The following is a 288,358-nucleotide window of genomic DNA, read 5'->3' as shown; positions in this document are numbered from 1 at the left end:
CGATGGCAGGGAGAACTGCTGAGGATAGCTCGCAGCCCTAGTTGTTGTTGCAGCTTCCAACGGGAAGCAGCATTCGTTGCGCCTCAATGGCCCTTGTTGCTAAGGACAAAACGGCAGAAAGAGGAAGGCAAAATCATAGCAGCAGCATTCGACAGGCAGCTACTGCCCCATATCGTATTAGCCCTCAATGGCCTTCTGTTACCAGGGTTTGAGCAATATGGATCCAATGGAAGATGAATATCATCATCACACAGAGCACCAACAAGAATCAGAAGTAACAGAAAAAGATTTTGCTTCCCTCATCTCTACAATGGGTCCAGCAAAGAACAGACTGTCAGTTTCGAATTTTGTTAAAAGAATGGAATAAATACCAGAAATATCTCTCCCTCCAGCACTACCAAGAAAAGCAGCACTCTCCCTTGCAGAACGAGGGTCAGTAGCGCAATTTACTGGGTTATGGCCGTCACCCAGGACTGTGCAAAAGTGGGTAGAAAGAAACTGGGCTGCATCAATATCTGGGAAGATCTCAATCTGATTTAGTGGTAGACGTTACTACACCTTCCACTTCGAAACCAAAGAGAACCGTGGTCTGATATTCAGGAATGGTCCATATTTTATGGATACAAGGGGACTGTATCTGAACAGATGGACACCGGACTTTGACCCAGAAATGGACGTCCCAAATGTTGTTCCAGTATGGGTAAGATTGTCGCATCTGCCCCTCCACTGCTGGGGAGATGATTCAGTCAAAGCTATAGGAAATGCAGTTGGGAAATACATAAACAGATGTGAGCCTAAAGAAAACATGCATGCATGCGCCCGAATCTGCGTGGAAGTGGATCTAGGCAAAGGTCTCCCAGAAGCTATCAAAATAAAAGTGGATCAATGGACACACATACAACAGCTGGACTATGAGCAAATCCCCTTCAAATGTAAGGTATGTCATGAATACGGTCATTTTGCAAATAGATGTACAAAAAATAGAGAAAATGAAAGTGAAAAGATTGAGGATCCGGAAAATAAATGGGAACAGGTCAAACGAAAGAAGATAGCCAACAAACAACCAGTCTAGCACTCCTCTCAGCCCACACAATCTACTGAAGCTCACTCCCTCTCGCCAAAAGTAAACTTAGCTAGCGATAACCCCTTTGATCCACTGCTCCCATGAAATCCCCATCCCTTAGAGCCAAATCTAGATTTGGATCTAGATCTAGAACCCCGTGCTCCCCAATCCCCCAGTGGTCCCCCCTCTCCCCCAAAGATTCATTTCACCTCTCTCCCCCTCCCTCAGTAGACAGGATATTAACCAGAAAACAAGCTAAATAAGCATTCCCAAATGCAAAAAATCAAAAAAAAAGTAGGAAGAAAGACAAATAAAGAAATAAGGGATGAAGCAGCAGTAAAAGAAATGGCCCTAGGAACACAACAACCCTTGGACACTTATCTAGGGAAAAGTACAGGAAATATGGAGAAAAGACAGCATAAGGGGAAAGGAGCCATGCACCGCCCAACAAGTAAATAATGATAATAGTCTCCTGGAACTGCAAAGGAATGGGGACCCCTTTTAAGGAAAATTCAACAAGAGACATATTGACAAAAGAAAACCCAGATATCCTTATGATCCAGGAGACAAAAGTAAACAACCAAGAATTGGGAAATCTTAAAAAAAAGTTCAGGCAACATGAAGGGGAAGCAATCCAGGCAACTGGAGCATTAGGAGGCATATGCACAATCTGGAAAAAAGGAAGGTGAGAATTAATGGGGAAAAAACAGGGCAGCACTGGATCTTAACGGATCTTAGGAGGATCAACACAAAAGAGAAATACAGGGTGATAAATATATATGCCCCCAACCACTATAAGGAGAAAGAACAATGTTGGGCAACAATTAAGGATGTATTACAAGAAACACAAGCTGGAAAAATAATTTTAGGAGGAGATTTAAATCTTGTTAGAAGTATAGAGGAAATTTTGGAGGGAACTATCAAGCGGATCCATCTAGGAACTCTTTAGAAGAAATAATGGAATAGTATAACTTTCTGGATATTCCTCCAAACAATGGAAAGTACACCTGGAATAACAAGAGAGTGGGTAAAAGTAACATAAAAGAAAGATTGGACAGAATCCTGATCCAAGAAAACATAGCAGCAATGTTCAACTCTATCAAATCCAAAATCATTCACACCACAGTTTCTGACCATAAGCTCAACCTGGGCCAGCAGCACAGAAATTAGCGAATTAGTTAAAGCAGCATGGGCACTAAGAATATTAGGCTCACCACAGTACATATGGGAGACAAAATTAAAAATTGTGAGAATGAAGCTAAAGGAATGGGCAAGGTTAAACGAAAAAAAAAAAAATTAAAAAAAAAAAAAAAAAGGAAAAGAAAAAAGAGCTACAACAGAGAATGGACAGCATGCAGACTGAAAAACCATGTAAAGAATAAAGCAAGCAAGACCACCTTAAAGAGAAAGGAATTTTCTGGGAGATATACAGGGAAAATAGGAAAGAGGAGGAAGAGGCAAGACTGAAATCTAGAATCTTCTGGCTCAAGGCAAGGGACAAGAACACGTCTTTTTTTCACAACAGTATGAAAATCAGAAGAGCTAGAAACCAGATAGAAAAAATACAAGTGGAAAATCAAGAAATTAAAGGAGCGGAAGAAATAAAAAAACAGCCCACAAGCACTTCAAAAACTTATTGTCAGCAACGGAGGAAACGGCGGAATATGAAGAAATTTTGCAGCATACAAAGAAGAAAATAAAAAAAGAACAAAACAAAGACATGTGCAAGGACCTCACAGAAGAAGAAATTATGGAGGCCATTTGGAGCCTGCATCCGAACAAAGCGCCCGGGCTAGACGGATTCACAATAGCCTTCTACAGAAATCATTGGCATACAATCAGAAATGATTTCTTAATAATGGTAAAGAATGTTTTTGAAAAAAAAAATGGGAGGCAACACAAGATCTTCCTATCTTGCTTTGGTTTCGAAGGAAGCAAACCCTTCCACCTTCAATAGGTTCCAACCCATTTCTCTATGCAATTCCTCCTACAAGATAATAACAAAAATAGTGGCAAATAGAATAAAGAAAGTACTGCACTTAATTATCTCAGAAAACCAAGGAGGGTTTGTCCCAGACAGACAAATCATTGACAATGTTATAATAGTTTAGGAAGTTGTCCACTCCAGTATCTTAAAGCAAGAAAAAGGTATGATAATAAAACTAGATATGGAAAACGCTTTCAATAAAGTCAACCACCCATATCTAATGGTTGTACTTCAGAAATTGGGCTTCTCAAAAGAAATAATAGAAGTGATACAAGAATGCATATCCACTCCCTAGATATCCCCCCTCATTAATGGAAGACCCAGTGAATTTTTTCAAAGTACAAGAGGCCTCAGGCAAGGCTACCCTCTATCACCATTTCTCTATATAATAATGGCAAAAACTTTAAGTAGAGCATTGGAAACTCAGAGGAAAGAAAGAACTATCACAGGACCGAGAATAGCAAAAGGAATAAAAACCATAAATCACTCCTTGTTTGCAAATGATACATTGTTGATGGAAGGAGCATCAATAATAATAGCAAGAAGATTCAAAAAAATAATGGATGCATTCCTACAGGTGTTAGGTGGACTTTTGAATAATACAAAATGTAGGATCTATGGGTGGAACATTGCACCGAGAACTATGCAAAGAATTTCCCAAATCATGGAAATCCCAGCACAGGAAAACTGGAATCACTTCCTCTATCTGGGATTGCCAATATCAAAAGAGAGCATGAAGGTAGAAATATGGTCAAAACAAATTGGGAAAATGCAAGACAGGATAAATAATTGGGGAATGATGTGGTTAAATATAGCTAGAAGGGTGATATTAATTAAGGCTCTCCTTGCTGCATTACTCATATATCAATATGCTCTAATCATGGCACCAGCAAGTGCCCACAAGCAGATGGAATTAATTCTAAGAAGTTTTCTCTAGCAGGAGGGGAAGCAGGAAAACAAAAAGTTTAGTTTGGTGAGATGGGAACAAGTAGTGCTACCATATGAACAAGGAGGCCTATCCATTCGGTTGCCTGGGGTCATGAATGCAGCTCTGGGAATGAAAATTGTTTGGAGACTCATAACAGGTAACGAGAGCTGGTGGAAAAAATTCCTCATAAACAAATATCTAAATGGCTCCAAGGAAAAGCTGCTGAGTGGAAACATCCCAATAAGACAAAGCACCCAAGTATGGAAGCTAGTCAAAAGAGTCATTCCAATAATGAGCAGCCACATTTCCAAAACTCCAGGGAATGGACAAAAAATCTCGATTTGGGAAGACAAGATCATGGGAAAAGACCCATTACAGGATTACCCAGAAATGGATGGCATTCAAGAGTGGATGAGAGGGAAAGGCTTTAATACCTTACATTCAATCTCCCTGTGGAATCAGAAGGAATGGAAGGAATGGAAAAGGCCAACAATCCCAGCAAACATGGAAGGGCAATGGAACAAAATCAAGCAGCATCTAAAGGGGGCAGCACCAATTCATCGTGATGAGGAAGACAATTACCTTTGTGACCCAATTAATGGGCAATATACAGTCAAAACTGGATATAAAATTCTCCAAGATCAAACCAATCAGCAAGATTGGGAATCATTGAAAATAGCATGGAAATCTGAAAGTTTGCCTATGATAAAAAATTTCATTTGGACGCTATTAAAAGGAAAGATCTTGATTGGCGAAAACCTTAAAAAAAGAGGATTCCAAGGGCCATCAAGATGCCCATTATGCTAGCAGGCAAAAGAAACCATTCAACACTTATTCCAAGACTGTAAATTCTCAAGAGAATGTTAGGAGCAGCTCTTGATCCCGCTGGAAGTATATATAGACTATGGTAAACCATTGCCAGAATTTCTTAAAATTCTAGAGAAATCCTACCCTTATGCAACAAAGAAGAAAGTCACAATTATAAGAATCTAGAAATGCATTCCAACAGTCCTATGTTGGCAAATTTGGCTGACTCGGAACAAGTGCATCTTTAAAAACCAGAATCCTAGAATTGGGAAAACATTATCAAAAACATGGGGATTAACTTCAGAAATATTCAATGAAAAAGGAACTGCTCCAATGAATTATAGTATCCTTCAACAAGAAGAAAGAGAATGGCTTAACAAAGCCATAATAGACAACAATGGTAAAAAGGGACAGAGAAAAGAAAGCTCAGAGAAAAACTAGAAACTGAGAATGACTAAAGAAATTGAAAGTTGGAAAAGACTACAAAACAGATATTGTTTGCATTTGATGGAGCCTCCAAGAATAATCCTGGAAAGGAAGGAGCGGGCGAGATAATTTTTTATCCAAGTGGGAAAAAAATTGTCACATATGAATGGGGATTGGGACAAATTTCAAATAATAAGGCCGAAGCTTATAGCTTGTTCATGGGAACAAAAATAATTAAAAAAGAGGAATCCAATAATCCAATAATCCTGGGAGATTCAGCCATCATAATTGAGGCAATGATCTGAACCAAAAGTCCAAGCAACGAGTTTATGAGTAGAATTATCAAAAGAATAAGAAGGAATTTAGAAGACTCTGGTAGTGTAACTTTCAAACATATATTGAGGCTTCATAATCAGCAGGGGGATTTTCACGCAAATCAAGCAGTGGAGATGAATGAAGGAAGAGTCTAGGAGAATAATGAGGAATACCATCACTCTGTGCCATAAGATCAAAATGAATTTGAAAAGATTAATGTACTGGGAAAAAAGGGACAAAGCAAGACAAATTATGGAAAAAATAAAAAAACAAAAAACAAAGAAAATAAAAAAACTCACAACCCAAAAAAATCCCAGAAAATCATGGAAAGACAGAGGAAAAAGCAAGGAAAAATGGAAATACAAAGGATCATTGTCAGAAACTGCAATCAAAGTCAAAATGTTCATGAGCAAGCAAAGCTCAGCTCAGAAGGAAACCGAGCCAGAAAAGGAAAAAGCATGCAAGGGACAGCTATCAACTCCAACGCATGGGGGAACTATTTCAACCACAAGCTTGGAGGCAAGCATGCAACGCAAAAACGTAAATTTGAGCGGACAAAACAAACTGCGATTTGCAATGACGGTATCTTTTGCCTGAGGCCCGTGACCCATCTCTACGCTTCCAGGTCTGCATCGAAGTCCAGCTCTAGGGTCAGCAAGAGCAGCTGCTCTCTGCGCAGTCCCTTTCCTCACGCTTCCACATGGTCCCTTGCTCTCTGCACAGTCCCCTTCCTCACGCTTCCACGTGGTACCCTACTCTCTGCACAGTCTCCTTGCTCTCTGCGCAGTCCCCTGCTTAGCTCCCTTTCCTCCTCGCAGTCTCCTTGCTCAGCTTCCATCCCTCCATGTTGTCCCCTGCTTAGCTTCCCTCCCTCACATTGTCCCCTACTCAAATTCCCTCCCTCATGCAGTCCCCTTACTCAGCGTCCTTTCCTCCAACTTACCTGCTCAACTCCGTTTGTTGTACCTTGTCCATCTTCAAGCGTTATTCAGCTGGCAGCTTTTTCATGCCCTTCGTTATGTTTGGCAAGTCTCTACTCATAAGTTTGCTCCTCTTGGCTCAGCCATTACCTACCCTCATCCAACTCTTATCACAGAGTTATAATTGTCATTGCATTTTACATTCCCCTCTCTCATATTATCTATCTCAGCGGCAATATCCACAGCTACACAAAAAAATTCAGAACAGAGGCCATTAAATCAGAGCAACGATGGATCAAGGGAGCGCAGGCAGCTACAACAAAGCAAGGGGAAACAGCAATCAGATGGAGATTAACCCCATTGAGAAGGCAGCCAGGAACGACTCATGCCCCGCATGCAAAGGAAACAAGGTCATGATACATTGGCTGTAGCAGTCTCTCAAAGATCTAAGAAGTGAAATGAGAATGGAGTATAGCTTTCAGAAGCAAAATATGGCAGCGCAACAGCATGAGATAAAGGATCTAAAAACCAAGTGCAAACATCTGTAGGAAGCAGTAGAATACTACAAGAGCAACAATATGAGCAGTGAAGGAAAAAACTCAGCCAACAACAACAACATGAATGAAGCAGCCCAAGAATACTCAGTCAACAAGCCATAAACCCAATGAGAAATTATGTTATGTAAATTTGTTTTCTTAGTAGGTCAATACATCTGGCAGTATCCTAGAATAGTTAAAAGAATCTATGCAGTTTGGAAATTAAGCACAGGAGAAGGGACTGCGCTCTCATCTCGTTGCTCAGTCTACTAACGCAATATAGCGGAATGTAATTGGAGCTTTCTCTACACCCTTTTTTGGTAATATATCATCTAACCGATCTTGTTAAAAATAAATAAAAAGATAAAATAAAATTCCTTTAAGTTATAACATCAACATTCAATATCAAAAACGTATAATCACATAATAAATGAACAAAATGTCAATATACCTCTACATAACATCATAATCCCTATGCATATCATAAGCAATCATGATCATACAAAATCATAACAAAATAAATAAGAACCACGAGTGCACCATTATCCTCTCATCATAACCATGTCTAATTACCACATACCATCATATCATGAAACCTCATCCCAACATTATATTTCAACAGTCCTATGTTGACATAACATTATGGCATATTACTTACACTAGTTACAATAAAAATACCTTAAGTACAAATGAAAGAAAAATGACATTGTTGGTTTTGAATTATTGTATTACTACACTTCCCCTCTAAAAAGGATACATCATTGAAACAAATTCAATTAGATAGTGTGTTTAATATTCCTAGTCTCATCCAAAAATCTATTTTTCTCATTTTATATAATTTGTTGAATTTGTAGACAAAATGATGATTCATATTAATTTATCCCCTTTTCACTTCTTAAATGCATCATCATAAATAATAATAATAATTTGTTAATCATTTCAAGTCATAATCAATTAAAAATATCAAAATTAATTTGAATCACAAAATATTAACTTGATTGACATCCATTACCTCTAATAACATCAAATAAAACAATTAACTCTAAATTTAAAATTTTCTTTTTCTAAAAATACACTTTATCTAAAACTATATTATATCATATATTTTATTCCTTCTTAAAATCTCTTATTTTAATAAATAAAACAATAATTTAAACTTATAAACTAAAATCATCCCAAATTGATAATAAAAACAATATTAAAAACTTCAACCTAGCTTTTATATATATATATATATATTTACACATATATTATATATTAAAATGCCACGTTATTTAATTAATTAATTAATATAGTAGCTAATTATTACCATATAAAAATAATGTACCGTACTTTATTCAATCGATATATATATATATCCATTGATTACAATATAAAAACATTTTTTTTTTCCAGTTTCAAATCTCATTAAATAAGCACTTTCTTCGGAAAAGAAAATATTGTGAAGGAGTTGTCTATAATGCGACTTTTTGAGATTCTGGTGACGGAATCCGGCGGAAGAAATTGAGATGAAATCATGATATTAAAATCTGCATATTCGGATTCAGCACCCTGAAAAACCCCTTTTTCATTATGCAGAAACTAGTTATCAAACTTCAATTTCAATAAATTACTGCCGGATTTTCTTCGCCGAAAGGTTTTCAAAAAGTCGCGTTAAAACTACGTCTATTGTGAAGGGGGAGAAACATTGGGAGAAAGGACAACAAACTTAAATGCATGCACCAATTTATAGGCAGTATATTATTTCGCCATATGCTTTGAAAACCATACCAGATTTTGGCATGAACATATTAAATCACCATTATAATCACTTAATGTCGTTGAATGCCACATCTCAATCATCCACACCACCTTTGTGAGGGATAAGGTCACAAGATCTGAATGGATTTACCGTGATTTTTCTTTTTACCAATATATTTTTATGTCAAAGAGGGGTAAAATTTACTTGTAATTGTTAAATTGCTTTTAGTCTTAATTAGAGGCCATTTTGTAAAACGTCTTGTAAGTGTAAAACGATACCCTATGGATGTATTTTGCAAACATTTATTTGGCCCTTATTGGCCTCATTTCGTTGGGAGGTACCTTTGCTGGTTTCATTGAATCCAAGGTTGGCATTACTATGATGAGAAAAACTTATTATATCTAAATATAGGGAAGAAATTTCAACAACTCATATTTAATGTAACGGTCGAGGATGTCATTTACAAGCAAGGCACTTTTCTCTTATTAGTCTTTGCCATCTGGCAATGGCATGGGACTATAGTAATCAGTTGGTGATGTTAAACAATTAATTAACCTGTTTGTTATTAGTCAGGATCATTTATAAATCAAAGTTTTCCGACGCATATAGTTTCACCATCTTATTTGGCATCTTCTCGAGGCGGAGAGACCAAAAGCATATATTATGTGTACTTATTAGTCCCTGCATATATTATGTTTTCAAAAGTGTCCAACTAATGATGGCATTAGTTTAACATATTAAATGCTATGAAACGCTATGTTATTATAGGAGAGTTGAGCTAAAGTCATTAAAGGCGATTAAGGTTGCCTTGAGGTTGCCAAGTACTGAATGCATGTTGTTGCGGTGTCGAAAACCAAACAATCATGTTGTTGCGGTGTCGAAAACCATACGATCATGTTGCTGCGGTGTCGAAAACCAGACGATCATATGTTGTGCGGTGAAAGTGAATGCATGTTTATGTTGTGTCTGGTTTATGCATGTTGTTGTGTCTAAAACCGGTGAATGCATGTTGCTAATGTGTCTAAAACCAGAGGATCATAAGTCGTGTTTCACCTACACAACCAATGCTTCACCTTCCTGGTCACATAGCCTGCAAGGGACTTTTGCTTAGGAAAGAGCACCGGAACAGATCCAACTAGACACGGCTGGGGCTCTTAGCTTTTTGTTCCTCTGAGACTAAGAGATCATAAGACGTCAAGGTAAGCTTACTTTTGAAAACAATAAAGAAAACAATAAACTTCAATTAGCTTACTGCTGAAAACAAAAACTCTAGTTCAGTTCCATATAATTGTATGTTATGTTAACACCCAGGTTTCTTACAGAAGCTCACAGGCTTCATTCAACCAGCCTTGGCTGTGGCTGTGCAAATATTTAAATCAGCACACATATAAATATATGCTATGTAAATACCCAGTTTTCTTACAGAAGCTCACAGGCTTCATTCAACCAGCCCTGGTTGTGGCTGTGCAAATCTTTAAATGGTTGTGCAAATCTTTAAATCAACATTTGTTTCCTCGAAACACACCATTCAAATCCAAGAAGAAAACGGAACAGTTTCAAGATTTATGAACTTAAGAATGATTTCTAAAACAATGTATTTTAAAAGCTCGCATTTGGAAAATGGAGAGATGAATACCTGGTCATTACTTTGAGATATTTCTTTTAAATGTCTACTGAGCTCCACCTGCTTAGCCTCTAGCTGTAATTCACATTGTTTTTTTATTTAAAGAATAGTGTGTTCAACTGCAAGCACTTGTGCGTTCAGCTACAAGCACTTGTGCACGAACCTGTAAGATTCAGCATATACACAAACTATAAGATTCAGAATATACACAAACTATAAGATGAATATACACATCTAGGGGCATTTCAATGGGTAACTTGTACAAAATACCCAGCAGCAGTATATATAGCACCAGTAACTAAGACGAAATAAATAATAGCAAAGTTGGATGTTATGTAGTTATGCCTTAGCTTCGACCTCTTTCTCAGCAAATAGTTTTGTTGTAAGATCTCGGCTTTGTTGAAGCTCCATATTTTGCTCTCTTGAGTCTGAGATATCATTATAATTTATAAAAGCATGAATATTCAAGATAACCCAGGACATAGAAAGGTTTTTCAAACACATATTACATGCACAAAAATAAGTTTAATTTTACCTTGAATTTCTGATTGCAGACTTGCATTTGTAGAAATTTCATCCTGAAACTGGCTATAGATATATGGATAGATTTGTGTTGTGAATAAACTCTTGTGGCTTCTATGACCAACACAACCTCGTGTACATATTTTGAAAGCCCATATTGCTGCCTTAAACTCGGCAGATTCTCTAGGGAGCCTTCTAACAGACAGAAGCAATACTACTAAACGTGAGAATATGTGGCTTGGCTCGCGATTGTGAAAGAACTTGTTGTTGCCCTCAGCACTGCCAGCTAAATCATAGCCTGCTTTTCCTTTGATCGAAATGGTACTGACTATCAAACTGCAGGATCTACTACTTAGTAAACAGGGTCTGCCTTTTATACCTTTTCTCTTGGTGCTGCTTCATAAACAACGAGTCTTTATCTTAAACATGCTATGGAAATGAAACTAATAAAATAGGTGTTGGGGAGGTGCTTATTCGACTATATCATTAATTGGATAAAGCCCTTGCCTGTCATTTCCTGGAGATCCTTGCTCTTCTATGTCCCTGCATGCATAGTAGCTCTGTCAGAGTCAGTTGCTTGTCTCCCCATATTGTTCTATAGTTCCTTAGGTGGTTGCATAGTCAGTGAGCTATCTGCTCTGTCATACTGAGCAGCACTGGGACTCGTCGTCAAATCGGGAGTGTCCATTCCAAACCAGACAAGGAGCTATGTAGAAATGATTAAAATGGTAAAGGGTACATGACAAGTGAGTGGCATGCAATAATTGCATGAATATCGCGTAAGCATTTAAAAGCATGGCCAGCATGCACCTTGAAAATCCAAATATTTTGTTTATATTTTATATTAAAAAATATTAATATTTTCATAGATAAATTTATCTCACAGTAAATTATTCATTTTCTTTTAATATTTGTTTTTTCTTTAAAAAACCTCCCTTCTCAAAAGAGCCCTCCATACCTTGGACACAATATTGGATATACTTCGATGCGCAAGCAACTTCAGGCATCAATCCTTGCATTGGAACACGACAAACCAGTATTTGAGAAGAGACGGGACCCGATTAATGAAGTTTGTTGATCTCGCAAAACAAGTCGTTTCGTTGGATCGCCAACGAACTTGTTGAACCAGCTAGACTTCGAAACCAAGAACTTTTCTCCACTTTAATTTCCATTAATATGTAACTTCGATCAAGCTTTGAATTATCTAGGTAATAACAACTCGATTCCAACCTTTTTCTGCGCTGTCGAGAGCAACCATCGAAATGAAAGTGCAGTACCAAAGGACTGAATGAACCGCAAGCAAGGAAATGTTAGGCAATAGAGAATTGGTTGGCTCATAAAAACAACATCACTAGTTCTATGCCTTCAATTCGATCCCTGGGATATGGGTGTTCAGGCTAATTGAAAGCATTGTTCAGACCGCTTTATATATAGAATCGGGTGACTATTCATATAATTCTGACAGACCAGTTCATTCCTCTCACTTTGCAATGAATCTATCTATGGTGAACCAGTATACATGAAGAGATCGAACCTCATCCAGAGCACTCCGCCCACATCGACAACGGGATTCTCCACCGAACACTCAATTGCCCCCTTCTGAGTGGAAGAGGGACTATGGCCTCCGACTATTGCAATGAGTGGCATGGTTTCTGAGGCTCTTAGACTTAGTTATTTTAACTATTTATTCTTGTAATAATACGTTAAATTTCAAAAAATCTATATATATTCACATTAGTTTTCAATTTCTATTTTTTTAAGGATAATATTAAAATTAATGGCCTCTCTATTGTTTTCTTGCTTATGCATAAACAATGAGCTCAAGCCCCACTCCCAACCCAAAGCAGGGACTAGCTGCTACGCAACCTCTCTTGTTTAGATAAGTAATTCAAAAAAAAATAGATTCAATTTTGCTGAAGCATGATGCGGAGCCTATTAGAGAAGATCACATATAAAAGATACAAAACTAGATAAACGGTCGAGCATGTCATTCACAAGCAAGACACTTTTCTCATATTTAGATAAGTAATTTAAAAAAATGAGCAGATTCAATTTTGCTGAAGAATGATGCAAAGCCTATCAGAGAAGCTCACATATAAAAGATACATAACTAGATGCCCGAGATCTAACTTTATCAAAATACTCATGCAAACAAACAAATAAAATTTAAAAAACCATAAAAACATTATAAAAAACCACAATATTTGTAACATGCAAAGAATCTAACAGGATAAATGCAGTCATTTATTCATTATAGCAGGCAACTTGGCCATATTTCTTGATTCAGTTACAGTTCTGGTCAATGAGAAGAAAGTGAAACCCAAAAAAAATTTAACACACTTTGAAAAATCATTAAATTTGCAAACAATAATACAAAGCGCAAAGCAAAAATGCTAAGAACAAGTTCATAACAATTTTGAAACGATTGTTCAAAAAAAAAAAAAAATGTTTTCAAAAACCTTAGATGCATATAGCTAGAGAAACTGTGAGCTAGTGATGCATGTTAAATCCTCAATATTATGTGATTGAGAGCAGGGGAGATAACCAAGTCAAATAAGATTAAATTTGTTGCTCAATACTTGAAGCAAAACAACCAAATACCCGGAGAGATATTACACAAATTCTTGACCACTTTAACTTCATTCTCGAGAATTACTAGACCTTTTCAACAAAACTATCTCCTCAATTCTGACCACTCGGGAGAGCGTCTCTCACCTTATTTCATTGTACTTTATTCATGCAAGAAGGTTTTAAGTTGGATTATGTTTTTTTAATAATAAAATTATAATATGTTTAAAATATGCATGTGTGCAATATCATGCATGTAACAATTGTATAAAGCTATTTTTTAATAGAATTCTTTTAAATTGCTTCACCCGCCAACGTTGGGAAGTGGGTTTGGGTCAATGCCAAACAATATCGGGGCATTTTAAAACGAATAATAGCTCGTCTAAAATGGGAGAAAACAAGGAAGAAACGATCTAAAAAAAAAGTACTCGAGCCCTTCGCAAAAAGCACTCAAACAAGTCTCATCTACAAGCACCTGACAACAAGAAGTCCAGAGGAAAATTCATTGATGATTCTGCCTTATATAGTCCCACATCCACACCTCTCACCTGGTTATCTGATCTTTATGTGAAAGAATTATTAAATGCAAAATAAAGGTTGGAGGTTTTAGAAGCTAAAGGGCAGGAAATAGATCATAAAATACATATAATAACAGTTGAGAACAAGGCTTTAGTAGAAAGCAATAAAGTTTTAAAAGAAAAAGTGGCATTGCTACACAAAACTCTCCTGATAGGGAAGATAGAATAGCAACGCATGAAGGCGGATGTGCAAACCATAAAGAAATCTGTAGTGGAAAGTACAAAGGTGGTGAATGTGAAATCATCCCAATATAAAGGGAAAATGATTGCCCAAATAAACAACCATGAAGAGAATGCAAGAGAAGAAACGAAAGAGATTCCACCAAAGTTTCCAAAACTTGGGCTCAAGTTATTAGCAATTCTGCTAATAAGGAAGGAGAAACAAATATTCAGGTTGACAACATGCAAGATAGTGAAGGCAAGGAAAGACAAAATAGAGCAGCACACATAATTATTAAAGGGGTGAAAGACTATGGTAAAAATGAATGTACTCTTGACCTTGCAATAGACTTCTTGAAAGACAAGTTGCTATGACAAGGACAAATATGCCAAGCATGGAGCATGGGTAAGTTTAACGGGGAGAGAGTCAGGCCCATAAAAGTCATTATGCCTAGCTTACGTGATAAATATATCATTCTAATCAAGAAACATCTCTTGAGGGGTTCTCTTTTTTTCCTAGAAGAAGATTTAACTGTAAAACAACAGGAGGAAATAAGGGAGGAAATTTTAAAGGTTAGGGTAGCAAGAGATGAAGGCAAGAGAGCATGGATTTATAAAGGCAAAGTTGTGATAGCGCAATTTGGACCTCCTTCCAGAACAGATCAACAAGATGGTTATAAAGAAGAGGCAACAAACTCTTTAACAGGATATGAGAAAGCAAGGTCAGTACAGGAAAACAGAGACAAAGACTTAAATGTGAGTCTTGCATGTCAAAATAAATAGCAATCAAGTCATAGCTAGGTTTCCTTAAGATTAGTTTGTTGGAACTACAGAGGTTACCCATGGCGACGAGGACCGCAGTTAGGGCCTATTGTGAAAGATAGAGACATAATTTGCCTCATAGAAACACATGAGCATGAAGGGTGCAAGACACCTCTGTTTGAAGGATACTGGAAGATGGCAGTGTGGAACAAGGCAAAAAGGAATGGCAAAGGGCACAGGGGTATCATGGTTTTAGTAAGGGAAAAAGAAGGTCATCTCATTCAGTTAAAAAAAGAAGGCTCAAATAAGCAATTCATTTGGTTTAAAATATCAGAAAATGGAAACCACATTAGAATTGAAGCATGCTATTTTGCTCCGCAGGTTTCAAAAATCTACAAAGGTAGAGGGCTTGACCACAAAGATCCATTTGCAACCTTAAAAGCGGATATTGCAACATATTCACGGCTAGGTGAATTCCTTATAGTGGGTGATTTCAATGTTAGGACTGCAAGTGAGCAAGCTAGCATTCTTTGTTGTAAAAATGATTGTGACCCTATTTGGCTTACAGAAGAAAGAAATCATCAGTGGGAAAGAATTTTGGAGGACAAGGGCTGCAATCTCTTTGGTGAACAATTGCTTGCTCTATGTGGGGCCTTTGACTTAGTCATTTGTAATGGCTTGACTAGATGGGAAAAGTCTGTTAACTTCACTTGCAATACTTACAATGGAGCAAGTGTGGTAGATTATGTAATTTTCTTGCATGGTTTGTGTGAGAAAATGGAGGAAGTTTTGATTGGAGATCAACGGTGGGACTTGAAATTAGATCACAAACCAATTTATTTATGTTTCTCTTGGATTGGAAAGAAGTAATTAGGGTCAAAAATTAAAATGGAGGAAGTTTTGATTGGAGATCAACGGTGGGACTTGAAATTAGATCACAAACCAATTTATTTATGTTTCTCTTGGATTGGAAAGAAGCAATTAGAGTCAAAAATTCAGCATGTCCAACAAAATCTCCCATAGGGAAGAATTCTTTTAACCCCAGAAAATTGTAAAACCTTCAAAATGATGCTAGAGAGGCTCTTCAAGAGGGAGAAAATTACAATTCACAACCTTCATAGTCATGAATTAACACATTTAATTCAATGCGCACTTGCAAAGTGAAAAAGAGAAAAAATTAAGAATTCTAAAACAAATTGCTTTCCGGTTTATGCTTGGTTTGACGAGGAATGCAAAAAGGCAAGGAGAATGTGGAAAGATTCAAACAAGGATAACATAAATCTCAAAGCTTGGAAGCAGTTATTAAGCAAGAAAAAGGCCAATTTCATGGTTTCAAGGAGGGAAGAACTAATCTTCCTTGGGAAAAATAATCCCAAATTATTTTGGAAGGAGCTCCAACCGAAAAATATATAAACTGGAAATAATATTACAACTTCTAAATGGTTTGACTATGCAAGAAAAATCTATAAGCAAGTTCCTAAGGTTGACCCTCCCCCCTTGGTCAACACTGATATTGAACTCTTCAATGTACAAGAGGTAGAGATGGGTATCAAAAAGTTGGGTGTTGGAAAAGCAAAAGACTTAGTTGAACTCCAAGCAGAATATCTAAAGTGGGGCTCAAAGATTCTTGCACCTCACATTACAAAAATCTTCCACAACATCATACAACAAGGGCTCCCCGCAGATTGGACAACTAGTTTGGATATACCTCTTTTCAAGATCATTGACGTCAGTAATCCCTCCGTTATAGGACCATCATGATAAACCCTTTGTTTGCAAAGCTATTTGGAAGCATGCTAGAAAACAAAATTAGCAAGTGGGCAGAAGAAAGAGATAAGCGTGCTAAAGGGAAAGTAGGCTTTAGACCTAAATATTCCATAGTTGACCATTATATAACTTCAAGGCACATCATTGAAAAATTTGGGAGAAGAAGGAAGAAGTCTTTTGTTGCTTTGTTGATTTTAGAAAAGCATTGGTGAAAGTCAAAATTAGAACTTCAGCAGGCATTTCTGAAAGTTTTAGAAGCGATATCGGGGTCAAGTAAGGTTGCCCACTGTCTCCTGCCCCTTTTGGTTTATACATCGACAAGCTTGAGGAGTGGTTAAATTCGTAAGGGGGTGATGGTATCTATTTGGGCAATTTGTTATAAGGCTTTTTTTGTATGCAGATGATCTTATTCTAATTGCTAAATCGACTCTTCGTTTGCAAAAGCACTTACTATCCCTTGAGCATTTTTGCAGAAGTGTGGGGATGCAAGTCAATATCAACAAAACGAAAGTAGTGGTCTTCTCTAAGAAAAGAAAACATAACTAGCATAAGTTCTACTTTGAAGACAACATTTTGGAAGAAGTTGTGGTTAAAAATACCTCGGAATTCACTTCAACAAAAATCTAAGTTGGAATGGTTGTAGAAAGAAAAGAACTTTGGGGGGTTGGAAAGCATTTTATGTTTTTCAAAATAGGTGTAGAGACGCAGAGTTATGGGACTGGAAAACCACTCAAACTATTTTTGCACTTCTAGTGATTCTGGTGATTCTCTATGGTTGTGAACTATGAGCCAGCAGTACATCTGACATGCAATGGAGACAAATTGAGAAAATTCAGAAACATTTGATTACAAACAAATTTAAGTTTAAAAGTGCAGTTCCTTATGATATCTTGTTAAGTGAAACAAGGACTTCTCCTATTGAAGCAATTGTTATGGTGCGATTCATAAGGTATTTAAAAAAAATTGAGCAAATGAAAGAGGGTAGATGGCCTAAGGTTGTCTTTAATGATAGATTACGCAAGAGTAGAAAAACTTGGATGCAGCAAAATAACAAATGGTTTAGTAAATGGGATATTTGCTTGAACGCGTGTCCCATAAACAATAAAGAGATAAAAGCTTTTGTTATGGAAAAGTTCCATAAGCGCACTTGGGATAAGGAGCTAGGAAGAAAGAAAAATTACTATATTGAAGTGTTTAATCCCACTCATAGTCATCAACCAAAAGCATACATAAAGGTCAATATCTCTTGGAGAGCCAAAATTCTTATTTCTCAGTTAAGGACTAATTCTCATCAACTCAGTCGTGAAACAGGGCACTGGAAAGGACCAAAGGAAGTGTGGGAGGAAAGAGTATGCATTTTTTGTTCTTCCGGAAAAGTGGAAACAAAAAAGCATTTCATTTTAGAATGCGAGGCCTTCAAAGACAACAGGGAAAGTTATGCAGATATGCTGGCAGCTAGGTCTTGGGATAACCTATTTAGCGAGGGGTTTGTCGAGAAGCTGGGAGCATTTATTTTGAAGCTTCACATAAAAGGGTCGAATACATCAAGCAGATGAAGAAACAATTTTTCCCATAGGCTATCTTTAGCCTCGTGGACATTAAAATAATTTCTTTCCTTCTTTCATTATATTCAAGAATACTCGTGCATATAATTACATGCAAATAAGAAGTCCCCCAGTTTTATATTCAGTAATAAGGAAAGTTTATTTATTTTAGAAATATTATTTATTTAATCATTTATATAATAATTATTTTATTTAAAATTATTTAAGTTTATAAAGTATATATTATTTTGAATGTACAAATTGTAAAAAGAAATTTGAAACTTGTTTTCTTTTTCTTTTTAGATTTCAAATCCGCTTGACTAAAATTTTCCCTATCATCACAAGAAAATTATTGATAAATTTAATTAAGTGTTTTTCTCAACCTTCTACCTAGAGGTCACATAGAGTTGAAACCCACTCTAATATCATATGTAACAACCCCAAAATTAAAATATGCAACTAATTAGGTCAATCATGTAATTAATAATCAATACACAATTATTCCATTAATTAACATAGAATTTCTAAAAAGACAAGCAGAGACGACTTACTTGTGGCGATGATATTCCTTGTGATTTCGGAGTTTAACGCTATTTGAATCCCTCTAACCGCAACAAATTTTTTGGGACGACTCTCCAACCAACCGTAGGCTAAGCTGCACGTAATATTTATACAGTTGGCCACCCTCGAGCCCTCAATCAACATACTACTGCCATAGAATCCTTTATTCACAATACTTTTCTCCCAAGGGAATGGATGAAGGAATGATGCATCTCATCTTTCTCATCATCCATTAAATATACCAAACAATGGAAAGGGGTTCGCATGTACACATTCCATGTGTCAACATGCAACTTTTGTTTCTTTATTTTAAGTTTTACTTAATTTAATATTTATCTAAATTTAATTATTTATTATTTTATTCATTTTTATTTTTTGTTAAATTTACTTATTTTTATTATTTTTCTGGTTCTCTTAATTTAACTATTTCTTATTTTATATTACTTTTTGTTAACTTTACTTATTTTTGCTATTTTTATAGTTTACTTTTATATATATTTATTTAGAACTCCAGTTTTATTATTTACTATTTTATTTATTTATTATTATTATATTCTCTTCAATACTTATTATTTATCTACTATTATTATCTTTTCTTTAATTTTTATTATTATTTATTTACCATCACTATCTTTTCTTTATTGTTTATCATTTATTTACTTATATTTTAATATTATATTATATTATATTATTTATTATTATTATTAGAGAACATTACAACTTTGCAATAATCATTACCATTTCTTCCAACTCAGAAGTTGGTCATTTACACTATAGGTACATTGATTCAAGTACATTGTTAAATTTCAAACGAGCCTCATTATCTTGATACTTAATCTCTCGTCATGTAATCTTCCTTCCCCGATGACATTTTAGTGAAATTCATTGTTAAGATATTATCAGTTGTACAATCATTCTTTAAATCATCAATATCAAATTAAAATTCCATGATCACTATACATATTTTGCTTTTCCAAGTGACACAGATACATTAGGTCATCATTATTTGAGTCTTATGTCATGCTTAATCCACTTACACGAGGGCTTGTTCTTCCTTGGTGATTTATCCATCACTCGCGTAATTGGCATTATTCATCAAAAAAGAATATTTGTTTATCTCATCTAGTTCCTATCTACTTACCACTTAATCTCTTTATCATAGATTCGCCCTTCTTCAAGTTGGACAAGAGATTATTCCACTTTCACTTGTGGCTTGTGAAGACTATTTTTGGTTTATAATTTGAAGCACTTGAACCACTAATACCATTATCATCCACCAATTTTTTTCTATGCTTATTGTGCTTGGTAATAACTTCTTTCAACGCTAATGGCACAAACTTAGTAGTTGTTTTATGTGAAGTGTCGGTATATCATCAATACAATCATGAAACAATGAGTGCAACTTAGTCACACACACCTTCTATTAGTTGATTTTCACTTCTTTTGTCAATTTATGCGTATTTCTTCTCAAAGTCTCATTAGATAATTTACAACAACATTCCTTCTTATAATTCAATTACTATTTTTGACCATTTAAACCTTTGAACATTTTCTTAGTTTATCGCTTATCATTCTTGACTAATTACAAGTGTTTAGAATTTCCAATCTTAACACTTTTAAATCTTGTATGTCATCGCTATGACCCTCACCAATCATGTTGTTCAATCCACTCATCAATATCCTTAAGATAATTTTCCACTTGAGAGAGAGAGACCCCTTAGTCTTATCCCACAAATTGTCCCCGAACATTATTACCTTTTCATAGTTCTCTTCACAATTCAATGTCATACACCTAAAAGGAATCATAGGAGCTTTGATTAACTACTAAAATCTTAAAATTTCATATTGTGGTTAGTCACATTGGTAGTCTACTCCACTATCACCAATCTTGGACTTACTATGAAAATACTACTTTATGCTAAGGTATTTTCCATTTTCATCTGTGAAATATTCCTGATTTCTATTTGTATCTTCTTCATTCTCATAATGCAAGCATTCATGGTTTTATATTCTTGATAATTTAACATCACCAATGATCTTCATCATTACCCACTCAATTACTTTCAATGGTTGATTGATAATATTTGCCCTTGGTAGGCATCATCCTTATTTAGAGTTTATGTTTATCCTTATTGTGTTATTATATGAAAATATTCTATGATTCCACAATGGTTTTCCACAGGTATACTTATTCATGGGATATCCCAAAAGTTGTAAGTTATTTCATCCTGATTACTCATAAATCCAAATTGTCGGTCATGTTCTATGATATCTATTGCTTACGCTTGACTTCTTTTACTTGTTTGTGAAATTCTCACTCACTCACCAGAGGTATCTATCTATTACTCATTTTAATTCATTCGCTCATTCTATGTTGGTCATAGTTCTGAGGCATATCGTTTGTTATCTTAATTATAAAAATTACAAGTTCCGCCCATGCCTTTATTCTTAAAGTAAATTTATCCAAATATCACCACTAACATAGAAAATTCTTGATCCAGGTGGATATTGGTGGCCACTCACCTATTCCACTTGGACCCCCACCATTGCTCTGTTAGTTCTTTTTCATTTTCCTTAATTGTAGCACAATTTACTATTTTTAACAGTTTTTCGGGTCCTGAACTTTCGGAGCCGTTTTGAGGCCTTAAACAACATTTTTTTGGCAATATCCCTTTGGGCAATTTCATTTAAATTTTGTTTTTAGTTGTAGTCCTCAGAGAGATATTTCCAATAAGGTATCATGCATGTGAAACAGAGATAATAGGACCAAGTTACGACCTTGGGATGTTGGCTACCCAACTAACCCCAACAGGGCCCATAAACTCCTGGTGTTACATCTCGGGTTAGGGTTTTGGTTGTTTATGATTTTCTTTTATTGTTCAATAACAAAAAGGCCCTTGAGCCTCATTGTAACTCAATTCAGAGGCATGTAGCTGCCACATCTCTTCTTAGAGATAAGTTACCATCGCCCGAGCTAGTCTCATTTCCATTCTGTTTGTAAGCATATTTCATTATTTGATATTAATGAAAGGAAGCGTTATTTCTGTTGCATCTCTGTATTTATGGTTATATCTATAATTTGTTGTGTTCCTGTTTAAATTTGGATCAATGGTATCAGAGGGGTCTTCTCTTTCTCTGTTTTTCTTTGCACGTTCCCAAAGGGGTCGCGATATAAGGAGTTAGGGCTCGAACTGGTCGAACCTTTACAAGACCAGCCTCGTAAATACCAACGACCTCCCATGGGGGAAGAAATGAAAGACGAGGGAGCACGAGACCCTATCAAAATATTGTTCGAGGAGGCCCTCGAGAAACAAAGGAATGCGCTAATGGATAACTTTTCCCAGATCCTTCAACGGTTGCCCATCGGCGACACATCCATATCCAACAACCACTCTAGAGGCTCCACACCTTTTAAGGTACAAGTAAACTTTGACATTCCCATATTTGAGGGTCAAATAGATGCAGACAACATAGATAAATGGTTGAATCTACTAGAAGAATATTTTTTCTGTTCATGATTTTTCCATCCGAGAAAACATTACTTTTTCTCTTCTCAAAGCCGCCCCCAGGTCAAGGACCGGTGGGAAACCTATTGTGAGCAAAAGGATGAAAGTACGACCTCATTGTTTTTAGTCGCTCCCACTTGGAATTCATTCCGAGACTCCATCAAGGAGCAGTACTACCCTATAGGGAGCTACGAGGACAAATACATAAAGTGGACCATGCTGCGGCAAGGAAGGGACCAAGATGTACCGAAGTTTACCAATGTTTTTCATACCCTTCGCACGAAATTGGGTATCAAGGGTTCTGAGAAACATTTGGTACTCAAGTACCGCGGCTGCCTATATAGATACATCCAGGATGAGATGGAGTTCTTGGACATCTCCTCGCTCGGCACGGCATATTGATACGCCGTCAAGATCGAGCATAAGTTTAAACAGAAGAAGGGAGACTTTGGATCCTGAAGCAAGGGAAAGGTGCCCCCAAACTGAATAACAAAGGACAAAGCCAAGGCGGGACGGCCTAGGACAACCCGTCAAGGCCACAAGTAAAATAAAACACTGCAAAGCCGAATAAGGACACTGGAAAGTGGTGTGAGTTCCATAAGAGCTCTACCCATAACACAAGTGAGTGAGCCAAGCAGACATTGGTGTCCGAGCTAAAGGCTTTAGAATCAGATGCATGTTCCGACCCTGAGTCAGAACCAAACAAGGGGAATGACAAAGGGAAGAAGATTATTGATGCGGAGCCCAACGCCATGGTCGCCACCACAAAGATCCAGAAGGAGGAACCCTAAGATCCAGAGGAGGAGGAGCATCTCTTCCACTCCCAGATGTGGGTAAAGGGTTCCCCGCTATAGTTCATTGTTGACAGCGGGAGCCAAATGAACCTCATTGCAGTAGAGGTCGTGAAGCGGCTGGGCTTACCAACCACAGCACACCCATGACCGTACACCATCAGGTGGCTTCACCAAGGACAGGATTTGCACGTGAGCCAACAATGTCGCCTTCCATATAGCATCAAGCCCTTCACAGATGAGGTATTATGTGACGTTGCTCCCCTTGATGTTTGTGATGTATTGTTAGGCCAACCATATTTGTGGAAACAAAATGTTGTGTATGAGTCAAGGCCTCGCGTTGTTATTGTTACATTGGGAAATAAGTTGTATAGGATACCGAAGGTAGCACCGCCTAACGCCATCTCTTTGTTTACTGCAAAACATTGCAGTAAGCTCATGTCAAAAAAAGTGAAAGCAAAATTATTTTGGTTTGAATTTCAAAAGAAAACATTCGCAAAGTTGAAACATCGCCTCTACTCTATACCAATGCTCACATTACCAAACTTGCAAGAACCATTTGAGATCGAGATAGATGCCTCTAACTATGCTATTGGGGCAGTCCTTACTCAACAGTGGCATCCAGTGGCACATCATAGTAAGACACTTTCAGACACAATCCGAAAGTATCCCACTTATGACAAAGAGATGTATTCCATTGTGCAGGCATGCCGACAATGGAAACATTACATTTTGGGGAAGGAAATGATCATCCACGCAAACCATGGACCCCTACAATTCATACAGACGCAAGGGAAGTTGCAGAATGATCACCATCAGAAGTGGTCCATATACCTGCAACAATTTCATTTGAATATCAAGTACAAGAAGGGCAGTACAAATAATGTTGCAGATTGCCTTAGCCGACCACTGATCATGGCGTTAACCATTGTGCTCAACTCTTGTGGGCACGAGACTTCACATTGGCCATTTCTCTACAAAAGTGACCCACTTCTCTTAGAGGGTCAGCAAGTTGCAAATTTTCACCTCCATGATGTTCTGTTATGCCACCTAGGACACCTTTGTGTTCCTTCAAGCTAGCGTGCGAAGATGATTTGGGAAGGGCACTACAGTCGGGCCATTGGGCATTTCAGGGTCGAGAAAATGGTGGCAGTACTGTAGAAGTATTTCTATTAACCGAATCTTCGACATGATTTCAAGAAATACATCAGATCATGTACTTCTTATGCCATTTCCAAACCAACCATCAAGAAGAAAGGTCTCTACACTCTGTTGCCTACCCCTAGTCGACCTTGGGAATCCATATCCATAGATTACATGTCAGGCCTTCCTTCTACTAAGGATGGCAACTACTATGTTTTTATGGTCATCGACAGATTCTCAAAGATGCCCATTATGGCGGCTTACAGGAAGAGTATCACAGCAGAAGCGATTGCTAAACTCTTCTTTGAACGACTGTGGGTACACTTGGGATCCCACAGTCTTAAATCTTAGATCGGGACAGTAGGTTCCTCAGTACATTTTGGTCCATACTCTGGTCGATGTTGGACACCAATCTCACTAAGTCCACAACTTTCCATCCCGAAATTGATGGCTAGACAGAGGTCGTCAACAGGATGATTATACACATTTTGCGCATGTACAACTGAAAGCATCCACGCACATGGGATGAGAGCCTCCCCTATGTCCAGCATAGCTACAATTGGGCTCTCCACATCTTGACTAGCCACAACCCTTTTCAGGTGGGCTTGGGATTCCAGCCACTATGTCCCATTGATGTGGTCATACCATTTGCAGCGACTCAGGTAGACTCGGCTCATCTCCAGTCCGAAGCCGACAAGGCAAATAACTTCATTGAGCACATTCAACACATCCGTCAAAAGGTCCATGACATATTGGACAAAGCCAATGCTAAGTATAAGCAGCGGCATGATCAACATCGAGTGCCACACAAATTCCAAGTGGGCGACAAAGTTTGTCTACATTTGCAGAAGGAGCGCCTCGTTGGGCCCCACCGCAAGATTCGCCCACTTCGATATGGGTCCTACACCATCACCAAGGTTGTGGGAGATAATGCTTTTGAGCTCAACATGCCCCAATTCCTTAGCTTGCACCCAATGTTCAATGTGGATCGTCTTTGACCATACTTTCCACCATTACTAGACACATCTGACATTGTAGAACAACTCACACCAATTAAGTTAAATCCATACTGCATGGAACAAGCTGCAACTGATCAGATCATGGTCACGTAGATCAAGAACACTTGCTAGAAGAAGATCCAATTGTATCGAGTTGTCAAAGCCGAACAACTCATGCACCAAGGAAAATGGCTCACTATGGCAGAAGTTTCTTCATCTCATGGAGGAACTCAACGCAATGAAGACCATTGCTTCCTAAGGAGGAAGGAATGATCCATGTGGATATTGGTGTCCACCCACCTATTCCACTTGGACCCCCACCATTATTTATTCAATTCTTTTTCAATTTCCTTAATTGTAGCTCAATTTACTATTTTTGGTAGTTTTTCAGGTGCTAAACTTTCGAAGCCGTTTTGAGGCCCTAAACGACGTTTTTTGGCAATATCCCTTTAGGCGATTTCAATGAAATCGCATTTTCAATTGTAGTCCTTGGAGAGATATTTCCAACGAGGCATCATTCACATCAAACGGAGATACTATGACCAAGTTACAACCCCGAGAAGTTGGTTGCCCAACTAACCCCAACAGGGCCCATAAATTCCTAGTGTTACATCTCCTCGGGGTAGGGTTTTGGTTTTTTTATGGTTTTCTCTTATTGTTAAATAATAAAAAGGCCCTTCAGCCTCATTGTAACTTAGTTCAGAGGCATGTAGCCGCCACATCTCTTCTCAAAGATAAGCTACTATCGCTCGAGCTAGTCTCATTTCCATTATGTTTGTAAGCATATTTCATTATTTGATATTAATGAAAGGAAGTGTTATTTCTGCTGCATCTCCGTATTTTGGTTATATCTGTAATTTGTTTGCGTTCCTGTTTAAATTAGGATCAATTCTCCTTTCATTCTTAAACCCTTTCCTTTCATGTTAATTTTTCCATCTTTTCATTCTATGCCCTTTAGGGTGGTTGCATATTTTCATAATGTATATTGCTCCTAGTGTTGACTTATTTTGATTTGTGTTTTTAGATAACTATACCATTATTCTCTCAAATTTATTAAATCATAATTTGTCCACATCTTGCATGAATAGCTAGTGTTTGTGTTGCTTCCTTAGGATATCTTGACTTGTGTATATTATGTAATTTTGTAATATGGCATATTCATAATGTCCATTGTCAAGCCCCCTAACTCTATAATATTTGACACATTTCAATGGTTATCCCATGCTCATCAATGTAGGTTAACTTCTTACTTTAATTATAGTTCCAAAATGCTATAAAGAATGTCCCACTTAAACTAATTATAAGTTATCTTGCTTATTTTATATCAATATCTTTCAAGAATATCCATGGTTATGACTTTAATCTATCCTCTTTTTAGGTCATGCATAACTTCTAAAAGCATAAGCAAGTATTGTAATACATCATATTTTTACCAAACGTTTCAAAACCATTAACTCAATTTTTATGAGTTTTCCCTATCACAAATAATTGAATAGTTTTAGTGTATCATGTTCTTTTATTATCGCTTTTCCCCTCATGAGAATTCATTTACTCAAGTCGAAGACAACCAAATAACCATAAATATCTTGTACGAAAATTTAACCATGAATATCTCCTACTAAAATTTTAATTTTCTAATTTATGTTGGGTTACCATCAATTTGTTATTGTCTCCGGGATAGAGGTTCAGAAGGGTGGGTTAGCCCTTGGGGTTCCTGTAGCATTTGAGTAAAGCCAGTAAAGTCTTGTTATGTCGACTCCATTTCCTTAAGATCATTTAGGATGTTGAGTCATATCATAGTGACCGCTCATGTTTACCCTTGGAAAAATGGCGAAAGTGGGTAAATTTGGGAGGAGGTGTTACAAAGTGTTATCACAGCGAGTTGCGCTCTCTTTGGGTAAAGTGTGATGTTGTCAAGGTTATGGTTGTCAGACATGGGGTCATGGTATAAATTTAATATGGTCATTCATGATGTTTTTATGTTGTTATGATGTTGATGTGTTCATATGATGATATGGATATGCTTATGCTTGTACATGTACTTGCTAATGTGGACTGATCTTGTAGATGAAATAAGCCTCCCTTGAACATCATTCAGGTATGCATTTGATTTTGGTATCTATTTGGTTTATCTAACATGGTAAACTTGTAGGAAGAAGAGAATAAAAAATGACAAGCAATATGGTAGACTATTATAGTTCCTGTGACTCTCCCTACAGACTAGTTGGGCAGTAAGCTGAAGAGATTATCCTAATATAGCAAATACATTGAGAAGCTTGAGGGAAGAGATCAGAAGTTGCAAAGCAGACAATGATAGGTTGGTTGAGGCTTAGGAAAGACTTGTGAGGGATTAGGAGAAGCAAGAAGAGGTTAATGCAGTGATCGTTCAGAGCTTGTCAGAATTTCAGAAACAGGGACAGTTGAGAATTCGTTAAGAACGGAAAGAGAAAACTAATGGAGCCTATGGTAGCAGGTCTTAGTCCGGATACATGTTGGATATAGGGGACACAATTAGAGGTGGAAGATAACTGGATACACCTAACAGGAGAACTATTATGTATGGTCATAATTCTAGTTCTTCATGCAAGAGACATCATCATAGTCATTATCATCATCATCCTTATAGGAGGCGAGAATAATTACATGATGAGTTCAAGAAAGTCAGTCCACCTACATTTGATGGAGAGATGAAGAAGGTAGAAGATGCAGAGGCATGGTTGCTTGGGATGAAGAAACTATTTACATTTCACAGTTATTCAAAGAACATGAAACCAAGATAGCCACCTTCGATTTGAAAGGGAAAGAAAATATTTTGTGGGAAGATGTGAAGAATGTCAAGGGAATTTGGGAAGATGAGTTGACTTAGGATGACTTTGATAGACTCTTCAAGAAGAAGTACTTTTCGGATAGGTACTATAATGACAGAGATAAGGAGTTTTATGAGTTGCAGATGGGTTCTATGACAAATGATGAGTACAGTAGTAGGTTCCTGGAGTTGTTGAGGTATGTGCATTATCTCAAGGATGATAAGGCTAACATCCAGGGATTCATCAGTGGGATGCCAACCACATATAAAGACCGGATTGAGTTTGATGAGCCTAGATCAATGGAGGAATCCATAAGGAAGCTAAAGCATTATTATGAGCAGTTAAAGTGAAAAGTTGAGCCTAAACGTGACTTGAGGAAATTAGAAAGTTAAAGGGAAGCAGACACCAAAGCAGGGAAGACCTTAGGACGCAGGTGAGAAAGAAAATCTAGTTCCTTACAAGAATTTTAACATAGTTGGGAAGGGACACGGGTCACAACCTAGAGCGCAGCAAACTAGAGTTGATGGTAGAGGACTATTACAGTGTTGGATATGTGGAAAAAATCATCATATGAAGAATTGTCCATTGTACCAGGGAGGTCGGCCTCAAATCTATAGTGCTCAAGAGGCACATATAGTTGCGTATGTTGGTCATAATATTCCTCGGATTTCTACATCTGTGGCCAACATGCAGGTGGATCACTAGGCATTTATTATTGAGATGGACGGTAAGATTTATGATCAAGTTATTTCTCTTTTGATTGATCTTGGATCTAATTATAGTTATGCTAATTGTAACCTAGTTGATAAGTGTGGCTTTAGAAAATAAGTGCATGGAGAGTCTTGGTTGGTGTAGTTGGCTATAAGTACTAAGAAGAGAGTTCATGTTGGGACAAGGTCCCCTAGGGTCAATTTTGGGCCAAAAGCCCAAGTTTTGTTGTATAAAATGTAAAGTCTCTGCAAGTTGTGGTCGCGGAGTGCGTAGATAGTAAAGTGTCATAAAGGGTTTTACCCTTGTTTTATGTAAGTTGTGTTGGCTTTTATAAATCTACCCATGGTCCGCGATTGTATAAGTAGGAGAGTCTTCGAGAGTCTAAGGATGGAAGAGATTGACGAAGATGAATGTAATAGGTTAGTAGAAGGAAGACCGAAGAAGTCTTAGAGTAGAAGAGAGGCTCTACAGTTGTGTGCGCAAAGGCCTAGAGTAGAGCCCGCAGCTGAGTGCGCGGACCCCTACAACTGAGTGCGAAGGAAAGTCTTGAGTCTGTAAGCAAAACTGAAGTATCAATAAAGAGGTTATTCCATAAATTCTTGTATTCATTTATTTACTTTTGTTATGAATGAATGCGCTATTATGTTATGATGAATGATGGGTTTATGAATTAATATTGTATTGATGTGTGATTTTACATTACTTATATTGTTATATAAACGCAAGTAATAGTAATTGTTTATGCGAAGAATATCTTGTTGCATGTTAAGTTCACTGAACACTTAAGCCGATCTAGGTAAACACAGAATTAGGAGTAATCACAGAGGTGCGCAAGTGGTTGATTCACCTATTTAGGGTCTGTGAAAGACAGTGGTATAACTTCGCAAAGGTCAAGAGGTCGGTTACAGGAAGTTATATCGATAAGCCTTAAAGGCTTATCGATCTACGCGAAGGTAGGTTTAGGGCACAAAACGACATTACATTAATCTTTGGGTGCGGAAACTTGGTTCTGACATCCCCATATACTGCTTCAGGTGAGACTTCAGTCCGCATTCTGCAGATTGATGCCGAAAGGGCTAGTATTGTAGGGATTTGTTTGGCAAAACTAACACTGAACCTGGGTCAGGACCCACTAAGCCAACAAATGGTTCTATTGTTGGGACCAGTATCTGCATAAAGAGATGTGTGATGTCGCATCACTGAAATCCAACTAAGAAGGAAATTGAGGAGTGGTTAGATAGAAAGATCCACAAATTCGCAGTGCAAGAAAATAAAAATCTGTGACTGACAAAGGAATAGTGGTTGGATAGATATCTATACACATAGATACATGAAATTTTATTATGTTCCTTCTTGATTGAACTATACAAGTGGATCGCTAAATTGGCAGACGACCAAGGAAGGTGGAGCCTTGACGGTCCAATAGTGTGGACCCCAGAGTTAGTGCGGAGATTGGAAGCCTCTGAAACTAAGATCGTGTGTGTTGTCAATCACTGGCTTGATCATGTCATAGGAGGATTTGTGATAGAATTTATGGTCTATACCTCGGTCAGCTACAGTGAAGCAGAGCGACACTTCTTCAAGGGACCGCGAGGTAAGTATTTAAGATCTTTGAATACTTGGATTAAGACGCTGTTGTGTGAAAAGCAGGTTATGCCATTACCTTGATGTTTGGAGCTATGTAAAGTGCAAAGTTCTTCAGGGATAGAGGGAGAACAGGCCCTGAATATAGCTCGTTGATTGAGCCTCCTCTAAGCAACAATGAGGGAACAACACATGCTTCATCGCAGAGCATTGTCTAGTTAATACGACAAGGTTTTCTGTGAATACCTTTTCCATCCACACCACCTCCACCTTCACCTCCATAGCATACACCTTTGCCTACACCGCCTCCGCCATTGTTCGATATGTCGAATACGGTGAAATTATTCATTTTCAAGGGCTTGGGAATTGAGGACCCGGACCAGTTTTGGTTCGTTGCGAAGGATGTATGGACAGCCCAGGATATTATAGATGATCAGATGAAGAAAGAAATGTTGGTTATTGCTCTACAGGATCGCACGCTAACGTGGTACATTAAGTACTAAACCGATAACCTGATGGCTCCGTTGGTAGACATTCAGACTGCGTTGAATAAGGAATTCAGTAGGCCCAAATTTGAATCGCAATCAATCTTTGGATTCAAGGAAATCATGATGAGGCCTGGAGAAACACCCTGGGATCTAGATCAGAGATTAAAATTCCAAGTCCACAAAGCTAACATGAATCTTACAGATGGGAAGCACCACAAATGGTTTGTAGCCTCGCTCTTGCTTCACCTAAGGGTTGCCTTATCACAACAAAAGATTGGGACCCAGGCGGAAGCCCTAGAAATTGCGACAAGGTTGCATGAGACACCGATTCAAGACGTTTCTTTAGGAGTTCAACAGATTCACGCGGAATTGCAAAATCTTTTCCTAGAGTTTCAAAGTCTTAAGAAGGATAGAGTGGATCAGCCAGAGGTGCACGAGGAAGTTTGGTGCCTGAAATGTAAGAGCTAGGGGCATGATAAAGATCACTACCTTGTCTTCGCGAATTATGTTGCAGGAGGAGGGCCAATGCTTCTGAGACTGGAAGCTCAAGAGGGGCCAAGTACGGGGCCTGCACTGTGGTGTGCTATCTGTCAGGTAGCTAGAAAACATGTAACAGATAATTGCCACTTGCTGCAGAAATTTGTGCAGACACCGCAACATCTCTTTTGCAACTTCTATAAAGCGGTGGGTCACGATGAGTGTAACTGCCATAGCTATGAGCTAATGATGGAGAGAACACCTGTGTATCGAATTCAGGCAGAAACTCGGCCTCCAAATCAAGGTGTTGGGGGAGTGTGCGGAGGATATTTGGGGTGCAGACGAGGTCGAGGAGGAGGAGGACCTGGTAGAGGTCGGGGACAAGTTATTTGTTACAATTGTGGGGTGCTAGGACACTACACGCGAGAGTGTACGAACCTAGAATGCCTATCATGCCAATATTGTACTCAGTTTGATCACGTGATAGAAGACTGCCCTGCATTAATAGCTAAGATGCACGAGAAGAGGGCGTAGACTCAGCAGCATACACAGAACCTGCAGATGATGAGGGATGAACCTCGCGAAGAGGATCCTAATGTGAATATCATGCTGTGAAGTGGAATGCCGACTGGTGAGGATAAAGGAAAGTAACCTGAAGAAAGTGAATGGGTCCACAAGGCTCCAGTAAAAGAGGTTGGGTTTTATTTGGAGCACGTGAAAGAAATGTTCATGGAAGAAAAGAAAAGCTTCATTGAGGCCTCTACCTGAGGAAGTTAGGATAAGCTGTCGAAAGAAATGGACCCCTCCATGCTTACTACATTTTTGGAAACTTGCATGAAGTTGTTGCGCAACAGCAAGGCCATGAAAGGATTATAGGAGTTGATAAATAAGTGTGTCGTAAAGAAAAAGCTCTTGAAGGAACTTGCGTAGTTAGAAAATTGGTAAAAATAAGGCACAAATAGGGCAAGAGATGAGGCTCACTGCGCAAATAGGAGAATATGAAATGGATTAGGTTATTCTAGACTTGGGGTTGGATGGTTGGATGTGAACGTATTGCCTAAACAAACATGGGAAAGAATGGGGAGACCTGTGCTACAGTGGTCTCTGATTCAATTAAGGATGGCAAATCAACAGAAGATTATCCCCATGGGAAGATTGCAAGGAGTAATAGTATATATCGAAGGCACAAGTGCGTTGGATGATTTTGAAGTGATAGAGATTGTTGATGACAACAATCCCTACAATGCACTCCTTGGGATCGATTAGGCTATTGACATGAATGGGGTGATCAATTTCAAGAAGAGGACGATGTCATTTGAAAGGAAATTACTCTACATAGTAGTACCTTTGTACCCTGCAGAAGGAACGCGCTATACTAAGCCATTCCACGATTATAAAAGCGATGATGATTTGGATAAAATCTATAAAATAAGAGCGTGAGATCAATATTGGGTCAATACGACAACTGATGGACACTTTTCCTGGGACCGTGAAAGTTCTTGTACATCAGATTCATATGAGGAATTGGAACACTGGCAGAATAGGTTACAAAAAATATCTACGTTGCGTTGTAATACGATGACTAAGTCGTTGTGTTGTGTATCATTTGAGGTAAGAAGTTTGCCTTATTATGATGGTCTAACTGATGTAGATAAATTTTTGGATGCATTTGAAAGGGAAGTGCTTGAGAAGCACCGCTTCCAAGCATTGGATTTGGCATTGTGCGCTACGCCCGCAAGGTGGTGGGGTAGGCATAAAGACAGTTTTGATGGATGATGCAATTACAAAAAAATGATGAGGTTGCAGTTTGGTCACCCAAAAGTTCAGTTAACAAAGAAATATGATGGAAGAAATGATCCGCGCGACCATTTAGCAAAATGGACTGAGGTTTATGGAACGATCCGCAACATGAGTGGGTACATTTATTCTGTCATACTTTGGATGTAATACCGATGAATTGGTACCTAGAAACAGAGATGCGCCACGACATTTAAGAGTGGGACGTTTTGAGACAGGGATTTTTTATGACATTCAGCTTTGAGGATGGATTCAAATGCATTGATGAAGCATTGCAAGAGTTCAAGGTAGCGATCTTTAGAATACCGCAGGATCCTTTGGATTTGATTCAACCAGATTGGACCACGCAGCTGCGCCATGCGCTGGAGTGCTACAATGTGACTGCTGAAGAAGAAGATGAGGATGCAAGGAACATTAATATCCTAGAGGCAGAAGGCCACCACAAAGTGGAGGGACCACAAATAGAGAATCCAGATATCATCGCACCATTCAAGACTGGACAAGTAAATATTGGCACAGAAGCAGAGCCGAAGTTTGCGAATATTGGGGACTATTGGGATGATGCCACATTAGATAAGGTCGTTGAGTTTCTCAGTGAGTATCAGGATTTTTTCCCTACAAAGTTTTCAGACCTGAAAGGAATAGTAGGGGACTTCGGTGTCATGAAGATTACTTTGAAGCTGGACGCAAAGCCGATTAAGCAAAGGCCTTATCGCCTCAATCCTAAGTACAAATAAAAGGTTCGCTTGGAGTTAGATAAAATGTTGGAAGCAGGTATTATTGAACCAGTAGAGGAGTCTAATTGGGTGAGTCCAATGGTGGTCCAGGAAAAGAAACTATAGAAAATATGTGATAGGTTAACTCGATAATCCAATATAAATCAAAGCAGAATAATATAACCTACTTCTATTAGCAATTTGTGGAAGCTTAAAGATCGAGCTGAAAAATATAACCAGAAGAAGAAGAATCAATGGCACAATACACATGAAAATACTTTGGAGAAAGCCTCAGCTAAAAACCCCACACTATTGTATTACCATGCACGGTGGAAATACATAGGAATTATACAAAGCCTTATCTCACAGCTAGCCAGCTCTCAGTACAATCCTCAGAGATGCTCACAAGCAATCTTGGCTTCTCTCCAACCTTCCTCTCTGCCCTCAAAGCTCCTATTTCCTTGTGTTGTTCCTTGTGGATGATTTGCCTATTACCAAGTGAAAAACCTCCCTTCAAAACTGCATAACCGTCAAGGATAAATCCTTGACTGCATGCATGAGTTTTCTCCATGAGAAAACACATGCAACTGATAGTACACTGTCCTTGAACATTTATCTCAACTGGGTCTTTCTTAGAATAGACATGCATGAGTTTCTGATGAGGGAATCTTCAGTTAACTGGAGTAGCACTAGTTGAGTGCATTAATGCATCAACTGACTGTTAAATCACTATTAGTTCCTCAAACAGTTTGGAACTAATTTAACTGGACTTAACACAGTAAAATGAGTTAACTAATTATAACTCAAATATAACTCAATCTTATCTCCTTAATTTAAGGGATAACTCTTGCATGACTTCAGAAAGACTTCTAGCTTGAATTTCTCAAACTAATTAATTTAAAATAAATTAAGTAATTATTTCCAAGTAGCTGTTAAGACTAAATTTGATTTTAATTCACAATTTAATTCAAGGAAAAATTAAATTGGAATGTTCTTGTTTCCATATTTCAACACTCCCTCTCAACAAGAAAGGGATTATCTGCCACCCCAATCCTATCTCTATGGAACTCGAATTTACACTTTGACAATGCCTTTGTCAAAATGTTAGCATCTTGCTCCTCTGTCGAAATATACTGAAGGAACATGATCTATGAAAAGCCACGGGCAACAAATCTTGCCTTATGCTTCTCCACACTACCATCAGCAGCTTGCTTTACCTTGTAAAGCCAATGGGAACTCACAACTAATTTGTTCTCTGGTCACGGAACCACGTCCCAAACACTGTTACGAACTTTGGAATCATACTCCTCCACCATAGTATCAACCCAAATAGGCTGCTGCACTGCTTCCTCAAAGGAAGATGTCTCGGTCTCAATACATTCCCCAGCAAGGGCCATGTATCCAGTGTACCTCTCAGGTGACCTCTTCTGTATGTGCTGAGAAGATGGTGCTCCCACATTCTCTCTCGCATCCTCCAACAATCTGGTAGCTTCTCTTGTGCGCTTTCATTCATATCTAGAATACTATACTTGAGTGGATGTCTCCACTCCTAGAACCTCTGCATACGGCTGCTCCGCATCAGTCTGAGGCTCCTCCTCCTTAGGAACCAACAATTCCTCCACAACCTGTAGTTGGAGCTCCCTCTCAAGGGAAACTCGCATGGCCTTCTGTTCATCAAACATGAGATCTCTGCGAACCACTGTCCTCCGACTGGTAGGAAAGTACCTCCGATAGTTATGAGGTGTATCAGTGTACCCCACAAATATCCCCAACTCTGTTGTCAGCTCAAGCTTATTCCATGCATCCTTTGTCACATGTAAATATACCGAAGAGCCAAAGATCCTGAAGTGACCCACATCTAGTCTCTTACCGGAGAAAGCTCCTCTGGTGTCTTCATCCCAAGTATGCGATGCGGGCTTCTATTCTGCAAATAGACTGTTCTGTTGCATGCCTCGTCCCACAAGTGAAGTGGTAGGCCTTGGTCATGTAGCATTGCCCGTGTTGCCCCTACAATAGTTCTGTTCTTCCTCTCGGCCACCCAATTCTGCTGTGGTTTATGAGGTGTCGTCAACTCTCGTTTAATTCCTTCCACTGCACATAAATCCTTAAACTCTTGAGAGACATATTATCCACTGTTGTCACTTCTCAAGGCCTTGATCTTCTTCCCTAACTCTTTCTCGACCAAATCTTTGAACTCACAAAACTTTGTGAAAGTTTGGTCCTTCTTCTGCATGAAATAAATCCAGCATTTACGAGAATAGTCATCAATGAAAATCACATAATACCTTTGATTCATTATGGATGCCGTCGAGAGTGGTCCACACAAATCAGTATGAACTCGCTCTAAGATAGCCTCTGCTTGACTATGTCGATCATGAAAGGAAGACTCGGTGTACTTTCCCAAGGTACAACCTTTGCATGTGTCAACTTGCTCAAGTTTACCTTTGGGAAGTCCTGTATATATCTGTTGCATTATCTTCAAAGCCCCATGATGCAAATGGCCCAACCGCCTGTGCCACAACTCGCCAATGTCTTGGCTTTGCACCAATTTTGCTTTCGTACTCAATGTTTCACAATCATCTACCTCTAGTTTATATAAATTTTTCACCCGAATCCCTATCCTCTTGGTCTGACCCGTGGCTATGTGTCTTAGGAACACCTTTCCTTTACTGAAGACAACATCGTAGCCTTTGTCCTCCAACATCGTAACCGATACCAATTTCTTCTTCAGCCTAGGCACATACATCACATCTGTCAAGGTGAGAGGAGCTCCATGCTCCCTCTGAAAAGCAACCGTGCCCACTCCTGAAACACTATACCTTTCGTCGTCACCCATCTCTATGCGCATCTTAAGGTCTTTCTCCTCCAAGGCACTGAATAAATTTTTATCTCCGGTCATGTGGAATGAGGCTCCACTGTCAAGATACCAGACACAACCCATCATCAATGACACCATGCATGCGATGAGGGTAAATTCCATTTCAAACTGAGAGGCTAATGCCTCACCTTCCGATCCTTCCGAGTATCCCTTCTTGGACTTCTTCGATGGGAAATTAGTCACATAATGTCCCATCTTGTGACAATTAAAGCATCTTACTTTGGACATGTCACCCTTCTTCCCTGCATGAGAAGAATTCGATTTGAAATGGGAAGCCTTCCCCTTCCCTTTCCTTGCCTTACTTGCTAAGGCTAGATTTTCTTCATCATCATTCTTTGTTGAAGAACCATCTCATGTGCTCCTCCTGATCTCCTCTTGCATAAGATCCAACCACAGTCGTTCCCAATCTGGCAGTTTCTCCCTTCCATTCACAAAGTCCTAGTAGCTATTCCAACTCTTTGGCAGGCCAAGGAGAGCGAGGCTCACCATATCATCATCGATAGTAGTTATTCCCACACTGCCAAGTTCATCTATGCAGGTGGTGAGCTTGTTCAGATATGTGGAAATACTATCGCCCTTCTCCACCTTGATTCTTTGAAGCTTATCTTTGAGCGCCAATTTCCTTTGGTCACTATTGTTTCGGTAGAGGTCCTTCAATGTCTTCCACATTGAAAATGGAGTATCCTTCCCATGGAGACTCCAGACAATATGGTCTTGAACTCCCTCAAGGATGATCTATCTCGCCTTCGCCACACACTTCTTCCACTCAGCCAACTCTTGTGCATTAGTTGAAGCTGGCTTTGGGATTTCTTGATCAATGAATTCCTTCAAGCCATTGTCTTCTAATACAACCTCCATTCTATCTTTCCATGCTATGTAATTTGAGCTACCTTGCAAGGCATACTCGAGTCTCAAGCCATAGAACACCATTGGCCAACCTTGAAGTATGATATGAGTTTGATTTGCACCTGCAACCCCGAACATCAAACTTTGAATTCTCTTCTCAATATACTATTCACAGCTCCGATACCATGTAGAAAATTTCTGCAAATCTAGCTCTGATACCATGTAGAAAATTTCTACAAATCTAGCTCTGATACCATATTCCTTGTGGATGGTTCTCCTATTACCAAGTGGATGATCTCCTTCAAAATTGCGCAATCCTCAAGGATTAAATCCTTGACTACATGCATGAGTTTTCTCCATGAGAAAACACATGCAATTGATAGTACATTGTCCTTGAACATTAATCTCAACTGGGTCTTTCTCAGAGTAGACATGCATGAGTTTCTGATGAGGGAATCTTCAGTTAACTGGAGTAGCACTAGTTGAGTGCATTAATGCATCAACTGACTGTTAACTCACTGTTAGTTCCTCAAACAATTTGGAACTAATTTAACTGGACTTAACTCAGTAAATTGAGTTAACTAATTACAACTCAAGTATAACTCAATCTTATCTCCTTAATTTAAGGGACAACTCTTGCATGACTTCAAAAAGACTTCTAACTTGAATTTCTCCAATTAATTAATTTAAAATAAATTAATTAATTATTTCCGAGTAGCTATTAAGACTAAATTCGATTTAATGCACAATTTAATTCAAGGACAAATTAAATTGGAATATTCTTGTTGCCATATTTCAACAGAAACAAAAGGGCGAGATACTAATCTGCGTAGATCTCAGGAAGATCAATGATGCTTGCATTCATGATCCTTTTCTGACACCATTCACAGATGAAGTATTGGACAATGTAGGAGGGCAAGAGGCCTATTCATTCACTGATGGATTCTCTAGATACCATCAGATTAAGATCGTGCTAGAAGACAGGAGTAAGACGACCTTCACGACCAAGTGGGGATGTTTTCAATATACGGTAATGCCTTTTGGACTTAAGAATGTGTCGATAATCTTCTCACGCATAGTCATCACGGCGTTCAAAGAGTTCATTCACAAGTTTTTGGATGTATACTTTGATGATTGGACAATGTTTGGACTAGTAAAGCGCCATGTAGCTAGTTTGCGCTTGATTTTGGATACATGTCGAAGGTATCATATCGCGCTAAACTTTAAGAAGTGCTTATTTTGCGTCCCTTTTGGAATTTTGTTGGGTCATGTGGTGTGCAGACAAGGATTAATGGTGGACCCTGCTAAGATCGTGGTTATAATCAATTTGGAGGCACCAAGAAGTGTTAAATAGTTGCACGCAACACTAGGTCATACTCGATACTATCGAAAGTTCATCAAGAGTTATGCCCATATTACTGCACCAATGGAAAAGATACTAAAGAAGGATGCTACATTTTGTTTGGATGAAGAATGTCAGTGGAGTCTAAATGTATTGAAGGAGAAAATGGTCACTGCGCTGATCCTAGTCTTCCCGGATTGGAAGAAGGATTTTCATGTGCATGTGGATGCGCCATGTATTGCACTAGGAGCAGTACTGACACAGGTTGGTGAAGGAGAATTGGATCACCCTATAGCATTTGCAAGCAAGAAGTTGTGTAAGGTTGAAAAGAATTATTCGATGACAGGGCATGAAGGTTTAGCTATAGTGTACGCACTCCAGAAATTCAGACATTACCTGCTAGGCGGACATTTTAAGATGTATACAGACCATTTTGCATTGAAGTACCCAGTCAACAAGCCTATATTGGGGGGGAGGGAATATGCAGATGGCTTCTATTGTTTCAGGAGTATGATTTCGAAGTAATTGTGAAGCCAGGACGATTGAATGCAGGGCCATATCATCTGTCATGCATTGAAACAAGAGAGGAGCCTACCAATTTAGAGGAGGGGTTGCCTGACGCGCAACTCTTTGCGGTGCGCATAGTAGACAATCACCTTGTAGGCATTATCCACTTCCTGACTATAGGAACAGCTCCAGAGGGATACACTAGTCAACAAAAGAAGGACTGGTGGTGCGCGTGACAGACTTTTCTGTTATCGCAGGCCATTTGTATAAAATGGGATCAGCCGAGATACTGCGATGATATGTGCCTGATTTTGAATGAGAAAGTGTCCTCATTGAAGCTCATGGAGGATCTGCGGGAGGCCATTATGCAGGAAAAGCAACAACGCAGAAGATTTTACGCGCTGGGTTGTGGTGGCCAACATTGCATAAGGATTCCAAAGCATATTGTAGGGTGTGTGATGCATGTCAGAGAACAGACAGGCCCTTGTGGAGGGATGAGTTGCCTTTGAATCTGTAGGTATCATTGCAACCATTTGAGAAGAGGGAAATTGGTTTTGTAGGACTGATTCAGCCTCCAGGAAAGAAGACGGGTGCACGATATATCATCACCATGACTGAGTATTTGACCAGATGGGCGGAGGCACAGCCTATGAAGGACTATATAGGGGCAACAACAGTGAATTTCTTATCTGAATATGTGTTAACCAGGTTCGGTTGCCTGAAGATTTTTATGAGTGATCATGGTACAAATTTCCTTAATGAAACGATCAGCACGTTGATGGAAGAATTTCAAGTTTATCGCCAGAAGAGTACGCCATATCATCCTCAGGCCAATGGAACGATCAAGGCTTTCAATAAGATATTGGAGAATATGCTAACAAAGGTTTGCAATGCACAGAGGAATGATTGGAACGTGCACGTACCAGTAGTATTATGGGCTTACAAAACTACTTGTAAGAAGCTTATGGAGTACATTATGCCTTGTCTACTCATAGTGGCGTTCATAGGAATGGCAGACTGCAGAGCCTTAGAAAAGAGGCTTGCGCAGCTGACAGAGCTCGAGGAAGATAGATTTTTGGCTGGATTCCATCAGTAGGTTCAGAAGGAACACGAAAAGGCATGGCATGATCAGCACATCAAACTGTGCACCTTCAAGGTAAACGATTTAGTTTTATTATATGACAACAAGTTTGATAAGTTTCTAGGAAAATTTCAGATGCATTAGCTCAGGCCAAATGTTATCAAAGAGATTACCGATGGTGGAGCAGTTCAGCTTGTGAAATTGAAAGGAGATCCATTTCCGAGAAAGGTAAATGGAAGCTTATTGAAGCCATACAATGGGGATCTGCCCGATGACTACACGATGGTAGCCCACTCTTAGCGCTCCAGGCAGCTGCAAGGAGGTGTGAGCCTATAAACTACACTACCTGGGTTGTAGAGATGCACGACAGGGAGTCTGCGCGCAATAGAGGGGTGTCACAGTACCAGAAGAAGTGTGAAGGGAGCTGCATTTTAGGAGGAGAGACTGCGCAGTGCAACCAGAAAGTGACTGTTACTGCCATTTTTCATGATTTGACAGTGAGAAGATGATTAAGAGGAGCGGGGGGAGTGACATTTAAGGCCGAATTTAAGAGTGAAATCTTTGAAAATCTGCCGCCAATCTAGCATTTATGGATGAATTTTGGGGGGAATGGTCGAATTTGAATTCAAATTCGCCTATGAATTATGTGTGGTCGTCCAATGAAAAACACTTTCCATTCTGAGAATTTATGTGGTGAGCTGTCGAGTGTGTATGAATCCTCAATTTTATGCAGATTTGGTTGCTGCTTCTATATTTGAGAAGTTACTTGCAGACACCCAACAATTTATCCACAACATAATGTCTGCAACAACAGATACAGTTAGTATTGTGGGAGCTATCGCCTCTGAGGGGGCTGCTCTAGACGTGATGAGCATGGAGGTTCAAGCTGCAGTGCCTACGGTGCCGAGGTCGCCTAGGCCGAAGCCTACACTAGTAAAGGAGGTCCCCAAGCCTAAGAAGGAAAAGCAAAAGAATCTGGTGCCAGTGCGCGAGTCACCGAGGAAACATGCAACTACCCAGGCCCATAGGAAAGAAACGCCAAGCGTGAAGGAGAAGGGGAAAGTGGTAGATTTGGAGGTTGAGGACATTGAGGGGGTGGACCTTATTTCTAAGCTACCAGAGTATATCCCTCCATGCAAGGGCAAGGTGAAGGTCCTGAAGGACCCAGATGAAGGACAGTTCCTCCTCAAGACACCCATGTCGTTGGAGAATATAAATTTTGAATGTCCGCGCTTAGCGCGAATCCCGCATTTGAAGCTCGAAGATTAGGATTTGGTGGACCACGAGCGGTTCCCCCACCTTGCCACAAACACCTTCATGAGGAGGGTTTTCTACAAAGAGTCTGGTGTGACTGTGTTGGAGCCAGTGGAATGGATTCGCGGAGTCAAAAAGTCAGGGTTGTTGAACCTGTTATGGGTGCCCCATTACCACCTCACCTCAATAAACCTGATCGTCATTAAGCAGTGGTTGTGCCTAGTGCATGACGAGTGATTGTGGTTGAATGAGACGATCCCCATCACTGATATGTTGATCCATCGAATCATGCTATTGCCACATTTAGGACTGAATCCGGCCAAAGTGTTTGGTGGAAAGACGAGCGAGTGCGACCACGCTGAGAAGATGAAGGACAATTTTAAACTTGTCAAAAAGCCGTGCGGATACTCAATTACCAGCATTACTGACCCCGCGGTAAAGGTTTTCATGCAAATTTTAGTTAGCAAAGTTATGAGGAAGTTTCGCGCGGATGAGGTGTTGGCACCAGTGGTCTCTTTAATGAATTGCATGCTCATGCAATTACCACATGTTTCACACCATGAATACCATCATAGGTATAACATCAACATATCTGCATCAAGGATATATCTTGACATCACATAATAAACAAACCACATGTCAATATATACTCATATCATAACATCATAATCCCTATGCCACATTAAGCTTATCATATCCATCATGAGCATACAACATCATTATCACAACAAAATAAAGAAATAAGAACCATATGTGCATCATTATCCTCATACAATCATATCATGAAACATTGTCAATGTGAGAATCATCTCAATATTTATCAAATGTGGAATAATAATACTATAAGCATTCTTATAACAATTCATAAAAAAAATCAATTTCAATTGCTTATATAAACATTGAATACCAACTATGAGCTAAGATTATTCAATATCCCTCTAGGATCTAAGTTATCTCATTAATACCATTAATGCCATGTTTTCATCAAGATACCAATTACTTTTGTAACAACCCCAAAATTAAAATATGAAACTAATTAGGTCAATCACGTGATTAATAATCAACACACAACTATTCCATTAATTAACATAGAACTTCCAAAAACACGAGTAGACACGACTTACTTGTGGCAATGATATTCCTTACTGGTGATTTCGGAGTTGAACGTTATTTGAATCCCGCTAACCGCAACTAAAGTTTTGGGGACGACTCTCCACCCAACCATAGGCTCAGCTGCATGTAATCTTTCTACAGCCGACCACCCTCGAGCCCTCAATCAATGTACTACTGTCAGAGAATCCTTTGTCTCACAATACTTTTCTCCCAAAAGAATGGATAAAAGAATGATAAATCTCATCTTCCTTATCGTCCATTAAATAGACCAAATAATGGAAAGGGGTCTGCATACACACATTCCATGTGTCGACATGCAACTTTTATTTCTTTATTTTAAGTCTTACTTAGTTTAATATTTATTTAGATTTAATTATTTCTTATTTTATTCATTTTTACTTTTTGTTAACTTTACTTATTTTTACTATTTTTATAGTTTACTTATATATATATTTATTTAGAACTCGAGTATTATTATTTACTAATTTATTTATTTATTATTATTATGTTCTCTTCATTATTTATTGTTTATTTGCTATTATTATATTTTCTTTAATTTTTTTATTATTTATTTACCATTATTATCTTTTATTTATTGTTTATCATTTATTTACTTATATTTTAATATTATATTATTTTTATTATTATTAGGGGACATTACATACTCCCCCCTCTTTAAGGAACTTCGTCTCGAAGTTAAGTTGAATCATTTAACATTTTATTTATTTAGTTATTTATTACTTCATGTTTTCCCTACACCCTCTGTTGAACTAGTATAACCAACATGCATCAAAAGTTTCCACAACACCCGAGAAATCCCACGGAATCTCTATCATTTTTCTCACTTTCGGAACCAGGCATAAGCCTCATCGGTCTGTACCATAGCTCAAGGTTGGCCCCAAGGCTCACACCTGGCTCAAACCTCATCTGCCCCAAAGCGGGCACCCGACTCAGTGCTCCATGCAATAGTACTCCAGGCATCTCGAAAGGCTGGCCCACTCCCTCCACACTCACTAAGGTGCACAGCCTCAGGCATCAAAGTCCTTACACCCCTACTAGACTTCGACATCCCAATCCAATATCAAGCACTCGGCGTACAATATCAGGCACTTGGCCTCCTCAAAATGGTCCCATAGCCCTTCAAGAGCTATTCATCAAGAGTTATACAAGACAAAGGAACCACTAGCATATGTAGTGTTGATTGATTTTGTGCCCAGCCCATATGGTGTTACACATTCTCCCTCGCAAGTATGGGCTCCTACGAGGACTTCAAATAAATAAACTAATTTGTAGATTTCTTGTCAATCACCACATCTCAACATACATCTAATGCACTAGTTATAATATCATAGTATCATAGAAAATAATCCACATGTCAAGACCATGTCATCATGAGAACATAACATTATTGCTATCACAAAATTCTACATGTCATAAATCTACATACAATTACCACATGCTTCACATCACAATATCCTCTTAAGTTATAGCATCAACATTCAATATCAAAGACGTATAATCACATAATAAATGAACAAAATGTCAATATACGTCAACATAACATCATAATCCCTATGCATATCATAAGCAATCATGATCATACAAAATCATAACAAAATAAATAAGAACCACAAATGCATCATTATCCTCTCATCAGAACCATGTCCAATTACCACATACCATCATATCATGAAACCTCATCCCAACATTATATTTCAACAGTCCTATGTTGACATAACACTATGGCATATTACTTACACTAGTTACAATAAAAATACCATAAGTACAGATGAAAGAAAAATGACATTATTGGTTTTAAGTTATTGTGTTACTACACTTCATTCCCCTCTGAAGAGGATACATTATTGAAACAAATTCAATTAGATAGTGTTTTTGATATTCTTAGTCTCATCCAAAAATCTATTTTTCTCATCTTATATAATTTGTTGAATTTGTAGCACAAAATCACGATTCATAATAATTTATCCCCTTTTCACTTCTTGAATGCATCATCATAAATAAGATAATAATTTGTTAATCATTTCAAGTCATAATTAATTGAAAATGTCAAAATTAATTTGAATCACAAAATATTAACTTGATTGACGTAAATTAAATTACCTCTGATAACATCAAATAAAACAACTAACTCTAAATTTAAAATTTTATTTTTCTAAAATACACTTTATCTAAAACTATATTGTATCATATATTTTGTCCCTTCTTAAAATTTCTTATTTTAATAAATAAAACAATAATGGATCAGATAGGAGAAGCGGGATTTTCACCATTATCTAACTGAACAAGCAATAATTGGAAAATAGGACTAAAATCCAAATTTAACTTTAACCTTGATTAATTATCCCAAATTAATAATAAAAACAATATTAATAAAAAGCAACCTAAACCCATATATATACTATTTTGTTTAAACCAGAATACCACATTATTTATTTAATCAATATAGTATCTAATTATTATTTTTTTCTCGGTAAAAACTACACTAATATATTATGTACAGGAGGCAAAAATTACAACATGATAAAACAGAGAGAACCAGGCTCTGGGAATGTCACCCAAGAGCAGTTGATGCCAATCAGAAAACTAGCCCACGCAGGGGCGCCAAACGTAGAAACGAGACCATCCAAAAGAGCTAGCCCACGCAGGGGCACCAACCAGAAATCCGCATTATCCCACGCAGGGGAGACTAACAGTACCCATCCCATTAACGAAGTTTCAGAAACATAAACACAGAGTATTGATGCTAGAACTAAGCCAAAACAGACAGCAAAAGAGACCAGAAGACCAGGCAGAAGAGCCAAAAGAACCTTGTGCTCGGGCGTCATTAATCGTCCATTTGCACCTCCTCTACCCGGCACCAACCGTAAGCTTCCCTTTCAGCAGCAGTGGGAAAAGTGTCTTCTGCTTCGCTGGTCCCCTCCCCCTTATCGAGCCTGCTTTTCGATCTATTTTCCAGGTCTGAGTCAGGATCTTTAACCTCCTTCTCCATATTAGCTTTAGGAACCTTTGCTTCGTGCATCTTGTTATCAATCTCCCCCTGTCCATGCTCATCCAGGGAATCATTGTCTTCCTGGGAGTTTTCAATGAACAGGACCGAGACATGCGCACTAATCTGCGGGTTATTCATGGAACTGCTAAAATTGAAGATAGCAGAGCCAAAGGCAGGCAAGGCAGTCGAGCTCGATGCCCCCGCGTCCATGAATTGACTGGAGTGGAGGGGATTAGCTCCAGTGGAGCGAGCGATATTGCAATGACAAAAATGGACAAAATTTTCTGCCTCGTGACTGCGAGAGGTCCCTCCTCTGGAAGTGCCTCGACGGCTAAGCAGATGCTGTCGAGGTCTCACCATTCTCACAGGGGTCAAGGGGAGGAAATTCCAACAGACCACGGGATAATCCGCACAACCAGCTGCCGGAACCGACTGCGGAATGAGCCAGACAGACAGAGAGGATAACCCGGCGTAGACGGAGAGGCAGGGCAACCGGAGTTGCAAAGACCTACTTGAAGGAGGAGCCACCAACATTCTCTGGCCATACCCTGCAACATCGTTTATAACCTCACCTGCTTTGCCTTGGAGCTCACCCGCCATAACTGCAACCTCCGCTTGAGCCGAATTGCCGTGCAGGGCATTAACTGTTCTCTGCAGCGTCACCTTATACCATCTGCTAGCCTTACCTGCGTCTTCGGCGTCTGCCACGTGATGGCCTGTGGCCGGCATGTGGCCATCCGTCCACGCCTGTCCCATCTTATCTAACACCCGCATCCGAAAGCAATATAGTATCTAATTATTACACTATAAAAATAATTAAAATAATCCACCCTACTTTATTCAATCAATACTTGAAGCAAAACAACCAAATAACTGGAAAGATATTATACAAATTGTTGACCACTTTATCTTCATTCTCGAGAGTTACCAGACCCTTTCAGCAGAACTATCTCCTCAATTCTGACCACTGGGTAGAGCGTCTCTCACCTTATTTCACCGTACTTTATTCATGCCAAAGGGTTTTAAGTCGAATTATGTTTTTTTTAATAATAAAATTATAATATGTTTAGAATATGCGTGTATGCAATATCATGCATGTAACGATTGCATAAAGTTATTTTTTAATAGAATTCTTTTACATTAAAGTTATAACATCATATTCAAGAATACTCATGCATATAAGAAGTGCCCCAGTTTTATATTCAATAATAAAGAAAGTTTATATATTCTTAAATATTATTTATTTAATAATTTATATAATAATTATTTTATTAAAATTATTTAATTTTTATAATATATATATATATTATTTTAAATGTATAAATTGTAAAAAGAAATCTGAAATTTGTTTTTTTAAGTTTTCAAATTTGTTTGACTAAATTTTCTTCTATTATTACAAGAAATTATTGATAAATTTAATTAAGTGTTTTTTTCACTCTTCTACTTAGAAGTTACATAGAGTTGAAACCCACTCTCATATCATATGTAACAACACTAAAATTAAACTAATAGACTCTTGGTCCTCTCTGGAACCCATCTGGAAAACCGATCACCAGCTCGCCATCCCTCCTCCTCTCCGCCCCATATGGTCCTCTTTCATAAACCACTTCTCTCATCGGGGGGTCCTCCAACTAGGCAACAGGGATGAATTAATCTGGTCCCCAAAATCCTCCATCCATCCCATCTCTGTCTGATGCATCTACTCTGCCCTCTCTTCTGCTCTCCCTGCTCCCCCCGTTATCTTCCCTGTCAAGCTATGGAAAGCCCCTTGTCCTCTCAAATCTATCCTCTTTGCTTGGCTTCTCTTCCACAACAAGAATCTCTCCTGGGATGTTCTCCAGAACAAAGGCTGGCTCGGCCCTGGTAGATGCCAACTCTGCCTAGTTGCTGCGGAAACGAATTTCCATATGTTCTTTCATTGTGCTGCCTCCTTGGCAATCTGGTTCGAGCTCTCCTTGATTTTTGGTTTTCCTCTCCGTTCGTTCTCATCTGTACAGGATGCTTTCTTGTGGTGGGCCTCTCAAAGCCCCACCTGTGCGCGCCCTTTTCATTCTTACATGCTGGCACATCTGGAAATGGAGGAACGGTTGTATTTTTCAGGGTTACAGCTTGCCGCTCAATTCCATTATCTCCCTGATCTCGGGTGCTTTGCCCCAGGATTAGTGCTGCCCCACATAGTTTTTCTATCTGGTCGGAATATTCTGTTATATGTCTTTCATGCTCTTTCTGTCATATGTCTTTTGGGCACAATCTGTTACATGCCTTCTCTTTTTTCGGGGATCTTCATCCCATACTCCTTGAATATGCTCTTTTGGCAATGCCGCTTCTCATGTAACTCTGATTATTATATGATCTTAATATAATATATTTCTGCTTTTTTCTCTCTGAAAAAACAACACTAAAATTAGAAAATGCAACTAATTAAGTCAATCATATGATTAATAATCAACACACAACTATTCCACTAATTAACATAGAATTTCCAAAAACACGAGTAGAGACAGCTTTTTTGTGGTGATGGTATTCCTTATGATTTCGGAATTTAATGTTATTTGAATCTCGCTAACCGCAACAAAGTTTTGGGGACGACTCTCCACCCAACTGTAGGCTCAGCTGCACGTAATCTTTCTACAGTTGGCCATCCTCGAACCCTCAATCAACATACCACTGCCAAATCATCATTTCTTTACAATACTTTTCTCCCAAGAGAATGAATGAAGGAATAATGAATCTCATCTTTCTCATCGTCCATTAAATAGACCAAACAATGAATAGGGGTCCGCATGTACACATTCCATGTGTCAACATGCAACTTTTATTTCTTTATTTTAAATTTTACTTAATTTTTTATATTCTAAATTTAATTCTTTCTTATTTTATTCTTTTTTACTTTTTGTTAAATTTACTTATTTTTATAGTTTTCTTAATTTAACTATTTCTTATTTTATATTACTTTTTGTTAATTTTACTTATTTTTACTATTTTTTATAGTTTACTTTTATATATATTTATTTATAACTCCAGCTTTATTATTTACTATTTTCTTTGTTTATTATTATTATATTTTTTCATTATTTATTATTTATTTACTATTATTATCTTCTTCTTTTTTCAATTTTGTTATTATTTATTTACCATTACTATCTTTTATTTATTGTTTATCATTTATTTACTTATATTTTAATATTATATTATATTATTTATTATTTTTATTATTATTAGGGGACATTACAACTTTGCAATAATCATTACCACTTCTTCCAACTCAGAAGTTGACCATTTACACCATAGGTATACTGATTCAAGTACATTGTTAAATTTCAAACGAGCCTCATTATCTTGATACTTAATCTCTCGTCATGTAATCTTCCTTCCCTGATGAAATTTTAGTGAAATTCATTGTTAAGATATTATCGATTGTACAATCATTCTGTAAATCATCAATATCAAATTAAAATTTCATAATCACTATAGATATTTTGTTTTTCCAAGTGACACAAATACACTAGGTCATCATTATTTAAGTCTTATGTCATGCTTAATCCACTTACATGAGAGCTTGTTCTTCCTTGGTGATTTATCCATCACTTGTGTAATTATCATTATTCATCAAAAGCAATATTTGTTATCTCATCAAGTTTCTGTCTCAATACCACTTGATCTCTTTATCATAAATTCACCCTTCTTCAAGTTGGACAAGAGATTATTCCACTTTCACTTGTGGCTTTTGAAGACTATTTTTGGTTTAGAATTTGAAACACTTGAAACACTACTATCATTATCATCCACTAATTTTTTTCTATGATTATTGTGTTTGGTAATAACTTCTTTTAATGCTAATGGCACAAACTTAGTAGTTTTTTTATGTGAAGTATAAGTATATCATCAATACAATCATGAAACAATGAGTGCAACTTAGTCACACATACCTTCTATTAGTTGATTTTCACTTCTTTTGTCAATTTATGTGTATTTCTTCGCAAAGTCTCATTAGATAATTTACAAAAACATTCCTTCTTATACTTCAATTACTATTTTTGACCATTTAAACCTTTGAACATTTTCTCAGTTTATTGCTTATCATTCTTGACTAATTACAAGTGTTTAGAATTTCCAATCTTGACACTTCTAAATTTTGTATGTCATCGCTATGACCCTCACCAATCATGTTGTTCAATCCACTCACCAATATCCTTAAGAGAATTTGCCACTTGAGAGAGAGACCCCTCAGTCTTATCCCACAAGTTGTTCATGAACATTATTACATTTTCATAGTTCTCTTCACAATTTAATGTCATACACCTAAAAGGAATCATCTAGGAGCTTTGATTAACTACTCAAATATTCAAATTTCATATTGTGGTTAGTCACATTAGTAGTCTACTCAACTATCATTAATCTTGGACTTACTATGAAAATACTACTTTATGCTAAGGTATTTTCCCTTTTCATCTGTGAAATATTCATGATTTCTATTTTTATCTTCTTCATTCTCATAATCCAAGCATTCATGGTTTTATATTCTTGATAATTTAACATCGCCAATGATCTTCATCATTGCCCACTCAATTACTTTCAATGGTTGATTGATAATATTTCCTCTTGGTAGGCATCATCCTTATTTAGAGTTTACATTTATCCTTATTGTGTTCTTATATGAAAATACTTCTATGATTCCACAATCATTTTCCACGGGGATATTTATTCATGGGATATCTCAAGAGTGCTAAGTTATTTCATCCTGATTATTCATAAATCCAAATCATCAGTCATGTTCTATGATATCTACTGCTTATGGTTGACTTATTTTACTTGTTTGTGAAATTCTCACTCACTCACCTTAAGTATCTATCTATTACTCATTTTAATTCATTCGCTCATTCTATGTTGGTCATAGTTCTGAGGGCTATCATTTGTTATCTTCATTATAAAAATTACAAGTTCCGCCTATGCCTTTATTCTTAAAGTAAATTTATCCAAATATCACCACTAACATAGAAAATTCTCCTTTCATTCTTAAACCCTTTCCTTTCATGCTAATTTTTCCATCTTTTCATTCTATGCCCCTTTAGGGTGGTCACATATTTTCTTAATGTATATTGCTCCTAATTTTGACTTCTTTTGACATGTACTTTTAGAGAACTATACTATTATTCTCTCAAATTGATTAAATCATAATTTGTCCACATCTTGCATGAATAACTAGTGTTTGTGTTGCTTCCTTAGGTTACCTTGACTTGTTTATATTATGTAATTGTGTATTATGGCATCTTCTTAATGTCCATTGTCAAGCCCCCTAACTCTATAATATTTGACACATTTCAATGATTATCCCATGCTCATCAATGTAGGTTAACTTCTTACTTTAATTATAAGTTCCAAAATGCTATAAAGAATGTCCCACTTAAACTAATTATAAGCTATCTTGCTTATTTTCTACCAATATCTTTCAAGAATATCCATGTTTATGACTCTAATCTATCCTCTTTTTAGGTCATGCATAACTTCTAAAAGCATAAGCAAGTATTGTAATACATCGTATTTTTACCAAACGTTTCAAAATCATTAACTCAATTTTTATGAGTTTTCCCTATCACAGATAATTGAATAGTTTTAGTGGATCATGTTCTTTTATGGTTACTTTTCCCCTCATGAAAAGCCATTTCCTCAAGGCGAAGACAACCAAATAACCATAAATTTCTTGTACGAAAATTTAACCATGAATCTCTCCTACTAAATTTTTCATTTTTCTAATCTTTGTTCGGTTACCATCAATTTGTTATTGTTTACATGTCAACCATATTGATTCAAAAGAAATAACTCACATATACATTTATCATACTACTAATAAGTCTCTTTATTTTTATTTTTTTATAAATATAAATAGTATATAGTAGTCATGAAATGAAGCCCCAAAGGATAACTCAGTTGGTTGAGTTCCTGTTGCTATGTATCTCGCTTATCGGGAGGTCACGGGGTCAAATCTCCTCGACGCCCTTGGGGTTAGTCATTGCTAGCTTGGTCGACAAGTAGATCCTTTCAAATTGATCTACCTAAATTTTCCCATAAATATAGTGGCAACTCAATATCCGTAAACCACCCTTAAAAAATAACAGTCATAAAATAACAATATATTTTAATAATAGACTCTCATATCTATAAAAATATTTCTTATCAAATCTTATTCATATTAATACTTTATCAAATTATCATAATCATGTTTTGTATTTATATATATATATATATATATATATATATATATACATCCTTTATAATTTTTCAAATATAAATTATAACCACAAAATATATAAATAAAATAATCACATAAAATTAATCATTTAAGAATACAAACTATGATCTACAATGCCTTTATTTCTTTGCCAACCTCTAAATCATTAGTCTCATTAAAGAATAATATTTCTAGATTTTAAAATATATGTAATATACAATTTCATTCTTCTTTGCATTTACATTTACAAGTTAATTTATAAATAACCAATCTTTATATACAAGTTAATTAATATGGTAAATAACCCATTTATACTTAAAATTTAATATTCAAGGTTTAGCCATTAAGGAATTCAGAGCCTTATAATAATCCTTCGTTCTTTTATTAGAACTTTAAATTCGATATTTAATTACTAAATGAGTTCATGTAATCAACCAAAGTTTTGTATCTAGAATTTAAATTATGCGTTTGGTTATTAAAATAATTCACATCATACACTTATAATTAAATTAATTAAGTTGGAAGTTAAAATAATTATTTGAGGAATTTAAGTTTATATTATTATCTTGCCACGGGGTAGGATAACACATTAGGTAATTGTGCTGGCCTTAATTACTTCGATCAAATATATTTCATATGTTTTGATTTATTAAAGTTTAACTATATAATTTATTTTTTATAAAAAATAGTATTTATTTATGTAATTATTGGCTAAGAATTTGAACATTTTATCTCAATTGTGATTTTGCAATCATAATTTTTGTGGTTTTGCAATCATAATTTTTTATTAATACAATGTACTCCATTCTTATCTTATCAATACTTTCTATATATTAATAATTATATTAAAAAATGAATATTTTAATTCAAATTTTATTAATAATAAAAATTGTATATATATAAATCATTTTTTTGTTTGTTAAAATCTAACTTCAAATTTTAATAAAATAGAACATATGCAATTTTATAAACTAAATAATAAATCAATGTTATTATTTTGTTTTTCAAATATAAATTAAAATTTTAAAAATAAAATGTATGTATTTTTATAAGTTAATAATTATCTTAAAATAATTTTTTATTGAATATTTTAATTCAAATTTTAAGAAATAAAATACATAATTTTTTATTTGAAGGATTAATGTAGTTCAAATATAAAGGCAAGCATAACATATTATAGTTTTTTAAAGCTATGTTTGCATAACCATTGAAATTAGGGTCGTGCTCTTTAATCGCACATATGAGGACTTTAACAATTAGCAAAATTCAAAATGATGGAATTCTAAACCTTAACACTAATTTGAATTCAGAATTCAGTATCTTTACTGTAATTGAGCTATATTTAAGCTAAGTGACAGGAGTAGCTACTATGTAGCGCTTGTTTAACATCGATTTTATAATTAGAATTTTAAATTTTGTTCAGGCGGAAATTATAAACTAATAATTAAAAAATAGTGGTCTAGGAGGCCTAAACATTGCTTACTTTCTTAAAATCATTATTAGCAATGTCATATTCTGTGAGCACCCTCTTCCTGCATCAAGCTTGACAGATTAACGATTTTCACAACAAAGGCAGGGTTGCTATTGTCAAAATCCTCACTGAGGACAAGTGTTGCCCACGGTAGAGACACATAAGGTGGAGATTAAGCAAAGATAGGTTGTTGGTCTACGAAACTTTAGATTATGGGTTTGATCCCAGTATAGTCGTTTGTTTATTTTTAAATTGAGGTTAATCCACTTGAATTTTCTCTTACCGTCTAACAAATTTGTAATTGTTTAAAAAAAAACTATTTTACCCAAAATTTATCTTACCTAAAATTTGTATTTGCACTTGTGCTTGGTGGAATTTTCAACTGATGAGTTTGCTTATGTTGTGTTGTTGCAAGAGGTGGTGAAGTAAGCGGAGGGTTGGTCACGGTGGACAAGTGCACAGAGACAATTGAACAAGTGCAGTGACCCGTTGCCATAGGGTATTTTTGCCAATGGGGCTTGCCCTGCCACAAGGCAGTCCGCTCCGATGGATGCCCTTTTTGGCTGGTTTAACCACTTATGGGGTCGCACAGACTACACCTTCAACTCATCTGGCGTTGGATCTTTCCCCACGAACAACTGCATCCACGACCTTATGTGCAATAGTGTTGGCAAGGAGTCGCGTGTCTCCCTGGTGGACTTCAACTAGAAATGGTTTTTTTTTTTTAATTTGTTTTTTTGGTTGGGTTCATACATATCAAATTAATCATTTTTCTTAATATTTTCAAATAATTTATCACTTCCTATATATATAAACATTTAAAAAAAAAAAAATTCCCTTGGAAAAATCGTAATTTTCATTATCAAAGGAAAATTACATGCTGTAGATGCAATCTGCATATGCAGTATGTGAGGCTTGTGCCTGTCTAGTAGAGATATACAAAAAAAAAAATAGTGCACTCCATAGAGGGAGGCTCTGCCTTCTGTAGTGTTCATAATAAAGTTAACCAAAAATAATACTCTACGCAGAGAGTATGTGTGACTGTCATCTTAAATACAAACTGATAATGTATAAACATAAAATTATTTACAGCAAAAAAAACCAAAACCAGGCTCCTATTGAGCCAGTTTTAAACTGTTGGGTCCATGAAGGGTCTATGGTAGTACTAGTAATGAGCTCCATCCCTCTGTTCATGAATCAACCATGTGCCACGAGGCCTGTGCGCTGCCTCCTTGGATAGTTGATCGGCAGGTGCATTTCGTTCCCTGTAGATATGACGACAAGCAAATGTGTCAAATAAAGATGTGAGTCTGTGAGCCTCATCCAGTATGGGTCTTAGAGTGTAAGCTGTACAATTGTTTGTTTTGTTAATCCAGTTGCAAACAATTTTTGAGTCCCCAAATAGTTGCAAATTTCTGCATTGTTTTTCCAAAGCATATTGGATGAGGTATTTTGCAGTAATTAGTTCTGCAAAGTTATTTGTACCCCCACCCAGGCCCATTTGGATTTGAAAGTGGTGGGATTCTGAGAGGTATAGTATGGCTCCTCCCCCACACCCAACTTCCTGAGCTGACCCGTCAAAGTATGCCCATGGTTGAGAATGGTCGATGATTTCAGGAACAATCTGCCTGGGGGAGGATGATCCTCATCATCAATAAAAATAATAACTTAAATAATAATAATAATAATTTATAATAAAAGTGTGTCTAAAATTTTTATTTTTATTTTTATTTTAACCTAAAATATAACAAAATTAAATGACATTTTTAAATACCCATTACTTTTATATACTTTTAAATACTCTTCAACATTATATAAAAAAATTACTTATCATATTCACAAGGAAAATTATTGATAAATCTAATTAAGTAAAATTTTCAAACATTTACCTAGAGGTCACATAGAGTTGAAACTATGCTTTGACACCATATGTAACAACCCACAATTAAAATACACAACTAATTATATCAATTATGAAATTTAATAATCGACACACCAACTATTCAACTAATTAGCATAGAATTTTCGGAAATCATGAGCTGAGACGACTTACCTGTAGCAATGATGTTCCTTACCCGTGATTTCAAAGTTGAACTCTATTTGAATTTTGCTAACCGTGTTGAAAATAGCAACAAGAAATGCTAAATATAGAAGTGATAAATTTAGTATTGTTATAAATAGCATTTCGGGATACCTTCATATTTTAGTTAGTCCCTGAACTAAAATAGAGAAGTAAAAATTCGAATTTGATCTTAATAGCTGTTTGTAAAATAATTAATTAATTCACCATGAGTTAATTAGTTGGAGAAAATCAAACATGAAGTCTATGTGGGGACATGCAACAGTTTCTCCATTAATTGAGGAATTTATCCATCAGTTAAAAATATAAGGATGAGTTGTAATTAGTTGGCTCAGTTAACTGAGTCAAGTCTAGTTAGATTAATTCAAATAGTTTGTTGAATTAATTGTGAGTTCAGTTAGTTAATGCACGCATGCATGTAACTGCTGCACTTTAGATAATTGAATATTCTCTCATAAATAACTCATGCATGTCAGTTCAGACAGAGACCCAATTGAGATCAGATGGAGGGGCAATGTACTATCAGTTGCTAAAATATTCCATTGTGAATATCTCTTGCATGCAGAAGGAATTCATTCCTTGGAGATTGCGCAGTTACTTCTTCAGTTTAGTGAGTGTGATGAGGCCAATTCACACATGTGGCATCACTGGACCCTAAGAAAAACTGCGCAAGAAAATAGGAGGCTTGGAGGGCTGAGGAAAAGCATATCTCTTGTCTACTCAGTCTGTGAGCTGTACTGTTTGATTGTAGAGAGAGCATGATAGCTTGAGAGCTGATTCTTTTTGTAACTTGAACATATTTCCACTTGTATGATAATACAGAGATTGGGGTTTTAGGCTGAGGCTTTCCCCGAGTTATTTCTTATGTGTTATGTGTGATTGATTTCTCATTCTCAGTTATATGTGTTTTCATTGATCTTGCTCATATTCGATTAAGCTTCCACAAAGTTTGTTGTAGAAGTAGATCTTGTATTTTGCTTTAGTATATTGCATAATTTGTTGATCTATAGTGGGAATTTCTACAAACCACAACAAAATTTTTGGGACGACTCTCCACCCAACCATAGGCTCAATTGCACATAATCTTTTTACAACTGGCCACCCCCGAGCCGTCAATCAACGTACCATTGCTAGGGAATCCTTTGTCTCAAACGCTTTTCTCCTAAAAGAATGGATGAAAGAATGAATGAATCTCATCCTCCTAATCGTCTATTAAATAAACCAAAAAATGGAAATTGGTCCATATGCACACATTCCATGTGTTAACATGCAACTTTTATTTCTTTATTTGAAGTTTTACTTAATTTAATATTTCTCTTAATTTAACTTTTTATTTTATTTTATTTTTTGTTAACGTTACTTATTTTTAATATAGTTTAGTTATATATATTTAAAACTCGATTTTATTATTTACTATTTTATTTATTTATTTATTATTATATTCTCTTCATGGTTTATTATTTATTTACTATTATTATCTTTTCTTTATTACTTAATATTTACCAATTATTATTATTTTTTCTTTATTTTACTATTTATTATTTATATTTATATTAATATTTTTATTTTTATTATTAAGAAGAAACATTCTTTAAGAGAATGTCATAGAGAATGACTATATGACAAAGAAATTGCTAAAATTACGTGTGTGTGTGAAGTACAACTAAAGTTAGCAACGTGTATACCTTTAGTTGAAGTGTGTGTATACCGCTTATAATCTTGTGTAGAATTTGGGGTTTGAATGTGGACGTGGAAAACTTATTAGGTTGATTTTGTTTTTTTTTATACTTATTAAAAAAAAGTTTATAACATTGACATGTTAAGGTTTTGTTTTATTTGACTTAATGTTGAAGGGCATTACAATTACTAAGAAAATCAATAACGAAGATGAGAAATAGAAAAACAAGGTCATAACTTATATAAGCAAAGACAAATTAATAACATCGAGAAATCAATATTCAATTAGGCTGATGTATATGACATGACTAATAATTAGTAAAAATACAACAATCCTTGAAATAATGACATTTCAAATGCACAACATCAAACTCTCATAAATGGATACCAACAAGGTTAACATGTGGATGGATAGATATCGAAACATAGCGTTATGGGACAAAAACAATGCGAGAAAAATCTCTTTTCTAGTTTCATCTTATGTAAAATCCTCAATTACAAAGTTCAATGAGGATAAAGTTCTTTAAGAAAACTATATTACGAGTTTAATAGAGTATGATATGACCCTCTAGCCAATATAAGACATCACATCTATAAGTAAAGTAAATAATAGTTCAACATACTATTGACACCCATATGAGTAATGAGTAATAATTAATTTATATAGTCATTATCATTTCTACTGAACTATGATCATTTACATGTATATCTTTAATGATATCAAAAGTTTTAATCTTAATATTTTAAAATTATTATGTAACTTATGGTTATTAATACTTTTAAAAATGGTAGTTCACACATGTATTTAATATATAAATAATTTTTTTTTCCTTTCAATATTTTTTTTTTATAAATTTAACCAATATAATTTTTGACAAAAATAATTATCTTTGTATTAATTTCAAAAAAAAAAATAAAAAAATAATTGAGTCTAGAAAGCTTCCGCATATTGATGCAGAGAAAAAAGTAGATTTACTGGAATAATTCCCACTACAAGTTTGATACTTGTTACAGAAATAACATCTATTCCTACTACACCACTTGTATAGCTTCTTACAAACTGATGGAGGAGTAAAACATATTTGTGCTTAGTTGATTATTACATTGATGCTTTGTGGATTGTGGATGCTTTTGTGTTGTGTCTATTTCCTTGTTCATGTTATGCCTTGTTGATTGATTGTTATTCTATCGGGATTGAATATGATCTCGATTGTTGGAGTTTGAGTTCTCTGCATATTTTATTTCCAACAACGAGACTCATTGTTCTAGACATTCAATGTGATGCTGATGTGCATCAATAAATTTATGGAGAGCGTAGATGGCCTTCTCGATATGATTGCATCACTGATTTTCTCAGTTGAGCGCCTCTTTGATTGAGGGTGCGCCAACTTGCAGGTTGTCGATCTCAATGTTGAAGACTTGCTCAGATTTTTCATCCCATCACCTTTGTATTTCCTTGGTTTGGGCCAACTCAACTTTGAGACTGTCACAATGTTTACAAGATGGGTTGGAGGGTCCTAATGGATCCATTGCAGAGAACTCACGAGCAATGGGGGATAGAGAGGTGAAGGGGATCGAAAGGATTAAGGGAAGAAGGATTCTTAGCAAGGGGCAAGATGATGAGAGAGGCACTGAGGATAGATTAATAAGAGGCCATCACGTAAATTCAGACAATGCAAGTGGCTCGAGAGATGGTAATCTCTGTGCAAGATTGGAAGAAGTGATAGAAAGGGGAAATTTTCCTACTCGAATCATCCTTCATGGATGAGCGAATATAGTTAGGGGGGGATTTGACCCCTGTGTGTCCTTTTGATATCATAGTTACTGGGATTGCCAACTCTGGAGTTTGATGCAGACTTGGGCTCTATGAGGGGCAGGACAAGATCTAGAGATAGACTAATGTCAGTACCCATGATCAAGTGATATGGACCTTTCAAGTTTTTGAATTAATTCTTGCCTCACTTTAGTACCGCTAACATACTCTATTTGCTTGATAATTTACAACGATATTATTATTGCCCCTTAAAATGTGATAGAAAAAAGCATCCCCACAAATTTAATAAATATTTTATTAAAACTATAATTATCTTATTTTATCAACCTTCTAATTATAGTTTTTTTCCCTATTTTAAAATATTAAATTTTTTAATTTTAAAAAAACAACCAAAACAACTAAACTTTACCTATCAGATAAAAAGTCACAAAAAAATATGTTTATTATTATTAAAATTTTAAAAATATAATTTTTTTAATTAAAAAAATAAAAATAAAAAAATAACTTTACCTATCAAATAAAAAATCACAAAAAAATATATTTATTATTATTAAAATTTTAAACATAGCAAACTTTTGCTTTTTATTTTTAAATACTGAACAGTGCCAAACTTAAACATGATAACTTATTTGGTTCCGTGTGTAAAAGCGATATTTCTCCAATGGAATATGACGCTTAGTCATTTTTTTTCCCACGCTGAATTGAAATATTAATTTATTCCTTTCACGAAGGTGCAACTTTCTTTAATAAAGTAGGGTGAGGTAGGTGGCTTTTGTGTTTTCAGAGCTCTTATGTCCTCTTTGTTTGCAATATACTGAAAGTATACAGTTTATAATGAACAATGAAGTTTATCATGAGCAGTGAATGTTTTGTTTAGATAATTCAGGTTGGTGATGGAATAATTTCTTCCACCTTATTTTCATGATGTAAATTAACTAATATATTAAGAATTTGTATAATGTGGCTTTAATATATTAATTGAATTAAAATTTAAAGAAAATTGAAAGCGACTTGTTTAATTAGAAGATGTTTTCTATTTTGGTTGAAATTTGGTGGTAATATTTTTTAATCAGATGTTTATTTTTTTAGGTTTAAAATAAGTTTTAAATGTATAACTATATTGTGTGCTGTTAAAAATTCCGAGGAAATTTAGATGGTGTATATTACATAGTTTAAATTCATTATTCCAAAAGCATTGCAGGATTTTGAATAAAATGATGGGAAGATATTGTCGGAAAAAAAATTATAAATAAATCAGTGATGTTCTTTTTAAAAGTAACTTCATGATTAATTAGTGATAGAGGAATTTTGGAGGGGTGATTTTCCTAGGAACTAGCTATTGGAGCACGTTTCCATTGTAATGATTTAATACTGTTATTTTTTTTAGTTTTAATCTATCTTCTTAATGCATGTGCATATCTCTCTATGCAATAAATAAACCTTGAGTAAATTATTCAAACTTAGGAGAAATCAGAGTATATAAACTTACATAATTAGTTATAATATATTTATATATAAATTTTGTAGTATATTTTCTTTGGTCTTATAGATATAAATTGTATTAAATATTTTACACTATTTATATCAAGAAGATTAAAGTAACTTATAAGAAAATTATATATTTTTAATAATGCTCATAAAAGATGTAAGTTATTGATTCGGTTTTTTATTTTATTTTTTATTTTTTATAAGTAAAAAATTATTGTTAGAACATGTAGTTGAAGTGTATAGAAATCAATATTATAAAGAAAAGTTCTTCAATAATTTTAAAGAAGGCAAAGAACCATCCTTCTCCCACTAAAATAAGAGGAGATCCAATTCAATATCTTCTCAGGCTTGAGTTTACTATTTTTCAGAACAAAAGTATATTATTACAAATTGCTTATACTAGATAGCCCAAAACCTTATTATTAATAGGAAAAAATTAATATATTAAATAACAAAATATTTATCTATTTGTTAATATAAAAGATTAAGATATATAAATATATATAATTTTTGTGATGTATTCAAATTTATTTTTTATATCATTTTATTGGTGTAGAAAATTAAAATCTTATTACATGAGATAGCTAAATTATAATAATTGAATTAATAGAAATTTTGACTTAAAAAAAATAAATTGAGTTGAAAATAATAGAAATTTGAAATTATGTGGATGCAATAAGACCTCCACTCAATTAATCAATCACAATAAAGATAAATAAATTTCAAAATAATAAGAGGAAAAAAATATAAAACTCATTTTTTTAGGTTTTAAGACCATTCTAGAGGCATATACAATATGAACTAGACATACACTTGTGTATACTGAATCTAAGTAAAATGGACAACAATCATTCCTTTTAACTATTCAAAATAAATTTAATTAACTAACTAATTATTATATATACCCAAAAACTAACATAATAATAATTAATATTTAATAAAATAAAAAAATAATTTAATATTTTTTAAACATTTCATAATTGTAATAGCTATGAACAAATTATCTTATAATTTCATATTTTGTGTTATCTAACGTACTAGATTAACATATCTTTCTATTTTAGTATGAATATTTCCACAGTTGTTAACTTGATGTAGATAAATTTTTTGGTAAATTGTGTTGTCATTGATATACCGACTTTTTGGGTGAACCCTTCACACATCTTCACGAACATTAAGCTTTTCTGATAATGTGAAGAGTGTTAGAATGAGTTAAATAGGAGTTAGAATATAGACATTAGGGAGGGCGAGAATGATGAGACCATTGATTATATATTGAAAAAATAATAAATAAAAAAAATTGTGGCCAAATCTGTTTTCTGACTGCATTTATGGATTCAACACCCTCAAAAATCTTTGGGGCACTTGGATTATGAAGAGTTCACCTAGCAAATTTGTGATTTCAATGAATCTTTGTTGGATTCTAAACAAATTAGATAAGAAAATAAAAAAAATAACTTCTACAAAAGTGGCACTTAAATACTACTCTAATAAATAAATATTAGAAATTGAATCCAGATTAAAAAAATCAAATCAAATTAAGTAAAAAATAATAATAAATACTCAAATTGATAATAGACTGAAAAAAAATATTCAAATTGATAAAATAAAATGTATACATTAATTTAATTTAATTAGTTAAGAATGGTAAAATAAGTTAAATGCATATATTATTAACTTAGAATTGATTACGTGGAATAGAATGAAATGAAATGTCTATTCCATGAAATCATGATTCATTATTTTGGGATAAAATATAATAATAATAATTGAAAAAATTATTATTATTTTGGTTAAAGTTGAATTAAAGATAAAATTAATAAGTAAATTAATTTAATTTACAATAGTAATAGTAAATATTTAAATTAAATTGATTTAGTTTGAAAAGAAAAGTATATATATATTAAATAGAATCATGATGATGATGATGGTTAACGTCCGTTGAGACCAAACATTGGTCTATAGGACGTAAAGAAACAAATTATTTATTTTGATTTAAGATTTTATTCCTATGCTCAAAAAGCTTGGAGAGAAGCTGCCCGAGCTCACTATAATCAAGTTTAATTTTTATTTAAAAAATATACCATATTTATATGTGAGAATTTTGATATTTAGTATCCAAAGTTAATGATGTTCACCTTTTATAATATTCCCGTTTGATTTCCATCTATATGTCAACATTATTCTAGAGGGTTAGCATTATTTCTATTCATATGTTAACATTATCTTAGGATTTCAATAAATTCTTGTCGAATTTTAGAGAAATTAGATAGGAAAAACCCACCAAAAAAACTTCCAAAAAGTCTCACTAAAGACAACTCGTTAGATAATCGTTGGTCATAAGTCTCACTAAAGACAACTCATTAGATAATCGTTGGTGATAAGTCTCACTAAAGACAACTCTTAGATAATTGTTGGTCATAGGCACTGTGGTGGGAAAAATACAAAGGTCACATATATACATAAAAGATGTGATTCTAATAGAATATTATTGTTTGGCTTGGATGATAGGTTCATTTGTAATTATTGATGAAAACAATAAATGATATTTTTTTTTATCTATTTCAAAAAAATTAAGAAGAGATAGAGAAACTTAACTAAGATTTTATTATTTAATAGAAATAGAGGTTTACTTGAATTTAGGGTTGTTGTTGATACAAATTTTTTTCCTCTCTTATTTTTAAATAATTATTTATAAAAATTATATATGATGATATATAATAAAATGATTGATTATGAATACAATAAAATTAATAAATAATTTAGTATTGGTGAAAATAAAATAAAAGTGGTATTAATGAGAAATGTAGCGTTAATGATATTAAAGAGAATTTTAGCTTTAATGATATTAATGAGAATTGTAGCTTTAATGAGAAAATTTAACCAATTTATGATTTAAATTTTTTATTGAGTTAAGGAGATAAAGAATGGAGTTGTCTTTAGTGAGACTTTTTGGAAGCTTGTGTGGTGGGTTTTTCGGCTCTAATTTCTCTAAATTCGGACAGAAGTTTATTGAAATCATAATCTTGATAAGTAACCCTTGCACAATCGAAGTGCCTTAGGAGTTTTCAGGCACAACGGGTCTAATTTCTCTAAAATCCGACAAAGTGCCTTAGGAGTTTTTTAGGCACAGTAAAAAAACAATTTAAACAACACAAATCAAGATTTCACCTCAATTTTTTCGGCCTGACGCAAGAAAGTCTAAAAAGTTCGCACTAAAGACAACTCCATAAAGAATTAAGGAAGGGATATTTAGATTGAGCAAGAGTGATAACTAAAATTAGATAGAACTTAAAGTAGATAGGAGTTAAAAAACTTTAATTAGAAGGTATATGGATAGGGGGGTTGAGAAGAAAGAAAGAAAGGAATAGGAAAAGGAGAAAGAGATGAAGAAAAAGAACGGGGGAGGGGGTTTAAGATGGGATAGAATTGATATTAGAAGGACCTAATTTAGAGGACAAGAATGGATAACTATCATAGTGGAAGAAGGGGGAAGAGGCTAGGATTTTGGTTTTATCAAAACAAATGAGATGCTTGGAAGTATGAGAGTGTTTGATGATGGTGGATTTAGGAATACAACCATCTATTCTTTGAGCCAGCAAGGATCTGCCAATTTTCCTTAATTTCCCTTATGTAAGACTTTCCACAGGAGAAAGGGACCTAGCATAAGGTCATTCTTGTCCTTGGCTGATCTGTAGAATTGACTAAGATTTTTTTTAGGGTTTGAAAAAGGTTTTGATGTTCTTTTTACATAAGATTTTGGATAAATGATTAGTAACCCCTTGAATGTAGGGCATTGTTACTTTGCCCAAGGGAGGGTTACTAGAAAGGCTTTTAGTTTGGTATTACCTTTTTATTTATTTATAATTTTTAGTACTTAATTTACAATTGATAATTTATATTTTTAATTAGAAAAATATTTATAGAGGAAATTATCTATATTATAGGATAATTAGATATTAAAAAGGAAATTAAATTAATAATAAAGAATAAGTTTTAAAAATAACAAAATTTATTATAATGATGAAAAATACATCTAAGCATAAATGAGAGACATTTATCAAATTTTTAAAGGGTTATTGCAAAATTTTTATATTATAATTTTAAAAATAAATAAATATATAATTAAAACAAGTGTAATATGCAGTGTTACTACTTAGTACGTGTCTCTTATGCCAAAAGTAGAAAATCTCTATGGGGTGAATGCGATCATTTAACTTAGTGCATGAAAAAGGTGAAAAAACATTGTTATTAGAAAGAATACAACAATTAATAAAAAACAAGCCAATAATCATTATAGGTTAATAAACATTTATTGTTCAAAATAAGTATGATAATGAATGGAAAGAAAGTATTAATTATGGAAAAATCCATATATATATCTTTTTGAATAATTAATTTATAAGGACATTGTGATTAGGAAAAAACATTGCTATTATAAAGAATATAGCAATTAATAGAAAACAAGTAATAATAAACTATTATAAGTTAATAAATATTTAATGTTAAAACTAAATATAGAAAAAATATTAATTATGGAAAAATCTATATATTAATTCTTTTTTAATAATTAAATTATAAAGATTCATTTTTTATTTTTTTAAACCATTTTTAATTTTAATAAATTAATTTTAAATTACATATCAGTGATAGACATTCAAAAATTAATTTTGAATTTAAAGAAAATTAAATTTAATATTTAATTTTATCAAAATTTTAATAAAATTTGAAAATATTTTTTAAAAATTTAAAAATTAATTAAAATTCTAAACATTTTCACTCAAACACATACAGACAATTTATTTAAAAAAATAAAAATATATCATTTTTTTTAAATAAATATTTAGAATTTAAAAAAATTAAATCGATATAGGAATTGTTTTTAAAAAATATATTTTTATGGTATTGTATTTAGGTGGTTGATGAGTCACTACTTTAATGATAGAATTATAATTTAACCAAATTTCAATGAATGCGGCTCCACTAATAAATTCTTTATAAATAAAAAATTAAAAGAGTTACGATCCCGATGCAACATTATCACGGTATCTACCCCTATGGGCCCATTGGTAATTCCACTTCGGTTTTGACTTGTACATCGCGAAAGACTCCGCCCTCTACGCGTGGCTAAAGCCTTGTTTTACGAAGCTCGTAGCATATTTTCCTACGAAAACAAATGTTTTATGTTTTAGCTGCAAGTCCCAGTGGATCCTGCATGGCTTTGGGCTAATTAAGGATGGTTGCATGCACAAATGTGATGGGTTGCAACTTTCGCGTGCTCTTCAATCCGAGAAGTGACAATGCAAGCAGGAAAATATGGTACATTGAGATGTTACGGTAGGAAATGTGTGCACGCGTTTTGAAGAAACGCGGAGGAATTTCTGCAACCGCAATTCACAGGTTTGTTTTGGGTGTGAACCTTTATAAATTCTTTTGCTTTTTATGGTTTTGAATTTGTTTTCATGTGCCGCAGTCCATTTTTCTAAGGGGTCTGGGATAGGACAGTTCATAGTCTGCTTGGTGTTTTCTACTAATTTCGTGGACATTTAACATCTCTGTACACAGTCACTCTCACGGATCCATCCCATGATCGCCTGTTTGGCGAAATTCGCACTTCTCTAGGGTTTTGCTTTTAGGTTGATGTCATTATGGTCGCCATGGATTAAAATCGATGCAATTGTTTAAGTGAGGAGGCGTGTATGGATCCATTCATTAAATGTTCTAGATGGTGTGGGATTCCCGGCCATTCGAACGGCAGAGAGAACCTGTTTTAGGGGTTTACTTAGCTTACTGTGTGATTTGAAGGCTCTTTGTCGGCAATGTGCTTGCGTGTTAAGATGGCTAGGGCCATTTTGAACTAGTTTAGTTTTGCTCCTTTTCAGATTAATTAAAATGAGATGGCTTTTGTTGGAGAGTATGTTGAAGTGTGATTCTCAAAGTAGCTCAAGGATGAGGGGTATTCTAAGAACCTTGTGCTTTATTCGAATTCCATCGATGCGAGACCCAAAATAACCTTTTACCATGCACTGGAAGTCTCTTCAGTTTTTCTGAATTCAGCCACTTTGTACTGTTCCCTTCAGTCAATCAGCTTGATTAACGAGTTCCTGGCATTCTATTTTAAATTATTGCTTAATAGCATCCCATGGAATGGACAAGCAAAATAAACATCAAGGAAAATAAACAGAATTTGTCGACAGATAATAATGCAACAAGGAAAATAAATTGATCGGGCTCCAGTGAAATTTGGCTCATAGAAAGTGGGATTTAATATCCCCGTAAGAAGTAGCCCTCGAGGTTATAAGTGGGATTTAATATTCCCGTAAGAAGTGGCCCTTGAGGTTATGTCTATCAGCATTTTTTATTTATTGAAATCTTAAGAATTTGCCTTAAATGCCTCACAACATGTTAGGTTTTACAAATTGCCAATATTGCCTGTTTCGTGTGATTGGAGCTGCAATGACGGAAATATGATATAATGGCTAGGGAATGAATAGGCTGGGTTGCATAGTTAAGCATTAGTTTCTATTTCTCAACTTAAAGTGCTACTATATCAGATTGCATAAAGATACTATTCATTGCTTGGAAAGAAAAGGCTTTTAAGTTTTAACATTATTCTTTTCTACACTATGGAAGTTGTCTGTGTGCTTTCGTAGCATTTGAGCTACAAAATTTAAAACGAGCAAATTTAGTCCTTTAGAGAATGCATCCAATTCCTTCTTGGATTTTTTTTTTTTGTTTAATTATTTTTTAACATGGCATTCTTATCTATGTAAGAGTTGGAAAAGCATTTATCTAACATTCGAAAATATCCTAATTTGTCTCTGGAATTAAATAGAGCAAATTATATTGACTTTCAGTTGCCGTAATAAAATTCAAAATTTCAGCCTGCTACTGATGACATGGCTATTTCCCTGAAACTAACACTGCCACTTTCATTGCCTGGAATTGACACCGGGAACTGTTTACATCCAATGGGCCTTCTAGTTTGTAACTTTGTACACAACAAACTAAAAGGATATGTGATATAACTCATGATCAGTCAAAGCAAACTGATTCAAAACGTACATACTTGCAACATTGAAATACTGCTAACAAAAATACAGCAATGGCTCTACTGAATGTTGAGGCAAAACATGAAAAGCCAGCACCGGTTTTCCTCGCTGAACATGTGGAATTGCTGCTGAAGACTTTCTCACTAAATAGGCAGAGTTGCCGCTGAGAACTTTCTCACTAAAATCTTAAAAAGGCAGAGTTGTTTCTGAGAAGTTGGATTATGTACTTGATGATTCTTCAAGTATCTCATGTCTATTTGCCCAGGAGATTTTAACATGGTTATCTGGATTTTCACTTTCATAGTCTCGTTCACCATGAAACCTGCCTCTGTGTTGTGCTCCCTGAAGATATGAAACTCATTGCCATCTGCTGAAGGATTTTAGTAGCTTCCTATGTGTCTGGACTGATCTGATTAAAGGGTATTGGATCCCTTTGTGAGATCCAAGAGCTGCAGAAGGATATCCTGGGAATATGTGATAACTGTGATTTGTTGACATATGACCTTTCTCAAAAGATTCAATCCTTTTCATGGAGCTGAAACTTCAGCTTGATTATTAGAAGAAATCCCAATGTTCTAGGTGCATTTCAGAACCAAATGGCCTGAAGGGTCATAAATCACACCTTCCGTGCTTGAAGGGCCAGGGTTGCCCTTGGATGCCCCATTAAAAACAAGAGTGTATTTCCCAAGAGATTTGGTCGAGGGAGAGACAGACACTATTTTAGAGGCGGTGGGTGATACCGCATGGATTCTCGAAATTGGAAGAATTGACCTTCAAATTGGGTTTCCATTTCAAAGTCCCCAGTATTCTATCCACAATTTCTTATTATCACTTGGCTTTTACTCCATTTTTCACCTTGGAAGTTTGTAGCTATGGATTCTCTGATTAAGATGATGCTTGAACTTTTGACCTTGTCCAGATTTATTGGTTGGCCTTTGAACATTAATCTGTTTCTAGGTAGCCATATCCTGCACGAGAATACTCTTGGGATGATCTCCTACCCTGAATTTATCAAATTTATCAACTTATTCCTCTTTAGATCACCAAGATAGGAGTACCATTCTTGAAATAATCGAGGCTATGAAGAAGGCTAAATGAAGGCTGGGAGTCTTGGTTTAGAAAGGATTAGACCCCATATCAAGGTGGTGAAAGGGTAGAAGAGAAATAAGTGAGACAAGGATTCCTTGCTAGAGCAACATAAACCACATATGGAGAGATTGAAGATTTTTCTCTTGGATAAGGTCTCTATTTTGAAGGCCTTCCATGTGCCAAGGTTTAGAAAAAAAATGTTTTTGGGAATTGATGAGGGAAGCCTTATTTTTCACCAGAGTACTTTAAGAAGAAGAATTATGAGAAGAGGGTAGAAGTAACCTTCCTTAACGTAAGACATTTGATTTTTTGATTCCTATATTATAGCACCACTTTCCCCTTGGGAGATCGAGGCTTGACCCTTGAGAAGGCTTATAGCCTTCAATAGATGTGGGAGAAAGCAAGAGGAAGAGAGGAACAAGACTATCCATTTCAAAGTATTTCTTTCCACCATCTTTTAGGGCCAATAATGATATTCCTTGTTATTTTTGCGCCCATGGCCTTATTCATGAGCCTTGGGTCTTTTATTTTTAGGCCACCTTTTGTTGTGGGAGCTTAACTTTCTCCCATGAAACAAGAGAAAACTTATTCTTTGTAGATGATTATCCTCCTTCGTAGAGGAAACCTCTTATGAGACTACCTATTTCATATAGAACTCTAGTGGGCATTGCCAAAATAAAAAAGCACAAGTAAAAAGGGAGCCTACAAAGCATTTCCCTAATAAGATCCTTTTGGCGTGTGGATTGAGTCATTGAATACTAGAGTCTTAAGATTTTTTTTCCTAAATTTTGAAGGATGGCATTCCAATTAGGGTTTTTAAAAGATCCATGAGATAGGGGGATTCATAGGTAGGAGTAGTAGGTCCACTTTTGTTCATAAAAAGAGTTTAAAATTGAAGTTGTTTTCCTCAAGTTGGTTCATTGATGTTAATACCAAACACCTTTTATTTTTTATTATTCATCTTGCATCCAGGGATACTCCATAATCTATTTAAACCTTTGTTTAGATCTCATAGCAATGATTAAGGAAGTAGTCTTGAATCATAGAGTATTACTTGTGAATTGAGAGTGATTTAAGGATTTGTATCCATGTGCTAGTGATTTAAGTTTCACTTCATCGATGTCAACACCAAACACTTTGGATTTTTTGTTGTTGTCAATCTTGCATCTAGTGGTAGTTAACTATCCATGTGAACCATATTTAAATCTCAGAGCAATGATTAGGGAAGCAACAACTAACAACAAAGATTGAGAATGATTGAAACCAAAGGTAGCTAATTATCTATGTAAACCCTATATAAATCTTAGAGCTATGATTAAGGAAGCAACCCCTAAGAAGAATTCAATTCGGGACATTGAAAAATATATTTATTAGAAGCAAATTTGAATTTGATTATTATTAATGTGGAAAAATATAAAAAGAGAATTTATAGAATTCAAAAATGGGTAAAGAAATATTATTATTAATTGATGTGACAAAACCATTTGGGTTAGCAATTATTAAAGAAAATATATTTAATATAATTAATGTCGAAATTAAAGAAAGGTACGTTGACAAGGTCAAGTCAACTTCACTCTTTCACCCATTGGATGAACACTAGATGTCTCATTAAGGACACTCGGTGACTCTTATATCCATCGTCCTTCTGAGGTTCGAATATATATTTTGTGAATCATATTTCTGGCCTTGCTTCTATATATGGATCACATATATCTATATCAAAGGGGCATCGTATACCCACATGTGACAACGTATCTCTACAAGTATTATTCGGCTCGAATCATTATACCCTATAGATTTTGTGGATCAAATCATAACACCGACATATCACATTTTTGTTATACTCTGAGGCTCATATTTCTGGCATCGCATTTGTTTGTGGCTTGGGTCATCAATTAAGCGACATCACATTAAAACTCAGTGACATCACTCCTAAGTGGCATCACATCAAAACACAGTGTTACGCTATGGCTCATATTTTGATGAACCACATTCACAATGGTACGCTATTTCTCCTTCGCTTGTATTTTTGATGGCACACATTCACAAGTGGTACAAATACTCTCTATGTGGCCCAATATCAATTCTGTAGTTTGCTATTTGTTCTATGGCTCGATATATATTATGTGGCTTGCATACACATTACAGTGAGTTGCATTGTTTTTTTTTTTTGTTTTTCTGAATCAGGCTATTTCTATTATGGTACAAAAAGTGAAAAAGTTACATCAGTGTTACAACAAGGCCATGGCCCTGTAAATCCTGCCGAGAGATTGACAGTTTGCCCAAATTTATACATACCCAAAGTTGAACATATTCAAAAATTGGATGCTGAACATGGACATGCTGAGACAAACGAACATATCGACACTGAACACTACTTAAACATGGACTAACGGACATATGGATCCATATTGCCGACACATAGATTTTAAAATCCAGACTAAAGCCAAACACATACAGAAAACAAGATTCGAAGACAGAGTAATGCTCCCACTTCCAGGCTGCCGAGAGCGAACTGGTTGATTGGATTAATCATCGTCCGTGGTGTAGGGCTCTTCCTCCACCCTGCACCCAAATTGTTGGGAGTCATCTGAGTCAGAGAGAGGGACCATCGAGCAAGTAGGGACCCCCTGAGCAGGCTCGCTTGGACCCGCAAGGCCTGCTTGAGTAGCCGGGGTGGAACTTTCCATAGCAGGGCGTTGCAGATCAATTGTGGGCATTGTCCCTTGAGCTGGTGGTGGGTTTTCCTGATTTACTTCCGCCTGACCTCTGAGATTATCACAGTGCTCGACAGTAACAGATACAATGAAAGTGGAGTTGGCGAGTGTGCAGGGTATCCGATACCTGACTGTGGGGTGCGATTCATGTCCACATTCTGTTATGCTTCCGCTCCTAGGCCCTCTGCCACGTCTCGCTGTTATGCCATGGAGGCGATGCTGCTCAGATGTAACTTCGATGGAGGAAGAAGGAGAAATGGGGCCAGTCCTCTGAGCGGTAGCCCGACCGCGAGAGCCTCCTCGTCGACTGCTCATTCTGAGACGCTCTCTCCTCATTGCTAAATTCAGAGGATGAACTAGCTTGCAGAAACCCGGAGAGGAGAAATTAACCAAGACGGGGGCCGCAGAATTTGGCTTACAATGCTTGTAAACCACTCTCAAGCTTGGGACAATACCTGAGTTGGGCACAGAGCAAGAATGTCCCTGTGCAATCCCCCACATCACCGAGGAGTGCTCCAGCGTTGTAGTGGAGTGCCCAACAACTTCAAATGAATGTGTAAATGTAACAGAGGCTCCCGGAATATGAAGCGCCATTGCACAGGTTACCAGGAGGCCAATTAAGGAGGACAAGACCAGTAATAATACCCGCATTAAAGTTCCTGCATGCGCCCATTTGAAACATTCTGTAGGGTACTGCGTGGCACGCAAGGGCTGACACATGCCCATGTGACGCACCGCCTGTGAGCTGCCATGCCTTTTAAGCACCCGCATCCGGGACAGTGAGTTGCATTGTTAATCTCTATGGCCCGATATCTATTTTGTGACTCGATATATATATTTCTACAGCTCGTATGGTTTGTTGTCATATTTTCTATGTTGGTTCATTAACTTATTCATGTGGCTCACTTAATATAATGTATGAACAATCCACTATTATAATGTATGAATAGTCCGCTATTATATTGATGAGGAATAATATCCATGATTGTGATTTCCTATATTCGTGACAAATTTTTTTGATAGAATTACCTTTGACAGTTATATATGTTGGCTTATAAATGATGTATAACAATGGTCTTATGACAATATGGTTATTTATATGACACAGTGACCTTGTTGATGGATGTCAGTGACTTTGACCTTGATATATATGACAATGTTCTTGATATGCAACAATTCCTTGATATAGAACAATAACTATGACTATGGCAGTGACATCGTTACATAGTGAATTTGATGATTGATAGTGGCAGTGATAATGACCTTGCTTATAACAGTGACATGATGCATAACAATGATCTTGATATGACAATGTCCATGGCATGACTATATTGTTGTGACATGGACCTTGAAGATAATAAACTCTTGATGACAGTGATAACTTGATGGATGACAGATGTAACTGTGTCTCTATGGAAAATGTGTTATTGTACATGCTAGCATATGTGACAGTGATATGATAACAACTCTCTTGGACTTGTTTCGTTCAGTTCACAAATGAAGTTGTGAACTGACTTGGATTGGCCCTAGGAGGCCTGAGGTTATTGATGTATCTCATTATGGATGTACTTTGCATCTCAGTTGAACAATTGATGAATATCTAATAGAAGAAGAATCTAGTTAGGTTTTCCCACTTGTGGGGTTTTGCCCTTGCCTATGACCTTCGGAGAAAGATGGTTACGCTGAGATCTTAGCACTTTGTTGCCAAATGCATTATTATCAGATATATGTGAAGTAAGCTTCCTCTATAGAGGAAGGAGCATATTTGTAATTATCTTAGGACTTGAAGGGGCATGAATAATAGACTCATGATTGTAGATTGAAGAAAGGTCCATATGGACTCTAACAAGTCCCCTAGGCTTAGCATGCTTGGAACGATGCAAACCCCGAGCTCTCTTCATAATTGAAGGCGTGCCTTTCATATTTGGTTTTATATGCTGACAATTTATTTTTAACAGGATCAAAGATCATCTCAACATTCAGTGCTAGAGGGAGTTGACTCTTGAAACCAAGATGATCCACTTCTTGAGATTAGAAGTGTAAATGAGAGATGATGAGGACTTCCTTGTCAAGGGAAGTATGATGTCAAAAACTTGGCATGATGATTTAAACTAAGAAATTGAGAGGGCATCCTTTTCAAATACATTTTTGATGGATTATTGGGTTGTAGTATGTTCTTTGAGCCATATAGAGCTTGGATATGTATATTGGAATGTTGCAAAGCTAGTATTGAGATACCTAGACAATGTAGTCATTCATGGACTGAGACAAACTATCAAATACTAGAGACATTATGGATACTCTGACGCTGAGAATGTCGCTGATTGGAAGAGCACATTTGAGTGCTGCCTTAGGTTTGCCTTGGTTTCTTGGATGATTTCCTGGCGTAGAAATTTGTTACTTTGAGAGACAGTGTGCATTGTTGCTAACGTGGCTGGATGCAAGACACTATGGTTGAGAAAGCTTTTTGGAGAGCTATTTAAGTATATGCTGGGCACGACTATGATAAACTGTGACATATTGTGGGTTCCGATATGCAGAGAATCTTATGTTCCATGATAGGTTCAAGCACATTGAGATTAGATATTACTATATCCAGGATATGGTGCAGAAAGGAGCAATGAGACTCCATCACATTTTGATTGATGAGCAAGCAGATAATTGGATCCTTGTGTTGCAACATGTAAGCTTGTGGTTGACTCGATATTCTCTAGGTGTCATGCACTATGTCTAGGACTAACAACTGTAAGCCTAGTGAAGGCACTGATGAGAGAAAGGGGTCACGACTGATCGAGAACACTAAGCTATGCTCTTCCCCCTGTTTGAGCTCCCAGGGAGAGGAATTGAGCCGAAGAGCTCTCGGGGTTGAGGGATTTGTGGACAATTGGATGGTTGTGATCCTTACCCTTTGCTGTAAGTTGTATCTCGCCTATTGTCACTATAGGGTGTGTGTGATCCTTGTCATTTATGGCAAGTTGGGTATCTGCCCCTATCATGTTCAGACTTGACAGAGTATACCCTAGTATGCATCCTACCCACAAGCTGGGCTTGTTGGGATTGCCACCCATCTTGCAAATGGGTGAGGATACTTGAGATGATTGTGATCCTTACCTCATACGGTAAGTGGTATCTCGCTCAAGTGATAGGATGCAAGTGTTCTACCACTTGACTCCTAAGGGTCAATGTGTGAAGATCAACAAACAATGGGATGGATGTGATCCTTACCTCTCATGGTAAGTTGTATCTCGCCCATCGTCATTGGATGATAGGATGGACGTGATCCTTACATGGCAAGTGGTATCTCACCTATTGTCATTAGATAACAGATGGTTGTGATCCTTGCCTGGTAAGTTGTATCTCGCCTATTGTCAATTAGATATGTAGGGTGGTAGATGAGTCTCCCCTGCTATCTGTGGATATAGGGTGGAAGTCGAAGCTACCCTATCATGATTCTTCTTCTTTAGATCGAGACATCATTGTTTAGTTGATGATCAAAGGAATCAATTTGAGACGAGATGTTATGAGATGAATATCTTGCTAAGGTAGTTGAGATGAGGTCATGGAACTTGACTTGGACACCAATAGGGTTTGGAGGATCTAATCGATCTCCCCTACTGTCGACTGTGGATTATTATTTTTCTATGAAATAAGAAGAGATGAGACGAGACAAATGAGATATGATGTAGTGATAATGTCCTTTCGAGATGAGACTTATGATGCAGATGGAAATTCCTCCCTTGCTGAGAGGGAATGTTGAAATTTAGGCAGCTTTGGGATGAATTTCCCATGAGAAACCACACTGCCCCAAAGGAAAGCCCATTCTGCCCAAAGAAGAATTCAATTCGGGACATTGGCAAATATATTTATTAGAAGCAAGTTTGAATTTGATTATTATTAATGTGGCAAAATATTAAAAGAGAATTTATAGAATTAAAAATTGGGTAAAGAAATATTATTATTAATTGATGTGACAAAACCATTTGGGTTAGCAATTATTAAAGAAAATATATATAATATAATAATATTCGAAAGTAAAGAAGGATACGTTGACAAGGTCAAGACGACTTCACTCTTTCACCCATTGCATGACTGTATATTATGAAACACTGGATGGCTCATTAAAGACATTCAGTGACTCGTATATCCATCGTCCTTCTCAAGTTTGAATATATATTTTATGAATCACATTTCTGGTCTTGCATCTATCTATGGATCGCATATATCTATATCAAAGGGGCATCGTATACCCACATGTGACATCACATCTCTACAAGTACTATCAGGCTCGAATCATTATGCCCTGCATACTTTGTAGATCGGATCATACATTAGTAGATCACATTTTTGTTAGTCTCCGAGGCTCGTATTTCTGGCATCACATTTGTTTATGGCTTGGGTCATCAATTCAGTGGCATCACATTAAAACTCAGTGACATCACATCAAAACACAATGGTAAGCTATGGCTCGTATTTTGATGACATGCATTCACAATGGTGCACTATTTCTCCTTGGCTCGTATTTTTGATGGCACACACTCATAATGGTACATATACTCTCTTTGTGGCCCAATATATATTATGTAGTTCGCTATCCGTTCTATGGCTCGATACATATTATGTAGCTCGCATACACATTATAGTGAGTTCCATTGTTAATCTTTGTGGCCCGATATCTATTTTGTGACTTGATATATATATTTCTATGGATTGTGTGTTTCGTTGTCATATTTTTTGTGTTGGTTCATTAACATATTCATGTGGCTCACATACTATATTTTATGAACAATCCGCTATTATAATGTATGAACAATCCGCTATTATATTGATGAGGAATAAGATCCATGATTGTGATTTCATATATTCGTGACAAAAACATTTGACAAAATTACCTTTGACAGTGATATATGTTGGCTTATAAATGATGTATAACAATGGTCTTATGACAATATGGCTATATATATATGAGACACTGACCTTGTTGATGGATGTCAGTGACTCTGACCTTGATATATATGACAATGTTCTTGATAGGCAACAGTGCCTTGATATAGAACAATAACTATGATTATGGCAGTGACATCGTTACATAATAGTGAATTTGATGACTGACAACGGCAGTGATAGTGACCTTGCTTATAACAGTGACATGATGAATGATGCATAATAATGATCCTGATATGACAATGTCCTTGACATAACTATATGGCTGTGATAGTGACCTTGAAGACAACAAACTCTCGATGACAATGATAACTTGATGGATGATAGATATGGCCGTGTCTCTATGGCAAATGTTTTATTGTACATGTTAGTAGATATGACAGTGATATGATAACAACTCTCTTGGATTTGTTTCGTTCAATTCACAAATGAAGCTGTGAACTGACTTGGCTTTGGCCCTAGGAGGCCTGATGTTATTAATATATCTCATTATGGATGTACTTTGCATTTCAACTAAACAATTGATGAATATCCAATAGAAGAAGAACCTGGTTAGGTTTTCCCACTTGCGGGGTTTTGCCCTAGTCTCTAACCTGAATCATGGTGTCTTTATTGTGTATGCTTTTATTCTGTTGTTCTTTACTGTTCCACTGCATTATTGATTTTTATTGTTCTCTCTACATAATTGCTAATGATGATACGATGTTATGGGGTGAATGTAATGTGAAATGTTGAAAATGTTTGAAAATGCAATTATCTACAACAAAGAACAATCTAGCCCTAAAAACTAACACTTACCACATGTCAATTGGAATGACACCCTTCAAGGCCTTGTATGGATATGAAGCTCCAATATTTGTGGATTAGGTATTTGGGGACAGGCGATCCCCTCTAGCTAAGGATTGGGTTTAGGAGAGCCAAGACATATTGCGGGTTTGAAAATGCAATTATCTACAACAAAGAACAATCTAGCCCTAAAAACTAACACTTACCACATGTCAATTGGAATGACACCCTTCAAGGCCCTGTATGGATATGAAGCTCCAATATTTGTGGATTAGGCATTTGGGGACAAACGATCCCCTCTAGCTAAGGATTGGGTTTAGGAGAGCCAAGGCATATTGCGGGTCCTTAAAGACAATTTGTAGATGGCTTAGAACCAACATAAAATCTATGCAGACAAGCATAAGGTAGAGTGTAGACCTGGTGTATCTTTGTCTGCAGCCGTACCGACAATCATCGCTCAAAATGAAAGGGGAAGAGAAGCTGAAGCCCATATTTTGTGGGCCCTATAGGATTGTGAAGCATGTAGGGGAAGTGGCCTATGAGCTAGAGCTTCCAGAGGGGTGTAAGATTCATAATGTTTTCCATGTCTCTAGCCTCAAAAAGGCCCTAGGATAGCATGTAGTCACTTCTACTGAGCTTCCACCATTGGACGAGGAAGGGGAGTTGATTCTAGTTCTAGAGGAAATTTTGGAGGTAAGGGAGCGAAAGCTGAGAAACAAGACTATTAAGGAGTACTTGGTGAAATGGAAAGATTTTCCTGTTGAAGATGCCACATGGGAAGGGGAATAGGTGCTCTAACATCTAGGACTAAAGTTGCTTGAGGACAAGTGATCTTGGGTGGGGAGGACTGTAATGTCCCCATTTGATTATGAGACATAAGGAAGGAGATCCGCTAGCCTAATAAGGTTTTCGTAGGCTAGGGCGGGAAACATTAATCAAGGGAACACAATTCACCTAGGAGAAAACATTACAAAAGCTAGAGTGGTGAAAATGGGTCCTAGGCTAATGAAAGTTACTTTTAAATTATAAAGTGAGAAAACCCACTAAATTGACTTTATTAAAATAAAAGGGTAAAAAGGTGGCAATGAGTTATAAAAGGGGGAAAATGAGGGTTCTACTCGTTCTTGCAGTTTCTCACTTGGAAATTTAAGTTTTGGAGAGCTCTTGAGAAGAGAGTCTAGGGTTTTTGGAAACGCTTATTCTGGTTGCTAGTTTCAGTGTTGAAACTATACACCCTAGCTAGTTTGGGAGCGGAAACACTCAGAGTCCGACATTATGCTTCAATGGAGAAGAAGATTGGGCGAAAAGAGGTCAGTCAATAGTGTTATTAGTTGATTTATGGACTAACTTCTGATGTTCTGCATTTCTTACTCAGGCTGAACCCATATCCAAGAAGAGGTCAAGTATCACTTGAAGATGGAGCCGAGTTGGGTCACTGTTTGAGAAGGCCGACTTTACTTCGTTGTTGGTTGGGTTTCACTGTCACAAAAAGGGGTCGAATATCATTTTGCTGGAGGACCGAGTTTACTCCCATATTGCTGGTCGAGGTATTCTTGCTTGCTGGTAGAGTTTCCCTTCTAAGAGGACCAGGTTCATTGCTGCTGTGCAAGCTGAGTTTACCTTCATAAGGCGTTGAGTTCACCGTTAAAGGAGTCTAGGTTTGAGGGCTGAGAACACCTGTGTAAAAGGGGTTGTGTATCAGTCAGAAAAAGGTTGAGATTTTCACTGTTCGAAGGGCTGCTTTACACTTTAAAACAAGAGCTGAGATACCTCTCTTCTTGCTGACGTGGAGCTTATCCTATGGGTTTATCTCTGCACAATAGATACAGCATTAGTTGCTGGTTAGTGGACTGAACAAGCATCCTGTACGTGGGCTGAGACATTTGTGGGTGAAGGGTCGAGTTGACAGTCATCTTGGAACTACCATCCCTGAAGATTATATTGTTGAGACCATTCAAAAAGATGTCTGATATACTAAAGTTCTAAGGCTGTAGCAAACCCAGGTTCTTTGCTTCTTTACTTTGTAAAGTGTTATATCGGTTTATGAAATGGCGGTTTATATGGCTGTTATGAACTTAACAGCGGAATGTACATTTCTCTAAAAGCAATATAAATTATAAGCTGCTGGTTTGAAGTCTTGACTGGTCTTTATTTTGGCACTGTGCATCTCTATTTGAATTTTGTGATAAAAACAAAAGAAAAACCATAACAGTGCACCTATAGTCATTGGCACACAAACTGTTTGACAAGATGCCTTAGAGAAAAAGTCAGTAGAAATCAGAGATTTTAGTGGGGAAATTTGAGGTATCCCAGGGGGTATCTTACACTTTAATCATCTGCAATCAAATGTGTTGATGTGATCAGTGGTGAAATAATTCTCAATGTCATTTTGATAAGAAGGAAATTTCAGTTGATTAGGAATTTGGTTTTCATTATTGTACCCAGCTTTGAAGTTGTAGGGCCTCCACCGGCAACTTCAACATGTCCTATATCTCATCAATGATTTCTAACATGGCCTCTAATTCTAAAGGTACATTATACTTAAAAACAAATTTAGGATATGAGAATTCAAAAACAATTTGTTATAACTTATACATCTAGTTGCATTTGTTACTTTGAGATTGACTTGTTAGTTAATGATTACATTGAACAATGTCATCTAATGAAAATAAACTTCACGTTAGTGTGTACAGGGTGTTGGGAGTAAGTAAACCCTAGGCCTCTTTCGTGGCAAAAGCAATATGGAGCCTCTTCTTTTTGGGGAGAGTGCAAAAGGTCATGTTCCTCACCTCTTATTATAAAACCTTAGGCCTGTTGTATGCCTTCTGGCTCTTTGATAAATCTTGAGGCAACACTTTGGATTAATGGTTTCATGTTGGTTTGGAAACCTCAAAAACAACAATTTCATTAGGTGTTTTAAATGGGTTAAGAGATGATGTGAATGAAAAAGAGATGGACTTATTCATACTCATTCTCAGTGAAAGTTGTCTCACGTAATGTCAAGTGTTTGATAGACCCTTCGGGTTTGTAGAAAATGTGTGGTCCAAAAAAGTTAGGACCATTTTAAACAATATTGAAATTTTTTGTTTCCAAGAAATTGAAGTTAATGATTTTATGCTAAGAATGACCTTTAATGCAGTTTGGTTGTAGAGTACCATTTTTTCCAACTAGTCATGAAGAAGGAAGGGGAGGAGTGGCTGCCTTGATTTCTCCCCACTTAGCTTCAACAATTGTTGGTTAGGGGATTGACCCCACATAGTGCTTAGTTTGAACTCTGCTTAGCCTAAGCCAATATTTATGAATCCAATGATGCAAAGGAAAGGATTGTCTTTTGGAGATGGATGCTTGATGAGTTGCTAGAGGCCTGAGCTTGTTTATGGTGACTTCAAAATGGTGGACATATACAACAATAAAGAAGTTTTGTTTCTTGTCCACATTCCTCAAGGGCAGAAGGGTGCTTGGAATGCTTTAAAATCAGACTAGGTTTGTATGATCCAAACAAGTTCAGCCACAAATATTGGAGAGTTATAACTTACTTGGTCTAACTTGTGCAGACCTAAGTCACCAGGTTCAACAAACAATTGATTAAATTCGAAGTTTGGTGAATTTATTCAATGAGGTTCACAAATCTCAAGTCGAACATAAACAAGCCAAACACGAACACGAACCTGAAGGCTAAAACCTACTTGCTAAAAAATATTCCAGGTTGGCTGCACTAACAGAATGTTGTCTCTGAATGTCAAACTTGACAACGAGTGAGAGACCAATACTGGGATTTTAGCTCTCGGAGGAGTTGGGAGTCGTGTTGTGTTGTTAGTACCATAGAACATGACTTTTTCTTTCAATAATATTTTTCATTTCTATATTAATAATAATTTTCATTTCTATTTGTTTCACAATTTTGATATGTTAATTTTTTATTTATAACATACACACTTAAATTATATAAATTTATATATTTATAAACAATTATAATAGTAGTGTAATATTTCAATAAAATATAAAAGTTAAATATATAAAAGAAACATATGTAAATTAAAAAAATATTTTAATCTTTAAATTTTGTTGTCATTTATTATTTTTGAATATGTGTGTGTGTGTGTGTGTGTTAAATTTTTGTTTATACCGTACACACTTATATATATTTATATTGTTATAAACAATTATAATAAAAGTGTGATATTTCAATAAAATATAAAAATTAAATATATAAAAGAAACACATGTAAATAAAAAAAATTATTTAAATCTTTAAATTTGATTGTTATTTATTATTTTTGAATGTGTGTATTAATTTTTTATTTATACCATACACACTTAAATTTTATAAATTTATATATTTCTAAATAGTTATAGTAGAAGTGTGATATTTCAATAAAATATAAAAGTTAAATATATAAAAGAAACGTGTGTATTAAAAAAATATTTTCATCTTTAAATTTTGTTGTCATTTATTATTTTTGATTGTGTGCGTGTGTGCTAATATTTTATTTATATTAAATAATTATAATAGAAGTTTTACATTTCAATAAAATATAAAAGTTAAATATATAAAAGAAACATATGTATATAATACAAATATTTTCATCTGTAAATTTTGTTGTCATTTATTATTTTTGAATATATATATATATGTGTGTGTGTGTGTTAATTTTTATTTATACCATACAAACTTAAATTATATAAATTTATATATTTATAAAAAGTTTAGTTATAAAATAAGTATAATATTTCAACAAAATATAAAAGTTAAATGTATAAAAGAAATATGTGTATTAAAAATATTTTAATCTTTAAATTTTGTTGTCATTTATTATTTTTGAATATATATATATATATTTTTTGTGTAGATTCAAGAGGTATTCCTACATTCCAAGAGGCCTCCTAAACTGACCTAAGAAAATTATGGAAATAAAAAATTAAAATTCTATTTTCTGGCCATCATGTAGGCTCAAAATGGTCAAGTCAGCCCCACCATGAAAGGGTGTGACCCTTGGTCAAAATTCACCCATTTTGATAAGTATATATACACAATGTGACACCTCCACTTTGAAAAATTTGGATCATCACATATTCTCTTTTATTCTAGCCACATGTGCGAAGTCAAAGGAGAATATTCTTGGAGGTTTGATTGAGCTAGTTCTTGATTGTTTGACCGAGTTCTACCTACCGTTCAATCAAGATTTCAAGCTGACTTTGATCATAGAAATAGGTCGAGTTTGATCATAGTAAATGACTGTTTGATCGTGGGCTTGACCACAATAGTCAACCACAGGAGATAAGTTGACTAGGCTAAAAGTTGACCATAATTGACTATTTGGGTGGTTTGACCAGTGTTGATTGGCCAGTGGTTTGGCCAGGGTTGAATAGTGTTTAGACTTGGATTTTGGCATAGATTTCTAGACAAATTTGAATTTGTAAACCTTGTTGTGGAAAATTTCTCCTAGAAGAAGTGTTGCTAGGTTTTCTCCCAAGTTTTGGTTTCCCAAGGAAAATTTGTTATCTCTATTGTGCATGGCTCTGTTTATGATTTTATTGTTTTTGCTGCATTACCGTTGATATTTTTTGTGTATAATTGCTTAATGATATCAATGGCATAAAGATAAATTATTAAAGATCATTAGGTAGTAATTATCAAATCATAAAATTTGGTTTCTAGTGTTCATCCTATAGAAAATTCAACATGGTATCAGAGTGTTGTTGAAAGAGAAGCCACTAAAGTCATCCCAAGAGACAAGTGTTCGACAACTTGACTATTTCTTTGATCTATTGCCAAATGTTCCCAAGTCTTAGAATGGAGGAGAGAGATTCAACCTAAAGGAGGATGAGCTTGGAGATCTGTTTTGTTTGAAGGAGGCCGAAATTTCTGTAATGAAGCAAGGGTTGTTTTAAGGCATCCGTTGGGTTAGGAGAGGTCCCTGCCCTAGAACAGAGCTGGATTATATTCTGTCTAGGACACAAAAGGAGAGGAATCAATCGTAGGCTTGAGCTAGGGAAGTCAAAGCTAGAACAAAGGTCATTCTTGGAGAGCGAGAGGACTGTTTACCAAGCAAGGGTCTCTTTTGTGTCTAAATAGGTTGGTCGAGAATCATATGAATAGACTGAGTGTCCTTATGTTTGTGTAAAGGGGGTTGAGTTGAACAGGAGGCAGAAAAGGGGTTGTTGTACTAGCTAGTAGGTCTGGTTAGGAGCTCAGAAACCTGGGTTAGGTAGGTCGAAGTGGAGAAGTGTCTCGCTGTAAAGGAGGAAGCAGACTAAGGGCTATAAGGGAAGGTTGTTAGCCAAAGGAAGGAGCTAACAACAAGGTAAGGCTTGCTAAGGAGGGCTGGCTAAGTTGTATTAGGGTTGTGGAATTGCTATAGCTAGTAGTGTGTGGGCTGAAAGGATAAGCCTAGACCAAAGAAGCTGATCAAGGAGTCTGCCAGGTGTGAAGTAAGTTGACAGTGATCAAAAGGAGTTGATCTCTGTGTGAGCATTGGAGACAAAGGACAACCTGGTACATGAGTTGAAAGTCCTAGGGTTTGTGGGATAAAACCTTAGAGCAAGACTTGGAATGTTGGATGCAAGTGGAGTTTGTGTGATAGCATGTTGGATGACTTTGTGTTGATGCTAGCTTGTTAAACCTTTGGTTTGGCTAGATAGCTCGATGAATGGCTTATTAAGCCTAATTTGTAGGATGAAGAAACAAAGGAATCTAAGCTTGATGAGATTGCATATGGACTTCATTGAGGAAAGGATCAAGAGGGAGTTGAAAATTCCCTACAACACAACAATTTCTTCCTAATCAAGAGATAAGTACTTTATATCTTTCTCCCTTAATTATTATTATTTTTTCTTGGTGAGCTTCTTGTCTTTGTAATTTTTGCTTGTTTATAATGTTTTCTTCCATGATCTCCTAAATGAGGTTTGCAGGCGCATCATGAAGGTTCCCATGGCAATGATTCTGGCAGCAGATGGCAACATCAAGAAGAACATAGCAAGGCTTGTGACAAGAGGGTTCTCCTAGTAAGAGGGAGTGGACTACAAGGATAGTTTTCCTCTAGTCACTAGATGATCATTTTTTTTGTATGACTTAAGGGCTCAAGCATAGACTCAAAAAGAGTGATTTGTGTTAGAGAGGGAGAAATTGTACATACATCTAGGACCGTGCCATATAAGTGGAAGAGCTTCTAGTTTTGAGGGAAGCAGATAGTTGAGCAGAATGGAAGGAATAGTCTTCCAAGAGGATGTCATAGGTTGAGTTTGTCAAGATGTTGAGAGACAGAAGGTCTCTAGGAGTAGTATGCCTTCTTTGAGGAGACCATGTCAAATAGCAAAAGGACTTGCTTACATGACAGAGGGAGCAACAACAACAAAAGGACTTGCTTACGTGACAGAGGGAGCAACAGTGTCCAAAGGAGCAACTAGAACTACCATAGGAAGACCTACTTTGGTGTCAGAGGGAGTTGGCCTCAGAGATTGAAATGAAAGATTTTGGCCAAACACACTATTTTTTGGGATTGGAGGTGTAGTTGAGATCAAATAAGATCTTTATTGTCTAGATTTTGAGGTGATTTATATGATGGATTGCAAGTCCATGACTACACCTATGGTTTCCAATATGAAGAAGCCAAGTGATTCTGCTTTAGATTAAGATTTGGTGGATCTCACGATGTACAAATAGTGGACTGGATCCTTGATGTACCTGGTTAACACCAAGCTTGATATTTGCTTTGCAATGCACTCTGAGTTGGTATAGGGTCAAGTCGAGGCAAATACATTGGGTTGTAACAAAGCATGGTTGAGGTACTTGCGTGGTATAACAGATATGGTTTGAGATATGTCTCAGGTGGTGAAGTGAAGTAGCAAGGATATACGGATTCAGATTGGGTCGTGAGTGTAGAAGACAGAAAGAGCACATTAGGGTGCCACTTTAAATTAAGTATGATATTTTGGTTTAGCAGGAAGTAGACTTTTGTCACACTCAGTATTGTAAAGGAAGAGTATATTCCAGCCCGTTTCACAAGTTTTGAAGTTGTATGACTTAAAGCTTCTTGCAGGACTCTTTGATTAGGTCACTTCATCTGAGACATGGTGCAGAAAGGAGCAGTGGAGCTCCAATACATATCCACAGATGAGCAGATTGTAGACATTCTCACCAAGCCTCTATATAGAGTGAAGTTTGTATACTTCAAAGATAAGCTCGGCGAGATGCAGAATGTCTCCCTCGTTGAGAGGGAGGGTTGATGTCTTTGTAGGATCAGGGCAGACCATCTCCTGAAGCCTTAAAGGATTTTGGTTGGGTCATAAGGGATTTTGACCAGGGGAGGTGGATACATTCACCTGAGAAGCCATAAGGACTTTGGCCAGAGGTGAATGGCTTAGGGGAGGGAAGGAAGGGAGGGGGGGGGGAGTTTAAAAGGCCCTCTCCCCTCCTATTATTTATCATTTGTCTTTGTTGGAGAGAGCAAGAAAGAGCTTGGAGCTTGAGTTGAGAAGGGAGATTGAAGGAGCTTGCAAGGGAGATTGGAGCTTGGGATTGAAGGCCAAAGAGGTAGGATCTACACTCTAATCTAGCATTTTTTTTTTTTTTTTATGTCATTGTTAAATAAAAATGTTCTCTTCTCTCTTTCCCATTCCCATTCCTCCATTTTTTTGCAGGCTCAAAACTTCAAACATCATGGCCATATGGCTTGGAATTCTCTTGTTGTTGGTTCTTTTTTTTGTTATTATGGTGTTGGAGAGTAGAAGGAGGGTTGTTCATGATGAGGATGAAGAAGTGGGTTATAGTGGATTTGATGAAAACCTTGGGAGGAGTGGAGAGGAGTACCTTGGTTAGGAGGAAGAGAGTGGAGATGCTGAGGGTACAAAAACTAAACAAGACCAAACCCCATTGTGGAAATATGTTTCTAGGCTTGAAGTAGGGGAAGGGGGTGGAACCACTAAATTTACATGCTCCCATTGCAAAAACACTTACACAGGTTTGTACAACTATGCTAGAAGGCCCCTTTGTGGGAAAAGGCCATGGGATGGAGATAAATAAATAGGAATCAAAGCTTGTGTAAGTGTGTCAGCAACACAAAGAGCCAAATACATAAGGGAAGAGGAGGAAGTCCAATACATATCTCAAAAATCAAAGGGTTTCTTTGAACATAGCTCACAATCACATTTACAAAGAACTCCAACAACATCCTCCCATGGCAGTGGATATGGAGGCATAGGAACAAACATCTCTTTAATGCGTAGAACCATATCAGATTTGCTTGACGAAGGGTGTAGGAATGAGGTGGATTCAAAAAATTACCTGGTTTCTCTATGCATGTGGGATACCATTCAATGTTCTTCGCTCGCCTTATGGGCATGAAATGGTTTCTGCCATAAATGATGCCCCCAAAGGATACAAGAGCCCTGGGAATGATAAGGCTAGAACCATTGGACTTGATCATGAAAAAGCAAAAATAACACATTCTCCGAGTAAAATGACAAATTCTTGGAATGAGCATGGGGTGTCCATTGTATTTGATCGATGGACAAATGTAAAAGGCAATCCATTGATAAGTGTTCTTGCTGTGTCTGTTAATGGTGCAATCTTCCTTTCAGCATATGATTACTCAGAAAAGTTCAAGACCACCATCAACATTGCAAAACCATTACTTGAAACAATTGAACGCATTGGGCCATACAATGTCATCCAAAGCATCACTGATAATGCTGCTAATTGTAAGGCAATGGGAGCAATTATTGAGGATTGATACCCCAACATATTTTGGTTTGGGTGTTTGGTTCACAGTTACACAATGAACCTTTTGATGCATGCTATTATTAAGAACAAAAACCATCAATACAAATGGATTGGTGATTTGTACAAGAGAGGCAAAAAAATGATAAAATTTATTAGAAATCATAGCAATACTCATGGGATTTTTTGCAGTCACTCAAGATTGGAGCTGTTGAAGATTGCGAAGACTAGATTTGCTAGCTATTACCTCACCTTCAGGCGCCTTTTGAAGGTAAGAGAGTCATTGGCTAGCATGGTATCAAGTCAACACTGGTAGGTATTAAAGGACAGGGCTCCAAATGCAGTTGACAAGCAAGGTTTTGAACAGGTGGAGGAGACCGCTCTTGATGGTCTGTTTTGGGCACGTGTGAGGGAAGTTTTGCAATTCACCAAGCCCATTTATAGCATGATTCGTTTTGCAGATACAAATAAACCAGTGATTGGGGAGGTGTATGAGCAAATGGATAGCATGTTGGGGCAAATAAAAGATATTGTTCAAGAAAATGATCCCAACTTGTATACAATGATTCACAATTGTGTGTGTGCACGGTGGAATAAACTTAATGTTCCACTACATGCCTTGGCGTATATCCTTATGCCAAAATATTACTCTCCATCTTGGTTGGACCAACTTGCACTTGGGGGTGGGGTTAGGATCAAACCCCATACAGATCCAGATGTATCTAAAGGATATATGGAAGCATTAGACAAGTTGGTCCCCGACAAGGAGAAGTGTGCTAATCTGCATCTTGAATTAGGCAGATACTTCAGTTGCATTGGTTTGTTTGGTTCTTTGCATGCAATGGAAGGTAGAGACAGATTTGATGCTCTCACATGGTGGGAAGCATATGGCGGCATGGGACTTTTGCCAAAATTGGCAAAAAAAGTTCTCTCACAGGTTGTAAATACTTCTTCTGCAGAGAGGTGTTGGAGCACCTACAACTTCATCCATAATGTGAGAAAAAACAGACAATGAAAACCGGACGGAAAGCTTGGTTTATGTGCACTACAACTTGAGTCATTATTGTGATGGGGCTTATGAAGATCCAACATATAAAATTTGGGATAACAACCTAGAGGACGATAATTTGGAGAATGGCATTATACATCTAGAAGAATTGGAAGCATAACTTTCGAGAGATGATGATGAAGCAACAACAACCATGACACCCCCACCATCCAGCAACAATGCCAGTGCTCAAGTTCCAACTATTGTTCCTTTGCTGCCGCCGCCTCCATCTACATCCTCACGTGGAGGGCATGTGCCTTCTGGTTCTGGTCGTGTGACTATGCTGGAGGAGACTCCTAGAAGACCACCACGACCTGCTAAAAAATTAGACATTCTCGTGGCGGCAAGAGGAAGTAGTAGATAATAGATTTACTTGTCTTTTCTAGTTTCCAGTAGTTTTTATAACTGTTGACTCTTTCATATTTATTATGATATTTTTTGTAAACAATATACGACAATTTAAGTATGAAGTTTGAAGTTGGCAATTATAACTCATTGGTAATGAAATATGAATATGATGCTTCGTGAAAGTTGAAAGGTGTTTCATTTCATTTCATTTTATGGCATTTCATTTCATGTTAGATATTCTGTGTTGTAATGGTTACTCTTAGCTTACAAGTACAACTTTGGTGATCAATGATGATAAATGTTATATATTGAATTTTGAAAGTTTGAAACTTTAAGATTGATGAATCATAAGACTCAATATGTTGTATGTTACTAACTTGTGGACGTGGTTGATGAAGATTATAACTTCTAGATGATTGATGTTATATGGTTCAATCTATTTTTTATGCTTTTTGTATCTAATTCATCATTCTACTTGCTTTTGTTGACATATATGCATCAAAATATTAAAAAATATATATTATATAAAAATTCGCTCCCCGATTCGCTCCCAAACCGGGAGCTTCTGAAAATGTCGCTCCCGCTCCTGCTTCCGCTCCCTGTTTTTGCTCTCTCTCCCAAGTAACCTTGATCCAATCCAAGATCAAGATAGCAGCTCCAGGAGAACGAATTTAGCTCCCAAAAATATCGGAATGCATGAAAAGATCTCCAATAAACATCCCAATGAAAAAGTGCGAAATTCTCAAGAGAGAGATATCTAAGTGTGATGGTGATGTTTGATATAAATGAGGCTTAGCCTTATTTATATGAGCCTATTTTAATTTGAATTAGCCTAAGATGCCCCCAAAATTACTTTAATGTGCAAAATAACATAACTTTGGAGACAAGCCCACCAAATAGCTCATACAGTGTAGAATAAGCCACCAAAATGAAGCTAGAATGATGAAACAATGATGTAGGAGGGCCATTGGACGGCCTAATCGAGTCCTCAAGGTGCCATGATGAAGAGGAGGACTCCGTGAATGAGGGTCAAGGGGGTGGCCCCTTGAACTCCAAGCAAAACATCTTGTGGTGCTCCAAAGTGGCTTTGGGGCACAAGTAGTGGTCTCATGGGTCTCCTGGTATATACTATAAAAAGCTGGCTAGGGGCACTGTAGGTCCAAGTGCATCATCTCGCATATAATGTGGGGAAATGAACAAGCTATTGAAGGTGCTGAGGCTGCCCATGGCATGAGATAATGCTCTGTCACATGATGGAAACCCATGGCTGTCAATGCTTCCCCTACAAGTGTCAATATGATCCTTTGGTGGTCTTGGGTCCCAGTTAAGTTGCCTAGCCCATGATGAAACCAGCTGCAAATCCTATATAAGATCCAATGCGTCTCCTCATCTTTAGACACAATAATTCATTAGTGCAATTGAACGAATAAGCTTGTTAATCAAGGGCAAAAATGAAACTTCATAGTGGGTTTCCCTTTCGAATTTGGGTCTTTGAGCATGTAATGGTGTTACCTCCCTAGGTAGTAGTTAATAAACGACCCTATTAAGTGTTCCCAACCCCTAAAGGGAAGGAAATGTTCAAGGTACATCCTTCTAGTGGTAGGTGTTATGTGAATAATGATGAGGTGGATGGGGACACAAGGGTCTCAAGGCCAAATGGCAGGGGCTCAAGGGTGGTAATGATGAGGGATGTCCACATATTTGTGTGTCTGAATGTAGGAGGGAGTAATCGTGTTACATGAGTTAGCTCGACCTTTGTTTTCCCACCCTTCATTTGCCTTTTGCCTATTATTGACTTTTATTTTATTTTATTGCTCCGAGCTCCAGGTGATGAGAATATGATGTGCATGATATAATAGTGATTACCCCCTTAAGGTGGGGTAGTTCATTCCCACTAGGGGTTGGGACATACATGCGTTCCTTAATGATACTGGGTGCTCATAGGGGCCCTAGGAACTAGGGTGATGTCCATAATGGTAAAGAGTAAAGCTCATGTTTGGCTTTTACCCATGTGCTAAATTTTATTGTATCGACCATCTTTTGCATTTTGTGGTATTATTTCCTTTTGTATGTGACCATATGCTAATTTTTATGGTATGTTCTATGCTTGCAACAATTACTAAAATATCTTATTAGCCCAATAATAATTCCACTTCAGATTCCAATAGCAATCACAGTAAACTTTAGTAGCAATCAATTAGCATTCACTTTTACATAATCATTGACAATAATTGTAGATAGAACATCATCAACAATGCACAAGAAGACAAGACAAGACAATGATCACAAAGATTTAGACTACTGCCAGGGCAAAACACCACAAGGGGGAAAACCCAACCAATCCTTCTTATTGATTATTATCAAATTTTTAGAAGAGAGAGAAGATCCAATTTAGTACAATGATGAGAAAGTCAAAGTCAAGACTTTGACTATCAAAGAAAGATGACGAACCAGTATCTAATGCCAAAACAAGAAGCCCAATCTAATTTGTTAGAGTTTGCAATTCAGAAATTGTCAACAACAGTCAATGTGCCCTAACTAGTTAAGCCAACAGTTGTCAAATACTAGTCAAACAACCTCCAAATATGTAGGTCAAGGCAACAAGGAACTTGACCTCTAGTATAGGTCAAAGTCAACCCAGTGAAGAAAAACTAGTCAAACTCGGTCAATATTCTACGGTCAAAGTCTGTGATTCAGCCTGCGGTCAATGCTTGGCAAACTGCCCAGAAAGCCCCGATTTGTGTGCTAATAGATGAGGCTTGCCCAAACAAAATCGAAGTCAAAACATAGTTAAATAGTCCCTGAAAGTCTTTGGTCAACACTAGTCAAAGTTGGCTGAATCTGAAAGTCAACCCAGAAATGACACTGCCTAGAAAACCCTTTGCATGTGTGGAGAAGCTACTGCCTCAGATGGTGTACGAACCAATCAAAAGATTAGAGAGAATGTGATGTGAATGAATGTGCCAAAATGAGGACTTGTGTTATATTTATAGTGATCAACGTGGGGTTAAGGGTCATGACTTTTCACCAATGAGGCCGACTTGAAGAAATGCCATATGTAGGTGTGCAAAAATTCTGATTTTGGAGGAGAAGGGAGATGCCATCAAGGGTGATCCAAATGTGCAATGAGTCATCAAAGTAGGGGCTTCCAAGTGGGGGAAGTAGCCCCTAGTTGCACTTTTTGACACTCCCTCTCAACTAGGGAGGAATTCCATCATGTCAACATCCATTCACTGCTATGCCATCATGTACCATCTTTGCAACTTGTCTCGTCTCTACCGAAGATTGAAATCATAGACCAATAAGAAAGGATCGAAAGAGGGTGGGTCACAAGACCCTGCCACCCTTGCCAAAATGACAGAAGCAAGTCCTCATGTCCCGGGGTTAGAACCCCTACCAGGCTTGGTCCTTAGTAACATCATGCATCCTAATCACAGGGAATACAATGGTACCTGATGCATCCATTGGTAGCACTAATTAACTGTAACCACTTTTCCCATCTCATTGGCCAAATGAGAGGTACTTCCCAAGAGTCCCAAATTGCAAGGGTAGGATGTATGATGGGGTATCCACGAGGGAAGGTGAACTAATCACCTTGTTCTCGTATAACATACTTCATAGGGAAGGTGAACCACTCACCCTATGCTCACATGCTGGGGTATGTATTCCATAGGGGAAGATGAACCACTCACCCTGTGCTCATATAGCTCCAAGAAGGACCCCAGGCCCCCAGGAGCTCTGAAAGCTCAATTTTCATCTAGGACCTTCACTGGAGGGCCTTTCCATGACTCCAAGTCTCTCTTGAAAAGCTAAGAACTTGGCCTTTCCCAAAGGTTTTGTGAGTATGTCAACAACCTGTTCATCTATCCTGATGTGTTGGAGCCTTATTTCTCCCCATTGTACCATATTTTAGATAAAGTGGTACTAAGATTCTCTGAAAGGTGAATCCCACTTTGATTATCGCAATAAATGACGGTGGTATCCAACATGTGCTCAAATAGCTCACTGAAAATCTTTCTTGACCAAATGGCTTCACAACAAGCTATACTAGTTGCAATATATTCAACCTTAGTGGTGCTTAAAGCAACAAACTTTTGTTTTTGGCTCATCCATGAAATTGAAGCGGACCTTGTGCTCATATAGCTCCAAAAAGTACCCCAGGCCCCCAGGAGCTCCCAAAGTTCAATTTTCAATTAGGACCCTCATGGGAGGGCCTTTCCAAGACTCCAAGTCTCTCCCGAAAGGCTAAGAACTTGGCCTTTCCCAAAGGATTTGTGAGTATGTCAGCAACCTGTTTATCAATCCTGATGTGTTGGAGCCTTATTGCTCTCCGTTGTACCATATCTCAGATAAAGTGGTACTTGATATTAATATGCTTGGATTTGTCGTGGAACACGAGATTCTCTGAAAGGTGAATCTAATTTTTTCACCTCGACAGGGAGGAGGGAATTATCAGAGGGCAGCGAAGGTGTTCTGCGAAGCTCGGGCCCGCTCTCCCCACCTTCAAGGACACACGAAAGACTCTTTCCTTTACGACTGGAAAGGAAGGACACACGCAGGAATCAGGGAAGGTCTAAAGATGCGGGAACCTCACGTTAGTGGCTCGACCAATCGATAGGTTGAGGCACGTCCCTTCCCTCTCTCAGGACCACTGGACTATTCAAAGCCTACCCTGAGAGTCATCAACTCGAGAGTCATCAAAGAGTCATCAACTCGCTCGGCTACCTTCCCAATTGTAGACATAACCCAAAGGAATAACCTCTTCTCTCATCCGAAGGAAACATATTCTCGAAAATTACCCTCAATCGATAAGGACAGAGTCCCATCCCTACCCACTCTAAGGTCAGGGAAGGAAGGTCCGACTTTGATTATCGCAATAAATGACAGTGGTATCCAACATGTGCGTGCTCAAATGTTGAAATTTGGTACCGGAGGACAGGTGGTTCCTTAAGGCTTTGATCTTTGGCCTAGGGAAAAGTGTCCAAAAGAATTTACTTTTTCTCCTAAAGTAACTTTATAATTTTTATAAAGTTAAATCTAATTTAAAAGTGACTTTAAGTGATAAAGTTACTAAGTCTAATTTTAAAGTGACTTTTATAAAGTCAATGAAAAATTAGAAAGGAAAAGTGACTTTGGAAATAAATGACTAAGTGGGTCTTTATTAAAGTGGGGTGAATTAAAAAATAGAAAGTGAGATTTAAATGAGCATTTAATCTCAGCCATTGATCTAAATCTATTTCAGCCATTGGATTTAGGGATCTCCCAATAGTCACTTAGGGTTGGATTAAGGGAGGAAAAGGAGGAAAAGATCATTCATTATTTCATGAGCAGATTGGGAGAAGGAGAGCAAGAGAGTTAGGGAGATTTTTGGACAGGAAGGAGAAGGAGGCAGCAGCTTGGCACACATACCAAGGCAGCACTTCAGCAAATCCGTACAACTGAAAGAACAAGTAGAAAAAGGCAGATTTTTGTTGAGCAAACAGAGAAAAACTGATTTTTGGGCACGAATTTCGAGGAGGCGATTTTCTGCACGGAAACCGAGGTCTGTCCGTACAGTCCGTACAACTTGTACAACAAGTTTCTAGATTGTCTGTTAGGCTGAAAAACAGATAAGTTTGCTTGCTGGAAAAATTTGTTTTGCTGAAAATTTTCTCACTGTAAAAGGCATTTTCCAGAAATAAAGAAGAGCACTCAAACTGGTTTTCCTCAAGAGTTGTAAGGGGTTTTTCCAGGGTCACATTGACAAAAAATCTCAGTGTTTAAATGTGATTTAATGGATATTTATTGCTGCTGATTTTTATTTCTGCAATTTCCAGCATTCTGTAAAAATTTTCAGAATTTGTGTTTTCAGCAAATTTATTTTTTCCAGCTTGTTGAATGTATGGTTATGGGAAAGGGCATTTAACTACATGGGAGAAATAAGGTAAAACTGAAAACCGGGGTGGGAAAACAAAAATTTCTACATCAAATAACTCATTGAAAAGCTTTCTCGACCAAATGGATTCACAACAAGCTATACTAGCTGCTATATATTCAACCTCAGTGGTGCTCAGATCAACAGACTTTTGTTTTCGGCTCATCCAGAAGTCAAAGTGGAAAACAAAGAGACACAACACCCTGATGTGCTTTTTCTATCCACCACACTGCCAGCCCAGTCGACATCAATATATCCATGTAGTCTTAGATCCATGACAGTGTATCTCAGTCCATCGTTGATAGTACCATGAAGATATCTTAGATGTTTCTTTGCAACAAGCCAATGTATATGATGAGGCTCAACCATAAATTGACTCAATGTATTAAAAGCAAAGCATATGTCCGGTCTTGTGTTCGCCAAGAACAACACAGCTCCCACAAGTTGTCTATATTCCTTAAGTTGAATTTGAAATTCAACGCAAAAATGAAACTTCCTAGGAAACCCTTCGCACGTGTGGAGAAGAAGCTACCTCAGATGGTGTACGAACCAATCTGAAGATGAGAGAGAATGCGATGTGAATGAGTGTGCCAAAACGAGGACTTATGTTATATTTATAGTGATCAATGTGGGGTCAAGGGTCATGACTTTTCACCAATGAGGTTGACTTGAAGAAAGGCCATTTTTAGGTGTGCAAAAAATATGTTTTTGGAGAAGGGAGATGCCATCAAGGGTGATCCAAATGTTCAATGAGTCATCAGAGCAGGGACTTCCAAGTGGGGGAATTAGCCCCTAGTTGCACTTTTTAACACTCCCTCTCAACTAGGGAGGAATTCCATCTTGTCAACATCCATCCACTGCTATGCCATCATATCCATCATGTACCATCTCAACAATTTGTCTCGTCTCTGCTGAAGATTGATATCATAGACCAACAAGAAAGGATCGAAAGAGGGTGGCCACAAGACCCTGCTCCCCTCGCCAAAATGACAGAGGCAAGTCTTCATGTCTAGGGGTTAGAACCCCTCCTAGGCTTTATCCTTAGTGATCAAGTTGTTGAACATCGTGCATCCTATTCATAGGGAATACAATAGTACTTGACGCATCCCTCAGTAGTACTAATTAATCTTAATCACTTTTTCCAACTCATTGGCCAAATGAGAGGTACTTCCCAAGAGTCCTAGACTGCAAGGGTAGGATGTATGCTGGGGTATCCACAAGGGAAGGTGAACCACTCGCCTTGTTCTCATATAATGTACTCCATAGGGGAAGGTGTACCACTCATCCTATGCTCACATGTTGGGGTATATACTCCACAGGGGAACGTGAACTACTCACCCTGTGCTCATATAGCTCCAAGAAGTACCCCAGGCCCCTAGTATCTCCCAAAGCTCAATGTTCCATTGGGAACCTCATGGGAGGGCCTTTCCATGACTCCCAAGTCTCTCTCAGAAGGCTAAGAACTTGGCCTTTAGCAAAGGCTTTGTGAGTATGCTAGCAACCTGTTCATCTATCCTAATGTGTTGGAGCCTTATTGCTCCCCGTTGTACCATATCTCGAATAAAGTGGTACCTGATAAAAATATGTTTGGATCTGTCGAGGAACGCAAGATTCTCTAAAAGGTGAATCTGACTTTGATTATTGCAATAAATGACAATGGTATCCAACACATGCTCAAATAGCTCACTAAAGAGCTTTCTCAACCAAATGGCTTCACAATAAGCCATAATAGTTGCGTTATATTCAACCTCAGCGGTGCTCAGAGCAACAAACTTTTATTTTCGGCTCATCCATGAAATCGAAGTGGTCCCCAAAGAGACGTAGCACCCTGATGTGCTTTTCCTATCCACCACATTGCTAACCTAGTCAACATCAATATATCCATGTAGTCTTAGATCACCGACAGTGTATCTCAGTCCATCGTTGATAGTACCATGAAGATAGCTTAGAAGATTCTTTGCAACAACCCAATGTATATGATGAGGCTCAACCATAAATTGAATCAATGTATTAAAAGCGAAGCATATGTCTGGTCGTGTGTTCACCAAGAACATCAATGCTCCCACAAGTTGTCCATATTCAGTAGAATTTTCCAAGTTCAGACCAACAACACTTCCACATAGTTTCTTGAAATTTAGTTCCATCGGTGTAGTCACTGACTTGCATTCCACCATGCCACATCTTTCTAACAACTTCACAATATATTTTCCTTGAGAGAGGAAAATCTCATCTGGCTTTTTGCCAAACCTCCAAGCCTAGGAAGTAATGCATCAGTCCTAGGTCCTTCATCTCGAATTCAGAGGTGAACTCCCTCTTACATTGATAGATGAGAGGGCCTGCATCGATCAAAAATAAATCATCAACATATAAGACTAATGTAAGTGGCATTTCTTTTTGAACCTTTGAAGTATAAGTTCAGATTAGCATAACTCCTTGTAAATCCTAGCTTCATGAGATAGCAGTTCTCTCATACCAAAGCCCTAGGGGCATGCTTTAATCCATAAAGGACTTTCTTCAACTTGCATACATGTGTGCTTCTAACTTGCTCTTCAAACCCCTGAGGTTGTTCCAAGTAGACTTCTTCCTTAAGCGAGCCATGTAAGAATGCAGTCTTGACATCCATTTGATGTAGGCTCCATCCTTGATTTGTAACAAGAGCAATCATGGATTGTATAGTGGTGTTTCGACCAATTGATGCAAATATCTCATCATAGTCAACTCCTTCCTTTTGAGAAAAGCCACGAGCTACTAAACGTGCCTTGTATTTCTCTGCACTTCCATTAGCTCCATGTTTAAATTTGTAGATCCATTTTGAAGTTACCACGAACTTGTCCTTGGGTCTAGGCACCACTTCCTAGACATTGTTCTTCATGATCGATTCATATTCCTTAGCCATAGCATTTTTCCATACCTCGTGCTTCACAACTTCTTCGAAAGTGCAAGGTTCGGTTTGAATGATAGTACTCATGGCAGCCAAGTATCCTTGATAATTGGTGGGCTTCTTACTTTCCCAAAGTGTTCCTCTTGGGGAAACTTAATCATCTTGAAGTGTATCCCGGAGCCATAGTGGTCTTTTCTTTGAGGTAGAAGGATCAGAAGGAGGTGGATCAAGTGGATCCATTGGGCCATCAACATTGGGCGTGGGTTCATCCATCGAAGGTTCTTCATGAATTTTAGCAGCATCATCATCCTTCCTTGTGATAGGGAGAGCCCTTTTTTTCTAAGGGTAGTGTCTTCATCAAAAGTAACATCTCTAACTCACTTCCACACCTCTTTGACCAGGTAAATAAATTCAATATGCCTTGGAATCCTCACTATATGCAACAAATACACCTTTCTTCCTAGAGGCTTCCAACTTGTTCCTTTTCTCCTTTGGTACATGAAAATATACAAGACAACCAAAGATTCTAAAATGAGCAACATCAAGTTTTGTACCAGTGAAGACTTCTTCGGGTGTCTTGAAATCCAAGCTTTGATGAGGACTCCTATTTTGAACATACACAACATTGTTCACAACTTCTCCCCATAGAAACTTTGGTAGACATTGATCATGAATCATGGCATAGGTGGCTTCCATAATTGTTCAATTATTTCTCCCTACAACTCCATTTTGTTGTGGATTATATGGAACAATGGTCTCCCTCTTAATACCTGCCTCTTGGCAATAGTCATTGAATTCATTAGACTCATACTCGATTCCATTATCAGTTCTCAATGTCTTGATCTTCTTTCCTGTATGATTCTCCACCAAAGATTTGAAAGAACAAAACCATCAAAATACTTCGTCCTTCTTCTTTAGGAAACAAATCCAAGTTTTGCGGGAGAAGTCATTCACAAATATCACATGGTATGAGTATCCTCCCAATGAAGTCATAGGCAAAGGACCAACGATGTCAGAATGGATCAATTGAAGAATATCAGAGGTTTTGCTCTCACTAGAAGGGAATGGTCCCTTTGTATGTTTTCCAACTGCACAACCTTGAAAAACTCCTTCATGATTCATCTCAAACTCGAGCATCCTTGTAACCATTTTCCTTACACTAGGTAAGGCTTTGTAATGTAATTGAACAAATCTCCGGTGCCATAGCTCACATTGAATAGAGGTGTCATTTGCCAAAGCTCCCAAAGGACTTCCACCAATTTGATAAAGACCATCAACCCTCAACCTAAGAGTAAAAACGTTTTCAAAGTTCTTATTCCATGCACGTACCTTTCCATCAATGAGAGCTACCTTAAAGCCTTTGTCTTCCATCGTAGAAATAGACACCAAATTCTTCTACAAGTCTGGCACATACAAGACTTCCTGAAGATGAATGGTTTGTTTGACCATAGTTCAAGAGAAGAGTAACAATTGCTATCCCTTTCACGGGGTTAGGTGGCATTATCTCCAAGAATAATATTTAAATTAGTCTTCCTCTCAGCTAAATTTGAGAGAACCTCCTTATATCTAGTGAAATGCCTTGAGGCTCCACTATCAATTAATCAATGATCCAAGGTGTCTGGAGGAGAGGTAGTGGACAAAGAAGAAATAAGATAATATTCATGTTGTTTTTCAACAACATTATTTTCATCATACTTGGCATTTCTTGTCCTCTCGGGAGGTCGATTATTTCCTTCTGGAGCAGCAGGAGCGTTCCTTTTTTCTTTGTTTTTTGTTTGTTTGTCAAGTTGTCTGTGATCCTCCAGGCTTCACCTAGTCTTGAGTAGACAAGACCCAGGGGCATCTAATTTGTCAAAGTCACCCGGGGATCACAACCAGCCTGGGCCACACCAACCTAAGCTGATTGGATTTTTTAGCATGCCTCTTCTCCCTATCACAGGGCGCAACCACCCTTCGTGAGGTTTGATCCTAGGTCGCCTTGCTAACGAGGCCCATCCTCAATCGATTGTGTTAGTGGGACTTGACATTCATTTTTCCTTTGTTGTTAGACTTGTTGTTTCTTTGATTGTTGTTGTTGCCCCTTGGAGGATTTGTTGATTTGGGGTAGCATCGGATGTGCTCTAGCCATGAAAATTGGTGGAGAGGCTAAAGCACTTGAGATCTCCAAGGCCCAGAAATGGTTTGGGCAGATTCTAACCGGTTTGGGAGATATTAAATAATTAATATTTTTAATGGAGTTCCTAAGTCTAAACTTAGGAAAAATAAAATATTAATGGGTATTAATATAAAACTGGGTTAGAATGTTCCAAAAGTCATGTATCAAGCCAAATCTAATCTTAGCCGTTGTTTAGAGATATAATCTCGACTGTTGATGGACCAACGAGAAAAGTATAAGAGGATGCTTGAGGGTTAGTTGGAGAACACACCAGAGTGATCAATCATTCTATTCTCTAGAGCAGGGATTGCTAAGAGAGATAGAATCAGTGATCAACAGCGAGGGGCAGTGAATACATAACAGAGAGGCAGAGTTGGTGCCAAAGAGACAGCGCAAAGCCCAGAGAGGTTGACGTAGAGGCAGCTGGGTGCTAGGCAGAGGTAACCAGGAGTTGCATAGAGCCAGGAGAGGCCAGCGTGTGAGATGCAGAGGGTCTAGGGGCTGACACAGAAGCTACAGAATTTGATGCAGGGGTTAGTGGAGATGACACAGGGCCAAGAGGCAGTGTTGGAAGGATTTCGCGGGACAGACTAGGTGCTGGTGAGCTGGATAGGGTGACACAGTCCCTATCAGAGTGACACAGAGCAATGGGAGCTGCAATTGTTGCTGTGGGATCGTTCATCCGGTGATTATTCAACCAGAATATCTGTCTCCGAGGAGAGGTACTACTGGCGAGGGCATTCTCTGTTGGGTGAGCCATTTTTGGCACCCTGGTTGTATTCGGAAAATTGCATAATAATAAAACCCTCTGAATCGCTGCACCAGTTTTCCCGCATTGGGTTTTTCCTGGGACATTGGTCCAAAAATAACGGTGTCACTTGTGTTCTTGTTTTCTTTCTGTTGATGATCTGTAAATGTTGATACTGTACTTGTGTTTATTTTCAGTAATTACATGGTAAATAACTTGTTAAGTAATTAAACAAGTAGGAAGAAATAAACCAGATAGTACAGGAAGAATTTCTAACGGGTTGAATTAGAAATTCCAACAAGATTTTTCTTGTTAGGTAATTCTCTGACATAGTGTCCAAACTTGTTGCAATTGAAGCATCTTCCTTTGCCTTTTCCTTTGAGTCCCTTCTTAGACCCTTGACCTTGCTTTCTTGAATTTGATGGACCAACATTATTCCTCTTTTTAGCATGAGTAGAGAAGGCAGTAGGTTCATTTCCATGTAGAGTCTTATCTCTCTCCATCATCGTCATTTCCTCTTGAGTGCATCTAGCCAAAAACTCATCAAAACTTGGCATCCTGTCATCATTGAGAATGTGGTGATAAATGTTTCCCACGACCTTGTAAGACCTCCAAGTGCAATAAGGGTGAGTTCTCCAATAGATATCAAATCATTTTTCACTTGAGTTATCCTCATGAAATAAGCTTGTATAGACTCCCTGTTATCCATCTTGGTATCCCTTGACTTGTTCTTGAGAAAGAGGATTTGATTTGCATTCTTGACTTTGAACATCCCTATCAACTTATCATACATTTTATTGGAAGTTCTTAGATCAAAATAATAAGAAATAAAATGTTTTTGAATGGAGTCAACTAAGATTTTCTTAGTTTTGACCTCAATTTTTCTATACTTCGTTCTAGCAGCAGCAGGTGCATTTGAAGGAGGCTCCACTACTAACCCTTGTATATAATCCAACACTTCATGTTCCTCCAAAGTCAAATCGAGTGTCATCTTCCATGCATAATAATCTGATTTGTCATTGAGCTTATCCTCAATATGGAAATAAGAGGTAGTGGCCATGGAGACTTGTCCCAACAGTCCTTGTCCAACAACAACAAGTATTCCAACAATAATTGCTTATTTCTTTGTTGGGCTTGGCTTCACCTTAATTTTGATACCATGTTAATTTTTATGATATGTTCTTGCTTGCAACAATTACTTCAATATCTTATTAGCCCAATAATAATTCCACTTCAAATTCCAATAGAAACCACAATAAACTTCAGTAGCAATCATTTAGAATTCACTTTAGATAACCATTGACAGTAATTGCAGATAGAACATCATCAACAATGCACAAGAAGACAAGCCAAGACAATGAACACAAAGATTTATGCTAATTCCAGGGAAAAACCCCACAAAGGGATAAACCCAACCAGTCCTTCTTATTGATTATTATTAAATGTTCAACGGAGAGAGAAAATCCAATTTAGTACAATGATGACAAAGTCAAAGTCAAGACTCTTACTATGAAAGAAAGATGAGCAACCAATATCCAATGGCAAAACAAGAAGCCCAATCCAATTTGTTAGAGTCTGCAATTTTGAAATTGTCAACAACAGTCAATGTGCCCTAATCAATGAAGTCAATGGTTGTCAAATACTAGTCAAACAACCTCCAAAATCCTCAATAAAGGCAACAAGGATCTCTTCTAGAACATGTCAAAGTCAAACCCAAAACAATGGAGAAAAACGAGTCAAACTCTATTAACATTTTGTGGTCAAACTTTGTGGCTCAGCCTGTAGTCAATGCTGGTCAACCTGCCCAAAAATCCTCGATTTGTGTGCTAATAGATTCGGTCTGCCCAAACAGAATCTCTCCAAGTCAAAATGCAATCAAACAGTCTATGAAAGGCTTTAGTCAATGCTGGTCAAAGTTGGCTGAATCTAAAAGTCCACGCATAAATGAAACTGCTCAGAAAACCCTTCACACATGTGGAGAAGAAGCTGCCTCAGATGGTGTACGAACCAATCAGAAGATGAGAGAGAATGTGATGTGAATGAATGTGCCAAAATGAGGACTTATGTTATATTTATAGTGATCATTGTGGGGTCAAGGGTCATGACTTTTCACCAATGAGGCCGACTTGATGATTCCGACTTTGAAGAAAGGCCATTTGTAGGTGTGCAAAAATTTTGATTTTGGAGGAGAAGGGAGATGCGATCAAGGGTGATCCAAATGTGCAATGAGTCATCGAAGGAGGGGCTTCCAAGTGGGGGAATTAGCCCCTAGTTGCACTCTTTAACACCATATTATTCTTTTATCCTTTTTTTAGCTGCATCAACCTCTGGGGCATCATTCCAGGCCGACCTAGACATATGGACAAGGGGAGGTGGGTACTACAGCCTTGTGGACCCAGATAGGGAAGATGATGAAATAGGGCGTGTAATGTGCAGAGGGGGGTGAAAAATGTGGAATGGGAAAATGGGATTGTGTTACCAAAATTAGGGTTTCTTAAGTGGTGCCCATCCTAAAGCTGTAAGCCAGTAGGGGAGATCCCATGGAACTAGGGTTGAGGATTAAGCCCCTAGTTAAAATGGGGAACAAGATTACAGTGAAAACTCTTCCTTCTTCCAAGTCACCCAATAATCCATATCCATGTGTGCCTAAGAGAAACAAGCATAAGCACGCAATTGCATAATGAAAAATCATACATTTAGGATTGGAAGGCCCACCTTCAAACATACGATCTTGATAGATGGGTGAGGGGACATATGATTGGCTCAGGTAGTGGAGACATCTGGCACAATATCAGCGACACTCGTGGCTGTTAGGGGCTGTCGGCGGAAGACAAATCTAGGCTAATACTCTTGTGTCCTAATTTGTAACTAGGCTAATGCTCTTGTGTCCTAATTTGTTGAATATCATTTTGGAAGCTATTTGGTTCTCAATTGCATATCTTACTCATTGTATGGCAAATGATGAATGTTCCTAGTGGATGAAGTTTTGTCTTTCTTCAATAGAACTCCATAAATTTTGAGTAGGTAAATGTTGAAGGTTGGTAGTTAGGGCATCAACCTTTAGCCTCGTTAAGGACGATTTTGGCCAATTTAACAGCATCTAGGGCTCCATAGCCCAAAGGACTAGGCACTAGTCCAAGGAATTTGGTGATCGAACTCCTCTTTTTCCATATTTTCTCCTCCTAAATTTCAGTCCTCTAAAGGTAGGGTAGAAATCTAGGGCTTGTAGCGAAATTTTAGGGAGGTGATTTTTCTGGAATCCAAGAGTCCAAACATCAAGCTCAGGGTGTAGGCTACCTATGCTCCAAGTTTGGTGGGCACCTGTTTGAGTTTCATCCATAAATTTGCTACCCCAAGAGGCAAAACCTATGTCTTTCTCTCTCATCTTGGGGACTTCTTTGAGGGTGGTATGAGTATAGTATTCTTTTGAATGAATCATAAGAAACCCTTTCTTCTCCTTGCCTTGACCTTGAATGTGCCTTTGTCCACGATAATTCACAAAACTCGAAGTCTTGTGCAACTCTTTCCAAGGACTCTTAAAAGGAAGCGAAAAGCATCTTAGAAGTGTCAAAACATCAAAGAGCTCCTTTTAGGGATCATATTTCATCACCTAGGGTCTAGATCTTATGAAATACGGTAATACCTATTATCTTTGCATATCTTGAAACCCTAAGTCTTGAACTCCTTATCTCAAGGCCTTTCTTGGAGAGTGTTTAGCTTCCTTGAAGCTTTGAGTCATTGTTGTGTCTGTCCCAGTGTTTTAAAAATCGGCTGGCTTGAATCGAAAACTGGTCAAACCGGTTGGTTCATAGGCCAATTGGGTCAAACCTGTACAAAAACTGGGTTTGTGCCTCTTCTTCGCTTGAAATTCACAAAAACCCGTCCTAACTGGTCGGTTTAGGACGGAACCGGTCGGTTTATGGTCAAACCGATCGGTTTTGTCCTAAACCGGTCAATTCACTGCCAAGGCCTCGATGGACCCGCATGGTGTCATTTAGGAAGTTTCCTGGGTGTTTTGGAGGGAAAGTAAGTGTTGTTTGCCTCCAAAAACACCCTCTCCAACCCTTTAAAAGGAGCTCACCCCCCTCATTTGCCTCACACATCTCATTTGGAGTTTTTGTGAGTTTGATTGGGAGCTTGGAGAGTGTTGAGTTTTTGTTGGAGTAGTGGAACAACAGAGAGTTTGAGCTAAGTAGTAGTCATCATGCCTCCAAAAGCCAAGGATACTGCATGGGCTCATTGTGATATGATTGATGGCAAAATGATCTGCAAATATTGCCAAAAATCTATTGAAGGAGGGGGTATTAACAGGTTCAAGCAATACTTGGCTGGGATAGGAGGCCATGTTGTTAATTTTAGGTATGTTCTATGCTAGAGCAATTTATTTCAATTTCTTTTCCACATTAGCAATCACATCAGCATAAAGTAAACTACAGATAGAACATAAATATAAATCGCAGAAGGCAAGCCAAGACAAGAGGACACAAGATGTGGCGCTAGCCAGGGACAAACCCCAATGTGGGAAACCCTGATCAATTCTTCTTTTATGTTCTTCAAAGTTCAACAGAGAAAGTGAGAGAGATAGTACATTTACAATAGAAGTCAATCACTTTGACTTTTGATATTGGCATGAGATCAGTTGAAGACATATTGCTTCAGCTGATTCTCTAAGGTGACTCGTTCACCTATCATAATGCTGCATCTCGTCTATTTGTTGCACATTACCGTGTGACAGCTTGCTGTACTGTCACATGTGTTGAACCTTGATCACTGAGCTGCTCTCATTTTCATGCTGCTCATCATGCTGCATCTTCCATGGTCTTATTCATCATCAAGCGGCCCATGCTCATGATCTCATTCATCAATATGCCGCCCATGCTTATATCATCATGCATCATTATGCTGCCCATGCTCATATCATCATGCTGCTTATTATGTTGCCCATGATCTCATACATCATGCTGCCTTCCTTCGAAGACAGATGCTTCGGCTGTTTCGGCAGTTCCCGATAGTTTCGGCTTTTCTGGCAGTTTTGACAGTTCCGACATTTCCGGCTTTTTTGGCTTTTTTTTGGCTTTTCTGGCGTTTTCGGCTTTTTCGGCAGTTCTGGCAATTCCAACGTTTTAGGCTTTTCCGGCAATTTCTGGCAGTTTCAGCTTTTCTGGCAGTTCTGGCTTTTTTGGCAGTTCTGGGTTTTTTGGCTTTTTTGCTTTTTCGGCTTTTCCTTAGGATCTCTCCTCCTACTAAAACCCAAAGACAAGTAGAGAGAGGAAGAGATCCAAGTGTGTGTAGAAATGAATTGAAGTCCTCTTCTTTATACTAAAACGTAGAGGTTGAATAGACACGACTGTTGGGCTTCTAAGCCTACATAAATTGCTGGCCGACTTAACAATTTGTCCATAACATAAATAAATTCATAACTTCATAAATACTTATCGGAATCGAATGATCTTTAGATCAATCCTACACCTCTCAATGAGAGGGATCCAATAAAAATATCAGCTACCATAAATAATATGACCCACATGGAGTTTGGCCTTAGTTGCCAATTTTAACACATGTAAAGCCATGTGGAGCACCAAATGAATTTATAGGGCATATTAGGGCAGAATACCTTCAGAAGTTTGAGACTCGAGTCATTGAACCAATAGAGAAGTTTGTGACTCAAGCAGTTGCAAAGCTTGAGAGTCGAGACTCAACAAACTGAGTTTGATCATGATGAGAAGTTTCAAGTGATAATGTTGATCACCAATATCATATATGTAGACTTGTAGTAGGCCAGTGGCCCCATAGTTTGTAGGCTTTGTTTTTGAACTCTAGAGGCCATTTAGAGCCTCATTGATTATATATTTTGTTGCTGATATGTATTGCACTTGGTGCCATTTTGATATATTCACCTTTACATGGTATATATATGAGCAAACTTTGCATATTTTGTGTCTATTGGTTTGGAATCATGGTTTTAAATCTTAAAAATAGTTTTTTCATTAAAAAATAATTATTTCATGTGTTTTTTTAAAACTGGTTCATTGAGATCTAACCAGTCCCGGTTTCAAACCTGGTTTGACTCTGTCCTTTAATGGGCTTTGTGGAATCACATCATACCTAAATCATTGGTCTATCTACTCTAAATGATTCTATTCCACTGGGACTCCTCCCATTGGTGAAAGTCCATAAAGAGCAGGGGACCTTGACTAACGTGACAATGGGTCAGTGTCCTGTAGTTGTCCCTTAGGTTTTTTCCTTCCTTAGGGCCCTGCTAGATTGTGTTGTAACAGATCTTATTGTACTTAATCTTCTTGTGTAAAGTAAATTTTGGAGTTATCATTTTCAACAGATTATTGTTATCATGATTTAAAGGACTACACTTTTTGTGCAAATGTTTTCAGTAGCTGTGATGAAGCCAATTGATTGAATGGTTATTGGTTGGTATTCGAGTTTGGGCATAGGGATCAAAATAATGCACAACAATGATTTGAATTCCCAAATTCCTGTTCAAGAATTGTGCCATTGTATTGAGATAGGGCAGCATCGCTTTTTGGTCTAAAAATTCCTTTTCTTCACTCAATTTCAACTCTAGATGGTTACAGTATTGCAGCAATGAGGCTTTAACCTTACACTTCATCCTTTTTCACACCACATGTGCAGGTGTGTGCTGTTTGTTTGTCTTCTTATGGGATTTGGGTCAAGAAAATGTGGAGATGTTTATGCAGATTAATCTTTCTTGGCAAATTGTCATATTACAGTGTTCTTGTTTTGATGGATTAATTGCCAATGTTAATAGTGGAGAACTTGTATTTCCTAGTAGAAAATATGGTGCACTGACTTTATGTGTTTATTCTCACATCCATTCTCAAGTGAACTTCCCAAAAACCTAAAGACAGGATTTTTTTCATTTAATAAATTGAAATATAAAAAACAACCGTCATACCCACATATACACTTTATGATGTTGGACATTGCCTGTACTGGCAATACTTTGAAATCCAGTGTCTTTCTTTTGTATGTATTGAACCGTTTTGGATGAACATGACATTTTGTGAGTCATGATGCTTTAGCCCTTGCAACTGATTTTGCACCATAGGTGCAAGTATGAGATGTATGAGCACTTGCTTGTTTTTAACAGTTGATATGTTTTGATCTATCAGATGTGGCATAAGGAGGTATGCAAATCTTTGAGTACTTTACATGTACATTGTATATCTGGTTTGACCTTAAATCTAGAGTTTGTTTTTCTTTTTTCGCTGTATTGTCATGTCTCAAGGGTGATGCAGTAGAGGGAAAGGTTTTGAAATTCCAACCATTCTTATGTGACTAGATTGATAATGTTATGAATTAGACTTGAATGTGATCTTAAGAAGATGAGTGTATGGAATTATACATTGGAAGAATCTACCAGAGTTAAGCTGTGGCTCAGCCAAACTAGAGATGCATTTTACTAAAATGTATATGTTGATCATGTTTTGGGTTAAATTTGGTTATTGTTGCACTCAAATTCTTCTCTGAATAATTTACATTTGATTGTCTCTTGGTTTCGTGGTTCACTGCTTTTTCAAGCATTATGAGTTAAAGTTTCGGGAATATCATTTTTTGTTTTGTTTCATTTGTCAGGAAAAGGAGGACTTGGAATGGGCACTTTTGGTACATGGTGTTGACTTCTTAGTGCTGCAGTGGTTCAACATTCTCTGATGTGCTCACTTGGAAGGATTAAAAGAGTTAATAAAACCTACATAATGACAATCTATAGCAACTGGATTTCATTCTTCATATAAAAAGAAAAGTTGAAGCTAAATGTTTGTTTAGAAATTCTTACAGCTCCAAGTGCATACATTCTATTTGTAACTCATGGCGAGGGTCTGATTGATGACTCCATTTTGGAACTCTTGTTAACCAGAACACAGTAGTAAAATTTCCACAGGGAATGTGTCAGTATGATGTGAAGAGGATACAGTGCAGTGTTTTCTCAACTTTTTCAATTCAAATCCCTTAAAACCAAGAAAAGAGGAGCATGGGTGCTTTATGTTGCTGTCCAAGTCCAGAAGATCTGGAAGAGTACAGCTCTTATCCCAATGGATGTATGTATCAACATTGCTTCTGTCTGAGGTGTTGCATGAACCGAATTCTCACCATGGTATGCCAGTAAAACGATAGATTCGAAATATACTTTGACAGGTCCCAAAAAATTCTTTTTGCATCTTTCTTTGATATTGATGGTGCTATCTCTGCTTTGCTTGTTTGATTTCAAGCTCTGCAAGACCTTTGTATCTAGCCTAGCCTCGCTGAAAGAAGAGTATAACATTTTTGATATATAAATGGTCCATTTGTTTGGATCAGAAAGTGTCAACTATACATTTGTTCTATTGAGTAATTTGTTTATTGAGAATTGCATATCACCTTTCTGTTTTCCTTTTGCACTCCTAAGGATGTATTGAAGTAAGAAGAGGTAATAGTTAGATTGTGATCTTTTATAGATTCATTGGAGGAGTAAACGGGGAGCAATGGTGGTAATATTAAATAGATTAGCATTATGTAACCATGATATAACATGGGACAAATAGTATTAAGGTTGGTTAGGTTGTTCAACCATGATGACCATCTTAGGGAACTATAGATGAGAGAATAATACATGTATTTGGTACATCAGTATCCTATCTTGGGTAAACCTGTCGTGTAATTGCCGCAGGATTATTAATATAATATGGCATTTATTATTCTCTCCATCATATCTTGTGTTTATTATGATGTGTGTATGCACATTGCATTTAGACATCTTATATGGTATCAGAGCCACTATAACATGGATATTCAATAGGCATGTTAAATCTTGAATTCATATGGAGTAGAGTCCAACAGAAGATTGGTCGGGTATTAATCACTTGAGCTGTTTCAGGTTAGCGTGGTTACACATGTGTGGTCAAGGAGATCACACATCCATGTGATATGAAGATTTTGTTCAAGGAAAAATTTCATAATGCCAATGTAGGTAATTATTTGCTAAACTGGTGAGCTTGATGCAACACGCAGGAGAGAGGGGCTTAAAGATTTGTTTGATATCTCTGTTGAACAGGAGATATGGATAATTAGACAAGCTAGGGAAAAATATACATCCAAGAAGAGATAATCATGAATGATTTGGCAATGATCACTGGAGCTGATGAATCTCATAAGAGGGTGTCGCAGATGGAAAATTGTAGGGTATTATTAGGGAGTTTGAGAAGATGATTGAGATTTGGTTAAAGAATAGATTGTTTGTTAGGGTTGTGACACTGCAGGATTGTGTCTAGAGTAGGCATACAGAAAGGCACACCATAAACGATAAGATGATTACCAGGGCATGGACATGGGAGTTCTGTGGGCTCAAATGTTAAGAAAACAAGAGTATTACTGGGAGAAATTGTGTTGGTGTGAGCCTGTGATAATGTAGGGAATTACTCTCATTTCTAATCGCTGTGATACAATACTCTTGGCACAACAAATCTGATGCAGAGCCTGTGATAATGTAGGGAATTATTCTCATTTCTAATCACTGTGATACAATACTCTTGGCACAGCAAATCTGATGCAGGTAAAAGGAAAGAGGTAAGTTTATAAAAATGATTATTGTCCATGTGTATGTGTGTTTTGTTGTGGAGGTAGGTTTATTTGGTTGTTTACTATTTACTGTAGACTGTGGTATTGGTTTGGATGATGTCTCAGATTTTGGTGTTGGGTTTGACCATTCCAACACTAGCCAATGAATGTTGAAGATAAGATCAGACAACAACATCTGGAAAAAAGTTTTGGCTATGCTTTTGACTTGTAAGTAGGTCAATTCAAGTAGTAGGGAATCTGTGAAGGAGGGAGTATATATCTAAGCTGGTCTGGGATAATCTAGTTCAAAGCCCCTTAACAGATTCCGGTTGAATAGTTGATCAGCAATTGTTTAGTTATTGGGAGCTTTATTGGAGTTCTTGTTTGGGAGGGGTTAATGGAGGAGTAAACAACACCTCCAATGTTAATATTAAATATGTTGTATATAATGTGAACATGGTTTAATGTGTAACAATCGACATTAAGGTTAGTTAGGTGGTCTACCATAACCATCTTAGGGTGCCATAAATGATGTAATATGTGATGAGATAGGTGAGAGTATGTTGTTAGCCTACCTCAATCTAATCACGTGGTATAATTGTTGCAACATTATTAATAATAATATCATATATGGCATTTATTATTCTCTTCTTCATAGCTTCTGTTTTTTATTGTTGTGTGTATTATAAGTTTCCCCTAAAAAATGTTGAAGGGCGTATTCAAAAGGTGGATATTGCATATTATATAAAAATAGAACATGTATTATTTTTAAACTTCATGGATCTTTTAATTTCAAAGGTTGCAACTTGTATCTTTTAACCCTTGTCAATGGGAAACCGAAAGGGGTTTATGAGTCATCCGTCCATTTGAAAAATGGGATCCACCATAGGATCCCTATGTGAAATTGAATTGTGATGGATCTTCTAAGGGAAACCTTGGTGAAACAGGGTTTGGGGGCGTATTTAAATCTCAATTTGGGAGTGTAACAGTTTGATTTTCTATAAATTTAGGGACAATAACTAATACATGGCTGAAAGCTAGCAGTCAAACATTCCTTTAGAAATAAATAATGGAGGTATGCTCAAAGGTTATAGATTGTTTCAAGCCTTACTTCCTATGTTTTCTGTTACCCCTCCTTTTAACAGGGGTACGTACAGCGATTTTTAACAGATTAGCTATGTGACAAAGTATTTAGAAAGGAAGTGTGGTATAAGTAGAAAGAGTCAAGACCGTAAATTATCACCTTCTTCAAGAATATTTTTTCGAAAGCCCGACAGAATCCAGATGCTGCAATGAGCATGGGAGTATGTCCAACCACATTGAAGAGGGTATTTTGGCACCATGGAATTTCTAGATGGCCATCACGAAAATCAATTAGGTGAAACATTCATTACAAAAGATTCAAGGTGTGATTAATTCTGTACAAGTAGGTAGAACTTTGACATCAGATGCAACTACAGGTGATAGCATGAATGCAGCTACCATGGTTCAAGGGGTGCAGATGCACAGTGAGATTCTCTCTATTCATGGCAGCTGGGCTGTTTCTTTGGTTGATACATTACCACTTATCTCCGAAGGTGCAGTAACAATTGGTAAAACAAATCCAGATGTAAACACAAACTTATGGGAAAGATGCAAATAAAGTAATTCCTGTTCCACATATTATATATGTCATGGATACAGAATATGGAAATATTGTTTGGTCATTTTCATCTGGCTGTTCACTTGCATCTCACCAAACATTCTCTTATGACAAAAATGATGACAATTCCACAGTGGCCATTGGTGGAGAGTTTGAAATAGGTTACACAGTTGTGAATAGGGGACCTTTTTTTATTCTGTGGAAAAGACTGGAACTTGGATGCCTTTGATAAACATTATGGGGCACAGTATCTTCCAAAGACACCAAAGAAGTTGTTGATAATACACCTCTTATATCACCAGATGGATCACTTATTCTTGGATCTAAAAGAATGAAAACATTTCTTATTGATGCCAAGACTGGAAATATCATCCGTAGATATGATTCAGGGTCTTCACTATCCACAGATGAAGAAGACATGATTTTTCATGATAAATCCATGGTTTCTGATGAAAATATTGGTAACAGTACAGATTTTGGAACTGTTGTTTTTTCTTCTATAGAATCAATCTTCATCACACAGACAGATAATTTTTGCGGTGATACAAAAAAAAACACAGCAAGAGTTAAGTGGAATGTGAGCATTGCAGAAATTGATGCCATTGGTATTGGTTTTTCTGGGATGATGTTGGAAGTAAGTGGTAGATCAAAATATAGTCCTCCTTTCTCTCGTTCATATTGGTGAGGTTCCAACATTCCCAAAATAAACTTGTGGTTGTCCAAAGAAATTTAAATCTTGCAGTCAGCCCTGCATTGATTTTGTTAACAACTACAGTACTGAAAAATTTCTCTATTGGAAGCAACTGAATTTCAAAGGTTCTCCACTTTGGCCATGACTCTGTTGTTTCAGGTCAGGACTCAAGATATTGTAGCAGTGATGACAGGAGATGAGATGAAGAAGCAAGATTGGTTTTTTGACTGCTAGAACCTCTTGGTGCCTCTAATCCTCATTCTACTGACATCTTAATGCAATTCAGAACTTTTTCAACAAATGTGGAGAGGAGCTCGAGGCACGGATTGATGGGAAACCATAGGAAATAAATGTGGCCAGTGGAGCAAAGCCAATGATTGAAGCTGCTGAGGACAAGGTCAATGCTGCAGTGTATGCAATGAGAAGCCATTGTGCCCACATTGTAGACTTTCTGCAGGAGGTTATGGCATGGAGAGATACAGGGTCTGCCAACACCATGAGGCATATTGCCTTACCCCCACCAGATTGACACCCCGGAAGTCACATTGGAAAGCAGCGGGTTTGAATTCAAGTGATAGTTCTGCTAGGTCTCTTTATTGGTCAGAGTATATGATGGGGACCCCAACTGTTGAAATAATTAAGAAGGATCGAACCATAATGAGATAAAACATTTTCATTACGTTATTCTCCAACCATTTCATTGAGTTGTACCTAGTCAAAGGAGTGGATCAACTAAATGATAATAGAACAAATTCTACTTGGGAGGTTGACCCACTTTGTGGGGATTTATTATCATTGTACGTGTGGCAAAGCCACTTTTATTTTATTTTTTTATTATATATTTATTAGTTTCTTGACGCAAGACTAGGTGTAGCTTTTTGAATGCTAGATTTAGTAATCCCATAAAATAATATTATTTTATTGTAAAGTAAATTTATTTCCACATCTATAGAAAGCAAGGATTTCCTCATTTGTAAACATGGTTGGATAGCAGGAGTATTCCTCTCTTAAGGGGCTTAATGAAAATTTTCTTGGTGCCATTGGTTTTTCGGGTTTATGTGATGCATGTTTCAACTTGCAAGGCTTTCTTTTTTTGGTTCTATATGTAATGTTTTTAAGGGTTAATTTGTGGGTGATTCAAGATCATCACAAGGCTCAGTGTGATCGATCCATTGAGGGACAATGATCACGTGGAAGGAAAGATCAGGGCGCTAGACCTCATCTCATCCTTTGTTGGCATGGAAAATTGTTATAGGAATTGGACCAAAACTGGGGGAACCGACTGGTCTGACTGGTTTGGGCCCAAAACCAGTTCGGTCAGATCTTTGTAACCGGAATAGGCCGGTTCGGTACCAAACGAACCTATTTCATCGAACAAGCCACTTCAGGATCGCTTCTGTGTAATCCTTACCAGCGTGGACCCAATTAAAAAGTTTGCAATTTGCTTATTTTTCGTTGGGTTTTTCACTTCTAATTTTTCCCTAGGCCTCTCTCTAAAGCTATTTAAACACACCCACCCCTTCTCCTTTACTCACTCTTCATTTGAGCTTCTTGAAATTCTTGAGCTGAGTTTCGTGAGGAGAATTGTAGAGTTTTTTGCAGGGCTGTTTTGAGGGAGTTGTTGGGCAGATTTGAAGAGATGGTTGGAGTATTGGAGAGTTATTGGGCTGATTACTAAGGGAGATTTTGGAGTTGCTTCAAAGATTTTTTTTTTCCCAAAGATCTTTGGCTGCTGTTGAGTGGCTTTTAGAGTTGGTTGAAGGGACATTTTTTAGATTTTGTGGGGGCTGCTACAAAGCTGATTTCTTTGCGGTTTGGAGCTGATTCTCTTCTTAGAATTTAGAGGGCAAGTCAAGGTATTTTATGGCATCCATTCTTCTTTTTTCTTTAAATTTTTGTTGTTTTTCCTTAGAAATTGAAAAACCCGAGGCTTTTATGCAAAGTTCTAATTTTTATTTGCAAAAGTTGGTATGGCCCCCTATCTTCTATTTTTTTCTAAACAATTGCTATTTTGTAGGGTTATATTGAGGGATTTTGTTGGTGATTTGTAAGGGAGATTTTGGAGTTCATTGAAGGGGTTATTTTTTGATTTGTGGGGGCTGCTACAGAATCACTGATCTGATTTTTTTATTACTTGGAGTTTCTTTTCTTCTCAACATTTACAAGTCTTCTCAAGGTATTTTGTGGCTTCTATTCCTCTTTTATTTTTCTCTAAAAAATGTTTGTTTGTCCTAGAATTTTAAAAACCCTAGGGTTTTCTATGCAGATTTATATTCGTTGCTATAGAAGTTGTCATGCGCCCCCAAAACAAGAATGATCTAGCATCGGTTCAGTGCCATTTAAATGAACATGGGATAAAAATATGCATCTATTTTGGGAAGGAAGTTAAAGGTGGGGGAATCCATAGGATTAAAGGACACCTAACACATTGGAGAGAGCAAGTACAACCTTGTAAGAAATTTTCTGATGATCTTAAAGCAGAGATGCTAAGTCTAATTGAAGCATACCAAGTAGAAAAGACAAAAAACAAGAGACTTAAAAAGATATAGGCAAAGGTCAAAAGGATGATGTTGCTCTTAGTGACCCTAATTTTGAATAATGTATGCCTAGTTTTGAAGATTCCTCTAGTTTCCCTATTAGAGTTGGAGAGGGAACTTTTGAACCTAGTTCAACTACTTTGAATAGGACACCATCCCGTAAAGGGGTTGACTCTTTCTTTTTACCTCATACCACCTTTGGTTCTCAACCGACCATTGATGCTAGAAGGAAGAAGATAGAGAAGGACGCTGTATATGAATGCATTGCTAGACGGTGGTATGATGCACACATACCTTTTAATGCTAGTAATTCTGCATATTATTAGCCTATGATTGATGCTATAGCTTCATGTGGACTAGGCTTGAAAGGCCCTAGCCTTCATGATATCAGGGGACACATTTACAAAATGAGGTTCAAAGAATAAAAAGTACTATACAAAGTTCAAGCAATCATGGACCAAAACTGGGTGCACAATTATGTCTGATGGGTGGACTAATGGCAAATCTTGCACCATCTTAAGTTTCTTAATTGCTTGTCGAAAAGCTAATATGTCTCTCATATCTATTGATGCATTTGATTAGGTTAAGGATGCACAATTACTATTTCATCTTTTGGATGAAGTGGTTATGGAAGTAGGGGTTAACAATGTTGTATAAGTGATCACAGGTAATGCTTCAACTATGTTGCAATTGGATTATGTTGGAGGAAAAAACCTCACCATTTAGTGGTCTCCATGTGCAACCCATTGTTTGGACCTCATGCTTGAGGATATTGGAAAAATTGAGTGGGTGTAAAAGTGTGTGGAAGAAACAAAATCCATAACTAGGTACATCCACAACCACTTATGGGTTTTGAATTTTATGAGAAAGCACACTAGGGGTAAAGAGCTTGTTTGATCAACCATTACGTGATTTGCAACGGACTTTCTTTCATTGTAATCCCCTGTACAACAAAATCCAACTTGAGGAAGATGTTTTCTTGTGATGAATGGAATGAATTGTTGAAAAGTGTAACTAGGTTCGATCTTCATAATGACATGTAATTGTGACTTTTGTAAATGATGTAATGCAATAAAATTATTTTTTTAAACCTTGCTTCATGGGTTTCATGAGCAAGTGAATTTTATTTTAGATGGCTCCCATTGAGAGCCTTAAGATTTGTCATTAAGGTCAAAGAATTAATGTCATGTATGAAGAGCTCTACTTGAGCATGTGGAAAATGTATGAGTTAATTAAGTGTCTAGAAAGCCCTCCAAAGACGACCACAATCCTCTTCTCTTGATGTCGGCTTCTTTATCGGTGACAAACTCATGTCGGCTCACATAAAGGAGACCCACCCATTCAGATGGTCATGTTGGCTTTGAGTATATGGACGAATCACTATATATAGGAGGCCAGGTTCTTTGCATTACTATAGTCTAGAACTTTGCATATCTCTGAGATTTCGGTGAACAAAGACAATAAAGGATTCATATCATCTATGTTTTGATGAAGGCTATAGTTTGAAGGTTACAAGACTACAGTTCTGTTGAGGGGAGTTAAGATCCCTCTTAAATGTAGATCACAGTGACAATGAAGAAGTATATTGGTCTCTGTATAGACCACATTTCGATGCTCTTGAAGTAGTCACAGTTCTGTATTATGCCACAACGATTCGATGCTATCACTTCTAGAAGAACTTGATGCCTCACAGAAGGAAGGTCACAATAGATCTCAATGTTGTTACAAGGAAGGAAGGGCTCGTTGGTATCTTAGGAGGCATCGAATATGGATCAATGGTAGGTCTTCAAGGTTCAGTGTTATATATTGAAGAAGAGGTTCAGTATCCTTGTATAACACAATGACCACAGTTCAGTGTTATCTCTCATGATACAAAGTCCGAAGTATAAGGAAACCAGAGGAAGCAATCAAGAAGGTGGAAGAGGACTTGTGTCTTGATCGTGGAGTGGCTAATAGGTCAAGGGTCTTGGTCTTGGTCTTGTTATTCGTCAATTGGAATCTCTATAAGAAGAATTTGTTTGGGTTTTCCTCTCAAAGAGTGAGAGGTTTTGGCCCTGGCTCATAGCCTACATGCTGTGTCTCTTGTCTATTTATATTCATGCATTGGTCACTGTTTGATGAAGAAGAACACTAATAATCTAAGTAGAAGAAGATCCTAATCTAAAGATGTAAAAAGCATTCACAAGTAGTCACTAATAGTAGAGAAATCACTTAATGATAATGCCTTAGATTTCTCAACATGGTATTAGAGCTAAAGTGCTGAAGTCAAAGGAAGGGCATCCAATCAAAGCGACACTCAAGGATCGAGTTTCAAGAAAGGAATCAAAGCAAGTCGGAGGTTATCAAAGCAAAAGATCAAGATCTACATTGAAGAATCAAACCCTAGATCGAAGAGGCAGTCTACAACAACAAAAGTTTTGGATCCTATAGTCATCATAAAAAGACCACAAAGATCCTCATCAAGTTATCTACAAAGCAAGGTAGCTCGAAGTACTTTAAAGTTGAAGATTACATCATCTTGGAGAGGACAGTGATGAATTCAGACTCCTAGCACAGTCACACAGTAGTTCGGATCTCTGTGTTGATGGATAGTTTCAGATGTCATATCACAGTATACAGTTCGGACTAAACATAAGTGAAAGCGAGGGTTTGTTTAGGGTAAAGTTTGGATCTCCACAGTGAAAGAAGTTCTGATATGTCTCTCTATAATTTCAGCTAGATGATGTATAGAAGCCACGGTTTGGTGATGTGAAAGAGCTGCCATTAAGAGAAGTATTACAATGTCTTGCTAATGCTGCAGAAAGGACAGTTTGGTGTCAAGACAGTAATATAGTGCCATCTCAAGTGTGTCAACAGTTCGTTGCTATCATATTATGCTCAGAAAGGAAATGATCTCAATGTGTAAGAAGAACTGAAAGGAGGAAGGAGAAGATAATCAAGAGAGCTAGATCTAAAGGCGTTGTCATTATAAAAGGAGCAATCTCCTCTCACTGAAGAAGGGTTCTTCATTTGGAAGAAGATCATCCAAAAGGGAGCACTAATACATCTTCTTCAACCATCATTAAAGTGATCAAGTTGAAGATTTCATCTTCACTTTTCAAGTATCTTTCATTCTTAATCAATTAGGTAAAATGATTTTGTGTTTGCAAGGAGATTTATAAGTTGGTTGGGTCATTGAAATTCCTTGCATGGAGGATAAACATAATCCTCGAAGAAAGTGAAGTCATTGAACATATCAATGGAAAGGTCTCCTCTGAATATATGGAAAGAGATCAAAGGGCTCAAGGGATTCTTATGTAATCAGTCAAATATCCCTCATCCCTATATAATAGTATTGGAGACATCAAAGAGATATATATGATAGGCTGGTAGAGCTATTCTTTGAAGATGCGATAAAGAAGGTCACATCACTTAGATCTGATCTACACAAATTGAAGGTATCAATGGATAAAGGGTTATCTTCATAAGATCTCAATTGCAAGATTTGGGAGAGATAATCCTCATTGTTCTAAATGCACTAACTGATGAACAAGGTAACCATGTCTATGAGGATAAGAAGGCTATCTCATTCAACAACTTGTGGCTTCTATGCAAGATAGAAGAAGATAGGTTGAGGGCAAAAGTGTTGAAGGATCAAATGAAAGGATTCAAACATTTTGTCGAAAGGAAAGAAGAACATAGCTAAGATTCAATGCTATGAACATTACAAGAAAGATTGTCCTTAGCCTAAGAAGGACAATAACAAGAAGGATAGAGAAGAAGTCCATTTTACCGAAGAAGTGGAGGAAGCTGAAAGAAGGAAGTCCAAGGAAGAGAAGCATTAGAAGCAAGAGCTCGTGACATCGCCATTGGGAAACATGAAGAACTGATCAAACAAAATCTATGATAGTCAACTTTGAAAGATATAGCTCTTGGTGATCAAAGGAAGAAGTCATCCAAGACAAGTCTCATCATACATCAATCAAAAGGGAAACATCTGCTGAATAAGGATATGCGAGATCCTCAAGATTCTATGATGGAATCCTCATCGAAGGATTCATCGATCTATAATGGAAGCAAGTGTTTCATCAGGAACTCCAACTTGTGGAATTCATGGATGATGGTATGATGACATAAGAGATGAAGCAGATCAAGGGGTTGAAGATCTTGTCAATCAAGGAAGCTGCTGAAAGAAGCCTAGATGACGTAAAGGTAAATGAGGTATGTATGCTTATATTTGATTTTGTAATGTCATGTTGTACAGTTGCAGGTAACTTGGATCACTGCTCTATCTTAAGAAGCATGATCAAAGGAAAGAAATCTCCTCCTACAAAAGGATGCCGGAAGGCATGGTTAACACTAGATGAACTCAACATAATATGTCCTCATATGAAGTATGTGGTGGTTGAATACAATTAAGGAACTCTGATTGGAAGCTCTTGGGAATGGAATGTGTGAAGAGAGGAAGGAAGAGATCATGAGATATGCAACCATGATAAAGGCAATCAACATCCAAAAGACCAAGAAGATTTGACTAGGAAATCTCCCGAAAAGATATGAAGACTCTGATGGAAGTCTAAAAAAGATGGAGACCCTTGACAATGGATATCTTTGGGAGATGTGTCAACATATATGCAAGATGCTAATACCTACAGGAAGATGTCATGATGAAGGACCATCGTAAAGGTAATTTTGATATAAGTGTTCGTTTCTTATTTTTGAACAAATGTCTGGATGGGCTTATGTAGGACTGCCAAAGGGAAGAACTGTGGATGACTTCCAAGAAACCCATATAGAAGTATGTAAGATCCTTCCGAAAAATATGGCATGAAGAAAGCAGCATGGCATGAAACAAGGGCAACTGAAGACTGATGGATCACTTTCTGATTAAGGAATGATGACATGAGTGACTCGTGGATGAAAGTGATGGATGGTCTGTGCCCTATGTAGAAGCCACAAAAGATGAAGACTCTTGGATAAAGAAATTCATGACATCGAAGGAAGGAGCTCTTCAAGCAGCTAGTCGAGGAGCTGCTGTAGGTCCCTAATTAAGAGGGAGCTTGGAAGCAAGTTTCTTACTTGGGAGAAACTTGAAAATTCTTAAGCCAAGAGGGAGCTTAGGTACATTCCTTGTGTAGGAATGACTCAATGAGTACATTCCTTTATTGGAATAGATATGTCCTCCCTAATTGAGAGGGAGAGATAGACACATCATTTTGGTCTTCACCTGGGAAGATAGAATGGAGGATTGGGTAATCATCTGGCATCTGATGCTCTTTGAGGATGAGATAGGGCATCCAAGATAAGAGTAGTCATGGACCGATATTCTTTGAGGACTGGCTATCCAAGATAAGAATAGTCCAAAGAAGGTCATACTCTGTGAACACCCGGGTGGAGTATGTACCTTGAGAGACAATGATTATGGTGTCTATGAATCATTGGTCTCGCCAGCATTGTGCTTTGATCATGTGGATAACGCTGTTAGTCAAGGCCTTGCTATGTGACAATGTTGGTTGATATGATGCTAAACAGATGGGTTACCAATCCGATTCTTCTTATGAGAAATTCCTCAGATTGAGAATGGCCAAGTACCATTATGAATACTTCCCTAGTTAAGAGGGAGTGTTGAAAAGTGTAACTAGGTTCGGTCTTCATAATGACATGTAATTGTGACTTTTGTAAATATGATGTAATGAAATAAAATTATTTTTGTAAGCCTTGCTTCATGGGTTTCATGAGAAAGTAAATTTTATTTTAGATGGCTCCCATTAAGGGCCTTAGGATTTGTCATTAAGGTCAAAGATTTAATGTCATGTATGAAAAGCTCTACTTGAGCATGTGTAAAATGTATATGAGTCAATTAAGTGTTTAGAAAGCCCTCCAAAGACAAGCACAATCCTCTTCTCTTGATGTCGGCTTCTTTATCGATGACAAACTCATGTCGGCTCACATAAAGGAGACCCACCCATTTAGATGCTCATGTCGACTTGAGTATATGGACGAATCACTATACATAGGAGGCCAGGTTCTTTGCATTACCACAGTCCAAAACTTTAGATACCTCTGAGATTTCGGTGAACAAAGACAACAAAGGATTCAGATCATCTATATTTCGGTGAAGGCTACAATTTGAAGGTTACACGACTATAGTTCTGTGGAAGGGAATTCAGATCCCTCGTAAATGTAGGTCACAGTGACAACGAAGAAGTATATTCGTCTCTGTATAGAACACAATTCAATGCTCTTGAAGTAGTCACAGTTTCGTATTATGCCACAATGATTCAATGCTATCATTGCTAGAAGAATTCGATGCCTCACAGAAGAAAGGTCACAAAAGATCTCAATGTTGTTACAAGGAAGGAAGGGCTCGTTGGTATCTTAGAAGGCAACGAATATGGATCAGTGGTAGGTCTTCAAGGTTCAGTGTTACACATTGAAGAAGAGGTTCGGTATCCTTGTATAACATAGTGACCATAGTTCAGTGTTATCTCTTATGATACAAAGTCTGAAGTATAAGGAACCCAGAGGAAGCAATCAAGAAGGTGGAAGAGGACTTGTGTCTTGATTATGGAGTGGCTAATAGGTCAAGGGTCTTGGTCTTGGTCTTGGTATTCGTCAATTGGAATCTCTATAAGAAGAATTTGTGCGGGTTTTCCTCTTCAAGAGTGAGAGGTTTTGGCCTTGGCTCATAGCCTATGTGCGGGTTTTCCTCTCAAAGAGGGAGAGGATTTGGCCTTGGCTCAAAGCCTACATGCTGTGTCTCTTGTCTATTTATATTCATGCATTGGTTACTGTTTGATGAAGAAGAACACTAATATTCTAAAGTAGAAGAAGATCGTAATCTAAAGAAGTAAAAAGCATTCACAAGCAGTCACTAATAGTAGAGAAATCACCTAATGCTAATGCCCTAGGTTTCTCAACATGAATCTCAGTGGAGTAAAAAGGTGGAAGGGAAACAGATGGTTAACCAGGTGTTTGACAAAAAGAATTGGTCGAAAGCAGTAGAGATTGTGCTATTTAGTGAGCCTCTTGTGAGAGTTTCACAAATGGTGGATAGTGATAAACTTGCCATGGGTTTTGTTTATGATGCCATGGATCAGGCCAAGGAACAAATAGAAGTTGTTGATGATGATAGAGGGCGTAAGTGCCTTCCCCTATGGAGAATCATTGATGAAGTATGGAACAAACAAATCCATAGATCTTTACATGTAGTTGGCTACTATTTAAATCCAATGTATGTAATTTTGGATTTCAATTAACTTTCGTCATTCATTACTAATTAGAAAAGCTTTACCAAATATTCGAAATCGATTGATGAATACTTTTTTTTAAAACTTTGAAGTTATCATTACACTACAAATTTTGAGGTAGATGGGGAGGTATGAGCGGAATTGGAGTGTGCTTGAGCGTATTCACATTAAGAAGAGGAACCGTTTGGAGCAAAAGTAGTTGAATGACATGGTTTCTATTCAATACAACCTCAGGTTGTGGAGTAAACAATTGTTGAACAAAACCCCTAAATCAAGCAACATAGTCTTGGGTAACTTTGCTCCAACATTAGAATGGGTTAGAGAGTCAGGCACTAGCATTTGACAATGAAGACCTTTCTTGGTTGGACTTGGACCCACCTCCACAAATTTTAGAGGCATATATATATCACAAGTACGACCTTAAAGGCGAGGGGAATCAAGTTGTAATCCCATTGCAAACTTGGAGGCTACTCATTTTGAAGATGAAGATGAGGAGTGTTAAAATTGGCAACTAGGGCCAAATTCCACTTTAGGACAACTCATTTGATGGAGATGATGATTGCATTAAATTCCTCTTTTCAAGAGGACCAAAATTGATATAAAGATCATCTCATTTGGACAAGCAGAAGTGTGATTTTGAATTTGTGCCCACACATGTGCAAATTGGCAAGGTTGGCCACATCAACATGTAGGCTCAAGAAGCCCAATGGAGATGTGTCTTCACCAACAATGAATTGTATAAATACAAGTGACCTCACACCTCATTTGGCATCATCATCAGTCACACATTCTTCTCTCTCCTCTCATTGGTTTATACAACTATTGGACAACTCCTCTCTCTCACACGTGTGACAAGAAGGACGAGTTTTCTGGGCTTAGTTGCAGTACCGAAAATCACAGGCAACAGAGCAAGTTTGGCTTGTGTTGACCAAGGGTTTGTTGACCAGCTTTGACTACGATTTTTGGAGGATCTTTTTTCTCTTTAGGTCGCATTTTTGGGCACAAAAATCGAGGGAATCTGGGCAGTTTGAAAAGTGCTGACTTTGGGGTTGATTGCAATTTGACTGCAGAAAATTACATTAGTTTTTCTCTCCTTTGACTGAGTTTGACCGCGCTGTTTTGGGCTGACTTTGACCTCCTGATTAGGCCGAGTTTGATTGACAAAGACTGAGTTGTTTTGAGGATGAGTTATTGCTGATTTGACCAACGTTGACTTGCTGGTTAGGGTTGAAGTTTGACTGCAAAAATTGACAGCGCTGTTTTGGCTTTGAATTGGGCAAGTCAATTTGACTTTTATACTCTCTCTCTCTGTTGAATGTTTTGATATAATAATAAGAAGAATTGATCAAAGGGTTTTCCCCATCTTGGGGTTTTTCCCAAACATCCGACAAATCTGGTGGCCTCTTGTCTTGGCTTGTCTTTTGCATATTTTTTTATGTTCTATCTACTTTTACTGTCAATGTGATTAATGGTTAATGTGATTGCTACTGGAAACATAAATTGGAAATTGCTATTGGGCTGCTTAAGGAACATTGAAGTAATTGTGCTTACCATAGAACATACCATTGTTAACTAAATTTGACATGGTATCAGAGCCCAGGTGAAGACAAAGCCCAAGGAAGAGAGAGAAAAGCTATCACTAAGAAAAGAGTGTTTGACAAGAATGTTGGATACTTCAATTCTGTGGATAAGCTTAGGGGAAAATCTGACTATCATGCATGGAAGATTGTTGATTTTGGGTAGCATCGGATGCGCTCTAGCTCCGAAATTTTGTGGAGGGGCTAGAATACATGAGATCTCCAAGACCTAAAAATTGTTTGGAGAAATTCCACTCGGATTGTGAGTTATTAAAATAATTAATATTTTTAATGGGGTTCCTAAGTCTAAACTTAGGAAAATAAAAATATTAATGGGTATTAAAATATGGGTGAAAAGCTTCTAAGAGACGAGGATCAAGTCTGTTTTAATTTGAGCCATTGATTAGGGACTTAATCTTGGCCGTTGATTCATCAATGGGAAAAGTATAAGAGGAGACTTGAGGGTCAGTTGGAGATACACCAAGTTGATCAAATCAGTTCAATTTTTCTGGGGCGTGGTTTGTTTAGAAAATTGAACCAATGATCCGAGTTGCAGTGAGAGGGGCAGAAGCAGAGATTTGGATCAGAAAGGAGTCTCGAGCCAAAGAGTATCGGACGGGAGGCAACAATAGCATTAGAGAGATAGCGCAGAGGCCTACGCAGCCCAAGAAGGGGCTCACGCAGTGCTGACATAGGCCAAGAGGGTCTCTTGTAGTGGCAGTGCAGGATATTCGTCAGAAGTTCGAGATTTTGCCGGAGAAACGAGGTTCTGAGTCGGGAGGGCTGAACAACAATCTTCCTCCAGCAAATCGATCCAGTAGAAGGGGTGACGCAGTCTCCTAGAGGCAAGACGTTGGCCCAAGCAGTTATTGCGTTGGGATTTCGCAGTGTTTGCTAGAGTCAGGCCACTTAATGGATCAGTTGTGACTTGGAGAACGAGGTGAACCCTCGTATGTATTTATTGCTGTCGAGATTTATTTGAAAGGTTAGTTGGTGTGAGAGGCAACCTGTTGTACTTAAATTCTGCTTGCTTAATAATACAAACCCTCTATCTGCTGCAACAATTTTCCTGCATTGGGTTTTTCCGGGGACGTTTAGTCCAAAAATAACGGTGTCCCTTGTGTGTTTGTCTCATATATTGTTTCAGTTTATGATTTGTATGTCAGTGTAGTCTGCAATAGTGATTTTCATCATTATTTATAATTAAATAACTTGTTAAATGAAATAACAAGTAGGAGATGATAAACCAGTGACTGCAGTAGGATTTCTGTTTGTAAAGATTCAGAATTTTTCATAAAGATGACTTTGGATTCGACTTTGGAAGAGAATGATGCTATGGATTATGTAAAGGGAAGAGTGGTGGACCCCCCTTCAAATGCATTTGTTGCTACAAAGACAAAATACAAGAAAGCTGAGGTCCAAACTAAAAGAATTATCATTGATTCCATTCAAAAGCATTTGGTTGCCTATATTTCTGATTTGGAAACATCGAAGGAGATGTATGATAAACTGGTTGGGATGTTCAAAGTGAACAATGCAAATCAAATCCTCTTTCTCAAAAACAAAATGAAGGATATCAAGATGGACAAAGGGGAGTCTATCTAATCCTACTTCATGAGGATTACAGAAATCAAGAATGATATTCTACCTATTGGAGAAGTTGTTGCTGATAGGGAGCTCACTCTCATTGCTCTTGGAGGTCTCACAAGAGCATGGGATGTGTTTAACACCACTATTTTTAACAATGATGAGATTCCTAGTTTCGATGAATTATTGGGTAGATGCACACAAGAAGAGATGAGGATGATGGAGAGGGACAAGCCTTCAAATGGAAATGAACCTATTGCTTTCTCCGCTCATGCAAAGAGGAAGAACAACGCTGGTCCAAAGAGACAAGGTCAAGGATTCAAGTAGGGATTCAAAGAAGGAAGAAAAGGAAGGTGCTACAATTGCAACAAGTTTGGCCCACTATGCTAGAGAGTGTCCTCAAAAGAAGGATGCTCCACGAGATGATGACAAGAATCACAACAATTTCAAAGGCAATGGCAATCAAAGGAACAACAGGTTCAACAATAAAGGAAAGAGGAATGCTCCCGCTGCTCGATATAGTAATGGTCGACCTCCCAAAAGGACAAGAAATTCCAGGTATGAGGAAACTAGCGTTGTAGAAAAGCAATTTTTTTTATCTTATTTCTGCCCTCATTACTGCCTCTCCTTCGGATACTTTGGATCATTGGTTCATTGATAGTGGAGCCTCAAGACACTTCATCGGGTACACGGAGGCCCTCTCAAATTTGATTGAAAGGAAGACTAATTTGGAGATGATACTTGGAGACAATGCCACCTACCCTGTGAAAGGGATAGGCATTGCCACTCTTCACTTAAATCAAGGTCAAACCCTTCATCTACAAGAAGTATTGTATGTACCCGATTTGAAGAAGAACCTGGTGTCTATTTCTACGATGGAAGATAAAGGCTTCAAGGTAGCATTCATTGATGGAAAGGAACGTATTTGGCAAAAAAACCCTAAAGATGCATTTACACTTGGATTTAGGGTTGAAGGTCTCTATAAAGTTGGAGGAAGTCATCTAGGAGCTATGACTTGTGATATTTCTCTTTAAGCTGAATTATGGCACCAAATATTTTCTCACCTTCATTACAAAGTCTTACCTAGGGTAAGGAAGATGGTCACAGGTATGCCCAAGTTAGACATAAATCATGAAGGTGTTTGTCAGGGTTGTGCAGCTGGAAAACATACAAGGGGACCATTCCCTTCAAGTGAAAGTCAAACCACTGACATTCTTCAATTGGTCCATTCTGATCTATCTGGTATGTTGCCTATATTATCATTAGGAGGATACTTATACTATGCAATTTTTGTGGATGATTTTTCTCGCAAAACGTGGATCTATTTCTTGAAGAAGGACGAAGTGTTCAAATGGTTTTGTTTTTTCAAAGCCTTGGTTGAAAATCAAATAGGGAAGAAGATCAAAATATTGAGGACCGATAATGGAACCGAATATGAATCAAATGAATTCAATGACTATTGTAAAGAGGCTGACATTAGGAGGGAGACCACCACTCCATATACTCCTGAGCAAAATGGAGTTGTTGAAAGGAAGAATCGAACAATAAAAGAAGCTACCTATGCCATGCTTCATGACCAAGGCCTACCGAAATTTTTATGGGGAGAAGCTGCCAACATTGTTGTATATTTTCAAAATAGGAGCCCACATCAAGCATTTGATTTCAGGACACCCGAAGAAGTCTTGTCTGGTAAGAAACTTGATGTTTCTCATTTTAGAATGTTTGGATATCCCGTGTATTTTCATGTGCCTAAAGAGAAAAGAAACAAGTTAGAAGCATCTGGGAAGAATAGAATATTTGTGGGCTACATTGAAACTTCGAAGGCTTATAAAATCTATGTGCCTAGTCAAAGAGAAGTGGAAATTATCCATGATGTCACTTTTGATGAAGATTCTGCCCTTGGGAAAGCCAGAGATCTACCTATCCCAAGTAAGGACAATGATGATGTTGCAGGAAAGTAGGATGAATCTCCAACAGATGAACAGATGCCCAATGTTGAAGGCTCGATGGATCCCATTGATCCACCTCCTGGTGATCCCTCTACCTCAAGGAAAAGACCTTTGTGGCTTAAAGATACTCTCGAAGATGCTGAAAGACATATTTCTCCAAGAGGGACATTTCGTGAAAGTAAGAAGCCGAACAGGTACCAAGGGAACTTAGCTGCTATGACTAGTATTGTTCAATCTGAGCCATGTACGTTCGAAGAAGCCGTGAAACACCAAGTATGGAAGGATGCAATGAATGAGGAGTATGAAATTTGAATCAATCATGAAGACTGATGTTTGGGATGTGGTTCCTAGACCCAAGGACAAGTCTGTGGTCACCTCGAAATGGCTTTACAAAATCGAACATGGAGTTGATGGGAGTGCTTAAAAATACAAGGTTCATTGCTTGAGGCTTCTCTCAAAAGGAAGGAGTGGACTATTAGGAGATATGTGCACTAGTTGCCCAATGTACCACTATCCGATCGATTATTGCTCTTGCTGCCTCTCAGGAATGGAACATACACTAAATGGATGTTAAGCGTCTAAGACTGCTTTCTTGCATGGCTAGCTTAAGGAGGAAGTCTACTTGGAACAAACTCCGGGGTTCAAAGTACAAGATCGAAGGACACACGTGTGTAGGTTGAAGAAAGCCCTCTATGGGTTAAAGAAAGCCCCTAGGGCTTGGTAAGAGAGGATTCATAGCTATCTTATGAAGCTAGGATTTACAAGGAGTGAAGCTGATCCTAACCTATATTTCAAGGTCGAAAAGGACATGCCTCTCATTCTGGTCCTTTCTGTAGATTATCTCTTTCTGACAGGTGCAAACCCTCTCATTTATCAATGCAAGAAGGAGTTGCCTTCCGAATTCGAGATGAGGGACCTAGGTCTGATGCATTATTTCCTACGCCTCGAGGTCTGGCAAAAGCCATGTGAGATTTTCCTTTCTAAAGGAAAATACGTTGTGAAGCTACTCGGGAGATGTGGGACAGTGGATTGCAAGTCTGTGTCTACTTCGATGGAACTCAACTTCAATAAGCTATGTGGAAGTGCTGCTGGGCCCGAATCGGCAAATCCTTCCTAATATAGACAACTTGTGGGGGCCCTGATGTTCTTGGTAAACTCCCGTCCTGACATATGTTTCTTTGTGTATACGTTGAGTCAATTTATGGACGAGCCTGATCACATACATTGGATTGCTGCTAAGAATCTCTTGAGATATCTCCATGGCACAATCAACTATGGACTGAGATACACTACTGAGAATTTGAGGCTACATGGATATACTGATGCTGACTGGGCTGGCAGTGTGGTGGATCGTAATAACACATCTGGATGTTCCTTCTCATTGGGGTCTGCTTCAATTTCTTGGACGAGCAGGAAGCATAATTTGATTGCTCTAAGTACCACCGAGGCCGAATACATTGCAGCTAGTATGGCCTGTTGGTTGAGGAAGCTCTTTAGTGAACTATTTGAGCATGTGCTGGATACGACTGTGATCTACTGCGGCAACCAAAGTGGGATTCACCTTTCAGAGAATCCCATGTTCCAAGACTGCTCCAAGCACATTGATATCAGGTACCACTTTATCTGGGATATGGTACAATGAGGAGCAGTAAGGCTCCAACACATTAGGACTGATGAGCGGGTCGCAAACATCCTCTTAAATCCCTTAGGGAAGGTCAAATTCTTAGCCTTTCGAGAGAGACTTTGAGTCATGGAGCTCCTAGGGGCTTAGGGTACTTCTTGGAGCTATGAGCGACCATAAGGTGAGTGGTTCACCTTCCCCTATTGGTGCACTGTGTACAAGGTGAGTGGTTCACCTTCCCTTGTGATACCCCATGATACTATACATGTGTGTAGGGTGAGTGGTTCACCTTCCCCTACTATTGACATATGCATAGGATGAGTGGTTCACCTTCTCATATGGCATATGAGCAGGATTAGTGGTTCACCTTCTCTTGCTGATGCCCCAACATACATCCTACCCATGTAGTTCAGGACTCATGGGAAGTACCTCTCATTTGGTCAATGTGTTGGGAAACATGGATAGGGACCATAGGACTACCGATGGACGCATCGTGTACTGTCATACTTCCTATGTCTAGGATGCATGGTCTTCAACAACTTGATCTGGGATCAATTAAGGTTCTACCTTTGGATTGACTTTTTTCCGTAGAGAGTGGTAAGGTGTTGTGACTCACTCTCAATCAATTCTTCTTCATTATTACATCACGATTCAACAGAGCAAAGATGAGATGACTGGGATGGTACATGACGATAGGATGGCATGATGGTCGACGATGATGATGGATGGATTCGCAGGTGGAATTCTCCCTAGTTGAGTGGGACTGTTAAAATTGGCAACTAGGGCCAAATTCCACCTTAGGAAAACTCATTTGATGGAGATGATGATTGCATTAAATAATTTAAATTCCTCTTTTCGAGAGGACCAAAATTGATATAAACATCATCTCATTTGGACAAGCAGAAGTGTGATTTTGAATCTATGCCCACACATGTGCAAATTGTCAAGGTCAGCCACATCAACATGTAGGCTCAAGAAGCCTAATGGACGTGTCTCTTCACCCACAACGAATTGTATAAATACAAGTGACCTCACACCTCATTTGGCATCATCATCGCTCACACATTCTTCTCTCTCCTTCTCTCATTGGTTCGTACAACTATTGGGCAACTCCTCTCTCTCACACGTGTGGCAAGAAAGATGAGTTTTCTGGGTTGAGTTGCAGGACCGAAAATTATAGGCAGCAGACTAAGTTTGACCTGCGTTGACCAAGGGTTTGTTGACCAAATTTGACTGCGATTTTTATAGGATATTTTGTCTCTTTAGACCACATTTTTGGGCACAAAAATAGAGGTAATCTGGGAGGTTTGACCAACGCTGACTTTAGGGTTGACTACAGTTTGATTGCTTAAAATTACAACAAAATTTCTCTCCTTTTACCTAGTTTGACCGAGCTGTTTTGGGTTGACTTTGACCTCCTAATCAGGCCGAGTTTGATTGAGGAAGACCGAGCTTTTTTGAGGATGAGTTATTGTTGATTTGACTAGCATTGACTTTTTGGTTAGGGCTGAAGTTTGATTGCAGTTGACTGCAGAAATTGACAGGGTTGTTTTGACTTTGAACTGGGCAAGTCAATTTGACTTTTGTGCTCTCTCTCTGTGCTAAACATTTTGATATAATAATAAGAGGAATTGATCAAAGGGTTTTCCCCATCTTGGGGTTTTTCCCTGGCCTTCGCCAAACCTAGTGTCCTCTTCTCTTGGCCCGTCTTCTGCATATTGTTTCATGTTCTATCTACTTTTACTCTCAATGTGATTAAGGGTTAATGTGTTGCTATTGGAAATCTAAATTGGAAATTGCTATTGTAGTATCATGCTATTTTAGACTATAGAGGCCATTTAGACCTCGATTCTTGATGTAGTTTGGTTCAACGATGTTTTGCACTAAGTGCTATTTTGGTTATATGCACTATTACTTGCTATATAAATGAAAACTTTTGTGTATTTGTGCATAAATGGTTTGGATTCATATGGATGCACATTAATATACATGTTTTTCTTTAAAATTTGGATATTTTATGTGTTTTTGGTAAATTGGTTTTTTTGTTTGGTTTCCAGTCCACAAGGTTTTTTGGTTCGATCATCGGTTCAGTTCCTATAAAATTGGCATGGAGTAATCATCAAGCCCTTTTCTAGGAAGACCCTTGAGGGGGTTCTTTTAGTAAATGCTTGGCTTATTTTATGCCATAGTCGATCCTTTGTCTAAGGGTAATCCCATTGAGGAATCCTCTCTAGTGGGTTCTTGACCAGTGTTGCAGGAAACGTCCCCCCCCCGGATCAAAACCCCGATCCACAATCTGTACGGATGCGTGGGGGAAGCGTTGTACGAATTTGGGCTGATAAACATGCTTCCTGGAATTTTCGGAAGCATGTGACTGAAACACGTTTCAGTTTTTTCAAAATGCGCTTCGTACAACGCTTCGGCCGTACGAAGAGTGCCGCTTCGGAGTACAAAGCGTACAGATCATGAGCGATTCCGTATAGCTTCCACCGTTTTTAATTTTTTTTGTTAACTAGTTTTTTTTGTATGAATTTTTTGAGCGATTCCAGGATGATGATGATCTAGTTGAGATGCCACCCCCATCTGGTCCCTTGGTTCCTAGGTTCCATGGTTCAACACGAACAACAGCAGGTTTGTCTTCATCAGTGTCAGTGCCACAACTTCCGCAGGCACCATCTTCTTCATTGCCACCACGTGGAGGCCCGCCGCCATGTTCTCTTCGTGGTGGAAGGAGGAGAGATTAGTAGATATATTCACAATTTACTACTTTTGTCATAGATTAATCATTAGACTTGTAGGCTTGTGAATTTGAACCTTTTTGTCTTGGCGGTGACCAAGTGACCTATTTTGTAAACATTATTATTTGAATTTTGGACATGACAAATGTTGACAGTTGCTCACTTGCTAGATAAATCATAATATGCTTAAATGTTTTATGTTTTATAATATGCTTAAAAATTTGATGTATGTTTGTAATTGCTAGAATATAGATGGTTGATGCTCGAATAATTAATCATTGATGTACATACTAGTAACTACAATGGAATCATGGATGCCATATCTATCTTGATTTATGCAAAAATATGCATGTTTTCATGTCTTCTACAACTAATTTGGTATTTGGGATGTTTGTTTTGAATATAAATGCAAAAAAAATATATAATATTATATATATATATATATATATATATAGCAGACGCTTCGCTTCCTAGATTTTTGGAAAATGACGCTTCCGCGTCCCCGCTTCCAAAAAACATCCCTGTTTCGTGCAACATTGTTCTTGACCTTGTAGTTCACCTTGATTGGCTGGGAAGCTACCCAAATCTTTAGATACTAGTTTCTCTTCCTTGATCCATTATTGCAGGAAATTGGCCTAAGGAGGGTCATTCTTCTTGATATCCTCTTGTCCTAACATTCCCTTGACTCCATCACCCTTAAATATTGACACTGGTACTCACATCCCTCCATTGCCATTATTTTCCTTTTCTTTTAATAAACCAATTCATTCGTCGGGGTTACTAGTGATTTCACCTTGGTTTAAGTCGAAGGAGAGTTGGCCTAAAGAGGTAAGGTAGGTCACTAAGGTGATAGTGGGTGGCCTATTAGGTGCCACTCAGATTGTACTATGTGGGTTGGAGCTTTCATTACTTTAACATACAATTTGAGTGGCAACACTTCTCATATAATCATGTTAGGAGAGGAACAAATAAAGCTGTTGATAATATATCTAATTATGACATGAAGATGAAAGGTAGCGAAGTAAAATTAACAAATGAAGACCTTTGGAAAATAAGCGATAGACGAGCTAGAAATAATGATTATAATGAAGGAGGATTTGACATGGAATGGGGTGGTGAGGCAATAATAAGCGAGAATGTCATGCATCAAAAGTTGATTGAAACATATATTGAAGGGATTGTTGTGTAGTGACCATCTATTTTGAAAGTGGCATTTCATGTTTAATATTGCGGATGAATTGTAACACACGTTAAATTGATATAGAGTAAACTTTGGTTGTTAGCAACATAATGAGTAGGAGGTAAGAGATGATGAAGGGAACAACAACAAAAGGCACCAATGGAGGGAAACACAAATGCAATAGAAGAGTAGGTCAAAAAGAAGATTTTGGCTTTTGAAAGATGGAATTTTTGAGGGATGGAAATCAAAGGGAGGAAATTAAGATTAGTGAAAGAGGTGGAAAAACTACAATGGTATGATTATGAGGAAGTGAAGCTTTGGGGCTTAGGATTTTCTAGAGGGAAAATTAACTTATTTAAATTAGTGTCAAAGATCAATCATGGTATATAATCTATGGTTATAGTTTTCAAAATTAAGATACAAGGCAAATTGAGGACCATTGACAAAGTCCTTGTCTTCGTAGGGAAAGTATTTGTTGTCGGATGACTTGAGGATGGGAATGGCACATGTAGAAATTGTAAGATGAGATAATCTTATTCCTATTCACAAGTGACCGAAAAAATAGGTCAACGGGTCTAGAAAATATGGCAAGTAACAAGCATAATGTAGGAGTGCGATGACAACTCCTAAATGTTAAAGTTAAAGTAGGGGATTTATTTTGATGGATGAGTTGGAGAGAATGGTTGAGATGAAGTGGATGGTTTGAGAGATAACTTTGTTGAAACTCTAGGTAGGGGTATCGATGATTACTGATTGTGGAGGGCTCAATGAAAGACTAAAACAAGAATTATGCTTTTGAATGACATCATACCACTTTCAAAATTTATCTTTAGAGATTTCAATTTGTTCTCTTTGTTAATGTCAATGTCTTGTACTCTTTAGGCATTCAATATCAATAGATTAGGCAACCCATTTTGTATAATAATGGAGTGCAACTGTAAACATGGTTTAAGGATACTATATCAATAGATTAGACAACCCCTTTTTGTATAATAATGGAGTGCAACTGTAGACATGGTTGAGACAATCTTTGGACTTTATTTAATGTGTTTTGCATATGGTAGATATGTAGGCCTCGAGATTGGGGTGACAAGTGACATTTTGCTAATTGTATATTATGTAAAAATATGCAACGATCTTGTTTTAATATAAAATAACTTTTCTCACTTTATTGAAAAAAAACTTCTTTTTGACTAAAGTGTGTGAAGTTCACTTGTAACACATAATGATAAACTTGGCTATTGAATTCCAAATGACTAAGAGTTTTTCCCTACTAATTCAACATTGCCTTTTAAGGAATGCTATTTGGCCTTGAAGCAAGTACACTATAATGTCCTCTCCAAATTGATGGCTAATGGAGGATAAAATAGCCTATTTGACCCCCTAGGCTATAGTCTTGTTAAAGGGGTAAAAACCTAATTTGGAAAACATTGGGCAAAAGTTGGGTCGGCTAGGCTAAAACAAGCCAAACTTAGGGGTTGCACCCACAACCCCGCACATTTTGGAGCCCATAAAAAATCTATAAATAGAAGAGGCTTGAGATCAAAAGTGGCATTAGCAATTGTGGATTAAATCCTCTGTTTTCTGGAGTTGTAGCATTGAAGGTTTTAAGACCCCTTCTCTACTACTTGGTGGTGAAAGATTCCACGCTAGTTAGTCCTATTTTCTCTTTTTCCTACTTGTTTTGGCATAGGGTATCTTCTATCTAAGGAGCAACAAAGTGTTGGTAGCAAGACAAAGTAAGTATCCTAATGGATGGATGAAACTCTCTGTGGCTAATTTCTGACCAGATCAAAGTGGTAGGGCAAGATAAATTTACCCGAGGCTAGATGTGAAGCTAATTCCTAAGTAGATTAAAGGGCCTGTGGCTCAAACACTTGTAAAGATATTCCGTGACAAAGTATTAAACTCTTTGAAATAGGTCGAATATATTCTTGAGGTTAGCGACTAAATTTGTGGTATAGAGTCAATCCTGAACTAGCCGCAATAGTTTAAAAGTCTTCTCATGCCAACACAGACCCTCACTGCGGTTAAATATAAGTTTGGAATAGGCCAAAGTCCCGAGGCAACCACAGAACCTTGACGACAGCTCCTAGAAGGACTTCAAGCAAAAATTCAGAATTTGGTCACCCATTAGACATATCATTATCTCTTGTGAAGCAACTCGAAATATACTCCTAAGCCTCCATTGCATTTCAGAGAACCCCTGTGGTAGGAGGATTTCATGTTGAATTCGGACTGTCCAAACAAGTAGAAGTAGCTTGACTCATTAGTAAAGTTCTAAATTAGATTAGCATTTTTATACTTGGTTGATTATGCTAGAATTTTAATTAGATTTGCACTATTGGAGCTATTTTGGAATCTTTTGCTCTATAGTCTGAATTAGACTAATATTGTTGGATTGTCATGGAATTCATTAGTAATGGACAGTTAGAATTGGATTATGTTAATCTTTTGATTTGTTGAACAACTGAACTACATGGTTGATTATATTGATAAATTTTTTTATAAATTTCTATTTACATTGAAACAACCCATGTTTTTTCTAATCAGAATGGAATTTTGTTGGTTGCTTAAGAAACCCTAGCAAAAAAATTACCCTAGTACTTAACAGTGGCATCGAAGCATAAGCATCCTGCTAGCTTGTGAGTACATGAGCCTTGTATGCTTCTAGCAGATACTAGCAATGTCACAGGAAGGGAAAAAAGAAACACCCATTGTTTAGCCATGGGGGATAAAGCAGGGCAAGGAGAACAAGATCTTGGCATCTTACTAAATGTAATACTCCAGGGGTAGCAACAAATGATCAACATATTAATGCAATGACAATAGTAAGGACAACAATTGATTTAAAGGCGATAGGAAATATCACGGTTATTAGCTCAAGGACAACAACAATTCAATCAACTCCTAGGAAACCCAAACACTGCTGACAATAGTAGGACCATCACTGAAGGTAGCGGTAACCATAACCCTAATCCTACTACACACACTAACACTAAGGTAGCCAACAGAAGAAGTTACAAACCATTACTTCCTCAATTTATAAATAATCAAGCAACAACAACCTAGGAAGCAATGTAGCCAAATAGACTCTTTCATGGCTACTTATGCAGCACTGGAAGAGAACACTCTAGCAACCCTAACTTTCCTGGAATACAACAATATCAAATTCCAGAATAGGCATAGGGAACAATGAAATTCTGACCTAATGTGCAAGGTAAGTAAACTTTCCCTCCCCTCATTCAATGGATCATCTAAATGTTCAACAAGAGCTTGGATGCAAAAATTGGACACCTACTTCAGGCTCGACCTTATGTTAGAAGTAGATGCCATCCAATTCACCTCACTACACCTATAAGGAGATGCACATTTTGGTGGTATCATGGACTAATTATGTTGGGACATGCAAACATCACTTTGTATGTAGACTTTACACGAAGATTGATAGATAGATTTGATTTGAAGGACCCGAACATACAATTTAGAGAATTCGCACAACTCAAACAAACTAGAGCACATAAAGAGTTTATTATTAAATTCGAATGAATTATAGTCATGGTGAAAGACATATCTGAAGAACGATTATTCATGCTTTTCATGGATGCATTAGGCGAACCCCTACGAGGCTACGTCAAGACATTCAATCTTACAGCCTTTCAGGATGCCGTCAAGAAGACTCGAGACATGAGAAATGCAATAGCCAAATCTAAGGCCCCGTCTAAGCCTATCACCTTGAAAAAGATAAGGAGAATAAACCCTTTCAACGAGATTGGCCCAAAAGGGATAGGTTGAATGAGGAAACTCAAAGCAAACTAAGGCGAAAGAAGCTTTGTTTCACTTGTAAGGAGCCATGGGAGGCGGGGCATCACATTTTAGGCAAAGGAAAGATCCACTACATTGAAGTGGTATTTGACAATGAGGATGAAGAAGGAGAGCCCACCCCAAAAGATGAGCTTGGTAGCCTAGAGAAAGCACAATCCCATGAGGAAGCTAAAGAACAAGGCCATTCACTTTGTCAGTAATTCTGGTTAAAAAGAAGAACCAAACATGGAGGATGTGTATTGACCCATGAAGCATGACCCTTATAAGAGCCACGAGTACCCACGGGTCTTGATGGGTCTTATAGTGAGATGGGTCACTCGCATAGAACCCACAGTTCTAACCCGTACCCATGAAGACCTACATTAAACTCGTCTACCCGCATTCAACTCACATTGAACTTGCATAAGACCCGTGAAGACCCTCCAAATTCGTTTTTTCTTTTTCTTTTGGAGATCATGTAAAGGGGAAGGGAAAATGTAAGGGGATTTGTATTTTGTTGTCTTAAACGGGTCGTTCCCGAGTCTTATACGGGTCGTCGAGTCAATAGCCAGACGAGTCGTAGTCGTGCAACACTAGTATTGATTGCTAGGCACTCAACAGGAAGACCATTAAGAACAAGTACCCTATTCCTAGGATCGATGAGTTACTAGATGAGTTACATGGAGCAGTTTACTTTTCAAAGATTGACCTACGATCAGGATATCATCAAATTTGGGTTCGAGAGCAAGATGTGCCGATGACATCATTCTCATGCCACTATGTACACTTTGAGTTTTTGGTTATGCCGTTTGGTCTAACCAATGCTCCCACCACATTCCAATCTTGCATGAATAACATCTTCAACAAGCAGTTGAGGAAATTCTTTCTAGTATTTTTTGATGACCTTCTCATATATAACAAGACATGGGAGGATCATTTGGGGTACTTGGATGAAATTTTGAGCATAATGCACCAACAATCACTTTATGCAAAGGAATCAAAATGCTAATTTGGGATGATAAAGATTCTCTATCTGGGACACATAATTAGCGCGAGAATAGTGCAGGTATCAAGAGAAGATTTAGGCAATGTTGGACTAGCTAACACCTAAGAATTTGATTGTGTTGTAAGGATTTTTCAGAATTTGTAGCTATTATGGCGATTTGTTAAAGGCTTTTCTCAACTGAGCGCACCATTAACAACTTTGACAAAGAATGGGGCATTTAGGTGGACAAAGGAATCAGAAAAAAAACATTCAATAAGCTTATGGAAGTAATGGGCTCATGTCGAGTACTAGTGCTCCCGTACTTCAGTCAACCTTTTGTGTTAGAATGTGATGGTTGTATCAGGAGAAGGAATAGGAGCAATGTTAATGCAGAAGGACCATCCAATTGCATTTGAAAAATGGAAAGTCCAAGACACAAAGAGACTTTACTCTGTATATGACAAGGAAACGCTGGCTATTATGCACGCCTTGGAAAAATGCAGACAATATTTGGTGGGAAGCAGGTTCGTAGTGAAGACATACCACAAGAATTTGCACCATTTTTTGGAACCAAAAGACCTGAATGATAACAATAGAGGTGGGTACGTAAGGTCCAGGCTTATGATTTTGATATTGAATACGTAAAATAGAAAAATAATATTGTGGCCGATGCACTCTCTAGAAAACCAACAACATTTTCTCTCATGGAACTCACAGAAAACTGGAAGGCTCACCTCTCAGTGGAATATTCCAAGAACAAATTTCTCTGTGCTCTGACAGATGAACTCATTCAGGATGACAAGTTCAAGATAATTAATGATATTATTTACTATAAGGACATGATATACTTGGTTTCTGAATCCACGCTTATGGAGAAAATATTTAAGGCTACGCATGACATACCATTAGTTGTACTCCAGGGATTCTTCAAAACTTATCGATAAATCAAGGAACGGTTTTCACAGAAAGGTCTAAAAAATAACGTATTAAACTATGTTAAGGAATGCATGACATGCCAATATAATAAGGTTGAGCACACACATCCTGCATGTTTACTCCAACCTTTGCCAATTCCAGAACAAAAATGGGAAAGCATCTCAATGGACTTAATGATAGGATTGCCCAAAGCACAAGGCAAAGACTGCATCTATGTAGTGGTTGATAGGTTGACAAAATTTGCACATTTCTTTGCGATCCCCACTGATTACTCGACTAAGTAGGCAGCATAATTTTTCTTCAGAGAAGTTTTTAGGCTTCACGTATTGCCTAAAAGTAATGTCTGTGATTGAGATAACATATTTATGGGGGCATTTTGGTAGGAACTCTTCAGGCTAGTAGGGACAAAATTAACCCCAAGCACCAGCGATCACCTACAGACAGATGGCCATACGAAGATCGTGAATAAATGGATTAAGGGATACTTACGTAACTACGTAATTAGTTAGCAGAAGGTATGGATCAAAAAGCTATATCTCAGGGAGCATTGCTACAACACCACTTATCAGTTGTCTGTTAGGATTACACTTGTCAGAGTATTGTACGATTATGATGCTCTGTCCTTTCTTAACGTTATCTTCGGAAACAACAGGGCCCATAGCTAAAGATTGGATACAAGAAAGCCAAGATATTCTTAGGACACTCAGAGAAAACATGCAAGCTACCCAAAATCAGCAAAATATGTACGCAAAATAGCATTGTACAAAACACAATTTTGAGGTAGGAGACCTCATATTCTTGAGATTGCAACCATATAAGCAATCCACACTCAAGAAAAGCAGTGTAGAAACGCTGAAGCCGAGGTTTTATGGACCCTACAAATTTCTCTGGAAAATAGGAGAGATGGCGTATGAATTAGAACTGCCAAAAGAAAGCATAATTCATAAGGTCTTCCATGTTTCCTATCTCAAGAAGGCTGTTGGGCAGCATGTCACTATTTCTATTGAACTGCCCCCCTTTGGATGAAGAAGGACAGTTGGATTTAATTCCAGAAGCAATCATGTCAGTACGAGAATAGAAACTAAGCGGCAAAGTAATTTCAAAATATATTATTAGATGGAAGAATCCTACGAAAAAAGACACCAATGGGAAGGAGAACAAGTTTTACAACATCCCAATCTGCGATTGCTTGAGGGCATGTTTCGGGAAGGGGGGACTGTAATGTCCTCTCCAAATTTATGGCTAATGGAGGACGAAATAACCTATCCGACCCCATAGGATATAGTCTTGTTAAAGGGGTAAAAACCCAATTTTTCCTATTATGTTGGGGTAACATTGGGAAAAAGTTGGGTAAACTGGGCTAAAAGGAACCAAAATCAGGGGTTACACCCAAAACTCCTCACATTTTGGAGCCCATGGAGAAGGTATAAAGAGAAGAGGGTTGGGATTGTTGATTTTGGGTAGCATTGGATGTGCTCTAGCTTCGAAATTTTGTGGAGGGGTTAGAACACATGAGATCTCTAGAACCTAGAAATCGTTTGGAGAAATTCCAGCCCGGATGAGGAGTTATTAAAATAATTAATATTTTTAATGACTTCCTATATTAATGGGTATTAATAAGAATATGGGTGAGAAACTTCTAAGTGACGAAGATCAAGTCTGTTTTAATCTTAGCCGTTGATTAGGGACTTAATGTCTGTTGTTGATTCGTCAACATGAAAAGTAAAAGAGGAGGCTTGAGGGCTAATTGGAGATACACTGGCGAGATCAGTCAGTTCGATTTTTCTAGGGCGAGGTTTGCTGAGAAAATCGAACAAGTGATTTATTGCAGTAGAGGGGCAGGGATAGTTGAGGTTGGAGGATCTTCTCCAGGACCTTGAATACATAGTAGAGAGAGGCAGAGAGACGCCAGAGGAGGCAGTGCAGACCCATGGAGACTGACGCTGAGCCAGGAAGGGCCCACACATTTCCAGTGCTGGGGTAGAGCCACCCTCCAGTAGAAATTTGAATTTAGCCAGGGAGCAGCGAGATCAATCAAGAAGGCTGATGTTAGAGGTGCATGAGGCAGAGGAGGCACTGCAGTGCTGACGCAGTGTCCTAGTGTGCTCCATGCAGGCCCACACGTCTACTGCGAAGGGGCAATGCAGTTGTAGCTGGGGACAATCGGTCCAGTTGTTGGAACAGAGAGATTTTGCCGGGTGAAGTGAGGTAATCTCACTTAGGTTTCTGCCAGTATATTTTTATCTCTGTAATTGGATTGCTGAGAGGGCATCCAGAGTTGTGTTCAAAACTACTGCTTAATAATAGAAAACCCTCAGAGCTGTTGCACCGATTTTCTTGCATCGGGTTTTTTTGGGAACGTTTGTCCAAAAATAACGATGCCCCTTGTGTATTTGTCTCGTTCTATTTCAGTTCATGATCTGTATGTATGTGTAGTCTGCAACAATGTTTTCATTGCTATTTAAATAATTAAATAACTTGTTGAATGTAAAAGCAATTTGGAGATGATAAACCAATGATTGCAGTAGGATTTTTGATGTGCAGATTCATAATTTTTCACAGAGATCAAAAGAGGCATCGTCAATTGTGGATCAAATCATCAATAGGATGCCATGATTGTGGAAACATCCAGAAAATGTGTTCGTAAACAACAAGATAACTCGAAATTAAGATTCTCCCTTGCTCATCTTGTTTTAAAGAATTTATCCCTTTGGAGTAACTATTTTTGCAAATACGTAATAGGATGATTCATGCTTCATAATTTTGAGCGAGATGGATATTTATTATAAGTTTTAAAGTTTTCGTTTTCTTCAAAAAGGAATGAGAGAGATTTCCTCGTAAACATTTGAAGAAACAAAGATTATTATTACTGCATTATTTTTGCTTATTCGTTTTTTTAAAGCTTTAGCTTAAAGCTTTGTTGCAGTTGCATCTCTCATCTCTATTTTTGGCATTGTGCTAATTGGCAGTGAGAACTGCCAAAAGTGGCCTAGAAAGATTAGGCACACCCTTATTTTTATTGACTTATGGAAATGCATTTGTGAAGGAGAGGAGGACAATGCACCTACGAAGCACACATTAGATAAAGAGATAACCATTTGGGAGAACAAAAACAACGAAGTCTATGTCCTAATTGTTGCTTCTGTAAGTGAAGAGGTGAGTAGTCATATAGTTTCAATTACAAATTCTTATGGTGCATTGAAGAAGTTGAGTGATCTATATGACTCACACTCAAAATTGGAGATTATTGAATTGATGGTCAAACTTTTCAACCTTGAGTTGAAAGACAACCACCCCCTAGCACTTGCCTATGAAATTAGAGCCATCATGCATGATGTAGATGCGATTGGAATTAAGATGGACATTCCTCTCTCAAGCTTTGTTTTTTTTTTTAAACTGAAACGGGTATGTTTTATTTATGATTTGGTTGGGCCGGAGCCTAATCAACCTTGTTACACTGCAATATCTTACATCTTAATACATCTTGATGTACTTTGTTTCTCAGGTTAAGGAACACTTGCTTGAATAATACTATTGTCATTGATGTTGAGTTCGCCCGATGCAAGAAGGCAGCCTTTGTTTGCCATTATATCCGCTTCACTATTCGAACTTCTGAGAATGTGGAAAATTTGAAAGGATTCAAAGTCCTTCAGTATGGTCATTAGCCTTTTTAGAGACTTGTTGAGTGTGGCGTTGTTGAACTGGTCCTGCATATTGATCTTCTTGATGAGGATTTCTGAGTCTCCAAATGCTTGACAATCTTTGATGCCTCTTTCTTGAACAATTTGGCAGGCTTTTGTGAGGCCAAGAAGTTCTGCCTGGTTATTTGTATGATGACCAAGCCCCCAGCTGAAGCAATATTTTCTAGTGCGCTTCGGGGAGTAGATGACTCCACCAGCGCCAGCTGCCCCACGGTTTCCCTTGGAGGCTTCGTTGAAGAAAATTTTAATTTTGAGTTGGTTCCTCCACCAAAGTTGGAAGTTGGCCTCTAGATCTCTTAATCTCCAATGAGGGTTGGGAAGGGGGGGCGATCAGAGAGTTGCCTTTGGGGAGAGGGCTAAGATTATTCAACCAACGCTTTTCAGAAGGGAGGAGAGAAGAATCTGATTTTTGCGAATGTTGAAGAACAGATTCTAGGAGAAGAGCTTTAGCTTTAGCAACTATTTTTGCAGGGAAGCAAGGAGTATTATTGAATGTCAAGTTGTTCCGGGCGAGCCAAATTTCCCAACACACGAATTTAGGGATTGAAAGCCAAATGTGATACCATAGAGAGTTGTTGGGAATGGGATGAGGATAATTTTGGAACCATGTGGAGTAAAGATCAACCACGATGCATTGTTGGGGTAGATTAAATTGCATATTAAGGAGCGCTATTTTCCAGACTTCCTTGGCAAAAACACAGTCTAGGAACAGTTGAGGGGCTGTCTCTCCAACATTTCTGCACATGATGCATCGATGAGGTCCAGCAATGTTTCTTTTTAGCAGATTGTCACCTGTCAATTGTTTGTTATGCATGAGGATCCAGGAAAAAAAATTGACTTTCGGAAGTCCTGTAGAATGCCAAACCTGTTTCCAAATGCTGGGAGAATGTATTTTATCTTTTTTTGGCTGTAGAGCGATATAACCTGCTGTAGTGGTATAAGTGCCGGTGTCTCCCCAGCCCCAACTATCTGGACTGTCACGATGGATGGGTGCAGTGTTGGAGAGGAGCGATTTCAGCGCTGCCAGCTGTGGAAGGAGATGCTTTGGTACGATTGGGAAGCTCCAATCCTGCCAATTCCCTTTGCGATCCCACTCTGTTATGTCAAATAGCTTGCGATACCCTGCATCTAGAAGCCAGCATCGGAGGTCACGAATTTCATCATGGGATTTAAGGGGTGCGCTATTCATTATACAGTCTTCCCACAAGTAATATTTTTTTTCCATTGCCTGGAATACAGTAGAGGTGAGACTTAAAGCGACTGATGCTGTTTCTGCATAAATTCCAGGTTAACGTTCCAGGGGAGGTGTTGTCAACAGATAGTTGCCTGAGAGAGACCCCCTGCGCATATTTTTTCCTAAGCGTGTCACTAACTGGATGAGCAGGGTTGGAATAGATTTTCCAGAGAAGCTTGCAGCCGAGAGCGAGATTGGAGAGTGCAGGGTCTCTTATTTGGAGTCCTCCATCCGCTATTGGGCGTTTTACTAGATCCCAGTTTGCCAAGTGCATTTTTCTTTGATTGCCTTTGCCTCCTTGCCAAAGAAAGTTTCACAGAAGGCAAGAGATTTGCTCCATGATGTGTTTAGGAGCAAGAAGAAAAGAGGCTTGGTAGATAGGAAGGGCAGAAAGCACATATTTTATTAAGATTGTTTTTCCTCCCTTTGTGAGCCAGAACCCTCCCCAAGAGGCAATCTTGGATTTGATCTTGCTGATGATACCTTGCCACAGAGTTTTGATATTAACCCCGAAGGTGAGTGGTAGGCCAAGATATTTGATGCTGTCCCAATGGGCGAAGCCCTCGAAGCCAAGGATCTGGGCTATACTGTTCAGATTGCCTTGATCCACATTCCATCCGTAGATTGAGCTCTTTCTGTCATTTATCATAGCTCCTGAGGCTCTGCAATAGCTTTTTAGGACAAAGTCGAAAGATTTAGCTATTCTCGTAGAGGCACCACCAAGAAGGAGGGAGTCATCTGCAAAGAGGGCGTGGTTTATAGGCTTTTGGGCATTGGAAGTGCGAATTCCGGGGAGGTCACCAGAATTCATTTCTGCAGTAAGCTTCTTGCTGAGGGAGTCCACCATTAGAATATACAAGAAAGGAGATAATGGGCAACCTTGCCTCAATCCACGCTGAGCTTGGAAGAAGGATGCTGGCCGGCCATTGACTAGAGGGGCAATCCAAGGATTATCAATACAGGCTTTGATGAGATTGATGAACTGAGTAGGGAAGCCGAAGGATTGGAGGACTTGGAAGAGGAAGGAGTGGTTGACCCTGTCGAAGGCATTGGCCATGTCGAGCTTGATCAAAATCCCCTTCTCTTTTCACAGTTTACTGGAGTGGACAGCTTCCTGGACTTGAATGACATTATCTAAGATGTGTCTACCTTTAACAAATCCCCCTTGAGAGCTGGAGATTAATTTTTCAAGGAGGGGTTTGACTCTGTTTGCAAGGATTTTGGCCAAGATTTTATAGGACACGTTACAAAGTGAAATGGGCCTAAATCTGCTAAAATTTTCTGGATTGACCTCTTTTGGAATTAAGGCTAGGAAGGTTGAATTGATGCCTCCCCCAACCTTGGCTTTACTGAAGAAACCTTGTATCATTTTCAACAGATCTGTTTTGATGATGTTCCAGCAGACTTTGTAAAAGTGTATAGAGAAGCCATCTGGCCCAGGGGCCTTATCTGATTCCATTGCCCATATTACTTTGATAATTTCTTCTTTAGATAATGGTTTCAGAAGAGCTTGATTGTCCTCTTGATTGATGAGGTGAGGGATATTAGAGAGAAGGTCTTCAATATCCTCTTTGCTGCCTTCATTCCTAGGCCTGTAGAGGTTTTTGAAATAATTTTTAGCTGCTGATTTAATTTGGTTGAACTTTTTGCAGATCTGTCCTTCTTCATTTTTTATCTCAGTAATATGGTTGCGAGATAATCAGGCTTTGTACTGTTGGTGGAAGAACGAAGTGTTTCGGTCTCCAGCCTTGAGCCATAGGCTACGAGATTTGAGCCTCCAATACTCTTCTTCCCGTCTGAAAGAGCGGTGGATGTTGCTTTGGAGTGCAGCCTCTTTATTTAGAATTTCCGGAGTGATGTGAAGGTCTTCTATTCCCATTTGCAGAGTTTCCAATGAGTGAACAACTTCATTTCTCTGTTGAGTAGGGTTTTTAGATGGATTCCTTAGCCACTCTTTTAAAGCTTTTTTTGTGGCTTTTAATTTTTGTTCCCACACATAGCTGGGAGATCCATTGATGGGAATATCCTAAGCTGATTGAACAGTGTCAAGAAAACCTTCTTTTTCAATCCAGAGAGGGTTGAATTTAAAGGGCATTGGGCCTAGGTCTTCCTCAGGAGCCATAAGGAGTTGAATTGGCTTGTGGTCCGAGGTGAGTTTGGGGAGGATTTTTGTGGAGATAAGAAGATTTTCCAACAGCAAGGAGCTTTGAATCAGAAATCTATCCAACCGGGCAGAAATGTGATCAGTCCCAGTTCGATTATTGGTCCAAGTGTATGTGCCTTTTACAGGTGCAAAATCTAAAAGGTCCCTCTGCTGCATGAGTTCTTCGACCAAGGGCAGTAGTTGGTCTCTGATGCTTTCCCCCCCTTTTTTCTTTTGGCTTCATAACAATATTGAGGTCTCCGGCCAGAATGACGATGTCGGGGGAATGAAGGTCTAAAATGTCGGAGAGAGAATTCCAACATTCTCTTTTTTCAGCATAAAAGACAGGGACATAGAGATTGAATAAGGCTATAGTTAACTTACTTTCAAGGTACTTGAGCTCAGTGTAGATCCAGTGCTGGGTCTCATGCAAGTTAAGCAGATGGAAGTGATCGTCATTCCATAGTGTCACAATTCCTCCTGAAGATCCCCTTGAGCTGACTGCTTTGCTTGCATTCTTTTTCCATTTTGACTTGCTGATTTCCATAAGGGCTTGCCCTTCGATTTTGGTCTCTTGGAGCAAGAGGATATCTGTGGGTTCTATTTTCATCAGATCTTTGACGGCTTCGATTTTTGGTTGGGTCCCCAGACCTCTGCAATTCCAAGAGACTATACACATTATTTACCTGGCGAGGGGTTTGAGAGGCCTCCCTTGGAAGGTCTTGCTCTTGTATTTCTCCCAATAGACATTTCTATTGTGGATTGGCTGCCTTGCATCTTTAGACATTCTGCTTCTTCTTCCCTCACTACTTTGTGAGGCTTCCTGCCCGCCCTCTTCGAGGGTCTCTCATAGATCTCATCCTCAGAGGAGTCAGAGGGTTCTGCCGCTTTTTTCTTTGTTATATCTGCATACGAGGGAATGGAGGGGCTACCCTGAGAGACACTAGGAGAGGCAGTTCCTCCTCCTTCTTTGTTTGTTTGAGGGATGTCAATCTGTGCCGGGGTAATCAGATCTGCTTCAGGAGGATCTGAGGGGGGGCTTCCATTAGGGTTTGGATTCTCATCCGGGGCATGGGGGTTCCTCTTTTCATTTCCTTGATCTTCAGTGTTGTTCTCCTTTGTAGGCCCTTTCCCTTGTGCTTTTGCATGACCAACTTTCTGGACTGTGGTCCACTGTTCTCCCTTCGACTTATCACTCTGTTCTTCAGCCTTTTTCTTGCAGTATCTCGCAAAATGCCCATAGCCATGGCAGTGTCTACATTTGAAGGGTAGCTGCTCATAATCCAGTTCTTGGATGTGAGACCATCCGGCTACTGTGAGTTTTATTGCTTCTGGTAATCCTTCTTCAAGGTCTACTTCCACACATATTCAAGCACAGGAGTACTGATCTTTCCTCGCAGCCTGGTCGATATATTTTCCAAGGGAGTTGCCAATGATTTGGAGCGATTTTTGGGTCCAACAATGTAGGGGTAGGTGGGGAAGTCACACCCATACTGGGACGGCAGTGGGCACATCTTGTGTCGGGTCGAAATCCGATGACCATTTGTTTAGATATAAACCTTGTGGCCCCATGAAATAAGGCCCATTCTTGAAGATGAGACTTCGATCCTCAGCAAATTCAAACACGAACACGAAGTAGCCTTTGCCAACAAAGTAAGATTTGATACCTTCCTTGATAGTGGGGACGAATTTCTCTTAATCCAATCTTCTATCGATTTGGGTGAGGGCCAGAGGCCTGTGAACTGCGTTATGAGTCCTTTGTCCGCTAGGTTCAGAGCAAATCGACAAGTTTCTTCCTTAGGGAGGGCCGCCGAGGGTATGCTGTCCTTCTTTTTTACGAATTTCTGTTGCTGTGCTGTTGGGGGTCGTTTGCTGCATCCAACCACCATTTTCTGGAATTCACGAACTTCTGGAGGAAGGGGGAGGGGCTCCGAGCCCCCCTCTCAGGCCATGGCAGATTGGAGGGTAGAAAGAATGCAGCTGCGGGCATGCGCAGCGCAAGAGCTCAGAAGAGTTAGGTCACGCGGCCAGAGCAGCCTCTAGGTCAGGTTGCCGGTTGGTTGAGGTTGCAAAAGCCAGAAAATAATTCTCTCAGGCTTTGTTAATGCCCTTTACATACTCTAATTGTCTTGAATCCCTGCAAGCTAGTGAGCAACTCAAGTCCATTACTTTTGATACCTAGTGGAAAAGTTTGTAGTGTTGGAAACACTGAAAGGGGGGTGAATCAAAATTTCACTAGAATTAGTTAAATCTTAAATTTTTTGGAGCATTAAATGTCATTAGCATAAGATCAAAACATAAATCAACATCACATCACAAGAACAATACACGAAATTTTTAGATGGAAACCCTTCTGGGAGAAAAGCCACTGAACACTTTCTAATATAATTTATGAGTACAATATTTATCAACTCCAATTGAAAGGGAAGCTACAACTTCCTAATACTCTAGAAAGGGAAGTTCCAACTCCTGAAAGGATGCTCAACACCCTGGTTTTACCAACTCCAACTAGAAGGATGCTCCAACACCCTAGATTTATCAGCGCTAACTGAAAGGATGCTCCAACATCCTGCAAGCTCTGTCTTCCCTAGCACCACCCTGCGACCCTGAAGTGTTTTCAAGCTTCAACCTGAGGGAGACTTCAATCTCTGCCTAGCATCACCTAACCACCCTGAAAATAAAAGATGGAAGAATAACTGTGGGTTCCTGCACCAGGGACAATGACCCACTTACAATGATTTTCCAAATAAACCCTTCTTGTTGATGTGTGCTTAAGATATGCAATGGTATGTCAAAATTTATCGAATTTGGAAACTTCAGAATTGCTTCTTGAAGTCTTCTATCTCAGCAACAATTTAATCATAAAATGAACAATTTACAAAACTTGCTTCATACCTCGGTTAAGTTTGTTGATGTGAAGTGTGCCATTTTGCCACTGTTTGCTTAAGACTTCTATCAAGTGTCCTTCTCTTGGAGACGCCCCTTATGAGCCCCTCTGTTAAGATTATCCCTCCTTCAGTTTGCTTTTCAAACTCTGTAACCGGATTCGTCCAAAACAAGCCACGTGTCCGAATCCCACGAATCCGACACGATTCGATGGGAATTCGAATCTAAAAATGGGACACGACGTGTCCTAATGGGACACGATCGAATCCCGGACGTGTCCCGATTTTGGGATTTGAATCCCAAAAAAGTGAAACCCACGACATAAAAACAACACTCTTCTTTTCATTATTTACCATTTCTTTCATTCATTTTTGCAAATAGTGAGCTATGGGCAAGGAGCTAAGGGTTTGGAGCATTTGGCAAGGAGATTCAAGCACCAGGTAAGTTCATTTCATCTCTATTTTTTTGCATTTTTATTATAGTAGTTTGTATATGAATTTTTTTACAAATTTGTGCATGTTTTGTTTATTTTTTTTACAATATTCATGGCTCAATCAAGGGTAGCAGGTAGGGGACAAAGGAAGGGGAAGAATGTCTCCATTGGAGATGCCCCTCCTCCCCCAATATCATCAGAGTTTGTTGCAAGTAATGTTGAGCGAAGTCTTCCTCCTAAAGACAACATTGAGAAATATCCCTTGTGGAAATATGTCACAAGAGAGGATGGGACAAGCACCAAGGGGAAGGGAGGAGGCAATGTGAATTGGAGATGCAACTTTTGCCACAGTTCTTTTAAAAGCACATATTACCTTGTGAAATGCCATTTGTTGGCTTTACCAGGTTGTGGAGTTGGAGCTTGTAAAGCTGTTCCTTTACAAAAGAGGAAAGAAATGGAAAAGGAGTTCACTGTTGGTATGGCAAATGTGGCTGCAAAATCAAGAAAAACCAAGAATGAAGACCCCCTTCCATTTTTGAGGAAAGGCACCACCAAATTTCCATTTGAGAGTTTTGCTGGGGGACAAGCAGCAAAAAGAAAAGCAATTTCACTTGGTCCAATGGACAAGATTTTTCAAAAAGAGAAACGGGAAGAGCGTGATCTCACCATTGCCTTCTTTTTCTATCAAAACTTCATATCATTTAATGTTGCACGCTCACCCCTATTTATTGAGATGTGTTGAGCTCTAACTCACGGGTTTCCATCATGGTATGTGCCTCCTGGTTCAGAGAAGCTTAGAACCACATTGTTGACGAAGGCAAAAAAAGAGGTGCAAAAAATGCTTGAGCCTATTAAAGCATCATGGCCAACATCTAGGGTTAGCATTGTTTCTGATGGATGGACAGATCCAGCACGACACCCACTTATCAACTTCATGGTGTCTTCCTTGAATGGTCCAATGTTCTTGAAAGCAGTGGATACACTTGGAGAATACAAGGATGCACAATTTATGGGTGAGTTATTTATTAAAGTTATTGAAGATGTAGGTGTTGATTCTTGTGTGCAAATCATTACAGATAGTGCACCTGTTTGCAAGGCTGCTGGCATGATTGTGGAAGCTAAATATCCACAAGTGTTTTGGATACCTTGCATTGTCCATTCATTGAACTTAGCACTGAAATCCATTGCTTTTGATGTGCTTTGGATTGGTAACATTATTGAGGATGCACAACATATCCGTAACTTTGTGCAAAATCATACAAATGCCCTCACTATCTACAAGGAGTACAACAATCTATCATTGTTGAAGATTGCTGATACACGGTTTGCCTCTTCATTCATCATGTTGAAGAGGTTGAGGGAGGTCAAGACCCCTCTTGGGGCCATGGTTTTTTGTGAGTTTTGGTCTTTTTGGAGAAAGACAGATCAAGTATCCTCTAAAAGAGTGAAGGACACAGTGTTAGATGATGCTTGGTGGGAGAGGGTAGATCTAATTATTCAAATCATGGACCCTATCATTTCTTTGCTTCGATTTGCAGATACAGACAAACCCATCCTAGGAGAGGTTTATGAGGGATGAGATTCCATGATTGAGTCTGTGAGGAGCATTATTCTACAGAGTGAGTGCCCCGAGTATGAGACATCACTAGAGGCCTTCTATGGTACTATACAAGATATTCTTGTCAGCAGATGGGACAAGAATTGCGCACCTTTACATTGTTTGGCTCACTCATTGAACCCAAAATACTACAGCCATGAGTGGCTGAATGGTGGACCTTTCCGTAGATTCCCTCCACATGGATGGTGAAATCTCACTGGGGAGGAAAGATGCATTCACGCGGGTTTTCGAGGATATAGCATTGCTTGATGAGGTGGAGGATGCCTTTGCAGAGTTTTCCACTGGCACTGGTCGATTTGCAGGATATGATATGATTAGAGACAGGGGGGCTAAGAAGCCCTATTCTTGGTGGGCAAATCATCGGGCAACAAGCCCTTCTCTTCAGCAGTTAGCCATGAGGCTCCTCTCTCAGGTGATTTCATCCTTTTGTTGCGAGAGGAATTGGAGCACATATGGGAATTTGTATAGTGTGAAGAAGAGTAGGCTTGAGCAGTCCAGGGCAGAGACAATGGTGTATGTGCACACCAACCTTCGTCTTATTTACAGGCAGAGGGAAGAGTGGTTGAGGGGAAAGACAAAGATGTGGGATGTCTTTCCTGATGATATGGGTCTGGACAACAGTGAGTTGGCATTGGCCAACATGGATCTCAATGATCCAGTGCTAGAGCCTGTTAGATTTGATGACGATGATATTTTAGAGGGGTCATCCTCCACGCCAGCAGATGCAGAGGCGATTATGGATATAGGGGAGGAGGAGGATGTAGAGGAGAGCAGTGGTGACCATGATGATGAGGACATTGATGCTGATTCTGATGATGACTATGAGGATTGATGACTCATGAGTCATGGGCTACCTATTGCCTTGAGGCTTGTATACTTGTAGTTGTTTTATATTTTCTATTTCTATTTGCCATTAGAATTGCACTACCTATGTAACACATTTTGATTTGACGACTTAATGAGAAAACTATAGCTGTCAGTGTCTTTATCTTACTATCTTGTAAGTTGTCTTTCATTTATGAATCATGATTTATGTGACATGTATTTGAATTTTGTATGTACTATGCATGCTATAATGTTACTAACTTACTTTGTAAACAGTAAAACTAACATCTAGATGAAGATCTATGTTTGAAATCAATGAATTTGTATCATTAATGAGAATTTGTGTAAGAAATATCTAATCTTGAATATATATATATATATATATATATATATATATAAATATATAATATATAGCGAATCCTACGTGTCCTGTTTCGGGGGGTCAATGTGTTTAAATCCGACACTCGAATCCCTGTATCCTACGAATCTCGAATCCCCGTGTCAGGTTACTTAGCTTTCAAACAATGATCAAAAGCGACCTTGACTTGAAAAAGTCTCAATAAATTTGTCTTCTTGCCCAACAAAGATCCTTTGTTTTGCCTCCAAACATGTATCAATGCAACCTCTCAGATTACCTTGGATCAGGTTTGCTTCTGAACATATTTCCTTATTGCCCAACGGGGTTTTTACATGTGATCTTGGACAATTTCAAATTCTCTGATGATCATACTTCAAATGTGTCCTAGAACTAGCCATAAACTCGTTAGAGTGAGGGCCAAATTAGGAATTAATAACTGGTACAAGAGGGAGCCAAAACAAGCCCTAAAACAAGTACAAAAAATTGTCCAAAAAAACAACCCTTGAACTGGCCTCAAATTAGTGCAAGAATATAGTAATAGTCTGGCCTTCAAACCAATGTTGCACGAAGTGGGGACATTTTCCAAAAATCTAGGAAGCGCAGTGTCTTAGAAGCGTCTACTATATATATTATATTTTTTTCACATTTATATTAAAAAAACATCCAAAATACCAAATTAGTTGTAGAAGATATGAAAACATGCATACTTGTACATAAATCAAGATGGATGTGGCATCCATTATACATCATTATTTATTTGTTTGAGCAGCCACCATCTAGAATCTAGATTTTTCTCCTCTTGTCTAGCCTTTGCATCTACCTCGATTGTCTAGGGATATCAGTGAGCATTGCCCAATTTTAATCAAACTACCTAATCCAAGCCTTAAAGTATGGTAGAAAAAGCTTAACATGCTTGATCAATGATTTTGACTTGATTGAAGGTGATTTTTCTGCTAAGGCCATGACAAAGGAGTTCAACAATTAACACCACCAACGCTAGGGTACATATAGCGCTTGGTGCTCTTGATTGCCAATCACATACTCTCATACATGATATAATCTAATGAAATGCCACAATCCCATTGATCCTGAATTCCTGAAAACTATTATGTCTACTGAATATTGACTAAAATATGAAATTCTATTTTCTCCATATGAAGTTTGATCCATTTCTAAATCCGCAGATCAGGAATTTGGAGCCACTGATTGCGCTCGCGCAATTTCGGATTTCTAGTATTCGCCTCAAAACAACAACGTTGCGAATTTGATTTTTAGATCCGCAATTCCGCCGAAGGATCGCTCAAGGATCTGTACGGGATGCGGTTCCGACTTGGATCTTTGGGGGGGTGAAGGATTGTGCAAAATTTCTTCAAACTGCCCCAAGAAGGCTTCCAAACACTACAAAAATATCCATAGATTTGGCCTTAGGAAGACCAAAAAACAAACATCAGAAGTACCCCAAAAATCGTTGTGAAATAACCTCAGAAATAGTTCTAAACAGAGCGAAGGTGTCTGTTGTCGCCTGAAGTGTACACCTAAGGCACAACGCCTAGAGTGGGGGTGTTCACTCTGATCCCTACTCACTCTGTTTAGACTCTCTCCTAGCTAAGTTAAGGGGTTTAGTCCCTAAAGGTGATGATGAAGGGAAAACTTGTTGGAACTACAGGTCCTAGGAGACTAAGGGCAAGATCACTACCTTCCTTGGCAACTTGGATTATGATGAATTAGCAAGTGTTTTATTAGATGAACAAAATATATTTTGACAAGATGAGGCAGTTAAGAACAATGAGGCAACAACGAGATCAACAAATATAGACCAGTGCTTTATTTTGACAGGATGAGGCAATTAAGAACAATGAGGCAACAATAAGATCAACAAATATGGACCAATGCCTTAAGACAATGCTTAATAATGATTGAACCACTTGCAAAATGGCAATATTTCAATTTACAAGATAAGCAGTGCTGCAAGGAAAGCGTTAGTACAAGAGAATGACACAATATTAAAGTATGAGCAAATAATTATAACTTGAAGTAACAAATGACTTGTACTTCAAAGTAGATGCTCATGTAAAACATGACAATATAGATAAACAATGAGCAGGGAAATAAAAGACAAGTACAATAATGGCAATCTAATATTGCAAGGAAAATGTAATGCCCACAATGATCAATATGCACAAGGAATAGAAAGTTAGAAAGATGAGATGCAAGTCTAAAGCAAAATCTTGGTTGATTTTAGTTAATGCTTAATCTAAATGAATCCTTCTCCTTAATTATTTTGAAACTAGTCTTAAACAAGGTTGTAGAAAGATGGTTTGAGGAAGAAATTTAGGGCTTTATTAACGATACCTCTTCTAGCTTCTAATGACCCAAGTTCCTCGGTTCCTACAAGCGATTGCCCGCAAGAGAACTGCAAGGTCACCTGTTTTAACCGTTGAGTAAGGGTCTAGCCTCTCAAATCAGATGAAGAAGGTGGCCCTAAAATTTCTATACAACCAAGCTTATTCTGGAGGTAAATTTTAAGATGCTAAGACTAGAATGCGATGAGGTGCAATATGCAATTATACTGCTTCAATTAGAAAAATCCGCTTCAATAGCAAGATCACTTATAACCAAGATTATTGAATTGCACTTAGAGCACAAGGTAATTACTAATTAGCTTTCAACAAAGACCAGCGAAGCAAATCAAATATGACTCAATGAAGCAATTAGAGATGCGATTATATTTAGAGCGATGTCTCAGATGCCTTTTAGATGTGCTTATTAGAGATGTTCTCACTTAAATGTAGACAATGAATTAAGTGAAAGTTATATGATGCAATCACAATTAGTTAATATGAGATTGCAAACAATGGTTTTGAGAGACTACTTAGGATCTTTGTTTGCAAATGAAACAAAACAGTAAATATTTCAAATGCACTTAAGCCAAGTAGTAGATTAGGTATGCAAGTTAGGAGATGAAATTAGGAAGTTAAATCTAGGATGCCAGCAATACTAAATGCAAGAAGAACACGTTAGTGACCAGATCTAAAGTTAGTTAGTTAGCAGGTCAATTAGTTCTCCCTTTTAAATAAGGAGAGAAGGATGCCAAGGGATCTAAGTCCCAAGCTCCCTCAAAAGAAGAAATTGCTTTATTATTATTGAAATTACAAGGTGGAAGAAACCCTCTTAGCAGATAAGAAGATCTCTTCTTCTCAAGGAGTCTTACAACGAAAACGAGCTTTAATAACTGATAAATCTCCTCAAGGACAAAATTCCTGCTGAGATGTCCTCAGAAATTTCTTCATTGATCAGACTTCAAAAGACTTTGGCGCTCTAATACAATGATGACAGTAGGAAAGGCTCATGACCTTGATGCAAATAAAAAGAAATTCCTTGATCCAACGATATACAAGGGTGATGAATTTTTGCTTCAAGGAGGACTGTCACTCCAGAGATGAATATGCCAGAAGAATTGGTTGGAATATTTAATGAAAGGATTCTTCAAGTGTTTCAATTCTGTGACAGTATGATGACAAGGTAATACCAGTGAAGGAGATCTGAAACTCGACTACAAGGGGACCTTAAATATGAATCCACTCTGCAAAAACAAAAGTTAGTCCTGAAAATCATACCTATAAAACACTTACAAGGGGACCTTAAATATGAACGCACTCTGCAAAAAACAAAAGTTAGTCCTGAAAATCATACCTATAACACACTTACAGTCAAAAAATCCTCGTTGCCAAGATGAATCAGTCAATGAAGCCCACGTCCAGATAAGGAAATTAGGCTAAAATGTCAAATTATGAGCTGTAAGTTATGTGCCGTAAATTTAGTTGTTTCAGGCTCTTTTGTGATTAGATATAAATGTTAAAACCCTTGATTATGGTGTACTTTAAGTGCAGAGGGCTATGGCCCTTTTAAAGCACATGGCTAGGTAAGATAGGTGTCTTAGGCCTGCAGTTTGCCTTGAGAAGAAAGGTGCAACAAGTAAAATGCAAGAGGGGCAGACCTTACCCACAGATCAATGATGAAATCTTCCGAAGAAAAAAAGTGAAAAAGACCCTGCAACCGCAGAGCTATTAGTCCTGAAGTAAATGAATTAGAAACCAAGGATAAATCACTTTTGGCTAGGCTGCCTGAGGCTCCCAAGCCTTGCAGCTATGCTGTAAAGATACTCCTCAAGTGATGTACTCAAAGAAAAAGGTTGATAACCCTGCAAATGATGGACAAAAGCCTGCAAAACCACTGAAAATCAGTTTCTTATGCAGTGAAGGAAACATCCCTCTTGGAAACCACTTCAGATCTGAGAATAGGCCTGCAAAACAGTGATGGTTAGCCCTTAGATTAAATGCAACAAAGGAGACCCTAAAAGGGGCTGCGTCCAAGGAGTTAAGCCTCAAAAGGGCTGCGGCTAGCCTAAATGACACCTGCAACAGGTCAGACCTGAAATTGCCAATTGTAAACCCTAACGAGTGACCAAAAACCCCTTGCAGTTTGTGATTTGAACCTGCTTTACAACAAGAGTTGGCCTATAAATCAACTGCAACAAATTTCACACGTTATCAGATTTGCGGCTTGGTGAAATCAAGGCCAAAAGTCTGCTGCAGAAAGGAGGACCTTCAGGGCTGCGACTGGGGAAATAAGGCTTGGTTAGTCCTACGGTGGAGAGAAAGGGGACCAGGCAGGCTTGCGGTTGAGAAGACAAGGCCTTTTAGGCCTGCGGCTAGGCCCTAAAAGACCAAAGGTCCAAAACTACAATCTCGACCTACAAAATCGACCCAATTCTGAGATAAACCAATACAGTAAAAAAGAAAAAGAAGAAAAAAAAATCAGTGGTAAACCCCTAACAAAAAAATTGCAGAAGTTCCAGATCTGAGGCCTAAAGGTCTACGACTGCCCCAAAATGCTGGATCAAATGCCTTAAGAGGCCTAGGAAAACCAATAAACCCTAGTGGTTCTGCAGAAGCCCTAGACGACCCTTCAGAAATAGAGAAAATGTGCCCAAAACCCTAGCTGTCTAGGCTAGGTGAGGGCTGAAGCCCTCAAAATTTCAGCTCTACTTGATTTAGAGCAGAAACACCTGCAAAAAAAAAAAGTTAAAAGGAAGAAAACAAAACAACTATTTATATATACAAACAGGAAGACAAATATGCACAAGGATTAGAGGGGTTATAGCTACAAAAAGTAATTTACAATAATAATCAAAGCTCTTGTAAGCAGATCTATCAATTTATAGAACAAAGAAATTGTGTTAGATTTTAAATTCCTGTGGTCTTTGTTTTGAAAAGGATGGTTCGGATTCTCCACTGTATAGTTTGAATCTTGTCGAAATTTCAAATCCCAAAGGGGATCCATCTTCAGGACAGTGAATGAAATAGAAACCCACTATGGGTTCTTAGTTGCTGTGAGCCAAGCAAATGAAGGTTCAAACAAGAACTTCTTCAAATGCCTGGCACCTGATCACATAGATATTTCCTACATAATCTTTAAAGATGTTGTTAGATTCACCTAGGTTAGATGGTATCGAGGGAAGGAGGTCTAGTGGCTCAAACAAGAAACACCAAATCTAGCCAACCAAGTATACTTCACCAATCCAAATAGAGGTACAAACAAGTAACCATTAGATTGAGATGGCTAATGAACATAACAAGTTAAATGCATGTAGGAATTAAAATAACATTAACCAGTATACATTACCACAACAAGCTGAGGAGATACACCAATGATTTCAACCCCAAAGACTTTGCTTTATCATTTATCAAATTTTTTTTCAGAGCTTCCAGAGCCAATACACCATCCAAAGATGATTACAATGAGGAGCCTCAAGCTCAATTTATAGAAAAATGAGAGATCTAGATAATGGCCATGTCCAAGAAATTGCACAATTTCGACTTGATCCCTGGAGAATAGCAATTGCTAGATGATTGATCCATGCCAAAATTAAATCTTGTTCGTTGATCTAGATGAGCAAATTGGAATTCCATAATAAACCGCTTTTATTCCTCGTCCAAAAAATATTATTTTGAACTTTTTCCTCAAAAATTCACTTTTGACTCAACAACCTTAGTCCATAAGTTCAGTTTTTCTTAAAAAAATGATTTTTCTTTGATGGAGCATCTTGAAAATTAATTTCTTTTGGACTCACAAATTTTGTTCAACCCATTGGACACAAAAAATCGATTTTCTTGAAAAAATAATTCTTTTTTGGCCCATCTAATTTTTTGTGGGTTTTTCTACTTTGGAATTGAGTTTGTCAAATTTAATTCTTTCTCGGGAAAGACCACTTTCTCCAAAAAATCGTTTTTCCACTTGGAGAGAATTTCATTTTTTCAATTTTAATTTTTTGACTATTTTCTGGCTATTTTTTTGCCAAAAAACCAAAAATAAAAATAATTTGAGGGGATAGACATAATTTCAACCCTCAAAAGGTGTCTAAACACAAAGTTGAGGTGTATGGGTTTTAGTGATGAGTACTTTACTCCCTTCAACTCTTACAAACATTTGATTTATCATTTAACAATTTACATCCAAATAATTATTAAATTTCCTACTAGTTGGAAATTTTAATAATTAAAAATGGATACTTAGACTCATCCAAATTCTACGAGACTCAAGACATGATCTAGTATGATATTTATACATAGACTCGATACACTAGGACTACACTTGAGATCTTACATCGAGCCGCACTCTAGCCATGGGGTATACATGGGAGAAAAACTCTACCAATTATTTGGGTTCGGAAATGCAAAAATAATTGGCGTAGGGTAAAATCTCCATAGAGGGAAATCTTTGCTAAGAATCAAGGGCTTACCTAGATGTTTTTACATGGCTTCATAGTCATACTAGAATCATTTTTACAATGATGGCCCATAGGGCTGCAAAATTTGGAATTACAATTTTGACAAACTGGTGAAGAAAAATGATGATTTCTAGTTGCTTGATTGGTCAAACATGATGGACCACTTTAAAAAAAATGTATGTTGCTATAGAGTAGTTGACACAGAGTGGTCAACAGTGTCCACAGAAGGTCTGCCTTAGAAGGGGCAAAAAGATAGCCATAAAGAGGCCTCAAGGATAGAATGAAAATGCAAGTTCGAGCCTCAGAAATGATGTGAGGACATGCGACAAAAATCTGACACAGAAGATACCAAAGTCTGTCACAGTGATCCGAATTGGATCATTATATTGTTTGTCATCCATCTCGATGCATTTGGAGTGGAAAAAGTGGAGGAATAAGTTCACGGGATCATTTTTACCGGCAGGACCTAGTTTGGCGAAATGAGGTCTCAAACCTTCCGGGAGCATTTTGAGGAAATAAACGACGTTTTTTGGGGGTAAAACTTTGCCGCTTTAGCGCAACACATTTTCATGATATTCTACACAAAGACCTTTCCAACGGCGCAAGAAGCACGTCAATTGGAGTCCGTATGCAAAAGTTATGCCACTTAGAAGTTGACCTTCTTGTTTTCATACCTAATGTTCGGGAGGATGCCGCGTCAACCCCCATTATTCATGGAAAAGGGGTTAGGCACGTGTTTATTATGTAAAAGACTTTAGAAAAGTTGATGTAGTCAAACTTAACCACTAGTAGGCTATCAGGCTATGTTATAACCAGGCCACTAGGAGGAAGAGGCATTCAATTCTTTTGGGAGCATTTTGTTCCATAGCTGAGCAAAGATAGCCAGGAGAGATAGGAGGTAGAGCAAACAAAGAGGATCTGTGCATTGTAGCAGCCCACGGGCCACATACATTACTTCTTTGTGCCTGCAGCCATATTTCCAGACAGATAAGAGAGTGAAGCAACATCACCTTCTAGCTGGGTTTTCTCTTGAAAGGGTTTTCCAGAGAGCATATCTTGTGTCTTATGTGTGTGTGTGCTTATTTTGTCATTCTCTACTTTTTCTGCATAATTTATATTGGCATGCATGCACTAATTACAGTTAAATCCACAGATCTTAAAGTTGAATAAACTGTAATAGTATAAAATTTTAGTATTTTAATATATTATTGTCAGATCTGTTGTGACGAACTGTCCAGTGGAATATCCACAACAATTTACGGATCATTTGGTATCAGAGCAGGTTTCTTTGGGTATTTTGTGGAGATTGCAGGGATCTAGATCAGCAGGGTTGAAAATCATAAAACCCTAATCATGGATGACAAATCTATAAACGAACTTCATGATCCTGCAGAGGTGAGGTTTTCGTGGCTTGAACAACAAGTTGCGCCTATAAACCTCCTCATGGCGGCCCTAAGCAATAAGTTGGGGATATTTGGAGAAGATGGGGGTTCGAAAGCAGAGTACAAATCAGAAGGGGGATCGGGAAGACACAGAGAACCAACCAAAGAAAGAACCCAGAAAAGATCAACCCAGTTCAAGTGTCATGAATCAATCCCTGTTTAAAGAGGAAAGCAAAAGCCGATATTAAGTTGTACCACGACAAGATCGATGCTTTGAAGCTGAACCACTGGTTGTAGCAGCTGGAAGTTTATTTCAGTGTCCATCAGATCGAGGAAGGGCAGGAGATCTCATTTGCACAGCTGAAATTGGAGGGCCATGCACTGACTTGGTGGGAAAGCCACATGGAAACCTTGAGGTTGGCGGGAGAACCTCCTGTGACTAAGTGGGAGGATTTCAAAACCCTCATTAAGTCATAGTTTTATCCCATTGGGTATGTGGAGGGGACTAGTGGATCCGGTGGCATTACTTCAGGCAAAAGCCGAGCCAAAATGTGCAGGAGTACACCACAAAATTCAGAAAGATGGCTATAATGTTGGGTATCTCTCCAAAGAACCCAATGTACTCCTCAAGTATCTGGGGGGTCTGCACCGCCATCTGCGTGAGCAAGTGATGCTGTTCAAGCCCAAATTAGTGGACGAGGCTTGTGTACAGGCACAACACTTGGAGAACATAGGCTTAAGAGTGCAATCAAGTGGATCGAAGCAGAAGGAGCAACAAGAAGCTTCTAAGGAGGGGAAGAAGAAGCAAAAAGGAGGAAAAGATAAAAAGACGACAGCCGCAGCACACCATTGCAAAGATCCAAGCAACCACTGTAACATTGATGGCCATACAGAGGAGAAGTGTTGGAAGTTGCATCCAGAGCTAAACCCAAAGAACAAGAAGAAAGATAATAAGAAGAAGAATTTCCTAGCCACTAATTCGAGCATCCAAGTTGAAAGAAGCTCGGACATGGATGAGAAGATTGTCTGTACATCAATGCAGAAGGAGGTGAATCTGAATAGCCTTCAACAACAGGAAGAGAAAGAAATGACCAAACTCTTCCATATAAAGATACAGGTCAAGAAGACAAAGATTGATGCTCTATTTGACTCAGGATCGCAGGCGAATCTCATTGCAGCAGAGCTGGTCAAGAAGTTGGGACTGGAAGTTCATGATCATCCAAACCCATATCCACTAGGATGGGTAAATAAGGATGCAAAGCTGAAAGTAGCAAAACAGTGCAAAATTAGATTTGCTATAAGTGCTGATTTTCTTGATGAAGTAGATCTGGATGTGGTTCCCCTTGATGTATGTGGAGTTGTGTTTGGGAGTACATACATGTACATGCGTGATGCAATATTCATGAGGAGAGTTAACCCATACCGGCTCATCAAGGATGGAGAATCGTTCATCATCAACACGCACAAAGGCAAGTCGAAAATTTCACTGTTAAGTGCCAACCAAGCCAAGAAATTGATCAGTTCCAGCAAGAAGTACGTTTTATTTTTTTTAAGAGAAAATCAGTCTGAAGAGGATTCAATAAGAGGTAAGGCATCCCTAGAGGGGTGTACTAAGAAACAAAAACAACAATTGGAGGAATTGTTACAAGCATAAAAGGATGTTTTTCGAGAGCCTAAAGGGTTACCACCTATAAGAGAGAAGTGGAGCACGAGATCCAACTATTACCAAACTCCCCATTGCCAAATATTGAACTGTACAAGTAGTCTGTTATAGAAGCAAGCGAGGTGAAGAAACAGTTGTAGCAGCTGCTGGAATAGGGTGTCATTCGACTGAGTACATCACCATATGGGTCACCCACCATTATTGTGCCAAAGAAGGATGGGACTTGGCGGATGTGTATAGATTATAGGGCGTTGAATGTGTATAAATTACAAGGATGTTTTCCGAGAGCCTGAAGGGTTACCACCTAAGAGAGAAGTGGAGCACGAGATCCAACTATTACCAGACTCCCCATTGCCAAATATTGGACTGTACAAGTAGTCTGTTATAGAAGCAAGTGAGGTGAAGAAATAGTTGCAACAACTGCTGGAAAAGGGTGTCATTCGACCGAGTACATCACCATATGGGTCACACATCATCGTTGTGCCAAAGAAGGATGGGACTTAGCGATTGTGTATAGATTACAGGGCGTCGAATAAAATCACGCCCAAGAATAGATACCCCCTGCCCAGGATAGACGATTTACTAGATCAGTTGCAGCAAGCAAAGTATTTCACCAAGCTGGACTTGAAGTCTGGATATCACTAGGTTCGAGTCAAAGAAGAAGATACATGGAAGACTGCCTTCAAAACCAGGGAAGGTTTATATGAGTGGTTAGTTATGTAATTTGGCCTATGTAATGCACCAACTATGCTTATGAGATTAATGAATGATATATTGCACCTTTTATAGATTCATTTGTTATTGTCTATTTAGATGATATATTAGTATATAGTGCTACCTGGGAGGAGCATATTTCACATTTGACGTAGGTGCTGGAAACATTAAAGAAGCACCAGCTGCTAGCAAATCTCAAGAAGTGTGAGTTTGCGCAACAATCTTTGGTGTATCTGGGGTATGTGATTGGTGGAGGAGAGTTGAAGATAGATCCTTCCAAGATGGAGGCCATCATGAAATGGTCGGTGCCTACTAATGTTTCTGAGGTCAGGAGTTTCATTGGGGCAACACAGTACCTGAGGAAATTCATAGCCTCATTTTCAGCGGTAGCAGCACCACTCCATGCCATAACAACAAGTGGCAAGAGTTTCCAGTGGGGAAAAGGTCAGTAGAAGGCTTTTGAGGAGCTAAAGAAGAAGATCAGTCAAGCACCAGTTCTGGCATTACCAAACTTGCAACGACCCTTTGAAGTGGAGACAAATGCGAGTGGGTATGCTATGGGAGCTGTCTTGATGCAAGGAGGAAGGCTCGTTTGCTACCATTCTAAAGTATTTCATGGGGCAGTTCTTAACTACCCTACCTATGATAAGGAGTTCTATGCCATGGTGCAAGCTATGAAGAAGTGGAAGCACTATCTAATGGGAAAGGAGACAATAATCCACATAGATCACCAACGTTACAATACTTGCAGGCCCAGAGTAAGCTACAACAGACCAGGCATTACAAGTGGATGGGGTTTTTACAACAGTTTCATTTGGTGATCAAGTATAAGAAGGGAAACACAAACAAGTTGGTTGATATGCTTTCAAGACCACCCACATCAAAGATTACAACTTTGGGGACTCTTATGCACATGGAGCCATTCACCCATGATGCATACAGAGAGGCATATTCAGAAGATGAGGACTTCAAGGAGGTGTATTAGCAGTTGCAAAGTCAGAGTCATGTGCATGATGGCAATAGAACCATTGACTACCATCTCTAGGATGGGTTATTTTACAGGCTGGATAAGCTACGTGTTCTTAAAGGTGAGCGTTTGCAGTTGATTAGAGAGGTTCACACCTCCAAGGTTGCAGGGCACTTTGGTGTAGGGAAGATCGTGGCTAACTTGCAGAGGTATGTGTATTGGCCCAAGATGCAAGAGCAGGTAGCTAGGTTCATAAGAGGATGCATGCTTTGTTGTACCAACAAGCCTAGCAATAGGAAACAAGGTCTGTATCATCCCTTACCTGTACCTACTCGTCCTTGGGAAAGCATTTCCATGGACTTTGTGGGAGGTTTACCGACAACCAGGAAGGGACATGACTACCTATTTGTGGTAGTTGACAGGTTCAACAAGATGTGTCTTCTAATGCCCTGTAAAAAGACCATCAGTGGACAAGAAGCAACAAACTTGTTCTTTGGACAAGTTTGGGTGCACTTTAGGATACCAAGGAGCATCATTTCAGATAGGGACACAAGATTTCTTAGTGCATTTTGGACTACATTGTGGGAGAAGATGGACACAAAGTTGAAGAGATCTACAACATTCCATCCACATACAGATGGGCAGATAGAAGTAGTCAACAGGACTTTGGTGCAGCTTTTGATGGGATACAACTAGAAGCATCCGAAGGCCTGGGATGAAAATATGGTATATATACAACATTCTTATAACAGAGCAGTCCACACTTCTACAGGAAAGTCCCCATTTGAGACTTGTTTTGGATATTTGCCACCTTCACCTTTGGATATTGCATATGGGCAGCAAGGAGGAGTGAGGGAAGATCTTACAGGAGATCCTTTGAGGGCTGGAAAATTTATAGAGAAGATCAGGTGGATCCATCTATAGGTACATGAAACACTGTAGTAGTCGCAAGAGAAGTATAAGGCCAGGCATGATCAACATAAAACAGAGAAATCATTCAAGGTAGGAGACAGAGAATGGCTACAATTGAACAAGGAGAGGTTGCAAGTGCTTGGTAAGAAAATAAAGGCTCTAAGGTATGGCCCCTTTGAGATACTGGAAAAGGGGTGTGATAATGCATATCGAATCAGTTTACCACAATATATGCGCATTTACTCAGTTGTGAATGTAGAGAATTTGAATCTCTATGAGCCTTCCATGCTAGATCAGGAAGAGGAACAGGTCCTACCTTCTGTGGAGGATTTGGCACTAGACACAGGCAGAGTTGACAAAAGATACAGTTTTTTAGAAGAGGTCTAGAACTACAAAACAGTGGCAGCATGACCTTTGGTAGATTGGGTTGAAGGGATAACTTACAGGCAAAGCTAAATGGTACACTAGAGAGGTGGAGGAAAAATTTCCGCAGCTCAATCTGTAAAATATTTTGGGGACCAAAAGCCTCCCAAAATGGGGAGGTGTGATCCGAATTGGATCATTATATTGTTTGTCATCAATCTCAATGAATTTGGAATGGAAAAAGTGGAGGAATAAACTCACAAGACTATTTTTGCCGACGAGACCCAGTTTGGTGAAACGGGGTCTAAAACCTTTTGGGAGTGTTTTGAGGAATCAAATGACGTTTTTTGGGGGGTAAAACTTTGCTGCTCTAGCGTAACACCTTTTAATGCTATTTTACACACAAAGACCTTTCCAATGGTGAAAGAAGCGTGTCAATCGGAGTTCGTATGCAAAAGTTATGCCACTCAGAAGTTGACCTTCTTGTTTTCACACCTATAGTTTAGGATGATGCCGCATCAACCCCCATTATTCATGGAAAAGGGTCTAGCCACGTGTTTATGATGTAAAAGATTCTAGAAGAGTCTATTTTGTAACTTTAGTTAAGAGTTGATGTAGTCAAACTTAACCACTAGTAGGCTATCGGGCTGTGTTATAACCGGGCGACTGGGAGGAAGAGGCATTCCATTCTTTCGAGAGCATTTTGTTCCATAAATGAGCAAAGATAGCTAGGCGAGATAGGAGGTAGAGCACATAGAGAGGATCTGTGTACTGTAGCAGCCCATGAGCCACATGCATTACTTCTTTGTACCTGCAGCCATATTTCGAGTCAAAGAAAGAGAGTGAAGCGACTTCACCTTTTAGCTGGGTTTTCTCTCGAAAGGGTTTCCCAGATAACATATCTTGTGTCTTATGTGTGTGTGAGCTTATTTTGTCGTTCTCTACTTTTTCTGGATAATTTATATTCACATGCATGCACTAATTACAGTTAAATCCACAGATCTTAAAGTTTTAATAAACTGTAATAGTGTAAAATTTCAGTATTTTAATATATTATTATCAGATCTGTTGTGACGAACTGTCTAGTGGAATATCCATGATAGTTTATGGATAACACAAGGGGGCCGTGATGGGCCTCAGTAACCTTACCTTGGGAAGCTCTAGAATTGTTGAATTTTCTGAATCTAACGCATCAGAAATTCCTACTGCATTATCTGGTTTATTTCACCTACTTGTTTATTCCTTAACAAGTTATTTAACCATATAAATACTGAAAATAAATGCAAATGCAGTCTCAACCATCTAGAGATCATCAGCGGAAATAATAGACAAACAAACAAGGGACACCGTTATTTTTAGACAATCGTCCCCGAAAAAACCCAACTTTGGAAAATCGGTGCAACAATTTTGAGGGTTTTATTATTAAGCATCTTTCTTGAGTACAACTAGGGTGCCAAACTGGATCACCCAACAGAGATTTTTATCTGACAGTAATACCTCTTTTCAGAAGCAGATGTTTAGCAAGTCTGCTCCACGAAAATCTTTCAAACTCTTCTCTGAGGCTCTGCGTTAGCCTTGCTGGCCTCTGTGTAGCTCCAGAACCCCTTGCGTCAGCCCTTTGTTGCTCTGCGTCAGCTCTCTGGCCTTTTGCGTCAGCTCTCTGGCCTTCTGCGTCACCCACGCAGGCCCTGCTAGCCTCTGCGCAGTCTCTCTGGCCCTCTGCGTGGCTCATGCTAGCTTTGTGTAGCCTCCTCAATTACTGTGCTGGCCCTTCGACACTATCTTTGCGTCTTTGCTATGTACTCACTGCCCCTCGCTGCAACTCAAATCACTTGTTCGAATTTCCTCAGCAAACCCCACTCCGGAAAATCGAACTGACTGATCAATCTTGGTGTGTCTCCAACTGACCCTCAAACCTCCTCTTATACTTTTCCTGTTGAGTCTTCAACGACTAAGATTAGATTTGGTGATCCATGTCATTTAGAACATTCTCACCCAGTTTTATATTAATACCCATTAATATTTTAATTTTCCTAAGTTTAGACTTAGGAACCCCATTAAAAATATTAATTATATTAGTATCTCTCTAACCGGGTAGAATTTCCCCAAACCATTTATGAGTCTTGGAGATCTCATGTGCTTTAGCCTCTCCACCAATTTTCATGGCTAGAGCACATCCGATGCTACCCCAAATCAACACTCCCTCTTAGCGAGGAATGTGCTTTAGTGATGTTCAACTACTAAACATCACCTTGATCATCTAGAACGGTACCTGTGCTGATGCTTGGCCTGTTACCCAACATCCTCTGCATTGTTGCCTTCTATATTGCTGCCCATGGCTTTGCCACTGCCACTGCTGCATCTGTATTGTAGCTCCCTCTTCTTTCGTGCTGTTGCTGGTCCTTCCTCCCAGCACTGCATTTGCACTGTAGCTCTCTCTCATCATGCTGCCATAGCACTACACTGCTAATTGCTGCACTGCAACTCAGTTATTGAAAAGTAAGTAATTGATCTACCCAACCACTGACATCCTTGTCAGGCTAGAAGCCTCCTGATGCTGAAGCTCCCTTTGCTGCTATCCTGTGCTCCCTCTACTGCCTCTGCGCTGCTGCAACACCTTTGTGCCTCTCGCACTGTTGCAACCACCTCTGTGCCTTACTGCACTGTTGCAACTATCTCTGTGCCTCTTGCACTGCTGCAACCCCCACTGCGCTGCCACAGACTATTGCACTCTAGCACTGCCTTGTCACTCCATCCGCATCTTACTTCTACTGACATCCGTCATCCTGCTACTGTCTCTCGGGGCTCCCGTAGATGGATATGATCCAAGAGTTTGGGTACCTCAAGGATCATGCCCCTCATCTTCTATAGCCCTCTGACTACAGCTCGATGTCGCCCCACCTCTTCTCTAGAGGTGCATGAGCACTCATGGCACAATCGTCATCAGTCTCAACTTCTTTCTTTGCCTTGGCTGGAGCTACGTTGGAGTCAGAAGCCTCTCCCTTATTCTTCTTCCTGGGACACTGGGTTGTATAATGACCTAGCTCCCCACAATGGAAGCATTTCATCTTGGAGATGTCCTTCTTCTTCCTCTTCCCCTATTGTCCCGTAGATGCCAGAGCCGCATCCTCTTCCTCCTCTTTCTTGATTCGACCTCCTTTGCTGCTACTTTCCGCCTTGGTTAGCCGTTTGGTCTCTTCTTGGCGAAGAGCTGCCCACATCTCTTCCGATCCTAGAAGAGTAGCTCTGCCCAAAATGCTTTGGACAAATGTCTCCCAATCCTCAGAGACTGCATTCAGGGCGGTCCTCACCATGAACTCCTGATTCGGCGTGGCCCCTATGGAAGTAAGTTGGTCTTGAATCTCTTGCAACCTGCTGAGGTATAGATCTATCTGCTCCCCCTTTTGCATTTGATACGACCGCAACTGATTCTCCAGTAGCATCTTCCTTTGCATAGAAGTGCCTTGATATAATGTCGTCAAGGTATCCCACATCTCCTTTGCCGTGTTCTTATCGGCAATATGTTGTACTACATGATCCTTGACCCCATCAAGGATTATGCACTTTGCCTTGGCCATTGCATCCTCATACCTTTCATTATCAACTGGGTCGACTGGGATAGCCACGGTTCTCAAGGCGAAGCCCTTGATGCGATGTCTATCCAAAACAGACAGGATCCTGGCCTTCTAGATGACAAAGTTGGAGGCCCCGTCCAACCTGTCCTGATCCCTCAGTCCGTTCATTGCCATCTCCACTCTTCTACTAGACTCCCTCTGAGTCTCGACTTCCCTCCTGGAAGTTCTCTCCTAGACTCCCTCTGAGTCTCGATTTCCCTGCTGGAAATCTTCCTGCCAACTGTCGATCCACTCCTCTTCGATCCTCTTTGCAACTGCAACTCGGATTTGGATTTCTTGGCTAGAAATTCCTCAAGGCAGTGGCTCCCTCTACCTTGGTTCTGTCCCGTTAGGTACTGTTTTGCTTCGACAACAACAACACCCCACCAGCTTCCCAATCCATAATCTGCCCACAGCTCCCTAGGCCCCAACAGCTGAAGAAACTGAGCCCCTTAGCTCTGTGCAATCCTGGAAAGGATGAATCGCTCCTCTGGCCAACTGCGTCACTCCTACCTGGTTGAGTAGGATGACGTGGCTCTTTGTGAGCCTCTTTTGACTCTCACCGCCTCTACGCTGGCCCTCTCTCTGGCTCGAAATGATGATGCAGGACCTATGTGTCACTCCTCTGCTGCCTTCTGGATCGGGACAACTTTGTCTGTCGGGATAGTTGTTTCTGCTGCAAATTTTCTGATTTCAGCTGGTGCCTTAAGTTCTCCTGTGATCTGCAATGCTATGATACCATGTTGAATTTTCTGAATCTAACACATTAGAAATTCCTACTGCATTATCTGGTTTATTTCACCTACTTGTTTATTCCTTAACAAGTTATTTAACCATATAAATACTGAAAATAAACAGAAATGCAGTCATTCTCAACCATCTACAGATCATCAACTGAAATAATAGACAAACACACAAGGGACACTGTTATTTTTGGACAATCGTCCCTGGAAAAACCCAACTTTGGAAAATTGGTGCAACAATTATGAGTGTTGTATTATTAAGCAACTTTCTTGAGTACAACTAGGGTGCCAAACTAGCTCACCCAACAGAGATTTATATGTGGCAGTAATACCTCTCTTCGGAAGCAGATGTTTCGCAAGTTTGCTCCATGAAAATCTTTCCAACACCTCTCTGAGGTTTTCCATTAGCCCTGCTGGCCTTTGTGTAGCTCTAGAACCCCTTGCGTCAGCCCTCTGTTGCTCTGCGTCAGCTCTCTGGCCTTCTGTGTCACCCACAAAAGCCCTGCTAGCCTTTGCGCAGTCTCTCTGGCCCTCTGCGTGGCTCATGCTAGCTTTGTGTAGCCTCCTCAATCACTGCGCTGGCCCTCCGACACTATCTCTGCCTCTCTGCTATGCACTCACTGCCCCTCGCTGCAACTCAGATCACTTGTTCGAATTTTCTCAACAAACCCCCCTCCAAAAAATCAAACTGACTGATCAATCTTCGTGTGTCTCCAACTGACCCTCAAGCCTTCTCTTATACTTTTCCTATTAAATCTCTAATCAATGGCTAAGATTAGATTTGGCTTGATCCATGTCATTTAGAACATTCTCACCCAATTTTATATTAATACCCATTAATATTTTAATTTTCCTTTGTTTAGACTTAGGAACCCCATTAAAAATATTAACTATTTTAATATCTCTCTAACCAGGTAGAATTTCCCCAAACCATTTATGGGTCTTGGAGATCTCATATGCGTTAGCCTCTCCACCAATTTTCATGGCTAGAGCACATCCGATGCTACCCCAAATCAACAAGAATAGGGCCAAAATGTCCTTCAAATAGCTGCAGATTAGACCGTACGAAATAGCCTCAATAGGTGCGAAAATGTGGCCAGAATATCTGTCTCAGAAAGGGGCTGAAAAGCGCCTCAGAATTCTGCCACAAAGGGTTGAGAAACTGCCTCAGAGCCTAGTGAATAGCCTCCCAAAAGGATGAAACATTAAGCCCAAAATTCCATTAGAACTTCGGTCTGCTTCTTGAATAGTCGTTTTTCCCTTGGCCTCAGAAGAAAAATGCTTAAGATAGCTGGGCGAATGATGAAAAATGGAGAAGCACCGAGTTCATATGTACAATAGAGGTAGGGGGCTTCTAGAGGGGTTGACTAGCCCTTAAGAAACATGAAGTTGACCTAACGAAAGGCTCAAAAATTTAATTTTAGGAGGGCCGACATGACCTTTAAGAAGATAAATTCCTTCTTTTAAATGGAGTCGACCGACCTTAAAACTTCCTTTGAAGCCAAAATCTCAAAGAATATTTTCCTCTTTTTAAGACTAGATTTGGTCAATCATAATTAAACAAGATTTTGTTGAAATATAAATGCCAAAAAGTAACTAAACATAAGGCTGTCTTTAGAATCTCATTTGGCCATTGTTGCTGCACAAATTAGCAGGCCTTGTAGAGAGGTAAAAGCTAGAGGGCACAACAATACCCTGGGATAGAAGCCCATTATCACCATAGCCGAAGTCCCCTCCTTTTCTCAGATTTTCAGCGAAGGGAGGAGTCCCAATATTCGTCATTTGTGATTGATGTATCTTGGATAGATTTGAGGTGAGGCAAGGTGGCTCATTGAATGGAAAGATTCAATGAAAGTGTGAGCTTTGGGAGAAGCTAGGAGGACTTTCCAAGAAAAACCCCTTGAAAGGAAGACAACCCAAGACCCATGGTTGAGATATTTGACGAGATAAAAGTTCATCCAAGGGCAAGGTAAGCAAGAGAAAATGCTATGAATGTTATACTTCAACAAATAATAAGGCACAAGCCTTGGAGAAATCCCCAAGTTGAAGGATTAACACCTAAGGTTTTGTCTTGATGTGATGACTGGGGCATCAAATTTTGTGGAGAATCCACCATGAGAATTGCCTCAATGTAATATCCCCAATTAATTAATTCTGTTAAGTAGAATTTCCATTTTTGCAATTTTTGCAATTGGGAGATATTTTGTCATTAAAACTTAGGAAAGGTGGGTTAGGAGGACCCCACTTGACTTTTTGAGGAAAGAAGGCTTCCAAACGTTAAAAGAGGAAATAAATCAAGTGAAAGTGGAATGTGGGGGGCACTCCAAAGGGAATTCGTACCCCTTAGGAGAGTTAGAATTTGTGGGAAGAGAGAGAGAGGAGGGAACTTGACTTTTGGGGTTTGTTTTGCTCAAACTAGCAGGGGTCCTAAAAGGGGATCCTAGAGGGGCAACTGCTAGGTCAAGGGCAACAATGGAGCAATAGCCCACTGTCACCTCGGCTAAAGCTCCCTACTCTTTACAGACTTCCACCGATGGGAGGAGACCCGATATGAAGGGAATCATCTAGATAAATGGGTCAATAAAGGGAATAGAGTGATTCCTAAAGAGGCCTATTCACAAGAGAGGTTCAATATATGGCTTGCTTGCCCAAGAGGCAAGATGAAGGGCTCTCTAAGAAGGGCCAAGAGGGTCTTCGGGGCTAGGTTTTGGGAATGAGACTTCTTATGGAGGGACCTAGTCCTAAAAACGTTATGAAGATTTCGAAGTTTTCTGGGCTGTTTGACCAGCATTGACCTCAGGGAATTTGACCATAGGTTTGACTCCGTGTTGACCGACTTTTTCTGGACTGTTTTGGGCTAATTTGTACTGTTCTTGGAGGCCGAATTGACTGGGTTTGACCGAGCTGATTTAGAGGAGTAATTCTGCTAAGTTGACCAACGTTGACTATCTGGTTAGGGCATCCTGTTGACTGCAGTTTGACTGAACAGATTTGGCTATGTTTGGGCAACTGAATTTTGTATATTGTACTCTCTCTCTTCTGAACTTTTGAAGAATAATAAGAAGACTTGATCAAAGGGTTTCCCCACATTGGGGTTTTTCCTTGGCATCCATCAAATATTGTGTCCTCTTGTCTTGGCTTGTCTTTTGCTTTTTATTTATGTTCTATCTGCATTTACTATCATGTTAATGTGATTGCTAATCTGGAAGTTGATATTAGGCTAATAAGAAAAAATGAAGTAAATTGCTCTTAAGCATAGAACATACCATTGTTATCTAAAATTAACAGAAAGACACATTGTGATTGAGAGAGCGATTTTCTCAATAGAGTAAGAGACTCGAGACCGAAGAGAAAAGAAATGTGTGCAGCTAGAGTTTGAGTGAGCAAGAGTTTTTCAGGTTGAACGCACAGGTGAAGGGGCCCAGTTTGCTTGGGGTCAAGGCCAAGAGTTTGCTGTGCACAGTAGGAGGCTGAGAGTGTTGAAGTCGAATTCCAACAGGCAGACAACGAATGTGGGGAGGCCAAGAAGGTTGAGGCTGCATTCATGGAGGGGCTGAACAGCTTCAGGTGTGCCAAAGTTGTGAAGATAGGCTGCATAATTGCATATCGAATTTCTGGGGGTCGAGTTGCCAGGTTACATTGATGTAACTTCTGTGTATTCTCTTTTGGTCAAATTCCTTGTTAAAGGAGTCCTTAATTTTCCAAAGTAATAAATAGTGAAGAAAAATTTGTTGGACATATTTTTCTGCTGTGTTATGTGACTGGTTTTCCATTTATTTTCAGCTGCAAGTTTGTTTAAAAGGTAAAATAACAATGCATTTATTTTCGTCAGTTTTCAGAAAAAGATTCTACTGGGTGTAAGATTTTCTGGGTACAAAAAGACAGCTAGGAAAATCGAATCAGATCTGGTATTAGAAGTTACAAATCCTCCAACTCTGCTTTTCAAAATGAGTCAGAAGAGTCGAAAAAATGGATTTTATTGCAACCTGTTGTGGACCTGGTGATTTTTTCCATCGACGTGTTATTTTTTAAATATATTGTGATATCTGATTTTAAGCTTCTGTGACCGAAATAACTAACTATGTTATTAATCTGAAAGACAATCAAAATATTGTGATATATTCAACGCTTGAAAAATTATGATTTTTAGTGATGATAATATTGCTGAGCTGAGAGAATCGTGATATATCTTGATGATAGCGGAGAATTCACAACAAGAATCGAGAGATAAATCATTTGGATAGAGTTTTTCATTTTTCCAGAATACTTTTAATATGTGGGAACAAGGAGTGATGACTGTTCATATTCCGGTAACTATAAATGAATTAAATGTCTAAGATAAACTAAAGTCATAATAACTTGACGTTATTCCAAATTGTTCTTTCCGATTAATTATCTAAAGTACTATTGATCATTGTCGAGATAGAGGTGGAAAGAGACCTTAAATTCTCGAACTATTTACTCACCTGATCCCACGAAGGATTGTTGCATAAAACATGATGCTTCCTTGTGTTAGACTCTATTGTGCATATGAAGTAATTATGTTAATCTCCAGAAACATAATAATTAAGCTTTTGTGTGAACTTTGTAGTCATTGGCAGCTCTCCCTAAGCTGACCCATGCCAGACAACATACTAAGTGATACATATTCTTGGGGATCCATTGTACTCTTAAATATAGGGTTAGAGTCCTTACTAGTCAAAATATAATGTTAGGTTTGGAGTTCTGACTGACTACTTTTAGAAAGAATATATGGGTGACTTAGACATGTCCGATATATTTCATTATCATATCGTCTGATTTCATTAATATTATCATCGTCAAATGAGGTTGGAAGCTTCTACAGTGAAGTTTGGTGGACAAATTATTGGTAAATATCAAATTATTTATTTAGGGCAAAGAAGAGACCTTATCATAGCAATCAAAGAGACATTGTTATACCATCATTATTTTGTGTAATTGCATCTTGAAGGCCAATATTTGTGAGGACAGAAGGTCCTAGTATTTATGTCGGTTTTCTCCGTAAGGGTAATACATAGCCTTAGATCTTTTGTTTATATGATGTAACACATCATACAAGTAATCATTACAAGAAATTTCAGATATCAGCTCACTGACTCCTAAAAAGTGCTCCAGGGAATTGATTTGTTACAGGATGTGATAGTGTAAAGGTACTATTCACTTCAGCTTGTAGCTCACGTTTGATTGTCATATGGTTAATTCTCAGTGGTTGCAACTTAATGGGTATAATCTACAAGGATAGATGACTAGCAGGCAGTTAGATGGTGGGAGTTTTGTTGAGTCATATAAGCTTCACGCTGACTGTTAGGTTTTCTGATTTTGTGATTGTAAATACACAATTTTACAAGTTTTATATAGCTATCAGTGAAATTGGAAAGGTATTGTTTACTTCAGCCTATAGCTCAAGTTTGATTGTCATATGGTTGATTCTTAGTGGTTGCAACTTACATCAGTATAATCTACAACAAGGATAGATGACCAGTAGGCAGTTAGATAGTGGGAGCCTTGTTGGGAGTCACAGAAGCTTCAGTCTGTCCGTTAGGTTATCAGGATTGTAAATACATGCAAATTTACAAGTTGCATATATATGTCTTTGAAATTGGGGTGTTATATTGATAGCCATAATCTCAAACATGTCTTTATTAATATTGATGTTTATGTAACACTTGATCTTTTACATTTCATGGTTAATGATGCTCATATCAGCTTATGTTTTTTCGCAGCGTTTGAGTATTGCTATGCTGTAGCTGTGTGGGAACCATGGAATATTAAATTCTAAAAGTTTCATGTATTTTTCCTATTTATTTTTGCAGTATGGTGTAATCTTTTATAGAGTTGATGGGCATGGTGGTGCTTCATCTTCTGCATCAGCTGGATTATTAGGCATCACTTCCCCTGACAGCTCCCCACCTGATACCTTTCGCCCCCCGCCGAGGCCGTTGCCATACGATGTAGATCCTAGATATGTACGTTTACAGCGTGATGGGCTGGTTTCACGGCGTGAAAAGACTAGTAGTTATTTGCATGAAGAGTCTGAGCCTATTAGAAGAGACAATAATGAAGGATGTGTTGAAGCATTAACTACATTACAGAAAAGGAATGGTACCGATGGTGAAGAACAGATTCAAGGTTATCATACTGAAACCTCAGAGAAATGCCAATCATCGAAAACAATGCTGACTGTTGAATCTGTAATTGCTCTCGTAGAAGAAGAAGACATCTGCCCTACTTGTCTTGATGGTATTATCTACTGTCTTCTTTCACGCATTTTATTTTTGTGATTATGTAATGAAAACTGTCTGTAGTGTCCTGGAGAACATTTGGAACTTTCTAAACTGTCATTGAAATATCTACTTTCTTTTAAGTTGTGTTGTAGCTCTGGTGTCTTCTTTCTTTACTAGGAGCCGCTTATCAACATGACAAAGTGTGAATTGTTCTTTCAGTTATTTTTTTAATTCTTTATTGGCTTTTTAAGGTAAATTTATAATTGAAATTTTCTAGACATCCCTTTGAAAGGGTGATTTTCTAAAACTTTGGAGGTTGGAACGGACTAAATTGTGCCTCTGTCTGGGATATGCTTCTCCATTATTATGGTTGCAGTGATCTCTGTATTCACTCAGTGTTCTGCATATTCTTTGTGACTCTCAACAGTTTCTATTTCAGATTACTAAATGAGATTGTTGGCAGCTTTATTTGAGAGACCTTGAAGTATTGATGCACCCCAAATTTTTTATCAAGATCATCTTAAAATAATAAAGGATGTTATGAAGGAACATTTAATTCAAAACATGTGTAAACGTTTGGCTGTAATTATCAATATCATTGGTGCTGTTCTGTCACGTGTGTACTAACCTTGGTATCTTAAGTTGTCAATGTTATGCATTGTTTTTAGTATTGTTGCATTTTTTCCTCCTTCGTAAAAATGCCTTCTTTAGCTGTTAATGCAAATAGGTACAAGTTGGCATTTTCTATTAGAAAAAGTGGACCAAATTGTAGTCACCACAAGCTAATTAATAGGTGGCCTTAAAAGCTAACAAAATTGCCCAAGAACGTTAGACCTATAAAAAATGTTACTTGGGCATGCATTAATAAAACCCGACAGCTCTAAAAAAGCCACTCATTATAAGAGCAACAGAAACATAAAGTGTTTCCATAAAGGAACAAAACAAAGTGATGGGACATGTTGTTGCACAAACTAGCAGGCTTAGTTAGTAGGCTAAAGCTAGAGGGCACAACAACAATTTAGGATAGAGGCCCACTGTCACCATAGCCTACGTCCCCTTCTCTTCTAGGATTTTCACTGACGAGAGGAGTCCCAGTATCCCTCATTCGTGATTAATATGTCTATACTAGGGTTCAAAGTGAGGCAAGGATGGCTCATTCAATGGAAAGGCTCAAATGAGGTCTGAGCTTTGGGAGGAGCTAGGATGGCTTTCCACGAAAAACCCCTTGAGAGAAAGACTATACTAGACCTAGGGTTGAGTTCATCCACTGTCAATATAGTCAAGAGAAAAGGTTTCGAATGATAAGCTACTCGAGCATAAACCTTAAAGAAATGCCCAAGTTGAAGGGCAACTTCAAGGGTTTTCACTTGGTGTGTTAGCTAGGGCATCAAATAAAATGAGATTCAACCATCGGAATTTGTTCAAAACTAGTGGATGCCTAGAGGAGACACTAAGGAAGAGTCTTGTCAGGACGAAATCCAAATACTCCTCCTCCGTAAAATTTCGCACCAAGCCCTAGAGAGGCTCCCTTAGTCTTGAGGGACAAGGAAAGGAGAGAAGAATATGAAGAAAAATAGATTTATCAATGAGAAGGTGATCACAAGGATTTCTAGACTAGTGCCTGCCTATTAGGAAAAATGGAGTCGAAATTTACTTAGATTTGATTATTTCGCTCGTCAAGGAGACCTAGTGTAGCTTCGCTAACAAAAGAATTTCATACTCCATTGCCAATGTTTGATGGAGTTTCAGGGTTGCAATATAAAAGAATAACCCCTAGCAACATTCATTCATCATTGTCCATGAGTAATGCATGCAATACTTCCAATATTTTAAATGTTCTCACAATTTCACACTAATTAGGACACATTAAAGATCATGAAAATACATTCCATACAATAGACATTAATCATTGTAAAATGTAGCATTAAAATGTACTTACAAGACAATGAGAATATATCCATCCATCAATATTGTAAAGAGAAGCTCCAAGAAAGGATAGTGAAATTTTCCAAATGTCAAAGTGCATTCCAACATGCAAAATTCATTCAAAATTGCAGGTCCGAGTTCTTTACAAGAAAAATCCAAATCCAAGTAATGATCAAATACAAATGAGGCTCTCCTTTATTTATATGAGCCTCTACAAGTTCGGATTAGCCTAATGAGCCCCTATATTTACTTCAGTGTTCAAAATAACAATAACTTTGGTGACAAGCCCACCAAATAGCTCAAATGTGTAAAACAAGTCTTCCTAATGAGGCCAAAATGGTAAAATAATGGTGCAAAGGGTTGTTGGAATACCAAGATGAGTCCTCAATGTGCCATGATGAAGGGGAGGGTTGCATAAATGATGATCAAGGGGTGTGGGCCCTTAATTTCCAAGCAAAACATCCTGTGGTGCTCCTAAGTTGTTGTGGGGCACAAGTAATGGTCTCATGGGCTCTAGATGGCTCCACAACAAATTGATGCTCCATTAATGAGGGCTAGAAGATGGCACACACCCTCCCTTGTCTCTTCGGAAAAGACATAACCTCATTCAGGCTTTGGATCAGTTGCCAAGTGTTAGGTATCTATGTGTGGCCGACTGAGCAATGTGGTCCAAGTGCTTCATCATCTCTGTATGACTGGGACTCGAACAAACAATGTGTGGTACTGAAGAGGCCCATGGTGTGGCAATCAATGCTCTGCTATGGTGGAGACCCATGGCTCTCAATGCTCACTCTACAAGTGCCATTATGAGCCTCTGGAGGGCTTAGACCCTGTGTTGGGAGACCAAGTCTAAGATGAAAACCACCTGCAATCCTGTATAAGATCCAATGCGTCTCCTCACCTTTTAGTACAATTAATCATTAGTACAATTGAGTAAATAAGCTTGCTAATCAAGGGCAGAAGTGGGCATTTCATAGTGGCATGCCCTTCCAAATCGGATTTAAATTGTACAGATGTTACTTTGCTCGACAAGAGAGGTTAATGAAGGACCCTATTAGGTGGTTTCAACCTCTAAGGGAGAGATAAATCCATGGTACATCCATCAAATGGCAGGGGTCATGTGAAATAATGATGGAACAAAGTGGGGGCAAGAGGGAAGGCTCCAAGCCATGTGCCATGGTACAAGGGTAGCTATTATGAAGGAGGCCCACACCTTGGTTATATGAATGTAGGAGGGAGCATTCATGGTACATGAGTTACCTCGACCTTTGTTTTTCCACCCTTCTTCTTATGCCTTTTTCCTTTTATTGATTTTTCTTCTTTTTACTGCTCGACGCTCCAAGGGATGAGAGCATGATGCACATAATGTAGCAATGATTACCCCCTTAAGGTTGGGCAGTTCATCGGCCACCAACAGTTGGGACAATCATGTGTTCCTTAATGATGCAGGGGGGCCACTCATAGGGGCCCTAGGAACTAGGGTGATGGCCATAATGATAGGGTATAGAGTTCATGTTCGGCTTTTGCCCACGCGCTAAATTTTTATGTCCCAACCATCTTTTGCATTTTGTGGTACATTTCTTGTTGCAAGTGGCCAAATTATGCTTTTGTCTTTCTTTTTAGCTGCATCAACCTCTTGGGCATTGTTCTAGGCCCGACCCAAAGTGGTGGACAAGGGGAGGGGGAGGCTAACACCTTGCGGACCCAATGGACAAATGTGGACCCAAATGGGGGAAATGTGAAAAGGGGCTAGTAATGAACGGAGGGGAGTGAGAGGTATGGTATCGGGAAGCAAGACCAACGTTGCATGTAGCAGGGACGAAACGGGGACGTTTTTTGGAAGCGGGGACACGGAAGCATCATTTTCTAAACATCTAGGAAGAGAAGTGTCTACTATATATATATTTAATATTTTTTTGCATTTATATTCAAAACAAACATCCCAAATACCTTAGTTGTAGAAGACATGAAAACATGCATAATTTTACATAAATCAAGATAGATATGGCATCCATGATTTCATTGTACATCAATGATTAATTATTCGAGCATAACCATCTATATTCTAGCAAGTACAAATATACATCATATTTTTAAGCATATTATAAAACATAAAACATAAAGCATATTATTATTAGTCATGTCCAAAATTCAAATAATAATGGTTACAAAATAGGCCACTTGGCCACCACCAAGACAAAAAAGTTCAAATTCACAACAAGCCTACAAGTCTAATGATTAATCTATGACAAAAGTAGTAAAATGTGAATATATATACTAATTTCTCCTCCTTCCACCACGAAGAGTATGTGGTGGTGGTCCTCCACATGGTGGCAATGAAGAAGATGGTACCAGTGGAAGTTGTGGCACTAAAATTGATGAAGACGAACCCCCTGCTATTGGTGTTGAACCATGGAACCTGAGTACCAAGGGACCAGATGGGGTGGCATCTCAACTCGATCATCATCATCTTGGAATCGCTTAAAAAATTTATACCAAAAAAAACCACTAGTTAACAAAAAAAATTAAAAACAGGAATTAGAGAAATGCTTTATAAGCAAAATTGACACATTTGAATTAAATGGACATATCACTTATTCACTGAATTTTGAAATTCATACCTCAATGGACATACCTGGATAAGAGCATCCTCTAATTGCTCTAACTGCTCTAATTGCAACACTCCATTCTCCAAATTGGGCTCCTTTGGATTCTCGTCCCAAACGTTAAGGTCTTTATTAGTCTTTGCATCATCACAATAATGGGACAACAATCACAAGTTGTAATGAACATAAACCAAGCTCTCTGCCCAGTCTAAACTCAGCGGGTTCCTTTTAACACTGTGGATAAAAGAATAAGAGCTCCAACACCTCTCTATAGAAGAAGTGTTTAGCACCTGTGATAGCACCCGCAATGCCAAAGTCTGTAGAAGTGGAGTAGCACCTCCATGCATGTTCCACCACTCAAGAGAAGAAAAACCCTTTCGATCTCTAATTGCATGGATGCTCCCAAATGGACCAGTGCTAAGCGTATAGTTGCTCCCAAATGGACCAGTGCTAAGCGTATAGTTGCTCAACTGTTTCCGTACCATGGCAACCTTCTCCTCATCAGGGACTAATTTATCTAATGCAATCATATATTTTTCTAGAACCTCTGGATTTAGGTGTGGTTTTCTCTTTCTCTCGCCCCCTAAGGTGCTGGTGTTTAAAGCCATGATGGATGATAATATTTAGGTGTCAAAACATATGCTAATGCATGCAATGGAACATTTAGCATTTCCCATCGGTTTTCCACCTCTGCACGAATATGATTGTACAAGGTGATATCTCTAGGCTCAACAATGTCTTTACTCTACCCGAACATGCTATCCATTTGCTCATACACCTCCCCAATTATTGGTCGATTTGAATCTGTAAACTTGATCATATAATAAATTGGTTTGGTTTTTTGCAAAACATATTTAACCTGTGACCAAAATAACATGTCAAGAATAGTGTCCTTGGCTACATTAACACCATCTCTATCGGTGTTAATTTCCTCCCATGATTCAGAGGTCACCATATTAGTCAAAGCTTGTCTCACCCTCACTAGCCGCCTAAAGGTGAGGTAATAACTTGCAAATCTTGTTTTTTCAAGTTTAAGCAACTGCAACTTGGAGTAAGTGCCATAGAAGTAGTTTACCCTTGTATGCCCCGTGATAAATTTAATGAGTTGCTTCCCTTTCTAGTAAAGCTCATTAATCCACCCACATTCTTTGTGCTTCACAATATCATGCATCAAAAGGTTCAATGTGTGCACCAAGTACTCAGACCAAAAGATGTGTGGACGAGTATGCTCAATAGATTTTCTTGCTGCCTTACAATGTGCTGCATTATCTGTGATCACTTGAACTACATTATTCAGACCAACATCCATGATTTTTTGCAATAGGAGATTTGAAATGTGGAACTTGCATTGATGGAGGAGGAGTCATGATATGTAATAAATACTGCACGACTATTAGAAACACCAAGAACATTTGTCAAATGTTGGCTTCTAATATTTGTCCCACATCTAATACAATGGATGCCCCACAATCCACCCACTCATTTGTAAAACGTGTCAAAGCTCTTTCAACCTTTGATTTTTCTCTTTCTAATAACACTGTTCTAGCTTTCTCATAGTTGTGGGCCTTGTATCCTTTTGGGGCTTCATTGGTGGTGTTTACCATTTCATGCCAATAGGGAGAGCGAAGCACATTGAATGGTACACCACAAGCACAAAGCATCGAACTATCTTTCCATCCACATCACCCCTCCCAACAACATTTAGGAAATCCCCTATTGTTCTTTTACCTCCAGAGCTTGCAGAAGTACCATGGGGAGACGAGCTATCAAATCTAGAGGTTGCACTGGATTCATACTGAGTTTTTTGTTTCTTGGTTTTTTGTTGTGAAACCTCCTCTATTTGGATGTATTTTCTTCTTTGTTCAGCTGAAATGTTTGGGCAAATTTGTATTGCCACAACACCCTTCAAATTTGGTCACATGGTTCCACAAGGGTGTTAATGCAACTTTCCCCTCTAGTGTTTCAGTGTTCCCTTTAGGTTCATCCCCTTTCCCTTCAAATCCTTCCTCCTCATCATACATTGGGTCATTCATATGGGGACCACTATCCTCTTGTTCGTCTTCCCTTCTATTCCTACTCCCCCTTGCCATCATTAAAAACAAAAGTGGAATGATACATAGAAGCCAAAAGAACACTATCTTGGAATATGAATATAGGTGGTGGAGAACCTGCAATTAAATGAGCAGGAAGAAAGAATGGGAAAGAGTAGGAGAGGGAGGAGAAAAATACAAAAACAATAACAAAAAAATGAGGGAGTTTGGGGTTTGCACTTACCTCTTTAGCTCCTGTAGATGGAAGCCCTTCTTTACTCCTCCATGCTCCTCCTCCTTCTTCACTCTCCAAGCTCTCCTCACGTCTCTCCTCTCTTTCTCCTCTCTTCTCCAAGCTCTCAAAACATACAAGTGAGCAAATGAGAGGTGAAAGAGCCTTTTAGTCTCTTCATCCCCTACTCTAACCCAACTTGGACCTACCCCCAACCACTAGATAAAAAATAAATAAAAAAAGCATATTTGTGGGGCCACACGGGCGGAACCGGTTGGCTGCCCACAGAACCGGTTGTGATTCGTATGGATCCGGCCCTGAAACGTTGCGTTTCGGCTAGGTGATCCGTTGCCCGAAACGCACCCTGACAATTTCGAAACACGGATCAGCCCAGACGGTTCCCATAGGGCAAGAAGCGTCTTTTCTGGCCCAATCCGCGTTTCAGAATTTTCAGGATGCCTTTCGGGCGGCGGATCAGCAACAGATTTGTACGGGTCGCGTTTTGGGGTTTTGATCCTTGGGGGGGGGGGCGTTTCGTGCAACACTGAGCAAGACCACACAACTAAAATTTAGGGTTTCCCATGTAGCGCCGCCCCTAAAGCTAGTAGCCAATAGAGGATATCCCATGGGACTAGGATACAAAAGATTAACTCTCAAGTTGAGGTAAGGGAACAAGAGTACAAGTCAAACCCATTCTTTCCGCCGAATCCCCCCACTAATCCATGTCCAAATGTTCCCAAGAAAAGCAAGCATAAATACCCAATTACATAATGCAAAGTCATACCTTTGGGGTTAGAAGACCTTCAAACATATGATCATAACAAATGAGTGAGGGCACTTAGTGGTTGTCTCAGATGGCGGAGAATGGTGGCACATTGAGCTATCGGCTGGCTACAAGGCGTTGCTGGCTGGCTGAAGACAAATCTAGGAGAATATTTCTCCCATAGGGGTCACCCACTGGTGGTGGGTAACAAGACATACTCAAGATTTTCATTTAGGCCACCATTGGGATCAAAACTTCCTGGGGAGGAGGGCTGTGTGGGTCATTCAGGGTGGGCACCCACCCTTCATTAGCTGACTCCATGCCAGGAACATTGGTGCCCCAACCATCATTCACAGGATGCTTTTCTTTTTTCAAGATGGCTAGGGAAAGAGTTGGGAACTTATTATTCAGTGACTGGTGGAGGGCTGCAAGGCCAGCTTTGACACTGCGTTTGCCTTTTTGATAATGCTCAGCTACCTCCATGTCATGACTTCCAATCGCTGCACTGAAATTGCTTGGAGCCAGCAGAAGGAGATGGAGAATTCCTGAAAGGTTACCTGTTTAGTACAAAAAACCCCACCCTAGTATTCCAGCAGTTGGCACATGTGTGCTATGTCAAGTTCCACTTTATGGACCTGTACAATGATCTTCTGTGAGAGATTCGCAACATATCAATGAACTCTCAACCCATGAAAAAACATTGTTGTTTGGGTCTATTAAAATATAGAAGCATTCTTTTCTTAACAGATGAGAAATAAGATCAATTCTAATGAGTAGTTCCATGTTGCCTGAAAACTGAAGGCACCCCAAGGCAACTTGTCCCCTAAGATGGAAGCCTTCTAGGAAATGGGGTTAGGTCACATAAATCAGAGACCCACTTCCAGGCCAACTTAGCAAAACATCAGAACCAGAAAATATGCTTTCAACTCTTGGTTTTCCCACAGAATGAGCACCCTGGTTGGTGGATCCTTAGATGGACCAGTGGATGATGACCAATAGAAACCCCACCCCAAATAATGGACTGAGCCAAAATAGCCACGTTTGGTTCCACCCGATGATTTCTAGATGCTATGTAGGCTGAAAAACCAAGTTGTCTGCTTGAATTTCAGTCTCCATAGGTTGTTTACATTGGTGTCTGATGCAGGTTTATGATAGGCTGTCTCTAGATTTCCAGATAGCATCTGGGTCCAGAATCCATCAGGCCAAAACCTGGTGCTACAAAAAATATCAACAAAAAATATAATAAATGTATATCTTGAGTCATCTACATGTCATAAAGTAATCAGTCACTGAGATCTTCTGACCCTTTTACGGGAATAGGGAATGGCTTTGCCTTTTCCTCTAGAGGAAGAAGGCCCAGCCCCTGGAAATACAAATGGAGTCAGTTGTCCTCTAGAAGCCGATGAAAGAGGTGGCCTTTGTCCTATGCTGCTGCTGCCCATCCTAGATGGTGTCACCTCCTCCTCCTCATCCTCATCCAGCTCTGCCTCCTGACCCTGATGTTGCTCCTCCTCTACCTCTGGCTCTCCCTCCTTGCAACCGCTACCTCCTCTGGATCCACATCTAACCGATCCGGGATCAAGTCCATGTTCTGCCTCTCAGTCTCAACCCTCCATGCAGCAGTGGTATCAATATTGTCCAATGAGATGACTTCCACCTCAGGAAGTTTCTGAAGTTATCTCACCCACAATCAAAGATTGTACTAGACGTAGACCATGTCATCAAGGCGTTGGGACTCCAATTTGTATTACGGTCATATATTGTAAATTAGTACTTAGAAAATTTAAATATTAAAAATAATCAAATGAATTCAAAAAATTTAATTTGAAATTTTTTTACCTGTTGCGCTTTTTGCTGTGTATTTTGTCAAATACACTCCATTTGCGTTCACACCTCGAGGAACTGCATGTTTGGCTGAGCACTCGAATGACAAGCTTTTGCAGATGGGGTACTCTGCTACCATAGCTTGTCCACCAAGCATCTACAAGTTAAATGAAAAATGAGAAAAATAAAAAAAACATTGAAATTCTAAACTTGAAAGTTTGAAACAAACTGAAGCTTACTTGGCATTTTGGTCGTCCTATTTTTAATAGCCATGGTAAAACCAAATGTGCCACCTCCCATCCTATATACCTCCATTTCTTTAGAAATATCTTTACGTTCTTGCTTAGATGCCACCGTCCTCTAAACACAAGTGAAGAATCCATCCATCACCTCGGTATCAAATCTGAGACCACAAGCGTAAGAAAATGCGGGGTTGAGGTAGATACTTGCAACATGAATGGGGCGATGGAGGGTATTGTTCCATCGCTCATCAATCACTGTCCATATGACTGTTGTTTCTCTAACCCTTCATCTCCCTTATCTTCATAATAAGCACAAATGGCTTCTTTGGCCCTATCCATGGCCTCATCCAAGTAGCCCATTGCAGGCTTGTCTCCATCAACCAACCGAAGAACCCTTACCAAAGGTTCTGAAATGGCACACACCTCCTTTACTCCTGCCCAAAAGCTCTGGATCATATGAAACTAGTCTGCATATGCCCTCTCCCTTTGGTTTGCGGCTAATAGATAAAGCATGCCAATCTGGTGAAAGAAACATGCTCTTCATATCCCACATAGAATTCAACAGAGACTGAAGAGATATGAAAGTAGTGGCAAATCGTGTAATGGCAGGACACTCCAACTCTTTGTTGTTGGTGAATCTTCTCATCAAACTAAGCACAGATGCGTGATTATATATAAATTTTGTTATGCTCCTGGATGATTCAACAATATCCTTCACAATTGGAATCTTAACTATATCCTCCAACATCAAGTCAATGCAATGAGCAACACAAGGTGTCCAAAACAAGTTAGGATACCTCTCCATAAGCAATTTGCCAACTGCAACATAATTTGCAGCATTCTCTGTTATGACTTGGACAACATTGCTTGGGCCTACTTCCTGAATGAAGATGTCCAACAACGCACATAATAAAGGTGCATCTTTAATGTGTGCAGATGCATCAACAAATTTCATAAACATTGTCCCCTTGGGACAATTAACCAAGAAGTTAAGAAGGGTCCTACACTTCTGGTCAGTCCAACCATCTGATATGACTGTGCATCCAGTGTGTTCCTATGATGCCCTAAACTCCTCCAATCTAGTAGTGCAATCAATCTTTTCATCTTGAAGAAGAGGCCCTCTCAATTCTGCAAAGGTGGGGGCTTTGTACCCCCCCAACGACAACAACAACATCAAACATAGGTTGGTAGAATGGGTTTGTCTTGGCAATGTTGAAAGGAACATCACTCCATAGAAGACACTTACTGACCAACCTGTCAGCTTTTGCCTTTTCCTTTTTTTTAAGTGCCGATTTGATGCTAGGTTGTGCACCAGGTGTGGTTCTAGGAACAAAAAAAGATGAGAAAGCTGAGGGGTTGGGATATATGGGTGTGGAAGGTGATGCTGAAGAAGCACTCTCACTCCCCCCCACTCTTGAGGCCCCTACAAGTTGGATTTTTAGTGTTGCCGTGGTGTCTTTGTGTTAATTTTAGGTATGTTCTATGCTTAGAGCAATTTATTTCAATTTTCACAGTTAGCTCAATATCTTATCCAGATTAGCAATCACATCAACATTAAAGTAAATTGCAGATAGAACATAAACATAGATTGCAGAAGACAAGCCAAGACAAGAGGACACAAGATGTGGTGCTAGCCAGGGACAAACCCCAATGTGGAGAAACCCTTGATCAATTCTTCTTATATGTTCTTCAATAGTTCAGCAGAGAGAGAGAGAGAGAGATAGTACATTTACAACAGAATTCACCACTTTGACTTTTAATAGCATAGATCATCTCTAAGAGGATGATACATGAGGTAGCTGAACTCAGTTGAAGACATGTTGCTTCAACTGATTCTCCCAGGTGACTCCATCACCCATCATAGTGCTACACCTCGTCATCATGTTGCACCTCACTGTGCTACATCGTGCTGCACTCATCATCACTATGCTGGACCTCATTACCATGCTGCACACATCATACTGCTGCACCATGATTGCTTGCAGTCCCATGCAAGCACCATGTCCTTGCTGTCCCATCTACCATGCTCCACCATGATTGCATTTGCTGCTGTCCCACTGTTTAGCATTGCTGTGCCATGTCATAGCTTGTTGTCCCAAGTACCAAGCTCCAACAAGCACCATGTCCTGCTGTACCACTTACCATGCTGCTGTCCCTTGCAGCACCATGCTACTGTCCCACTGTTTAGCATTGCTACTGTTGTCCCAATGTGCTTTGGCTGCCACATGTCATTGCTGCTCCTATGATTGCTTGTTGTCCCATTTGTGTTTGCAACACCATGCTTGCTGCTGTCCCATTGTAACCTACAACAACCCAACAATCATGCCCCAAAACATACCTTGAACAACCTTAATGAACTGCGGCCTAGTCAAGGTAGATAGCTGCCTCCTCATGCTGTTTTTTTGAGCATATGGCAACCCCTAACACTGACACGCTGGCCTATTTTGGTGTGGCTAGGCCTGTGGCCAACCACAAACCTCTGTTGCACACTAACAACCTTCTCAAACGGTCTTACCTTACCTTTTGCTGCCCTCGAACAATCTGTAATTCTCCTTTTCAAACTCAGCCTCCCTACAAGTATGAACATACCTCATTTAGAATGGTGTATGGTAGTGAATGATTGCATCTAGGGTATTCTAGGACAACAACATTAGGCCTGCGTTTTGGCCTCTCCATACAGCGTTATGTTCCTCCTTTACTCAGCCTAGGAGCTTGCCCTCTCGGCCCTAGAACCTTGGCCCTCCATCCATCAATTCGGTCACTTGAAGTGGCCTGTGGCTAGGGCATCATGGACCTGTGGCTAGGGCATCATGGATTTGCAGCTAGGGCATCATGTAACCCTCCTTCACTGTGGCTAGGTATCCTTTTAGGACTGCGGCTAGGTAAGCTTTTAGGACTACGGCTAGGGCAACTTGTTTAGCCTCCTTCATAGATGCATTAACACTCCTTCCATGACTGCGTTAATGGTAAGGACATCTTCTTTAGGTCAGCGTATAGGTCCCTTCCATAACTACGGTTTGATCTCCATTAGGGCAGTGTAGATCAGCCTCCTTCCCTCTTGCATTTAGGGCTTCCTCTCCTAGATTTCTCTTCCACTAAAACCCAAAGCGAGTGGAGAGAAATCAAGAGTGAAGTGTGTGTGAAATGACTCTCAAGTCATCTCCTTTTATACTAAAACGTTGAGCACATGTGGGGGTTATTTGGTTGGTGGCTGACCTTGACGAATTGTCTAATAACACAAATAAATTCATAACTCCATGAATACTTATCGGAATTGGATGATCTTTAGATCAATCTTGATACACCTCTCGATGAGAGGAGTCTAGGAAAAATATCAGCTGCCATAAATAAGATGACCCACATGGAGTTTGGCCCTAGTTGCCAATTTTAACACTTTTCCCTCCTCTTTATCCATCAACGATTGAATGGCCTGTCGGATGATTTTTGGAGATGGATTTGGGCAAGTTTCTACATTTTGCCCCGGAATTTGCCCCAAATGGAATTTTAATCTGTTGATACCTCCTGACATATGCTTGCCAAACAACTTGCTAGTCAAATACATTCTATTGACCCCCCCAGATTCGGGTATAGTATCAGGTTCACTATATTCCCACACAGCATCCAAAAGCGTTGGCATTTTGTTTTAAACTTTGAACTTGAATTTGAACCTGGGCACAAAAAAAAATGAAAAAAATTAAAAATTTCCATCACATAAGAAGCAAACACAAATGCAATTGTTGATTTTAGATTTTAAATGCCTCTTCTCACTCACTTGAACAAACTCAGATTCAGTAAACAAGGGTTTGAATTTTTGTCATTTGATTCTTAACAATGTTTTTATTCAAAATTCTAGGCAAAAATAAGATAAAAAGAAACTAATAGAATTATAGAAAGATTTAAGAAGCCATTTGTGTAACAAAGACTAAGAGAGAAATTAAAATACATACCTGGCAGCAGAAATTCAACACTTTGAATCTCTCACGGTGAGCAATGGACAAAGCTCCAAATCCTCACCACAAAACTAGCAAATCTCCTCCTCTTGGGCAATGGCAAACAGCGACTCTCTCCACAGGGACGAATGGGAGCAAAAACAGCAAGCAAATGTGTTTTTCCCCCTTTTCGGGCTCTTATGCGCAGCTTGGGAAAGATGGACGACTTTTTTGGTCGACTCCTGATAAAATCAGGATTAATTCGATTTAATCGCGATTTTTTCGTCAGGGAAAAAGTCGGACGATTTAATCGTTTTGATGAAAAAAATGGATTTTTGGGATTTAATCCCGACTTTTTCCACACTGCAAAATATAGTAAATTCAGTCATAATTTGATCAATTGATATGCACTTTTGTACATAATTTTGTTTAGGCAAGTAAGAATGCAATTGGTCAAATCGAACTTGATTCAAGTGATTATTGGAGTAGCTGAGAATGTTTTAAGAATATTTAGAAATGTAATTTATTTGAAGTTGGTGTTATCTGTTTGGTATATTTTGCTCAAATATCTCAACTTGTGCAAAGCTTCCTTATATGAGTATATAATTGGATTCTGATGGTATTGTTAGTAAACCATTATAAGTCTTCCAGTCCCGTTACATGCTCATTTCTTATTGTGTTCATCAAGATGTGATTGAATATGAAGTTCATGCAAATAGTTGGAGACTACATTATTTATATTCATTTTATATTGTTACATGTCAGAGATCTGTTTGTAAGAGGAAGATTATCATATTTTCAAGAGAACTTGGCTTTGTCTTCATTGGTCCGAAGAATATTAACAATATTCTCATATTTGTTTACTTATTTTGTGGTTTTAATCTAGTTTGGAACCTGTTTAACAAATAAAGGATCGTCCTTATTTTATATACAGGCTAATGACCTGAAGGTTTTCTTGGCTAAAGCTATGCCTTATATTGTTTTGTAGAGTATACTGTTGAAAATCCTAAAATATCTGCTCAATGTGGTCATCATTTTCATCTCGGCTGCATTTATGAGTGGATGGAACGAAGTGAAAATTGTCCAGTCTGTAATAAGGTATAATTTTTGGACTCAGTGATTTGTTCGAGCCTTTCTTTGCATATGGTTCACTGCTAATATCACAGATTAGCTATTAATTGGAACAAAATCTTAATTCTGCAGTCATTCTTTAACTACAATGAAATCATTGCATAATGAAATGTTTCCATTGCTTCTGCATATGTACAGTACCTCATTGTGATATTTATATGTCATTCAATATTAACATATGTTGGTTATCTATTGGGGTGAATCTCAAAATAGGCATGATATGATTAAACTTCTGTGGGAATAATTTTTTCTGAATTCTCTGTTTTACAAATGATTCTGGAAAGGCACACATATTGGTTAATCTCTTTGCAGCATGGCCAAAACGAATTTATATAACATATCAAAAGTCCAAATTTGTTGATCTAGGCCCTGAGCCATGTTTGGAAAGAAAGGGAAAATGGAAAAATAATAAGAATCTTATAATATAATTTTTAGCTCATGAAAACAAAATGAAGAAAATATTAGAGTTCTGTTTAAATTTCCAGTCTTCTTGTTTAACATTTTTCTCTTTGTGCTACTATGTGCTAGCACGATTTATGATTTTCTGCTGTAGAAATATATGTGGGCTGAACCCTTTGCCTGGAATTTCTAGTAAGGGATATTGTTGGAATTTACAGGTTAAGTTCCTTAGATAGAACACCAAAGGACACCGCTCACAAACAGATCACAGATCGGTACACCATTATTCTTGACGTGGTTTCCACGGCCTGAGCCAACGTGGCCACCTTAAGTAATTTATCAATGTAAAAGAAAGAAAATTTACATTAGCCTCTCATGAACGGTCACCTTACAAATGACTCTCCATGCTCTTTAAATAGAGATCATGGACCAATCGAGTGTTAAGCCACGGATCAAGTGTCGATAATACCGAGGAGAGAATGAACCGTCAGATCACTTCATGTCTAGAACATATCATGACCGTCGGATTGTAAGTTACAAAAAGTACATAGTAAAGAAACACACTTTACCTAACTATCCAATAGACCAAGTTATACTTAACTATTTCCTATGTGTTGGAATATCCTAACATCCCCCCTTAAGAACTACTTGGGATAGGATTGAAGGATGTACACAAATGACACAATAGGAGAAGGAAGGAGGCATTAGAGCCTATCCCCCCTTAGTGACAACTTCCTGAACTCCAGCCATAAATCGAAGTTTAGTAAACTTCGCCTTTGTGAAATCCTTTGTAAAGATGTCTGCAACTTGATCATCGGTTGAACAATATTGCACTTCAAGAACATGGTCATGAATGAGCTTTCTGATGAAGTGCATGTGTAATTCAATCTGTTTGTTGTGTTGATGTTGGACTGGATCTTTGCATAGTTGAATGACACTTTGATTATCACACCAAAGTGTAGTCGGATGCTGCTGCTGAAAACCAAACTCTGATAGGATCTGACGAAGCCACAGGGCTTCCTTACTAGCTTCTACGACGCCACGATACTCTACTTCTGCTAAAGAAAGAGAAATAGCACTTTGTTTCTTGCAAGCCCATGTAATAGGTCTAGAACCAAGAGTGAAGACATAACCTGCAGTAGACTTCTGATCATCAGGGTCACTAGCCCAATCGGAATCAGTGAAACCAACCAATAGAGGAGATGCTTCTGCACTGTAATAAATCCCAAACTGAACTATACTTCGAACATAACAAAGTATTATTTTAGCTGCTTTCCAATGAATTTCATGTGGGTTTTGCATAAACTGAGTAATAATGCCAACAACAAAGGAAAGGTCAGGACAGGTATGGGTCAGATACAAAAGTTTCCAACAAGCTGACAATATAAGGTAGCATCAACTTAGGGGAAGTACAAGTGACTGAAAGTTTGGCTCCAAACTGAAAGGGAGAAGGGGCTAGCTTATAGTCTTCCATGTGGAAGTGGCGTAGAAGATCACATGCATACTTGGATTGGGAAAGGGAAATACCTTCTTTGGATTGCAAGACTTGAATACCAAGAAAATAATGCAAATGTCCTAAGTCTGTCATTTCAAATTGATTTTTAAAGCTAGACTTCACATGGTTTATAAGGTTGGGATCAATACCAGTAAGAATAATATCATCAACATAAAGAACAAGAATGATAAGAGACTTACCCACTTTCTTGGTGTAGAAAGTATTGTTAGAATGACATCTAGAAAAGTTAGTATCTAAAAGAAAGCTATCCATTTTGGCATACCAAGCCCAAGGGGCTTGCTTGAGACCATGAAGGGATTTCTTAAGTCGAGATACAAGGCTGGACTCTGTTTGTATAAAGCCAGGAGGTTGTTCCATATAGATTTATTCATGTAAGTCCCCATGCAAGAAGGCAGATTTAACATCCATCTGATGGACTTCCCATTTGAAAGAGGCAACAAGGGAAAGAACAAGGCAGATAGAGTTCATTTTGGCAACAGGGGAGAAGGTTTCAGTATAGTCAATGCCTTCAACTTGTGAAAAACCCTTAGCAACAAGACGAGCTTTATGTTTATCAACTTTTCCATCTGGTCCAAACTTGGTTCTATAAACCCATTTGCATCTAACAAGTTTTCCATCATGCTTGGCAGTTCCCAATGGAACGACTATTTGAAGGAACCAAATGGCAACAAATACCAAAAAATTCCAGTGAAGGATCTATACAGAGAGGGTCATCGCACTCACTAAGCTACTGGAAAATTGACCAAAGACGAATGATTTTGCTAACATATATTTAGATGGGAATTTAAATTAACTTCAAAGCCTATGAAGTGTGGATCCTGCGGTGAAAGTTGTGAACATGACTCACCATATGGTTAAAATAAAACTAATAATTTCATGAAAACGAAAAAATTGTTGTATTTCTCCAGAAATCATGTGACCATGGTCAAGGCAATCATTAGGAACCTATCTGATCAAGTAAAAGTTGGGAGGTTGAATGTGTTTGGTGGGGTTTGAATTCACAAGTATCAGATTAAAAAGATGTGTGACGTATCTTGCAGTAGTCATAGAGTGCCATAGGTGTAGAAATTTCAAAGGTCTGCCCAATATGAAATATCCACATCACTTCTATGAGGTCACAGATTTACTTCATAGAGCTTTCAGCCTTATTGCTGAAGCTAGTTTATTCAATAGCTGTGCAAGAAACTTCAAATCTGCCCCATGCTAGTTGTACTCAAAATCAAGAATGTAAATTCCACAAAGACTTGAAACATAGATTATTTCAACAACCCTTGGGGAAATATCTATTACAGGGCACAGATCTGAAAATTACTTCAACTATAGCAGAAATATGACAGTAACCAATCAGATCTGAAAGTTTCATTATGCATGCTAAACAAACAACATTTGTCCCTGCTGTCCTAATAAATCAGCATACTAAAACAGTTTTAAATCAACATAAAGTTCAATACCTCAGCGCACCCCAAGCAAGGATCCTTCCATGTAGCTTAAATCCTAGCTGGAGCCTAGGGAATCCACAATCAGTGCAAACCCTAACTAGCAATACAAAGGCAAAGCAATAGATCCCACCAAGCTCTACAAGGAAATCTTTGGAGCTTCGAAACAAACCAGCATCACATGCATTGTCAAACCCCAAGATCTCCCTCTTGCATCCCAACAGCTCTACTACTCAACGCTTGCATCTCGCAAATGAGGAAACCCTAGCTCTAGCATCTCATAAGCACGAACCCTTATTACAGGAGTAATACATGAACTTAAAAGGTTCTTCAAATAATGAGCATTGTAGTGTACACCAACTATCAATCTCTAATATACAAAGTAGTTAATTTTAATAATGACACTATCGTCTTGTTATATAGACTAAGGTGAGGGAGGCCAACGATAAAATATGGACTAAATCCACAAGTAGCCCTAGTCTAAGTCAACAAACAAGGCTCCAAATGCAATGATCCTCAAAGCAAGGTGTTCACATGTCACACTAGGGTTTGTCCAACCGCAAGGTGGTGTGCTCACCAAGCTAGGTGTCCACATGTCGAGTGCTAGTCGAAGGTGTGCTCTCCAACAATGGCTCCTTGACTCAAGCATTCCTCAAATTGTATATAAAGTGGTTACATGCTCTTGGGGTCAAGTGCTCAACTTTGAAGTGTTGAGTGTCCCTCCTCTAAGGTGGTTCCACATGTGCAAAGCACCTATCGTCTTGACCAAGTGTGCCCTTGTAGATGATACCAAATATGCCACATTTGTCAACTACAACATCAAGAAGTGCGCCTCCCTAGCATTGATCCCAAGGCAAGCACACACCCGATCTAAACTCTCCAAATGTAACTAAAAAATAAACAAAAGGGCGAGGAGATTGGAAGCCCTTCACATCCCATGAAGCATTCTTCTGTGAAAACACTTTCAAAGCAAGCAAAAGCTAACAATAGGTACTCATAACGAAAAGGACAAGCCCATATTATCTAGAAAGACAAATAATTATATGTTAAATGTGAAGCTACAAGGAATAATGATATGAAGTCAAGAACGCTGTTATATTTATAAGATATAGGAGACATGACTATAAGGGACATGACCATATATAATTGTTGTTTCTATTAATAATAAAATTTGGTATATTACAAATTTACATGCCCTTTTATCTAGGAAGGCTTCATCCTTGAATCTCAATTGGAAACATGATGAAAATAACATTGAAGCTCCAAAATATATTCATGCCTTATAGAAACATTAGTTTGTCCTAGGTTGACTTTTGTTAGAATCCCCATTGATAAGATTCTCGAATGTGACTTTTGTTGATTTGGGGTAGCATCAGATGTGCTGTAAACCTCAAATTTTGCAAGGAGGCTTGGGCACAAGTATTCCAAAAAACCCAGAAAGCGTTTTGGGAAATTCCACCCCAAGATTATGAAGATCGATATTGGTTACATTTTCCAGCATTATCCACTTCTTGTAAATTGTTTTTTGTACTTTTCTACCTCCCCTATGAATTTAATGAGGATACATTATGTGGTTGTACAATTTGACTTATAGCACTTCATTTTCCACTTCCAAGTTTTGGGCCATCTTTCTCAACCCTTCATTCACTACTTGAATTTGCTAATTTAGCTCTTGCATCTCTTGGAGTCTTTCTTGTTTAAGAGTTTTACTAATGGCAAATGTATTGTGGTTTCCAATGTCCATAGATGTGCAATATTGCTATGATAACACCACTTGATTTTAAAAATACTATAGATATTCCATTGGGTTTTTGTCACAAGAAATCTTAACTATGTACTCCTATAAAGAGTGACACTGAAGACATAATGAGATTCTACTCTATCTAATTACATGTGTTACTATCTAAGTCAGATGACTTGAGGGCATGGGGCATAGAGGACAAGGAAATACGAGTGTTGACATGGGACATGATGAGCCTGAAAACAAGACATGGAGGACACGATTTATTTTACATATATATTGATTCAAATTTTGATTAAAACTATAACATTTACAAAATATTGATACATTATGGTTCCTTTATGAGACAAGTTCAATCATACAACTAGTTAGAAGTACTAAATTAATGATGATCAAATTACAAACTCATAAGAAATTAGAACCAGAAATTGTAGTTTTCTCATGAAATCATCATAATCAAAATGTATTACAATGGTACTGACTCACTGATACTATAAGTGGTTATGCCAATGGATACACAAAATATGGTAGGTACTAGCACTGTAGATGTTAGAATTTGATAGCTTGTGACTATTGGGAGTTCTCCTCCATGTCAGATACATCAAAATCAACACCATTGTAGTTGCTTTTTCCTCCTCCTCCTCGATATCCAATGCAATCTTTGCTTTTGTTGGTGTGGAGAATGACCCATTAAGAGGATCATCATCATCAAAAGTGATTGGCTCTAGCACTAGTTCATTTACATCCAAGTTGGCTAATGCCAACTCAACATTGATTGAGCTATCATTTCTTTGAAATGAGCCAAAAAGAAACATTGCTGTTAGAAAAAGCAAGAAATTTGATATGCAAATCCTCTTGGAAAGTGGTTGGGTTCCCCTCAAATCTTAGATTTACCTTTCAACTGTACACCAATAAACCTCAAAGCTCCAAGTTGCTAGAGAAAATGAGCAAATAGAAGAGACAAATCACTTTTTGGAGACCCATAGGTCTCTATTTTGCGCCATACATGTTAGAAACATCTTAACATGGCTAAGACACATGTCAAACATGTGTTTGGCACTTATTCTAAACATAGGACACATGCCAAGCATGCATCCTAGCGTGTGCAAAGGCCCTAGGGGAGCTTCACTATTACTTAGGTTATTATGCATTTAAAACAATAAAATCATCCATGAAACTATATTAAATCAAATTCTATAGAAAAAATGGACACAATATTTTACCTAGAAAACTCCAACAAGAAAGGACAATGCCTTTTATTGTATCCTCAAGTACAGATAACATGAAGTTGTGGTTCTCATGGAGCTATACAAATAACATTTCCTAAAACTTTGGAAGATATTGCACCTTCGTTTGCAATTCTACTCCTTTGGCTTCAAGGCATGGTACTACTTGTCTATGGAGTAGATCCATGTTGCTATTTGTTTGCTCTACTATTGAACAATATTCCTTTGGAGTTGACACCCCTGGTACTAGTATTTTTTGTAGCATATTCTTGAATTTTGTTCCCTTGTGATTGCTCTACTATATAACGCAAATCTCTCCATTAGGAAACTTACCCTTGATGATGATTCCAAACCCCATTTTGTCTTTCTTTTTTTGTTATTGAAGGAGCTACAGTTAGGTTTAAGTTTTCAAAGTCTCATCAACTTCCCTTGGAATCTTCAAAAATGTCATGTTTAACTTGGATTCTCGGGGTATCAATAGGGCATCAAGATTAGATGATTTTTCTTAGTTAGATCACTGTTTGTGAATGCTTTTGACTTCTTGATTAGGATATTCTTTTACTTATGTTATTATAGTGCTATTCTTCATCAAACAACTACCAAGCATAAACTATAAAGAGATAAGAGACACAGAATATAGGCTATCAGCCAGGGCCAAAACCTCTCACTCTTGAGAGGGAAACCCGAACAAATTCTTTTTCTTATAGAGATTTCAATTGACGAATACCAAGACCAAGACCCTTGACCTATTTTCCACTCCAAAACCAAGACACAAGTTCCCTTGATGAGATCCGTAGAAAACGATAGTCAACCTTCTGCTCCTTCCCTTTTATCGACTCCTCTTCCACTTCGACCTCCTTCTGCTTCAAACCTCCGACCTCCTTACATTAGGTTTGCAATCCTAATTCAGAAGCTCTAGCTCATGCACAAGACCTTATCTTATGTCTTAACTTTCTTTGCTTTTGTATAGGGTCTTCTTCTAGCTTGACTTGACCTCCCTTCTTGACTTGACCTTCTTCCAACTCGGCTACCCAAGAGGACTGCTACTCTTCTCGACTTTTTCTGCTGCAATTGTCCTCTTCCTTCTTCACACGTGTGTCCTAAAACAGACCCGAAACAAATCCAAGTGATACCCAAGAAAACTCCGCTGTTCTTTCTTTCTTCACGCTGGCTAGGAGGCTTCCTTTTGCTGACCTTTGCACCACTTACTAACTTCAGAACTCAACCGAAATTCTCTTTTTGAAATGAGGCCCAGTGGCCTATTTATAGTTGTTTGCCAAGATAATAAGCCGACTTGACTGGAGGATGAGCCGACGTGTCCTTAGAAGAGATATTATTATTTCTTTTGAAGCCGACTTGAAGGGAGATACTTGTGCTTGGCTTGGAAGGCTATTTATACTTATCTAATGACTTATACAAAATGTAACATGCCCAAGAAGGGTCCTTCATACATGACATAGACTCAAATTGACTATTATGACTAGATGACAAATCTTGATGGCTCACAATGGGAGCCATCACTAAAAATAAAATTCCTTGCTCATGAAACCCATGAGACAAGCATTACAATAATAATTTTATTTTTTTTCTTTTCATCAATTACTTAAAATCACAATAACACATGTCATTATGAAGACCGACCCTAGTTACACTTTTCAACACTCCCTCTTAACTAGGGAGGTATTCATAATGGTATTTGGTTATTCTCAATCTGAAGAATTTTTCATAAGGAGAGTCAGATTGGTAACCCATTTGTTTAGCATCATATCAACCAACATTATCACATAGCAAGGCCTTGACTAACAACTCTATCTCTCCACGAGATTTGTGCACAATGCTGGAGGGACCAATGATGTATAAACACCCTCATAATTGTCTCTCTCAGAACATACCCCACCTGGGTTCTCAACGTGTGTTCCACCAGGACTATTCTTATCTTGGATTCCCCGTCCTCAAAGAATATCGGTCCTCTGCGATTACTCTTATCTGGGATGCCCTAACACATCCTCAAAGAGCATCAAATGCCAAATGTTTACCCAATCCTCCATTTTGTCTTCCCAAGTGAAGACAAGAATGATGTGTCTATCTCTCCCTCTTAATTAGGGAGGACATATCTATTCCAATAAAGGAATGTACTCATTCCTATGGAAGGAATGTACCTAAGCTCCCTCTTGGCTTAGGAATTTTGCTTCCAAGTTTCTACCAAGTAAGAAACTTGTTTCCAGGCTCCCTCTTAATTAGGGACCTACAACAACTCCTTAGGTGGAGATGATGGGACAACCAACTGCTTGAAAAACTCCTCCTCACGATGTCATGAACTTCTTTTTGTTATCTAGGAGTCTTCATGTTTGGGAATTCTTCATAGGGCACAAACCATCCATCACTTTCATCCATGAGTCAGTCATGTCATCATCAGAAAGTGATCTATCTGTTCATATCTAGGCTTCCTTCTGTTTCCATAAGGATTTTGCATCCTACTACATGGGCATCGATGGTGGAATATATCCATAGATCTTCCCTTGGCAGCGGATCCAAATATTTGTTCAAAAATAAAAAATGAACATATAAATCAAAATTTCCTTTGTGATGGTCTTTCATCATAACATCTTCTAGTTTGCATCAGCATCCTGCATACATATTGACACATCTCCCAAAGATATATATATATATATTGTCAAGGGTCTCTTTCTTTTTCCAGATTCCGTTAGAATCATCATATCTTTCATGGAGATATCCTAGTCAAATATTCTTGGTCCATGGATGTTGATTGCCTTTTTTTCATGGTTGGATATCCCACGATCTCTTCCTTCCGTTCTTCAGACATTTCATTCCCAAGAACTTCCAATTAGAGTTCCTTAATTATAGTCACCCATATCATATTACATATGAGGACAGATTATGTTGATTTCATCTAGTGAATGGGTGACCCATGCATTTCTGCACTCCTTCGACGAAGGAGATCCTTCCTTTGATTACGCTCTCAGGATAGAGCATTCAACCATGTTACCTGCAACCATATGATATGACTCTTCAATATACACTGTAAGCATACATACCTCATTTTCCTTTCGGTCATCCAAATTTCCTGCAACAACTTCCTTGATTGAAAGAGCTTCAATTCCTTGATCTGCTTCTCCTTTTACATCATCATGCCATCATCCCATGAATTTTGTAGGTTTGGAATTCTTGATGAAACGTTTGCTTCCTCTCTTGATGTTGAAGAAAGTGTAACTAGGTTCGGTCTTCATAAATGTAATTTTGATCTTTGTATTTATAAAAGAAAAGAAATATTATTTTTGTTATTTATATCAATGAGTTTCTTGCTCATTGGATAGGTCTAGCACATGTCAAAGTGCTATAGGAAAGTCAAAGAGTCAAAAGAAATGTTGAAGACCCTTAAGGGCATGTTACACCATGTATATATATGTATTAGAGTCAAAGATATTCCTCCAAGCAAAGTCACAAGTCTCCTCCATGCAACAACATCATTAAAGGAAGCAATTCGAAGTTTAAATGTCAAGTCGGCCTCAAGTCGGCCTAAAGGAGGGAAAAACCTCTATATATAGAGGTTGTCCACTCCTCCAACGACAAGAGAAATCACCTCTGAAATCAGCGAGATAAGAAGACGAGTTAAGGGTGAAAAAGAAGCATCGAAAGCAGCCTCTAGTGCAGTGAAGAAAGAAGAAATTATGTCGAGCTTTAGAGGACTGTTCTTAGGTCAACTACAACCACACGTGCGAAGATATAGAAGGTCTCTTTGCTATCATAACAACTATCTACTACAAGCATATATATATCGTTGTTTGGGCTAGATAAATAGGCATATAAGGCCTCTCACTCAAGCGAAGAAGGAGCTCACTCAAGTGAAGAAGAAAGTGGACATTCACCTAAGGAATCCTCTCACACGTGCGAAGAAATAGGGCTGCACTGCTGTCATATCAAGTCTGCAACTATATCTCAAGAAAGAGCTCGGTTGGGCAAGAGATAAGGTTCTCCTCATATGTGAAAGAGTCCACTAAGGACCAAGGAGAAGTATCTCTTCTAGAGCTAGCATAACAAGGACTATCATCAGTTGCTGGAAGAAGAACGAAGTGCCGGAAGAAGGAGGACAAAGTGCCGGAAGGAGAACAAAGGGCTTGACTTGTGCTTGGAGGATATTCTTGTCAAGGGTCTAGGGTTTGGCATTGTTCAATAGAAGCTTCAATAAGAGAAATTTGAGAAAGGGTTTTCCTCTCTAAGAGAGAGAGGTTTTGCCCTGGCAGAGAGCCAACATCTTGTGTTCTTGTCTTTTGTATTTTGGTAGCAGTTTGATGAAGTAAAAGAACATACACTAATAACATGAAAAAGATCAAGCTAACAAGAAAAAGTAAAAGTGCTTCACAAATTATTATCATTCCTAGAATCCTATCATAACTACTTTGCCCTAGATTCTTCAACACTTGATTGGTGAACTTGATGAAGATTTCATCAGAGAATCTTGAGGATATAGAGTATCCCCATCCAGTAGATGTTTCCTTTTGACAGATTTATGATGAACCTTGTACTAGATGAACTTGCCACTTATGTTTCCAATGAGATACCCAATAGCTATATCCTTGACTTCCATAGATTCTAACCATCTTTCATGCTTCTCTATGATAATGTCTTGAGCTCTTGCTTTCAATGCTTCTATGATGCCTTGATGCATCTCATCGTGCTCCTATTTTACAACAAGAAAACTTAGAAACATAAACTATAAAAGAACCAAGTGAGGAAGACTATATCAATAGTGGAGATCTATTGCTTCCTCCTTCTTGGACTTCTTCTTTCCAGCTTCCTCCACTTCCTTAGTGATGTGGACTTCTTCTCTTCCTCTTTTGTTATTGTCCTTCTTGTGCTTAGAACAATCTCTCCTATAGTTCCCATATTCTTGACACCCATAGCATTGTATTTTACCCATGTTCTTCTTCTTTTTTTGAGGACCAAACTTTCCAAATTTTCCCTTTCTTTTTATCATTGCAACATATGCTTGATTTTTCTCACCTGCTCCCACATCAAATTTGGCCTTTAGTCTAGATTCTTCAATCTTGCACAGTGACCATAGATCCTGGAATGGAGTAGCTTCTTTCTTCCCATAAATACTTGAAGTAAAGTTACCCCACTCTTCCAATAGTGCATGTAATACCACTGTAGTCATTTCTCTATCATACATGAATTCTCCTAGATCTTGTAGTTGGTCCCAGATTTCAGATATCCTCAAAAAGTATGAGGCTATTCCATCTTCCCTTGACATCTTCGGCGTGTAGAGTTCTTGCCTTAATGAGATGACTTCTCCAACAGTGCTTACGAAATACAACTTTACCAGATTGTCATAGATCTCTTTTGAAGTTTCGAGTTTGGATAAATATGGGATGAGGGGATCCTTAATAGATTCTATGAGAACCCTTTGAGCCCTAACTTCCCCTTTCATATACTTTGCAAGAGCTTTAGCATCTTCCTTTCTTGGTTTAGTGATAGATCCTTTGACATGTTCCATAACCTAATTTTCAATGAGATTCAGATCTTGTCCTTTACTTCCATGCAAAATAGTTTGAAGCCCCAACCAATTTGTTGCTTTCCTTGCAAAAATGACATTTTGACAGATTCAGATGTGGATATAAATATACTTACTTGATAGGATGCTCCTTCTCCTTACTGCTTCCTTGATGTTGATGATGATATAGAGAATAGAAAACTTCTCCTTGATGAAGGTAGTTTTCTTCAAGAGTGATCCTTGATCCTACAGAGAGTGAGATCTCTTTGGATCCTTTGATGAAGATCGATGATGACTTCTTTGGTAGGGACCTTGATTCGAAGATCTCTTCAACTTGGCTTTCTTTCCTTGATGATGATGATCCCAAGACTTCTTTGTAGACTCCTTCGATCTAGGGTTATAATGCTTCCTTTGTAGATCTTGTCTTAAAGATGATCTTTGCTTTGATGCCTTCCTCGAGATTTGATCCTTGAGTGTCACTTGATAAGATGCCCTTCCTTGACTTTGTCACCTTCGCTCCGAAACCCGATACCATGTTGAGAAATCTAGGGCATCTAGATTAGGTGATTTCTCTTATTTAGATAACTCCTTGTGAATGCTTTTTACTTCTTGATTAGGATCTTCTTTTACTTATGTTATTATAATGTTATTCTTCATCAAACAACTACCAAGAAATGAGCATAAACTATAAAGAGACAAGAGACACAGAATATCGACTATCAGCCAGGGGAAAAACCTCTTGCTCTTAAGAGGAAAACCACAACAAATTCTTCTTCTTATAGAGTTTCCAATTGACGAATAACAAGACCAAGACCCTTGAACTATTTTCCACTCCAAAACCAAAACAGAAGTTCCGTTGATGAGATCCTTAGACAACGACAATCAACCTTCTGCTCCTCTTTTCTCAGCTCCTCTTCCACTTCGACCACTTTCTGCTTCAAACCTTCAGCCTCCTTGAATTAGGTCCGCAATCCTAATTCATAAACCGTAGCTCATGCACAAAACCTTATCTTGTGCCTTAACTTTCTTCACTTTGGATAGGGTCTTCTTCTAGCTTGAATCGATCTCCCTTCTTGACTTGACCTTCTTCCAACTCGGCTACCCAAGAGGACTGCTACTCTTCTCGACTTCTTATGCTGCCACTGTCCTCTTTATTCTTCGCATGTGTGTCTTAAAACAGACTCAAAACAGATCTAAATGATACCCAAGAAAACTTCGCTCTTCTTCCTTTCTTCACGCTGGCTAGGATGCTTCCTTTTGCTGACCTTCGCACCACTTACTAACTTCAGAACTCAACCAAATTCTCTACTCTGAAATGAGGCCGAGTGGCCTATTTATAGTTGATTGCCATGATAATAAGCCGACTTGACAGGAGGACGAGCTGACGTGTCCTTAGAAGAGATTATTATTCCCTTTGAAGCCGACTTGAAGGGAGATACTTGTGCTTGTCTTGGAGGGATATTTATACTTATCTAATGACTCATACAAAATATAACATGCCCAAGAAGGGTCCTTTATACATGTCATAGACACAAATTGACTTTTATGACTAGATGACAAATCCTAAAGGCTTACAATGGGAACCATCACTAAAAATAAAACTCCTTGCTCATGAAACCCATGAGACAAGTATTACAATAATCATTTCATTTTTCCTCTTTTAAAAAATTACATAAAATCACAATTACACATGTCATTATGAAGACCTAACCTAGTTACACTTTCCAACATCACTTTCTCATACTAACTCAATTTCTTTCATGTGATTACCATTTCAAATATCTTGATTAGATTTATGACAACATATGTGGTAAAACTAGGCTGATCCAAATCGTTGTTCTTAACATCCCCAAATATCCTTGGTAGTCCGAGGACCCAGAACTGTAGAAATCATAAATGGTCCCAACTAATTCATGTTAAAATTGGCAACTAGGGCCAAATTCCACTTTGGACAGCTCCTTTGGGGAAGATAATTATGTCATTGAATTCCTCTTTTCGAGAGGACCAAAATCGACCTAAAGATCATCGAATTTGGTCAAGGAGAAGTGTAATTTTGAATTTATGTTTCTCTCATGTAAAATTATCAAGGTCGGCCACATCATCTTGTAAGGTCATGGAGCCCAATGGACGTGTCCTTTTGACCCCAAAGTTTTATATAAAAAGAGTTGGTCTCCAATCTCATTAGAGACATTCTCGTGCATCATTCTTGTGATAATTCTTCTCTGTGGCAGCAAAGTTGGTTGGAGGGCTCGATAGGGTTGTTCTGGGCATATTGATCTTCTTCTATTGCAGATCCGAGTTATCTTTCAGCTATTCGCAGGCATAGGAAGATCTGATGTGATTAAGTATGTTTCTATGATATGGGATGTCTCTCCCAGGTATACCGCAGCCTCCAAGAAGTCTTCTCAAGCAGGCCGCAGTCTTGTTGACTAGTTGGGCAAGCAACGTGAAAGGGTTTTGCCTCTGTTCTAAGGCTACAGGTAGGTGCCTTTCCCTAGCTGCATGCAAAGGCTGTTTGATGGACAAAAGGGCTAATTTAGGGCCTCCTCTCTGAGCCGCTGTCATCAAAGGAGGCCACAGTATTTCCTGTAGGTTACAGTCGTGTAAAGGGACTGTTTGAATGGGCCTAGAAGTCTAGGTAGACTTCTCTACCCTAGCTGCAATCACTTCATGGAGCGGCACTGTGATCAGAGGTATTTTCCCTTGAATAGAAGGTCAATTATCCTTGCATAAACATTCAGATTGCTGTAGCATATCTTGTGAAGTATTCCTAGGCCTATATCAATGTTGAAAAAGGGCTTGAAGGGCAGCCTAGGATGACAGGTGTTTGGACATGGAAACAAAGAGATTGAAGCAGTCAATAAGAGGCATTTTGGAGCTGCTATATGAGACAGTGGAACACTAACCAGATCAAGCTTCTATGGTAGTATGCCATCAACTTATGAGAGCACTCTTTGTCTAGGGGCAGTGATATTGAATCTCCAATTTGGCAAGTCAATTTTGACTCTGAATTCTTGTACTCTTTCTCTGCTGAACACTTGATTATTATAATAAGAAGAATTGATCAAGGGTTTTCCCCATTATGGGGGTTTTCCCTAGCATGAGCCATATTCTCGTGTTCTTCTGTCGTGGTTTGTCTTCTGCACTTATCGTTCATGTTCTTTCGTTAGTTAATATTCAATGTGATTGCTAATGATTTAATGAGTACATGGTTAAATGAAATAACCAACCTAAGCAAAGAATATGTTAATCCAAAATTAAGATGGTATCAGAGCTGAGGTGAGGACAAGCCCAAGTAAAAGAAAGAGCAATCACTTAGAAGTTTGTTGACAAGTCTCTATGATATTCTTCCTCTGGAAATCTGAAGGTGGAAATTGCAGTCATCCGAACTGACAACCCTTGCTCAATACTTGAACAGTATGAGATCCTTCAACTCTGCCTTCTTTAAGTTCTGAACTCACTATCTGTATCATCAAGTCTGTAGCGGACTCCTGAAGCAATTGAAGGACATTCATTAACTGTTCTTGAGTCAAATACTGAATTATTTCAAGGATAAGGGATTCACTTTGTTTGGATATTGTTGCAGGCAGCCATAAATTTTCAGCCTTATTATAAACCTAATTTAAGGCTTAGATTCATTTCATATCTTTGAAACATCTTGGGACAAAGACAAGTCATTACAGTTGTGAGCAAATTCTGGAGCAAGTCATGGTTAGAGTTATTCAGTCGATATTAGTCTGGAAATTTACTTCAGTAGCAAAGTTCAGATTTCTTGATAGCTTACGCCTGCGGCCCTATTGATGTCACTAAGGCGAGACTGTAGTGGAAGCATTAAGGCACATCATTAAGTTGAAGGAATACGTACTATTTGATCTTCAAATCCTGGTCCATGTTGGATTGTCTTCTGAATTTTTGAAGCATGCATCTTCAGGCCTTCGATCATGAAGTTCAGAGACGAATGTGGTGGCAAAGGCACTTGGGGAGGATTTCTAGTTAAGATGAGGATGTGCATCTTGATCGCAATAATTCAATCCATGATAGCAAGGAGGAACCTCACGATCTGCTGCTGTCTGATACACATAACCAAGAGAAGGAGATGGCTGCAGTACTCTTGCCCTTTCTGATTAAACTTGAGCAATTGATGACATACCTCCTCTGGCCTTTCCAATCATATCGGCAATATCTCTGCCTGGGGATTCAAAGGGAGTTGAAGTAATTCTGAAGTCTGAGAAAAGCTATTTGTCAGCCACTTTCATGCAAAAATGGTCAAATGACTTGATAACTCCCTTCATTACAGGAAGGATGTCTATATCAAAGGTCATTAGGATATTATGATCTAATGACTCTAATGATGATTCAAAGGGAGTTGAAGTAATTCTGAAGTCTGAGAAAAGCTATTTGTCAGCCACTTTCATGCAAAAATGGTCAAATGACTTGATAACTCCCTTCATTACGGGAAGGATGTCTATATCAAAGGTCATTAGGATATTATGATCTAATGACTCTAATGATGATTCATCTTTGGTATCTGGAAAACCGCATGACAAGGATTGGATAACTTTGACTCTTGAATCAAAGGATTAATAGCAGATTGCAGACAGCTCGATGAATAAGGTTTCCTTTTCAATATTCAGAGAGATTTATGATTCAGTTATTAATGATGTCTATCCGCAAATGAAGATCCTCTCACTTATCAATGTAAGAGGGAGTTGATTTCCTCCTTAGCTTAATGGTATGATAAAATGGAGAAGTTGTTGATCTGGATATAGACATCCTGTGGGTGGTCTGAGGTTCTCTTCTGGAAATTGCAGGATTGGCTGAATGGTGAATGGAGAGAGCACATTCACCCTTATCTCATGAATGAATCAAAGACTAAAGTCTGAGAGCTCCGTTGTGGTTGAATATATATAAAGCAGTAAGCATGGATTACCATGAAGCCATTTGAGGAAGCTCTTCAGTAAGCCATTTAAGCACAACTTTGTTGTATATTATAGAGTGGGGTTTGTTCCTTTTAAGAATCCCACGTTCCATGACCGCTTCGAGCATTTTGGGCATTAGGTACCACTTTATTTGGGAAATGGTACAGCTGGGAACAATCATGCTCCATCATTGCAAAGTGGATGTCCAGATTACCGTCATCCTTTCAAAGCTTCTTGATAAGTTTACCTTCCTTCAGAGAAAGGTTGGGAGTCGTGGAAAGATCCTACTAAGAGGGTCTCGGTTGGATATTGAACTTTGAAAGCCCCTGGGGGCTTGGGGTACATCTTGAGCTATGAGCGACCATAGGGTGAGTGGTTCACCTTCCCCTATAGGTGCACGAAGTACAGGGTGAGTGGTTCACCTTCCCATGTGATACGCCATGATGGTTGACATGTGTGTAGGGTGAGTGGTTCACCTTCCACTACAATTTATGACACATGTATGTAGGGTGAGTGGTTCACCTTCTCGTACTGTTGATGAAATATGGATAGGATGAGCGGTTCACCTTCTCTTATGGCATGTGAGCAGGATGAAAGGTTCACCTTCTCCCATGGGTACCCCAGTGAGAGATGCATATAGGCATCTTTTAACATGTTAGTGGGACGTGGTTCATCCTTTCCCCACGTGTAGGATGCTCATTCCCTATGATTGTTGGTTGACATGTCAGTGGGATGTGGTTCATCCTTTTCCCACGTGTAGGATCCTTCCTACGATTGATTGTTGTGACTTGTGTTTATAGGATGTGACTTATCCTATCCCTACGTGTGATTGTAACTTGTGTTTGTAGGACGTGGTTCATCCTTTCCCTACTGACAGTGATTTGCATACGTAGGATGTGGTTCATCCTTTCCCTACGTGTGGTTGTGATGTGTGACTGTAGGATGTGGTTCATCCTTCCCCTACTTGTGGTTGTGATGTGCGACTATAGGATGTTGTTAATCCTTTCCCTACAAGTGATTGTGATGTGTGATTGTAGGATGTGGTTCGTCCTTTCCCTACATGTGGTTGTGAGCAGGATGTGATACTTTCTTTCCCTGCTATTGATTCAGCATCATCCTACCCATGTAGTCTCGGACACATGGGAAGTACCTCTCATCTAGCCAATGTGTTGGGAAAAGTGGTTAGGGACCATAGCATTACCAATGGACGCATCGGTTACCGTTGTACTTCCTATGACTAGGATGCATGGGGTGTTCAACCACTTGATCTGGGATCAAGTCTAATTGAGGTTTTACCTCTAGACTGGCTTTTGTCAGTGGAGAATGGTAAGGTCTTGTGACTCACTCTCGATCAATTCTTCTTCATTTTTACATCAATGTTTAGCAGAGCATAGCAGAGATGAGATACAAAGATGGTTCATATCGAATGGATAGCATGATGATGGATGGATTGGCTGGTGGAATTCTCCCTAGTTGAGAGGGAGTGTTAAAATTGGCAACTAGGGCCAAATTCCACTTTGGACAGCTCCTTTGGGGAAGATAATTATGTCATTAAATCCCTCTTTTCGAGAGGACCAAAACCGACCTATAGATCATCGAATTTGGTCAAGGAGAAGTGTGATTTTGAATTTATGTTTCTCTCATGTAAAATCATCAAGGTTGGCCACATCATCTTGTAAGGTCATGGAGCCCAATGGACGTGTCCTTTTGACCCCAACGATTTATATAAATAGAGGTGGCCTCCAATCTCATTAGACATTCTCGTGCATCATTCTTGTGATAATTCTTCTCTATAGAAGCGAAGTTGGTTGGAGGACTCGATAGGGTTGTTCTGGGGATCTTCTTCTATTGCAAATCCGAGTTATCTTCAGGCTATTCGGAGGCATAGGAAGATTTGATGTGATTAAGTATGTTTCTATGATATGGGATCTCTCTCCTAAGTATACCGCAACCTCCAAGAAGTCTTATCAAGCAGGCCGCAGTCTTGTTGACCAGTTGGGCAAGCAACCTGGAAGGGTTTTGCCTTTCTAAGGCCGCAGGTAGGTGCTCTGCCCTAGCCACATGCAAAGGTTTTTTGATGGATGGAAGGGCTAATTTAGGGCCTCCTCTCTGAGCCGCTATCATCAAAGTAGGCCGCAGTCTTTACTGTAGGTTACAGTCGTGTAAAGGGACTGTTTGAATGGGCCTCGAAGGCTAGGTAGACTTCTCTACCATAGCTGCAATCAATCCATGGAGAAACATTGTGATCAAAGGTATTTCCCTTGAATAGAAGGTCAATTATCCTTGCGTTAGCATTTAGATTGCTGTAGAGTACCTTGTGAAGTATTCCTAGGCCTATATCAGTGTTGAAAAAGGGCTTGAATGGCAACCTAGGATGACAGGTGTTTGGACATGGAAACAAAGAGATTGAAGCAGTCAATAGGAGGCATTTTGGAGCTGCTATATGAGACAGTGGAACCCTAACCAGATCAAGCTTCTACAACAATATGTCATCAGCTTATGAGTGCACTCTTTGTCTAGGGGCAATGATATTGAATCTCCAATTTGGCAAGTCAATTTTGACTCTGAATTCTTGTACACTTTCTCTGCTGAACACGTGATTATTATAATAAGAAGAATTGATCAAGGTTTTTACCCATTATGGGGTTTTTCCCTGGCTTGAGCCATATTCTCGTGTTCTTCTTTCTTGGCTTGTCTTCAGCACTTATTGTTCATGTTCTTTCGTTAGTTAATATTTGATGTGTTTGCCAACGATTTGATGAGAACATGGTTAAATGAAATAACTAACCTAAGCAAAGAACATGTTAATCCAAAGTTAACATGGTATTAGAGCTTAGGTGAGGACAAGCCCAAGTAAGAGAAGAGAAATTACTTAGAAATTTGTTGACAAGTCTCTATGATATTCTTCCTCTAGAAATCTGAAAGTGGAAATTGCAGTTATCCAAAGTGACGACCCTTGCTCAATACTTGAACAGTATGAGATCCTTTAACTTTGCCTTCTTCAAGATATGAACTCACTATCTGTATCATTAAGTTTGTAGCGGAATCCTGAAGTAATTGAAGGACATTCATTAACTATTCTTGAGTCAAATACTGAATTATTTCAAGGATCAAGGGATTTGCTTTATTTGGATATCGTTGCAGGCAGCCATAAAATTTCAGCCTTATTATAAACCTAATTTAAGGCTTGGATTCATTTCATATCTCTGAAACATCTTGGGACCAGGACAAGTCATTACAGTTGTGAGCAAATTCTGAAGCAAGTCATGGTTAGAGTTATTCACTTGATATTATTTTGGAAATTTACTTTAATAACAAAGTGCAAATTTCTTGATATCTTACGTCTGCTGCCCTATTGACGTCACCAAGGCAAGACTGTAGTGGAAGCATTAAGGTGCACAATTAAGTTGAAGGAATACGTACTATTTGATCTTCAAATACTGGTCCATGTTGGATTGTCTTCTAAATTTTTGAAGCATGCATCTTCAGACCTTCGATCATGAAGTTCAGAGACGGATGTGGTGGAAAAGGCACATGGGGAGGATTTATAGTCAAGGTGAGTATGTGCATCTTGATCACAATAATTCAATCCATGATAGCAAGGAGGAACCTCACAAACTGCAACTGTCCGATAGGGATGACCAAGAGAAGGAGATGGCTGCAGTACTCTTGTCCTTTCTGATTAAACTGGAGCAATTGATGACATACCTCCTCTGGCCTTTCCGATCACATCAACAATATCTCCTCCAGGGGATTCAAATGGAGTTGAAGTAACTCTGAAGTCTGAGAAATGCTATTTGTCAGCCCCTCTTCATGCAGAAATGGCCAAATGACTTGATAACTCCTTTCATTACAAGAAGGATGTCTATATCAAAGGTCATTAGGATATTATGATCTAATGACTCTAATGATGATTCATCTTTGGTATCTGGAAAACTGCATGACAAGGATTAGATAAATTTGACTCTTGAATCAAAGGATTAATAGCAGATTGCAGACAACTCGATGAACAAGGTTTCCTTCTGAATATTCAGAGAGATTTATGATTCAATTATTAATGATGTCTATCCGCAAATGAAGATCCCCTCACTTATCAATATAAGAGGGAGTTGATTTCCTCCTTAGCTTAATGGTCTGATAAAATGGAGAAGTTGCTGCTCTGGATATAGACATCCTGTGGGTGGTTTGAGGTTCTCTTCTGAAAATTGCAGGATTGGCTGAATGGTGAATTGAAAGAGCACATCCACCCTTATCTCATGAATGAATCAAAGACTAAACTTTGCGAGCTCTTTTGAGGTTGAATATATATAAAGCAGTAAGTATGGCTTACCATGAAGCCATTTGAGGAAGCTCTTCAGTAAGCCATTTAAGCACAACTTCATTGTATATTATAGAGTGGGGTTTGTTCCTTTTAAGAATCCCATGTTCCACGACTGCTTCGAGCATTTTGGGCGTCAGGTACCACTTTATTTGGGATATGGTACAATTGGGAGCAATCAAGTTCCATCATTTCAAAGTGGATGTCGAGATCACCGTCATCCTTTCAAAGCTTCTTGATAAGTTTACCTTCCTTTAGAGAACGATTGGGACTCGTGGAAAGATCCTGCTAAGAGGGTCTCGGTTGGATATTGAGCTTTGAAAGCTCCTGGGGGCTTGGGGTACTTCTTGAGCTATGAGCGACCATAGTGTGAGTGGTTCACGTTCCCCTATAGGTGCACGGAGTACAGGGTGAGTGGTTCACCTTCCCCTACAATTGATGACACATGTATGTAGGGTGAGCGGTTCACCTGCCCCTACTATTGATGAGATATGATAGGATGAGTGGTTCACTTTCTCCTATGGCATATGAGCAGGATGAGTGGTTCACCTTCTCCTGCGGATACCCTAATGAGAGATGCATATAGGCATTTGTTGACATGTCAGTGGGACGTGGTTCATCCTTTCCCCACATGTAGGATGCTCCTTCCTTAGGATTGTTGGTTGACATGTCGGTGGGACGTGTTTCATCCTTTCCCCACGTGTAGGATACTTCCTACGATTGATTGTTGTGACTTGTGTTTGTAGGATTTGGCTTATCCTTTCTCTACATGTGATTGTAACTTGTGTTTGTAGGACGTGGTTCATCCTTTCCCTACTCTTGGTGATTTGCATACGTAGAATGTGGTTCATCCTTTCGCTACTAGGTGTGGTTGTGATGTGTGACTGTAGGATGTGGTTCATCCTTTCCCTACAAGTGATTGTGATGTGTGATTATAGGGTGTGGTTTGTCCTTTCCCTTCATGTGGTTGTGATCAGGATGTGATACATTCTTTACCTGCTATTGATTCAGTATCATCCTACCCATGTAGTCCGGGACACATGGGAAGTACGTCTTATCTGGCCAATGAGTTGGGAAAAGTGGTTAGGGACCATAACACTACTAGTGGACGCATCGGGTACTGTCGTACTCCCTATGACTAGGATGCATGGTGTTCAACCACTTGATCTGGGATCAAGTCTGATTGAGGTTTTACCTTTGGATTGAATTTTGTTAGTGAAGAGTGGTAAGGTCTTGTGACTCACTCTCGATCAATTCTTCTTCATTATTACATTAGTATTCAACAGAGCAGAGCAAAGTAGAGATGAGATACAAAGATGATTCGTATCGACTGGATGGCATGATGATGGATGGATTGGCACATGAACTGAGGAATTTTGTTGACTTTGACCGCAAACCAATACAAGGTTGATCATAGAGTTTGACCAAGTTTGACTATTGTTTTCATGACTGTTTTGGGTGACTTTGACCAACAAAGAAGGTTGAGTTTGACTGGGTTTGACTAAGCTACATAAAGGACTATTTGTTGCTGCATTGACCAATGTTGTCTTTTTGGTTAGGGCAAAATTTGACTGCTGTTGACTTTGGATTTGTCAGGGCTAGTTTGACTATCATTTGGCAAGTCAATTTTTACTTTATTGTACTCTTTCTCTCTCTCTGCTAACCATTTGATATAATAATAAGAATAATTTATCAAAGGGTTCTCCCAATCTAGGTGCTTTTCCTTGGCATTCGCCAAATTTGGTGCTCTCTTGTCTTGGCTTGTCTTTTGTATTTTTTATTCATGTTCTATCTACAGTTACTCTTAATCTGATTTATGGTTAATGTGGTCGCTAATGGAAAACTAGATTGGAAATTGTTATTGGGCTGCTAAAAGGACATTGAAGTAATTGTGCTAAGCATAGAACATACCATTGTTAACTAAAATTAACATGGTATTAGAGCTTAGGTGAAGACAAAGCTTAAGCAAGAGAGAGAAAAGCAGTCACTAAGAGAGATTTGTTGGTCAAAGACAATACTCAATGACTTCTACATCTTACTTCAAGACCGAGGATAAGTTTAATGTCAAATCTTACTATCATGCATGGAAAATTACTTTGGACTTGACTTTGGAAGAGCATGATGCAATGGACTATGTAGGGAAAAGTGGTGGAGCCTCCTTCAAATGTACCGGCTACTGCTAAGTCAAAGTATAGAAAAGGTGAGGTCAAAGCTAAGAAAGTTATCATTGGCTCCATTCAAAAGCATTTGGTTGCCTATATTTCTGATTTGGGAACATCTAAGGAGATGTATGATAAGTCGGTTGGGATGTTCAAAGTGAACAATGCAAATCAAATCCTCTTTCTCAAGAACAAGTTGAAGGACATCCAAATGGATAAAGGGGAGCCTATCCAATCCTACTTCATGAGAATAACACAAATCAATAATGACCTTCAGGCTTCTATCTATTGGAGAAGTTATTGCTGACAGGGAGCTTACTCTCATTGCACTTGGAGGTCTTTCAAGACCATGGGATGTATTTACCACCACCATTCTCAACAATGGCAATATCCTTGGTTTCAATGAGTTTTTGGCTAGATGCACTCAAGAGGAAACATGGATGATGGAGAGAGATAAGCCCTCCAATGGAAATGAACCTACAACCTTTGCTGCTCATGCAAAGAGGAAGAAAAATGTTGGTCTAAGGAGACAGGGTGAAGGATTCAAGAAGGGATTCAAGGAAGGAGGAGTAGGAAGGTGTTACGATTGCAACAGGTTGGGCCACTCTGCTAGTGAGTGTCCTCACAAGAAGAATACTCCAAGGGATGATGACAACAACAACCACAACAATTTCAAAGGCAATGACAATCAAAGAAACAACAGGTTCAACAACAAAGGAAAGAGGAATGCTCATGTTGCTCGAAATGTAAATGGTTGACCTCCCAAGAGGAAGAGAAATGCCAGATATGATGAAAGTAATGTTGTAGAAAATAAGATGAGTTTTATCTTATTTCTGCTCTATCTATTGCCTCTCCTTTGGATACATTGGATCATTGGTTGATTGATAGTGGAGCCTCAAGGCACTTCAATGGATACAAGGAGGCCCTCTCAAATTTGGTTGAAAAGATGAATAATCTAATGATCATTATTGGAGATAATGCCACGTACCCTATGAAAGGGATAGGTAATGTCACTCTTCACTTGAATCAAGGTCAAACCATACATCTACAAGAAGTGTTGTATGTGCCCGATTTGAAGAAGAACCTGGTATCTATTTCTACAATGGAAGAGAAATGCTTCAAGGTAGCATTCATTGATGGAAATGTACGTATTTGGCAAAGAAACCTTAAAGATGCATTTACTCTTGGATTTAGGGTTGATGGTCTATCAAGTTGGAGGAAGTCCTTTGGGAGCTTTGGTGAGTGATACTTCTCTGCAATGTGAATTATTGCACTAAAGATTTGCCCACCTACATTACAAAGCCTTACCAGGGGTAAGGAAGATGGTCATAAGTATGCTCGAGTTTAACATAAACCATGAAGGTGTTTGTCAGGGTTGTGCAACTGGGAAACATACAAAGGGACCATTCCCTTCTAGTGAGAGCTACACATCTAATATTCTTCAATTAGTCCATTTTGACCTGTCTGGTATGTTTCTCGTAACATCATTGGGAAGATATTTATATTATGCAATCTTTGTGGATGATTACTCTCGCAAAACATGGATCTATTTCTTGAAGAGGAAGGATAAAGTGTTCAAATGGTTCTGTTCTTTCGAAGCATTGGTGGAAAATCAGACAGGGAAGAAAATTAAGATATTAAGGACCAACAATGGAACCGAATATGAATGAAATGGATTCAATGAATTTTGCAGAGCGTCTGGCATTAAGAGGGAAACAATTGTCCCATACATTCTTGAGTAGAATGGTGTTGCTGAAAGAAAGAATCGAACAGTCATGGAAGCCACCCCTGCCATGCTCCATGATCAAGACCTACCAAAGTTCTTATGGGGAGAAGTTGCCAACGCTTCCATATTTGTTCAAAATAGGAGCCCGCATTAAGCATTGGATTTCAAGACACACGAGGAAGTCTTCACGATAAGAAACCCATTGTTTCTCATTTTAGAGTATTTGGTTGTCTCGTGTATTTTCACGTGCCTAAAGAGAAAAGGAACAAGTTGGAAGCTTCTTGGTAGAAAGGAATATTCGTCGACTATAGTGAAAATTCAAAGGCATATAGAATCTATGTGCTTGGTCAAAGAGATGTGGATGTAAGTCGTGATGTCACCTTTGATGAAGACTACCCTTGGGAAAGCCAGAGATCTTCCTATCCCAAGGAAGGACGATGATGATGCTGCTGAAAAACAGAATGAACCTCCGACAAATGAGCGTATGCCGATGTTGAAGGTCCTATGGATCCTATTGATCCACCTCCTGGTGATCCCTCTACCTCAAGGAAACGTCCACTATGGCTCAAATATACTCTCGAAGATGCTGAAAGACATATTTGTCCAAGAGGGACACTTTGTGAAAGTAAGAAGCGAAATGAGTATCAAGGTTATTTGGCTGCTATGAGTACTATTGTTCAAGTTGAACCATGCACGTTTGAAGAAGCTGTCAAACACCAAGTTTGGAAGAATGCGATGAATGAGGAATATGAATCTATCATGTAGAATGATGTTTGCGATGTGGTGCCTAGACCCAAGGACATGTATGTGGTCACTTCTAACTGGATTTACAAAATTAAAGATGGAGTTGATGGGAGTCCTGAAAAATATAAGGCCAGGTTCATTGCACGAGGCTTCTCTCAAAAGGAAGGAATGGACTATGATGAGATATTTGCACTAGTGGATCGATATACCACTATCCGATCTATTATTTCTCTCACTGCCAATTAAGGATGCAACCTACATCAAGTGGATGTAAAGACTGCTTTCTTGCATGGCTCGCTTAAGGAGGAAGTCTACTTGGAGCAACCTCAAGGGTTCAAAGTTCGAGATCAAAGGGCACATGTATGTAGGTTGAAGAAAGCTCTCTATGGGTTGAAACAAGCCCTTAGGGCTTGATATGAAAGGATTGACAGTTAACTTGTGAAGTTGGGATTTACGAGGATCTATGTTGATCCTATCCTATACTTCAAGGTTGAAAAGAACATACCTCTTATTTTGGCCCTTTATGTTGATAATCTCTTTCTAACAGGTGCAGACCCTCTCATTTATCGATGCAAGAGGGAGTTGACTTTCGAATTCAAGATGAAGGACCTAGGACTGATGCATTACTTCCTAAGCAAGGCGAGATTTTCCTTTCTCAAGGAAAATACGTTGCGACGCTGCTAGAGAGATGTGGGATGGTGGATTGCAAGTCTATGTCTACTCTAAGGGAACTCAATTTCAAGAAGCTATGTGGAAGTGCTATTGGGCCCAAATTGGCAAACCCTTCCGAGTCTTGACAACTTGTGGGGCCGTTGATGTTCTTGGTAAACTTCCGTCTGGACATATGCTTCGCTGTAAATACTTTGAGTCAATTCATGGTTGAGCCTCATCACATACATTGGATTGCTGCTAAGAATCTCTTGAGATATCTCCCTGGCACAATCAACTATGGTCTAAGATACACTGCTGGGAATTTGAGGCTACATGGATTTTCTGTTGCTAACTTGGCTAGGAATGTGGTAGATAGAAAGAGCATGTCAGGATGTTGCTTCTCATTGGGGTCTACTTCAATTTCATGGGATGGAAAGGAAGCACAAATCAGTTGCTTTAAGCACTGCCATGGCCGAATATATTGCTGCTAGTATGGCTTGTTGTGAAGCTGTCTGGTTGAGGAAGCTCTTTAGTGAGATATTTGAGCACATGCTAGATACCACCGTGATCTATTGCAACAACCAGAGTGGGATTCACCTTTCAGAGAATCTCATGTTCCACGACTGCTCCAAGCATATTGACATCAGGTACCACTTTATCTAGGATATGGTACAACGAGGAGTAATAAGGCTCCAACACATCAGGACTGATGAGAAAATTGTTGACATGCTCATGAAGCGCTTGGGTAAGGTCAAATTTTTAGCCTTCTGAGAGAGACTTGGATTTGTGGAAGGACCCTCCCATGAGGGTCCCAGTTGAGTTGGACACTGAGCTTTGGGAGCTCTCGAGGGCTCGGAGTACTTGGAGCTATGAGCAACCATAGGGTGAGTGGTTCACCTTCCCCTACAGGTGTGCTATGTACAGGGTGAGTGGTTCACATACCCTACGATTGATGACACGTGTGTAGGGTGAGTGGTTCACCTTCCCCTACGATTGATGATATATGCATAGGCTGAGTGCTTCTCCTTCTCCTATGGCATAGGAGCATGGTTCACCTTCTCTTGTGGATGCCCCAGCATACATCCTACCCATGTAGTCTGGGACTCATGGGAAGTACCTCTCATCTAGCCAATGATTTGGGAAAAGTGGATAGGGACCATAACACTACAGATGGACGCATTGTGGACTACCATACTCCCTATGTCTAGGATGCATAGTGTTCAACAACTTGATCATTCAGGATCAAATCCATTTGGGGTTCTTCCCCCTAGACTGACTTTTGTCAGTGGAGAGTGGCAAGGTTGTGTGACTCACTCTTGATCAATTTTTCTTCATTATTACATCATTGTTCAACAAAGTTCAGATGAGATGCAGAGATGGTACATGATGGAATGATGTATTGGCAGGTGGAATTCTCCCTAGTTGAGAGGGAGTGTTAAAATTGGTAAGTAGGGCCAAGTTCCACTTTGGACTACTCATTTGATGGAGATGATTATTGCATTGAATTCCTTTTTTCAAAAGGACCAAAATCGACCTAAAGATCATGAAATTTGGTTAAGCAGAAATGTGTTTTTGAATTTATGCCCTCACATGTGCAAATTGTCAAGGTCGGCCACATCATCATGTAGGTTCATGAAGCCAAGAGAGATGCCACTTCACCCTCAACGATTTGTATAAATAGAGAGACTTCCAACCTCATTTGGTTTCATCTCATATCACACATTCTTCTCTCTCCTCATATGATTGGTTTGTACATCTTGTTGGGCATTTCTTTTCCTCACATGTGAGGGAGCAGAAGGACAGATTACAGGGCTGAAATTTCAGTCTTTTGCAAGTTTGGCCAACATTGACTAGGGGTGTTTTGACCACACTTGACTACGATTTTTGGATTATAATTTTGTTTTTGGCAAGCCATAATTATTGGCATAGGAACCGAGGCATTTTGTTGAATTTGACTGCAGACCAATCACAGGGTTGATCGCAGAGTTGATTGCAGAGTTTGACCAAGTTTGGCCATTGTTTTCATGACTATTTTGGGCTGACTTTGACTAGAAAAGAAGGTTGAGTTTGACTAAGCTACATAAAGGACTATTTGATGTTGCATTGACAAGTGTTGACTTTCTGGTTAGGACAAAATTTGACTGCCATTGACTTCAAATTTGTTAGGGCTGTTTTGACCAGTGTTGATAATATCGCCGAAATTTCGGCGATATTCGCAAATATCGCGATATTTTCGGCGAGCCGAAATATCGCCCCGAAAAAATCGCGATATTTGCTTGTTTTGAATTTCTCGCGATATTTACGAGATTTCGGCGATATTTTCCTAAATAGCGCGCGACGATGGTAAATATCGCCAGCAGCCTTTATAAATTGGGTTTTTGGTTTTTGTTTTCGTCATTTCGTTTTCGTGAGCTGGAGACGCTGCGAACAGTGCGAAGGAGGGTTTACAGCCTACATGTATGCAGCGATGCTATTATTAATTTATTACTAATCTATCATCTATGTGAATGCCGGATGCCCCACCGTTATAATCAACAATGCACATTTTAATGTCTTTTCTACATAGCGTATGATGCTTCAGCCTTACATAGCGTATGATGCTTCAGCCTTCCATGATTCAAGCCGTAATACTGTCATGACTCATAAGTAGTTATAAACTTATAAATATGAAACTGACCTGCGGCAACATGGAGCGGGGAACGGTGTATATTTGACATTGCTCCAGCCTCCAACATTTAATATATACAAATTTCCCAACCTTAAAATATATGCTCCTGCTTGAACATATGCTCCAACGTTAATATTGCAGATTGATATTGCAGATTGTAGCGTTGATAATAGATATTGTGAGGGTGGCAGCGTTGCCATACTTTTTGGCTTTACATGAATCACAATTACAAATACATCCATATTTATGGTATTTGATCAGCGTATTTTGATGGAATAGTAAACCATAATAACATTTCCCTTAGCTGTATTTGGGATACAAGACATCACGGGGCTGCTGGAGGGGGAAGTTTGGAGGGGGATCAGCAGGATATGTGATGTTATTTTAATTTTTGTTTGAGTCCTTGATTGGACAATTATCAATTTATCACTATCAGGGATCAGCAGGATTTGGTATCGCCTTTGAAGTTTGATGTATCATTTCTATTTGACATCATATATATCAGTGTTTTCTTCATATTTATGTGCCAATGTGTTTAGTTCATGTTGTTATTGCTTTATATGTTTAGAAATCTGAAAAAAATGAATATAGTATGCATTTTTTATGCTTGCCGATATTTGCCGATATTTTGCCGATATTTTCGCCGATATTTTCGATAAGATATTTTCCGGACCCTCGCCGATATTTTCCCGATACCGATATTATCAACACTGGTTTTGACTATCATTTGGCAAGTCAATTTTGACTTTATTGTACTCTCTCTCTCTCTTTGCTGAACATTTGATATAATAATAAGAAGAATTGATCAAAGGGTTTTCCCCATCTTGGGGTTTTTCCCTGGCATTTGCCAAATTTGGTGTTCTCTTGTCTTGGCTTGTCTTCTGCATTTTATTATTCATGTTCTATCTATAGTTACTGTCAATGTGATTGCTAATGGAAAACTAAATTGGAAATTGTCATTGGGCTGCTAAAAGGATATTGAAGTAATTGTGCTAAGCATAGAACATACCATTGTTAACTAAAATTAACACCTCTTGGTCTACACCCTCCATGGACTTGTGGTGTCAATCACATCAAATGAAATGGCATTCGTGTTAGGTAGTTTATCAATTTGTTTAACCCAATGCCTGAGATTGTTGTAGACATAAACCATGTCATTAAGGTGATAGGCATTCAACCTATATGAGGGCGATTTTGTAGTTAGAGGATGATGGCCGATGGACATAAATTAAAATTGATTAAAGTAAAAAACATTAAAATTTTAATTTGAACATCTCGAACCTATTGCACTTCTTGTAGTGTATTTTTCCAAAGACACTCTAGTTGCGTTCACACCCCAAAGAGCTACAGATTTGAATAAGCACCCATATGGAAAATTTCTGTAACTATAGGAGTCCTTTGCTAGAGTTTTCCTAGTGAATATCTACAACAAATAACTGGAAAGGAAAGACAATGAATTATATTTTCATCAAGTAACAAATAGATAGAAAGCAAAGACAATGAAATTTAAAGGTGCGAAACAAATTTTACTTGAAGCTTACATGCCATCCTTGTGGTCTTGGTTTGGATATCCATGTCATAACCAAATGTCATAGTAGCCAACTTATATATCACCATTTGTTTGGAAAACTTTGAGTGTTCAACGAGAGTCAACACCATTCTTTGAACACTTCAGAAAAATCCATCCATAACTTCAGCATCAAATCTTAGGCCATGTGCTTGAAAATATGCGGGGATGAGGTAGAGCCTTGTTGCATGCATTTGATGATGGAGAATATTGTCCTATTGCTCATCAATTACACTCTATTTCTAGGCTTGTCTAGTGGCTCCCTCCTTCCTTGTCCTCATAATACCAATGGAAAAATTCCCTGGCCCTATCCATGGCCTCATACAAGTAGCCTGTTGTTTGGTTGTCCCCATCAATCAAACAAGGAACCTTTACCAAAGGTTCACTAATGCAACACAACTTTTGCACTTCCATCCAAAAATTTTGATTGTATCTCACAACGTGGGCTATGGCTTGCCCATTCACTTTAGTGCTATAGACATGAGCATTCTACTAATCTAAAAGAAACATCCTTTGTACTCGAACATCGAATTGTGTGAGAACAAGATGGACCAACTCCTTGTTCCTGTGAACTATCTCATGAGTGTAAGAACACACACACACACACATTGTGACACTCTTGGCTGAATCAACGATTTCCTTGTTCCAAGATATTTTTCCCATGTCTGCTACAACATCAAATCATTGCAATGGGAAACACAAGGAGTCCAATATAAGGCCCGATACCTCTTGATCAGCAACATGCTAATAACAACATAATTAGTAGCATTGTCTGTAATGACTTGGACAACATAATGTGGACCTATCTCTTGGAGGAAGCCATCCAACAGCTCACATAGTAATTGTGCATATTTAACATATGTAGATGCATAGATAGACTTGATAAACATTTCCCCATTGGACAATTAACCAAGAAATTGAGAATGGACCTATCCTATCCATTTGTTCAAATGTCTAACATAAAGATGCATTTGGTGATCTTCCATGATTCCATAGTTTCAACCAATCTCTTTGTGTAATCAATCTGTTCCCCTTGGTGGAGAGGCCCTCTCAAGTCATTATAGGAAGGGCCCTTGTATCTTGGGCCAACAGTAGAAGTGTCTTCAAACATGGAATGGTAGAATACGCTCTTCTTGGAATATTGAAAGGAATGTCACTCCATAGAAAATGTCTGGCCACAATCTTGTCGACGCCCTCCTTCTCCCTTGTTTTAATAATTAACCAAATAGAACATTGTCCCCCAAGCATTGACCTTGGCACCAAAAAAGGTGATGATGGTGAGGGGTGAAGCATTGTGGAAGGTGTGCCTAAGGATCGGGTTTTCCCCATCCTCAAGAAGTTGATATGTTTGTTTGCAAGATTGAGCCTCTTTTTTTCCCTCTAATCTCTCTTCCTAATCATATCAAGAATTGAATCATTTGCAATATGGAAAATTTTTGGGCTAGATGACGAGTAAATTTCCACTTCATGCTTGTCAACTTTTCAGTGTTCTATGCTTAGCACAATCACTTATTCCAGTTATTCTTCAATTAGCAATCACTTTTCAAATAAATTCAATATTCTAATGACAATAAGCAATTGTAGATAGAAGAGTAAATCCAATGCACAATAGAAGACAACCAATAACAATAAGAAGAGACAAGATTTGGTTAAAGACTAGGGAAAAACTCCACAAGGGAGAAAACCGTTTCAAAATTCTTTTTCTATTAGATTGTCATCAAATGTTCAACATAGAGATACAATGTTCCAAATCATCAACAAAAGAGTTAAAGTCAATCTTTTGATTATCCAAGAGACCAACCAACCAATATACAAAATGTTGAAGTTTCTAAGTTTACTTAATTTAGAAACCCTTCATGCACTTTTTGCTGATTCATTCGTACGTACTTGTTAATTTTTCCTTAACAAGTTAAAGTAAATACTGAAAATAAACACTAGTGCATGCTCAACATATTACAGATCAGCAACTAAAAGAAACAAGAACAAACACACCATATGACACCATTATTTTTGGACCAATGTACCCGGGAAAACCCAATGCAGGAAAACCGGTGCAGCGATCTGAGGGTTTTCTTATTAAGCAATATCAGAGTACAATCTGGGTGCCGTAACTGGCCTACCCAACAGAGAATTTCCTTAGCAGCTATACCTCACACTTTGAGAGAAATCTCCTGGTTGAAACCTTGGAAAATCCTTCCGGTAGCTCCTTAGCATAGAATTGCTCCTGCAACCCCAACGTCTGCCCAATCTGGACTGCGTTAGCCCCGCTCTGTCTCACGCTGGCCCTGTGTCAGCGTTTCTTGGCCTACGTCAGCCCCAGGAGGCCCTGCGTTAGCTTTCTGGGCCTCTGCGTCAAACACGATGACCTCTTTGGTGCTCTGCGCAACACTTGGCTGCCTCTGCGTGGCCTTGCGTGAGCCCTTGCTGGATCTGCATCACTCTCCTTGGCCGCTGTGCTGCTCTCCCGACACAATCTCTGCCTTCTCTGTTTCTCTGTACTCAATGCCTCTCTGTTGCTCTCCCAATCACTGATTCTATCTCTTTTAGCAAACCCCGCTCTAGAGAATAGAATTACTGATCATCTGGTGTGTTCTCCAAGTGACCCTCAAGCCTCCTCTTATACTTTTCCTGTTGACATCTCAACTGCTGAGATTAAGTCCCTAATCAATGGATAAGATTAGATCTGGCTTGATCCATGTCTTTTGGACCACTCTAACACAGATTCATATTAATACACATTAATATTTTATTTTCCTTATGTTTAGACTTAGGGACTCCATTAAAAATATTAGTTATTTTAATATCTGCTGATCTGTTTAGAATCTACCCAAACCCTTCTTGGGTATTGGAGATCTCATGTGCCCCAACCTCTCCACCACATTTCATGGCTAGAGCATATCCGATGCTACCCAAAATCAACACTCCCTCTTAGCGAGGACTGTGCTCTAGCAATACCCCTCACTGAGTATTACTCTGATCATTCGGCATCAGTACCTGTGTTGATGCTAGGCCTTCCTGCCCACCATCCTCTGCATTGTTGCCTCCTGTACTGCTGCCCATGGTTCTGCCACTGCCACTTCTGCATCTGTACGACAACTCCCTTTGCATCTGTGCTACTGCTGGTCCTTTCTCCCATCACTGCATCCGCACTGCACCTCCTCTCATAATGTTGCATCGTGCTACCTACTGCTGCACTGCAACTCAGTTACAGAGAAGTAAGTAACTGATCTCCCAATTGACCTCCTTGTTAGGCTAGAAACACCCACTGATGCTGAAGCTCCCTCTGCCGCTGACAAGTGCTCCCTCTCTCTGACCGCTGCGCTGCTGCAACACCTCCCTGCATTTCGCACCGTTGCACACCTCTTTGTGCCTTCCTACACTGGTGCAACACTGCTGTGCCTCTCGCACTGCTACAGCCTGCTAGTTTTGTGCTATCTAGGGACTCCTGCACTATAGCTCTCTCTGTTGCTCCATCCACATCCGTCTCTACCCACTCAGCTAGTCCTGCTACTCCTCGTCAGGGCTCCCATAGCAAGGTCTAATCCAAGAGGCTGGGTACCTCAAGGATCCTGCCTCTCATCACCTGTAGTCTGCCTGACTACAGCTTGATGTCTCCCCACTTCCGCTTAAGTGGTGTGTGTGCACTCATGGCACAGTGATCGTCTGTTAAAACTTCCTTCTCTGCCCGTGCTGGTGCTGCCTTAGTCTCGAAAGACTCTCCCTTACTCTTCTTCCTTGGTCACTGTGTCACATAGTGATCCATCTCCCCATAGTGGAAGCACTTGATCTTGGAGAGATCTTTCTTCTTCCGCTTCTCCTGCTTTCCCTCAGATGCTAGGGCCACATCCTCCTGCTCATGTTTGACATCGATCCCTTTGTTGTTGCTACATGTCTTTGACTGTCGTCTGATCTCTTCCTAGCGAAGAGCTGCCCACATCTCGTCCCAAGGTAGGAGAGTCCCTCTGGCCAGGATGCTCTGGACAAATACTTCCCACTCTTCTGATACAACATTCAGGGCTGTCCTCACCATAAGCTCCTGATCTGGTGTCGCTCCTATAGCAGTCAACTAGTCTCAGATCTCATTCAGTCCTCCGAGGAAGGTGTCAATCGATTGACCCTTCTTCATCTGATACGACCTCATCTGGTTCTCAAGTAGCATTCTTCTCTGCACAGAAGTATGCTGGTACAAGTTCTTGAGAGCCTCCCACATCTCAACTGCCGTTCCCTTCTCGACTATATGTGGTACCACATGATCCTTGACCCCGTCAATGATAATGCACTTGGCCCTTGTCATCGCCTCTTGTACCTGTCATTATCATTGGGGTCGACTGGGATAGCTATAACCTTCAAGGTGAAGTTCTTGACACGATTCTTGTCAAGCACTGATAAGATTCTGGCCTTCCAGACTGCGAATTTCGATGATCTGTCCAGTCTATCGTGGTCTCTTATCCCGTGTAGTGCCATGACGATTCTCTACTTCGCTCCTGGAAGTTCTTTGTTCGACTCTCTGAGTCTCTACTTCCCGTCTGGAAGTTCTCTTCTGGACTCCCTCTGAGTCCTGATTTCCCTTCTGGAAATCCTTCTGCCACTTGTCGAGATGCCTCCTACTCTGATCATCTTGTGCAACTGCACTGCTGATCTGGGTTCCTCGGCTAGAAACCCTCGGTAACAACTCCTCTAGCCTTGCTCTGTCAGGTACTGTTCTGACTACATTACCTCACCAACTCCACCCTACAATATTCCTGTAGCCTTCTAGACCCCAGCCACTGCCTCTCTGTGAACTACGTCAGCTCCTCTCCGCCTCATGCTGGCTCTGTGGCACCTTGGATGGGTCTGCGTCAGCCCTCTAGCCCGCTACGTCAGCAATGCTGGCCTCTCTAAGACTCTGCGCAACTCCCAGCTTCCTCTCCATGGCCCTGGCTGTCTCTGCGTCACACTCCTTGGCTTCTGCGCTGCTAGAATCAACTTTTGTCACCTCGAGACAACTATTTTCTGCTGCTATTGATCCGCGCCGCTGATTTCTTTTAGTCCACCTGTGATCTGCAATCATGCTCCGATACCATGTTGAAGTTTCTAAGTTTACTTAATTTAGAAGCCTTTCATGCACTTTTTCTGATTTATTCCTACCTAGTTAATTTTTCTTTAACAAGTTATTTATAAAGTAAATACTGAAAATAAACACCAGTGCATGCTCAACATATTATATATCAGCAACTAAAAGAAACAAGAACAAACACACCACATGACACCATTATTTTTGGACCAATGTCCCTGGAAAAACCCAATGCTGGAAAACCGGTGCAGTTATCTGAGGGTTTTCTTATTAAGCAATATCAGAGTACCATCTGGGTGCCGTAACTGGCCTACCCAACGGAGAATTTCCTTAGCAGCTATCCCTCACAGTTTGAGAGAAATCTCTTGGCTGAAATCCCAGAAAATCGTTCCGATAGCTCCTCAGCACAAAACTACTCCTGCAACCCCAGCATCTGCCCTTTCTGGACTGCATTAGCCCCTCTCTATCTCACGCTGGCCCTGCATCAGCCTTTCCTGGCTTGCGTCAGCTTTCTGGGCCTCTGCGTCAGACACGCTGGCCTCTCTGGTGCTCTGCGCAGCACTTGGCTGCCTCTACATGGCCCCGCGTGAGTCCTTGCTGGCTCTGCGTCACTCTTCTTGGCTGCTGTGTTGCTCTCCTGACACAATCTCTGCCTTCTCTATTTCTCTGTACTCAATGCCCCTCAACTGCTCTCCCGATCATTGATTTTATCTCTCTTAGCAAACCCCGCTCTAGAGAATAGAATCACTGGTCATCTGGTGTGTTCTCCAAGTGACCCTCAAGCCTCCTCTTATACTTTTCCTGTTGACATCTCAACGATGGAGATTAAGTCCCTAATCAATGGCTAAGATTAGATCTGGCTTGATCCATGTCTTTCGGACCACTAACACAGATTCATATTAATACAAATTAATATTTTATTTTCCCTAAGTTTAGACTTAGGGACTCCATTAAAAATATTAATTATTTTAATATCTCCTGGTCTGTTTAGGAATTGCCCAAACCCTTTCTAGGTATTGGAGATCTCATGTGCCCCAACCTCTCCACCAAATTTCGTGGCTAGAGCACATCCGATGCTACCCCAAATCAACACAAAAGATGAGCCCCAAAGTCAAATATAGTCAAGAAGTGAAATCTGCAAATTCTGTCAAAGTCAACAACAACAAATGATGCCCTAACCAGTCCAAAAGTCAACAGTTAACAATCCTCCAAATGAGCTCGGTCAATAGTCAAACCTTCTTTGTGTTGGAGAATGTAACTAGTTTTGGTCTTCATAATTGTCAACGTACTCAAGTCATTATGTATATCTTATGTTACAAGAAAAGGAAGAAAGAAAAATATTATTTTAAGCATGGGTTTCATGCTCCATTTTGATGGTCATCTAGGTCAAGCATGTTCTTCATGCTTCTAGGGTTTGTCATGTCAAAAGAATATTTTTCTTGAGTCAAGAGAGTCCTTGTCAATTGTATAAGACCCTATTGGGCAAGTTGTAACATGTAAAAGATATTGATTTTGAGTCTAGAAAGTTCTATGAGCCTCCAAGCACAAGTCGGCCTTGGCAGTGACAAGTCAGCCTAAAGAATAGTGTTTAACATTATGGAAATCCTATAAACAGAAGCAAATTCGACCTCATTAGTCACCAATTCGATCTCATCTATCAAGAATTTCGATCTGAAGCAAGAAGTATCAAGGAAGCTAAAGTGAAGGTCAAGGAAGCAAGTAGAAGACAAGAAGAAAAATGAAAATCTGTTTTTGGGCTTTATTCTGTCACACGTGCGAACAAAGTAGGGTTTTTGCACCTACTACAGGGCCAAAGTTGTAGGTTGAGGTTGTAGGTCGAACTTGTCGCTCGAAGTTGAAGCTGGAAGCTGGTTGAAGCAAAATTGACTCTTGTTGTTTTGGTTGATCTTTGACCTAACTGGAAGGGCTTCTTGGAGGGCGAACTTGGTGCTTGTAGGAGAACTTGGTCTAGGGTTTTGGGTCTTGGTTTTCTCATTTGAAGCAAATTCTATAAGAAGAGAAGATTTTTTAATTTTTTAATTTTTTTTGTTCTTGGTTTTCCCCTTGGAGGGGTTTTGCCTTGGCTTGGAGCCTAATATTTGTGTCCATTATCTTTACTGTTATTGTTCTTTATAATTGTTTGATGAGAAGTCCTAATAAAGAAACATAAGAAGATAGATAAGTTCACACGCAATTATTAAGGTTAAGGAGAATTTGAATTAGTAGCTGCCCTATTGCATTCGCCAACATGGTATCGAGCTAAGGTGAAGAAGAGAAGGCTACTGTAAGATAATCTTGAAGAGTTTTCTTATCAAGGGGAATCATTTGCAAAAGGAGACAAGGAAAGAGGAAGAAGATCTATTGACCTAGAAGGAAGAGTACTACTTCAAGCCTTTGTTGAGGAAGACCTCATCATCAAAGGAAGGAAGGACAAGTTCTTATTGAAGATTCTCTAGTGCATCATCTTGAAGAAGATGAAGCATCAAAGAATCTTGTGATCATCATTCACTCTTTGAAGCTGTTCGAAGACATCGATGTTGAAGGCATTCTAGAAGTCATCATTCTAGGGCATCATTGAAGTCTCTTTGAAGGACTTGAAAGCATCAAGATAGTTGGAGATATCATCAAGAAGGAGAGCTCTGTTGAAGAATCTAGGGCAATTAGGTTAATAAGATATTTCTCACGATGATAACTATTTGTGAGGTACTTTTTACTTTTTCTTATTAGCACAATCTTCTCTTGTTATTATTAGAGTGTGTTTTCTTACTTCATCAAATAGTTACCAAAACAAAAGAGACAAGAAAACAAGATGTTGGCTTTTTGCCAGGGCCAAAACCTCTCACTCTTTGAGAGGAAAACTCGCACAAATTCTTCTTATAGAGATTCCAATTGATGAATACCAAAACTAAGACCCTTGACCTATGTTGCCATTCCCAGACCAAGACAAAGTAATCCTTCTTCCTTGATTCTTCGATTTCTTCATCACTACAACATCCAAACGTTGTGATATATCCCTAAACTTTGGCCTCACAGAATATTGGTCCTCTTGCCTACTCTTATCTTGGATGCCCTATACATCCTCAGAGACCATCAGATCCTAGATGATTACCCAATCCTCCATTCTTTCTTCCCAGGTGAAGACAAGAATGTTGTGTCTATCTCTCGCTCTCAACTAGGGAAGATATGCCTATTCTTGTAAAGGAATGTATCCAAGCTCCTTCTGACCAGGAACTTGCCTAAGCTCCCTCTTAATTAGGGACTTGTCAGAGCTCCCTCTTAACTAGGAACTCCCCTTTTTCATCAACAACTTCTTCTTCGTGGGTCCTTTAGCTGCTTGATCAATTTCCTTCCTTGATTTCATGAAATTTAGTCAAGCTTCTTCCTTGTAGGGCATTAGCCATCAATCACTTTCCTCCTTGGTTCGTCATGTCATTCCTTTCTTCATGGAAAGTGGCCTTCTGGGTACATATCTGGAACCTTCTTCATATGGCTACTTCTTTCTCAGGAATTTCCATTCACCACATGAATGCTAGTTGTACTTGTGCTTACAACTCTTGTTCCAGTAGCCCTGCATGAACTCATCCAGATATTATTCAAGAAATCAAAACATAACATTAAATCAAATAGTACCTTACGAGATGGCTCTTCATCATGACATCTTCCTATAGGTATCAACATCCTGCATACATGTTGACACATCTCCCAAAGATATCCATTGTCAAGGGTCTCCATCTTTTTCAGACTCTCATCAAAGTCTTCATATCTTTCCAGGAGATTTCCTAGTCAAATCTTCTTGGTCTTTTGGATGTTGATCACCTTTATCATGGTTGCATATCTCACGATCTCTTCCTCTTACACATTCCATTCCCAGGAGCTTCCAATAAGAGTTCCTTAATTGTAGTCAACCACCTCATACTTCATATGAGGACATATTATGTTGATTTCATCTAGTGTGACTTATGCCTTCCTGCATTTTTTCAGAGGAGGAGATCCTTTTCCCTTGATCATGCTTCTCAAGATAGAAGTAGTGATCCATGTTACCTGCAACCATATGACATGACTTTATAATATTAAATACAAGCATACATACCTCATTTTACCTTTAGGTCATCTAGGCTTCTTCCAGCAGCTTCCTTGATTGAAAAGATCTTCAACCCCTTGATCTGCTTCATTTCTCATGTCATCATACCATCATCCCATGAATTCCATAAGTTGGAGTTCTTGATGAAACACTTGCTTCCACTCTAGATCTGTGAATCCTTCGATGAGGATTCCATCAGAGAATCTTGAGGATCTCACATATCTTATTCAACAAATGTTTCCCTTTTGACTGATGTATGATGAGACTTGTCCTGGATGACTTTTTCCTTTGATCTTTCAATGAGGTCACCAAGAGTTATATTGAACCCATGAAGCAAGTCAATAATACATTATTTTCTTCATTACATCATTTACAAAAATCATAATTACATGTCATTATGAAGACCAAACCTCGTTACATTTTACAACAAGCTCTTGGTTGATAAATAAGTGTTATATTTTCTTCTATGTCTCAATCTGCAGATCACATTGCTACTTTTTGCAAGGAAAGAAACAAGCTTGTTGGATCAACGCACTTCCTTGCATGGAAGAAGAGGATTGACTTGGCACTCACAAAAAATAAAGTCATCGAATATGTCCTTGGTGAATTAGTTGTACTAGACAAAGAAAAGACTCAAGACTTAGCAAAATACAAGAAGGGAGAAGTAAGAGCACAAAGGATCATTGTTGAATCCGTTAAGGATCATCTTGTTCCTGTTGTTGCTGATATGAAGATATCCAAGGCTATGTATGAGAAGATGGTAAAGTTACACTCTATAAGTGCATCAGGTCAAAAGATTTCCTTGAGGAATCAACTATATAGAATACGAAAGCCAAAGGATGAAGACATGGTCACTTATCTTATGATCTCACAAATAAGAGATCAATTGCTAGGGCTCGAGGAAACTGTTTCTGACTTTGAAATGACAATTTATGTATTAAATGCTTTGCCCCCTGATTGGAGTAGTTTTGCAACTAGTATCTACTCTAAGAAGGATACTACACCTTTTGATGAATTGTGGGCTCAACGTATCTTGGAAGAATCTAGTCAAGGCAAAGGATGACACTGAATCATATGAAAGGTCTCAAGTCTTCATTGCAAAGTCCAATTAGTTGAAGAAAGGGAAGTTTGGAAAGTCCAAGAAAAAGACCAATATGTCCAAAAGATTCAATGCTTTGGATGCAATGAGTATGGACACTTTAAGAGGGATTGTCGAAACAAGAAAGATAACAAAAGAAAGGAAAGAAGTGAAGCTCACATAGTTGAAGAAAAGGGAGAACCTGAGAAGAAACCAAAAGGAGAAGATGCCAAGGATCTTTATTATTGAAGGAAGTCTCTGTTGAGAAATCCTTAGGGAAACTTATTAGGGTTTCTTCAATTTGATTTCTCTTTAACATGACAATTTCTTGTGATTTCTAATTACTTCTTCTATTATTATTTTTTTATCAACAAGGCAATTGCGAAAACAATGAAGATCACAAAGAAAAGAGCACAAGATGTAGGCACTCAGCTAGGGAAAACCCCTCTTCTAAAGGAAAACCCAAAAATTCTGTTCTGTTCTTTTAGAACCAAATCAAATGAGACAACCAAGACCCTTTGACCAAGACAAAGACCTCCTCCAATCCATCAAATCAGCCTCCCAAGAAAACTTGTCAAATTCCATCCGAGATCTTCAAAGTCAACATAAGTCAAACTCCTGAATCTGAATCAAGTAGTGTCTCGACACTCTCTTGCTTCTGAAATCTCGGCTGCACTCTTGGTCTCGCAACTTCGCATTAGTTACCTTAATCCTTTCGCATGTGTGAGAACAAAAGAGAGATTTTTCGGTCTTCCTTAGCTTTACAAGGGCTCTATTCTTCGCTTAGAGAAAAACCTTATTTTCAATCTTTTTGCACTTCTTTTCTTCCTTAGAAACTGTAGATCGATTTATGAATGAATTGATGCCACAATGAGTTGAGTTCCTCTTCTATATATAGTCTCTTGGTGTGGTTGAATTTTCATCATGAGTCTGACTTGATGGGTGATGAGGTCGACTTGGTGGAGGGACTAAACATATTTTTGATAAATATATATATTTCTTTCTCGACACAAAAAGCCCAAGAAGGGTCTATTAAATAATGACAAGGACAATGACTCATGACTCAACCCTAAGAGCACACAATGGGTGCTTAGACCTAGAAACGTAATAGAATAAGCATGAAACCCGTGCTTTTATAAAAATATTTTTTCTTTTGATCTTTACAATAATTTCCTTTTCTTGTTTTAACAAATATATATGAATTACATCAAGTCATGAGCTAGACAACAATTATGAAGATCGATACTAGTTACAATTTCAACAGTCTCATCTTTGTCAGGTTCTTTATGAAAATTTTCTTTATTTTATTAAGTAGAAAGTAGAGTAGCATGTAGTGTTATATACTTTAGAATAGTCTTGATTCTTGAATGGAATATGGCATCATAGGAGAAAGCATATGGTAGTAGTATTAGAATCTACATGATTAAGTTGCTTTGAAAAATCATCCAACCGTTAAAGAATAAAAGGATTGGAACCATATTGCATATTGTTCATCCAAGCATTTTTCTAACATCATGTTAGAGATTGTCATTCTGCAAAGAGGGATCATTAAGATCCTATAAGAACCATCATTTTGGAAGGTTCTTGGAAAGAGCATTATGACATGACTAGTATATATTTCATCTAGTATGGAAACAATGCTTTTAAGGGATGAAGGAATGCAAATGGTCAAGTTGCAGTGTGAAGAGAAAAATGAAAGTCTTTCTACTCTTGGGAATAGAAACCTATCTTCGACAGGTATAAGAAGCAAAATCGTTCAAGAAAGGATGGCTAGATGATTGCAAGGAAGCAAAGGTATCCATATTTTAAGTAACTCTTCTCGAGGGAAAGGTTCATATCTATAAGAATCATGCAAGACAAGATGGTTATGAGAATGTGCTTGGTAAGTCTTCCATGTGATTATTTGATGCTTGAAAGAAGTTTGATATTCTTTGGAATAACTAAAGACTCTAAAAAAGTAGCATGGCATAAATATGACAACGTTGATCTACATCAAGTATAGTCTCCGGAAGAAAGAAAGGGAGTTAACAATGACATCTCCAAGGAAGATATTGTAGCTTGGTAATCAAGTTCGATCCATGGGCACTCCAATTAAAATAATGCATGGAGAAAGATTCTTGTACAATATGGAGAAGGATCGTGCAAAAGGAGGTTGATCTCAAAGAAGTAAATACTTTGATGAAAGGGGCCATCATGATAAGGTAAGTCTAATATTAATATTTTGATATTGGTTATCTGATATTGTTTTGCTACCTGGAAGGATGTGGCAGAAATACATAATGGTAGTTGAGGAAAGTTCAATTGTTGGTGTTGAACTCGATTCAAAGAACTTATGGATTGAGTTAGTGATTATGAAGTCAAGATGTTTACATCATCTTCTTGGGATTGAAAGGTAGTAGTGTAAGAAGATAACCTGATGTTCATGTTCCTACATCAACGAAGATCACTTTCATGTCTAAGAGGGAGCTATGACTAGTTTGATAAGGCTCAATATAGTGCCTCCGTTGATAATGACTAGAGGAAAGTGATATGCAAGATTGATGGCCTGAATCCTGTCACTAGATTGAAGGGAGAAGATGGCTCTACAACATCTAGGAAGAAAGAAAGCTCAATATGATGAGATACAAAGGAAAGAAGGAGCCATGCAACCATCTCCATGAAGAACCGGTAGCTGATACACTTATGGAAACAAGCTAGAGAGCTTGTGGTCATGGCTTCCAAATTGAAATGAAGTCAAAGAATCTCCTTTATGCTTTAGAGGGAGTATGAAGTCTCATTAATATTTGTGAAGGAGCAAGGATCTATTCCCTAAATCAAGTGGGAATAGTGATCTCCTCTTTGGTTGAGAGGTAGTGATGATAAACATCACAGTTGTATTCTCTTCTTCATGTGTCATGCACTAGGCCATGACTAACAACTCTATGTCTAAGTGAAGGCCATGGAGAGAGAATGGTGGATGGCGGATTGGATAAGCATCCATGATTTCCTTGAGGATAGAAAATCCAAGATAGGAAATGGACCGGCAATTATCCAAGACAAGAGTGGTCGAAGAGGACTGATATTCTTTGAGGATTTGGAATCCAAGATAAGAATAGTCCTAAAAGGACCTACCTAGTGAACATCCGGATGGGTATGTACCTTGTAGAGGTAGTGTGGTATCTCACGTAAAGCTTCCCAACATTATGCTCTTGTATAAGAAAGAGCTTTTCAAGTTAAGGCCTTACTATGTTGACAATGTTGGTCATGATGTTGATGCTTGAAGATGGCTTACCAATTCGACTCTTCTTATGATAACGGTTTAGTTTGAGAATATCCTTGTACCAGGTGTACAATTATGAATACCTCTCTAGTTAAGAGGGAGTGTTGGAGAATGTAACTAGTTTCGGTCTTCATAATTATCACTGTACTCAAGTCATTATGTATAACTTATGTAACAAGAAAAGGAAGAAAGAAAAATATTAATTTAAACATGGGTTTCATGCTCCATTTTGATGGTCATCTAGGTCAAGCATGTTCTTCATGCTTCTAGGGTGTGTTATGTCAAAATAATATTTTCCTTGAGTCAAGAGAGTCCTTGTCAATTGTACAAGACCCTGTTGGGAAAGTTTTAACATGTAAAAGATATTGATTTTGAGTCTAGAAAGTTCCATGAGCCGCCAAGCACAAGTCGGCCTAAAAAAGGGTATTTGATGTCATGGAAAGCCTATAAATAGAAGCAGATTTGACTTCATTAGTCACCAATTCAATCTCATCAATCAAGAAGTTCGATCTGAAGCAAGGAGCATCAAGGAAGCGAAGGTCAAGGAAGCAAGTAGAAGACAAGAAGAAAAAAGGAAATAGTTTTTGGGCTTTATTCTCTCACACGTGTGAAGAAACTAGGGTTTTTGCAACTACTACATGGCTGAAGTTGGAGGACAAAGTTGGGGGCCAAAGTCGAAGTTGGAAGCTAGTTGAAGCAGAATTGACTCTTGTTGTTTTAATTGATCTTTGACCTAATTTTAAGGGCCGACTTGGTGCATGGAGGAGGACTTGGTCTAGGGTATTGGGTCTTGGTTTTCTCATTTGAAGCAGATTCTATAAGAAGAGAAGAGGTTCTTTCTAGGTTTTCCCCTGGCTGGAGCCTAATACTTGTGTCCATTGTCTTTACTATTTTTGTTCTTGATAATTGTTTGATGAGAAGATCTAATAAAGAAACATAAGAAGATAAATAAAGTTCACAAGTAATTATTAAGGTTAAGGAGAAATTGAATTAATAGCTACCCTACTGCATTCTCCAACACTTTGCTGGTCAAACCTCAGTGAAAACAATCCTCAAAAGTTTGGTCGAAGGAGAGAGAAGGCCTACGGTCAAACATTAAAAATTTGTAGTCAAAATTCAGTCAAAGGTCTGCAGTCAACCCAAGTCAAAGTGCACAGAAAAATTCGGTTCCTTCACCAGTGGATTCGACCTTCCAAAATCATATTTTTCCAAGTAAAACAAAGTCAAAATGTCAAGTCAACGTTGGTCAACGACTGGTCAAACTGTCCCAATCAGAAAGTCAATGAAGAAAACATATTTGTCCTCCTTTCCTTCGCACGTGTGAGCTTGGGCCTCCTCATTTTAGACTTGTACAGACCAATGTTGCACGACTCGTATTCGTATAAGACTCACCTGGCTATTGACTCGACGACTTGTATAAAACTCGGGAATGACCCATATAAGACTTGTATAAGACTCGACAAAATACAAAAAAAAAAAACTTAAAAAATATAAAATTTCCAAAAAATAAAAAATACGAATTTTGAGTGGGTCACGGAACGTATGCGGGTCCTATGCGGGTTCCTGTTGAAGTTTCTAAGTCTACTAGGTAGAAACCCTCCATGCACTTTACTGATTTATTCCTACCTACTTGTTCCGTTACTTAACAAGTTATTTACAATGTAAATACTGAAAATAAACACTAGTGCATGCTCAACATATTACAGATCATCAACTGAAGGAAAAAGAAACAATCACACCAAACGACACCATTATTTTTGGACCAATGTCCTCGGAAAAACCCAATGCGGGAAAACTTGTGCAACTATCTAAGGGTTTTCTTATTAAGCAATTTTAGAGTACAATCTGGGTGCCAATTCCAGCTTACCCCACAGAGAATTTCCTTGGCAGTAGTACCTCTCAGTCTGAGACAAATGTCTCGGCTGAAACCCCGAATATACCTTCTGACAGCTCCTCAGCTCCAGTCTGCCCTAGAAACCCCAGCGCATGCCTTTTTGGACTGCATCAGCCTTTCTCTACCCAGCGCTGGCCCTGCGTCACCTTGGATGGGTCTGCGTCAGCCTCAGGAGGCATTGCGTCAACAACGTTGGCCTCTCTGAAGCATTGCGCAACTCTTGGCTACCTCTGCGTGGCCCTGCGTGAGCCCTAGCTGCTACTTCGTCACTCTATCTAGCTCCTGTGCTGCTCTCCCGACACTATCTTTGCATCTCTGTCTCTTTGTACTCAATGCCCCTCAACTGCAACTCCAATCACTGATTCTATCTCTCTTAGAAAACCTTGCTCTAGAGAATAGAATGACTGATCATCTGGTGTGTTCTCCAAGTGACCCTCAAGCCCCTTCTTATACTTTTCTCGTTGACATATCAATGGCCGAGATTAAGTGCTTAATCAACTGCTAAGATTAGATCTAGCTTGATCCATGTCTTTTGGACCATTCTAACACAGTTTTATATTAATCCACATTATTATTTTAATTTCCCTAAGTTTAGACTTAGGGACTCTATTAAAAATATTAATTATTTTAATATCTCCTGAACTGTTTAGAATATGCCCGAACCCTTTCTGAGTATTGGAGATCTTATGTGCCCCAGCCTCTCCACCAACTTTCGTGGCTAGAGCACATCCGATGCTTCCCCAAATCAACACTTCCTCTTAGCGAGGAGTGTGCTCTAGTAATAATCGTTACTGAGTATCACCTTGATCATCCGGGATCGGTCCCTGTGTTGATGCTAGGCCTGCTGCCCATCATCCTCTGCTTTGATGCCTCTTGTATTGCTACCCATGGCTCTGCCATTGCCACTACTGCATCTATATGATAGCTCCCTCTGCATCCGTGCTTTTGCTGGTCCTTTCTCCCAACACTGCATCCACACTGCAACTCCTCTCATCATGCTGCATCGTGCTGCCCATTGCTGCACTGCAACTCAGTTACTGAGAAGTAAGTAACCAATCTTCCAACTCTGACCTCTTTGTTGGGCTAGAGACACCCGCTGATGCTGAAGCTCCCTCTGCCGCTGACAAGTGCTCCCTCTCTGACCTCTGCGCTGCTGCAACAACTCCCTGCATCTCGCACCGTTGCACACCTCTCTATGCCATCTTGCACTGGTGCAACACTCCTGTGCCTCTCGCATTGCTGTAGTTTGCTAGCCTCGCGCTGTCTCAGGACTCCTGCACTGTAGCTCTCTTTGCCGCTCCATTCATATCCATTTCTACCCACATCAGCCAGTCCTGCTACTCCTCTTTAGGGCTCTCGTAGCAAGGTCTAATCCAAGACGCTGTGTACCTCGAGGATCTAGCCCCTCATCGCCTATAGTTTGCCTAACTACAGCTCGATGTCTCCCCACTTCCGCTCAAGTGGTTTATGTGCACTCATGGCACAATCATCATCTGTTAACACTTCCTTCTCTGCCTTTGCTGGCGTTGCCTTAGTCTCAGAAGACTCTCCCTTACTCTTCTTCCTTGGACACTGGGTCGCATAATGACCAGCTCCCCACAGTGGAAGCACTTGATCTTGGAGAGATCCTTCTTCTTCCACTTTTCTTGCTTTCCCTTAGATGCTAGGACAACATCCTCCTCCTCCTGCTTGACTCTGATCCCCTTGCTACTGCTTCCCACCTTTGACTGCCGTCTGATCTCTTCTTGGTGAAGAGCCGCTCACATCTCATCCCAAGGTGGAAGTGTCCCTCTGCCTAGTATACTTTGGACAAATATCTCCCAGTCTTCTGAGACAACATTCAGGGTTTTCCTCACCATCAGTTCCTGATCTAGTGTGGCTTCTATAGCAGTCAACTGATCTCAGATCTCATTCATTCCTCCGAGGAAGGTGTCAATCGGTTCTCCCTTCTTCATCTGATATGACCTCAACTGATTTTCTAGTAACATTCTTCTCTGCACAGAAGTATGATGGTATAATTTCTTTAGGGCCTCCCACATTTCATTTGCCGTTTCCTTCTCGGCAATGTGTGGTACTACATGGTCCTTGACCCTGTCAAGGATGATGCTCTTGGCCCTTGCCATTACGTCCTTGTACTTGCCGTTCTCAGCTAGGTCGACTGGGATAGCTATCGTCTTCAAGACGAAGTGCTTGACACGATTTCTGTCAAGTACGGATAAGATTCTGGCTTTCCAAACTGCGAAGTTTGATGCTCCATCTAGCCTGTCTTGGTCTCTTACTTCGTGTAGTGCCATGATGCTGTTCCACTTCCCTCTTGGAAGTTCTCGATGTGACTCCCTTTGAGTCTCGATTTCCCTCTTGGAAATCCTTCTGTCGATGTCGAGATGCCCCCTACTTTGATCGTCTGTGTAACTACACCACTGATCCAGATTTCTCGGCTATAAACCCTCGATAGCAACTCCCTTCTCTTGGCCTTGCCCTGTTAGGTATTGTTTTGACTAGAGTACCTCACAGCTCCACTCTGCAATGTTCCCATAGCCTTCTAAACCCTAGCAACCTGAAGGTGAGAGCTCCTAGGCTCTGCGCAATCCCGGCACCAGCAACCCAACTTCCTTAGCCAACTGCGTCAACATTCCTAGCTTCTGCGTGAGTCTCTCTTTGCCTCCCTTAGCCTCTGCGTTGCCTCTTCTTGGCTCACCATTGATGCAGGCACTGCGTCACCCTTGCCTTGTTGCTGCTCTGCTAGAAACAACTTCTGTCGCTCAGGACAATTGTTTTCTGCTGCTATTGCTCCGCTCGGCTTATGTCCTTAGTTCTCTTGTGATCTACAACCACGCTCTGATACCATGTTGAAGTTTCTAATTCTACTGGTTAGAAACCCTCCATGCGCTTTATTGATTTATTCCTACCTACTTGTTCCGTTACTTAACAAGTTATTTACAATGTAAACACTGAAAATAAACACTAGTGCATGCTCATCATATTACAGATCATCAACTGAAGGAGACAAAAAGAATCACACCAAATGACACCGTTATTTTTGGACCAATGTCCTCGGAAAAACCCAGTGCGAGAAAATCAATGCAACTATCTGAGGGTTTTCTTATTAAGCAATTTCAGAGTACAATTGGGTGCCAATTCCGGCTTACCCAACAGAGAATTTCCTTGGCAGTAGTACCTCTCAGTGTGAGACAAATGTCCCAGCTGAAACCCCGGATATACCTTCCGGCAGCTCCTCACCTCCAATCTTCCCCAAAAACCCCAGTGTCTGCCTTTCTGGACGACGTCAACCTTTCTCTGCCTAGCGCTGGCCTTGCGTCACCTTGAATGGATCTGCGTCAACATCAAGAGGCCCTGTGTCAGCCTTCTAGCCCTCTGCGTTAGCAACGCTAACCTCTCTGAAGCACTGCGTAGCTCTTCGATGCCTCTGCGTGAGCCTTGGCTACTACTATGTCACTCTCTCTGGTTCTTGCGGTGCTCTCCCGACACTTTCTCTGCCTCTCCGTCTCTCTGCACTCAATGCTCCTCCGCTGCAACTCATCATCTGGTGCGTTCTCGAAGTGACTCTCAAGCCCTCTCTTATACTTTTCTCGTTGACATATCAACGACCGAGATTAAGTCCGTAATCAACAACTAAGATTAGATTTGGTTTGATCCATGTCTTTTGGACCATTCTAACACAATTTTATATTAATCCACATTAATATTTTAATTTCCCCAAGTTTAGACTTAGGGACTCCATTAAAAATATTAATTATTTTAATATCTCTTGAACTGTTTAGAATCTGCCCAAACCCTTTCTGGGTATTGGAGATCTCATGTGCCCCAACCTCTCCACCAAATTTAGTGGCTAGAGCACCTTTGATGCTACCCCAAATCAACAGTCACATGCATTTCTCATGCGTTCAATACGAGTAGACGAGTTTTATGCGGGTTTAGACAAGTACGGGTAGAGACTGTGGGTCCTATACGAGTGACCCGTCTCACTATAGAATCCGTCAAGACTCGTGGGTACTCGCAGGTCCTAAAAGAGTCGTGCAACACTGGTATGAACCAATCACAAGAGGAGAGAGAAGATGAGATGTGATGATGATGCTCTAAAGTGATGTGACATGATGTGTATTTATATGAGGTGGAGGAGACCCAATTTATCCTTTACGCTGAACTGCGCTTTTGTGCACTTGTGAGTTTCACTATAAAAATTATATTTTTTTTACCAAATTAAATTCTTCCAAGGGCTAGGAGGGGTCTTTCTTGATGAGGAAAGCTGTCCAAAGGAGGGAATTCATCCCTGAGCTGCGAAATTAACACTCCCTCTCAGCTAGAGAGAAATTTTTGGCTGCATCATAAATTTCATCTTGTCATTGATATCATTGAGCCAAGTCATATCTTGTCTCTGCTCATCTGCTGAACACTCTTGAACCTAAAGAAGAAGAATCATTATAGTGGGGGCTCAAGCTAACAACTTATATCCAAGGACAATAAGCAAGATACTACTTACCATGAGGTAAGGATCAGAGCAATCCTATTGTCCACTGATCTTCCCAACTTTAACCTCAAGTGTCAGTGGTAGAACACCTACATCCCTTCACTTGGGCAGGATACTACTTACCATAAATGGCAAGGATCACAACTATCCCACATCTCCTCACCCATTGGCTAGATGGGTGGTAATCTCGATAAGCCCAGCTTGTGGGTAGGATTCCAACTAGGGTATACTTTGTCAAGATCCAAAAGTGACAATAACAGGATACTACTTACCATGAGAGGTAAGAATCACAACTATCGTATTGTTAGACAATAGGCAAGATACTACATACCATGAGGTAAGGATCACAACTATCCTATTGTTCAAAGTTCACTCAACCCCAGGAGTTCTTCAGCTCAATTCCTTTCTTGGGGAGCTGAAACATGGTAGAAGAGCATAACTTAGTGTCCTTGATCAACCAGGGCCCTTACCTAGGAGAAGCACATCCATCAGTCTAAGCTGCTCTTTGAAGACCAAGAAATTCCCTTCAACGATGCCATGTTAAGAATATCTGCTATTTTCTCATTTGTCGAAATCTGATGGAGCCTCACTGCATCTCAAATGTAATGATATCCGATCTCAATGTGCTTAGACTTGTCATGAAACACGAGGTTCTTGTTAAGTTATGGTGTGTTCTATGCTTATAACAACTTACTTCTTTTCCTTATTATATTCCACAGATTAGCAATCACATGTACATAAAGTAAAGTGCATATAGAACATTAAACGATCGACAGAAAACAAGCCAAGACAAGAGACACAAGATGTGGCGGCTAGCCAGGGACAAACCCCACAATGTGTGGGGAAACCCTTTGATCAAATCTTCTTTTATCTTCAATAATTCAGCAGAGAGAAATAGTACAATAAATCTGATTCATATCAACAGTAGCAAACCCTAGATCAGCAGCGTCATTAGCGGCTTCATCATCAAACTAGGGCAGACGATATCTCACAAACTGACCATTGGATCGGCTTGATTCCACCACCACAAGTTGCGGCTTCCAGAGGAGGTTCAGATGAACCTACAGTGCAGTTCAGATGAGGAGATATTCTAGTCCACGCAGGTCAAACTTTACTTATGTAGTTGCAGCTTCAGTTTCGGCAGCTTCCGGCTTCAAACTAGGGTAGTCGATATCTTGCAAACCGTTCGTCGGATTGACTTGATTCCACCACCAAAAGTTGCGGCTTTCAGAGGAGGTTCAGATGAACCTACAACGCAGTTCAGATGAGGAGATCTTCTAGTCCACGCAGATCAATCTGTACTTTTGCAGTTGCAGCTTCAGTTTCAGCAGCTTCTGGCTTCAAACTAGGGCATCGATATCTTGCAAACCGTCCATTGGATTGACTTTATTCCACCACCAAAAGTTGCGGTTTTTAGAGGAGGTTCAGATGAACCTATAGCGTAGTTTCGATGAGGAGATCTTCTAGTCCACGCAGGTCAATTTTTACTTCTGCAGTTGCAGCTTCAGTTTCGGCAGCTTCTGGCTTCAAACTAGGGCAGTCGATATCTTGCAAACCGTCCATCGGATTGACTTGATTCCACCACCAAAAGTTGCGGCTTTCAGAGGAGGTTTAGATGAACCTACAACGTACTTCAGATGAGGAGATCTTCTAGTCCATGCAAGTCAATATTTACTTCTGCAGTTGCAACTTCAGTTTCAGCAGCGTCTGGCTTCACATGTGTGAGGGAGAGACCCTTTTTTGCGCAGTAGAGAAGAGACTCTTTTCTGCGCAGTAGAGAGAGAGAGAGAGATGTGATGAGATGAGTGAGTCCAAATGAGGAAAAGTCCTTCTGTATTTATACACAACGATGGTGTTTGAATAGATGCGACTGTTGGGCTTCTGAGCCTACATGAGTTGTAGGTCGGCTTGATAATAATTCCATAATCAAAATAAATTCATATCTCCATGAATACTTGTCGGAATCGGATGATCTTTATATCAATCCTACACCTCTCGACAAGAGGAATCTAATAAAAATATTATCAGTGATGCATAAGATGACCCACATGAAGTTTTTCCCTAGTTTCCAATTTTAACACTCCCTCTCAACTAGGGAGAACTTCATCTGCAATCTTTCTATTGGTCATTACTATTCATCCATCAATTGCACTGCCCTGTATAGCCTGACCCTTCCCCTGCTCTGCTCTATTCCGCCTGTTCTGCTCTGCTTTTGTCCGAATTATGAAGAAGAAGAAATGATCGAGGATGTATCATACTGACTCAAAGTTAGTCTTAGAGTATGTACCACTGGTCCCAGACCAGTCTCAACCAACCCGAAGTCAGCGTCATAGTGAGTACAACTCCATTGGTCCTAGACCAGTATCATCCTCCATTGACTCAAAGTCAGTCTCACAGTGCGTACCACTGGTCCCAGACCAATCTCAACTGACCCAAAGTCAGCTTCATAGTAAGTACCACTCCTACCACTGGTCCCAGATTAGTATCGCAATCTCAGAGAGTGTACCACTAGTCCCAGACCAGTCTCAACCGACCAAAAGTGAGCGTCATAGTATGTACCACTCTCACTGGTCCCAGACCAGTACTGCACTGACACAAAGTCAGTCTCAGAGTATGTACCACTGGTCCCAGACCAGTCTCAACCGACCCGAAGTCAGTGTCATAGTATGGTACAACTCCTACCACTGGTCCCAGACCAGTATCATTGATCCCAGATCAATGGAGGTCATCCTAGCGTAGGGAGTACGGTAGATACAACGATGCGTCCATCGGTACTACTATGGTCCCCAACTTCATTTCCCTGCTCATTGATCAGATGAGAGGTACTTCCCATGAGTCCCAGACTGCATGGGTAGGATGCCTCGACAGGAGAACTAATCAATCCTGTCCTCACAGGAGAACACATCAATCCTGCTACAATTGCCATGGAGAACACATCAATCCAGGCGGCCATGGAGAACACATCAATCCAGGCCTCACAGGAGAACACATCAATCTTGCTACAATCCCATGGAGAACTCATCAATCCTGCTGCAATCGCCATGGAGAACACATCAATCCAGGCCTCACAGGAGAACTAATCATCCTGCTACAGAGGAGAGCAAATCATCCTGTTCCACAAGAGAGCGAATCATCTTGTCCCACAAGAGAGCGAATCATCTTGTTCCAGTGCGCACCACCAGGGGAGGGTGAGTCACCCTGTGGTCGTATGTTGCTCCAGTAAGAACCGCAAGCCCTCAGAGCTCCCAGAGCTCAATGTATGCAACATGTAGGACCCTTGTACAAGGGTTTCTTTACGACTCCAAGTCGTTTGGGAAAATCATAGATTAGATCTTCCCTCGGGGCTTTGACAAGGTGTATCGACTTGTACATCATCTTAATGCGATGGAGCCTCCTTGCTCATCGACTTACCATATCCCAAATGATGTCTATCTGCTGGAGCAATCAACGAATACGGGATTCCTCAATAATCGAATCCCACCTTTGGTTGTTACAGAGAATCACAGTGGTATCCAATGTAAATCCAAACAACTCACTGAAGAGCTTTCGCAACCAGATTGCCTCATAGGAGGCCATGCTAGCAGCAATATATTCTGCTTCGGTGGTGCTCAAAGCCATCGACTTCTGCTTCCTGCTCATCGAGGATGTCGAAGTAGATCCCAAGGTGAAATAGCACCTGCAAGTGCTCTTACGGTCCACCACACTGCCTGCCCAGTCAACATCAGTATATCCAAGTAGTCTCACATCTCCGGCAGTGTATCTTAACCCATTAGTAATTGTGCCACGAAGATATCTCAGAAAATTCTTGGCATCAATCCAGTGAGGCTCAACCAAATATGAGCTCACGATGCTAATTGCAAAACATATGTTCGGACGGAGGTTCACCAAGAACATCAATGCGAATGAGTTTATGAAACTCAAAGGCATTTCCCAAATCTGGTCCGACATCACTACCATATAACTTCTAAAAGTTAAGATCCTCGAGGTAGTCACAGGCTTGCAGTCCATCATATCGAATCTTTCCAATATCTTTACCACATATTTTCCTTGAGATAGGAAAATTTCCCTTGGCTTTTGCCACACTTCAAGTCCTTGGTCCTTCATTTCAAATTCAGAAGCCAACTCACTCTTACATTTGTGAATGAGAGGGTCTGCACCTGTTAGAAAGAGGTCATCCACATACAGCACCAGTATGAGAGGCTTGTCATCTTTACCCTTAAAGGTTAGGATCGGCTTCACTCCTAGTGAATCCCATCTTCATCAAGTAGCTATTGATCCTCTCATACCATGCTCGGGGTGCTTGCTTCAACCCATAGAGAGCCTTCTTCATCTTGCATACATGAGATTTTCGATCATAAATCTCAAATCCTTCGGGTTGCTCCACGTAGACCTCTTCTTTGATCGAACTGTGCAAGAACGCAGTCTTGACATCCATCTGATGTAGGTTCCATCCTTGTGAAGCCGCAAGGGCTATGATCGAGCGGATGGTCGTATATCTTGCTACAAGTGCAAATATCACATCATAGTCTATACCAATGTTTTACAACTCGGACTCGGACTCGAACTCGGACTCGGTAATGACTCGGCCGGCTCGATTTCAATGACTCGGTCGTTGTAAAAAATACATTAAATATTTATTTTTTTTATAAAAAAACATAATTTTAAATATTTTAAACATAATTTTAAAGATTTTCATTCAAGTTTCCAAACACACAACATTATAATATACATGGAAGACAACATATGATCAAAGTAGGCTCATGAACCAATCCATTATATCAAAATGGTACGGTGTACCCAATGGCAATAGTAAAACTAAATACATAGTCAACTGTAGTCTGTCATACATGATCAAAGACTCAAGAGTCAAAACAAAATACAAATAACCAAGGAGGCTAGTAGCTACTGCCAGAGGAGCCAAGATCATCTCGACCAATCTCTGGATCATCATCATCAGAGTCAGACAAGGGGCCCCATGGCTCCTCCTCATCATCATCGTCTCCAACTGCAACTGTAGAAGTGGTGCCAGTACCACTAGGCTGTGCAGCAGATGCAAGCTGAGATAGAGTACAAATGCGGCTGCGCTTCTGTCGTGGCTGAGCAGAGGAAGCACCTACAACTGGAGTCCTACTAGCTGGCTGTGAGACTGAGGCTGGTGGATTGGGATCTGCATTCAACTGAACATGCTGCAGTGGATCTCCAACATCAAGTGATTCAAGATCCTCATCAGGATCAAACTCTGGTAGACGACTCTCCACTACCCAATCTGATGTTGGGTCAATGTCTTCCAACACAATGGGATCTGAATCAGGTCTTTTGTTCAGCAATTGGTTCCGTCTGAGCCGAAGGTTGTATTGGACAAAAACTAGATCATTCAACCGTTTTTGCTCCAAACGGTTTCTCTTCTTTGTGTGAATCCTCTCAAATACAGACCAATTGCGCTCACACCCAGATGCACTGCAAGTTTGACTCAAAATACGAATTGCAAACCTTTGCAATTCAGGGCACTGGCCACCAAAGGCCTCCCACCATTGTGCTGCAAAAAACATAGGAGTGTAATGAATTATGAGTTAGATGAAGGCTGAAGCTCAACAAAATTACAAATTATATCTAACTTTCAAATTATAAATGATTTAACAAACTTTAATAAAAAAAGTAAAACCATTAAGAAATTGAAAATTGAAATTTTTGTTTACCTGGCTCATCTGCTTCTCTTGCAATCTTTGCTAGGTTCTTCCCAAAGGTACCTGTTGCATTGCTGAAGGATGTGACCTGCTGATGTATCAGCAGCTGATCAGACTCCGATGGGACCATGCGCTCAATGCAATCAACCAGTCCATCTCTGACCTCCCCCCTCAAAGCTCCTGACTCCTTAGCTTTATAATGATACTGTGGGTTCAAAAAATACCCAGCTGCATGTATAGGGCGATGGAGTTGATTGTTCCATCTTTCATCAATGATTGCCCAAATGGGCCCATACTTTGCCACTCTATCCTTGTATGCTGTCTTTATTTGCTCCTTTGCTTGATCCATAGCCTCATAAATGAAGCCCATAGCCAACCTTTCCCCATCCACCAACCGCAACACCTTAACTAGTGGCTCAGCAAGCTTCACAATCTCTGCTGCCTTTCTCCAAAAAGTTTCATCATGGACTTTCCTTTTCAATTCTCTGCCTTCTGGTTTGTTAGACCAACTGCTTTGATTCCATTCATCACTGGAAAACATCTTTTGCAAGTTTCTATGTTGGGAAAGCATAGATTGCAATGTCAAAAAATGTGTAGCAAATCTAGTGATGGCAGGCCTAATGATATCCTTGCCTCCAGTGTGTTTCCTCATGAGACTCAAAACCAGTGTATGATTGTAGATAAATTTTGTTATGCTTTTGGCATTATCTACAGTGTTTCTGACCCAATCTAATTTTCCAATATCCTCAAGCATGAGGTCTATGCAATGTGCAGCGCATGGGGTCCAAAAGATGGTCTTGTGTTTTTCCTCTAACAGTCTACCAGCAAGAACATAGTTAGAGGCATTGTCTGTGATGATTTGAACAACATTAGCCACCCCCACATCCTGAATAACCTCATCCAATAGCTGAAACAACAAGTGGCCATCTTTTACCTTATCAGATGCATCAACTGATTTTAAAAACATGGTTCCCTATGGGCAGAAGGCAAGAAAGTTTATGATGGTACGGTTTCTTTGATCAGTCCATCCATTTGACATGATGGTACACCCTGTTCTTGCCCATGATTCCTTGAAATCTTGCAAATACTCATTAATTGATTGAATTTCTTTCTGCAAACGAAACCCCCTTAGCTCTTGCATAGTAGGGCCTTTGAAGCCTTTTCCAGCAGCATGTATGGCCTCAAACATAGGCTCATAATATGGTGAACGAGCAGCATTAAAGGGGATATCAACATCATACCACCATCTAGCTATGTAGTCACAAGCAGTCTCCCTCAATTCTTTCTTCCAATGGTCATCTAAAGTGGGCTGAGCAAGACCTTTACTAATACCAACTTCAGGACCATGTGCATCTGATGGAGAGGAGCCTGAGTGAGTGAAAAAACTTTTGATAGTCCCATCACCCTTCATTCTACCCTTTCCCTTATCTTGAACAGAAGCAAAAGAGGGAGGAACATAACGGAAAGGGTTTGATGCATCAGTTTGAGGGATAGAGGAAGAACCCTCAAACTCATAGTGGGGGTTGGCAGCCATCATTCTTTGTATCTCCCTCTTCCTCCCAATTTCAGCCTGTATCTCTTTTTGCCTAGTCTTTTCTGCATTAAATTTTTCAAAGCTTTCCAACAAATTCTTTCTAATCTCCCCAATTTCCTCAGATTTACATGCAGTAATATTGCCTTTAATCCCTGCCAAGTGTTGTTTCAGCCTATTAATCCCCCCAGGACCTGACTTAATTTTCCTATGGCAAAACTTGCAACACATCTCACTATCAACCATTTCAACATATGCCCAAGCAGGATCTTTTGCTCTAGGTGCCATTTTTTGACTAGGAAAACAATCTGAAAATGAAAAAAAAAAAAAAAAAATTGATTCAATGTTCATTTATTTGACTAAAAACACTCTCTAAGCTATCTTGATATGCACCTAAAATTTACTAAGTAAAAACAGATTTATAGAGGTGGAAAAAAATACCTCCAGGCACAAACTGCCTCCTCAAGCTTGCTCCAAAAATCAGCTCCTCAATGCTGCTCCAAATGGCTGCCCAAGAAGCTCCTCACTCCAGCTACAATGCTCCTCCAAGACTCCTCACTGCTGCTCCAAAACAAGCTCAAGAACTGCTCACTAACTCTCAAAGAAGACTCTCACTCAAATGCATAAGACTGCTGTGAGTGAAATGAGAGCATTTGGCTGTCTTAAATAGAGTTTGGGAGGGGGAAATGGACCCCAAAAGCATTTAACAAATTACAATAACCATTTAGAATCCACAAACCCTAACTAACTTTACCAAAGATCAACAAAAAATTGATTTAAAAAAAAAAAAAACGCTGCCCAGCCGTCCTTTCCATGACTCGGCCGAGTCAATACGGACCCGGCCGGGTTGACCGAGTCAGCTATGACTCGGCCGGGTCATTGGATGACCCGGCCGAGTCATAGCTGACTCGGTCAGCCGAGCCGGGTCATGGGCCGGGTCACTTAAATGGGCAATGAAACGGTTAGAAACGGCCGTTTCCGTTTCGGTTCGGCCGTTTCGTAAAACTCTGGTCTATACCTTCCTTCTAGGAGAAACCACGAGCAACAAAACGAGCCTTATACTATTCCGTACTTCCATCTGCTGTAGCTTGATCTTGTAAAGCCATTTTGAAGTAACAATTTGTCTTGTCCTGGGGTCCATAATAGACTCATATTCTTTGGTCATAGCATCCTTCCATACTTTATGCTTGACAACATCCGAGAATGATGAAGGCTCATTTTGTATGATCGTGCTCATGATGGTCAGGTATCCCTGATACTTGTTAGGTTTCTTACTTTCACGGGAGGTTCCTCGGGGTGCAGCATGACCTTTAGCATCATCAAGTATCCCCCTAAGCCATGAAGGCCTCTTCTTAGAAGAGGAAGGCTCAAGTGGATAAATAGGATCCATGGGTTCCTCCACATCAGGCATTGTTACATCATCTACCCATAGAGATAGCTTCCACAATCGTACGGTTCTTCCTTTCTGCCACACCATTCTGCTCAGGAGTATGTGGTGTAATAGTCTCCCTCTTAATGCCAGCCTCAGATATGCTTGAGTGAACCAACTGTAATATATCGGAGGTCTTGCTTTGGCTTGAGGGTAATGGTTCCGTTTTGAGCTTTCCTTCGACACATCCTAGACATACACCTTCTTTCTCTACTCGGAATTCGGGCATCCCTGCCACCATTTGTCTTACACCAGGTAGAGCTTTATAATGAAGGTGGGCAAACCTCCGATGCCAAAGTTCAGACTGAAGAGATGTGTCATAATATATGACACCTAGTGGACTTCCATCGACCTGATATAATGAATCAACACGAAACCCAAGAGTAAAGGCATCTTTAACATTATTTTTCCATATACGTACCTTGCCATCACTGAAGGTTACCTTGTAGCCTTTGTCTTCCATTGCCGAGATGGACACCAGGTTCTTTTTGAGGTCAGGTGCATTTAATACATCCTGGAATTTCTAGCCTTCTTGAATGGTTGTCCTCTTCCTTGATTTCCAACATTTCTTTTACCTTTGCTATTGAATTTTCCATCCTTTCAATTACCATGAGAAAGATTCTGATCATCGTCCAGAATGGTGAGAGTCCTTTCTATCAGGGCACTCCCTTGCATAGCGACTTGCTTTATCGCAGATGTAACATCATCTTTTTCTTCCACCCTTAGGTCCAGCCTTTCCTTTAGTCCCAGAATTATTTCTTTTCTTATCATGAGAAGAAAAGGCAGCAGGAGGACCTTTAGGCATGGGCATTTCTTGCTCTTCTACCCTTGTTTCTTCTTGAATGCATCTAGCCATTAATTCCTCAAAACTAGGAATTATATTATTGTTCAGAAGAGTAGTCTTGAACACGTACCATTCAGATGGTAATCCTCCAAGAGTCGTGAGTGTCATTTCTTTGTCAGTGATAGTCTCCCCAATAGATAGGAGATCATTCTTGATCTCGGTGATTCTTAAGAAGTATGCTTGCATACTCTCATATTTACCCTTCTTGATTTCCCTCAGCTTATTTCTAAGAAACAAAACTTGATTTGCATCATTAACTTTAAATAAACTCACCAGTCTATCGTAGATTTCCTTGGAGGTGTCTAGTTTAGAGATGTAGACCACCAAGTGCTTGTCGATAGAGTCTCGGATGATCTTCTTTGTTTTGACTTCTCCGTTTTAACATTTGTTCGAAGCAGCAGCACATGCATTTGATGGAGGCTCAACAATATTGCCTCTTACATGGTCCAGCACTCTTTGATCTTCTAGGGTTAGATCGATAGACATCTTCCATCCGTGATAGTCGGCTTTCTCACGGAGCTTGTCTTCGGCAGGAAAGAGTGTTGAGGACCCCATAGTTCTTTTAGGATAGCCTTGCCAATCTTCTCTTCGGTGATTGCTCTTGCTCTTGCTCGGGCTTTGTCTTCACCTCAGCTCTGATCCCATCTTAAGTTATGGTGTGTTCTATGCTTATAACAATTTACTTCTTTTCCTTATTATATTCCACGGATTAACAATCGCATGTACATAAAGTAAAGTGCAGATAGAACATTAAACAATCGATAGAAAACAAGCCAAGACAAGAGACACAAGATGTGGCGGCTAGCTAGGGACAAACCCCACAATGTGTGGGGAAACACTTTGATCAAATCTTCTTTTATCTTCAATAATTCAGCAGAGAAAAATAGTACAATAAATCTGATTCATATCAGCAGTAGCAAACCCTAGATCAGCGGCATCATTAGCGGCTTCATCATCAAACTAGGGCAGACGATATCTCACAAACCAACCGTCAGATCGACTTGATTCCACCACCAAAAGTTGCGGCTTCCAGAGGAGGTTCAGATGAACCTATAGTGCAGTTCAAATGAGGAGATCTTCTAGTCCACGCAGGTCAAACTTTACTTCTGTAGTTGTAGCTTCAGTTTCGGCAGCTTCCGGCTTCAAACTAGGGCAGTCGATATCTTGCAAACCGTCCGTCGGATTGACTTGATTCCAACACCAAAAGTTGCGGCTTTCAGAGGAGGTTCAGATGAACCTACAACACAGTTCAGATGAGGAGATCTTCTAGTCCACGCAAGTCAATCTTTACTTCTGCAGTTGTAGCTTCAGTTTCAGCAGCTTTCGGCTTCAAACTAGGGCAATCGATATCTTGCAAACCGTCTGTCGGATTGACTTGATTCCACCACCAAAAGTTGCGGCTTTCAGAGGAGGTTCAGATGAACCTACAACGTAGTTTAGATGAGGAGATATTCTAGTCCACACAGGTCAATTTTTACTTCTACAGTTGCAGCTTCAGTTTCGGCAGTTTCCGGCTTCAAACTAGGGCAGTCGATATCTTGCAAACCATTCGTCGGATTGACTTGATTCCACCACCAAAAGTTGCAGCTTTCAGAGGAGGTTCAGATGAACCTACAATGTACTTCAGATGAGGAGATCTTCCAGTCCACGTAGGTCAATCTTTACTTCTGCAGTTGCAGCTTCAGTTTCAGCAGCTTCCGGCTTCACATGTGTGAGGGAGAGACCCATTTCTGCATAGTAGAGAAGAGACTCTTTTCTGCGCAGTATAGAGAGAGAGATGTGATGAGATGGGTGAGTCCTAATGAGGAAAAGTCCTCCTGTATTTATACACAACGATGGTGTTTGAATAGATGCCACTGTTGGGCTTCTGAGCCTACATGAGTTGTAGGTCGGCTTGATAATAATTCCATAATCAAAATAAATTCATATCTCCATGAATACTTGTCAGAATCGGATGATCTTTATATCAATCCTACACCTTTTGACGAGAGGAATCTAATAAAAATATTATCAACCATGAATAAGATGACCCATATTCCCTAGTTGCCAATTTTAACAGTTCTCCGCTAGTCAGATCCCACCCTTGTTGTTGCAATATGTCACTTTGGTGTCCAAAACCTACTCAAACAATGCTCCAAAGAGCTTTCCCAACCATACTGCCTCATAGCTAGCCAATCTAGCGACAATATACTCTGCCTCATCCGTGCTTAAAGGTACAAACTTTTGCTTCTTACTCATTCAATATATCATGGAAAAACCCAAACTAACGCAACACCCTGATGTGCTCTTTTTGTCAATAACATTTTCGGCCTAGTTAGCATTAGTGTACCCATGAAGTCTCACATCTCTTGTAGTATATCTTAGACCAAGATTATCGTCCCATGCAAATATCCAATGTTCCACCAAGGTTCCGGGACGAGGGGGCGAGGGAGCGAGGGGGTGCGGGAGCGGCCTATGCAAAAGCTCCCTACCATTTTTTAGGAAATGTGGGGGAGCGTCAGGGTCTTAAAAATTTATAAATATAAAATATAATTTATTAATTGAGTCCACTATGACAATTTGGTTTGAATTGAAAAGCTGCAAAGCACGATCATTGATATGAATTCCTGGAGCAAGAAAGCAATGAATTTGAAAATTTACACAATCCTTCTTAGAAGAAAACTTAAACAAAGAGAGAACTGTCCTTCTTAGAAGAAAACTTAAACATAGAGAGAACTCAGAACTATAGTGGATTATGTATAATGATTTTGAGAAACTGGACTTCTAAGTTCCTGACATATTAGTTAGGCAGGCCGTAGATTTTCAACTGATAATATTAATATATGAATAGCCTATTTGGCAATGCTTCCATAGGACTAGCCCATAGGTCTGATATATCTTCACAATTTTGTTTTAGAGACTGCTATCGTAGAGAAAAAGTCTAAAAGAAATCATTTTTGGAACTTGGACTAAATGGAACCTGGATGCTTTTTCCACAGGTAAAGACCATAGGCCTCATATAGTAATAGGCTGACTGTCTATTGTTCATTCAGTTCCCAGATAACCATTGCGACAACCATAACCTTGTGCCATAGATTTTTCCATCACCAATCTCATGCAAAAAATGATAGACACGTAAGTGGAAGTTACTTTCTTCTTTTCATGTTGTTAGACTGCTTAGTTAGTTTCCATTTTATAGATCTTGCTGGTTTCTTTCTTTGAGCGAATGTATATTTTGAACCCATTAAGTTCTCATGGGATCAAAATTAGATGTCAGGGCAGAATTTTGAGAAATCATATAGGAAAGTAGTTGGGTGGCTGGTGGAATATTAACATTTTGTATTTTAATCAGGTCTTATTATATCAACAATATTATATTTCAGTCAGGTCTCATCAACACAACGCATGGTAGTCAAGGAGGCAGTCTTTTAAGTTTTTACAAGTCAGATTTTTCACCCATACTTGTGGTTAATTGGTTCCTGGAAACAAAATACTAAAATAGTCAGATCTACTTTTCAAAACATGTGACAGTAGGCTCTTTTCCTAAACCTACTATCACCATGAATGGGGAGAGCCCATATTGAACCGATTCAAGGTCTTGGTTTTCCTAGCTTGCACATCTCAACAAATTGTATTAATTCACTGAGTTTTTTTAGGTAATTTACCTTTTGTATACAATTCCTAATACAATCAATAATGATACAGGCATTGTTTATTAAAATCCGAACAGTGAAATCCAACGCTATGAGTGGATCGCTCAGCGAACTTGCAAAGGTTGTGAGTGTGTTGTTCATGGTTCAAGGTGTCGTTTTTATAACATGAAACAACGATTTTCCAAAACCCTAAATGTTAATTAACTCTTAATTAAAGATTAAGTTTAGCGTTTAGTTAATTAAAATGGTTTTTAATGCATTAAAGGTGTGCCACGTCCCCCCTCGTCCCCTCTCGCCCCCCCTCGTCCCCCCACGCCCCCCCACGTCCCCCTTTTCGGAAACGCCCCCTCAGGGAAGGGAAACGTTTCCCTGGCACGTCCCCCTGAGTTTCCTCCATTTTGGGAGCGTGGGGAAACGTCCCCTACTCGTCCCCAAGTCCCTGGAGCGTGGGGGAGGCAGGAAACTAGACCCCTAGGGGGGGGGGCGAGTCCCCGTGGAACATTGCAAATATCTCAGTAAATGCTTGGCAACAACCCAGTGTGCATGAAGAGGCTCAATCATAAATTGACTCAAATTGTTAACTGCAAAACATATGTCTGAATGGGTGTTCAACAGGAACATCAGTGCCCCAATCAATTGTCGATACTCGGAGGGATTCTCCAAGTTAGGTTCTGCAACATCTCCACATAACTTCTTGAAGTTCATCCACACCGGTGTGGACCTGGACTTGCATTCTATCATTCCAAATCTTTCCAACAATTTCATGACATATTTTCCTTAAGAAAGGAAAATCTCACCGAGCCTTTGCCACAACTCTAAGCCTGGGAAGTAATGCATCAATCCAAGGTCTTTCATTTCAAACTTAGAGGCCAACTCCCTCTTGCACTTGAGCATCAGAGGCTCACTACCTATCAAGAAGTCATCAACATATAAAATCAAAATAAGGGGCATACCTTGGACCACATTGAAGTAGAAGTTTGGGTCGACATTGCTTCTTGTAAATCCAAACTTCACTAGGTAGCTATCAATACAGGAATACCAAGCTCTAGGAGCTTGCTTCAATCCATAAAGTTCCTTATTCATCCTGCAAACATGAGTCTTTCTGTCATGTACTTCAAAGCCCTGTGGTTGCTCAACATATACTTCTTCCTGTAGTATGTCATGAAGAAATGCAGTCTTCATATCCATTTTGTGAAGTGTCCATCCTTGGCTAGCAACAAGGGCAACAATAGATCTGATAGTGGTATAGTTGGCAACAGGTGCAAAGATATCATCATAATCTTCTCCCTCTTTCTTGGAGAAACCTCTAGCCACAAACCTCGCTTTTATATTTCTCAATACTCCCATCAACTCCATGTTTGATTTTGTATAGCCATTTAGAAGTCACAATAGACTTCCCTCTGGGTCTTGGAACCACTTCCCACACATCATTCTTCATAATGGATTCATATTCTTCAGCCATAGCATCTTTCCAAACTTGCTCTTTCATTGCTTCTGTAAAGGTGTGTGGTTCAACTTGTATGATGGAGCTCATAGCCACAACATATACCTGGTATCGACATGACTTCTTGCTTTCTTTAAAGGTTCCTTTGGTAGCGACGTGTCTTTTAGCATCCTGTAAAGTAGCACAAAGCCAAAGTGGTCTCTTCTTGGCAGGGGGATCACATGGAGGAGGATCGAAGGGGTCCATAGGTTCCACAGAATCATCAATGACATCTTTCTCAAGTTCAAGCATAGAAGGACCTTCTAGTAGGTCCATGTCATCATCCTTCTTTTCAGAGGAGGAGGAGGAGGAATATCCTTTTCTTTTCCAAGGGAAGCATCTTCATCGAAAGTCACATCCCACCTAAACTCGATATTCCTTTGACTAGGCACATCTATTCTAAAGCCTTAGAATTATCACAATATCCAACAAACGTACCTTTCTTTCCAGTGTCTTCCAGCGTGTTCCTCTTGTCCTTCTACACATGAAAGTACACAGGGCAACCAAAGATCCTTAGATGTGCAACATCAGGCTTCACACCTGAGAACACTTCTTTGGGAATCTTATCACCCAGGGCTTGGTGAGGAATCCTATTTTGAACATAGATTGTTGTATCAGTGGCTTCTCCCTAGAGGAAGTTCGACAACTTTTGATCATGCAACATGGCTTCGGCAACCTTCATGATGGTCTTGTTCTTTCTTTCAACCACACCATTCTGCTCGGGATTATAAGGTACAATGGTCGCCTTCCTGATTCTAGCCTTCTTGCAAAAGTTATGTTATTGAACTCATTATAAGTGTATTCTCCACCATAATCAGACCTGAAGACCTTGATTCTTTTCTCTATTTGATTATCTATCAGTGCCTTGAAAGGCTGGAACATATCAAATACTTCATCCTTGTGCTTCAAGTAGAATATCCACGTCTTCTGGGAGAAGTCATCTGCCAAGATTATGTTAATATAGATAGCTAACCAACGATTTCACTGGCATGGGACCACATAGGTTAGAATGAATGAGTTGTAGAATATTGTTGGTTCTGCTTTTGCTGGAAGGGAATGGTCCCCCCGACTTCTTTCCACTGACACATCTTGGATATATCCCATCTTGGATATCCTTCTTACTTTAGGCAGGGCTTCATAGTGTAAATGAGAAAACTTTTTGTGCCATAGTTCACTTTGATGATTGATATCATGTACCATTGCTCGCAACGATCTTCCATTGACTCTATAGAGTCCTTAAATTCTAGATCCCAAGGTGAATGCATCCCTCATGCGAGATTGCATAGGCCAGGTGAGGACCTTTCATCTTATGAAGATAACTTTCATCCCTTTGTCTTCCAAGGAAAATATAGATACACAATTCTTATTTAATCTCGGTACATACATAACATCATGAAGAAGTATGATTTCCCCATAATCCAAATGAAATGTGACAGAACAAAAACCCTTCACAGGATAAGTAGAGTTATCCCCAAGAATGATCTTCATATTAGTCTCCCTCTCAACCAAATTTGAGAGGACTTCATGATACCCAAAGAAATGGCTAGAGGCCCGACTATCTACCAACCAACTATCACACGAATTCAGGGGAGAGGAATTAGAGAGAGCAGAAATAAGAATATATTCAGATTGAGTAGCAACAACATTATTTCCATACCTTGAGTTTCTTGATCTCTTTTGAGGACGATGGACTTCTTTACCATCATTTGGAACATCTCTTCTTCTTCTGTCATCTCCCCTTCTTATATCATTAAACCTGTTGTCGTTGAAGCCACGATTGTTGTTGTAGTTGGACCTTGGAGCATCTCTCTTTTCCAGACAATCTTGACATAGTGACCATGCTTGTGGCAGTTTTAACACTCTACTTTTGATAATTCCCTTTTGAATCTTCTATTGGAATCCCTGGAATCTGGAGCAAGCTTTCTAGAATTAGATGATCTTGCTCTTCATTTCCTTTTCTTGTCTTGATCATTAAATGCAGAGGGCTCTCCATCTTCATGCTTTTGAATTCTTCCTCTAGATATCTTCCCGATTTCTTCTTGGGTGGACTTGCCAACCAACTCATCAAATGTCGAGAACTTATCATTGTTGCTAATAGTTGTAATGAATGTCTCCCATATTGGAGGAAGACCTTGAAGAGCAACGAGCACCAACTCTTTATTAAACATAGATTCTCCAACAGTCAGCAATTGATCCCCGAGTTGTGATAATCTCATGAAGTATGACTACACAGTCTCTCCCTTATTCATCTTGATGTCCTTGATTTGATTTTTCAAGGAGAGAATGTGATTCAAATTGTTGACCTCATACATCCCAACCAACTTGTTATAGATATCCTTGGACTTCTTCAACTTTGCAATGTAAGTAAGCAAATGATCTTTCAAAGAATCAATAATTATTTTCTTGGCTTTGATCTCACCTTTCTTATACTTGGCCTTGGCAGCAACAGGAGCATTTTCTGGTGGCTCAAGTACTTTTCCTTCCACATATTCCAAAACATCATTTTCATCCAATGTCACTTCCAACTTGATCTTCCAAGCAACAAAATTAGATGAGTCACCCAACTTCTCTGCATCCTTGAAGTATGAGGTAGACATCTTGACCAAGTAGCTTCTTCCAAATAGATTCCTTCAAAGGTGATTGCTTTTGTCTCTTGTCTCCTTGGGCTTGTCTTCACCTCAACTTTGATCCCATGTTAATTTTTTAGTGTTCTATGCTTAGCACAATCACTTATTCTAATTCTTTTCCAATAGGCAATCACTTTTCAAGGAAATTCAATTTTCCAATGACAATAAACAATTGTTGATAGAATAGTAAATCCAATGCACAATAGAAGACAACCAAAAACAATAACAAGAGACACAAGATTTGGTCAAATACTAGGGAAAAATCCCACAAGGGGGAATACCCCTTTAAAATTCTTCTTCTATTAGATTGTCATCAAATGTTAAACAAAGAGATAAATTGTTTCAAATCATCAACAAAAGTACCAAAGTCAATCCTTTGACTATCAAAGAGACCAACCGACCAATATACAAAGATGAGCCCCAAAGTCAAATCTAGTCAACAACTCAAATATGCAAATACTGTCAAAGTCAGCAACAACAAATGATGCTTTAACTTTGAAAATTTCTAATTTGAAATTCTACTGCAGCAATTGATTTATTTCACCTACTTATTCTTCACAATAAGCTATTTACAAAATCCCTTCAACAAATATTAAAATAAATTCTATTGCAGTTATCACATAATTACACAGAGAAAATACATACATAAGAACCAATCACATCAACACAATTGTTTTTGGACAATTGTCCCCAGAAAAACCCAATGCGGGAAAACCGTTGCAGCAGATGATGGTTTTATTAATCTTTAGCAACAATCAGTTTTACAAGGAATGATTTTATAGAGAAAATGAAAGAAAACACCTAAGACTTTCCCTTGGAAACTTTTGGACACTTTGGAGACCCTTCTCCCGCTTCTGCGTCACCTATGCATCACTCTATGTGGTTCAGCGTGGCTCTACGTCCCTTTGCGTCAGCATGCGTGGGGGCTACGTCTCTCCTCTGGACTGCGTTTCCCTCTGCGTTGTCTCTCAATGTCCCTGCATCAACTCCTCCTCAGTCACTAACTGTTGCTGATGCCATCCTCTTCCTCCACCCTGCAACTCTCCCTCTGAAATTGATCTCCTCTTGAGAATCGATTTTCCTTGAGATACTGAGTATCTGCTAGTGTATCTCCAAATGATCCTCAAGTCTTCTTTTATACTTTTCCTATTGATGAATCAATGGCTGAGATTAAGTCTTTAATCAACAACTAAGATGAAAACAAACTTGATCCTCGTCTCTTAGAAGCTTCTCACCCTTATCTTTATTAATACCCATTAATATTTTTATTTTCCTAAGTTTAGACTTAGGAACCCATTAAAAATATTAATTATTTTAATAACTCCTCATCCGGGTGGAATTTCTCAAAACGATTTCTGGGTCTTGGAGATCTCATGTGCCTTAGCCTCTCCTCCAAATTTCAAGGCTAGAGCACATCCAATGCTACCCAAAATCAACACTCCCTCTTAGCGAGGAATGTGCTCTAGCAATGCTTCACCATAGAAGCATCACACTGATCCTCCGCATCAGTCCTCTGTGTTGATGCTTGGCCTGCTGCCCCACATCCACTGCACTGTTGCTTCTTGTACTGCTTCCCATGACACTGCCACTGCCACTGCTACATCTGTATTGCAACTCCCTCTCAACATGTTGCATCATGCTGCCCATAGCATTGCCACTACTACCTACTGTATTGCAACTCTCGACACTTATCCATTTCTGTTACTGAAATGGATTCTTCACCATCTCCATCTTCTCCCTGAAATAAACAAACTTTGTTCTTCCTAGAGCCTTGGTGAGGATGTTTGCCACCTGTTCTCCTGTAGGAGTGTACCTCAATTGTACTGCCCCTTGTTGGACACAATCTCTGACAAAGTGACACCTGATATCAATGTGCTTTGACCGATCATGAAATATTGGATTCTCAGAGAGCTTGATGCAACTCTGATTATCACACAAAATCTTGGTTGCTTACATCCTTCTCCTGAATAGATTCACAAGCAATTTCCTAAGCCTTTGTTTCCTACTACACCAGGAGGTCATTCCTGATCCAATGTTGAAACTGTGCCTAGTTGTACTTCTCAAATCTACTGAACTTTCAGCGCAATCTACGTCAGTGAACTCACTCAACGTGATGTCATTGCCTTGGGTGTGCAATAGTCCATGCTCGATTGTTCCTTGTATATACCTGAGAACGTGTTTGGTTGCTACCCAGTGTGCCCTCTTGGGTTCCACCATGAACTGACTGAGGGTGTTGACAACGTAACAAATGTCTAGCTTGGTATTGACCAGATACATCAGGGACCCTATAAGCTACTTGTACAAGGTGGGATCAACGTCTTTATCTTCTGATGCATCGATCTTCTTCCAGTTGGTGATCATTGGAGTAGCCATAGGTCTACAGTCCTGCATCCTGAATCTCTTCAAGATCTTTGTAGCATATCTCCCTTGTCTAAGGAAGATCTCACCCTTCTGCTGCCAAACTTCCAATGCCAGGAAATAATGCATCTGTCCAAAATCCTTCATGTTGAATTATGTGGCGAGGTTCTTCTTGCAGTCTTTGATGAGCCTGAATGATCTTGTCAGGAAAAGATCATCCACATATAACACTAGGATTAGAGGCCCATTCTCTACAACAAGATAGTAGAGATTAGGGTTTGCATCACTCTTGACGAACCCTATCTTTTACAAGTAGCCATCAATTCGATCGTACCATGCTCTAGGTGCCTGTTTAAGCCCATACAAGGCTTTCTTTAATATGCATACATGAGATTTCTTCTAATGTGTCTCAAAACCCTCTGGCTGTTCAATGTATACTTCCTCTTCTATTACCCCATTCAAGAATGCCGTCTTGACATCTGTCTGGTGAATCTCCCACGCCATCTGTGCTGCAAGAGATATCACGGTTCTAATAGAAGTATACCTAGCTATTGGAGCGAAGGTTTCTTGTTAGTCTATCCCTTCCTTATGAGCATACCCCTTTGCCGCAAACCTGGCTTTGTATTTCTCCACACTATCGTTTGCAGCATATTTGACTTTGTAGATCTATCTCAAACCTACCACTGACCTGTCCTGAGGCCTAGGTACCACTTCCCAGACATCATTGACCATTATAGAACTGTATTCCTCCACCATAGCATCTACCCATACTTGATGCTGAACGACCTCCTGAAAACTAGAAGGTTCCCCAACCTGAGCTACTAGGGCCTCGTATCTGTCTCGTTGTCTTCGCTCCCTTTCATCATTCCTGGGTGCACCAATGAAGTCCTCTGCATCCCATAGAATCTGTCAGAGTTCCCAACTCATTCTTCCACTGGTAGTGGGTACATCTATCAACTCTTCCTCCTCCTGAGATTCCTCTTGTTTTGAAGCTTTGCCTTTAGGAGAATTTCTGGTGCTAGTTTCTGTTGGTCGAAGTGGTTGGACCAACAGATCGTCTTTTGACTGCTCCTCGGAAGTTATTTCTCGGGATTTCCTAAAAGCTCTGTCCTCCATGAACTTTACATCCCGCCGAACTACTACCTTCCTACTCCCTGGAAGATAGACTCTATATGCCTTAGAATTCTCACTATATCCCACAAGATATCCTTTCTCAACAGTTTGATCTAATTTCTTTCTCTTTTCTACGGGCACACGACAACATGCTAAACTCCCGGTGAAGACCCTTTCCGGAGTGATTTTACCCAATGCCATGTGTGGAGTCCTATTCTGGACATAAATTGCTGTGCTGTATGCTTCTGCCCACAGGAATTTGAGCATATCCTGATCATACAACATTGCCCTAGTTGCTTCCATAATAGTCATATTTTTCCTTTCTGCTACGCCATTCTGCTCTGGATTGTAGGGAGCTGTCCATTCTCTTTTGATGCCTTCCTTAGCGCTAAAATTGGTGAAGTCCTTGTCAACATACTCTCCACCATTGTTTGAGCGCAACACTTTTATCTTCTTTCCTGTCAGATTCTCCACTAGAGCCTTGAACTCTTTGAATCGACAAATGGTCCCATCCTTGGTTTTCAGAAAGTAGATCCAAGTCTTCCTGGAATGGTCATCGATGAAGGTGACAAAGTATTCTGCACCACTAAGAGATTTTGTGGACTTCGGTCCGCAAATGTCTGAGTGTATCAATCCTAGAACACTCTTAGCTCTATTGTTACTTCTGGAAAACGCTGCTTTGGCATACTTTCCCAGAGCGCATCCTCTGCATACATCATCTCGTTTGGTACTCAGTTCTAGAACTCGTGACATTGTTTTCCTTAGAATTCTCAGAGCCCCATGGTGTAAGTGACCCATCCTCCTGTGCCATAGTTCATTTAAATCTTTGTCTCCATTGATGCCTATTAGTGCTATTGGTGATTCTAGCTGTAATCTATACAACCTGTTACTTCTGATTCGAATCTGGGCCTTCCTTTTCCAACTCGTGTGTTTGACATATACTTTCTTCTTAATGAAGAAAATGTCATAGCCCTTGTTTTGAAGTTGAGATACAGAGAGTAAGTTCATCCCTAATCCTGGCACATGCAACACATTGGTTGCTTGAAGCCGCTCTCCTGCTTTGGTTTGAAAGACTACAATACCTCTTACTACTGGGGTACACTTTGCCTTATTTCCTTTGGCGATTTGAAAATTCATTCTTTCTTCCTGATAATTTGAAAAACATTCTCGAATTCCTATCATATGCCAAGAAGCTCCACTATCCATATACCAAACCTCAGAGGACGCAGAGCTTGCTAGGTAAGCGACTTCTTCTTCCAATCTGGAAGCTAACATAGAATAATCATGATCCATGTCCCTTGTGCCTTCTTCTGGAAATCTGCGTGAGTCCCTTTGAGTTGATGCCTTTGCATCATGCTCTTGACCAATAGTCGATTCTTTTTTGTTGTTGTCAGATCTCTGCTCTAATACCATGTGAAAATTTCTAAACTGAAATTCTACTGCAACAATTGATTTATTTCACCTACTTATTCTTCATAATAAGTTATTTACGAAATCCCTTCAACAAATATTAAAATAAATTTTACTGCAGTTATCACATAATTACATAGAGAAAATACATACACAAGAACCAATCACATCAACACAATTGTTTTTGGACAATTGTCCCCAGAAAAACCCAATGCGGGAAAACCGGTGCAGTAGATGAGGGTTTCATTAATCTTCAACAACAATCACTTTTACAAGGAATGATTTTATAGAGAAACTGAAGGAAAACACTTGAGACTTTCCCTGGAAACTTTTTGATACTTTGAAGACCCTTCTCCCACTTCTGCGTCACCCCTGCGTGCCTCTGCGTTCCTCTGCGTCACCCTCCGTGGGGGCTACGTCTCTCCTCTAGACCGCGTCTCCCTCTGCGCTATCTCTCATTGTCCCTGCATCACCTCCTCCTCAGTTACTGACTGCTGTTGATGCCCTCCTCTTCCTCCACCTTGCAACTCTCCCTCTGAAATCAATCACCTTCTCTTGAGAATCTATTTTCCTTGAGATACTGACTATCTACCTGTGTATCTCTATATGATCCTCAAGTCTTCTCTTATACTTTTCCTGTTGATGAACCAACGACCGAGATTAAGTCTTAATCAATGGCTAAGATTGAAACAGACTTGATCCTCATCTCTTAGAAGCTTCTCACCCTTATCTTTATTAATACCCATTAATATTTTTATTTTCTTAAGTTTAGACTTAGGAACCCACTAAAAATATTAATTATTATAATAAATCCTCATTCGGGTGGAATTTCTCAAAATGATTTCTGGGTCTTGGAGATCTCATGTGCCTTAGCCTCTCCTTCTAGTTTTAAGCTAGAGCACATCCGATGCTACCCAAAATGAACACTCCCTCTTAGTGAGGAATGTGCTCTAGCAATGCTTCACCATAGAAGCATCACATTGATCCTCCGCATCGGTCCTTTGAGTTGATGCTTGGCCTTCTGCCCCACATCCACTGCACTACTGCTTCCTATACTGCTGCCCATGACACTGCCACTGCCATTGCTACATCTGTATTGCAACTCCCTCTCAACATGCTACATCATGCTGCCCATAGCATTGCCATTGCTAACTGCTGTACTGCAACTCCCGACACTTATCCATTTCTGCTATTGAAATGGATTTTTCACCATCCCCATCTTCTCCCTGAAATAAACAAACGTTGTTCTTCCTAGAGCCTTGGTGAGGATGTCTGCCACCTATTCTCCTGTAGGAGTGTACCTCAACTGCACTGCCCCTTGTTGGACGTAGTCTCTGACAAAGAAAACACCCGAGACATTACCCTGGAAACTTTCTGAAATTTTGGACTCTTCTCTCACTTCTGCGTCACCTCTGCATCACTCTGCGTGGCTCTGCGTCCCTTTGCATCAGCCTGCGTGGGAGCTATGTCTCTCCTTAGGATTGCGTCTCCTTCTGCACTGTCTCTCAATGTCCGTGCTTCATCTCTTCCTCAGTGACTCACTGTTGTTGATGCCCTCCTCTTCCTCCACCCTGCAACTCTCCCTCTGAAATCGATCTCCTCTTGAGAATCAATTTTCCTTGAGATACTGAGTATCTCCCGGTGTATCTCCAAATGATTTTCAAGTCTTCTCTTATACTTTTCATGTTGATGAATCAATGGCTGAGATTAAGTCTTTAATCAACGGCCAAGATTAAGTTTTTAATCAACGGCTAAGATTAAAACATACTTGATCCTTGTTTCTTAGAAGCTTCACCCTTATCTTTATTAATACCCATTAATATTTTTATTTTCCTGAGTTTAGACTTAGGAACCCATTAAAAATATTAATTATTTTAATAACTCCTCATTCGGGTGGAATTTCTCAAAACGATTTCTGGGTCTTGGAGATCTCATGTGCCTTAGCCTCTCCTCCAAATTTCAAGGCTAGAGCACATCCGATGCTACCCAAAATCAACACTAACCAGTCCAAAAGTCAATAGTCAACAGTCGAACAACTCGGCCTTCTTTGCTGGTCAAACCTCAGTCAAAATAGTCCTCAAAAGTTTGGTCAGAGAGAAGGCCTACGGTCAAACATCAGAAATCTGTGGTCAAACTTTATTCAAAGGTCTGCGGTCAACCCAAGTCAAAGTGCCCAGAAAAATTCAGCTCCTTCACCAGTAAATTCGGCCTTCCAAAATTGGATTTTTCCAAGTCAAAGCTGGTCAAACTGTCCCAATCAGAAAGTCAATGCAGAAAACAGATTTGTCCTTCTTCCCGTCACACATGTGAGCTCGGACCTCCTTTTTTCAGACCTGTGCGAACTAATCACAAGAGGAGAGAAGATGAGATGTGATGCTCCAAAGTGATGTGACATGATGCATATTTATACGAGGGGAGGAGACCCAATTTGTCCTTTAGGCTGGCCTGAATTTTTGTGCACTTGTGGGTTTCACCATAAAAATTATATTTTTCCTTGACCAAATCAAATTCTCCAAGGGCTAGGAGGGGTCTTTCTTGGTGAGGAAGACTGTCCAAAGGAGGGAATTTATCCCTGACCTGCCAAATTAACAATGCCTTGGAATTTTGGCAAGTTGGTATTTCAAGTGGCCGATTCTGCCAAACATTTTCATTCCACATAGCTTGTAGTTCAGCCTCAATTTATTATGACCCCTATATGGTTCACCATACCCCCACATTGGGTCTAGTGGCTTTGGCATTTGTAGGGCATTGATTTAAGTTTTAAACCTATGACACAAGTGATAAAACAAATGGGGAAATTCAGATCAACACAAACTTAAAGAATGCTGCATTATCTCCCAATTAAGTAACTAATGGATCTTGCAAGCCCTATTCTAAATCTTGAAAACAAAGAAATACAAGCATACATTTTTCTCCATACCCGGGGATATGGATATGGTAGATCTGAGTAAGTGCCCACTGCACAATTGCTCAGCGAATGGAAATCAAAACAACAGATTGCCCCTTGTTTGCTTGATGGAAAATGGTCACAGTATTCTCAGAGTTCAATCCCCTCAACCAGTTTTCCAAAATGAAGGTGAAAAGATGAAAAAATCAGGTTATAAATAGAATGATGGCAAATGGCCGATAATTTCCTTTGACTTGTGATGACTTAGGAAATTATTGTAATTAGGTAATGTATGACGATATTATCGCTGTCCAGATTTTACTGCAATATATTGCGATAACAGTAACAATTAGCCAATAAGTGTAACACTGATTTAGAGATCAATGTTGAAATTAGAAAAGTTGACCTATCCATTTGGAGGTAACAATAGCAGTTATAGCAGGATTCAACACTATATCTTGATGCTGGTGCACATTTATTGGTGTATATTGTTTACCCAAAATTATATTTTGAGGTTACGTAAACTTTGCCCGATTGCAATATACGCTGTGAAGGTCTTGTCTGTAAACCAGTGAATCTAATATTCTAACGGCCTTGGTTAATTAGGTTGTTCTTCTGGACTTGGGAAATGACTAGAGGATTTACATACTGTTATGCGCATCATGCTTGTTTATTTGCATCTTGTAACTACTGTAGAATTTGCATGCTTTAGGTGATGCAACCATGGAGTTGGTAGATATGTGTTTGTATTGTTATCCTCTGTGCGTTGCTTCAATGATATAGAAAGATTTTTGTATCTGAGTCGCTGTTGCTGATACTCCTGACGTAACATTGGACAGATGAATAAAGGGTGCATGCATTTTAGTTTTGAGGACAGGTGAAGTTTGTTGAGCTATGTATGTGGGGTTATATATATATATATATATATACTCTTGACGTAACATTGGACAGATGAATAAAGGGTGCATGCATTTTAGTTTTGAGGACAGGTGAAGTTTGTTGAGCTATGTATGTGGGGTTATATATATATATATATATATATACTCTTGACGTAACATTGGACAGATGAATAAAGGGTGCATGCATTTTAGTTTTGAGGACAGGTGAAGTTTGTTGAGCTATGTATGTGGGGTTATATATATATATATATATATATATCATTTAGTTGATTATGTAATACACATTCTTAGATTTTATAATCTAAACTTTCATATTCATATTCTTCAGTTTTAAACTTTTTACTGCATAGTGCTATACTGAGGTTCCTAGAGATATTTAAATATGGGGTTATGGATGAGCCACTCGTTATTGGTTTATTCTCATGACTTGGTAGTTAGTGGAGTATTTAATTACACATGCACATATACTATATTCTATATCTGAAACTCCATGTTCTATGTTGTTTACCATGTAATGCAAATATGATATTAGGATACAGTTTCTTGAATTTGCCAGTCATCCTGGTAATAACCTTCCAGGTAAACATCGAATACTGATGTGAATTTACTGTGATACCTTTCCAAGTTAACTAGGAAGAAAAGGATGCCATATCGCTTCATATTTGACTGTTTTATAATTTTTGTTAGATTAACACTTGGAAATTTATTGTTAAGTCTTTCTATGCTGCCCAAGTATTTTTCTGCTGCTTCATTCTCGTTAGTCTAAATTAAATGCTTTATTGATTCACTGAGATTGTATTCTCTCATCTAATTACAATCCTGTATGTTTCTCCGAAATGCTGCTAATATTTAATTTTACTGTGGCAACGTTTCAGGAGATGGTGTTCAGCGAAAGTTCCTGAATCATCCAGTTTCATGTTTACTTAGGCACATTATGTTTATGCACAGCAAATAATGTGTGTGCACAGTTCTGCTGCAGTGAAGTAGTGGTTGTTATTTTTTATCCTTGGTTCAAGTAAATTCTTGGAAGCAACTATAGGGTCTAATCATCTAACTTATTCTGGTGGTTGGTTTCTTTGTATTTGATGTAAGTAGTTCTCTAAGAATCACTGATTAATCTATTCACCTGATGGGTATGGGTGTCTTCAGTTATTTGGCAAGTTTGACATCCTCAGTAGGATGTCATTTAATTCTATCTTGTACTAATTAATTCCTGATTATTTCTTCTAATCTCTGGAAGAAATTCATATTAAGAGTGAACTAATCGTCTCAATTAAAACATTCTGCATTTTTTGTTCTGTACGTTCTCATTTATGCTTCTGGCTAATTTGGTTATGTTTATGTTGATAGTTTACATATGCTTTTACTGAAATAGTTATAGATGACTTAATTTTGCTAATTTGGTTATGTTTATGTTGATAGTTTACAGATGCTTTTACTGAAATAGTTATAGATGACTTAATTTTATAGGGAAAACAATGAAATACCAAGGGAGAAAAGGTTGATCCTTTTGAATACCATGTTGCCAGATTTAAATGCTGCTGAAGATGGTTATCAGAGTGATGAATCCAATGTTTCACGAAATTTCTTGGACATGGAATGTGGGAATGGGGAGATGCAGAGGGGGATGTGTGGGAGCACCCCCAAATCTAGGGTAATTCAGGGGGGACAAGGGGATGTTGGGGTACACACATTATAAACATGATTCAAATTCAAATTCATACATTCATTCATACATCATAAATGATTCAATGAGATATAAATAGTTTAAATATGGTATACATTGATTTAAATTCGTCATTCATCATTCTACAATCTGCTTTCATTTAAATTCATCGTTTCATTATTCTAGAATCTGAGTAGTATTAAGCATAATAGTAGATACTAAAGTTTGAAGATTGTAATAATAAATTGAAATTAGTCAAACTCAAAAAGAGTAAAGAGTGCTGAGTGAAAGACTCAGTTTGAGGTCATCAGTATCTAGAGTCAAGACTCAAAAGGTAAAACTGAAAATGAACAATGGACAATGAGTCAATGTTACCAGAAACAAACCAGTCATCACAACGGTTGACCTCAAAACTGAGAGCTGGGAAAAAAATCTGAACAAAAAAACAGTAACAAAAAATACATGAATATTCAAATTTTGAAAAATAGACATAAATATTCATACACATCCATATGAATCAAAACCGTTATACACAAATATGCAAAGTTCCTCGTATATATATATATATATATATATATATATAGCAAGTTAGGATGCATATGACCAAAATAATACCAAGTGAAACTCATCTTAAAAAAATATATATATCAACAAACAGAGGATTTAGATGACCTCTATAGTCACCTTCCACAAAATAAAAATAAAAGAATACTACAACAAATACTTACATATCATCAAATTCATTGCCTAAATTGAGATCCTTGTCAATAATATCATCCTCTAAGCATTAAAATAAAATAGAAAAAGCTTAACATGTCAAATCAAGATTTTGTTTGAGTGATGGGTACATTTTTACTAGGGTCATGATAGAGGAGCTCAACAATCAATGCCACCAACATCAAGACACATAGAGGGATTGGTGCTCTTGATTAATGCTAGTTCGATACTCATACATGATAGAATCCAATGGAAATGTTGCAGTCCTGCCAATCCCTAAATTTAAAAAGTGTTACGTTTGCTGAATTTTGAGCGGGATTAAAAATAATATTGTATTCATATGAAATTCAATGAGGTTGGAACCATTCTCAATCATCTTGAAACAATTAATACTAATGTTAAAATTCAAGTAAAAGGATGAATACGAGAGATAAAAACAAATTAAGAATTTGACATTACCATTAATTAGGTAGCATTAATAGGGCCATGTGGTTGAATATTAGGCTTCCCAAACCATAAATTATTGTTTTTAAGAAAAGTCCAGGTGAGGGGCCTAGAAAAATGCTCCTGGTTGTGGGAAAAATCCCCCCCTTTTGAGATAGGATGCCCATAAGAACCCCTTTCAAGGAAACAGATCCCCCACATTGGGGTAACATTCCCCCTTTTGTTTCCTTGAGTTTTCCCAAAAGGTGGATGCCATCAAAAATTTCCCCAGGTGTTCCCCCATCCGAGAGTGTGGGAAACATGGGGAGTGTGCCCCCCACCCTAGGGATGTGTTCGGATGAAACAATATATAAATAATTTTTCAAACTTTTACTCCTGAAATAGGGATGTGTTCAGATGAAACACTATATAAATAAATTTTTCAAACATTTACTCTTGAAATTATATAAGGTCAATTAGAAGGTTGTTCCAATTAAATAATAAGAAGAGTTCTGGGATGGGTGACCTCCTGGGAAGTCCTGGTTACCGGGTGCAAGCCCCGGAAGTGATGATTGATGCTATGTGATTCGTTCTCCACATTTCACTAGTTTCAATCCCACTTCTTCACCCCTGTGAGCATCACCCGATGCAATGAGTGCTAAGTGAACTATTCAAAAATCATGAGAAATTAGTCAGTTACGACTACCTCTCATGGAAATGGTCATACGTTTGAATGACTTACTTAACGCAGTTGAATCCCAAAAATGATATCTAAGAAGAAAATTTCAGTGCATGGTTGGTTGAGAGGTTATGTTTTTAAGGTTATGAATAATAAAATTGGAAGTAGTTTATGTCATTATCATTTAGATTGGTATTTACACTTATAAAGCATTGCAGCTTACAATCCTTTTATATTATTGGAATAATACCCTTTTTAATTTTACGCATTTTAGGTGAAGTGCAGTCTAAGCAATTTACAATATTAACTTTTTCCTTTGCTGAATTGAGATATGCGTGCTCTTGTGCAAGTTTGCACTTTATGTTTGATACCACAAATATGATTTGATTCTAAGTTGGAACAAGCATTGTTTATCTTATGGGGGCATGGCAGTTAAGGGATGAGTTTATTTCTACAAGGTGTTAAAGGCACTTTGGTGTTAGTTTTACTTCTTATATTAATGTTGTCTCCGAGGTTGGTTGTTTCCTCTCTCTCATAGCGATTCAATGAAAGGGCATAATGTGCAGGACCATCTTCTCGTGCGACTCTAGGAAGGAGTTGCCCTACCTCTTTTTGTTGGGAAACTAAGTATAGTGAAGTCTAACACCCAATTTCTCTTCTTGATAATTACTTGTGAATGTTAGATGTCTTCTTATTACTTTTTGTCTTTTTCATCAAGCAACTATACGAACGTTCAATCTTTTAGGAAAATATAGAGACCACAAAGAGACAAGAGACACCAAAATTACGCTGCTAGCCAGGGCAAAAACCCTCAAGGGGAAAACCCAATAATCCTTCTCTTATAGAATTAGATCAAAATGAGAGATATCCAAGACTAAGACCAAGACCAAACTTCCACCGAGATACCAAGTCCAACCCTCCTCCAAGTCACTTCCAAGAGTCAAAGTCAATGCTAGTCAAATCTGCTCAAACTTCTGAAATTTTCAGTCTTGAAACAAGGGGGTTGAAATTCGGCCTACAATAGCTCATAAATTTCGACCTCTTTCACACGTGTGCTGTTGTGGGTTTAAAATTCTGTCAACAACGAATGTTCTTCTAGGGTTTGACTTCCTTTTCTCTCTCCTTTGACTTCGACCTTCTTCTTTCCTTTTCTAGGTTCAAAAAATGCTTCTTGTTGTCCTCCAAGTAGATCAAACTATCTTTTATATGTAGCTGTCCAAGAGGGTTGAGTGGATGTCACTTTGGAGGGCCAGGTTGACTTGTCCAAGGAGGGCCAACTTGGTCATCTTGTGAACTAATGACTGAACATATAATTCAAATTCCTTTTTCTTACAAATGACCAAGTGGGACATGACTCGTACATTTTCTTTTGACTCAATATTTTTTTTTTTGGACTCTTTTTGACTCTCTAAGCATGGAGAACATGCTTTTATAAAAATATAAAAATATAAGAAATACATCAATGATAAATTCACATTATGAAGATCAAACCAATTTACAACTTCAACAATTTTGAGAACTAATTATCCCCAAATTAGACCTATATGTGTCTATTCGAGTCCCTTGGTGTGAAATACAGTCATTCATTCACTAAAGCTAGTCATTTGTGGGCCTTGGTTCTTTTATAGCTAGATTCAGTTATGTGAAAGTCCAAATATTTCTATCATGAGTCATACTTCCCCTTTCCTTAATTAAGTTATAGATTGGATAAAAGATTTTGGTAGAGGATGCAAATAATGTCTCTATGATGGGCAAGTGTAGTAACAAAGTTAACTATTCATTACGTGTGCTTATAATAGTATGGAGTGAGCCTTCTTGTCCCATCTATTTATGAAAGCCTAACCAATTTAAGGTAGGATATATCCTTGAGAAATATAGATCACCTCACCACCCTCCATGTATCCTCTTCTTGGAATGAGCAAATTAATGGATGCAGGGGTGTATGATCCATTAAGCTTTTAGTTAGGTTTGTTTTATAGAAAGAAGGTTATACTTGGGAGATCTCTTTCGAGTAGTTAAATATTGTAGTATTCCACTTATCCCTTTACCCTAAGCCTTAGAGGCTGTTACAAAGGAATGATTTTCTATTTGAATTTTGGTGGCTTGTTGGTATGGACTTGCTTGATCCCTTCCCATGAATGCCAAAGGATGCTTATATATACTTGATTGGCCTATTGTTGTAGTTGATTAACCTCTTTTTATGAGGGTTTAAGCCATAATTAAGGATCACTTCTCAGTCATGACATCTCAAGATTAAGGGGTTGTGTGAGAGTTGTAATGAAAAATGGTTTCTCACCAATTTTTCCCCTTGCCTTTCTGGAACCACTTCCCCTGAGTAGGCAACACATCTACTATGATGCTTGCTACTTCGATGATGCCACAACTAGTGGATGAACACTCAAAATGTGTTCTTGTTTGGCGGTATAGTCATAGACAACACTTTGTTGTTTACATTCCTTGTTGAAGCATGTGCTATATTCTTAGCTCAACTAGGGTCACGTGTAATTCATATGCGTTGGGCATCGCAGGGGGTTGCAAGTTGGGTCTAGTTTAATTAATTAATTAATTTTTATTAAATATATATATATATATATATATATATATATATATATATATTTTTTTTAATGGGTAGTTTTTGTGCTCAATTTTGGTAGTTGTTAGCACATCGTTTTTTCTTTTGGCAGTTTTTGTGGCGCATGATGGTTCAACCCATGGATTTCTAATTCTAGTTAAGTAATTGAGGTTGTAATATAATGCAGGTTAATAGATAAGGGGTTTGGGTGTTGTAAGATCATATATATTGTTGCGTTGAGAGTCACTCTCTAGCCTAGTAAGGAAGAGATTTCGTAATGTCTTGTTATGTTGTGTTATGATATCTAAACATTTTGACTAAGTCAATATAAAATAAATTAATAATTCACTGTTGGCAATTTTTGGGCTTGAGGTTTTGACATCCCATGATATTTGCTATGTTGAACCCTATTTAAAGGCTCGAGGATATCCATTATGGAATGGAAGAGTACCAACTTAGATCCGTCTTAACTTCAGAATTGATCCCTCTCGGTGCTTGGTAGATCTAGATTTAAGATGGATCTAGGCTAGTATTGTAAACAATGAAGTTGATTTAATGATAAAAAAATTAGAGGTGTGGCTCGAAACAATTAGTTTGTTTTCCTAGTTTGGGTTTCTAGGGTAAATGTTAGAGTAATATGTTATTGCCATTATTTTAATTTTTCGTTTATTAAGAATTTTTGTATGCATTGCATTACTATAAAATGTATAAAACATACATTTAGTATCAGAGCGATTATTGGCTTTAGGTGGACATTATTGCCAGCGAGGGTTTGGTTATGTCGGGTTTGTGATAAAATTCAATGCAATGGGAGTTCTGCAATGGTGATTCTTGTGTTGGAAAATAATGGTAAACATTTTGAAAATATAGATTGAGAAATTTAAAGAGAAATTTTGAGTCGTGCATGTTGTTTTTCCACAGTACTGGAATCTAGGTTAGGGTATTAGAATCACTAACACTACCAATCCAATTTAACACAACAAACTACTTTGCACAACATAACAAAACACAACAGTAAATCTACTAGTGCACAAAATACAGACAGTTTTTCACAAATTTTCAATAACCCAACTTCGTTATATTAACAAACTAATAGTACAACCATCTAGGGCTCTCGTACTAGAGATAATGGGCCTCATAAATCTACTGATACAAGAGTACAAGAACAAGATACTCTGACAATCTAGCTAATGTAGTGCACAATCACATCTCCTCTTATCGTACTCTGAACACAACCACTAGTTCCTCTGCTCCTAATCTGCAACTCCTACCTGTTTTAATGGTCTTGCTCCTCTAGTTCACTGAACACACCTTCTCCAACTTCTCTCTAGCTAATTGTTATTCATTCAACACATCAACACATAGAGACTCCTGTTGAGTTGTTCACTACTTTCCTGAACAACTCTGCACTGCCCACTGCTGCTCTTCAACTCCTTCGGGACTTCTTCCCTCTAATGCCTTCCTACGATGCTCCAATGAAGGTGAACTTCGGGTCGAAGGGCTTCCACCTATCACTGCAAGACATCCTTCTCTTCAATAATGAACTTGGGTTGACTCTTTTAGTTGTCCTTTGTCCTTCAAGGTGTCAACACTAGAGCCTCGAATCTTCACCCTCACAACTATCAATGTCCTTCTTAGCAAGATGATATTGGGCTACTTTGAGCACCTACTTGTTGCCTTCCAACAACCTTAAGCTTCCCAATGCAAGTCTGTTGAATCTGGACCTATCCTCTAGCGACAAATCAACATGAAACACATCACAACATACCTTTCTGAGTTGATGTACACTTGTTGTTAGGTCTGCAGTCTGGTTAGGGTATACTACAATCCACGTCAGCGCTAACCTGTAGCTCCAACAAGACTCCTACAACTACGAATTGCCTCCCTTAGCCTCCCACTGCCATACGCTGGCACCTGGGCTACTTTCAAGCCCATATTCACACCTTTCTTCCCTCTTCCAACTATGGTAGAAGGCTCAACCCTCTATCCAGATAATAGTACCGGCTCAACCTAATTTCATAGGTTCAATCCACAGGAACTCCTCACAAAACAACCTATACAACACCCTTAAGCCTTTACCTACTTGACAGATCTTTGTGGCCCTCAAGATAGTGATAAAAGAGACAAACTAACCCTCATTTTCCTTCGCTTGAAGTCCGCTCCTGATCTGCATTCCTTATGATTTGATTCTCCTTGGATGTGCTTTTGAGGTTTCACAACTCCTATATTTATATGTTTCCTTAGGATGATCGAATAGCCCTTTAAAGGGAACTTTTAATTACAAGTCGACCTAAACTTGTTGACAAATTCACCCACTTCAACATAGAAAGATTAATTTCTTGCATTGTATACCTCTGATCTCGGTGCTTGAAGTTGCCTTTTTCTTCTCAAAGAGTCCTCTTCCATCCCCAAGACTCAAACCAATAAAAGTCCTCATGGTTTTGGCCCCACACCTTTGGTAACAAAGCACCCAACTTGGGTTCTAAGCCGACAAATCACTTTTGTGGTGCCCATTCCTCCAAACCCTGAATCCTAGGGCTTAGAGTACCTCCCAAACTACAAATTTCAACACTCCCTCTTAGCAAGGGAGGTACTTCCTTGACTAGGAAGTAACTCGTCATCATTGCCACTACTGACAACACTAGCCCCACTCTTGATGCCCATAACTTTAGCAAACCTTGAAGCATGGACTGCACCCTTCTCAAAAGTGCCACTGCTGTTGGAAGCCTCCTAAATTTTCTTCTCCTGAAATGATTTCTGGCCATTCCATGATTCCTTCATGCCATCTATAGAAGCACCCTTGCTCCCCATTGAACACACACTCTTCTTGGGCTACACATTCTCTCTCTGAACCTGCAAACCTCCATCAGAATTCGGTTCCCTCTGAACCTTTGGAATTTGGACCTTCTCTTCCTTCTTCTTCTTATGATCTATATGATTTCTTGTCAGCCTATATAGGCCATTCTCTCTACCTCCAATCACAACACCTATAGAGCTAGAACCTTTGGGCCTGAGTCTTGCCTTACCACCCTGGAACAATACCTCAAACCCCTTTTGCTCAAATGCTAAGATGGAAAACATGTTATATCTGAGCTTTGGTACAAACATTACATCCTGAACTTCATCACCTAACCTGACTTCATCCTGAATGGCACGACACCTAATCCCGTGATCTCTTTCTGATTCATTTCGTCCACACCATGTGCAGCTTCAAGTCCCACTCGGATAGAGTCTCAAATACATCTTGTGACCCTGTCATATCCTTCAATGCTCCACTGTCCACGTACCATGCAACCTCGTTGATGGTACCCTGTGAGAAATGAGAGATCAATGCAAAGTCCTCACTCTCCAATCTCCTAGAGAGGTCATTCGCCTCTATAGAAGTAGCGACACCTGCAACTGCCTTCTCCTTCTTCTCGTCATCTCCCTGCTTCTTCTTAGGACACTTCGTCGAGTAATGACTAAACTCACCATACTGGAAACACTTGATGTTACTCAAGTCCTTATTTTGCTTGCCCTTCATTCTCGCCGCAAGTTCCACGCCATCATCTGAAGCCCTCTTCTTCAAATGAAGATCCTCTTCTTGCAACTCTTCCTGAACGAATTCATCCCACAACATGTTCCAGTTTGGAAACTGCTCTCTGGAAACAATTCCCTTAATGAAGGGCTTCCACTCCTCTGTGAACCCTTTCAAACCAATCCTTAACCATCGCATAATCCAAAACAATCTTGATGGTAGAAAGCTCATCTCGAACTTGAGACAACCTCGTCAGATATAAAGTCACTACACCACCCTGTATCATCTTGGTGGCCTTCAACTTATCTTGTAACACTAACACTCGGTTCTCATTCTTATTCTAGAAAAAATTATGAAGAGATTCCCACATTTCATGGGCATTGTTCTTCCCAATCTAATGAGGTATTAATGAATTATGGACACCATCTAAGATGATAAAGTTCACATTTGAATCCAACTCTTTGTACACTTCCAGCTCCTTAGGGTCAGTTGGCTTCTTGATTGCTTTCTTGGAAAAGTTCCAAATCTTGTTCACCATTACAACCAATTTGATCCTTTCCTTCCATGGGCTATAGTTGGACAACCCTTCCAATTTGTCCTCATACCATAGACCAACTTGCAACTTTGACATTGTTGTGAGCCCTTCAACAACAATGTGACCAACTCCCTCTTAAGTTGTATGTCACTGTGCGCACTTTGATTCACTGGCCCTTCAAAGTAGCTCTGATATAATGTTGTTTTTCCATGGTACTGGAATCTAGGTTAGGGTCTTAGAATCACTGACACTACCAATACAATATACCAAAGCAAACTACTTTGCACAACGAAACAAAATACAACAGTAAATCTACTAGTGCACAAAATATAGACAACGTTTTACAAATTTTCTATAACCCAAATTTGTTATATTAACAAAGTGATAATACAAGTATCTAGGGCTCCCGTACCAGGGATAATGGTCCTCATACATCCACTGATACAAGAATACAAGAACAAGATACTCTGACGATCTAATTGATGTAGTGCACAATCACAACTCCTCTTGTCATACCCTAAACACAACTACTGGTTCATCTGCTCCCAATCTGTAACTCCTACCTCTATCAATGGTTCTGCTCCTTTAGGTCATTGAACACAACTCCTCCAACTGCTCTCTAGCTAATCGTTAGTCCTTAAACGCATCAACGCATAAAGACTCCTATTTAGTTGTTCACAACTCTGTTTTTGAACAACTCTCAAGTTCCACTACTGCTCCTCAGTGCCTTTGGGACTTCTTCCCTCTAACGCTTTCCTGCGTTGCTCCAATGAAGACAAACTTTGAGCCGGAGGGCTTCCACCTATCACTGCAAGATGTCCTTCTCTTCAACAATGAACTTGGGCCGACTCTTTTAGCTATCCTTATCCTTCAAGGTGTCAACACTAGAGCCTCCAGTCTTCACCCTCCTTACAACTCTCAATGTCCTTATTGGCAAGCTGATTTAGGGCTACTTTGAGCAACCATTTGTTGCCTTCCAACAACCTTAAGATTCCCAATGCAAGTCTGTCCAATCTTGACCTATCCTCTAACAACAAATCAACATGAAGCACATCACACCATACCTTTCTGAGCTGATGTACGACTGTTGTTTGGTATGCATTTTGGTTAGGGTATACTGTAGTCCACATCATTCGTAACCTATAGCTCCAAATATCCTCCTATAGTTGCTGCTTGCCTCCCTTAGCCTCCTGCTCCTATATGCTAGCACCTTGGCTACTTTCCAACCCCTATTTACAGGTTTCGACCCTCTTCTAGTTGTGGTATAGGGCTCGACCCTCTATCCAAATAATAGTACAGGCTCGACCTAATTTTAGAGGTTCAACCCACACAAAACTCATCACAAAACAACCTAGAAAACACCCTTAAGCCTCAAACTACTCCATAGGTCTCTACAACCCTCAAGTCAGTCATAAAAGAGACAAACTAACCCTCCTTTTCCTTCGTTTGAAGTTTTCTCTTGATCTGCGACCAAAACAGATTTGTATCATTATGATTTGATGCTCCTTGGATGTGCTTTTGAGGTCTCACAACTCCTATATTTATATGTTTCCTTAGGGTGATCGAACAACCCTTGGCACTTTTAATAACAAACTGACCTAAACTTGTTGACAAATTCACCCACTTGAACATATAAAAATTAATTTCTTGCATTTTAGACCTTCAATATTGGTGCTTGAAGTTGCCTCTTTCTTCTCTAATAGTCATCTTCCATCTCCAAGAGTCAAACCATTAAAACTCTTCATGGTTTTGGCCCCACACCTTTGGTTACAAAACCCCCACCTTGGGTTGTAAGCCCACAAATCATTTTCTGGTGTACATTCCTCCAAAACCCGAAATCTAGGGCTTAGAGTACCTCCCAAGCTACCAATTTCAATAGTGCAAGCTTGTGATGGAAGATCTTTTGGTAGACAAATATGAGTGGATCATTCTGGATTCGGGTATTGCATCAACTGGGATGTCGACATAAGACTATACCAAGTTGGATTTGAAGGCAATGAGCACAATATGGTTGTATTTGAAATTAAATATTACTAAATGTTTTAGGATAAGCTACAAAAAAGTCATTATGGAACAAGTCAGGGGTTTTGCACTAGTCTATGTCTCTGGTGAACAAATAGTTCTTATGGAAGAAGTTGTACAACCTTAGGATGAATGATGGAGACTTAGTGGAATAGTTTCTGAGTGCCTTTAATACTGTGGTAAGTTTGTTAATGTCTATTGGTATTCGATTTTTTGATGAAGATAAGTATATTAGCTTACTGTGCTCTTTACTAGACTCATGGGATAGTCTATTTGTGGCCTAGGTACTAATGCAACTACATTAAGTTTTGATGACATGATATTATCTTTATTGTTGGAGGAGATTAGGTGGAAAAAATAGAAAGTTAGATTCCTTATTTGTAAGCGGGCATTCACATGATGGAAACAAGAATAAGTCCCCAAGTGGGATATCTAAATCTCCAAGAAAATTTGTAAAATGATGCTAGAAATCTGGAAAAGAAGGGCATTTCAGGAAGAATTATAGATCCAAAAGCATTGAGAAAGGGAAGGGAACTATTGATGTTCCCTCCAAAGAAGAGAAAACCTCAGAGGAAGTAGAGGATGTGTACTTGGCTTCTTGACGCACACATGCACATCATGACATATTATCGATTGAATCATGTGCCTCCTTTCACATGACTCCCTAGCGTGAGTGGTTTTGCGAATATGAAAGGTATGATGGAGGTGACAGTTTTGTTGGGAATGAATCAATAACTAGGATTATAGGATGAAGAAAAGTGAAATAGATGCTCAAGGATGGAGGGGCTAGAACACTCTACGATGTTCTACACATTCTAGGGTTGGCTAGAAACTTGATATCTATGAGCAAGATGAATGATGCATGTGTAACTACTATATTTGAAAATGAAACATGCATGATGGTTTAAGGTGCTAATGATATTGTTGAGGGGATTTAACTCTGGAAAATTGTGATGGGTGTAAAAATTCCATTGTTCTTGATGTTAGAGATGAAAAAGTGAAAACCCTATTGTTTTTGGAGAAAAGACGTTGTTGTAGCATCAAAGACTAGGGCATATTGATGAGAAGGGCCTTTAGGAACTACATAATAAAGGTATGGTTGAAGGTATGTCTGATTGCATTGTAGATTTTGATTTCTATGAACATTATATTTATGGTACACTGAATCGAGTAATTTTCTCAACAAGTGCGACAAGGGAAAAAGGAATTCTAGAGTTAGTACACAATGATGTGTTTGGATTTGTGCTTCTTCCATTTCTAGGAAAATTTGTTTATTGACTCGGTCATAGATGATTTTTCAAGGAATACATGGATTTATTTTGTCCGAAAGAATTCTGATGTATTTGAAAATTTTAAATAATCCAAGGTTCTTGTGAAAAATCAAATAGAGAAGAAAACTAAGGTGTCGAGGATAGATAATGGTGGGGAATTATGTGGGAATGAGAATGAGAAATTTCATAAGTGGTGTAGTATAGCAAGGTAGAAGACAATACCAAAAACACACCTGAACAGATTGGGGTTGTAGGAAGGATGAAGAGAGCATTGATGGAAAAAACAAGGAGCATGCTTAGTGGTGGTCAATTAGAACAAGAATTTTGGGTAGAGGCAATGGGTATTGTGTGTTACTTGGTAAATCAATCACCTTTATCAACATTGATTGATAAGACTCTACACGAGGCATGTGTCATTAGAGGAAATTTTAGCCTAAAAGTGCCCATGAAATTTTCACGTAATTTCCATGTCATAATATGTAAACCAATCAAAATCCTTCAAATTTAAAAAGAGGTACATGTAAATATTTTGGAGGGAAAAGAAGAAAAACTATTTTTATTTAATTGTATTTTTGGCTTATCTCCTTTTAGGTTTACTCAAATTTCAAGTGTAGAAATTCGTTGGATGCAGAATTAAATTCCACATCCAATGAGTACCCATTATGTATACTTTTGAGAAGGCCCACCTTGATAAAAATTGCAGATACATTAAAAAAGCATGTCCAACACGTTTTTTAATGTATATGCAATTTTTGTCATTGTGGGTCTTCTCAAAAGTATGCATAATGGATACTCGTTGGATGCAAAATTTAATTATGCATCCAACGAGTGTCTACACTTGAAATTTGAGTAAACCTATAAGGAGATAAGCCAAAAATACAATTAAAAAAGTAGTTTTCTTCTCTTCCCTCCAAAATTCATAACTCTTATTTTATTATTTTAACTCTTATTTTATTATTTTTCCTTAGGAGGCCACTTTTAGGCTAAAATTTCCTCTAATGTAATTTTTCATAAGGCTATATTGTTCTTTGCTTTGATAATTGCATTGCTTCATTAACACATTAAGTTCACCCCATAACATCATAACATTATTCAATAGCATATGCAACTATGTAGAAAGAGAAATATTATCATCATTAATGCAGCAGAACATAAAAGAATAATAGAAGAAAAGCATTCACACATAGGGGCACCAGGATTGGTTGGAGACCAAGGCAAAACCCACTATGGGGAAAACCCTTTCAAATTATTCTTCTTGTTATATTGTCATCAAATGATTCAACAAAATAGAGTAAAATGATCCATATCTTCATCTATGCAACTAACCAACAAAAACAACTACAACATCCATAAATGAACCCAACAAAGATTACAGTAAAAAATCTGATTTTGAAGTCTATAATGAACTGTCACTATCTGCAGTCAACTACCAAACCCTGCGGTCACTAAGCGAAATATTCAAACAAATAAGATTCCATTATTTATGTCTTGGTCGCACAGAGGAGGAGACACATGAGCAACTATAGCAACCTAGTCGCACCCTTAAGCCTAACATGCAAGCGACTGGGGTCTGCAACCGAGATACTGAAAGCCTAACTCCTAGTTACATGGATGGAGAGTTGTCCGTGCAATTGGAAGGCTCCAGTCACATGGATGAGCTTATGTGCAAGGGACTGTGGTCGATTTTTTCTTGTGTTGTGCCTGCGACTATGGATCGAAAACCTAAAACTGAGATGCAAGCTTCAGACCTTGCAATTTCACCTCATAGCGACCCTGTTCCTCTGCGGATGAGCCTCAAACTTGTGCGAGCCAAAAACCAAGATAAAAGAGTGTCTCATGATGGTGTCCAAATGAGGTAGAAGTCACTTGTATTTATAGCCTTCCAAGGGTGTCGACTTTGCTTTAGGCCAACCTTATCAAATATGCACGTGGGATTTTCTTCATAAGTACACTTTCCCTATCCGATTTGAGTGATCTTTAGGTCAATTTTGGTCCTCTCGAAAAGATGAATTTAATGCAACCATTATATTTAGCAAGTGAGATTTCCAAAGTGGATTTTGACCACAGTTTCATATTTTAACACTCCCTCTCAACTAAGGAGAATTCCGCCTGCATCATGTCATGTGTATCAAATCATATCCAATCTCAAGGATCTCATCATATCATATCATCACTGATCATATCAATTCATTTCTTGCTCATTCCTGCTTATCTCTTGATTGTCCCTTCTCATATACTAAACATTCTCGAATCTAAAAGAATAAGAATTTGTCATTGGAGGGGAGCTTAAGCTACCACCCTCTATTCATCGGGCTACTACCCAAAATCTCTATCAGTGGGCTACTATCCAGAATCTCTGCTAGTGGGCTACTACCCGGAATCTCTACAAGGAGTCAAATCTATGACTTGCATCATCATCAGAGAGCATATCAACGTATCTCAACCTGTAACCATATCAGGGAGCATATCTCAACTGGAATCTCATGTGGGAGCTACTACTATGACCCCATATCGAGAAATAGGTGACATAGGGGAGCTACTAATCAACCCATCCTATTGCCTATTGATCTTCTCAATAATTACCGTCAAGAGTCATGTGGTAGAACACTTGCATCATCATCTGAGCTTGGACAACATACCCGACTTACCAAGAGGTAAGGATGGCATGCCTCCATGCCTCCTCAACTGGCTAGATGGGGAGGGATAATCCCAACAAGTCTTGATTGTGGGTATGATTCCAATTGGGTTATACTCTGCAAAGACCAAGATAGGGTGAGCTACTACTCCAACCCTATGGCTAATAGATAAGGGTGAAACTCTATTGTCCAGAGTTCCCTCAACCCCATGAGTCTTCTATCTCAATTCCACACCCTGTGAGCTCAAACATGGGAGGAAGAGTTGGCTCAGTGTCTTCGATCAATGATGCTCTCTATCATATCATTGTGCTCATTTATGGTATGTTGTAATAAAAACATTCTCTTGTTCCTATAGGTCATCAAATCAAATATCATATTAGAACACACACACACACACACACACACACACACACACACACACATATATATACACACACACACATACACAAAAGGATACCATGGTCATCGTCCCTCTCAAGGAGGTGCCAAACATAAGCCTAAGCTTGTCTCATACATCAACGTTGTCTCAACATATGAAGGTATTTTAGTCCCATCTGGATACGAGATTCTCTGTCAATCGGTTCCCACTCTTTGTTATAATAATGTATCTAGAACTTCCTCAAACATCTCTAAAAAAGATTCTTCATTCTGCCTCATAGCTAGTCGTACTAGCAAATTCGTACTCAACCTCGTTCGTGCTTAAAGCTACAAACCTCTCATCCAAAACATCATGAGAGATCTCATCCAAAGGAAACACTCAGATGTGATCATCTCGTCAATAACAATCCCAATCATCATCAATACATCCAAGTAGTCACATATCACAAGAATAATGTCTAAGTCGAAAAATTTCTTATTCCATGCAAATATCTTGAAGGGTGCTTGGCGGAAACTCAATGTGAATGAAGTGGTTCAATCATAAATTCATTCAGGTTCTATGCACATCATATATATATATATATATGGTTGTTCAAAATGAAACATCAATGCGTCAATCAACTATCGGTTGCCAAGTTGATCTTTTCACAACTTTTTGAAATTCAATCGGAGTGTCCAAGGATTTGCACTTCCACTTCTTCAATAGATTTGCACTATAGATTTCATTTTTCCAACTTCAAAAATTGATTTATCATGCCATGATTAAGTATTTAGAGATTTAGAAGCCATCTCCCTCTTACTTTGATTATTAGGGGCTCATTCCCTGTGAAGAGTAGACCATCAACATATAAAACCAAATTCAAAATCAAAGTCGTACCTTGGAACATTTCTGAAATAGAGGTTTGGATCAACACATATTCTTGGATAACTGTCAATGTGAAAATATCTAGATCGAGGAGCTTGCTTTACACAAATCTTTCTGTAAACACAACACTTTACGAAAGAAACATGCTTAGGCTTATGCAAATTAATGTTGACAGATCAAAAACTGATATCAAACTCATCAATATCTTTTGTATCAAATTCTAGGTGACAAGTAGAGCTCTCATCAAGTCATGAATTCATCTATTATCATGCCAATAAGTTGTCATTTATCAAACAATCTCAATCCAAATTTCATCAAGTCATCCTCATGATCATAATATAAGTCAGTAGATGCAAATGCATGACCAAGAATAAGCTATGCAGGTTCCATCCATTCATACTGAATCACAACTATCAATACTTCAACCATTGTGCTAGGAATAAAGAGGCCAATACAAAACCATTATCGAATACCAATATTAATCACTAAAAGTCATTATGCCCACATAACATTGTCATCAAGGCAAATCATCAGTGATCGAATCAAATCATTAGCCATTAGTTCAAATCCAAATGTGCCATCATAGTGAGATTTATAGTTCAGAACAAATCTCAATTATCAAGTCAAGGTTCTAAATCATTATCGTGTCAAAACACCAAACACTGCTCATCTATATCAATCAACCAAATCTAGTCAAACTCTTGTAGCACAAACTTCAAACGTAATGGCATAGCTATATGCATGTCCTGGTCACCTGCAAACACAAGTTCAATATATATATTCATATTATAGTAAACATTCAAACTTTCTTTCTCACCGATATTTTTGTTGTTTGCTTCATGTCTGTAGAACATCTGATTTCATTTACAAAATTTCTTTTTTGTGTTCAACAGGTATAGTCGCATCCATAGGCCTTCCCTGCAAGCAGCTAGGAGGCTACAATCGCACCCTGTAAACCTTCTTCCATGCAACTGAGGCTTAGATGATCTAGGTGGATATTGGTGGCCACTCACCTATTCCACCTAGACCTCCAGTTGGTTTCATATGCTTCCTTTCTTATTGCAGCATTTACTATTTTTAGCAGTTTTTCGGCTCCTGAACTTATGGAGTAGTTTTGACCTCCTAAACGATGTTTTTTTGAGGTTCGCATTAGTCTAGGGTAGTACTCGGAGAGATATTTCCAATGAGGTATTGTATGCGCCAAACAAATATAATATGACCAAGTTACGACCCCAGGAAGTTGGTTGCCCTACTAACCCCAACAGGGCCCACAAACTCTTGTTGTTCCATCTTTTGGGGTTATGGTTTTGGTTGTTTAGGGTATTCACTTGTTGTTCAATAATAAATAGGCCCTTGAGCCTCATTGTAACATAGTGCAGAGGCATGTAGCCGCCACATCTCTTCTCAGAGATAAGCTACCGTCGCCCAAGCTAGTTTTATTTCCATTATGTTTGTAAGCATATTTTAGTGTTTGATATTAATGAAATGAAGAGTTATTTTTGTTGCATCTTTGTATTTATGGTTATATCTGTAATTTTTGTGTTCTTGTTTAAGTTTAGATCATTAGAATAAGGGAAAATTGTCTCTTCTCAGATCAGAACTGTGTTATAGATCAAAAATGTCAGATATTTGTCTATTCATGCCCATAAATCATATTTCAACATTAAAGAATATACATATAATTCAAATGATAATAGGAGTACGGATCTTATGGATAGATTCTCCCTCTGAATGGAAATCCACTTCCGTTATCTTTATTCAAGTCATTACCCTATCTATAATACTGTCATGCATCAACATATCTGTTAGATCATAACGTCAGACTATATGTCATATTCATCACGATCATATATGTTAGCATCAACTACTTGACCATGACATCAATATTTCATCAAGGTTTATTTTCAAATAGCTAATAGGAGCATAAGAATAATGATCACAACATTACTTCTTTGTTATGTAACTCGATCCATCAGGTCAGGGCATTCAATTTTACCATATGCCATAATTACTAAACACATCAAAGCATAACCACAATTAACAAAATATCCTAAATATAAATCACATTGTTATATTTCTATCATCATGGCTACCAGGTTTTTCTACATTAATAGTATCAAGTTACCATCTATTAGAATCAAGGTGTTAGCCTTCTTCATGGGATCAAGATATCCAAAATGATTGGTGTTAGTTGAACATCAAGTATACCAATATATCAAGGATCAATATTAAGAATCAAGAAATACCAAGTTCACCATTTCATCATAAGAACCATGAATCCAAATCACTTTCATATGCATGCATAAAACATTTGAGAAGGATACATTCTCATCATACCTTAGGGCATTCCTTGCCATCCAATATTACAGCTAAAACATAACGTAATTTGAAACAATATATCATGCATACCTTGTAGTGTTCAAATACTTGTGCACCTTTTCATTTGACATAGGCAGTTCCTAGCACTTTTTCACCTTTTCATCAAGTTCCTCTTTACCTTTTCCAACTCTAGCCATCTTTCATGCATCTCAAATGATCCTCAAGAAGGACCCACTTATCACATCTCATTAAAGAGGTTAGAAACATCCATATACTCAAATATACATGTAGGGAGTATAACTAATGATGAAAACAATAATCATATTAGCAAGTATAAAAAAAAGTAAGGACATAAAGAAGCATCATAAATAAGAAAGAAATTATCTTCAATGAAAGGTGATCCTTTCCCTCATGAACCAGCCTTCAAGAGCCATCAATAACCATAGTCCACATGATGTCTTCACTGTTTCAATCAACTTTATCAACAACCAAACCTATTAGAGACTATCCCATTTAGGGCTTCATCAAATCTGTCACAAGTGCTTGAGCATCTTCACATTGATCATACTAGGCTTTGTATCTCATATCTTTTCCATAAACTAGGGTTTCCCTTAAACCCTAACCTAATAATATCGATCAAACCCTAATACACAAATTGTTTAAGGTTATCTTCAAACCCTAGAATTATTTTGGGTCTCCTTCATCTTTTATTGCTTCCATCAAAGGCGTCTCCATGGGGGTGATCTCCATAACTTTTCTTCAGCCTAATTCTGATACCATGTTAATTTTTCATAGGGGTATATTTTTCTTTGCTTTGATAATTTCATTTCTTCATTAACACATTAAGTTCACCCAATAACATCATAACATTATTAATATTTATACCATTATTCAAAATCATATGCAACTATGTATAAATAACAATATCATCATCATCATTAATTCAACGAAACATAAAGGAACACTAGAATAAATATATTCACAGATAAAGACAATAGGATTGGTTAGAGACTAGGGAAGAACCCACTATGGGGAAAACCCTTTCAAATTATTCTTCTTATTAGATCATCATCAAATGATTCAGAAAAAGAGAGTACAATGATCCATATCTTCATCTATTCAACTAACCAGCAAAAACAACAACAACATCCATAAATGTACCTAACAAAGCTTACACTCAAAAATATGATTATGTAGTTTGTAATGAACTGTTACTGTCTGCAGTCAACTACCAAACCCTGTGGTCACTAAGAAAAAACTTTGGAAAACTAAGATTCCATCATTTAAGTCTCGGTCGCACAGAGGAGGAGACATTTGAGTGACTATAGTAGCCTAGTTGCACCCTTAAGCCTGACATGTGGGCAACTAGGGTTTGCAACCGAGATCATGAATCCCTAACTCCCAGTCACATGAATGGAGAGTTGTGATTGTGGTCGATTTCTTTATGTGTTGTGCCTATGACTATGGGACAAAACCCTAAAACTGAGATGCGAGGTTCAAACCTTGTAATTTCACCTTAGAGTGAACCTGTTCCTTCGCACACGAGCCTCAAACTTGTGCAAGCCAAAAACCAAGATAGAAGAGTGTCTCATGATGGTGTCCAAATGAGGTAGAGGTCACTTGTATTTATAGCCTTCCAAGGTTGTCCACTTTGCGTTAGGGCCACCTTATCAAATATGCACATGTGGGGCTTTCTTCATAAGTACACTTTCCCTTATCCGATTTGAGTGATATTTAGCTCGATTTTGGTCCTCTCAAAAAAAGGAATTTAATGTAATCATTATCTTCATCAAGTGAGTTGTCCAAAGTGGAATTTGACTGAAGTTGTATATTTTAACAACATGGACCAGTAAGAAACCCTCTCTAAAAGATCTCATATTTTCTTAGCTTTGACACTTATCTACATGTTCCAAATGGAGATATGAGTAAGTTGGAAAATAAAGCTGAAAAATGCATCTTTATTGCTTATAAAAATGCTTTCAAAGGTTATAAGCTATGGAATCTAGAAAGTAGAAAATTTCTTTATGAGATGTTGTCCTTAGAGTGGTCAAGGATGTTGTTAAATAGGGAATCCCACCAAGGGAAAATGAGCCATAGGTAGTGGAGTTCAAGTTGTAGGATGAAGAATTTGACCTAGTAGAGGAACATGATTTAGAAGAAGAATCACATACTTAGTATTGAGATTAGTTTTAGAAAGAAGGGAATTGTCATTAGAGAAATTTTGAGGTCTAAAATGGGCCTCCTAAGGAATATTATAAAATAATAGTGGAAATAATAAAACAAGATTATATTATATCATCAAATTTTAGAGGGAGAAATGAAAAAAAACTATTTTTTCAACTTGTATTTTCAACTTATCTCCCTATATTTTTACTCAAATTTCAATTAGGAGCACTCGTTGGATGAAAAATTTAATTCCTCGTCCAAGGAGTACCAATGTTGTATACTATAATATAACAGATCAAAAAATATATAAAAATGAAAAATATGCCCAAGAAATCAAACAATATATGATAGAAAAAAATATTTTATTAATCAAACCCTTGAGGTAGGGTAACACCATACACTCACTGCTTAAGGAAGGAGAGTGCTCCACAAGCCATATGCTTGTCAATACAATAATCCTTGACATCTTGTATGGGAAGTCTCTAGCCTATATATAGGTTTTATACATACAATACCATGGGCCTCTAAATACCATGCATCTAATACCATGAGATTATCACATTATCTCCTAACTACTTGTGGTCCCTTGCATAATGCATGTTAACCACTTTATTTATAAACTATGACCCATTTATTTATCATTCTTAATCATTACATCATATTATTCCCTTGCGTACCTCCCTTTGTACCCCATATTATTCCCCCTATATATATATTACATTCCGCCTCCCTTAAACATGTTTTTTCCTCAAAACATGAGAATAACACAAATAATAATATCTACTCAAATGAGTAGTCCATTGGTACCATGCATGTGCATCTAGCCATCCAAGAGAAAGGTGATTAATCGATCTAGCTGGTGCCTCGGTCGCTTGAGATGGAAGTTTATCTTGGCGATTCCTCTGTGTTGATGTGTTGTCACTGGATCATCACACTGCTCTATCTGTCGTCCTAGGGTTGTTTTCAT

General features: G+C 38.8%; 2 protein-coding genes across 3 annotated transcripts; one reads left to right on the top strand and one right to left on the bottom strand.

Moving 5' to 3' along the window:
• The first annotated feature begins 65,661 nt into the window (after positions 1 to 65,661).
• On the top strand, positions 65,662 to 266,923 carry LOC149203710 (E3 ubiquitin-protein ligase At3g02290-like). 2 transcript variants are annotated; one of them, XM_089403540.1, is made up of 5 exons: positions 65,662 to 65,976; positions 107,584 to 108,047; positions 174,199 to 174,625; positions 189,150 to 189,259; positions 266,501 to 266,923. In XM_089403540.1, exons 2-5 carry the CDS (start codon positions 108,042 to 108,044, stop codon positions 266,525 to 266,527), a joined length of 570 nt encoding a protein of 189 aa, XP_089259666.1. In that variant the 5' UTR covers positions 65,662 to 65,976; positions 107,584 to 108,041; the 3' UTR covers positions 266,528 to 266,923. The 2 variants fall into 2 exon arrangements, with proteins under 2 accessions (XP_089259666.1, XP_089259665.1); XM_089403539.1 differs by having other exon boundaries at positions 65,669 to 65,976; positions 107,584 to 108,103.
• LOC149203711 (uncharacterized) lies at positions 244,440 to 246,379 on the bottom strand. The gene is made up of 2 exons (XM_089403680.1): positions 245,425 to 246,379; positions 244,440 to 245,264 (listed from the first exon to the last, which is right to left on the bottom strand). The coding sequence occupies exons 1-2, from the start codon at positions 246,377 to 246,379 to the stop codon at positions 244,624 to 244,626; spliced, it is 1,596 nt and encodes a 531-aa protein (XP_089259806.1). The 3' UTR covers positions 244,440 to 244,623.
• Positions 266,924 to 288,358: the final 21,435 nt, after the last annotated feature.

The sequence above is a fragment of the Pinus tabuliformis genome, chromosome 2_1 (assembly GCF_031772625.1).
Source record: "Pinus tabuliformis cultivar Carrire ecotype Pingquan chromosome 2_1, CPIR1, whole genome shotgun sequence".
Lineage (NCBI taxonomy): Eukaryota > Viridiplantae > Streptophyta > Pinopsida > Pinales > Pinaceae > Pinus > Pinus tabuliformis.
This window is presented reverse-complemented; position numbering and strand designations above follow the sequence as displayed.

Coding starts and splice junctions, on each gene's coding strand:
- LOC149203711 (XM_089403680.1), bottom strand. CDS start 246,379: ATGTTTTTAAAATCAGTTGATGCATCTGATAAGGTAAAAGATGGCCAC. Junction 245,265..245,424: donor AAGAGAAGCAGATGAGCCAG/GTAAACAAAAAT, acceptor TGTTTTTTGCAG/CACAATGGTGGGAGGCCTTT.
- LOC149203710 (XM_089403539.1), top strand. CDS start 107,981: ATGGGTGCTTTATGTTGCTGTCCAAGTCCAGAAGATCTGGAAGAGTAC. Junction 108,104..174,198: donor TGAACCGAATTCTCACCATG/GTATGCCAGTAA, acceptor TTATTTTTGCAG/TATGGTGTAATCTTTTATAG. Junction 174,626..189,149: donor CTGCCCTACTTGTCTTGATG/GTATTATCTACT, acceptor ATTGTTTTGTAG/AGTATACTGTTGAAAATCCT.